This window comes from Colletotrichum navitas, assembly GCF_030913465.1.
Source record: "Colletotrichum navitas strain CBS 125086 chromosome Unknown LY79scaffold_41, whole genome shotgun sequence".
Classification (NCBI taxonomy): Eukaryota; Fungi; Ascomycota; class Sordariomycetes; order Glomerellales; family Glomerellaceae; genus Colletotrichum; species Colletotrichum navitas.
The window spans coordinates 101,098-324,470 of record NW_026850587.1 but is presented as its reverse complement, the minus strand read 5'-3'; the positions used below and the strand labels follow the sequence as shown (position 1 = coordinate 324,470).

Below are 223,373 nucleotides of genomic sequence, written 5' to 3'. Positions count from 1 at the left end.
AACCTTTATAAGAAGGCTAATAAAGTATATAAGTAAAAGAAGTGCCTTAAGGAACTTAAGGAGTAGGTAAACTAAATAAACACTAAAGTTATACTCCTTAATAAGAAGTCTAATAACCTTAACACACTAACTACTTTTAAGGGTAGCCTATTTAAGAAGTTAATAAATAAAGTTAACTAAATAGCTACTAAGCTTAATAAATAAAAGGCTATAGTTAACCTTTAGGTCCTAGCTACTTAGCCTAAGGTTACTGCCCTAGTGACCTAGGGTAGCTAAGCTAATAAATACTACTATAACACTAATAATAATAACCTAGCCTAGGCACTACTAAAGGCTAAATAATCTTAATAGAACTTTAGAGATAATAAGTAATAAGGTTATTATATAGGAAGAAAGGTAATTTTTATACTTTATATTTATATATACTACTCTTTAGTATATTTTCTTAGTAAAAGAGGATAAAGTCCTTTAGAGGGGGGCACTTATTATAGGACAAGTGCCTTATATAGTAAATAGATAAGTAGGATATAGGATTACCTTATTAGTATATGTCTAGGTATATACCTAGGGGTATATATCTTATTACTTATTTCTTCTTATAAGAAAGGTTAACTTTAATAAATAACCTATACTAATACTTAGCTTTTGTCTTATGCTATTTATTTAGCTCTTTATTATTATTTACCTTGTTTTACTACTCTACTGTTATACTTTACTTTTGCACTATGTTACTTTATATTGCCTATTGTAGCCTTGCTCCTCCTGTTAGATCTATAATAGCTAGTAAGAAGGCTATATTAATAGCTACTAATAGAAGGTCTTTATACTTACTAGTTATATATAAGAGTAAATTAGTCTAGGCCTAGTAGTTCTTATTTAACCTATCTAGATATAAAGGATAGTACTTTATATATATAGATAATAGCTAGATAACTAAGAAGACTACCCTTAAGTAGCTAAAGAAGGTCTTTATCCTAGGTACTATACCTAGTAAGCTAGAGATAGCTAGACTACTAGTTCTAGATAAGTATTATAGCTATATATTAATAGACTTTATATAGGAATACTTCTAGAATAATATATATTTACTATATTTACTATTATACTCCTCTATTATCCTTTAGCTACTAGATATATTAGTCTTTAGCCTATTAAAGTACACTTATTAAAAGGAGATTAAATATCTAGATAACTAGGTTAGTAATTTAACTATTACTAGTAAAAAGGCGTTTTTAGCCTATTATATAAAGGCTAAAGATATAGCTATAATAGTCTAGAATATTAAAAGTAGCTAAAAGTTAACTAGACTATAGCTAATATATATATAGTAGCCTTTATTTAACCCTATAGTTACTAAAGACTAATAGACTAGCTAGACTAGCTAGCCTAGTAGCTAATAGTAGGATAAAGCTATATCTATTATCCTATAGTTAACCCTTTATTAGTCTACTAAATTATAGTATTAACTATACTAGTTAAACTAGTTAGTAGAGGATAAGTTAGATGCTTATACTATTTATTACTTATCTAGAAAAATATAAAAGGGGTATAATAAGTAGGCATCTAGAAACATGTTTTTAGAGTAAAAGGTCTACTAGCTAGAGGGTAAGTTAGATAACCTATAGTAATATAAGAGGAAAAAGGTCCCCCTATTGCCTAATAGTACCTTTGCTACTATATATGATATCTGGTGGGCGTAAACCCTGGATATTGGCGATATGGATAGTCTGGATGAATCTAGCGCATCTAAATTACCTAGTGAGGCCGGAAGTTGTATATGGGTGGGCAGCAGAGGTGGTGAAATAAGTGGTAATAGTGGTGGTGATGGTGGTGGTGATGATGGGCCGGATGTGGGGGGTAGCCGGAAGTAGGGTAGTTGAGTTATTCAGTACGGTTTGAAAATCCTTCAGCCATTTCTGGCATCCAAAACAAATGGTGTCGACCTGGATCTATGTGCCGCTTCGCCCGCACCGTACGTCATAGAGGACTCGATGATACAGTTATTCTAAAGATACGTTCGTCTTGCAGTAAAACGCCCGCTCGAAAGATACGAGGCACGTCCTCGCGGCAAGGCAGAGCGATCAATGGTTCTCAAGTCGATTCTCCCTCAAAGTTTTGAAAACGTCCAGGAAGCCGTCAGATGGTTGGATCTTATCCACAATGCAATATTTTTCTGTCTTTTTTACTTCAGCTTCAAGGGAAAACCCCTACGGGGAAGGTAGCGATCCAGTCTCGGATAACAGATGGCGAAGAGAGCAGCTGCTCTTCCTAGGAATCCTCGACGGTTGGGCCGCTGCGCTTTTGCCCTTGCTAAGGAGAGAAAATCACCCAAGATGCGGCGCCCCGAAAAAGACTATACTCATAACATCACTAAAGATACAGTGGAACAATACGTACATATTTGTCTACACCTCACATTATCACGACTACCAAGGGCTTCGAGAAATGGAGCCAAGATTCAGAGACATCGTGGATCTGGCAACAACTATAGTAGATTCACCAGATCAAGCATACCGAGTCACGCCGTTAAGCATATCCGGTGTTGTTCTTTCTCTTTTCGGTATGTAGCTGTTTCTTGGCGCCCGCTGCCCAGCACTTATCGGGCGGTTGATCTGACCATCGAGATACAGTGGTAGCCAATAAGTGCCGCGATGCTTGAATACGGGCGTCAGCTGAAGAGGTATTGAAAAGGATAAATCATCGGGCCGATGGGCTTTGGGACAGCCGTGCAGCTTTGGCTCTTGTCCGACGGGCAAGGGAAACAGAGGATACGTGTGCTTCGCAGCTTACCGACCCTGAGGAGGTATGGAACCTGGTCCGTAATCGATACATTATCTTCAATGATCGGCAAAACCAAGCCACCGTGGGATCTCAACGGCAAATTGGTTTATCGAGAGGAGGTAGTTCATCGGTGACTTGGCCAATCCTCACTCCTCTCAATCGACTGTCTTCTAGTTTGCCACGTCTGACACCTATCGAACAAGTGGGTTTAGGCGTGAACAAGTGCTTACTTCCCAACAAAACCGTTATGGTATGTCTTCGTAGCTGGGTCCAGGGCTGTCATCAAGTGGCCAGATACTCTCTTCCCCACTATGCCACATATTGAGATCTGACAGCCAGGCCAAGAAGTATCCATTGAAGAGCTCTACGAAGGGTCAAGACAATACCTATAATTAATCAACTTGTAGAGTGACTGCTTTCACGGCGTTAGCCTCACAGAGCGCAGCAAACCCGTTGATGATTAAGATGGCGACCCTCTGTTAACCCGATGCTAGGTAATAATCACTAACCAGAATAGAACTATTGTATATCATCATAGAGATCTAACATAGGAGCACTTGAATACTCCCCGTTGACGTATCTAAGCCTTCTACTAGCACTACACAATGAATCAATCACCTTTTTACCTTCCTCGCCTCTTTTTTGTCACTCACGATAACCTTACTAGTCTTAATGTAATGGCATTCGACTGTCCCCAATTTCGTATGCCATAGGCCATTGCCGTCAATACAAATGTAGCTGAAAATCATTTAAAGCTTAAAGACTCGAGCCTTGTGGATGAACGTGAGATAATTTCAACCCATGTGTTGAGAGACACCCGAGCTTTTGATTTCCTGTTTGGTTTCCAAGTCAAGTTTCTCATATTTTCCCAAATGTGTATACCGAAATCATCAAGAGAAGGAAGAAGTTGGCAAGTCTGACCGAAAGAACCCTCTTAGTCCTCCACGGTTCATACTAGTGATCCTAAATGCAACATTTGTCAGACATCATGGAATCTGAGTCAGTGGCACAACTATAGGCCATAATATTACTCTAAACCGCTATACTTGGCAAGTCGTGGATCAGAGCAACGAAAATTCGTCAATCTCCGTTAAGTTCCAGTTGTGGCATCTACCGTATATTCGACGGAAAGACACCATTAGCTATCTCCATAAAGTAGAACTATACATAACTTAGCATGATGCCCATAACTAGTTTCATCGCTCTTTACTATACGTCCTTTCTCGTCATCGAGCCACTGCCATCTCTATTTACACCCCAATCCCCTCTGTCTGAACCTTTTGTCAAGACCACGAGGACATAAGAAGAGCCAATACGCCCGTTTATCCATGCTATGTTTCGTTGAATTTTCTTTGACCTTTAATCATTATCCAATATCATTCAGACAAATTTACAGCAGGTTACTGGCCTTGACTGTATGCGCCGAAGTAGTTTACACGCAGGGGCAGAATAAATACAACGTGTGCGAGATGACCCCAGGAAACAATATCTTGTGGCTACTCCCGGTGGTTTATGAAGCTCCCTTCTGTCAAATAGTTTCACAACAAACAGGTAAATGTACTTTGCCCCTTTCATCACTCTCCTTGCCTTCGTGTTCTCCGAGAATGGCAGATCAACAATAGTAATTCATGTTAGGTTCTACGCACAGCTTTGTTCGAATGTTCAACCCGTACGGTTCTTATGAGCATGTGAAACATCACAAGCTGCAGACGGCGAGTAATGATGTTCATATTTGCTCAGATCCGAGCGAACATACTTCTACCTTGATAGGATGTACACTTAGTACGTGTAGCTCAAATGGGCCTGCAATCAGGTATATCCCTCGAGCCATATCATGTCTGAATACGGGCTTTAAGATTACACAGGGCCAAATTCCTGAAGTCCCGAGAAAATAGGGAGTGAAAATTCCGATCGACACTGGTCAAAATTCTATGATAAGAACGTTCGTTGACGAATAGCTCCTGCTACAGCAAGACGTATCGTGGTGTTGTTAAACAGTGCATGTTGCCTTAAACCGGCCATTCTAACGCTTCAAAGTACTACCCAAATTGACTACCTTCAATTACAACTCATATACTCTTCCTCGTCGTTCACTCCACATTTGTAGGCCTCGCCGTCGGGCGATCGTATTATGCAAAATCTTCCAGAAGATAATCTTGACAGAGGAAGCTGTCTTGGCTTATAGCCCATGACCAGCGTAGCTAGCTCGGGAGGGCTACTGAGACATCGCCGCATGCTTGGATAGACAATCACAGGGCATTCTTCCTTGGAAGCATTGATCATCTGCCAGCGTCGAGTCAGCGTATTCGCACCTTCAATAATGACTGCGCTTTGCTTGCGCAACGAATTACCCACAGGATATCTGGCATACGCAACACAATAACACAATGGAGTTTATAGCTCATCTGCTGTTTCGAAGGCTGCCCTCTTCTGACAGTGTACATCCCGATTGAGCAATAATACGACACAGGCTGGCGTGTCCATTAATGGCTGGGGGCTTCTCTTCGTTGCCCACATTCCGTGAGACCTTGCTGGATTTGCCACAGAAAACACCAGTTTCGCCTTCAGGATGGGTCTGCTAATCTTGGAGCGTCCCCTGATTTTCCTATTCTCCTCCACTGGCCGAGGACATTGGGCATCAACGCCCTTCAACCCTCCAGTTTTCCATAGCCTCGGCACGAGTGACGACGCCGAAGCGAAGGGAAAGATCATCGGGAACAATCCGCCGCGATCGACATCAAGCAAGCTGAAGGCCAAGGGGTTCCTAGGCACTCGGGTGATGAAAAGAGATGGCCGCTTTTCCCACCACCACTACTACATAGCAACCGGCCGTCTTTTTGTCACTTGGGCTAGGTCACAGGTACACTTACTTGCACAATTGATCATTACCCGTCGGCGACGTCTCCGCTTCGAATGGGTCAGCGACCCGAGGGAATGGCAGCGTGGGTCAGTTCCACGAGCTGACGGAAAACGGTGGAGGCGTCGTCGGGAGGGCAGCTGGGGGGGTTCTCACTGTCGTACTAATCAGGGAACAGCTTGTATCAACATCCCAGATTACCGTATTCAGCAGACCACAAAGATATTCGACGCTCGCTTGGACAAATCTGTGTGCTCCTCTCCTTCTGTACAGCTGCCCCCTGCAAAGCCGTTAGGTAACTATACAATGAATCCTCAGGCGGTGCCGCAAATGTCCCGTGCGGGCAAACGGGAGTGGGCGGTGGTACGGGCAATCATCCTGTCGGGGAAACCCAACGCGTCGGCACGGAAGACCAGTAAGTAAGAAGAAGCTATGCTTGCTTTTCTCAGTTGGCGGAAATTGGGGGGATACCACTTTGCCGTCTCACACGCACCGAAGCACCGTCACATGACGCCAACCACTTGCGTCCAATGAATGCCATCACGAAAGGATTTCGCCCGAGCGAGCGGGGGTAACGCGCGCACATCAGCTTCCATGTCCCTGAGGCCGGCGGGTCTCGAGATGGTTCTTGACGCACATTGCACCGCGATCGACCGTGTCACCCTTCATTGCAGTTGCGTCGTGCGCCCCCCCCTTCCCCCTTCGCAGAGAATGAAGTGGAATGCAATGTTGTGGCCAGCCATTTTACGTTACGCGACAGACAGCGACAAGGTCAGGATGGAGCCTTATTGTGTCATTAAATGAAAGCCGCCAGGGAAAGATGCCCGTATCGGAAGTATCGTCCGCAACCCATCTCACGAATCAGATTCCGGATCCATGCCATTGGGAACGCCGCAACAGCCGTCTGGGACTCAAGGTGATTGGTGGAGTTTCTCCGTGGCCTAACATTAATCGTGCTGGTGCCGGCCATGAGTGCCACAGTGACCCGAGCTGTTGGGTTTTCGTGATGCCCCAGGTCAGATTGGCAGAAGGCGGAACTCTCACCCGGTCCCGGTTCCATGAGAAGCATGAATCATGAATCATTATACCCTCGTTTTCTCCATCACTCTGATGCTATCGAGAAAAACTCCGCCTGCCCCAAAGAGGCGGGACGGCCGGTCATGATCCACGGCGTTGCTCCATGCGTATGGCAGGGCTGGCAGGCAAAGGTTGCAATCACGACCTTTTGTCAAACGGGCGCTTGATGAGATCGAATGGTGCATAATTGGATAGTTAAGTACCCACACGGGCTTCACCGCCGGCAAGAGACGAGTTATTGACAGGAGGAGGGCGCCGTTCATAGTGGGTGAGGTCACTTCGCTTGTGCGCGCAGACGTGTGAAATTGTGTCCCAAGCCAGCCGTCAGAGATTAGATTGATAGCTCGTAATATCTTATGCTATCCCTTATGAAGCCAGCGATATGTTTCAGGCAGAGATCTCTGCTTTTACATTCGATCCCAGGACAGACCCGACGAGGAGGGCAGGGGAGCAGGGAATCATTTGAAAACAAGTGCTGCTGCCGACTGAGTCTCTCGACCCCCCGTCCCCTGCGCTAGAAGCCAGCTAGAAAACCACGATTTGGGATGACAATTCTTCAGCGCAAGGGTTCGCCTGACTCGCCGAAACTCCATATCACGACCTGCGGCCCTGTAAGAGAATCTCATAACCTTTAGCGAGACATCTAAAAGAGGCAAGAGCAGTAGTCAGGTCAGGTCAGATACCCCCCACAATGGTCGCCTTACATGTACTCTCAGCGAGACTAGAGTTCCCTGAACACACAGCTTGACCGGTGTGGAGCCAGCAGGACGCTTTTCATCGATATCTCTTTAAGGCCAAGAGGATTTGCAAGACGCCCGCTTGGCGAGACCCTAGAAAACTCTAAACTGCCCAGGGCCATGGGGGACGATAGCTTTGGAGATCTGACGTATTACATTGGCCGACTCAGGCCAAGGAAAAGCAGATGTTTGATGTCGTTACATAGAATACGGCATGGGCCTGGTTAGAGCGCTATGACAGACATCGAGGCTGCTTGGTTGTGGTGCCTCGGTCCGGAGATGTCGTTACGATGCCAGAGAGTCATATCGTCGATGATATAGTAGGAGTCAGGCTGTTCTGCACGCAAGAGCAGACTCGCCAACAAAGTACACTTGCTGGCCATGGCAAAGCACTTAGGTCGCACTGAGACCTACTACCACGTCTCACGTGAATCACTGCCCGCCGATCACGATGGATGAAGGCGCATGCACCAGCCAATGGCCTTCAACAGCCCCGTCGATCCCGTATCGAGATGCACCGTTGCAGCAAAGAGAGAGAAGAGAGTATTGTCGACCAAAGACGGCCGGGAGATGACGGGAGCGTCCGACCTACAACGAAACAAAACACATCGGACGAGACGCGATCGCAGGGGAAAACAGAGCACCGGCCGTCGGGCTTCTCCGGGACAAGCAAGTGGAATCGTCAGGGCCGTGAAAGGGGGGGGGGGGGGAGGGTTGTTGATCGGTACGAATTCCCCTTACAGCGTCTTGACAGGCATCGCACGGGTCATTTGCGTCTATGTATGGGATGGAACATGGGACTGTGGCAGACAGTCGGTCGGATCTAACCCTTCACTAAAACTGGGGAGTCTATGAATACCGACCGCAAGCTTGCTGAGTCAATCACGGGGAAGAGTCAACGAGAGTCCAAAACACAAGAGATGCCTCTCTTTGCGGGGAGGACGAAGCGCATGTGAGCCTCCTTTCGCTTGGGCCTAGGACATGCATGGGCGAGTCAACTCCCGCCAAGGTCGTCGATGAGACAGACCCGTCGTGAGCCCAATGATCAAGTACCATCCTTGCCAAAGACGAGGAGATGTACGTGTACGGCCATTCATCCATGCGCGATGCTACCGGTATGGGGCCGGACGGCAAGCCGCGCGGGGTGGCTGACGGAAAGGGCTGCATCGCTGAGAAGCGGCGATGGAACCATCCTATACTAATTTGGTGTCCTACTATAGTATACACGGCTTTCGTCCGTTGTCGTCTCCTGACACAGACGACACTTCCACGCGGCGATGGGATCAATATTCGTGTGGGACTAAGGCCAGTTGGCAGAGAGCACCAGCTGAACAGAGCGAAGACTAACGAAAGGCAAAGTGGATTTGGAACGATCCCCGAGAACGAAAGACAATGGTGACCGGCGACGCCTAGCGCCTTCGTATGGTTCCCACAGCGAGCGGAGATGGCAAAACTTGGTGTTAAAAAAACGGCAACGGTTGGTAGACGTGAAAGGAGATGAGGAGTAATAAACAAGGTTGCCTTTAGCATGGCTCGTCAACGGCGCGCAGGTCCCTGAAAGATGTTGTTGCCAGGTGCAGAACAAGCGGTATGGTAACCTAGGCAATGTCTCGAACATCATCTACGCAGAGGTGATGATGGGGGAGGAGGTTGGCACTGTCTCCACGGCTCTGGGAGTATCCAGTTCAATACGATGATGTACACGTTGAGACACCAATGCAGAGACTAGCGCCGGCACCTTCAGAGCGAATTGACAAGGGGGGGAGAAATATCAAGCGGCACGTGGTGGTATTGGAATGGACTCTCGCCCTGACTGAGTTGACCAGTAACGGACTGCCTGGTGATCTGCGCAGGGCCATGTGCCTTGTATCTATCTCTGCCTCTCGAGACTTATCAAGCTGCCAACGGCGCAATATCGGATTACCGGGGGTCCTGTGAGACGCTAGATGCAGACGCGCGAGGCGAGTCTCCCTTCTGGTATGCGCCATTGGCATACGATGATGCGGAACCGAGCATGGGTGAAATACGGATGGACACGCCTCGATTCCTCCGCCAGGAAGGTTGTAAATATCGGGGATTTATTATTAACCTTAGGCACAGTAGCGGGCGGTTTGTTGGGCCCGGAACATACTTCTCTGGGATATCAGAAGCGACATGGTCATAGCCCTCCCCCCCGGGCCGTTATGGGAGCATGCGTGCTACTCTCCAGGGCGTCCTCGAGAGGGACCGCCTTGGATTGGCACCTTGGTACTACTACTCTCCAGGTGATTCCTGGCAAAAAAGGTCACGATGCTTGTTTGAGGTGACTCTCCGAGTTTCGTTAACCACGGAAGATGCCGTCGGCATCGCCATCGGCATCGCCATCGGTACCTTTACCGTAGTAAGGGGGGGGGGGGCGCCGTGAACGTCCGGCAAAGGGTATCATGATATCTCTCCAGACTTGCTCAAGGGCAGCTAGTAATACGCCCGTTTGGTTATTGAAAGACCGCATGGCCGCCTCCAATGCCGTTCGGTCCGGGCCTGTCCCACCGGCACACCCTGCGGCTGGCTGGCATTAGCCTACACTTGCCCGTCATGCGCGAAGTGGACTGAAGACCCTTGCCTGTAACTTTCCTTTTTCTTCATCATCATCTACTGTACATCATACATCATGTCTCCTCGACGCGAACGCGGGAAGTCGACAATGCACGGTACCGCCAGCTCGCTCTACCCACGCACGCATGCACGATGAGCAGGGCTAGGTATGCACAACCATCCCTTGACCTTCGGCTCTTGCCCATCCCTGCTGGGGTCTGGTGTCCTTCATCCAGGCCCCGGTCAGTACGTACAGGTAGAGTGCATGGGAACAGTCCCATACCGGTAGATGGCTCAGGTGCAAGTCCTTGTCCCTTCGCTAGCAATTTCTCCCCTGGTCCTTTTATGTATAGATATAATAGTATAATTGTTTGTTTTATCTTTTCTCTTATTATTTTTTATTCCTTAGTCTTGAACCCCTCTTCCGGAGCCAGCTCCTACCCTCCCTCCCTCCCTGGATTGTCTCGTTACTTAGTTTTACTAGTGAGGCGAGAACTCGAAAATCACCGCTCAAGCCCCTTGGAGGGGGGGTAGCAGTCGTCCCGGCGGTTTTTGCGCCTTAGTGGCATGCACGATCTCTGCCTCCACGACCCCCCCTGCGGGAAGCTCGAAAGTCATGTGTTCTCAGGGCCCCGTTGCCTGGTCGTGATTGGCGAGGAAGTAAAAGCAAGAAGTGAGGGACAGGGCACATAGATGCAACAGTCTTGGACAGAACAGAACAGAACAGCGGCATTGCGGCTGGGAAACGTATCCACGTCCAGCTCTCTTCCCCCCCTACCAAGTCCCCCCCAGCCGGGTTAGCTTCGCATTTAAGGGAAAACTCTCTTTCGTTTGCACAAGCTCTTTCTGGCCTGGTCTGGTCTACATGGTAGGACTGCTACCAAGGCCGGCCAGGGATCATCGTCGCAGAGGGCGAAGCGTTGCTATACTACTAATTCGGTTTGCGTGGCTCCCTCCCCTCAATCTTGCGACCTGGTCAAATGGAGCCCGTGAGAGACAAGCGGCTCGAGGGGACCAGCCGGTGCCTGTCTCGCAATGTTTGCGCCCCTCGGCTCAGAAAGGATGGGTCCCTGGCGCGGTGCTACCTAGTGTCAAGAGCCAACATGGGGGGGGAAGCTGCCCTACGGCAAGCCACGCACTATCGGAATGATGTGCGACGGTGCTACGTCTGGAGTGAACGGCATCCTCCAATGCTGAGGTCGTCTGTTTGGCTCGTCTGCTCTCGCCCCTATATAGCCCGGCGCGGCGAACGGACCACTGCGAAGGAGCAAGAAGCAGCGAGTCCTCCCCCCCATTGGCCATCAAATCCAACCCCTTATTGTTCGCCTGCCTGCCTGCCTGCCTGCACCGAACGTCAGTCGACCTGGACGTGACGCCAGGTATGGGTTGGCGACGTGGAGGCATGATGGCAAAGCAAACGACGACAGAGCAGATCAAACCCGGTCATCCTGAGTGCATGTACAATGTGGTTTAGGTCGTCTACCAGAAAACGGGGCGCGGCAGAAGGCGAGCAAGGGTTGCGTCACCGGCTGGCTTGTATTCTGTACTATGTACTCCGTACTTACTGCTCGACAGGAGGGTGGGTGTACTAGTAGTAGACTAAGGAGGGAAAATGGTACCGCCAGAGACAACGAAAGGAGGGTTCTCACAACCCCTGCCGTGCCATGCCATGTCATGTCATGCCATGCCATGCCATGCGATGATGCTTTGGGCTCTGGGCATGGGCTGGCCAGTCCACGCCGTACTTCGTACCTAGACTACTGCCATCTACATACCTACACTACGTGATCGGCCAGCAGAGCCTGTGCTGTGCAGCGGCACTGTGTGAGAGGGGGGAGTTACTTGGCCCAAGAGGATCTGCTGAAGCTGAAAGGAGAGGAGAGGAGAGAAGGGGAGGGGGGGGGGGCAGAGGAAAAGATTGTCCACGCTACCTGGTCAGAGTTGAGTTGGAGCACACTCCCCAAAGACGGCACGCAAACTTTCGCACACCCCCTCCGCTCGGACCCGAAGTCTGAGGGACAGACACACTCGGACGATGAGCAAGAGCCTGAACACTAGTAGTACGCGTGCCTCTCTCTCTATCTCTGTCGGTCTGGTCTGTCTGTGTGTCTGCGAAGTACTACACGCGCACGTTGTTTTCTACCCGATCCGCCCCCTTCTGTCTTCTCAATGGCCCAAATAGGTAGCCAGACTAGGTTGTAATCTCTGGGGTGCGGCAAGCAAGCAAGCATCAAGGGGCAATCATAATTCTGGGGCCATGATGCTTGCTTGCTTGGTCGCTCGCCCGCCAGTCTGGTCTGGAAGCGGCCCAGCCTGGGACTCAGACCGTCAGTCTATCATTCCAGTGTCTTGCCCAACCAGTCCTCCTCTCTCTCTCTCTCTCTCTCTCTCTCCCCCTCCCCTCTTCTCTACGGAGTACAAACTATACCCCCCCCCCCCCCCCCCAAGCCCGGCCGTTTACTTCACACATACCTTCCGACGTAGCGGTACTTCTGAGCATAAACCTTGCATCGCCCAGGGATTTCCCTTCCGCCTGGGTTCTCCAAGCCCAGCCCATTGACGAACAACCCCGTCCCCGAGTCGAGTCTCCAAGCCTTAAGCTATATACAGAACGGCAACCGCATCACACAGCACCTCCACGCTCTGTTCTGCTCAAGCCCACACACCACTCACCTCGAGAAACAACACTCGGCTCTTCTTTCAAATACAGAACGTGCCCGCCATCCTCTCTCTTTTTCCGCCTCACGACAACTTCATTCCTAATATATCCTTACTTGCTTAGCCTTGCCTTTTGCTTCGATACTTCGTCCAGACGTTACCGTATCCCGTACCTATCGAGAGCTCTGCCGCCAAACCCCCCGCGTACTTGTTCGACTGTACCACTTGCGGATTCCCGCCGCCGCCGCCGCCACTCCATCTATTATCCTGTCTTCGGCCTCGACTTACACCCGGAGACCCGTTAAACAACGTCCGCAGCCCCTCCGGCTTCCTCGGCAACGCACCTCGGGAGAGAAACATGTGCAACTACACTCAGGTGCGTGTTTCGCGAGCTCGAATCTCGCAGCGACGAGGACGCCCGAAAGGCTGACATGTCCCCCCTTCGCAATCTCCAGAGAGAATTCAGTTGCAACCACGTCCGCTGGATCGTGTCCCGCTGGTGCCCACTCTACGCTCGCACACAACGCCGCTGCCCTCCTCATGTTACCCACTGCGAGTACAGGTACGTCTCCGATATTGCTTTTCGTCCCCCTTCCCACGCCTCCACATATATGCAGATCACCCGGGTGTAAGCCAGCCAGCTGGTTTCTCGCTTCGCTTTTTGACACACAATCTCGTACACGGCAGAGTGAACACGAGCTGACGCATGTCGATAGGGGAAATGAAGTCTGCGGTATGTTTTTTTTATCTTCTCTTTTTTCTATCACCCTGCCTAGACAGTATGCCCACTCTGAACATCCCGTTCCGTCCTGTCGCGCACATCACATCACCAATTAGGGACAGACAGGGGTGTCCGTCTGTCTTCTGTTGCCATGGAAGAGCGCGCGGTCCCCCCCCTCCCCCCACCCACCACCCCCTTCACCGTCTACCCAGCTCCCAAGCACCTGGAATTGGGGCGGACATGGGTGGTGGGCAGCAAGTCTGTGGTGACCAAGTGTCGCCATGTCCCCGTGGCAGCTGAGGCGGACGGGGATGCACCCGTGCCGTGGCGGATGATGCGGTTATGCCTAATTCCACAAGGAGGAGAAACATGGACTGACACGGTCATATCACAGGAGAATGCAAGCCCACAGCACCCATCGTCTGGGAGAGCATGATTAGGCGCAACAACGCGCCTGTCCGCCTATAGCTCGCTCCCAACGAGGGGGAACTCGCTCGCAGGGCGCGCGCAGATCCCGGCGGCTGCACGCCACTTTTCATCACATATCGTATTCCATCGCTGCCGTCCTCGTTAACCTCCTCCGGTCTCTCGGGACAAGCATGTCCGGAGACGCCATCTCGTCCGAATTTTCGCCCTTGATTACCTTACCGTTCTGCCTGCTACAGTAGGCTTCTTTAATGAGCCCGGAGATTGGGCAAGGGGGTGTGCACACCTTTTCACGTACAGCACTCTCGAAAGCCATGGTTGAAAGGAGGGGGGGGAGAGGGGAAGCATGGCCGCCACACAGGTCGACCACGCACCACCACCAACACTACCGGATTCCTTGGCTGCGGAACGACCTAAATCTAGCTCTTTCGACCAAGCTGCATCGCACTAGCGCAGCGTTCCGAGAGCTCGACTGGACCGGCGCTATCGCTAGTTTCGAGACTTGTTAGGAATGATACGTCGACGCCACGCCGGCCCAAGAGAGAGAAAGGAAATGAAGAACCGAAACACCAGAAACCCGACATTTTTGAGACATCAGGGTCTCAACCACGCTGATCCCGCATGGCATGGCCTCCCGGGCTCTGTGGCTGATTATGACAAGAGGAGGGAGACTCGGAAGTCGGGGTTTCAGAACGCGCGCGAAAAAAGAGAAGAAAAAAAAAAAGAATAATAAAAATCATTCGAGGGTAGGGGGAGGTTGCAGGGCCCTGCACCTCGACAACAGCGTTTTTTTTTCTTCTTCTTTTTTTCCCCCCCTGATAAGAGGGGGGTTTTTCCCTTTGCGTCGCGGACACACAGCATTGCGGAAGGGAACATGAATATTTCACACGGCGCAGCGGCGGGAACCAAGCATCTCGATTTCCCACAGGAGGGTGGGAAACAAACATACAAACGGACAAAGCGGATCGACATTTTGCAACAGCGTCCCAGGCGGATGGGGAACGGAAACGGTGTCGCGAACCATGCAACTCTATAATTCGGGCGGCTATGCCGAACGCCGTGCCGGGCCAAGGCCCGAAGGAAGTTGGAAAAGGGGGCGCGGGGGGGTTCAAGTAACCACCGTCACCTACTGTCCTCTCCATCACGCCTCTGGCACATGTGCCGACGGCTACTCATCTCTCGTTTCTCCTCTATTGGTCTGCGGCTAGCCGGCATGGCCCGCGTCTTGCCCGGCGAGGCTTTAGACCATTCTCCCGGCCACCACCGTCACCATTATCTTACGCAAGGCCAACGTCGCCATCACATACAGAGACGTTTGTCGATCCTCAACAGTTTATCGTTTGTACATTGGGGGAGCCTGCGGCATTTCCAACAGGCCAAGATTTGTGTTTTTGCTCATACTATGTCACTTTCTATGTTTTATTCATCCCTCAAAAAAAAAGGGATGACTGTTTTGAAACGGGCGACGGGGGGAGGAGAGGCGCCGGACAACTGGAGTTTTGGAAGGGTTGGGAGTTCGCAAGAGTTGCCTACGGGTTGACCATGCTGGAAATGTCACGGAGCTTTTTTGGGGAGCTTTTTTTTGTTTTTGCCAAGATTTGTTTTTCTGTCAACTTGTTTTATGCATATGCTCTGTGGCGTTTGCTCCTGTTCCTCACCCCTTCTTCGTCTTCACAAAACCCAAGCCGGGGGGGCGGATGGGAAGGCAAACACTTTCCGTTACTTATCCGAGAACATGTATTCTTATTATTCATGTTGGTAGACAGCACAGTATGAATGGCGCAGTGGTGCCGACCCAGGCGGGGGGGAAAAAAAAGTAGAAAAGAGATTTTTTTCAAAATATAATTTGTACATACATATGCATGCTTTGCTTTCCCCCTCCCCATCCCCCACCTTCGCCTTTGTCAGTTTGGGTTCGTGACTTTTTCTCGTGGAAGTTTGCGCAGAAACAGCCCTTGCCCGCCTTGCCTTTCTCTTCTTCTTCTTCTTCTCTCCTCAGACTTGAGGGGCTGCTTAGAGTTCGTTCGGCGGGCTCCGCGATGGCATTCTCTGTCGCGCTCGGCACACAAACACAATGGATGCCACAGGTCGCCTGGTGATTCGCAAGTGTAGTGCAGCGCAGTGCAGCGCAGCAGCAGATGCCGGCATTCTGCATCGTTTAGAGCACCTTGCCCGGTATGGTTTGGTTTGGTCTAGCCTGACACGCTATGCGCACACATACACACCCGCATGCACACATGAGCCCCTCCGTCCTCTCCCCTGCGGTTCTGGCCAATCCGTTAGATGGGATGACCACCAGAGACGAGATGCTCTCTCTTACAAGAGCGAGCTAGGTAGGCAACAGGGGCCCCTCGATATACTGGTTCTCAACACTACGTAACGTGTAGCAGGACCAACTAGCTTAGCTATAAAATGCTGCAGCGTATGGGCGAAGCAGAATCAGTGTGCTGATCATGTGCGGTGAACATGAGGGATGAGAGGAAGCAGGGGAGGAGGGCTCTGGACAGGGAAGTGTTGAGGGGTGGTTGTGTTAATCGACCACTCATTCACACGTCACAGGGTTGTTGCTCGACAGACTAGCCCATGCAACTGGCGATGTATGGGATAGGACCGAGGTAGCAGGGGGGGGGGGGGGGCAGGGAGGGGGGACAGTTGGCAGACAAGCAGTGGTAGCAGCAGCGGCAGCAGCAGCAGCAGTAATAACAGATTGAGGGTGCGAGAAGGATTGACCGGTGAAGAGGCAGTGCAATGTGCTGTTGTCATCCTCGTTGGGCGCTGTATTACGACGAGACCGGCCACGACGCGCGGTTGAAAGACTAAGTTGGGTTGGATTTATCTGGGGACATAGGATAAGTGACAACGTGGTGTGATATCGGGCATCTCTGTGCACGTCGGGCTGGGTCACTGGCCGGCTGACTGAGCCGCATGGTGATAACCGGTTGGCGCCGGCCTTCGTCGTCGAAAGTCGTGGGATTGCCAATAGTCCGGCTGTGTTGCTGAGATGGACGCCAAAATCACTCATCCACTCAGTCGCGCGCGCGAGAGCTGACTGCACGGCCCATTGGAACCATCTTCTTACGGGGCCCGGTGCTGCCCAGCAATTACTGATGCCAAGCGAACTACAGGTAAGGGAAAGAAGACGAGAATATGCCATGTGTTCGGTGAAGTACTAGGTGAAGACCACGGTGTGAGGCGAGTCCGGAACGGGCAAGGATCCCCCCAGGGCGATAGGAAAAGGAACCCCCCCTCACCTCAAGAAAGCATCAAGCGGGTGCTGCCGTGGGGTAGAGCTACCCTGGTTAGATAATTAGGGAGAGGAATGAGTTGAGGAGGGAACGAGACCCGAGCCTCTCGGTCTGATTGGAGACCCCCGAGCAAGACCACGAGAACCCCTGTGCGGGCTGGCTTACGCTTGGGGTCCCAACTCTCGCATAGTTTGAAAGAGGTCCCGCATATTTTGAAGGCCGCTCGACGGTAATGCCGTGTCTTGGAATGGAAGAGCCAAACCTTGTCTAACGTGGGAGGAACAGGATAGAGAACCAGCGAGAGAAAGAGAGAGAGAGAGAGAGAGAGAGAGAGAGAGAGAGAGAGAGAGAGAGAGAGGGTGGCTACCGGTAGTGCTGTCTAGCGTCTTACCTCTGGGGGAGGGGGGCAGACGGTCATCTGAAGTGGCTGCGCCGTCAATGATGGGCATGAGCCCGGCGGATTGACAGCAACGTCGACGGACGACGATTTGCGTGCGACAGGGACGTACGTCTCGCCGTGGGATGTAAGTGATGAGGGGGGGGTGAGTGGGTGCTTGTGAGCTGGGATGACTATGTACCGTACTACTAGAGGGCTCCTCTTACTTGTCCAGGTACTCGCGGATGACGAACACGCATACAGATGATGACAATGAGGGTTTGCTTTGTTGGCACTCGGGATACCGCCGTACATCATCATCGCCATCATCATCGCATCGGCCGAGGCAGGTTGGGCACTGTCCATCCCGAGCGGAAGTCGAGAGGACACACACACATACGACCGGGTCGAGAACATCTGGGCGGCGCGGCGGTACATTCGAGTCACGGCGGCGTCAGGCACGGCGGAGTGTTCATTGGCGTGTGCCTTTCGGGCGCTCGCCGGGGCGAAGACGCCCGCGCCCAAGGCGTTGCGCGCGCACCTTGCCTTGACGATGCAGGGCGTTCGCGGGGCGGTCGATGATGTCTGGCTCAGGGCCGAGACACATCGCTCGTTGCGTGATGCGAGCAAGTGAGACGCAGGCGGCGGCGTCCTACATGATTCGCAACCTAATACCGGTGTGTAGGCTCGGCGGCGTGTAAGACACGACGAGCCCGCCCTGCTTTTCTTCTCTCCAACCACGATCAATGGGCGCCAACACGCCCTCTAGGCTTTGCCACCGCTTCAATTTTTTTTTTTTAGTTTGGGCATCGTTTAGGGACCGAGAATCAGCAATTTGTTCAGCCGAAAATCCCCGTGCCATATCGCGCGCCCTGTCGCTCCTAGCTGGTTTAAGCCAAGCGACATTTGTGCGTACGGGGGGTCCTGGACAGTCCGCGATGGTCGGTCGGCGGTGCATTTAGGTCCGGCGTCGTGGCCCCAGCCAGGCTGTTCATGTGGTATTGGTAATACAGCTTAGCCTGACTGCAGCAACGAGCCCATCATTTCACCACCGCCCAACTTGGGTGACCGGTGAGGCTGTGGATACCAGCTTTCGCCCGCTACTGGTCTGATATCAAGCTGGTCACAGGCGTCTCCCCCCCCTCCTCTCTCTCTCTCTCTCTCTCTCTCCACAATGGCCAGGTCCCGTTGGCCAAATAGCGTGGCAGCTGGTGCTGTTTCTCCTGTCAACGCGAAGAGACGGACCACCTCTTTCTGTCGCGCCTCGGCCGTCATTGGACGTCCCCGTCGGAGGGGGGGGGGGGGGAGGGGGAGACCAGGGTGACACGTCTTGGTAGGGCTGTGGCCTGTCGAATTCGAGAAATTGCATTCGCTCCGGATTTGCGGTGCATTGTACGAATACGTCTCTCTAAGCAACAAGGTGGTCGGTCTAGCTTTCGGCGCACATGAGCTTGCGTCGTAGTGCATGATGCCCTAGAGGAGAGCGACCTGCCGACGAGACAGATGCTGCATACTTTTTCTTCCGGTCTCTCTGAGGTTGAATTCAGTTCTGGTGGGACCCGGGAACTCGACTTCCATCGGGTGAGACTGGTTTGACTTTGGCCGCGCCGAAGCTGTTCCCAGACTTTCCAAACCATACTCCCCTTTCTTACAGGTACATACATGGTCAAGCAATTAGTTTAGACGCAGCTGCATGGAGCTATGGCCCATTCGCTGCAACCGTTGCATCGACCTACAGACCATGTTGCAGCGGTAGGCCCGGCCCCATGTACTGCGCAGTGTACGGTCCGTGAGATGAGGTGGCCGGGGGAGGAGGTAGGGTCTGACATGAGTAAACTCGTCATTCTCTTGTTGGGAATCTCTCTCGCAAGCAAAGTTCCAAAGTCACAACCTGTCGGCTCAGGAGAAACCCGCGCCCTCGTCAAGGATGCTTGCTGCCCCCCTCCGGACTCATCCGGACCTGGCCATGGGAACTGGGAACTTTGTACGTGACTCGATCGAGATCAAGAGAGCTGGGTGTGCAGCAGACGAAGGAACCTCGAGAAGTCCAAAGTGCTTCCCCCCCCCCCCATGCCCGTGGCCTTGTCTGTCACATCTCACCTCCCCCCAAATGATCTACTGGCTGCTTATCTGCCGCACCAACGTCCGCTAAAGACCTTCTCGAAGGGTGAACCCCGACGATGGATTGGCCGTCTCCGAGCGCCCCCGATTGCTGAAGATAATGCCAACAAGATGGCTGACCAGCAACCGATATCATTGCGTTACTTTATTGCGATAACGGCGTAGGATACATGCAGTTAGTCTCGCCGGCCGGCCGTAGTATCGGCAATCTAAGCAAGAGGTTGTGGATTTTCCAAACCCCCCCCCTTGTTTTTGCTTTGCTAGCGTAGTGTAGTACGTGCCGGTACGCGATGGCCGCGGATACTTCTCGTTGAAACCGCGTTCAGGCTTGCCCATCACCTGATTAGCTTCAGCTGCGCCGTCGAGGTCAAACTGCATCCTCGCGCCATGCGGTGGGCAACTTTTCTGCCCCTATTTGTTCACCTAAGGGCCCCTTCCCCAGCACACTGTATGTACATGCACGAATACCTTGAAACGGAAAAGCCCGGTTGCAACCAGCTCGATACAAGACATGATGGGCAAACCCTTACAGACCGCTCCCCAAGCAAGGGATCTGTTGACACTGCGGACATTGTTTTCCCAAGACAGGACAACCCAGAATGATCGTTGCACCGACGGTCAATCGGCTCCCTGTACGATAAGGACCGCGCCGGGCTTCCTCAAAAGACTGTTGTACCCGGTCACGCAACCAACCCACTGCCTCCTCGGCTAACAACAACAGCAACAAGCCCTTGCAAGCGTCAGATATCTAACTTGCCATCTTGGCGGAGAAGGCGTGGTTTTTCGGGCGAGCCGCTAAGAGCCGCCCGGAGAGCAAGTCCGTTCTGTGGGCGTAGCCGCTACGTGTACGGCCTGTCCGAAAGACGCTCCGGCATTCCGCCTCTTTCTGGACACCGAACCAGTATTATCACCAACGGCCATGACGAATCATATTCCTCGAGGGGACCAAGCCTGGGGCCCCATGTCGCCATCATTGCCGGCATTTGTCCACTCACGACCTGCTTCTGCTGGTATGATCGCCGACGAGCCTGTGTCGCTAGCGGTCAACTTGACACTGCTTCGGTGGGCCATCGTCATAAGAACCACATTTGGAGGCTTTTGTTCTTTTTTTCTTTTTCTTGGTTCGCTAGCGGGCTGGCGTGTTCCCGTCACCTGGAGCTACACCGAGCCCTCACTTGTCTGCATCTGACCCACCGTTGTTGATCTTCTGTCAATGTTTGCTTGCACTCCGCAACATCCAGCCTCGTCTAGCCAGTCGCTCAACGGCTGCGTTCCACTGTTCAGACCCATAAGTTTGCAAAACGGCGCAGATCGCCCACAGTCTGACGTGCCAGTGATATGATTGCCAGGTTCTGGCTGGAGTGCCCCCCTTCAGGTGTGCCACGATAGAGGAATGGGCCATGCTTTGAGCCCGCTTATACCATGCCACAGAGATAACCGATTGGTGCTGGGACCAGCCCACACTTTTCCCAAACACTCGGTCTGCCAGGCCGTTGGACTCGCTTACTCCTTAGTGCTAAAGTAGGCGAGGCATTGCCCGGGGCAAGCCGTCAGAGAGACTGACAGCTATCATTCCATGATTGTCTTGTGGTGCGATCGACGTCAAACCCGCGCAGCCGGCCGTCACCTGAACGTCTGACGTCTATTTTTGACCTCGCATCAACGTCAACAGGCTTCGATCACGCAGCGATGCCGGATTAAGCAGGATCGCTCGAAACCCCTGTCGTGGCCGCCGAGTGCTGTCCGCGGTTTGCGGTGGTAAAAATACGCATCACAGAGCCCGTCAAGTACCCAGGGCGTTCTCAATGAAACCCCATTGTCCATGAATTTGCCTCTAATGGCCAGGTTGTAAGTCGTAGAGAATGCTGTCACTGTCAAGGAGAGCATCTTGTTGGGCCGGCACCGAAGGTGTTCATAAAATGTGCTTGAGCAGACCGGTCTCCGTCGGTCCTCGACGTGCCAGGTTCAAGATAAAGCGGCTGCTGATCATTGTCACCTCTACAAGGGCCACTCTTCCATCGGGAAAAATTAAAGGTCTGACTGACGGGTTGGCGAGGCATAATGACAAGGATAACGGGCTATTGTCTTGTTTCTCCATGATGCCGATTGTCTGGCACTTGCCGCAAGTCTGCTTTGGGGTGTAAATGGCCTCGCTTGTTGGCTACTTGACGATGCTCGGACTCGTGCGCTGCCCTGGCAATATGTCATTGGGTGGGAATAAAATCAGAATGGCGTGGTTTCACGATTCAGTGGAAAATCGGTTCACGCATATCTTCAAGGATTATCAAGCGGACGACAATATGAGTCAAGACAAACATGCGCCCTCGGCATTGGCAGTGAAGATCTCACAAACAAGTATGCTGATTGATATTCCTTACTGCGTCTCGTCGCCCCCAGCCGCGACACACCGAATTGTTGCATGACAATAGGCGTTTGCTCCCTTGAAAAGGCATAATATATGGTTCTCTGGCCGTCTCACCGAATCTTCATTTCTGTATCACTTTGTCCTTCGGCAGCAGCACCTGACACTCGCTTGCATGGCTCCAGTCAGTTTGTCCTCTCCCATAGCTATGATAACAATGCCCCAGGCGGATTTGTCCTCTGCCTCTATTGTACAAGTAAAACCTTTGACTTGCAGCGTACGCCGCATGTGGTCTTCGGTACTATAATGTTTCAGTACGATAGCGCCACTTTGAACCATGCTGGCAACAGTCCTATAGTGAACCGTATAATAATACTGTAGCTACCTCGACGTTAACGCATGTTGCGCGCCATGCATCCTGTAACTTGGTCGCGCTTCCCGACGACGGCCTCCCCTTGCGGACCGCCTTGACCTTCGGAAAAGTCCAGGCGCTGATAGTAAATGTAAGGGCTTTGTTTGCCCCAAAACGGCTCGATGTCTTGCAGCTGCCAGAACCGTTGCAACGGCCCTCGTACGACTCGGAATCCCCGTTTACCCCACCAGCGAGGCACCACGAACACCATGCTCACGGTGCCGATCTTGACTCTGTTACAGGGGCTCATCCAGGAAGGGCCAGGCCGATCCGGACGAGATAAACACAAATCTCTCCCCTGTTAACTACCCAGCAAACCATCCCCGCAAACACCTCGCAGACACTATTGCTCATGTGACGAGCTCTGGCGCGGCCCAACGTGGGTGTTGGGCGTCAGGCCCACCATTCATTCAGTTGTCCAAGCATTTCACTTCGTGGGTCTCCTCTCACCGGCCGGCTCCGGGAAATTGCCCATGCGCAACTGGTCGCGGCGTCTCAAGGTGGCGTCGTGAGAGACCGTGCAATCCATACATTCGTCTTTCTGATCGCGCCTTCTCGCGCGCCTGAGAAGAAGGGACAGGGGTGACTAATATATGCTCTACATTGTTGACTTCAATCTCCCACAAGCGAGTCGCCACGTCCACGAAGCCGCGGCCCAGAATCCCTGAGGGGGCAGATAAGGGGGGATTCATGTAAGCATTTTGGACGGTAAGAGTCTGGATTCCGGCTATATCACCAGTTTTCCCAGGATTCTGGAGGACGTCGGAGTATCGGCATCGGGGCCGAAGTACGAATTTTGCCTCGCCGAGCCGGACCGTTCGGCGCGGACCACACTTACAACCCGGAATGGGACGACTTCCCCTATTTCCCTCATTGCGAGCAACGGGCTTGTTCAACGAAGCGTGATTACTGTATTTTCTCTGACCGCCTGTTACTCTGGCTATCTGTATCACACCGGGAAACAAACACGATCCGAAGCCAACTCCACTTCCTGACCGAGGTGGTACGAACGAACTTGGTGTGTGAGATGGCCAAACCCTTGGAAGTTTGCGCGGTCAGAGCGGGTGCCATTCATCTCACATTCTTGGAACCAAGACATCACATGCCCAAGTCCCATGAATGTTACAAGCAAGCACCGCTGTGCCCTGCATTATGACTATCTGTTAAGCAGTCACAAGGAGCATTGCTTAACCACGAAAGCAACTAGTGGGTCAAAGTGCTTGCCTCAAGTCAAGCTGCAAGAAAGTATTCAGTACAAGTTGAATCATCATGCTTGGAGGTCCATGGTCCATTGGCGGGGCTTGTAACATGGTAAGGTCCTTCAGCCTCTTGCTTCCTGACGCGGTTTGTTTTCTTCGTAGGACGTCGGGGGGATTCATGGACGGAAATCTTGCTGGACTCATGCCTACTCAGCAGCTCAATTGCGTCGCAGCGCAAATCTGATTGATGATTACTATCTTCCTTTTGTGACATGTTTGACACAAACAGCGCCAAATGCGTTTGGTTTCTCCTGCGTGGTTTATGCAGACTTGATGCGTGGTAGGTATCTGCGCTGTCATTTGTATCAGAACTTCTTCCCATTCGTTATGTCGTTGTATACGCCAAGTTGCCCGTTACAGGGTGTGCTCCAACACAACGCCCAGAATATGATTATATCAACATCGAGGAACCAACGATGAAAAGCAGAACAGCCAAAATAATGATAAATGATAGTTTCAAGTTCATCTGAAAAGGTGCGCTCATTGGTGTAGGTGGGGGTCTGCTAAATGATTGCTATTCCCGGCCCATCGAGTCGACCCCGCCGATTAGCAACCAACGACGCGACGATGCAACCACCAAGACAAGTGATGGAGATCTCGGCTACTGTCCACATCTAGTACCTATCAAAGGGTGCGCATCGGCTATGGAGGCCAAGTCTACATCCTCTTGGCGGACACATGCTGGTTGGACCGGCTTCCAGGACCTTGGGTCGCAAGTCTCTTATGAGGCGGCCTTACGTGCCTGGGTATTTGTCAGTTCGAGCAAACAAATGATGACATGAAACGGGCGTTTGGAAGTCTTGGCGACCCACGGCGTATCAGTTGGGCTTTCACGACGACTTTGCCAGCTTTCCAAGGCGTCTTATCCATACCGCTTACGGTCAATGGACTCGGCTTTGGTTTGCCGAGGTTTCGAGCCAAGAACTCTCTATTACCAGGTCGTCTTTTGCATTATTTGGAATTCCAACATCGCGTTTAGTTTGTCAGATATCGCACTTTCGGCGCTTAGCAAATAACATAGCCGCACACATGCAATCACGCTTAGCGGTGTCCATTCGATCTGCTGCAGCACCATGCCAAGCTCATCGCAGACTGCACAGATCACGGAAATGGAATCATCCCCGTATAATAATAGATATGCAGAGTAGTCTATGTTTGGCGGAAATATAGCAAACTTGGCCACCAACATTAGCCGGCGATGGTTTCAGGTACTCTTCATAGCCTGTCAACAAAAGACTAGCAAAGCAAAACCAATCACAACTCCAACAACGCAGCGCCTGGATATCCAAGAAAAGAAGCTGCTCCGTTGCTAAAAGCCACATATGCTTGAAAGGAGTGAAATTATCAACTAAATGGCGATAAGAATCAGAAGGCGTGGCTATAAAAAACGCCACCAGTAAGGGGAGCAGCAGGCAGACGTATCACATAGTACACAGTGGGAGAAGGCAACCCGGCACCCTGGTTGAGTTCATGATATTGTGCATACAGTCTGTCGATAACTGGTTCCCAAAGACCCTAGCAATAACTGAACAGTTTTACCAATGTGAATTGTGAATGGTTGTTTAAGCTTGATTTGACCAGCACAAGAAACTCTTAGGCATGTTCGATATAGGCTCGGAAGTCGGTGGAAGTTGGGTATTATAGTATTAATGGAACAAGGTGCGGAAATCCGACCAAGAGTAACTAATAGACAGCGGGAATCACCTAGTTGTGTGCTGGTCGGAGGATATAAGGGTTAGCAGCTTGGGGAGACGGATAGAGAATTAACAACACACTTTTGACATAACTTTTTCTGACCTATCTTTCCCCTACTTACACATAGGGTCTTTCTACAATTTAACTTTTATTGTCATAACACAACAATCTTAGGAGCATTCACTCCTTTGACTGCGTTAGGCCTTGCCCTGATTAAGGTGACTACAAGTCTGGATAAAAGCAGTTCTTTTAGCCGATTAAGGGAAGCATCTTGTGTTGCCTTAGTAGGTGTTAGTGTTTCTGTATAGATTACTGCGCCGTATAGTTTTGCTGTCTACCTATACGTTCTCATCACTGCTGAAGTAGTTAAGCCACTAGTTAGTAGCGGTGTTCAGAGAATCCATACATACCACTTGAATCACGAAGGTTAATAGTTACATACTGCAAGCTCTATAGAAAAGCGGGTGTATTACAGCAAGGCTGCCTTGCTGGAGAAGACAATTTAAGATTAAAAGGCGGCTTTGTATGCCACAACGAGTTCATAAGTACACGTGAGGGTAGCTCCCAGTAAAGCCTAGTTATAGCTATGAGTTGGCCCGTAATGCGTCTAGTTCCATGCCCAACTGCAGCGGGAGAACTGCTTACATTTATACATATGGTGTTAAAGACGTTAACGACCACGTTTATTGCGGTATTGGCCACCCTGGTAGTCGAACAACTCCGCTCTCATATGGTTCCCACGCTATTCCTGATGCCGTCTCTCTGTAATGTTGCCCGTAGTATGGGCCACAAGTTGAATCCGGTAGTAATGAAGACGATTAATATCAGCGACTTTGAGGAAGCAAGAATTTGGACAAGGCTAGTTGCGGAAACCCTTGAGGGGGCGGTTTAGAGTTGACTATAACCATACGGAATGCAGTATCCAATGTGATTTACAGTTACATATACTCAGAAACGGTCGATATTTATGTGTAGACGAATATGTCTCTTTCTGCTGCAGAGATGTTAATAGACGAACTGGTTGGCCAATGGTCGTAGTTAAGAATTTCGATACGTTGGCGCAAGGCGTCCAGGAACCGGACGAGAGGTCCCCAAGTCACCAGCTGGGCGGCGTTCTGTTAAATTAGACGAACGATGTCGTCGTGAATCTTGCGCTTGAACATTTGCCAAGCAATGTGACCCTGGTCTCCGGGAAGAAGACGGGGATTCTGGCGCCAATCCTCGCAACAAGTTAGCAGGCGTTTCCCTAGCGGAATCAAGGCGCATACCGTGCGACAGACAGGCATCTCCGAAGGGCGACGCAGGATCTGGGTGATTCGCTGAGACCAGATCGAGCGACGAGCGTTGATCAGTGACTCGTGGTTTCGGAACTCATCCTGGATGGGTTCAAATCCAGGATGCCCTAGGCGCTGGCCCTACCTATTGACAACTAAAGGGCCTGGCAGAGCGTATGCTGGGCGATACCCATGATACCCATCAACCTCTAGGCAGGAGATAAATACACCGATTCCTGCGGCAAACCCCATTAATCAGGACCCATCGATCCAGAGCAATAGATGCCTAGCGATAGAAGGCCCATTCTTCTAAGGCTATCTAGGGGTTTTTCTATTGTCTAGCTGATATCCCTGCCATCTATCCATCTAACTAATAGAATGTAGATAAGACTAGTATTATAGAGGGCAGGGGATCTAATAGGCTAGTGCTAGGCTCTATAGTATTACAGTATATCTAGAGAAAGCAGCTAGGATCCTAGGCATAAGTATCTATTATTAAGTGTATAGCTACTAATAGAAGGTTCTTATACCTACTAGTTATATATAAGGGTAAGTTAGTATAGGCCTAGTACTGCAATCTATTGACGGTTCGCACCTACCAGGAGCCTCTAGGCGGTTCTTCATAGGGGAATTTCACACAGATCACGACCCAACAAGCGCGAAACGAAGATCGGATTTACTTGGAACATTTGACTTCAACTCAGCAACGGATTCCTCAGTTACCGAGCTTTCACCCTGGGCCTTTCAGCAAACAGAACAGATCTCTCCCGAAAGAGGGGAGGAGGGTTCTAGATCCCGTCGCTTTGGGCCTATAATCAGTTGATGGTGAAGGACAGCGGGTGATTCAGCCACACCTGAACTACAGAGCAGCACCGGTGAAGATAATCACGGGATTTTCTTTCCATCATCTCTGTAAGAAAGTAGTGCCAAAGACCAATAACTGCAAAATACAGTCTCCGGAATGGTTTTACCAACGATGCTCACCTCGGAGAACAATGATGAAGTACTCCAGTCTTATAAATCGATGATGAAGCTTCTGTTTTCTCATTATAACATAGAGAACGTCAACTATACCGAGGAAGCCAGAAATGAAGAGGAGGTGGAGGAGCGTATCTGGCGCAGCGGAGCTGGCTGGCTAGGCTGGTCTGCTTATGCTGCTATCGAATATATGCTTGAGCGTATTCCACCAGGTAAGGTGCCCTTGTTTCCATCGGCGGCAAGAAACACTTCCAAATTGGGGACCATTACCGCGCGTGACTTTTTGCGCTTCTCCATCGCTCGCATGCTGGAGCTGTTTCCCGAAGTCGCGGAGACCAAGGCCCTCAAGCAGAACCTGCAGGAGCCTCCCGTTATCTCCGGTCCACCCGAGCTCGGGCTCGACTCTGAACAGATGCTTAACATGCGTCGCTATTGGTCATGCTTCATCTTCTCCCTGCAGTTGTACCTGGACATCAGAAACATTATGGACTACAGGTTAAAGACGCCCGCCAACGACTGCAGGTCACCGCAAGAACGGCCATTGAGAACATGAAGAAGGCCATAAAATCGTGCGACAAAGTCTGGGATTCGGAATGGAGGGATACGAACGAGCACAACATTGAAGTCATCCAACACTACGCCTTGAGCGACTTGATGTACGAGAACAAAACGCTGAGAGCAAAGAGCATGGGCGTAACCGAGAAACTTTCCGGATATGTAATATGACACCGAGCCCGTCTGGCCTAGTCTATTGAATTTTCGCATAAAGGTAGACATGACTGTGCTGAGCATACGCTTGCTCACACGCACGCCCTCTCCTCTGTGGACAGGCATTCTGCGCCGGGTTAAGGGTTAGGGTTGCCTGCCTGGCCGGAGATGGACAGTTTCCCAGGTGTGTTTGGTACTGAGCTTCTCGGCTCCCATGTTACCGAGGATCTCAAGGCGGCCGACATCCTGGTCAAAGTAGCACAATGCTGGACGGTACGCGTTCTCACGTCTGAGTGAAACTGCTTGAAAAGATACACCGCGTGACGGCCTTCTGGCTCAGATACGGTGAGCGGTCGTGCAACTGGCAAACGCGACAGGACACGAAGTATATCTTGGACATCGCCCGGATTCACTTCGGTCTCTCACTCGACTCAAGACAGAATCCCTTCGGCATTCCGCGGGAGAGGACGCCCTTCAAATCAGCGTTATCTTGCGATGGCCAAAAACGCATGAGATGATCCGCCAGGTCCGTATGATGGGCAACATGCGGCACGTCGAGGTACTCGAGATCCTCGATCAGACCGTCGAGACCATGACCAAGAAGGAGTTCACGGTGGATTACTTCAAGCTGGATTGGGAGGTGCAGACTTTCGTTGAGAGACTAAGAATGTCGATGTTTGACGCATGTTTACTGAGCTCCCCGGAGGATGGTGTCGACAAATTCATCGAAAAGCCCGGTGCCACCGAGCTTCTTGGCCTAGCGATTGAAAAGGCCTTTCTCGCCACCGCTCATCAGCTGTTTGTTTCAAGGATGGCTAACCCCCCCGGAAGAGAAATAGGACGATAGCTGGTCGGAAACTGACGAGTCGGGTAGCAATGACCCACTGAAATGAGGCGGATAGTATACAAGCTGGACATGTGCCGCGGCAGCAGAAGGGTATTAGAATAATACTGGTTGACTGGGATCAATAAGTGCGTGATCTTGATAAAACTAGTTGTTGCCTCACACCTGAACTCCAGTTGCGAGTTAAACGGTAGACGATCAACAAGCCTTGTTCATGTGACATTATATGTCTACAGCTCTACTAATTGATATGAAAATTAGAGGTATTAAATATGTTGTTATTACTCTCAGAGCCGATCAGTCAAAACTCAACAGCTTAGGAAGGCCTCGGCAACTATGTTTGGTTAGTTATCCACAGTTCATGATGAAACGTCTGTAGGGCATACCGAAATAGAGCCAGCTAAAGAGGAACTATGTTCGTTTCCGTTGTGTTCATCTTTGCCTGTGCAAGTGAAATCCTATTTCGATCCATGTCGTAGACGGCGTACACTGCCTGAAGGAATGGTGCCCCAAGACTTGTGAATTCGACCTCCCTCGAGCCAATAATCTGCGGCATACTGCACTGGCCAGCCGCGCCACCCTTCCCCTGGAGGGGAACCATGAGAACACTGAATGGCACGCTCATCTTGACAGTGTCCTGGTTGAAACCAAGGACGAGGCTCATACTGTCGCCCCAGCTACAGGGTACCGGGTTGAGCAAAGTCACATCGCCGTCTCTCCGAGTACCAATACGGAGCGCTCTTGCCATCCTCGTGACCACCTCGGGGGACAGATCTAATGCCGGATTGCCTGTATCCAAGAGAGCTGGAATAGGCTGGGGGACAAAGTTGGTCGCTTGTGCAGGGGCACCGGTGCCTGCTTGTCCGCTTACTGACATTGAGCTGAAGCTTACCAGAAGGTGCCCAAACTTGCCATTTGCATCCCGGACCAGAGGCATTTCCTGGAGTTTGCCGTCAAACTTGGCAGTATCAATGCCGCCAAAAGTGATCGATCCGTCCGAACCCCCTAATTTGGAAAGCGTTAGACCTAGAGCTATAATTGTCGTTTCTGGGTGGTTTTGGCAGAGATTAGGTATTTCTTACTAAAGTCGTTGAGGTATATGCCGAAGGCATTTCTGCTGATGACCCCTGCTTCCTTCATACGGGCCGGGACGTTCACATACCGCTTAGCTGTTCCTTCGTTTCCCATTGGCCCAATACCGAAGACAGAAAAGGACGGCGTATTCGGCGGGATGTACCCAGTCTCCATCAGACCGATCTGGGCGGCCGATACCTGGGCACCCCCAAGGGTTAACGTTTCTTTGACCATCGGCCCTTTGTAGGACTCCCCGGTACCGAAACTGGTATCGAGAGCCTGGCCGGTCACTCTCTCGGCCCCCTCAGATTGCCTAGGGTCGAAAGATCCAAGTACGAGTCCGGTTTTGCTCCTGGTGCACTGCTGTTCTGGGCTTTTGCAGACGGTACTGCCGGTCTCCGCGGCGATCAGGTCGCTGCTGCCGGTGTCAAGAACCATCCGAACGATCTGAGGAGGGTTTCCGATGCCCACGTCGACGAGGGGGACGACTCCCGTGGCGTCACTGTTGTAGTGCATAATGGGCAACTGAACTACTCCAGCTGCCCCTTTGGCCGTCTTCGCCAGTCCATTACCTGCGGGTGCAGAGAGACAATGAGAGGAAAGCAGCGCGCCAACAAGCAGCGCCAATAAGCGTTGAAAACGCAACATTGGAGTGAGTTAAGAGCAGTGAGTTGAACATTCAGGTTTTCACCGAATACATAAGTTGGCTGTTGGGGACATGGCCGTTATAAACTGACAGAAAATCATACACAAACAAATACGTACATATGTCATTGAAACAGGGTATTCCTAGCTATGTCGAAGCTTAGATACATATCCAGACATGACACCCTGGGCACATAACTCCGCGCAAAGGTTCGTTTGAAACAAAGTTGATTTTTAGTTTGCTTGCTACGGTTGGACAAAAGGAAGTTGCGTGTCCGAACCGTTCGTTCCTACTACTACTCGCCCCCTGGTGACAGCCAACCAAGGACATACGAATCATTGAGGACATAAGACGGTTCTTTCCATCAAACGCCATCATAATGGAACAACCCTGAAGAAGTTTAAATAGATTACAGATGGTCTCCAATAGTCAGATCTTTGTGCTCTGGTTCTGTCCTGGCTCAAGGGTTTCTTACCCGACTTGGCATAAGGCTAAAAGTTGTACTTGTTATTGAAACGAGTCAAACTGCCGCGTCATGATCTCAGATGGCTGCAGTTGTAAACGAGGGCTGAAACATAAGTTCTTGACTATGGAATAGATCTAATACTGACGGCTATCGAGATTGCTTTAGCTACCTTGATCCCGGGTTCTGGTCTGAAGGTTGTCCTCATCGTACATGAGCCGATGTTTGGCACTGGGTCCACAACGATGGCAAGCGGGTGGCGTTTGCGGTGAACAAGGTTTGCCGTCTCACGCGCTTGTCTCACGCGCTTGTTACATCTGGTTGCGACGGTACGCTTCAGAAGAACTTACGGCGGGCCGAGGTCTTGGCATGGAGTGGTGCCTACGCGTGTTAGTTGCGTTGCAAAACTCTAAAGCACGCTGCTGCGTCTACAACAAGCCATTAGATTAATTGCCAACAAGAATCTCGCCGAAAGACAGGAGAGAGATTGATCAACAGCTAAGATATGGGCGAATTGTATGAGAGACGACTAACAGATTGGAACATACTGTCGTATGGTATCTCTCATGAAATTGAGCAGCTCTGTCCCTATGCAACCTTGAGCTGTCCGCTATGGACCAAAGCGAACCACAATAAGCATCGTTTTTCAACACACAACTGCATGTGGCGTTTACACCAAAACGACTGAAAAACGACTATTTATACCGTCCTAGATGCCGAGTCAGCAGTATGCGTAGTTTGGTGTGGGATGTTGTGGCAATTTGCGTCATGCTGCCACGTAACTCTTTCCATTAGCGTCTCGGCACCTCAGAATATAAACAGTAAGGCTAATGTCATGGCAGTTGGTTTCTGTACGTCGTAGTGGCGACAGAAAAACCTCTCTGTGGCGGTTCGAACACTCCCTCGCCTGACACATTTGTAAGTGGAAGAGGCCCTCGGGACCGGATTTCGGTTGATAGCAGACCTACTCTCCCCAACCGTAACTAACGCCATGAAGACAATCCCGTCATTCAAAAGACTTCATGCAAAGCCTCTCGCCTTTGGATACATCTCGGCTGCATCCGTGCAGGAAAACCAGTGTCCAGCTACCGCAGCTTCAGTAGAGGGTAATTGATGCCGCATGCTCTGGGCCGTGCGATGAAAATTAAGGCAAGAAAACCCAGTGCTGGATTGTAGAAACAATGGGCTTACTCCGAACAGTGATACATGATGGCATGCCAGCTAAGGCACGGATCCAATGGGTCGACCTACAGTCGAGTAACGGTCCTCTGTCCGTTACAGACCGTGTTTTACGATAATATGAGCAGCTCACGAGGAACTCGGATCCCCAGGTGAGAATCAGCATATAGACCACAGGGTGCTGACCATGTAAAGAACAGGTTGGTGCATCAATTGACGGCCCGGTCGTCCGCAGCGGCCACGCCGTCCCCATCACGGACCTCCTAGGCATCCACATGGTTGGCTTCGACTCGGACACGTTCATATTTGACAAGGACGGCAAGGACAAGAACCTGATCTCGCGTCTAACGGGATCTTCACCTGAGTGCGGGGCGATATCACAACAAGAAATCGTGAATCAGGTTGTCGATCCAGGTTCTAGACAGGTACATAGGCGCGGGCGATAACGAAGGCCGCCAGCTGACGGCAGCGGACCTCGTCGACATGAAAACAACTAGAGCGTCAATTACGGTGCCCGGTTTGCCGACTACCTTCACATACGCGTCTATGGTGTGGCCATCGTAGGCGTTCTTGTTGCCGAGACACAGCCGTGTCCTTACGATGCGAAGCCAAAATTACACGCTAAAGGAAACGCGAACACTCATCCTGTTCCTAGGATGGCTTCGAGGCTCAGAGAATCCCAATCAAGATTCGATGTGGCTTCTGGTCACAAGGCACGGAGCTTGGCTTTCACCGGACAGTGAAGGATTTAATCGATGCGACAGAGTAGCCAAGGCAATGGAGGGAAGATGCAACGCAGGCTCGGTACATTCAAGTGACGGAGGGGCGCGTTGATCGCACGTGGTGTAACTAAAACGATGATAGACGGTGGAAGTATTTACTCCTACTTTTATGGCTCAGTGATTCCACCAGAGATACCCACTGAAAGTTTAAGAGAATAAACAAACTGCCCATGCAAACCGGTTCTCGTCCCTTTCTTTGCGATTCCACGAATTGATTGATTCTAGTACGGTAGCACAGAGTTCATGCTCCGTGTTCGTCTGTTGGGAGAGAAAGGTAAAAGGTGTCTCCATCTAACCAAAGCTCGGCCAAATGCAGAAGATACCATGTCCCAGCACAGATCATCAAGCGGATCATGCCTGTGCATTCTAGTGCTGGTGAGAAGCTTATATTAGTAAACCTTTGTCGAGCAATGAACAATGTACTCCCTCTCATCTCTTCACTACCCGGCACCTCACGCCAAAGTTCAACGTCACCGGTAGAGATATAAAACGCCCCCCACCCCGAGGACATACAACGTTGCCAGCCCTGGCACTGATAAGTTGGTGGGAAATACTAACACCACCTGAGTCATAGGTGCCTATCCAAGCATCGCGTCATGTCCGATCCACGATTAACGTTATGAATTGACGGGAGTGGACCGATAGACGTATTTAGAGCCAAACGATGCGGCTCCGTAAATGTACAAAGTTTCGGTTTGGATTGAGATTGTTATTTACCAAGTTCAACGCCACGCCCCGAAGAGACCGGCATCAACGGTCCCCGATCAACGTCCCTAAAAGGCAGTGGCTATGACATATATATATATATATCCAAGAAGGAGAAAACGGCTGGAGTCTCACAGCTCCTCATCACAGAAACCAGAACGACGGGCTCCTTTCAGCTGGCGCTCACGGGGACCGTCAGGCCGTCGAGGTCCTTGTTCACGACGTCGTTCCAGCCGTCGGCAGCGGTACCGCTGACGAGGTAGGACTTGCCGCCGGCGTCGCCCTTGAAGACCCAGTTGAGCCACTGGACCGCGGCCTTGGCGTAGGCCCCGCCGTTGACCTCGCCGTAAGTGCCACCGTGGCCGACGCGGTTGAGGTTACCCTTCCAGGCGGGGGTCCCGGCCGGGAGGTTGCTGTAGTCGCGCTCGCCCTGAATGAAGCAGTCAGCTCCGGGTGGCCCGGTTGTCATCGCGGCAGATATCTCTGCACTTACGTTGGGGTAGGCGATGTCGTTGGGCCCGCCGAGGGCGATGATGATGGGCTTCCGGATCTGCCTCGCCTGGTCGTAGTTGCTGAGCAGTCCAGAGTTGAAGATGCCGATGGACGACACGCGGTTGTCGTTGATGAAGTTGTACGCCTCGGTGCCGCCACAGCTGTAGCCCGCAGTCATGATCTGCTTGGCGTTGACCTTGCCGGCGAAAGCCCCCTTTCCGCCAGCAGCGGCCCAGTCGACGGCCTCCTTCATCTGCGCAGCGGTGGTGCTGCCCGACTTACCAGGCGTGCCTTGAGAAATAACGAGATAGCCGTAGGACGCAATCTGCTTGAGATAGTTTTGGGCTGACGTGCCGTCGGCGGAGCATGCGCCGTTTCCCCAGATGAAGACGGGCATCAGGCCCGGATCGCCTGATCCAGGGCTGTAAATGGTATGGCTGGGGAGGGAAGAATCGACACTGTAAGCCTAGAGTCCACAGTCAGTTGAAAGGTCTCTGCCAAGCTTGAGAATGACGCTCTCGCACTCCTGGTGCAAAGGGGCCATCGCCGTTCTGGGCTATGACCCACGATGCGAAGGTCAACAGACCAAGGTGGAAAGATGGCTTCATTGTGATAGTAAGTCGACAGTGCGGCGGAGTTGAGAACGATGGGTGTGTCGCAGCCATTCAAGAATGAAGGGCATGCGGTCTATTATAACTTGCAGTTACCTTCCAAATGTCACCTTTATACAGAATCACCGGTGTTGTTGCTGGCGCAGCACTCGATCGAGGAGACCGAGTTCTTGCCGCGCAATCTATCCGGAGAAGCGATACGAAATGAGACGAGGGCGGCCAATCTCGTAGAAGCCCACGTGAAGCCAAGGAAACATACAATTTAGCCATTTTTGAAAAGAAACCCTTCCTCGGTTATACGACTGCTGCACCCCCGCACAGCACGCAGCGATGTGGTGGTCATCGGGCTTTCAATCCGCAGTTGGCCGAATCAAGTAGAAACGTTGCCAGGATGGGCCTGCCAGATCGGCGACGCCTTGAGTTACGGGAGCAGTGAATTAGCTTGAGATATGCCGCCATTGGAGGCGTGTTTGTCGTATACGGGTCTCTCGGGCGTGTGGAAGCCCGCCAAGAGACGTGAGGGTCACTCGGCAAGATGTAACCTGCTCAGTCCAGCCCGTCGAAGCAACGCCGGGCCCGATACAAGGCACAGAAAACAAGACGGTAACAACTTGCATTGCATCTGCCGAAGTGCGAACAGACACATCACCTCCTGCATGCATTGCAACGCATCCAAGGTGATCGATCCTGTGATACCGGTTGCCTTTCTGAACGGTCCACCAGTAGAGACCGCTTCTCACCACCTCGAGCCGTTTGGGCGGGTGGATGGACGGACAGAGAGCCCCCGACAGTCAACTGCCGATGATGAAACAGAGCTCCTGGTCGTGTTTACATGAGGGGAAGTCTAGAGGCTGGCCCATCCATCCGATCTGTTTACCAAGATCGCTCAGTAGGGTGTGGGGTACATGAGCGGGTGGCGATCCCTGCCTTTCGTCGCAACCTGCTTGCTTTCCGGATGAACTTATCCAGTCCTGGACATCCGCAGTCCTTCGTTGCCAGATGCCTCGGCCGAGTATGTTACAATGATGAACCATTTCGTTGCTGTATCGACGAGTGGGGATTGACCACCTTTGCCAAGCTGCACAAAGCAACACATCCATTTCATCTCAATTCCCGCCGTGATTGTTGGCATTTCCAACTTGGCACTCTCACACGCACATGCGAGCTTTCGGCCCTGGACATGGAAACTAGAGCCACGCATCACAATCAAATGATCATGCATGGAAAGAGTGATTAGTTGCATGGCCTCGCGGTCCTGCACAGAAAGAACAAGCGGGGGCTCAACGCCCCCCGGCCGTCTCTCAACCAAAAGAAACGCCCGAACTCCTCGCATGCCAAGGGCTGTTACGGATACATCAGCACCATTTCTAGGCAACAGATTCATTTATAGCCCCATTGAGATCATGTTTGACAGATATTAGCATGCCAAGGTCCTCGAGACCAAAGCATACCGCAGGCAAGTTGGCCACCTGGATAGACCATCAGAAGAGCGTCTTGTAAGGTGGTATCTTGTTCATTTCGCCAAACCTTCTCTGCCCACCAACCTCAGGCCTACCGCTACGGCCATCTACCTAAACGAGACAAAAAGAGGATGGCCGCCAGGCAGGCAAAGCACCTTAGTCATCGTACAACTCCTCCTCCTCCTCCTCGTCGTACCCCCCCCTCGACGGCTGCCGTCGCTGTCGCTATCGTCGCGCTCGTGATAGTGGCGGTGGTCCTCGGACCCAGACGACGAGCGCCGTTCAAAATCGCGTTCGTGGTCGGAATCGGAGTCTATACGAGTGTTAGTTGGGATCCCGCACGTCAGCAGAGAACAAGAGCCGAAACTGGGGGGGTGATATCCATACCTAGGGCGTTGGCGAGGAGGGCGCCTCCTAGGGCGCCAACCGCGAGGCCGCCTGCCACGCCGAGCAGCATGTTCCCACTGCCGCTCTTCTTCTTCTTCTTTTTCTTCTCCTCCTCCTCGCCGCCGTATCCCTGCTGGTAAGACTGGCCGTAGTGTTGCTGCGGATGAGGCTGGCCGTATTGTTGGCCATGTGATTGACCGTAGGGTTGGGACTGCTCGTAGCCGTGTTGTTGCTGGCCCTGTCCATATTGCTGGCTGGCGTAGTATCCCGCACCAGCACCAGCAGCTGCGCCGGCGTACGCCCCATATCCCGGCTGAGGGGAATGTCCTCCATACCCGGGCTGGGGTGAGTATCCCGGCTGTGGAGAGTGTGCACCATACCTCGGCCCCTCCCCGTGCGCGCCGTATCCTGGCGACATTGGCGGAGGCGACACCACGGGCGAAGGGGCGGCGGGCGGCTCCCACTGCGAAACGCCAGTGGCCTGTTCGACGTAGAACCACCGCCCGCTGTGCTCGTCAAAGCGCTTCGACCAACCCGCGGGAAGCCGCGGTGACGGCGGTCGTCCATGCCCGGGTGACGGGGGCCGGCCGTAGTAGGACTGCTGCTGCTGCTGCTGCGGATACGGACTCGACGGCGACCCGCCCGCGTCTCCGTACCGCCCGGGATGAGGCGTGGGATACTGGGGCTGCGAACCGTAGGCGCCAACGGCCGCTCCTGCGGCGACGCCGGCGGCCATGGAGGACATGGCGGTGCCCTCGGAGACCGGGTCGGAGTAGGCGGAGCGGGCGGGGTCACTGGAGCCGAAAGCGGCGGGGTGTTTGCGCCTGTACTCGTCGGCTCCGTTCTGAGGGCCGCCCGGGTAGCCCGAGGGCGGGCGGCCGTCGTAGCCGTCGCGGGAGCCATGGTCAGTGTAGCCGTAGTCTTTGTGGCCTGTGGTCGGGCGGTCAGGTCAGGGTTCGCGATGAGGGTAGCGGGGGAGACGGCAGCATCTTGTTTGTCCCTTACTAACCTGGGTTGATGATGTCGGGGTCGTCGGGGATGCTGAAATTGCCGAGCTGCGACGCCAGCTTGGCCACGTCAAAGTTGCCGAAAAACGACATGAGGGCTGGAGTGATTGATGGCTGCCGATGCCCTTTCTCTCTTTTCGGTAGTGACAGTCAGTGTTTGTGGGGGAGAAGAGAAAAAAACCGTCGTCGTCGTCGTTGGTGTTGATGTTTTTTGCTGTTTTTTTTTACTTCCTTGGCGCCGCGGGGTCAAATGACGAACGAAAAGGGAAAATCGAGGGTCCATGAGGGGCAAAGGAAGATGAAATGTGCACCAACCTTGGGTCCTGCTGCCTTGGGTCTCTACCTACCTACTAGTACGTGTATAGAGCGAGCGGGATAAGATTCGTAATGGTGGCTTTCTTGGGCTGCAGACGCCACTGCATGTCAGATTGGCCCTGTGCCGTTTGGTGTTTTCATTTTGTATTTTGATTATCTTTATTTCTTTATTACCAGTCTTGTATGGATGGATCCAACGCCGCTAGAGGCGCATTACGCCTCCACGCGTTCTCGGCATGTACTAACTAACGTGCCTTGGGACGGCAATCACGGGATTCTCTTCCTCGGCGCGACTTGGCTAGATTCGTCTTTCCCTATACAGTGTGGGACAATACGTCTTGCATGGATATGAATCCCCATCCATTTGGCTTGTTCGCGGCAACATCGTTCGTCTCCCCCCCCCATCCATCTACACATCCCCCTCCCGGATAAAGATCCTTTCGGATGACCGATTGATTATTGATTCTCCCAAAGACTAAACAACCCCTGCGCTCTCAGTTCCATTGTCCGAGCTCGGCCTGCGGGACGACCCGTCTGTACATGGCGTAGGGCTGAGGGCTGTGCGCCGATTCCGCACAGTCGATGCATAGATGATACCTCGAAGGCCGGCCCTCAAGACAAAACATGTCGACCTGCTTTCAAAGTGCTGCAATAAGAAGACCGGCGTCCAGGCGGCCGGCCAAGAAAACACAAATAGAACATCTCAGGGCTGCAGAATCTTGGCATATAGTGAAAGCATCGAGGGGTGTGGTGGGGTCGTCAATGTCCTCAGAGACTCAACAAGCGGGCACAAATCTCTTCGTCGTCATTCATACAAGTCCCTATCCGTCTCTATGTCCAAAGGGAAGAGCAATCATGGGTATAGAGCTGTGAAGTCGAGCAAGAATAAGAAAGAAAGAAAAAAAGGACACCGCCGCCATGAGAATGAAAAGAAAGATCAAAAGTCCAACAAGCGTGAAACGAACAAAAATTCGGACTTGTTGACTGCAGATAGCCGACCAAACACCCAAATCCCAAAACGCCGATAGCTATGCGTCTACTTTTTTTTCGTCTTCTTCTTCTTCCGTGGCTGCCATGCGATGCAAGTCGAACGATGCAATACTTTCCTCCACTGTCCTGCCTTGCCATGTCCACTCCTCCCCCCCCCCCCCCTATCACCCATCACAGCTCTCCGTCGTAGGCCATTATTTTTTGGCGATTCGGGCACTGCGCTTGGCAGGCGTGCCATTGGCGCTTAGCCCCAATTCCTTCTTGGCTGCCGCAGACACCTTCTTCGGCTTGGTGACCTTTGCGCCTTCCGTCTTCGGACCGGGGATGGCGGGCAGGCGTTCCTTTGTTGACTTGGCCGTCGCGGCCTTGGCCGTTGAAGACTTGGCCGTCGAAGACTTGCTCGCGGCGGTCTTGCTCGTCGAGCCCTTAGGTTTGCTTCTAGTCTTGCCTACCTCCTTCTCTTCCGCAGGGCTCAGCGGCGCCAAATATGGCTCCACAGACTGGCTCCTAGTCAACTGTTCAGCCCACTGAACGCTTTTGCCGTCCTTGCGCGCTGCTGCAACAACTTGTGTCTCGATTGCTGGGGCCGCGTTGTTCAAAGACTCCAGGACCTGCTCGGCTGGCAGTGCATCTCCCTTATTCGTGCGAGTGTTCTGCCGAGTCAAAGCAGCCAAATCCTTTTCCCCATTCCTCACTTTGGCATATCCCTTGTGCCTAACGGGGATCTTTGTAGCGGGAGCTGGCTCGCCGCGCTCTGCGGCCCGCTGGGCGCGGGTTCTGACGCCAGTCGCGGGGCCAGCCTCCTCCTCCGCAGGCTTCGTGTCCTCGTTCTCCTTTGGCTTTCCCTCTTCATCCTTGTCAGACTTCTCTGCCCTCTCTCTGCGCTGACGCTTCGGCGGCTGTGACTTCTTCTCTGGCGATGTTCCCCTCTCCTCGACATCGTCGACCTTTCTTTTAACCTTCCTAGGGCTCGGGCTGTTAACGTCGAGGGCTCCAAGAGGTTGGCGTGCAGTTGAGACCGCGGGAGAGGCCCGCCGAGTATAACGAGGTCGCTCCGCCGAAGACCTGACCGAGAACGCCAAGGGATCGGCCCGGAGGCCCTGGGCGCGCTCGGGCGTGGGAGCAACAGTGGCAATGATCGGGGTAGAAGGAATGGGGGTCGGAGAGAGGGGGGGAGTGGCGGCGGTCTCGACTGGCTCAGGTGCTAGCTCGGCAGCTTTGGCAGCCTTACGCGCGGCGTGCCGGTTCATGAACTCTCTAAGCATGATCAGATCGGAGTCGTCGTCGTCTAAAGCCGCTACAGGCACCTGATCAGGCACCTGGTCAGGCACCTGGTCAGGCACCTGCTGCAATTCCTCGCTTTCCTCCTCGGCCTGCTCCTCCTGCTCCTCTTCTTGGCCGGCGACGGCGACAGGCGACGTCGAGGCAGTGGCAGGAGCATCTTCAAGTGCAATAATGGCAGCGTACTTCTCCGAGACTTTGAACCGCACCATCAGACGATCGCCTTCCTTGCTCACAAGAACATTGCTATCCATCGTCTCCTTGGCCTCGTCAAATACGTGGGCGAGGGAGGCAGGCGCCTGAATAGGAGAGTCGACACGCTCCTGAAATGAGCCAAAGATGTCGGGATTCTCCCTAGCATCGACGACAACGGACGAAGGAGAAGACGATGCCACGGGAGAAGCCAACGCCAACGCCGATGACGACGACGCCCCGCGAGTAGACCCCGGTGAAGACTCGACAAACGTCGCTGATGCTGAATCAACCTCGGAGGGATTCTGCACCGCGGGGAGCTCAACCGACAGGTCGGGAGCACCCACCAGCGATCCGGATGCTGGATCTGGGGGATCCTGCACCGCAGTAAGCTGGTCCGAGTCGGCAGCGGGGAGGGTGTGCGGAAGTGACACGCGGCGAAGGAGGGATGTGAGAGACGGACGGCGCGTTGCAGGGAGCGACTTGCGCTTCTTGAATGGAGACGCCTGGCTACGGTCCTTGAAGTACACAATGGGACTCGCAACAGGCTCGGACACCTCCTCCTCAAGTCTCTTCTCAACATCGTCGCCGTCTGTCTCGGTAACGTCAGGCGAGGAGAGGAAGGACGGCACTTCAAAGGTGAAACCAGGTCCGATGGGGGAGGACGGGGGCGACGAAGGTCCATCTTCCTGCTCTTGAGCGGCAAAGGTTGCGAGTTTGGACCGTAGGGAAACGAGACCCTGGTCCAGCCGGGTCTTCCTGCTTGCTTCCGAATGATGCGTGGCGCTCGAGGGAAAGTGCGGGAGCTTTGCGGTAGGACTCTGCGGCTCATCCTCCTCTTCGATAACAGAGAAGTCCGACTCGCCGAAGATGGCAATGGGTTGCCGGACGTTGCGGTGCTTTTCTGGTTCGCGGCCGTGAGCCTTGTTAGAATCGCGGATCGCCGTCTCGAGGACCCATTCGAAGCTCAGGTCGGGCATGGGGAAGGCAAGGAGGGGCTTCATGATGGCGTGTGTCAACAGGCCGTTATTGTAAGCCCGTTTGGGTTCGCCATCGTAGTTTCTCTTGCTCCTTGTCGGAGGAATCACCTCGCCATACTTCTCCATGTCTGCCTTGTATTGTTGACGCTGCTCACGGACACTGGGGCCCGCTGGGAGGGAGAACAGGTCGTTGCGGAGGACGCGGCGGGCCTCGATCATGTTGATCACGGGCCTCTCTTCCACCTCCTCGTCCAGCCAGTACGGTTCCGAGTAGTCCTCTTCGGTCCACTCTGTGACCCTCTGCCTCTTCCGAGGGCAGAGGGCGTACGCCAGGTCGCCCTTGATGGCAATGTGTCGGAATTGGACGGCGGCATCGAGCTCCTCCACAGAGAGCGACTCCGTGACGCACTTGGCTATGGCCTTTTCCAGAATCAGGCCCCTCGCCTTTCGTCGTTGCTTCACGCGCGTGGCACGTGCCGATCGACGGGGGAAGTCGGAAATGGGAGCAAGCGTGGAGGCGAAGTTGAAGTCCGCAAAGATCTGGGGATCAAAAGGCGCGCTGCTCGAGTAAGCCGAGGCTGAGCACATGTTACGCAACGGGGTCAACTCACCAGAGTTTCTTGGCCATTTCCGAAAGCGCGACGGATGCGAGGGTGTATGCTTGAGGCTTTCTCGGCGACGCGGCGGTAATGTCAGACAGCATAGTAATGTCATGCATCGTCGTGTCGACCTTTGACGGGGACTCGAATACACCGCCTTGCTCGAGATCCAGCTCTCGAATCTCGGAGAGCGACAGAAGGGCGGCACAGGTCGCGGGTTGTCCCTGGTTTGAGTCGAACTGATCGTGAGTAAGCTGGGGTGTTGTCGGCGAGGTTATTGACATGACAGAAAAGTCAGAGAATGCCGGCTTGGAGGGGCTGGACTTTGGTGAAAGACCACGGGCCAGTTTTGGCGTGGACGCGCAAAAGTGCTTGGGTGTGGAGGCGGTCAAGGAGGTAAAGCTGTCGTCGGCGAAGGAGACCTTTTTGGGGGAGGGGGTTCTGGTGGCCGAGGTGGCCTTGGTTGGCCTCGGGGTCTCTGCCGTGCTGGACTTTTTGGAGGGGGAGGCAAGCGCAAAGGAGGTCAACTTGGGAGCATGCCTCTTGGTAGTGGACTTTGACTTGGGCGAGGCATCGGCCTTGGTTGGCGTGGTGAAGTCAAAGGAGAGGGATGACAGGCTCGGCGCCACGCTGCCGTTGAGCTGAGGCGCGACTTGGAGCGTGGAGAAGGCCATCTTGGGGCTGGCGCGGTCGGCGAAGCGCGAGGTCGGGGGGGTGATGGCGTCACCCGAAGGCGGGTTGAATGTCAATTTTGGGATGTCCATCGCGCGTACTGGCCCGACATCGGTCGGGTGAAGGAGGGTAGCGTAGGAGCTATGGTCTCAGATGCTGTGAGGCGGGCCCGGAGATGCTCTCGGACGCGATTCCGCGAAAGTACCGTGGCGAAGCGTGCGATTGGGAGAGACGGAAAAAAAGTAAACAGAGCGTGCGGCCGAACGCGGACAAGAATGGGTGCGAGCTAACCGGCAGGCAGCTGTGAGATGCTTTTATGCAACCGTCGCGAGTTGCCCAAATATAATTAACCAATTGAATATAACCAATGTTTCCAGATAGTCCGGGTCGATGTGAAACCGTGACCAAGGTGGTACGCGACTCGATTTGTCGCCGACACGGAGATTGGTGCGCGGTCGGGAACTCGGGGGTGGTTTCAAGGTACTTGCTTGAACGGACAGCTACCTAAATCGAGATTACAAAGGCAGGGAGAAATAGAGGAAAGGCAGAGAGATGGATGGGTAGCGTAGTGTACAAAAACACAAAATTTGGTGTGGTGGGCTGCCTTGTTGGTTTCCGTGTAACGGGCAACAAAGAAGACCATCTACCCTTTTGTTTACATTCCAAGGAAAATAAGCCAATCGGCAGCTCCCGAGTCCCCTGCATGGCGCGGTGCTTGCTTATATAAGCAGCGCTAGTCCCCGCCCGTCCCAGGCTGCCTTGCGCATCCCGCGCAGCGTACTCCGTAAAGGTAGATCCCAGACGCGCCACGTACTCTACCGTATCCTCTCAGCAGATTCGTATAGCGCACAGACCACTCACCAGGCCTATTTTGGAAGGCGGTCAGCCAGCCTAGCTACCCACCCACCCATCTAACCCTAACCCTTGCCACCAAACTTGCTGCTGACGTTGACTAACCCCTGCATTTGCCACTTCTAGACCCCTGTTTCTGCCAGTCCGCTAGCCCCTATCCAGCAGCCCCTGGTCAGTGCGGTGTACGAATCTACTGAGAGGATACGGTACTCTTTCCTCCCCTCGGGACCGTGTCTTGCGTGTCTTACCCCACCCATGCCAAAGCCACTGCGCGCTTCTGACCAATCAAACGTCTCCAAGGCCCTACAAGGCTGACGAGACGTGATTGGTCCGAAAAGAAAAAAAAAGAAAACTGTTGCTCGGAACCGCATCAAAGCTTTCGCGATGCGATGGATGCTTCGAAGCTCGGAGTATGGAGCTTGATTTTTTGGATCCGTAGGCCGCGACGACAACGACGACGACGACGACGACGACGATTGGGTCCCACGATAGCGATACTCGACGACCTCAACGACCCGAACGACCCCTGAGTGATTAAATAGTATCAGACAAGTCCGCCACACCGCCGAGCCCAAGAACCCAGAACCGCCCATCATGCCTTCAAAACCGATGCGCCTGCCGCCCGTCAAGGTCCTCCGTGTCCGCCAGCCCAACAAAAAGGTCGAAAACCCGTGCATGCAGGTCATGGGCACCGTTCTCGGTATGTCCCTTTCCCCTGCCCCTTGCCGTTTCAGTCCCTCCATCTGGCCGTCTCTGCTTTCCGATCCCGCGACGCAAGTTTGCGTCATGAAATCGCCGCCAACTCCCCCCCCCTAAAAGCATCCTTCACTGACGTCTCTCTCCAGCATGCTGGGCCTCCGCCGGCTATAATACCGCTGGCTGCGCGGCTCTCGAGAACGCCCTGCGCAACTGCATGGACCAGCCTCAGAAGCCCAAGCCGGCCTCGTCCACCATCAACTACCACCTCGGCCGCATGTACGACAAGGTGGTGCCTCACTCCAAGGGCAAGTAAGCAGTCAACGGACCCGATACCAAGATGGTAGGAGGGGGGGGAAGGTGATGCCCGATACCCAAATCCGTCGATTGCGAGGTGCCCGTCGAGACGTTCAACATGGCTGGGGAGACGTAAGACGTCTACGAAGGGCAGCTCAGAGAAGCACAGCAACGGAACAAGGATCGGCCGCGCACAATTCGGTCCGGTGACTGAACCTTGGATCTGTCGAGGGATGTACAACCATACTATTATACACGGGACGCGGCGTTCAAGAGCACGGGTGTTGTAGAACCAATGTACCATATACGGCGGCCGAAGGGTCGCGCCAACTTGAGGAGACTTTTGACCACATCTGATGGCACCCTGTTGACTGGCCCCCCTCTGGCCTTCTTCCCGCCTTCTGTGATCAGACCCGGCGTCTCTGGCGTTGGTGTAACGAGGGCCATAGCTTCGTGAATGTGTATATGTATATATGTATATATATATGGAGGCTACGGGCTGTAAATGTTAAATATCATCCAGTGGACAAGGCAACGAGCTCAATGATCTCAACAGCATTACTACAGCATAGTGGCCGTCTCGAGCCTGACAAGTTACAGTATCAGGTTTAATATAAATAGATTATTTCAATTCTTTACTAAAGATTACTCAGTGAAAACAAGTTCGGTTAAAAGGACTCATTTCAAACAGTAATACAATTCATCATAGACAACGTGACCCTAGCACCGTTAATGCTAACCAACTACAGATTATCCGCATAGGCATCATAAGGAATTGGAGCAAAACAGGTCAAGCGGCTCGCGTAAGCAAATTGAAAAAGAGAAACAAAAGAAAAATACGTCTCTCCCCCCCTGTGACCCCCCCCCCCCCCCCCCCCCCCGGTTGCACGGAGAAGAAGTACAATTGTCCAAGCGTGGTCTTCTTCCTCTTCAGCTTCGCACGCAGCAGCTAGCAGACGTCTGTCTCTTCGAGGTATACGCGCAGGAGATGACGAAGAGGATTTCATACTACGGGTATACGAAGCTGATCCCTTACGCAATGCTGGAATTCGGACATGGGTCAGTCCATTGCGACTGGTATCCCACCAATGTCATTGTTTCGCATCACATCAGACAGGCATCTCAGTCGACGCTACACATCTAGGCATTGTTCACAGAGGGGCAAAGCCTGTCCATTCTTCGAGTATCCTTTAACTAGCGCCAGTCAAGAACCGAATTCCAAACCTTAGCGAGCGACGTGGCAGGCATCTCCATCCCTTGCTCCACGCTCAGCCGAGAGTGGGATCATCTTCACCACCACAACCGGCAGAGCCAATCCATTCACCAATCGCTTCTCCCGCTCTTCTTCGAAGAAATAAAAAAAAAAGAACAAAGGAAAAGAAAAACACCCAGATATCAAATCCATGCGTCATCATCAAAGTCGTAACGATCGAAAGAGGGTCAGTCATTCCCAAAGAAAAGTAAACAACCAACAAAGAAGTGAAGAGATATAAAATCGCCTCTTGGGTGTCTCGTCTTCGCCATTTTCTTCCCCTTCCTCGGGCCTGATGGTTACTGGCCAGGAAGAGGCGTATGCAAAGTATGCCCAGAGTCGCCAATGCCAAGATTGGTCGCAAATATTTCCAAGAACAATGTTCCAGGTGAAAGGGAACCTCTGCGACGAAATGCCACTCTGGGCGTGTCGCGGGGCTGTACATATGGTTGATGATCATGGTGATGGTGCCGTCTAAATCCTCGCAAGTCCGAATGCTTCCTAATCGCAGGTGGCCGCCACTGCAGTGCTTGCGGAATGAGACGGGCGGCCAGCCCCGCCTGATGCGATGCTGAGAGGTATAAAAAAGATTTAAAAAAGAAGAGCAAAAAAGTGAGGTGAAACAAGTCTGCTCCGGACGCCTTTGTATGCAAAGAAATGCATGCCCCCCTCCCTCCTCCCCCGGTGGGTATATGGGTTATGATGCGCCTGGGAAAGCCCCTCAAAGGTTTCCCAAAAGACCTATTTGGACATAGAAATGAGGCGGTCAAGCCGTTTCCCCGACGCAGAAGAGTTCGATCTCGCCAACTCCTCCCGGTGCGGTGTTGCGGGCGCCTTCGCGCCACTCGATGAAGGCAATCTGGATGTCGTCGTCGCTGGCAATGGTAACAAAGTCACCGTCCTCGTCCTGGTAGCGCAGCTTGAGCATGCCCTTGCTGATGCTGCTGCTGGTAAACCTCGCGAGCTTGGCATCGATCCGGTCAATCAACGATTGGTAAGTGATGTTGAACGCAACAACCAGGGTTACGTAGTTGCCGCTGTCGACAAAATTGACCTTGACCTTGAGCTGCGTTGGAATCGGCAGTTCCGGGCTGGCAAGCGGGTTGGACGAGGAGCCGCTGATACCACTGCCAGGGGGCGGGGACAGCATCGCGTTCATGGATGCGGCAGCGTCGATGCTGAGCTGTCGGTCGTGACCAGAATTTGGCGTTCCCTGGCGAGGGTAGATCGGCTGGGCGGGAAACTGAGACATGGTCCCGCCGTAGCTTCCGGACTGATGGTGACCATACTGGCGCTCACGCTGGGTACCGGGGCTCTGCGTGTTCGTTCGGATGGGAACGTCGTTCGTCCTGGGTGAGCCGGTTTGCGACCGAGGTATGTTCTGGTCGTGGGCGGGGTGCAAGTGTGACGGGATGCCAGGCACCGCGGGGATAGGAGTACCTCCCTGAGTGCGACGGATGCCTCCAGGCCCGTTGATATCAGGCGTGCTGTATGACCTGCTGCGTTGTTGCTGTGCGGCACTCTGGCTGTTAGAGGCCATGGCGGGCAGTGAGGGTCCACGAGGGTTCCTCTGCTGGGACCCGTCTCGGGAGGGGGCGCGAGGCATCGCCGGGGCCGTGTATCTCTGGTTTGGGTCGTCCCACCCGGAACCGGGCTGCGGGGTGAGGGACTTTGGAAATTGGTATCCCGGGTTGGGGAACATGGTACTCGCCGTGCTCGTTCGCGACGAGACGGGCGACTCAGCCACTGGCGAGAAGTATGAATCGCCACCGCGACCGCCGGGCGAAGTCGCGCCCGAGGGGAGAACCTGGGTTGTGAGGCTCAAGGGGGCGGGAGGCTGAGGAAGCGGGAAGCGGGGCGGTGGCACCCTCACCATGCCGGCGAGACTCTCGCCCGTGGCGGCGCGTTGCCGCAGGCTCGTGCTTGACGCATTGCGAGGAAGCATGCTGCCTCCCGTCGACTGAGTCGGCGGGGGGAATTGGGCGGGAGCCGAGGCCGCCGGCCACAGCTCGTCGTCATCATCCTCGTCTTGCTGGTTGAGATACGGGTTCTCGAGCTTGGCGGCGTTGTCGCGGGTCCAGGCAAAATCAGGGGCCGCGTGATCAGGGCTCGCCGAAACCTTGGTGGGCGCGTTCTCCTTACGTTGCGCCTCTAGAGCGACGGCCCATTTCTTCATCTGCTCCTCGTTGGTGTACTTGATCATGAAGTTCTCCACGCCGGGGTCACCCTTCCACCAGATTTGAACGCTGTACGATCCTATCCCTTGGTTAGTGCCAGAGGCATGCGTGGCTGATTTCCTGTGCTTACCAGGCTTTGCGAGCGAAACCACGTCAGTGACGTTGGTCATGAAGATACGACCCTTCAGCTGAAGCCTGGCATTCTTGTTTCGCATCTTGGGCCCGGTCGATCTGGTCTTGTCCTTCTTGTCCTTGCTCTTGTTTGCCGATATTTCCTTGCAGCAGAGCAGGATACACTCGAACAGATAGATCTCGTACTATTCCAACATTAGCACAACAGCTCCAGAAAATGCCGGGTGGCACATATCCCGGAGTACTTACGTCTTTTTCCTGTTCACTCTTGCCCGTAACAACGGTATAAACGCCGTGCATCAACAGGCGGCCGAACTGCTCCACGCGGTGATTCTTCCAATCGTCCACACGGTTTCGCAAGTCTTCGAGAGCCTCGTCCAGGAGATCGCGGTTGACCTCCTCGTTTGCCTTGGAGAGCACGCGTTCCGCAGCTTCGATACCGGCCGCCAGGTCAGCCTTGATTGCGTCGTCCTCGCTCTTCTTCATGAGATCCTTCAGCAGTAGCGGGTACTTGACAAGTCGCTGCATGGGCTTGAGCAGGAAACCGTCCAGAGTGTTGAAGTCGGCGGCCACAGGATGTCCGCTGGCCTTGATCTGGTCGAAGACTTGGTTCGCGACCTGGGCCGCCTTGCGCTGGTTGGCGATGAAGGGCCTATAGATGTCGAACGATTCTTCGTACGTGACAAAGGGTGCTCCCCATTGCTGCACCGGCTTGGGCATGGAGTTGGTCGTCTCCACACGGATGAGGAACCGGCGCTGGAAGTCCAGAATGGCGTTAATGTTGAGGAAAATCTGGTGGATCGTGTCGCCGGTGATGATTCCCTTCGTCTCCAAGCTACTCTTGAGGTCATAGAGGTTCTCCAGATCCTGCACATATTTGCGCTCCGTGTCGACTAATTCCTTCACAATGTGATCCCGGTAACTCAGCTTGGAGCCCGGTTCGAGGGGTAGGTCATCGTCGGGGTAGGGCTGCAACTGTTGCAGAAGCCCTCGTTGTTCGGCGATATCGAGGACGTAGTTTACGACTTGGGTTGTCTGTGTAGAAGGTTAGGCAACCCGGCTTGGGGATGAGGGAGGGCAGAGACGAGGGGGGAGGGCTGTTGTCGACATGGAGAGCGAGACCGCGGGTACGGAAGGGCGGCAGTTTCACATACCTTGACAAATCCGGTGGTGTCATTGCCCAGCACATCACTGATGACGAAGCATTCGGCCGAGGGGATGCCCAAATCCTTGAGACAGGCCTGGATGAACTTGAAGAGGGCGATTTTTGCCTTTTTGCTGTCGTTTGCATTTGCGTTTGCCTCTTCGATCTCAAGGGGCTTTTCAGGCTGCAGGGCGTTGTAGATGTCGAGGAGGGGGTAACCGGTGCGGAAGAGGCTCCACAATGACTCGACAGGGTCGTTGGGGTCCAGTTGCTGCAAATAGGGGTCGAAGTTGGGCACTTGGGAAAGGCGCTGCTTCAACGACATGCAGATCTGGTAGAGTGAGCGCGAGGCATCGGCCTTTTGGTTGATAATGTTGGCGGTGGCAACGACGGGGCCGCCATTGTGCGGGGGCGTTACGGTAGACGCGCTGTTGAAGGAGGCTAGCGAGGCGGAGGAGGTGAAAGCTGTCGAGCCGGAAAGCTGGCTGGCGCGGGGCGCATTACTCATGGTATTGGTGAGGCTACCGATTCCGTCGGGTTGCTGGAATACAGGAGCCGTGTTCGTTCTCAGGAGGGGAGCATGAGCCATGACGTCCTAACCCATCCGGCGAAATGAAGGGAAAGGGGGGAGGAGGGGAGGGCTGGCTCGACGGTGGGACGACGGTCGGGAGGATGATCGACTTTGGAACGGGGATATCGTGACGGGCGAGGAACGGGGGCGAAGCGGTTGGGGATCGATGAAGCGCTTTCCTGTACTGGATCACAGACAGGGTCACGTCATCCAGCGCTGGCGTTGTCGAAAGTCGGTCTGGTGGCGCGGGCTCTCTCGGGGATGCAAAAGGGTCGGCGGTTGGGAGGAGAAGCGACAATGTAGCGGTCACGGTCGGCGCCAAGGAAGGCTCTCGGGGTGAATCGACGTCTTCGCGAAAAGGGTTGTCTTTTTCCCTGAGGTTCTGCGAGACAGGATCGAAGAAAAGCAAGGGTCGAGTCGAGACGGTCGGCGTTGGGTCTGCGTTCAGGTTTTTCCCCCCCTCGCGATGTCGAACGGCCCTTATCGATCGTTTGGCTCAGCAGTGCGCGGCAGCAGCAGATGGAGGAGAAAGGAGATGAATTGGAGAAGCCGTACGTGCCCGTGAGTGTGTACGTGTGAGTGCGTGTATGTGTGTGTGTGTGGGTGAGTATGTGACAGAAGTGCCGGCGCCGAGTGTCGGTGGAGGAGGGAGGTTGGGCTGGCTCGGGCGGGTCTCCTTTCAAGTGAACGAGTCGAGGTTGCGGAGCGGGTGCGGAGCGTTGCGGGCTATCGGGGCGAAACAAGCTGCTTTGGGTTGTTGACCCCTGCGCGCAGTTGCTTTTCGGTACCCTTGTGGAGGCGATGAAAGGGGAGGGAGAGAGAGAGAGAGATTGTGTGTGCGCGTGTATTTCGACTGGTCAGAATATGGACGGACGGCGTTCAGGTGGCTCTGTGTGAAGGCCGAGTCGGAGGGTATTTCAAGTTTAGGTTGGCGGTGATATCGCCGGAGTTGGGGGCGTTGATGTTGCAGGGCGCAGACCGATGCAGCAGGCGTGCATGAGGGCTGCTTTCGGGGGAGGGAACTGGGCTGGATAACCGACCCAATGTACACTGAGAGTTCAAGGCGCGAGCGCAAGTGCTACCTATACTGCGTAGGTAGGAAGGTACCTAGATGGGTAGGATGTACCGTGGTAAGGTACCTTGGGTAGGTAGGTAATGTAGGCTGGTTCACTGTCCGTGTGTGTGCATGCATGTAGGTTGGTATTGACAGGCAAGGGAAGAGAGAACAGGAGGTAGAGGGCGAGAGGGGGGAGAGGGTAAGGCGAGGCAAACCAAAAAAGATGGGCAGTAAGTAAGGCGGGCGGGCATCTGAAGGGTCCGGTCCTTGTCGTCCAAGGAAGGAAGGGCCAGGCCAGTCAGGACAAGACAGGAAAGGACGGGGTTTCCGATTCCAGTGGCAGGCAGGTTCCCAGTCTCCAGTTCCCCTCTTCCTCTTTCATTTATTACGCTCTTTACGCTGACTTTTGCTTCATTCCACGGGCCTTGTTCTGTCTATTTTATTTTTATTCTCTTTCTTTTCTAGGGTGGTGGTAGTGATATTACTGGGTGTTGGTAGAGGGGGAGGACGAGTAGGAGGAGTAGGTGGTGGTGGTGGTGGTGGTGGTGGTAATACTCAGTGGTGGGACAGAGAAAGGGGAAGGATGGCAGGGGACAGGGAAGTGACAAGGGGGGCACTGCTAAGTATCAACGGCGGGAGATGGATAGGTAGTACGGTCTGGTGGGTGGTGGTGTGGTATGTGCGTGGTGTGGTGCGGTGCGGTGTACGTATTCGTACATTGTGCGTCGTACCTATCTACCTAGGTAGGTAAGAAGTGACTGTAGGTACCGTAGTAAAATAGTGTCTGTGTGGAATAGATATCTGTTCAAGTATTGGCAAGTGGGAGGGGATAGCGTGGATTGATTGGGCCGAGCATCTCAGGTTTGGTTCCTCTTTATGGGGGTGTGAGAATGGGAGGGAAGAGGGGGAGGGGAAGAGGAAGGTACGAAGGACTCTCTCTCTTTCCTTCTCTGCCAGCGGTAGTGGAGGGGAAAGAGGGACAGAAACTGAGAGAGAAGGAGAAACCTACAGTACCTGCCTAAGAACAGAAAAGAGAGGCGCTGAGAAACAGAGGCACGGAGACTACCTAGGTACCTGCAGGCTGCAGAGACGTACCTAGATAAGTGCCTACACAAGCTGGCCACTCTACCTTAGGTAGGTAGGTAGTGTACTCTACTCTACTCTACTCTAGGTACTCTACTCGCATTGATTCCGATCGAGGTTCGAGCGTTTCAAATTAGCAGATAAAACACTAGGACCAATTAGGCATTGCCTCCCCGTCGCAGTGGACAGATCATCGCGTCTCCCATTGATTGAACAAGATGCCCTCGTGGTACGCTACTTGCTTGCACGCGCGCGGTAGTCTAATTGCGGTTCCCCCTCTTTGATCTTGACCATCCACTCACTCACTCAATCCCACTTCGACCAAGGCATCAAGTTTTGGTCGACATGGCATGTCCGAATCTCCCCTTCCCCCATTGCGCTCGCTACGCATGCATGGTCAATACATGGTACAAGGCACATGCACTCGCTGCCACCTACCTACCCACCTACGCAGTATCTCGCGGCGGCGGCATCTGGGAAACACCTTGGTCCGTGGCTTTACAGAACGACATGGGGTCCGGGAGGGGAGTACCTAGACATAAGTACCTCAGTCTTGGGAAAGAGGACGACCAAGGTGGACAAGTGACGACTGCCATGGATTAAGGCGGCATGGCATTGTTCCAGAAGGTAGATGGAACAAAGGTAAGGCGAAGGTAGCGTCCACACTATGTACAAGCCCCGGAGCTCAAAGGTTTGAGGAGGAAGGCTACGTTTGGGACTTGGGACTGGGGCTAGGGGACTATAGTAGGTAGGACCTTGAGACTTGTCTGGCCAGATGGATGCTTTCGGGTCGATGTCAAAGGAAAGGCAGAAATGGAGATGGACTGAAAGCACTTCAACAGCATTCTTTACCGAGTCCTTGCTTGCCTTCTTCATGCTGCCTCTCCCTGTCTTCCGTTCGCTCGCTCTGTGCTTGTCCCCGCGACTACATACACCACACACCTATCTTATCTCGGGTGCCGACTGTATGCCCATTTTGTGACTGTCACTTTCATGCCCTGAATGCCGAGCATGTATGGTATGGTATGGTCAGTACCTAATCGATAGTACATCATACATATCGCCCCGCTGCCGTGTTTTGTCAGCTAGCTAGCTCATCGACCCAACGTGGTTTGAGTTTGAGACAGCAACACCGGATACCTGGAGCAGTCTCCGCCCATACCACTTAGTAAACTACCTACATGAAAGCAGCGCCGGATCGATGGTGGTGTATTACAGTACACGGACGATACCTTACACCATAGTAGCACCGCGTCCTTTGGCCATGTACATGTACAGGTGTGAGAGAGCCGGCCCCTCCTCTCTTTCTCTCTGCAAGGTATGCATACTCGTCGCACAATATGGCCCTGCCCTGCCCTGCCCTGCTTGCTGCTCCTTTATCCTTCTTCCGTCGCTGGAGAAAACCAGCGGATGCATGGTTGTGACGAAGAACGAACCGACTGCCCAGCCAGCCCACCACCTTTCCATCCGTCCGTCTCTGCCCTCAGGGTGGCATGTCGCCGGCCTGCCTACTTACCTACTTACTTGCTTGCTCGACTTCTACTACTTTGCACTACTGTCAATACCAAGCTCCAACAGGTACTTTCACCCAAGGTAGGCGAGTTGGCCAAGATGCTACTTGCTTGCTTGCTTGCCCGGTACCTGTGCCGTCCTCGGTACGTACCGACCGTACAGGCTGTGATAAGTCCGATAAGTCCAGTCAGCAGCCTACCTACCTAGGCCGGCACCTACCTACTATGTAAGATGTCACTGCCTCTCCACGTGTAATTCCTGTCCTACCTACCTACCTAGGTAGTAGGCAGTTAGGGAGTCCTCCCAGAGTACGTACTATATATCGCCCACCTACCTCTCCAAGGTGGCGAACTGACCTCCTCGACGAGGAAAGAACGCCTCTTCGTCCAAAGAAGCTTCCCTCTTGCATCATCTCTTGGCCAGTCCAGCGTTTGGTCCAAGGCCCTTCTAGACCTCAACCAAGCTCGGCTTGCTGCACCTTACATGCCTTCCCGCGAACAGGGCATCCTCCCTCCTCGCCGTCCGTTCCTCTCGACAAACCCCGATCGGCCAGCCAACGGCTCAATGCGAACCTGCCTACCTATGTCACGGGCTTGGTCTCTTCCCCTCCTCGACATCGTCGAAACTGATGATGCGCCCCTACGCCCCTCTTCCAAGCACAGCCATCTGTCTGGCCATATCTGCAGCCTTCGGGCCTCCCCCACGTTGTTCCGCCGACCCAAAGTCTCACCCCGCCATCCCCTACAATCTACGCAAACACGGACGAGTTATATGAGCTAGGTATTCAGTGCTCGGGATGACACAGGCTCTTTGATCCCCTGGCCAAGCCATTGGGGGGAGGGGGAAGAAGAGAAGGAGATGGCACTCTTCGTGAGCCGCCTCCCCACCCCAATCGACCTGACTAACCACGGGCGGGTGGGTCCGGCATCTCGGACAATCGCATGAGCATCTCCCACCCGCCTCTTGTTTCGCTCTCCAAAAGCACAGAACTGTCCTGTTCTGGCCAAGGCCACAAGGCCACGACCTGCGCTCTGCAGCTTGGCCCTGCCCTGCCATGCCAATGGTCCACTCCAACTTTTTCGGCTTTCACTTTCCAGGGTACCAGGGTCGTTCGCTCGAGCTGTTGGCTATCCTGATAGTCGAGATCGAACTAAGCCTACTGCAGAATCGTCGGCAGGCTGTCCGAGCACATCGACTATGGCTGCACGACATTCCAAACGTACTGCCCGACCGTTTTGCCGTTGAAACTCTCAATGACTTTCGCCCAAACCGCGGTGCCCTGCACCCTCCCCTCCACACCGAGCAGGTGAGTCTAGTATCCTGAACCGTGAATCAGGCCCGGCAGGAACATCCGCCATATGGCCGACCAGAACCTGTGAAAGGAGTTGGGACACGTCTCCTCACGGACCCGGTAGGCTACCACGCTGGCCCACCCGGCCCAAATAAACAAAGGGGAGCCTCATACCGCGAATATTCAAGACTGTTCTCATAGAGTGTACCGTGTCTTGGAGGAGGAGGAGAAGGAAGGTAAATGGGTGTATCCGCAGTCCGCTCTGGACGAAGGAGAGAGGGGGGTTATGTGCCTACGCCCACTACCGTGACGCTGCGGGTCGCTATTCTAGCCATGAGACTTGGCTTCCCAACACTGTGCACGCCGGGTCTGCAGCTCATGCCCCTTGTTTATCGCTGGCGTGACCATGAGGAAGCAAACTTGCCAGCCCCAGGCGCGGCAGTCACGTCCAGCCCTCAACACCAGAGGCTACGAATGGCGCGTCTCAGTCTGGGCCTGGGCGGTCTGCGCAGCGGCACCGTTGCCAGTCCTTGGGAGCAAGAGGCGTCGTCCGTGGCGTGAATGGTCGACGCCGCGCGTCCTTTTCGAAAAGCGGACATGGCCGAGAGGCTCGACGGGCCCTAGGGGAGCGCGCTGATGACCCGATAGTCGCTACCCCGGTATGATCTTGATGTCTTTCCCGGTTTACCAGAAGCTGCCCGACGTTTGCATTATGTCTAGTTTCTACGGCATATGTATACATCACAGACGGACCGGTTGAGCCAATGAGAAACTCGCGAAAGGATCCGGTCCGGATTCCGGGGGACGGTTCACGCATATGCCAAAGTTGTCGTCATTGGACTGAGGCTCACAAACGATAAACCAAATGGGCATAGTTCCCTCGGGACAAACCTTTCGTGCATGCACCTTCGCGGCTCATCCCCTAGCTGGTAGGCGTTCGTGGTGGAGCCCTCAGCAGTCCAAGAGCCCGAGTACCCCGGAAAATCACTTTGGGGGTTTCTACGGATCGGGGCGACTCATCGACCTTGTTTGCTAGGTAGACTACGGCAAACAATTACCGGTACTTCCTACGCCACAACCATCATGGATCGTCTCTCCTATCCGCGCCGCGAGGCTACTAGCGGCGCTTCCGGAGATAACCAACTGGGAGGGAACACGGCGATTCATCTTCGGTACCGTTCCCCAAATCCACTCGACTGTTTGGCTTCACGATTGGATGCGACTCATCACGCATGGTGTTTTGCACTTGCGCCAATCAATGACTACCTGTCTGCGTTGCATGGATGGTTCTTCACGCAGGGCGGGGCCCAGGAGGACAACATCGTCGGCCTTCACTGTGATAAAATGATGAGACAAGGGAGTCCTGGACAGATTTGCACAAGAGGCGAACTCCCTCTCAGAACCTAAGCCCGCCAGTGGTTTCTAGTGTCTGTAGAAACCTTGCAGGGGACGCGCGAAGCTTGGTGCGGGTTCGCCGCCGTGGCTGAGAGCACCGGAAGTTCGTGGGTCATCCTCTCTGCCTGGATTTGGAGTCGTCCGCTCCCGCTGCTCACGCAATGGAAACGGAAGAAACCAACGGTGGGAGCATCGCATTGGGCTCTGGGAGGGCAGTGGTCGAAGCAAGGCTGGCTCGATCGACTCGACTGAGTTAGCCGGCTCCCCCACTCACGCCCGTTATTGATATTGCCGAGAGTTGTTCCATAGGTAGCACGGAACGACGATTAGAACCTGTCGTAAAGTATCGTCACCACCATCGATCCTCGCCGTGCACGTGTTAGTGACAGGCGATCACAAATTATTCTACCTTTCCTTTTTTTCGCAAACACGCTAGGATGCTGACGGGCGCAAGGGGAAACCATGAAGTCGGAGGGTAAAATAGCAGGGCGAATGGGGTATGCCGTGATACTTTCTTGGTCCCCTCCCCGGCCACAGATTGATCCAACTACGGGGTAGGTAATACACAGGACACGGTATAAGTCGAACCATTACCAGTGCGTGCATCTCGATAGTTCAAGGGCATGTTGGGAGGGCTCATTCGGCAAGGTTTCGAACCTTGCGGAGGCGGGGAGTAGGATTCGTGCAAAGCAGTACAAAATAACACCCCCATACGTAGAGAAGGGCAAACTCTTAATCCTTTAATCCCCCTCCCCCTTCTTGTGGGGGTTTGGCACGTCGAAGGTGGGAGATGTGATAGACGCCCAGACGTGAAAAGACACGAAAGGGGGATAAGGAAGAGCGCAAAACAGCCAAATTGCAAAACAGGGGAGGGGAAGAAGGAAGAAAGAGTTGGCCCAAAAGTTCGTTAGTCCGAGTCTGTACCATGCACAGGGCACTATGTTGTCGCGTAGATCGGGTAGACCACGTAGTATCTGTATACCTATTATCGTGAAAGGAAAGGGGGGGGCAGAGGGAAGAGATCATGACTATGGGACACTTAACAAATGCCTTTTTCTGTCTCCCTTCCAGGATGGAGGATGACCCTCAGCGTGGCGGTTCTCGACGGCTCGGAGTTTTTTCCCTCCCCCCTCTTCTTCTCTCGGGCTACCGTGGTGCCCCTTGTGGAGGGGAAGAAGAAGAAAGGGCTGAGTGGTTGTCCGCGATTGAGTTAAGTTGCGGCTCATCAGGGCGGGAAACGCCTGCGAGGGTGATGAAAAAAAAAAGGCAATCTCGACGACGAGAGAGAGGGGGTGGGGGGAGAGAGACAAACTGCTCACCCATCCACCCCTATGTCGAACGTCCAGCGTAATGCTTGAGGCCGCCGGCAGTTGGTAGTGAGTGTCACGACGGGAGGGCGAGTCGTGTTTACTGGATAACCAGCGTGAAGGAGTGTGGGACGCGTCGAGGTTTAAAAGCCATTTCATCATTCCAAGCAATATTCTGACGGACTGAAGACACTTTTAGTGAGTGAGTGAGTGAGTGGATGAGTAAGTGTTTGTGAGTGGGGAGAGAGTTTGTGAGCGTGTGTGGGTGAGATGAGATGAGATGAGATGGAAGATTTCCAATGAGCATCCCCAACTACCTACGGCGCAAGTATGTACTTCTCAGTGCACGACCGAACCCAGCAAACTATGAACGACAGGGAGTATCCAGTCCTCCCTTACACCTCTTGTCCAGCTTCACTCCTCTGCTCCGCTGGCCCCCCACCCCGCCTCCTCTGCCGCCCGCCCCATCGGCCCCTCTCCATACACTCCTACACGTACAGTATGAAAGACAGGTAGATGCTTGGCCGGTGGTCCACACGTCGTGGCGGTCGAGGGTTCCGCTGTCGGGCCGCAATAAAAGGGCATGACCGGTTCGCCACCCGATCGCCCATCTCAATTCTCAGTAGTTGTAGTGTCCACCACTACGTACGCGACGCGAGTGTTTCGTTGCAGCGGGCCAACAGAAAGAGGGGGAATGGGGGGGTACGGGTGAGGATGAGGGTTTGGCGGACGACGATGGCAGGAAAGAAAAAAAAAAGTCCGGCCCGTGGATAAACTTCCTAACCGGCCGGAACAGGGGACGGCCGAGGTTATGGTTATTCTTTTTGTGTTTGTGTGTGTGAGTGAGTGAGTGAGTGAGGTACCGCCGCCATGGGGGAAGGGTTCGGGGTTCTCTCCCCTCGGGGCGGACGTGTCTCCTTCCGTCTTCCGCTCCGTTCCATTCTCTGACCGCCCGCGTCCCCCGCCTAGGAACCCTTTGTGCAGCAGAACGGGGATTTAGTTGGCGGCAGTTGGCGAGGCGGCGAGGCGGGGGGGGCTGGATGGATGGATGGATGGCTCTGGACCCCCCTTTACAGAGTTCGCCGCGCACACAAGTGTAAAACTGGGTAGGCACGAAGCAGTCTACGTTAGTTCCCATACTGCCACTGCCCTGTAGTGCACAATAATATGGTATCTCGTGCGTTCGGAGGCGGTATGCATACGCATAGTGTAGCATGAAATCGGTACACATGCACTTACTCTGACCCCAACGATACACAGTACAAAATCACGGTGCAGGGATGGGATACACATGCATGCACATAATTACGCAGCCTACGGTACGGCACTACACTATGGCATGCATAGTAAACTCACTGCCTTACCTATCATGGTATCGTGTAGCACGGGTGGCCGACGCGGCAGACTCGGGCGGTGGCCAGACGGGCATGGTCGGCCGTCCTGCTTTGGCTGCAGCTCCTTGCCCACTCCGTCCTCTTTTTCTTGCCCCAGTACCCACCCCCGAGTTACCCTCTCCTCCTTCTGGTGGCGAGGGTGAAGACTGGAAGTGAGTGGGATAGGAGAGGAGCACGAGTGAGAGCGAGGGGAGGTGGAAATCATGGGATTAGGAGATTTGGGGGGCAGGGAGGGATGGAGATGGGGATCTTAAGATCAACGGTATTTATCTGTACACGACACGGCATATGACATGATGATTTCGTAAATATTCGTACGATGCACAATGGGAAAAGAAGCCTTTCCCTTGTCTCGTTTGACCTCCCGCCCGACAGTGGTCACGGCACACGGCAGCCTGCAGCTCGCATAACAGAGCGTCCCGCCTGCAAACCCCCCTGGTTGGTCACGGTTACTTTGCATCGGCATGGGTAGGCCAAGGCACTTAGGTACAGGTAGGTAGGCAGAGAAGGGAGGTAAACAAGGTCAAAGGTACATATTCTGCAGCTCGGTGGTGTGTGTCTTGTCGTCCTGCAACGGTCGCCATCCGGCCGCTCCTCCCCGCCTACTCTGTGTATACTAAGTACACACTGCCTAGGTAGGTACTTGCACGCACACGACCTACGTACGATATATGCCATTTGCCATTTACCATTTGCTTTGCCTTGTCTTTCCTTTCATTACCTGGTTGGTAGGTAGGTGGCGTAAAGACCGCGGCCGCCCCCTCCGAAAGTCCCAACGTCAATCCCTAAACAGGATTTCCCCAACTCCACCTCTCTCTCTCTGCATCCATCTGCATTCATCCATCCACTACACAACACTTCAGCCACCACAGCCAAGCAAACAAGCAAGCAAGCAAGCAAACAAATAAATCGACCGTCGACCAAGCATCTTACTAACGAGGGTAGCCCTTTCAACAGTTCCTCTCTCAGAACTCTCCTTGTGCCATTACCCTCCCCCACCGGGCGCTTCGCGCTTCCTTTTCCGCGACTGGTTCTCTCTCAATCAACACAACCCGGTATCCGTACCCCCCCCGTCCCAACTAAACTAATTCACCCATCTACCCATCCATCCAACCGTTCCATCGACATCCTTTCGTCGTCATATTTTTCTTCTTTTTTCCTTGTTCTTGGTTTTGTTTCTGGATGCGACAACGGCAACAACCTACGCTATTCACTATTGCAGCAAACCATCGTATCGCAGTCCAAAAGAAGCCGGCCCGTCACCCTCTACGTCACGTCAGCCAGTTCTGACCGCGACATCAAATCAACCACCCCTGCGCATCTTCCCCGGCAACCCGCGACCGCACCAGCATCACCTCCACATTCGGCATACCCATCCTTTGGAGGTGAAGTCAATTCCACCTCACCTTGTTTAGCCCTCCCGTCCGCGCGACGAACCCCGAGCCACGAGCACGAGCACAAGCACGAGCCTCCTTCGTCCCTCGCCCGCATGGCCCGCGACGACGCATCCCACTAGAGAGTTGCTAGAGAGCTGTGGCGACTAACCACCCTGACACCTCCCCCACCAAACACAACTCGCCCAACCGCCCGATATGGCTGCCTTCGTCTCGCAAGACCCCGACGAGGGCTACTCTGAAGATCCCCTCAATCCCGGCTTCGGCGCCTCTCAGGATGTCTCGTCCACCTCCTCATCCTCCGCCGCCGCTGCCGCCGCCGCCCGCCCGCCCGCCGATTTGCCTGCCTGGCTGGCAAGACACATCCCCAGCCTTCCCGTCGCCGCCAGAACCGGTACGTCCCTTTGCTCTGAACTGCACCACCACCTGCTGCTTGCTTCACAAGGCCGGTACAGAATCCATCTTGAACTGACTTTGTCTCTTGTCAACAACCAGAGCTCGCTATAGCCCTCCTCGAAAACCTGCCCACGTCGGCCCTTTTGCAAATCGTCCAGCGCCTCCACCCTCGCCTCTACATTGACTTCGTCCACTATCTCCCTCCAGAGGTCTGCCTGAAGATCCTCGCCTACCTCGACCCCATCTCCCTTGTCAACGTCGCCAAGGCCTGCCGCGCCTGGCACGAACTGGCCATCGACCGCAAGCTGTGGGAGAAGCTGTACCACCTGGAGGGCTGGAAGGCCCTGTACCCCGAGATCCGCCTCTGGGAACAAAAGGTCAACGAAGGCCTAAACCAATCCGCCAGCTCCCTCCACAGGGTGCGCTCGTCCGAGGATGGCCACACGTACAAGAAGCGCGCCATATCCGAGGATAATGACCTCGAGATGACGGACGCCGGAGTTGCCTCGTCCACTGGTGTCAGGGAAGACTCGGTAAACTCTACCAGCTCCGTCTTTGGCACCAGCATTTTCGGCAGCCCCGCCTCGTCCTTCACTGGCTTCGCTCAGAACTCGGCCACGCCCCAACCGGGAGACATGGACGTCGACCGCTCCTCTTCTGGGCCCAAGAGCCGGAGCGGAGAGAGGAGTTTCGGCATCGATTCTAAGGGCAAGGGCACAGCCTCGCCCATGCTCCGCGCAGCGCTCGTCAAGGAGGAATCGCTCCCCCCCATGATTCCCGCCGACGCGCCGGGCGGTATTGCGCGGTCGACACTGTGGTCCTGGGACGCCCCAAGCGCAAAGTACAGAGTCAACTGGAAGTATCTCTACACGATGCGCCGCCGTCTAGAGCAGAACTGGGAACTTGGCAAGTTCTCCAACTTCCAGCTGCCGCACCCCGACCACCTGGATGAAGGCCACCAGGAGTGCATCTACAGCCTGCAGTACGACAGCGACTACCTTGTCAGCGGCAGTCGAGATAAAACGATTCGCATCTGGAGCATGCACACCCGTCGGTTGCTTCGAAAGCCGCTCGAGGGGCACGTCGGATCCGTTCTGTGCCTTCAATTCGATTCCGACCCGGAGGAGGACCTCATCGTCTCCGGCAGCAGTGACTCGGACGTCATTCTCTGGCGTTTCTCGACAGGCCAGATCATCCAGCGGCTCAAGAACGCGCACATCGAGTCTGTCCTCAACGTCAAGTTCGACAAGCGGATCCTGGTCACCTGCTCCAAGGACAAATCCATCAAGATCTTCAACCGCCGGCCGTTGAAGTACGGAGATGCCGGATACGGTGACCTCGACGTCGTTTTCTCCGCCCCGACGCACCTGCGGAACTACGGCTACGCGAACCCCTTGGATGAGTTGCCCGTCAAGCCACCCTACACCATGATTGGTGCCCTGGAAGGCCACGGCGCGGCCGTCAACGCCGTGCAGATCTGCGATAATGAAGTGGTCTCGGCCAGCGGCGACAGAAACATCAAGGTTTGGGACTGGGCCAAGCAGGTGTGCATCCGGACGGTCGTTGGCCATAGCAAGGGCATCGCCTGTGTGCAGTACGATGGCCGGAGGATTGTTAGTGGCAGCAGCGACAACGAAGTCAAGGTCTTTGACCGGACGACGGGTCTCGAGGTAGCCAGCTTGCGAGCACACACCAACCTCGTCCGCACCGTGCAGGCCGGCTTCGGCGACCTCCCTTACAGCGCCGCCGAGGACAGGGCCGAGGCGAGGCGCATCGATGAGCAGTACTTTAAGGCGATAGAGGACGGCATTATCACCCCTTTCTCTGACCACAACCGGAGCCGCCGGGCCCAGCCCCGCAACGCGGGCAGTCGCAGACCGGAAGACATCACGGCGTATGGCGCCGCTCTACCCCCCGGTGGCGGCGGTGGCAAGTACGCTCGCATTGTGTCCGGCTCGTATGACCAGAGCATCATAATCTGGCGCCGCGACAAGGAAGGCGTCTGGAAGGACACGCAGCACCTGCGTCAGGAGGACGCCGCTGCCGCAGCCCAGGCCCAGGCCCGCGCGACCTCGCAGGCTCCTGCAGAAGCCATGCAGGCAGCCACGAGCCAAGGTGCATTGGGGCACCTGATGGCCTCGCGCGCCGCCCAAGGGTTGCCCGCCGCATCTGCCAGAACGGCGACCGGAGCTGCCATCTTGGCCGACGCTGCCCCAGCCTTCATGCATCTGATTGACACGGTCGTGCCCCAAGGGCCGACCCAGCTCCGACAGGCCCTTCACAACCACCCGAACATGGTGGCCGCATACAGGACTCACATCCAGGCGGCCATTGGCCGAGAACCGAACTCTCGGATCAGGGACGATCTCCGTGGCGTGCTGAACGCAGCGCTGTTGGAAGCCCACATCAACCAGTCCCGCGGGCTCGGGGGCAACCGCGAAGGGCCGACCATCGTCCCACCGGCGCTGCCGTCACTTGCTCCGGCAGCAGCTGCCACAGCCGCCGGTCCATCCAATGCCCAGCCAGACGGAAGACCCAGCCGACACCAGAACGCTGCCACCACCGGCAGTTCTTCGGCAGCAAACGTGCCGCAGGTGCAGGGACATTTGCACATTCAAGGCCAGGGTCAGCTGACGCAGCCAGGCGCGCCCATACAGACGCAGGCGACGCCGGTGCCGGTCCAAGGAGTGCAGAACGCGATCGTGCCAGACGCGGTGCACCACCCGCACATCGCCAACGGCGACAACGGCCCAGCGAGGGTCTTTAAGCTGCAGTACGATGCCCGCAGGATCATTTGTTGTAGTCAAACAACTGTCATTGTGGGCTGGGACTTTTGCAATAACGACCCGGAGCTGGAGGAGGTCGCACGATTCTTTGGAACGGTTGAGTAGGCGTCCGTTGGTACGGAAGAGGGAAGGGGTAACTAGTAGCATCACCGGCATAGCGTAATTATATCAGGGCACCGGGGCTTCCCGGATGTATTCACACGGAAGGGGGCGGGGAGGTGCATTAGGAGTTTTGCGGATAGCAAAGAGTGAAATTGGAGATTTTAAGTATGGTCATGATAAACCAGCTGTTTAGAGTGCGGCCGCCCCCCCTGTACTAATGGAAGTGTGGATATGGGGAAAAGTATACCAAAACGCCGTTCAACTCCTGACCATACGTCTTTCGTCGCCGTCTTTCATCCTCATGGTTCGCGTCTCACAAATCTCTTGAAGACAAAACGTCCGTAATGCAAGGGGATCAAGAGAAGAAGAGCAAGAAGAAACGAAAAAAAAAAAAAAAAAAAGGAGAATTGTGGAAGAGAGGAGAAAACGGCTAATACACATCGTTATGAACAACCCCCCCCCCCCCCCCCCGGTCCTACACATCAACCAGCCACCTCCTTGACCTTGGTGCCCTCCTTGGGGGCCTCGTCGATGAATTCGGGCAGCTCCTCCTGCATGAAGCTGGGCAGGCCGGCGCCCATCTCGGGCTCGAGCTCGGCCTCCATGCCGAGGGCCTCGAGCTCGGCGTCGAGCTCGGCCTCGTCGACGTCGTCGGGGATGTCGTAGGAGCGGGCGAGGCTCTCCTGTATGTCGTTCCCGACGTCCATGAGGTCGGCCATCTCGTCCTGGAGGCGCTCGATCTTGTCGATGTCGACCTTGCCGTACTGGCGCTTGAGCTCCTTGTTGGTGGTCTGCAGGGCGTCGACGGTGGCCATGGTGTTCTTGAGGTTGTCCTGCATCGTCTGGGCCTGCTCCATGTTCCAGACCTGGGACTGGAGCTGGTCGCGCTGGCCCTCGTACATCTTGCGGCGCTGGAGGACCTTGAGAGCCTTTTGCTTGATGGCGCTCTTGCCGGGCCCGTCGCGCATCTTGGCGAGCTTCTGCTGGTAGGCGTTGAGCTCGGCGGTGAGGGCCGAGAGCTTGACGTCGATGGAGGAGATGCGGTCGTCGATGTTGGTGATGGCCGAGTTGAGCGTCGGCTTCGGGCCCTTGGGGGCGGTGCCGAAGAGGCGGTTCATGGTGGGAAGGGGTCTTTGTGTCGTGCGCGCGGGGTGGTTGTGTAGTAGGTATGTGAGCAGACTGGAAAGGGGTCGGTGGTGGTGGTGGTGGTGGTGGTGGTGGTGTTGGGGATATCGAGGGAAGGATATCGTCGTCGTCGCCGTCGTCGTCTTCGAGGGGTTTGCACCGCGGAGGCTGGAGAAGGAGAAGCAGGGGCTGGGACGTTGGGTGCCTGGGTGAGGACGTTGCGTCGGTTTTGGTGATGGACCTGCGCCGGGCGGGTTTATCGATAGGAGCCCACCGCCCCGCCGTCGGGAGGTCAGAGGGGATGGTGGGCCCGGCCTGTGGCGGTTGGATTGGTGAGTGATGATTGACGGATCAAAAAAATGGCCGATATTCCGCTGCTTAGTAAGGTATCGAGGCACTTTCAGAGACTCCAGGACGAAATATCCAAGCTAATCGTAATGTGCATTATCGTCTTTTCACCTTGGAATGACATATACAAGTCGGAGTTCACAAATCTACAAACGGCAGATGAGGGACCTTAGTGTACCTACTATCTGTGCAGTTCTGTGGTTCCTTGAAAAGACTTCTCTCATATTGTAGGACTTTGACCATTGGCTTTCCCTCTGCTCTACTACATCGTATGTCACTGCTTTCCCGGTCCAAAAAATCGGCCAAAGGACGGCGATTTCCACGCTTGTCTTCTTTCGACGACGGCTTCAAAAGTGAACAGCATACCAACCGTCCTTTCTCCTTCTCTCTGCGGGGCGCTCTCGGGACATCTGGGACCAGGGCTTCTCCAGGGGAACTGAGCAAGCCGATGCGCACAGCCTCAGGGGTAGTTGTGCGTGTGCACGGCGAGCCGCAGTTACATAATGGTCTCCTCATACCCCCTTCCTGGGGCATCGCGGCAGTGTCGTATAATGAGCCGCCAAGATTTAATGACTAAAAAAGGGTTTCCCCAGCCAACCGTCAGGGGAGAGCACCGGCGTTCGTGAACGGGTCTTTTTGAACGGTTTATATTCTTTCCCATCTATTTCGCTCCTGTTGACCGCTTCCCCTTTCCCTCCCCGCGCCTGAACACCTAGATCTTGATGTAGCACGTGAATGTACTTTGTGACGCAGACGGGAGAAGAAGAAAAAAACCGACCTGCGAGGAGAAGCCCAACATGCGACGGTCGTCGATCGAGGACATGATGGAGGAGGCCAAGACGTGGACGGGGCAGGAGCCGCGCCGCGACGGCCCGGGGGAGGACGATGATGAGGGACACGTCGGGGCTGCTGGCAGCTCCGAGACGGAGGCGTGTCTCGGAGATGATGACAACGAGACACTGGGAGAGTCCTCGTTCGGCTCTGCGGCGTCGTTGCCTATCTACGTGTCGATGCATCGGTACTTTGCCCCTGTGATGCCCTTGACGGGGTGTTGAGCTGACTGTGAAGGTAGTGTGCGTCGGCTCATCATTGCAAGCATAGGTGAGTTGTCGAGCTTCAAAAAAGGGCTCATCATGGAGTTGACAACTGACTGTCCGCCCAGATGATCCCTATACGCTTGATCAGTTGAGCGACCCTAGGATGAACGTGCTCATAGTGAGACCTATTGTCGAGCGCCTGTTCCACCCAAAGGACATCACCATCGGTACGTCGAGTCTGAGCCCCTTTTTGGGTCACCACCACCGCCGCCGCCACCACCACTCACGTTCCCTCCAGTCTACTGCCTGCTGGCCAACCGCCTCTACTTCCTCCGCCAGCAAGCCACCTCGGTCCACCAGCCCGTCAACATGGCCCGCGCGACGCTCTGCGAGCTGGTCGCCACCCGCGTCCTCCGCCGTTTCCACGAGGCCAACCCGGGCTCCCAGGGCCTGCTCTTCCTCTCGCACATCCTCGTCGGCGGCTTCGATCCCTTCGAGGGCGCTCCGGAGGCCGTCGAGTCCGAAGGCCGCCGCCAGTGGACCGTCCAGGCCCGCGGCGGCCTCGAGCGCAAGCTCACCGCCCTCGAGCTCGCCATTCTCTCCGAGAGCAAGGCCTTCATCAGCTCCCCCGGCTGCCAGCGCGTTGTCAACGCCGTCTACGAGGGCCGTGTCATCTACACCCCGCTGTCCTTCATCGACATCCTCCCGGACCACTACGAGTACCACCCCATCTCCCTCTACGACCCGCGCAAGGCCCCTATCCTTAACCACTACCGCCTCATCGTCCCGCGCTCCCGCAACTTCATCGAGTTTGTCCAATTCCTCGTGCTCATGGTCCTTTACTTCCTGGCCATGCTCTACCGCCGCAGCAGCAACGAGGTCTTTGAATTCCTCTTCTGCATCTATGCCGCCGGCTGGGTGCTCGACGAGTTCGCCGCTGTCGTCGAGCACGGCTGGGAGGTGCACGCGCAGAACCTGTGGTCCTGGCTCGACGTCACCTTCTCCGCCATCTACGGCGCCTACGTCGTCGCCCGCATCTACGACGTCGCCACCGGCCACTTCCCGGACGGCCACGGCCTGCACATCCTCCCGCTCGCCGCGCCCATCCTGCTGACCCGCATCGCCTTCAACATCGCCCCGGACAACATCGTGCTCATCTCGCTGCACGCCATGATGAAGGACTTTCTGCTGCTGTCCTTCCTCGCCTGCTGGTGCTTCATGGGCTTCCTGCTCGCCCTGCTGTGGCTCATCGACTCCAACGACAACTTCAACGAGACGCTCTCGTGGTTCACCATTGGCAAGTGGATGCTCTGGATCTGGTTCGGCCTCGACGGCACCGGCATCGAGGAGTCGGTGCAGTTCCACGTCGTCCTCGGCCCCGCCCTGATGATCGGCTTCGCCTTCCTGGGCAACACGCTGTTCCTGACCATCCTCGTCGCCATGCTCACAAACACCTTCTCCAAGATCATCGCGGACGAGACCGCCGAGGTGCAGTTCCGCCGCGCCGTCCTGACCTTCGAGGGCGCCAAGAGCGACGCCATCTTCGCCTACCCGCCCCCCTTTAACATCTTCGCCCTCGCGACGCTGCTGCCGCTGCGCTTCCTCGTGTCGCCCGAGACCTTCCACAGGGTCAACGTCGCTCTGATCCGCGCGCTGAACCTGCCGACGCTGCTGCTCATCAGCCTCTACGAGAGGCGCCAGTTCTCGCGGCGGTCGAGGGCCAAGACGGGCTCGTCGCTGCTGAGCTGGAAGTTCGCGGGCTTCTCGCCCCACGGGGACATCCAGGCCGTGTTCGAGACACCGCCGCCGCCGCACGTGGCGGACCTGATTGAGGAGTTGGACAAGCTTGGGGATGAGGGGGGTTCTGTCGCGGAGGAGGTCGTGCCCAGGCTGTCTTTGGACCCGAGCCGACCTATACAGTGGAAGCCGAAGCTGCGGAACGGTGTCCGGGAGCTTGATGATTAAGGTGTTTAGGAGCGTGAGGGCTCAAAGGATGAGTTGTAGGAGGAGGGGGTTCTCTATTAGATTATGTTACCTAGAAAATGAACCCCCCCTTTTCACATCTTTTGCCAACCAAACTATGCCACTCAGAGCTTCCGCACATGCAGGTTGCGGTACCGCGCAACGAGCGACTGCATCTGCTGGAACCCGATCCTCCCGTCCCAGATCGAAGGGCCCGTGGGGTTGTCCTCGTATGAATCGAAGAGGTGCAGGCCATCGATGGCGAACCGGACCACGCTGTAAGGGAACAAGTGGAAATATTCCCTTAATAAACATATGTCTGTTGCAATCTGGCACGAAGTGCCAGCATTGATTGATCTTTTGGGTATTTGCCCGAACGGTCTATGGACGGGCTTAGCACACTACCTAAGTTCCCTGACACACGCGCTTGTCCTGGACGGCCTTGATACCAGCGACGCGGAGGGGCCTCTCGGTGACCCCAGGTCGCGACGTCCGAGGTCGAGTCGAGGGGGTTGCTATAGAGGAGGGTTTCTGCCGCTGCGGGAGTGGCCGCGAGAACGAGAAGCGGGATGAGGACCACATCATGGAGGGGGGGGGGGGGGGGGGGGGGGGGGTTGAAGAGACAGTGGTCACCAAAGTGTTGGTCAATGAACCCTGAGCGCTCTTGTGATAGTGGGACAATCGGGTCAAGGGAGGTTACACCGCGAGGTACGAATGGATCTTCTCCTCTTCATATGGCTTTGACGACGGCATGTTTGCCTACAGCCGCAGCACTCGCTTTGCAGCGCCGGACAGGTTGATGCTACGCCATGATGCTTGAGTGCAGGCAATTCGCTGAGCAATGGAGAACTGGGAGGTTGACAGACGCCCGAACTAGGCTGGGAAGGGCAACTCACCGTCAATCTGCCAATGTTGCCATATAAGATAAACGGTGTTAAACGGCCCTCGGACAGGAACGCATTCCGTGAAATTTTGAGTTGCTTCCTCGGCACTACATCACGTAACTTCGACAGTCTGTGGATAAGTGTTACTGCGGCGGAATTATTGTCGTTAAACACCGCGCCTCGCTATCTTGGAAGCCGTGTCCCCCTGGGCTGTATCTCGAGACCATCACGACCGCGGCGCCGCTGCCGCTGCAGTCCTCAGATGACTGGAGGTAGGATACTTTCACCAATTGAGAGCCGGCGATTGGCCTTGCATCAGGCAAATGAGGCCAAGCTCGGAGTGGATAAGGGGGCTAGACGGGGAGGTCGGCCGGAGCGTTGGGGCCGGGTTGACCCGCCGGGCTCGGGCTTCTCCATTTCGACGTGATTCTTGTTCCGTCAACGGCAGTCAAAATTTTTGTATTACTTGGTCGCTTATACTCTGAAATTGCAGTAACCTGGAGAGTCGTAAACAACCTACACAGCGCGAGAGGCTCGTCGAAATATGGGGCGAAAGGCTTGCTTAAATCCAGAGGGTGAACAAAGCTTTACCACTTTCCTGAGCTGGTCTAGGTTGGCTTGAAGTCGATGGTCCGGTCTGGAATGCGCCAGTGGGCTAGGATGAGCTTGTCATTCTAATCTTTGAGGGCGTTGGATATATGGCCATCTGCAGGTCACCTCAATGCCATGTCACCGTCGTTGAACTTGTATGTATACACATCCGAGTGTTTATCTGCGTGGAGAGTGATTGATGACATGCTCTTTTGTTGAAAAGCCTGCCTTTTATCGCAGCCAGTGATCAACCTTTCAACCAGGCTAATCAAGGCTGAAGTAGCAATAAAGACTATAGCCAACCCTGAACTTGGTGAGAGTAGCAACCATCTCTTGTTGTTATCTCGGATTTTATCACAAAGCTAGTCCTCTACACAAACCCTCATCCTATAAATTATCTCCTCAATATCAAAAAGCGCCCTTGCCATTTTCTCAAGACATGTTAGAGAAACGAGTAAGTATCGTATAATGGGTTGATGCGATTGGACAAGCCAGAGAGTTCACCTGGAGGTGGAGTTAATTCTACGTTCGATGCAACAGTCATTGCCCGGAGCGGGGGTATCACACGACGTCAGTTAGAAGTAGATTAGTCTCAAAAGAGGATGCCAACTCCTTTCCGTGGTGGTAATGCATTTAATAAATATTGTGTCCTTGTGCAACCCTGCGAGGGACCGCCCTGGATACGTATCTCAGTTCCAACGTATGTTCACTCTCACTACAGTCAAACGCTGGCTTCTTGGTGCGGAACTTGAAAAAGCAAGCATCACAACCCAAGTATGTAGCCCAGATACGCCGAAAACTCACGTTTCTTTTCGTAAGAGCAAGCATGTGGAATCTTGCAACCTGATAAGGAAGGAAGGACTACTATGTCCAACACACCATTTACATGTAAATCTCGGCTAAGTGCTGCTACTTCTTATCAAGCTATTTCGGTCTTGGAGACACTGTCTTAGAGGTCCTTATGCAAGGCTCGCCAACTTATCCCGCACATTTCGATCCAACCACTGTTGTCATATATTGAATAGACTTATGTGAATTGAATGGTCAACATACCAGTCAATTCCTCTTCTCCAACTCTGGTTTCCGAATAAACGTTACACGAAGAACCTGTATCTTATGACTATATAATTGACAAGAAAATACAAATAGTGTTTGGACCACTAGACTAATCATATCCTAGCATCTCCTTTGAAAATATTTATTCTATGAGAACACTGGAGTAGTAGAGACACTCCCGTGCGAGTTAAAGTCGTCATCAATGACCCTTCACCTCTATTCCGAAGCCTCTGGCTCTTACACTTCAAGACTCTATCAAAACCAGATAGCTAATAGCGCACTAGTGCTCGCTCCCTGGCCTTACAGTAGTGAAGATGTATAAGCCATTTTCCAAGTTCGTACAATACGGGCCCTCTAAACTGGATTGTGTTGTGCTCGGGCTTGGTCTCGATATCGATCTCGGATCCGGCCGCCTAAGACCGGTCACGAAACGCTCAAGAAAAGACCGAATGCTATAAAGGGGCTTCGTACCTCAATGACGGCATAACTACTAACTCCGCTCGGCCCCTCTTGAATCCATTTAATACGCCATATCAACACTCCAAACTCGATCCAGTAAGCGGCATCCACGGACTAAGTCACCACCACAGTAATCGCAGTGTGCACGAGATGCCTACGATGCCGTACCCGAAAGCCCTGGGCATGGCTCTGCAGCACACCATAAGCCACATTGAGGACTTCCGCTCAACCTGGTAGTCTCATTGATGACATATGCTGACTGCACATAGTGTGATGGTCGAGCGACAGGGATATCTACGGCGAAGAACGTCTGACTTCTGGGTACTCATCTGACATGATGCTAAACGAACTACGATGCTGGTGTGGACGCCATACGACCTCGCCTGATTGGGCTAGGCTGACACTTCCAAAAACACCACCATCGCCGTATCAACAAGTCTCAACACCGCCCATCCTGCAACTACAACTCACCCTACCCTCCGCCCACTCAAGGGGACTCCCTGAGCAAACAAACTTAGCGTCCTGCTGTGTTTTTACAACGGTCAAAATTCCGATTTGCGCCGTGCAATCATGATCGACGCAAATCCCAGGAGATGCACAGCCCACGCGACCGCGTCACTAGACGACGGGAGGGCTGACTGAGCAACTGTCCGAGATCGACCGATCTTATGCCTCACGAGATGCATGACCAATATATTAGATGGATATTGTCAGCTTCCTTCCTGCTTACGTCTCGTTTAGAAGGCGGCGACGATGTACCGAACTGACAGCGTAAGATTGTGGCTGAAATATTCACGATCCACCACACCACACATGTCCCTAAAACAAGTTCACAATATCATCCGACATCCCGTCCTGTTCACATGAGACACACAGTAAGCAACACTCCAAAGTTCGGAACTCCACTAGATGAAAACCCGTGCTCTTACTGCTTTTAGCATGTTAAGTCGCCGCAAACCCCCAAGAGGCCGGTATACCAACCGAGCCGATATAAGCAGCCTCAGGCTTCGGTCTCCATCTACCCCGGCGTCCGTAACAATCAAGTACACAACGCCGCAAGCCGGAGTTCCACCGCTTTGTACTCTCTCGGCCGGGACCATCTCTGATTAGCCCACAAGAGTGAGCGTAGAACTAACACTAGACTACTCCGCCATTAACATCGTGCTTTCCGTCTTCCGTAGTTACACACGGGTGAGTAATGGCAATGCATGGCATCGTCGATTGGAAACACTCACTGCCAGGTATCGATGTCCGGTTCTTAGAAGGAGAGGTATGGAACCGGGCTCTATCCAGATCAATTTCATACACGCCTGCCATCTGAATTCGTCAACCGCCAGGCAGACTCAATTGATGGCGCGTAATCTCCCTCTTTACAACCCAGTCGGGAAGTTCGAGGCGGAGGCCCCTACCGGAAATTGTTTGCACCGCAGACGGGACAACAGGGCAACAGAGAGAATTACAGATTCGACCTTGTCGTGCCATAGGGTTAGGGGTGAAGTCAAAGCCGCTGGCTCGCCCCAGTTATGGGACGGGGCAAGTCTGAGGCAGTTTATCACCGCCTCACCCACCTGTTGAAACTTAGGCAGTGCTTTTATTACTGGGATCTGGGGGCCATGCCGTTTTTCACACCAGGTATTAGGATGAACAGAATAGACGAGTCAACATGTCAAATATGTAACTAGAAGTTGCGAAGGAACATGCAGGTAGTCCACACAGAAGGGACGACAGCTTATTCTTGGAAATCCTCATTCGCGCCCAATAGGAAAGCACCACTGCTCCAAAATAAGACATCTGAGACGAAACTCCAGTCCTGGTCCCCGTCTGAGGATGATCCTCACCCACTCAATCAACCCGCGGGATCAAATAACAAAAATACTCCTTGGGTCGTACCTTTGGTTGCTTTTGAAGCATATAATTGAGCGTTCATCTCGATACATGGTATGTTGCGCGGAAAGCTTCGTGACATGACCGCCGTTTCTCCCCATATTCCAACTGGCCGTATATGCCCCTTGTACGGTATGAGACCATTCATTCGCTCACGAATCTATAGACTCAAAGTTGTCACCAGTAGCTAAAAGAGGCTTACGCTCAACACACTCCGACGTGCATCATTCATATACGCGAGACAGAGTCTGGCCAGGGGAATTGGAAAGTTTACAAATTAATCATTCACCGAGATACACTCTTCCCGAAACGCTAACGGGCTGAACGACCTCGTGGCAGGATAAGGCGGTTCAAGGAACTGATGGGTTTGTTAACGAAATGATTCGGTTTTACATGACTAAGTCGTCCCCTTATCCCTGCTCCCTTACAAACTTTTGACAAGGCAAGTGTATGACATGCACTCACGTGAGGTCGAAAGGACTGATAGCAGGAAAAAAACATGACCCGAATAGTAGCAAACCCCAACCGGGTTGCGAGTATCCAGCACAGTTGCAACTCTCTTTCGCAACCTGACCCAGTGCTAATGCACTCACCTTACTCATTTACCCTAACATCTACTCCTCCCTGACCTCTTCGGCCAATGCCGAACGAATAGTTCAAGATCAATCAACCGCCTGATCTTCTTCCCCCCTTCTTTCTCTCCGGAGAGGGGACGGTTTCCCCTTTTGAACAGCGGCTCGCATGGTTTCCCGAGCCGATCGCAATGACGATCGCTGTCTCTCGGCGCGAACCCACAGTTCTTTCACCAGGCAAGAAAAAAGACGCAAAAGGGGGCGAGAGGCTCCAGTTTAGACCCCGTTCAGAGCAAATGAGGCTCTCTCCTTTTGACGGAACTCAGTCCGATATGGGTCCTTCACAACCAAATGGGGCTGAATTGCCCGATGAAGCATCCGGCCCGAGCAGGCGTCGCTCGGGGTACCGAACAGAATCCAGCCTTACTAACCAGGAAAGCAGGCAACGAGAAGGTCTGGGGATATATAGCTTCCTTTGCCGGGGGAGGCGTAAGCTCATACAGATGGAAGGCGAGCGCCGGCGTACGGTTGAAGCGGGTACCTGACTGGGGGTCCCGGCTCGCCATGTCGGACATGAATGTGAACGGATCAACGTTGCTTGACCTCGTGTCTGGGCCGTGGACGAGGCAGTTAAATGCACCCCCGGCAACTCCAGTCCTGCGCACACGGCACTTCAGTCCGCCGGTGCGAATTCCTATTTAGAACGAGGGACAAGCGAGGGGTGAGAATATAGGTGATACAAATGCCGAGGCCGAGTACCTCTGATTGCTATCGGTTACTGCGGCATTCACGATAAAACCGTGGCTGTTGTCTTAAAGGATAGCTAGCCGGTTACGAGCTGTACGGAGAGCGCAAAATAGCGCAGCATCAACCGCCAGCGAAGAGCGATGCTTTGTACTATAACCATGATTCGCTAGCCAGTTTCGGGCTAAACTAATAGTCGTGGGGGCCATCGAGAAGGATAGAGCGTCCGCGTTGTGAGGGTTCGATTCGTCTCATAACTTACTGCGTTCCGTCTGTAACCCTGTCCCCAAGCTAACCAGGCCGCTGGCCACCCCCTTGCAAAGGGCCACCGGTTGCCACCATGTCCCCTCATCTGCCGTTGGACCACGCGATATGTGATCGTGAGGGCCACGCAGGGCTGGTTAGCGCCTTTCCTTTCCGCAATACTCACCGCACTTTCCTGACTCTGGCAATCTGGCAGCCCTTCTGACGGCAGCCCAACCAAGGAAACCCCCTCCCCAATAAGCAGGGAAAGGATACCCCATGACGACGGGGCTGAAAGCCACACCGTAGGGCATCCAGATCAGGTGATACCAACACGTCGCCGCACACCGAGGCTCAACTCGATGGTTCGTTGTGGGTTTGGCCGACACCCCTTGTCTCTCGGCCCTGCAAGTTCGTGGAGAAGAAAGGTCGGGTCTAGGGTGGTGTACGGAGTACTGCGTATTCGTACACTACGAATACGTACTGAAGAATGTGGAGATTGTCCGACATCCTCCACAGTCAACTCTGTAAACGGGCCGAGCTTTGCCTTCATCTCGAAGCTGGACTCGGAACGAGGGCGAGCTACTGCACAGTAGGCCTGGCCGGGGCCGCTGATTGCGTGTGAGATAAAATCACGCTGGACGTTGATGAAACGCCTTTTACGGCAAGCTGCCTCCATTCTTTTTACCCTGCTGTGGAGAGAGCCCGGGTGGTAGGGCGATTTATGGTGTATGTGCTCGTGTGGTCCAGGTCTTGACTCCCCGCGCAACCTTCTGCTCTGCCAACGCCCTCGTCGGACAAACTCAAAAAAACAGTGCGAGCAAGAACCCTCGATGATCCATTCCTTTGTCCGACAGAAAGGGAACAGCTTTCATTACACCACATACAGTACCTGGTGTAGAAAAAGAAGCCAAAACGGGACAGGGTGGCCAACCAAAAAAGAATCACAATGACGCGGCATCTCTCCCCTTTGCGAACCAGTCGAGATGCCGCTGGCTGGCTGGCTGCTTCTTGAGTCTTGACCACCCATCCCATGGCAGGCATTCCCATCCAACTCTCTTATGTTAACCCCCTCCTCGTTCCGGCAAACCCCCAGTAGACGTGACATATTGCTGGGTTGACATCCCCGGCTCGACTTGCTGGCTGACGGCCTGACATCAACGTGACGTTCCGGGAGTGAGCATATTTGACAGTGGGCGATGCTGCACATTTCAGGCATGGTTCTGCGACGGAGTTTGTCTTACGAAGCTTCGAGCCCGCATTGCAGGTAACTTGATGTCGGGACCTTTCTCCCACATAATCCGCTACCCAGAAGGACGGCACTACCAGACAATGAAACCAGTAGCCAAAAGTAGTCCACCGGAGTCAACTTCTCGGTTGTGGTTAGCCCTCCGGGGCTAACTAGGCTAGTGGTTGGCGGACCATTCCACTGCCTCCCATTCTCAAACACGGCCTCCCAAAAACGAAGTTAGATTCGCCGTGATACGAGTCCTCATTGTCATTCCAGAATACCTCTAGTTTCTGCCTAGTATAGCGTGGTCAGCAACAGACGGAATGGTGACTGCGGAGGTACTTCCGCCCACCCAAGCAGACCGAACGCGGGTCTGACCATTTCCCAATCTGTGTCCTCGGGCCGCGCCATGTTAAACAGCAGTGGTTTTTGGTCTGCGCGCTCAGCTAGGCTGCTCACCGTGCTGGCCTATGGTACAACGCGTCAAGTTCCCAAGTGTGTGGTTTAGTGCACTAGTCTAGTGGCAACCTGAACCTTGGAGGCGCACTCACAAGTATCCAGTGTGGCTGGTAGGGCGGAAAGTGCGGGATCATGATCAGGTCGACGGCTCCCTCGTCCATTGGCCGCTCCCGAAAGAGAGCCTTTGACCTGACCTCGGCGCGTCGGGGGAAGGGGGGTAGCAAACGCCGGGGACAAGACTTGAAAAGAGCCCTGCCATGTAAACTAGCGTAGTAGGGCGTGTGCAGCAGTCGCCTTGGGGGCCGTTGATATCGTCGTAGGCCAAATGTGGAGCTGGGAACAGAGTCGGGGAAAGGGAAATGAAGTGCTATCATGGACGTCAACCTGTTTTCCCTTTCTGGGTCGTCCCGTCCGTGTCCCGGATGGGGGGGAATCCGGCCGAAATCGAGCCCAGCAAGCACAGGAATCCGTCAACCATTCGCCTTATAAAGTGGCAGACAGCAGAGAGTAGAATATTCACAAAGCTGGGTTTTCTGGCAGTTTTTTTTTTCTTTTCTTTTTTTCCCCCGCTTTTTCGGGGGATTTTTTTTTTCATTTCCAGGACACGCCACAGACATTGAGGATGACTCGTCGATGGGCTTCTTCTTCGCAACCTCCTGGAACCTTGGCCTTCTATCTGCACTGCCGCATTCGTAGCCGGCGATTCAGTATGAAATTCAGAGGGAGAGGAAATGCCCACAAACAGCCGTTCGACGGGGGAAATCATCAAACGCGAAGTAAGGAGGAAGGGAAGGGGTGCCTACGGCCCTCTATACTAAAACCCCACTAGCGCAAAATGGGGGCGTCGCAGAATTCGGATAGCTCAACACAATGCCAGCACCAGGTCGGGAAGAGATGGTAGGGGTGAAAGGGGGATGATGAATGGGGATGAATGGGTAAAAGGGGAAGTCAATTAGGGCTCCCGGCAGTCGAGAGAAGCGCCCGGGGACGGAACTCCAAGAGAGCAATTGCTCCGGCCGGGGCATTACCGGCTATTGGCCTGTCATACACGGAGCCAGGGAGGGGGGGGATGGACTACTGTGAGGCGTTCTGCGTGTGGTTGGTGCAGGGCCATGCCGTATCTGATGTCGTGAGAAGAGGAGACGGCGCCGCTTTTACTAGTACAGTAAGGCCAAACTCTCCTGAGGACCTGTCCTTGTTTTCTAACCCTCGGAATCTCGCTGCTACTGGATAGAAGATGAGGTCGCTTGATCGTGGCCTTTTGGACTCCAGTCTCGAGTGCGCCATGGTCCCCGGCCGCCATTCCACCTACGCCTTTCCGAGGGACCGCGTAAGCACCGAGCTGGCAAGCCACGTCTGACTGCTTATATAAACTTTGGTTGATGAATGGGCATTGCTGGTCGGTCGGGGATTGGTGCCAGTCGGACTCCAAGGAAACCACGCGTGCCGCACGTTGGACCCCCCCCCCCCCCCTCGTTGCCCTGCGTGGCGTGGTAGCCATCTGCGCCGGTAAAAGGGGTTTTCCATTCCCGGTTGTCGCGGCTTCGCCATGGCTGATCGCTGGGCGCAGCTCGCCCAGGACGGCAGATCTCCCGGGGTACGGCCACGGAGCGATGGTCATTCGCCGTCGCCGTTTTCTTACAGGCCTCGTCGACCGACAATCACTTGAACTAGCGCAGGGTAGAAAACAAGACAGCAGCAGGCTTTTGGTGACCTCGGTTAGTCGGATACATCCCCGAAGGGTTCGCGACTGTAGCACCGGCGGCACCCATCTATCCTGAACCGACCTCTAGTGTGTGTGTGTGTGTGTGACCGACCCCAGGCGGCTGGATGGTCTTTCTAAACCTCCGCTCTCCCCCCCACGTCTTCCTCGGCGCAATTACACACTTGAGCGGCGAGGGGCAGGTTCCCATATGGGGGGGGGGGGGGGGGGGCCTGCTTGCCTTGCGAAGCGAGAGACACGCTCTATGAATACGCTCCTCCTCCAGTGCCACCGCATAGGTTACTTCTCCTCTGGGAGAGGGGGGTGGCAGATCATGGCCGCCGTCGATCTTACCGGAAAGTATTGTGCTGCTGGGAGGGGTTCCGTCGCATGCGCAGCGAATACGCACCCAGAAACCTGTGTCATGCAACGTCGCAGGCACCACCTGTCGCTGGTCATCAAGTCCCGTTGATGTGTGGTCTGGTTTTCTGTTGTCGACGCAACCATGGTGTGGCTCCAGGCGCATGCAGGTATTTTCCCGGAAAACTTGAAAGAAAGGAGCAGTAGAAACCTGACAAACATACATTCGGCGCCAGGGAAACACCGGCGTGAGCTGATATCGACAGGGTTGCAAAAAAGCTACTGAATACCCAGGACTTTCCAGAAGCCTTCTAGGTTGCTTCTACGGCCTTGCCAAATGGGGTAGTTCCTCCGTCTTAATCCCCCCAGCTTCCAGAGCCTGTAAACGGGCCTTTTTTCTTTTTATCTTTCTCTTTTTTTTATCTCCTTTTTTTATCTCTTTTTTTTTTCTCTTGACAAAACGCACGTCGCAGGTTTGTTAAAGGGACAGATGTGAACGACCGGATGTGATTATAGAGTCAAGCAAAGACACGACAGAAAAATATACAACTCGGAGTGGTTTTTGCCCGGCATGGCAACCAGCAATTCGCTCCTAGCTGGCGCGCTCTGGTGGCTCGCGATACCTTTTAACACTGACGCTTCAGGGACCAAAAGCCATAAGCAGTAGCCTTTGCCCGCTCATACGCATATGAGAGGTGGGGTGTCGAGCCTAAGGAGACTCACGCAAAGAATCCCGGGCCCGCGCGATTCCAAACCATGTGCTATCGTCGGTGGGATTTCCGCCAGCCATTGAGCCCATCGGGAGTCCAATCCCAGACGCTATGCCTTCCGCGCGCACGCTAGACTAGCAAGGGAGCAACAGTCGCACGGCCCGTCGGACTTCATTGTGGTCAGCTTACGGGAGTGGAGATGCTGACACGGGCTGCGTCCTTTGGCAGACCTAGCCTTGTCCAATATAGCTGGATTTGTTTCGCGCGCGCAAACACGGAAACGCAAACACACAAATCTCCGTGCCGAAGAACCCAGACCTTGGTCCCGGCTCCACATCGCCCGGACGGACGCACCGACAGATTCGGAATCCAGGTCCGGCACGAGACGGACACGAACACCGGGAAAGCTTCTAAGGGGCGGTGGCCTCATGTCCTCAGGGAGAGACAGGCAATGCCATGACCAGGGGGGGTGGGAGGGGGCGTCATTTGGGGGCGCAATGGCCCAGTTCCTCCTGGGTGGCCCTCAATCATACGTGTGTCGGTTCTGCCCCTGAGGGCGTTCGTCCACGGGCCCGGCCCGATGGATTCACCACTCGCACATGGTTGCGACGTAGCAGTTGTGCGCAGAGCCGTAATCAAGCATCGTTCGTCTGCCAGGTCAGCACACAGCATACAGCACAATATGGTAGGCGCTGCAGGCGCGCGGCGCGTTCAGACGCGGGCGCATATACGCCGGCTGCAGGGGACAAGGACGAGGGCGAAGGGCCTTCGGCCGTTATTGAATCACCGCCCGCCTCTCTGCTGCCTGCTTGGTCGAATCCGCACGCTTGCAGCCTGTCGACGGAACGAACACCGTGCCGCCAAGTCGCTGAAGTCGCAGCAGCCCGTATCCTTTGGGGCTTGTGGCTGTGGCTACCTATGCCTCTTCTCAGCATTCGTACGCACGGCAGGCGAGGGGCGGAGAGATGGAGAACTCTGTCTATTCTTACCAACCATTTTGTTGGACCACTTACGCACCGTGAGAAAAGCCGGCAGGGCCGGTCGTGTATGTTTGCACGTGTGTTGTGAGCGGGCCGCGGTTGACGATGCAGGTGAGAGGCAAGGGAGGTAGGTAGGTGTTCGCTGACACCTGCGAATACAGTGGGGACCTACCGTCACATCGTTGCGTCCGAATATGGCAGACTGGGCAATATATTCGATGACGCGAGTGCTCTTTTCGGCTCGTTATCGCTTTTCAAAGTCGCATCGTAGTTGGGGGCTGGGACGTCAGCGTTGTGCGAGCAGGCATGCGCCACAACGTCGACCGGGGCCGAGACTGAGTAAGCGGCAAACGGCAAATGCCGCCATCGGCGTACGTGAGGTGAGGTAAGACGGGATGGTCGTTGTGTCGGGGAACATGAACGGAGACGAGGAGGAGGAGGAGGAGGAGGAAGAAAGCCTCGTGATCCATAGGCGCATCGCGAGAGGCCGAGGGCTTCCAACTCACCACGAATGTTGGGGCGCAACTCTGGAACCAACTCGCATCACCTGCCATTCCCTCATCCTCATCCGATCCCTCTCAGCCCTAAACGACCGCTCAGTATTGGTCCCTTGCGGAGGCCCACAAGCCCGGGTTGAGTTGCCCTGCTTGCTACCAAAGGGGAGGGCAAGGGAAGGATGGGCTTCCGGCCGGCCATCATTGAGTCAGACACTGACCGGGGCTGAGGTTGTGACCATACCCCCGGGACGCTGCTTCTCAGACACGGCGTATTTTGCCGACGTTGCGGGCGTTCTGCTCTGCTCAGTCTCCCCAGTGAAGTCTCTCCTCTCCCTTTCTCTCTCGCGCGCGCGCTTTTGGACAGGCAAACGAGGTTGGCTTGTCATGCCACGTAGAACATGCTGGGCTCCGAAAAAAAGGCCGCCGGGGATGAAGCGACTTGCGAGAGATGTCTAGGACATGGGTTATCAACGGGCCTCGTCGCCGTCGTCGCCCGCTTCGTTGCGACATGAACGGACGGCCGGCGCGCGGGGCTTCGAGATGGAGACATTGGCAACATGGAAAATAAAATGAGAAATAAAACAAAAATGCTCCTGCGGTGCCGGGGGCAACCCAACTCTCTCCCCCTCCCCCCTCCCCCCCCCCCCCCCCCCCCCCCCCCGGGCAAATATTCATAGGTAATCCTTCCCGAGGTCCGCGCTCGCCCGAGTTGTGTCTTCTTTCCCACCGGCTGGCATCAGCGCTGCCGCGACGGTTGTCTCGTATCAGCCCCGTGCGATGCGAGTCGCCCAAAAGGGCAGGATAAACAGCCCTTGGAAATAGACAGCCATGCTTGCTCACTTCGCTGTTGGTTCAGCCCTGCGGATGCGGGTACTGACTTGCATTACTCGGACCCGGCACAGAAGCAACACACGTACGCACGTCAGGCATTGTAAGTCATATGTCGTAGGGCGGCGACAGGCTGGATGAGGCAGGTCGTTGCCCCCAAAGGGAGAGGGAGGAGGGCGCCGACCTGGGATCCCGTCAGTTGGTTGATTCCATCTAATTTGTCCCCCTCTAGTTCTCCTCCCAACACAGCCGGCTCATGTAGGGCCGCAACAGAGAGTGTGCGTGTCCGTCCTGCTGCCACTCTGCAACAAAGCAAGGTGAGCCGAGGCATGCAGTGCAGTGCATCGTCGAATAAAAGCGCCCCTCCCTCCCTTTGGCCATTCACCAAGTGTGGATGGTTGGCTTTTCAGCTGAAGACACCAGACGGGCCCTAGCTTCCCTTCCTCGTGAGGGTTTTACGAACCGTCCAATGATGTGCGGAAGGGAGGTCCGCGCTGAACTTGAGCTAACGGCACTTGTCTTTGGTGATTGAACAGTTGACAGGACAAGACTCAACGAAGCCGAGATTCCCATGCTGTAACAAGTCGGAGAATCGAGAATTGGGTCCTTTCCACCTATTGCACTCGGGCCGCACATCAGCTACTATTATTGTTGAGGCGCCCAAAGAGGACTGACACGTCGACTCAACCCATCTCGAGTCTCAGCCCCGAGGAGGGGGAGGGGGCCTTGCGTCTGCTGACGGGCGCAGCTCAGCAAGATTGATTGACCGGCCGCTCTCGCTGCTCACTGCGGCGGCGGCCGAGATTCCCATGCCGAACCAGCGGCGATCCTTCGCGATGAGGGAATAGGGAATACTGCCACGCGGGTTCCAAGAAAAACGTTGCCGGCTTCTCATAGGCACTTCACCCAAGCTTGTAGTATTGACCGGCGGTGTATTTCGGAAACCCGCGTGACTGCCTCATTCCTAGATGAGTGAGAGGGTCGGTTTGTGAGCCTCCTCCTCTGACGAAGCCGAATCTCTCGTACCAGAGCAGCCAGCCAGAGTCCTCATGAGGGGCCCAGGGGGGCTCGTGCGGCGCTTCCCCAGGAACTACCAGCCTTGCCAGTCCTAGCTCGTGGACCGAGGGTTACACCTCCGGCCGGAAGCTCGATCGTGGGCTTCCGGGCCAAGGAATCTGGTGCGCCCAATGACGATGGAGCTGTATGAAAAGCCCAGCTAGTGGCGGAATCCCAGCGCACTCCAGGTCGCCTTTGTCTCAGCTGATGCCGAGCATAGCAGCCCTCGTAGGGCTTGGTTTGACGTGCGGTGGCTTGCCTCCGGATGCTTCGGCGGCACAGGCCCTGAGCGTTTTCGCACCAGTTCGGCCACGCAAGGGTTCGGTTACCACACTACACAGGAGCTTGTGTGCCGACCCGTTCGTTGGCTGGCTAGGGAGAGAGGCTTCCGGTGCTGATGCGGCCGGGGACGGATCTCGGGTCTCTAGTGTAAGGGTTGCGCCCTCTATTGTACGGTATTGTCTTGGGGGCTGATGACAACGCTGCTTGGAGAAGAAGTCATATGATGACTAGGCGCAGTGCGTTTCGACGACCCTGGCACGCCCGACCACACTACGCCAATACCAGGCGTTCTCCGTAACTAGAAAATGAAAATGAAATCGTCATCATGGTGTCACGAACATATGATACCGTCGGCATGCAAAAGATTATCAATCTCATTGCTGCAAGATGGGCAAAGGGCTTTTGTCTCGTTTGGTATAACCTTCCCGGCGAGGATCGGCCGTGGACCAATCACTCTCAATGTTTGACATCGAGTGGTCGACGGGCTTGGGCAAGCGTGTCCTTGGCTCAACCAAACACACACACGCGCGCTCGCGCGCTAGAGTCTCGCCAAGGGCCCGAGGCAGGATAAGCAAAGACTAAAGCAAGCATCCCTCTGAATACACTCACTCCCACCATCGAGGTGTCTTAGATGGCAATCTTCGGACGGGAATTCGTTCGATATGACGGTCTTGGCAAAAAGGTTGTCGATACGAAGGGGAGGGGATGGGTGAGGAGGGGCCCGTGGATGCCAATAGCCGGCTCTCTAGCATCCTTCTCCCGTGAGCCCAACGAACCGATGCCGACCTCCTCCGAAAAGGCCGCGCGCCACAGTGGTTGGTTGCGTATCGTGCGACGTAATCCCGAGCCGGCCTCGTCATCTGCGACGTTGCAACAAGCTCGTCTGCTGAGTTCAATCCGGGAATCCCATCTGGGGCTGAAGATGGTTGTCGGGACCCCGACAATTCTGTTTCCATTTTTACTCGCCCCCCAACACACCGATATCGCCCACAGTAAATAGGGACTGGGGGCGGTAAAAAAGGGGGGGGGGGGGGGGGGGGGTAAAGGGCGGGAATATCGAAGCCCAATCCTTTTGTTGATCGGGTACATTGGCAACCGGTGACGCCCTGGAAGACAACATGCAGTGGTACACACCCAAGGCAATGCCCTGGAAACTCACCCACGCGGTTACAGCAAAAGAGACCAGAGAGAGGGAGGGGGCTCTGTTTCGTTTGCTGCAACGCGCAAAAGTGCCACCAAACAAGTCAAAACATGACATGATCATCAGGATCTTCTGCGCCTTGCCCAGTAACCCCCGCCCCCCTTCGCCTGGACGATCCCTCCCCTCCCCGTTGGACGTTCCCTTCCCGCGAATGCCCTGGAGCAGTTGTCCAGTCTCCGCCAGTCGTGGAACCAGCCCGTCCGTCAAGTAAAGCGAGCCAAGACTTAAGCTCGGTTGGCGTACATCGAGGCGTGCCAGGGGGCGGTAGCGTCCTGCAGCCTGCTTACTTGCCGGACTTGGGCGGCGACGGTGGCGCTAGGGATCGTTTATACCCCGATGGACTTGGTACCTACACTGCAGTACTGCCACTTGGGAGGAGACAGTGACATATCGCAGAAAAAAAAACTCTTCCCTTTGTTCCTGTTCCGATGCTGCGGGTGTGTCCTGCCACGCCGCCGCAGTTTTGCGCCCCATGTTCTCATACGTCCAGCATCCTTTGGGACACAATATGTCATGCCCCTGGCAAGCCCGGTTTTGATAGCCAGCCGAGTTCCACATTCACCCGGCATGCTGCGTCAGGAGGAGCAATAATAGCATGGTTTCCGACTCCTGAGCGGTCTTGCTGCTGCTGCTGCTGCTGCTGCTGCTGCTGCCGCCGCTGCTTGGTTCGAACGGCTCGGCCAAACAAGCAGGCCCCGAGGCGAATCCTGCCAAGTGTGGGGGCTTGTTACAACATTCGCGACAGGACGCCGTGATTGTGCATGTTCCGGAATGCTGCTAAAAACATCGCCGGCGCGGCTCTGCCGTTGGCCAGTGGCAGCTTTTCCCAAGTCGGGCTTTTCAGTCATTGGGTCGCTTGTCGGCGAGACGGAACAGAATAATCACCCGCTTGCATTCATTCATACTGTACTCCGTACGGTATTACTACTTGAGCGTAGTGTATTCACCCGACAGGGGATCCGACAATGAAGGAAGAATACGCGACGCACGTACTGGGACAGGGCCTCTGCGTCGCATCCAAGAGTGGAAGATCTCGTCGGGCGGAAGGCTAAGATCGGCGGGGAGGAGGGCCTGGTCGAATTTGGGGGCATTGCGTTCTTCGGCTCTTGAAATGTACCCATCGCCCTACGAGCGGAATGTTGCATGCAACAGTCGGTTGGAAAGAAGCCGACGGCACTCCCATTTCACGCATTGTCAGCGGACCATCGAATTCCGTACCTGACGCCGGGGGACACTCCAGCCCTCGACTAGCGCGGTGAGGAATGAAAAAGGCCGTCCTCACGGTTCCAGAACTGCCGACCTATCTATAAAACTGTCATGTACGGGAGATGAGGCGAGCAGCTAGTAAAGCAATAGCGATTACTCGTCCGCGCCTATTCGTACGTACACAGTATGTAGACACGCACCCAGGAAGCGAAGCTGTGGAGTAAGCTCTGGCCGAAAAGAGTGGTAGTACCGGTAGCTTGAGATACGGGAAGCGGCCTGACCGTTGCCATTCGTCAGGCTGGCCCGATATGTGAGACTAAGGAGCTGATGGCAGCCACACTGAGATCTGCCGTGTACCGGTATGTACGCCTCACATGGTGGTAGTCCGACATCGTCATCTCCTTTCCTTCTCGCTTGTTGCTTTTTGGGTCAAGTCGACCATCAGGTCGCTTCGGCAGTTGCAAAGCGACAACTAGGGGCGGGTGGCAGACCGGCCGCTGAAGTCGCGGTGACCAAATGAAGAGGGTGTGTCCTGTATTGGCCCCCCTCTGCGAGGTCCTGGGGTCATGATTCAAGCAGGTGCCATGATAGGATAGGGGACGAATGGAGCCTGCATCGTTTGAACCGTGCGCTACCGGTGCATGGCAGCAGAGGGAAAGTTGATGATGTTTCATGCCGTCGTGACCTGGACGCCCTATTGGACATGGGGACTCGGAGGGCATTCCATTCCGGAAGGCGTGGCCATCTTGCCCATCCCGAGCGACTCCAGTGTGCCCCATCGCGCTCCGTTGCACAGCCTTCTTCGGGTCTCCAGTGCATGGTCTAGGTAGGGCCAGCAAACCCGCCGAGCCTTCAAGGATCCGATTACAGCTATGTATTCCTGGTGTGCCGGGCTTGTATCCGTACCATACGGTGTACATGGCGTTCAGGGGGACAACGCAGCAGCTCGCCCTACGAGCACGAACGCGGTAGTAGTAGTCAAGGCCTGCGTGTCATTGTTATTTCCCGTAGAACATTCCATTTCACACATCTCTTGTGCGGTAACCCTGATCAACATGGGGCACTGGACCATCGGACTAGTGCACAGCATACATAGGAGCTGGCCCTCGAAGAAAGAAGATGCTGCGTGTTTGGTAAATCGCCTAGCACCGGAGCTCTCGGCGGAAATGTGGAGACGTGGACATGTCCATGGAGACGAGTCGTGGGTATGTATTGGTGACGTGCAGCCCGTGAGGCGTGGTGAAGCATGGCGGCGTCTGGTAGCGGAGGTTTGAGAGTCGGTGGCGACGCTCTGACGCCCATAGGTACTACTTACATACTACTCCGTACGCAGGGTAAGACCGTTAGTCCGGCGTGCTGCTCCTCGCCAAGGGTGTCCGTCGCGGCCCCGGGCTGCACGTACAGGTAGTATGCACGCTTTGCTCTTCCGCGGAGGTATTCGAGGCCGCGCAGATCGTTGTCTCTTTCGTCCATCCCAGGTTACGTAGTAGTTCACCTGTAACGTCCAGATCCAATCCCCTGCCAGGTTGTATTGTTCCATACCTGATGGCACATTGACGATTGACGTGCTCAGAGGTTCCACGTCGTGCCTATACTAGAAGCAGTCGGGGTGTGCAGTGAACTATCTATTTACTACTTACTGACAAAGCCTGTCCTGGACAAAGAGTGAATCAGCCAGCGCGGAAACACCCTCGGGCCTCCCAATATTCGTTCTCCTGTGCCCCGAAGCGATGGAGCAGCTCCGCGACACTGAATGTCCAGACCAATACGACATGGGGACAGGCGTGGTGGGGTGGCTGCTTGTCAGGACGTCCACGACGATTTGCCGGCCCGCTGGGTCCCGATTTGGCATGCTTGCAAATCATCAGTCATTAGCGCGTCCGTGATAATTCGGCGATGCGAGCTAGAAAGATGGCGGGCGAGCCATCTGCTGTCTCCTAACCGTGATGGCGGGTTTCCGTTCCGCCCTACGACTAATGTTCGCAAATTCGCATCGGATTCGATCTAGCCTCTGCACTGGAGATGGGCCGCTTGGAGGTTGGCTGGTAAAACACCGGCTTCCGGTTGGCCGTAAGCTGGCATCATGATGACTTGTCAAGTTGTTGCTGAACTGGGGAAACCCATCAGAGGATCGCCATCATCGGCTGGGCGTATTTCCGACGACACTATTACCGACCACCAGCCCAACCTGTCATGTAAGTAAGCCAAATAGGCTGCAATACATACCGGGAGGGCTCTGTTCAGGTGCTGCCCTCCGCACCACGACGTCTGGTTGCGGACCACACGCAAGAGGCACGTGCGGGCAGGATCTTAGACTATCCCCGCGCAGGCAGACAAGGTAGAACCCCTGTCGGAAGATAGACGCCAAGTTGGAGGCACCAAGCTACGGTACTTAGCGAGGGCCCGAACTGTGTACTGTAGGGCTGAGAAGGGGTCGAGCTGGCCTGCCGCCTGGAGTGCTGTGTCCGTCGTCCATGCCGGCACATTTCCAGTGATTGTGAATGCTTGTTGTTGAAGCTGTGGGACGTTGAGGAAAGGCATCGTCTCTCCCATCTCCACGAGCCCATTGATGTAAGACTACTACTTATCACTACCTGGTACGTAAGCATAATAGACTTCTGGCCGTCAGTGCATGAGCAGGGAACAGCGCTGCAACGAGGACCGGAACACAGGGCAACCCATCGGGTCCGATTCAATCCTTAGTCTCCACATTGTCGGACTGGAGGCCCATCCTCGTAGGTATCTCACGTCGCCAGCAAGGGGAGGGACGCAGCCAGCTCAGATCAGGTGCAGAGAAACGCGCCTCTACCGCAGCACAATGTAATCTGTTGACAGGTGCGGCGTAGCGGGTGGTCCCCCCCCCCCGACACAGCAGGATCCAGGACAGAAGCCATTTTTTCACTAGAGCGCTTTGTCATGCTTACGACAGGGCGTGGCAGCAACAGATTTCCCGCTAGGCGGTGCTAAGGGTAGTGCCTGAAACTCAAATATCCGGGGATTATTGCCAGACGGAGAAGACTCCGTGGCTGGCTAGGCAGGTACGTGCCCTTTTTGGCTCAAGGTTGATCAAATGGTCGGATGGATGGGTGGCTGGCTTTACGCAAGTCGATGACTAGTACCTCCTCTGGATGCAGAGTTGCGACCTGAACGGGCCGGACTCGTGACAATGAGTGATTAGGATGTGTGCCAGACCGCGTCGTCGGCTATTCCGCTGGGCGACTCCGTCGACTTTCATCGACTTGTGAGCTGGCATGACTGCAATGCAGGGGCGACCGAGGGGAATGAGGTCAGCGATGATTCCGGCAAAGACACGACGGTCGAGTGCATGGAATTGCAATGCCTGCCTCGGAGAGGCGACTTCTGGGCTGGGATAAACTGGGAGTCTCGGCCGTCCGTGGGGCGGTCGATGAAGAGAAAAAGAAATGAGGATGCACGTGGCCAAAAAAGGCTCAAGTCAGTGCTAGGTATCCCCTCGCTTCCTAGATCGAATCATTGTGTAGTGGTGCCGCCCTGAAATACATGCGCATCCTCGGGCACTGGTGGCCAATACGCGGGGAGCGGGGAGGTTCCAGCCTCATAGGGCGAAAAGCGGCTGATGGCCAACCTTGCATAACGTAGTCAGTTACTCAAGATCAGCCGACAGAGGTATCGGTTGTTGCTGGTATTGCATAGTGATTAGCGCTCGCTTCCTCCGGTGGTGGCATTCCCGTGGAGCACAATATCACGCAACAGTCTCGCGTTAGGTTCAGAGCGTTGACTTTACACAACGCGGGGAGGTAGTTGGTTCGTGGGTAGTCGAGTTCATGAACATGACGTGCTACCTAGATCTCCTCGAATGGCAACGTTATGACGTGAATGATTTAGTCATTGAGTCGGCGACAGATGTTTGGCCCTGGTTGAAGTGAGGTGCCTCATCAGGAATGCACACCACCAGTCGGAGATTGCTGAGCAAAGAGACATAACGCGTTGGTGCTGTGCTGGTTGCGCGCGCCACACTAGTAGCGGATATAGACAGGTGACGGTGCTCACCCTCAGGGGGTTGTACGGCATCGGAGGGTTCTAGACGTGGTCGATATGCCCCTGGTACCGCTTCCCCCACTGCATTGTAATTCGCTTCGAGTGCGTTTATGTATCATGTCTTTCACCTGATAGTCTTTTTCGGGTGGTGCGCAGACCTGGCGAGTCTGGGCGACTGGATGGTATGTATGCAAGCGATGGGCAAGCCACCAAAGGCGGGTCGACAGGACGGATGTTAGGACGGCAAAATCTCCGTGACCGTTAGCTTCTGTGATTGGACATCAGGTCAGGGTGCCTGCGCCCTACGCACGCAGCCTAGTGAGGACTGGACGGCCTAGTACCGGTAGGCGGATCTCACGACGCCAAAAAGCAAGCAAGCACAAATGTTGAATGAGCTCGTTCCGTGGAGGCAAATGGCGTTGTGACGGATATCGACATGCCCGGAGGACCACGTCTCGGATTCCAGAGTAGGCAATCCAGTTGATGGCGCGGGTTGTTCCCAAGACAAGCCGAGCAGTCTCCTGAGCGCTATCTGTTCTGAAGAAAGGCATGTATGGATCATGTGGGCTCCTAGCAGGTGGTAGGCGCGTTGTCGACAACGGGGAGGTCTTGTACAACCGCAGAGGTTGGCTCTGCCTTGACTGGCAAATATCGTGATCCGCCAAGGTTATCATTGTCGACAGGGGAATTGGCGAAACAGAGCCCTACACTGCGTCAATCGTGTGTCGTGTCTGCATTGGGCTAAGCGCGGCAGGCATGCGTGCCATCTGTTGAGTATGGTAGGTGCATCGTGGCCCTGGCTGGGAATAAGCAAGCTGCGGACTTGGGCGAGATGTCGGGTCTCTTACATGTGTAGCCTGTGGTGTATTTACCGACATCCGCAGGTAAGTAATATGAACCTTACTAAGGAGGGAGGGAGAGAGAGCGAGAGCGAGAGCGGAAGAGGTGAATGCCAAGCTAACCGGAAGAGAAACATGGTATGGCAAGTGAGGTATCCGTGGTGCAGTGCACATTGTAGGTCGATAGCCGTGGGCGCCATTGTGGAGTCCTGGAGGAATGGCACCAGCACTTGGGCAAACTGCAAGTGCAACGGCAACGAACTGGGCAACTGCGACTCTCGCACGTCTTTGGACGTTGTGGAAGACGCGGTGGAAGGTTCGGCTTCGGCTAGGTACGTACTCTGTCGTCCTCGAGCACGCTGCAGGGCCATAATACCCGCAAGACCTCTCCGCAAGACCTACTGTAGGTAGTGTACGGAACCTGCGAGCACAAACCTGTTGGTCTTGCTAAATCTGGCAAAATGTTATCGAGTGTCTGAGCGCATGTGTCGCCTTGTCTCTGCAGGCAGTGTGCAGTGTGCGGACAGTGTGTGCCGTTCTATTGGTCATCGGCAGCCAGAGAGGGTTGAGTTTTTTTAGTTTTTTTTTTTTTCAATAATCCTCTTAGGGGAGGCGGGTTGGCTCTCCCTACGATAAGCAGGGAATCGGTACGTACCCGACATACAGGTACGTCAATCCCACCATTGTTCTTGCCTTTCCCGTCAATGGGAATGGGAAGGGGGAAGAAGGGGAGAGGGTGGGGGGGGAGAGAGAGGGGGGGGGGGGGGGGGGAAGGTGCAGCAGGGCAGGCAAGGCCAGCAGGGCTAGATGACACCCCACCTCAACGCTCTTCCCACCCCTTGTCGGATAGGGACGGGGGTGTCGGTAACGATTAATTGAATACCCGCGTTGCACACGACCCTTGCTCTAAATGCTGGACGGCAGACAAGATGTGGGTCGTTGTTGCCCTTCCACACCCTTCTCGATCGTGGCTCTTGCCTACGCCCTCTTTCTCACACCTCATGCTCTCTCTCTTCCTCTTCTTGGTGAGTGATCGATCATGTGTGAGTAAGACCATGCCGAACAGCTGCCTGGCCGAGACAAGAAGCTGTGCGATGTGATTAATATTTCTTCTTGTACGCGTTTCTCGTGGACTTAGATCGTACTATCAAGTGCATAATGTGCTTATATCCACTCCATGGCGGACGCAGTCAGATGAATGGGATATGGAGCCATCTGAGCGCGAGAATCCCACTAAGTATAGTACTGTAAAGGGAACCTAACCTCATGCCTTCAAGGGCCAACGAATGGTATTGATTGCCCTGGTCAACCATTTGTTTCTTGAACCCTTTACGTGCACACACACACACACACACACACACACACACACACACACACACACACACACACACATGGTTCTTGTGTATCAGTCACTCATCAAGTACGCCGCCTCTCAGCCCTGCTCCGGCCTTTCGTCCCGCTCGCAGCGTCTCCGCGGATTATACACGCTAAGCCTGATAGGGCCCACCCTTGGCCCAATACCACAGCTCCCGACGCTTGCTACAAGGGGGAGAATCGTCACGCCGCTGTGTCACCCTCAACTCGCCTACCGGTACAAGAGTCAGGATCAAGTGTGACGATAGCAGACATGGCGAGTGCGGTGAGACGAAAATGAGGTACCTCATCAGATGGGAGATAGGTAATTAATCAATGGTGACATGTCTGTGCCCGTGCCCGGGCGAGACGAGTGAGGAACAAAAGTCCTTGCCTCTTGGTAGCGGTGGCCAAAGCACCTATCCCTATTAATCCATACCCATCCGTATTCCTTGTACTATCCGTACGTGGGTACCTATGCTTACCTTTGCTGAGCTGAGCTGCCTATCTACCTAGTGAAGAGGTACTTGGGCGTAAGGCTGGTGTTTAAGATGTTACCGCGATGATGGACGTATGAATTAATGAACGAATAAGGCAGGCCCGTCCAAAGTTTCCTTTTTCGTCCCTTCTGCCCCTCTCACCCCTTCTCTGACCCGCCTTCCGGGCAACAAACAACTCGTACGAGTGAGTGGTCGTATTGCACCGTGCCTGCCTTGCGATTGCGTGATCTTTTCTTTCTCTCTCTCTCTCTCTCTCTCTCTCTCTCCCTGTCTCTCCCTCTCTCTCCCTCCACTTCCCCGCCAACCTGCTTGTCCATTTGTCAACAGGAAAGGGACCGAAGAGGCAGCAACACTTCTGCCTGCGCTGCGCTTGATCAGGTAGCAACTTTTGGAGCACTTTGACTCGAACGGGTTGGATTCAGTCGGCCTTTCTACGTGCAACGACCTGCCGACGTTCATTCAAATCCACTACATCTCCCCGCGCCTCGTCTGTCGAACCATGTCGGAGTCCGGTTAAAAGCAGCTTGACCAGATAGACAGACAGGCAGACAGACACCTGCGCACAGCTCACAGCACACGGACCGCGCGCTCTGTGGACACGACACAATCAATCCTAGTCTCGACTTGGCTTGTCCATCATCTTTCGGCGCTGTGTTCCACTTGTGTCTCCTAAGCCAGCACCAAGGCCTCTTTGTCAAGGCATCCGAGTCTCACCTCGAACGGTCCTCGCCTGTCGACACGCCCAGCAAAAGCAACAACACGGACGCCGCCTGCCACGCCCGTCACCGCCGTCTTATTACCCACATTACTCCGACTATCGTCCGGGAAAGGCGCCTTACGAGCCCGGATCCGCCTCACTCGGGTACTCCCTTTACATACGGGCACGCCTTGTACGCATTACGTAGTAGATTCCCGACAATACCGGCGGCCCATACTTTGCATGACGGGTCCGAGAAAAGCACACTCTTCTCCTCTCTCTCTCTCTCTCTCTCTCTCTCTCTGTTTCTCTCTCTAACGCGCGCACACACACGTACACACACGCGCGCGCTCCTACACAGCGCATCCGCAACCTACGCCTCAACAGGCTTGTGTGCGACTGGCTTCTCACAACTTGGTGCTCTCTGTTGCATCACCTTGGCTGCTGTCAGCATCTCCCCTCCTCGATCCCAAGCAACTGCATTCCTACGGGTCACCACACACACACACACATATACACACATACACACACATACACTACATGCAGCTTAGCACTCACACCCCCCCCCCCCCCCCCCCCCCCCCCTTGGCTCAAGAAAAAATAGCAAAGAAACAGACAGACAGGGCTGCATCGCTGGTACTGTGCTTGCATCTCACTAATCAAAAAACAAGAGGAGGAAGAGAGAGTGCCATAAGGGACAGCTACACGCCCGCCAACCGTCATTGTGCGCCCTGGTGTGTGCTGCTGGGGCTGCTAGTCAGTTCTTCCACATCCTATTCCTTTTAGGGCTGCTCGCCGATAGAGCGTCCCGCTCCTCTACCTCTACGAACACCCTCTCTCTCTATTGAGGTCTGTTTCTATCTCTGTCCCTTGTCCGAGATTCACCCCCTTTTCCCCCACCCCCACCCCTTCTCCTCCCCGTCTCTGTCCCCGTTATCCACATTGTATATCCCTGTCACTGGGCTGTCTACCCCCTCCCTGTCTGACCCCATTCCGCTTCGTCCCCATCCATCTTCCTTTCTGCCCTGCCCTGCCGTGCCGGCTTGCCTGCCCTGTTGACTTGCCTGCCCTGTCTGCCCTGTCCCTCAAGCCAGTCCTGGGCCATGCTTGGGTTTTGACTTGACTGGCCTAAGGGGGGAAGACACTCTAGAGGAAACCCATTCATCCATCTGCGTTGCACCAAGCCGGCGCTGCGTGTGGTTTATAAAAAAAAAAAAAAAAAAGTGAGTGTACCTTTTCGCATCCTGGCTCGCCTTTCTACATAGTAGAGAACCCTACCGCTCCGCTACCGCTCCCTACTGCTGCCGCCGGGCTGGCCTTTTTGCTTCGCTTGCCGCTGCCGACAGCTTTCTACACGCCCCCCCCCCCCCGCCCCGCCCATACCCTCCGTCTTCTTTCACCCCCCCCCCCCCCCCCCCCCCTTCTAGGTACTGTACTCCCCTCCCCTTCTGTTCTCGTTCTCCTCCTCAGGTTCCAGTTGCCCGTCGGCCCTCTCCTCCTCCACCTGCTCTCCATCCTCATAAAGATACCTTGTCGCCTCCTTCGCCCTCAAAGTCTAGTTCTTTTGGGGTTGCTCAGCGAACGTCACACCTCGCCTCTTATTTCAGCTGTCGTCTTCTTCCCTACGACGCAACAAGACTGAGATAGAAATCCGCTTCGACCCGTTGAACAAGCAGCCAACCAACCACTCCCAACCGCGACCACTCACTCGTCTACTTCCGACGACCTCTGTCTGCATTGCGCATTCCTCGACCCCGTTCGGACCTGGATTGTTTCTGCTGCCCCCCTCCACCCCCCGCGAATAGACCGCCGGACACTCTCACTGGGCTGTACAATTAGTCTACTGTCGCGCATTGCTGCATCTCTGCACATTGCGAATCGCTCCGCACTCGTCTTTTTCGTCCAGTCTTGTCTTTTCACTTCCACTCCCTCTTCTCGCTCCAGCTCTTACGTCGTCTAGGGAGCGAAGGAAATATTGAATAAGAAAAATAGAGTGAAGAGAAGAGAGAGAGACAGGCATATTTGACCTGTGTTGCTCGCTCGCCCCGTCACCGCTCAACAGCGAAACCCGACTCTCTCATCGCCACCATCGGCCTGACAGCAGGAAGTCCGTCTTGGCCTCGGACGCACTTCTTATTCCACCGCGATTCGAAAGAGAATAACTCCGGCCCATCACTCATGACGCCCGTGCTCACATCGCTATAAACCTTTGGTGGCGCTCCGCTTCAGCTGCAATTGTTCCGATTATCAGCTAGCTCTGCACAGATACTCTCCGCCAGCATGGAGGCAACCTCGAGATACCGGGAACCTGCTGGTCTCCCGAGCATCCTTATAGATTCCTCCAACCCCAGATCCTCCGACCGAACAGATCCTTTCAGCATGTATTCTTCCTCCGTCGCTGTCTCCATTCCCGGCTCCGACAGGATCAGCAACGCGGCTCCCCCGCCCTTACCTCCTCCTCGATTCCCTCTGGAACAAGCCCACATGCATCCTCATGAGCCTAGGCAGTACTACCGCGACCCCTCTTCCTACAGCCCGAGGGAACACAGCTATCACGACAGCATTGGAAGCTTCGATGACAGGCCGAATTACAAGAGAGCTGGTTATAGGCACGAGAGAGATGAAGGCTATGCAAGCATGGGTTCGGCTTCGGCCTCAACGAGGTAGGTGACTTTGTGTGTGTCGAGGTCTCTTGGTGGTGGCGTTTAGATCGGTCCCATGCATGTGTAGACCCTCTGCGAATCCTCACTAATTGCATCTAGGTCCGAATGCTCTCTGCCGAGCATCTCAGCCGGGTTTGGTTTGCACCACAACAAGTTCCAGTTCCAGTCGAGCGCCGATGCCTTTACCGATATGAAGAAGAAACTAGACCCGTTGAAGACGTTCGATAACAAACCTTCTGTATCTCTCCTCAGTGCCTCGAGCGCATCCGCCACTGAACCTTTCTCAAGGAGACTGTCTGGCGACCAACGTATCCCTCCGCTCTCCATGCCCACGTCTTTACCCTTTCACCCAAAGACATCAAACTTGCTGGACTCGCCCGACAGATACGCCCAGTCTCCCCATTCTGCCTTGTCGCCATCCCCAGGGAGTATTTACATCGGCCATGATTACAGATCACCCCGCTCAGTCTTGGATCTTGACCGGTCACCGCCCATGCGGTCGAGGAGGAACAACAGTGACGATGCGTCTTCGCACGGGTATGAGGTAGAGGACATGGAAATCGAAGAGACAAATTCCATGAAGAGGTTACGTATCGAGGACCCTTTGCGGGCCCACTACGACGGCGCTGGAACGAAGCGACGCGCCTCCGCCGACCCGGATGACAATGTCCCGCTCGGATTTACAACTCAAGGGGATTTGTTACGCCGCCGTGAAGGTAACCAGAGGGGTTCGCCAACACCTCGTCTCAGCGTAATCCCCCAGGGGTCTGTTTCCTCCATCTCGTCGGGAGGCCGCGCAGGATCGTACAGTTCCAACCTATCTCTGTTAACTGGTAGCATTGCCAGCATAAGCTCCTCCTATGGTCGAATTTCTCCTGGTGGCCTGTCGCCAGGAGGCATCTCACCCGGCGGCACAGACCCTGGCTGCAGCTCACCTTACAGCGCAACAACGTCCTTGAACCCTTCGCCGCGGGGTTCTCTCTCGCGCGCGCCGCACCAGCGGACGATAAGCGAAAGCCGGCCTCTTGCCTCTCCCCGCAAGTTGAACGAGGTAAACAAGCCTAGCGGCACCAAGATTTCGGGTTTCTTCATGTGCGACTGCTGTCCCAAGAAGCCAAAGAAGTTTGAAACCGCGGAAGAGTTGGCGTAAGTTGAAATTGTGTTTTACAATCTTCCATTGACTAACGCAACCAATATAGGGCCCACGAAGCAGAGAAGCAATACGAATGTTCCTTCTGCGGCAACCGGTTCAAGAACAAGAACGAGGCAGAACGTCACCAGAACAGCCTTCACGTCCGCAGACATAGCTGGAGCTGTTCAGCGCTCAGTCATTATGATCGAGCATTTCACGACAGCACTAACCGGCCTGGTGAAGCAGACACCTGTGGCTACTGCGGCGAGGAGTTCCCCCGTAACGGTCGTGGTCCTGGCGCCTCGGCACCGCGGCATGCCACCGACCAAGACTGGGAAGAGCGCATTCGCCACCTTCAGGAGGTGCATAAGTTCCGGGAGTGCAACAGCAGCAAGAAGTTTTTCCGTGCGGACCACTTCCGGCAGCACCTCAAACACAGCCATGCGGGGACTAGTGGCAAGTGGACAAACATGCTGGAGAATGCATGCATGCTCGATGAGGACCCGACCCCGCGGTAAATGGGTCGAAATACGATAAGCCAAGTTTACAAGGTCGGGTCATAATCAGACTCATTGATACAAGACTCATGTTTCCTGTACATGAGATACAAGGCAGCGACATGGGCAGACCCCGGTGGACACCGAAAGACGCGGGCTCGATGTCAACGAGAGCCCGTGGCGGCTTCTTTTTTGAAGGAACGATTCAAGATGGGAGATAGTTGGTGGAAGACTCTCTACCCCCCCTGCGATGTCTGCCTCATTTTATTTCGATTCTTCTGGTGAGAAAGGGAAAGGAAATACCCGCCCATCGATCTGGTTGGGGAAGGGTCCTCGCCGTCGATGTGGGCAGACTCAAAATGCAAAAGAAAAGTTTCCTTGGAAGTATGAGACAGCGACTACGGGCCAACAGGAGGCTATTTGAACAGCGCCCATGTTTTTTTTTTTTAGGGGGGGGCTCTTGGAGTACGTGTGGTTGCATGTTTGAGGCTTTAAGGCTTCTGTTACACAGTCACGCATGTTGTCAGTTGCGCGCATTTCTTTTGGAGGGTATACCAGGTATCGTCATGCTAGAGAAGGAGCAAGCGACACGATAACACGAAAGCGTTAGAGGAGGAGAAACAGCAGGATTTGTGGCAAGCTAGCCGGCTGGCTGGCTGGTGTTGTATTTTTTGTAAACGGAAGGGTACGGAACAAACAGGTTGGACGGAAGCGAGCAAAAGAAAATACGTTATTGTAAACAAGTCACATATCAAAACTAAGAAAGATAATTGGAATCATCTATTGAATAATTCGGACGAGAACCCGTGCTTTACTTCGATCCGTATTTGCAAAACTGGACAGGCGATGCCTGTGTGAAGCATTCGCGCCGGTGATTTGATAGAGGGAGGCAGCCTGGTATCACATGATATCAGCCCTATAAGCCACGCGTACCACCAAGCAGTGTGGCGAAGGGGGAGTGACCAGGAAGGAAAAGATTGCCGTCCTCTCTTCGTATGCTATCTTGTGAGTAGAAAAAGTTCCAGTTCCTCTCTAGATATGTAATGGGTATTTACACCCTATTACATACCTATTTATCTAACTGCCTACCTACCTGACTAGGTTTAAGGTCTTGAGGTCCCTGGAATTGAGAAGGGTACGTACCGTGTAAGACAGCGCGCCAGTCTTTTTTTTTTTTTTTTTCCAAAAAAAAAAAAAAAAAGGAAAAGTGGGACCCGTGACTCTCTCCGACGAAGGAAACAACATTTCGGGAACAACCCAAATCAATACAAGTTCCCTCGACCTGCTCCAACTGCGTCATCACCCTCCGCTACCAAGCCAAGCCACCACCCTCGGATCCGGGGTGCTTTGACAAATGAGGAGCTAAGAGAGAGAGACACGCACGCACACACATACACAGAGAGAGAGAGAGAGAGAGAGAGAGAGAGAGAGAGAGGAATTGGACCCTACGTCACTACGCCTCTTTAATTTCACGTTATCAGAGTCACTCGGCCGAATATTGCCTGGCAGAAACAGACAAAGAAACAAGAAGAGAAAATAGCATCCGATAGCCATTAAGTATCTTGAGAATCCCCCGCAAACTCATCGCCCCTCGCTGTTTCGTATGGTTCGTGGCGAGCTGCTGACGGGGGACGTCACGAAGCGATTGAAAGACATTGAGTCGAAGCTCGTGCCGACGGCAGGGCAGCAGCACAAACCACAACAGACGGGAAGCAACGTGCTGGAGGTTTACGAGGGCAATTCGGAGGAGACGGAGCAGGCTAAGGAAGTGCACCGACTGTTACGGGAGAGTTGCGTCGACATGGCAATGAACCGCGTGGACGGGAAGGACGAGTTGTTCGTCGGCGGGTTAGTTTCTTTTTTCTTTCTTTCTTTTTTTTCTTTTTTTTTTTTTGTCACCTTCGTCAACACTTTAGCATCTAACGACACCTCTCTAGCATCTGGGCCCTTCGTCGTCCGTCGGCCCTTAGGGAGCGCAACATCACACACATTCTCTCGGTCGTACGCTTCGACCCAGCCGGTCTCAAAAGTGAGACGGACACGTGGGAGAACTACGGCAAGACCTTCAAGCATATGGTCATCGACATTGACGACGTCGAGGACGCCGACATCCTCGTCCACCTGCCCAAGGCCGTGCGCTTTATCGACCAGGCGCTGTATCCGCAGGACTACCGTCACGACGCCGGTGGCGCCAAGGACGAGACGCAGCAGGCGCAGAGCTTCAAGGACAAGGCCAAGCGTCTGAGGGCGGCCGTGGAAAAGGACGAGGAGGCTGCCTCGTCCGGGTTAGAATCCGAGGTCGGGGCGGCCGCGACGGCGACGGCGACGACAACGACGACGGAGGATCCGGACGCCATCAAGCCCGCTCCGTTGTTCGCTAAGCTGAATCTCCATTCCGACGATGCCGAGAAGCCCGACCCTGATGCCCCTGGCGGCGTCTACGTCCACTGCGCCATGGGCAAGTCCCGCTCCGTCACCGTCGTCGTCGCCTACCTGCTCTGGAAACACCCCGAGCGCTTCGGCCGCGCCCCCGCCTCCGCCGCCGCCGCTCAGCAGAGCGCCTCCGAGTCCGACGACGCCGCGGCGGACCGTGCTTCGGCCGCCGTCGCCGCCGCCGTCAAGTGGGTCCGCAATACGCGCGAGATCGCCGAACCGAACCCGGGCTTCATCAAGCAGCTCGAGATGTGGTGGGCGATGGGCTGCCCGGACGACGTGGAGTCACACCCGATCTACCGGCGCTGGGACTTCCGGCGCGAGATTGACGAGAGCCTAGCAGCGGGGCAGGCGCCGAGCCGGCTGCGCTTCGAGGACGAGGAGATGAGCAAGGAAGATACGGCGGCGCAGGCCGTCGGCGGCAAGGAGACGCGGTGCAAGAAGTGCCGCAAGACGCTGGCGACATCGCGTTTCGTGCTGCCGCACGAGCAGGACGAACAGGGCAAGGAGCGGGGCCAGGCGTGCGGGCACATGTTTGTGGAACCGCTGAGCTGGATGCGCGAGGAACTGGAGAAGGGCGCACTGGAGGGGCGACTGAACTGCCCGAACGGCAACTGCGGCGCCGCCGTCGGTCGGTACAGTTGGAGGGGGTTCCGGTGCAGCTGCGGTGCGTGGGTGACACCGGGATTCAGCCTGCAGAAGGGGCGGGTCGACGAGGTCACCGTGAGGGTGCCGGGGGCCGCCGCGGCCGCGGCTGGGATGGCGTCGCTGGGAATCCGGATGCCGCCCGGGACGGGTAGGCTGTGACAGGCGGGCCGGATTCATTGTACGCGGCGCCGGAGGGTGTGGTCGGGGTGGGGTTCATGGAGGGAGGGGGCTGGAGTTTGTGACGGGATCTGGTGGTACTTTCATTCTTTTCACCGACGACATACACGGGGTTTGCACAGCGACGGAAGAATCGGGAAAGTAAGTGTTTTCTTGGTCAAGTAGAGAATTCTATACACTCAAGGATCGAGTATGCAAATCTGCCTCGACAGTCCATCTTCCTGACATCCGGACGCTGAAAGCGGCAAATTCTCACTTCCGGTCCAGGATCTACCCGAGAAACATGAGAATAGTCTCAGGGGCAACAGGTATGGACAACGGTCGGCTTGACGGGAATCCGGTCGGTCCCAGTTGTTACAACCTAGTCGAGTGAAGTTGCCCAATATCTTTGCCATCTCGTCAGTTGGGGTGTGCGTCTATCCGGAGTCGAGCAGGTCTGGTCGGGTTTTAGGGCATGCCTGGGCTTTGACATCTCGATGTTGCAATCCAATGCCTAGACGGAAGGAAGACGCTAGGGATCAAGACGAAGCTGATTCTCATGTGCTCATGATCCCTGCTTCCGGGGGCAAACTTACTGGCTTTGATCACACCATGTACTACGACGTAGTGTGCCTGTCTCACTGCTTTGGGGAGGGGGATGGCAGTGGAGTTCGAGAACACATGGCGGCGAATATAATCATCTGTCATACTAAAAACGACGCCGTTAGTGGCAGAGCAGCAACTAACGCCTTATATAGGACCTATATAGGTCACAACATCATCGCAGAGACATCTCACCCTTGCAAGTTACACGTGTATGTACGGCCTAACAATCCGGATGGAGGGACGGCCCAAGCGAACCCCTGGGCCCTTCCCTCCGTCCCCAAGACCACCCCTCAACACATGCAGTTCGAATCCCTCACTGCGACTTCCCACGGCGGGGGTTTCCAATGTTGGCTAGAGAGGCACGGCACGTCAGGCACGCCTGATGCCTACTTGCACACCGATGCCGGGCCGCAACGACAGGGCGACATACAGCCGCCGGCACGTAGAGAGTCGACCGGGCCAGCCACGCTGGGGGGGGGAGGGGCAGAAGCAAGGGGACTGACTCTTTACTGGCATCCACCCTACTGTCCTGTGTTCTGCTGCCTTATCATGAATCCTTCGATGGACTTGGGGCCCGCGATGGATTATATAAAGTCTTGGCGGAGGGCATCCACTCATTTCTTTCTCCGAGGCTATAGCGTGAGCCTTGATGCTCCATGGCAGTGATAGCGGTACCCCCTTGAGCCGTATCTCTTTGCCAATTCCGCACGGGACCTATTCCTCCATCCTTCGGTCCTGCTGTGGGGATGCATAATATGTAGACAGGGATCCGGGGCATCATTGGCCAGGTTTCTGTCAACTGGTGTCGGACACCATCATCGCCTTCATCATTATCATCTGCCCCTTGAAACTTCTGCTATCACGTTCACCTGAAGTGCGCCGAGGAGGAAGTCAAACCAGCGGGTTGCCTTCCAAAGGAAGACCAGCTAGCAAAAAGAATAACAGTATCTCGAACAGGCAGCTTATAACCCCTTGAGGGCCAAGTTTTCTGTTCCAATACCTACTTTGCCCGTCTAAGCCTGGAGGATCAGTATCCCGGTATGAATGGAACCACTAAAGGAAGCGGCCAGTAACCGTGTGAGCCCCGCCTCCTATTGATTACGATAGTTGGGATGACCTTTGAAATTGTTCCTGGCTCCACCCATTTTCGCCGATTGAGATGCAATACGGCAATGGTGATATGCCGGTTGTTGAGAGACCGTAGGGCTGGAGGAGATGTGCGGCGTGAGGCTGTGGGCGACCCTCGTAGGGTTGCACAGGTACACAATAATGGCCATCCATACACGGTCGTAAGAGCACATTAAAAGTGTCGTGCTCGATATTCAACACTATACAAGATCTTTGAAGAAATACAATGGGGGAATCCGGGTATTTAACTACTCTATTGACTGAGTTCGCAGGTGACAGTCGGAGTTTGTAGATGAATGGCGACACGCTCGATAAAAAAGCCTCCGTCTAGAACAATACGGGGCTACATCTTTATCTATCATCAACACTCGGGGCCGGGGAACCAAAGTTTGATTCAATGTGGTTGTTGCTGGGCCGGTACGCAACACCGATTGGTCAGCATACGAAGGTAAGTTTTGGAAACAACTTTCCTTAGTATTGGGTATATGGAATCGCCATGTTCGAGGTTCAGCTCCGCATCACTCATGCCCCCGAGGCGGGAGCCTATTTTATGCTTACCTGATATTCCGAAACAAGCGCGGAAGCGCTTGGAAGTAAAAGAATCAGAGGGGATCGAATCGCTGCAATCATTGAATCCATAAAAAAAAACTGTTATGGTGATTACTCGCGTCACCGCTGACAAACACTTGCGTCATGATAGGATGAATTACAGAAAGGACAGTCACCCAACCCTGAGTTTGCTTGTTTTCTTGTGTTGCTATTCGTGAATGGGCCTAGACAATGACTGGCAATCTCGGTGGCTGCAACATATCCCGGTTCGGCATTATGATCAACCAATGAATAATTGTGCCTCCAGAGCCCCCCCGACCCTCAGCTGCCTCTCTGTCGTGTCTATGAAACGGGTCATGACAACATTCTCATTCGTTGGGGTGCGAGTGGCTAGCTGGTGTGTTCACGCCTTGATATACCTGAGACTATTACGGACATATCACGGATGAAATCTGACTCATAGTCATTGGACGAGAAAGTGGGCGTTGAAGGTTATGTAAGAACAGCTCCAAGATAGTGTGCTGGCTGACATTGAATTTTAGCCTACCAATAGTTCTATGACATTGAAATGCGATCATAATGACTTGGTCAAAGTTGAATTCCATCGTGGATAACAACTTGGCAATGCTTGATCCAATAGTACAAAGGTCCCGGCACGCAAACCGAAGCGTTCATGCGATAATTTAGGTTCATGAGTAAGCGGGATCTCATCATCACCCGTTGAGCAAGGAGTTTCCCTTCAACTGGGACGGCCAAATGACACGGTTTCTCGCATATCGCGGCACGACTGCGATGACATACAGGCGTACCCCTGATGTAGCGAAATAGGGGCCGTCGGCTGAGACGAAGACATTTTCCTCGCTGACTCTCAGCGGAGATGATGCAATATCCCCGGATAAGTGACGTTCATGTTCATGCACTTGTTCCCCTTGGTGACCTCCTCTCTCTCCACCACACACTCGTTACGCCTCGTATTCAAGAGTTGCAACATGAGAAATAGGGCACCACAGGAGAACAATTCATTCTTTCTATTTTTCTGATTTTTGGAAACTCGGATTTTGCGGTTCCGGTTCATAATGATGGCCCTCTCACGTAAGTCCAATCCTGTCCCCGGGACTGTGTTAGCCTTACGGGAAACTGTCGGATCGTAGAACTTGAGCTGACCTCTAGACCAGATTTTCCCGCCACGAGCAACACAAAAGTGCCAGCGTTGTTTGGCTGCCCTTGTGTATGGAGCCATGTGCCACTCTACGGCGCCGCCCAGAAACGCCGTCGCTATCACCATGCATTGGCAAAGTTCAACTCACCTGGACTTGTAGAGCGTCTGCCACCCGAGATCGTCCTCTGCATTGTCGACGCCCTTTTCGACTTGTGCGCCAAGGAGGTGTCTCTAGGTTACGAAAAGTACTGGGAGTCATCATGCCTCCCTTACGAAACCGAAGCCATGTGCCCGTTCTGCATGCTCCCCCGCTTCGAGGTGTGGAGGGACGTGGCGAACCTGGCGGCAACGTGCCGCTCGTTGTATGATCTCATCACGCCCGTGATCTACCGACGCGACGCGCAGCAGAACCACTCGTCCGCGCTGCTGATCTCGGCGAAGAGGGGCAACATCCGTGCTTTGAAGCTAGCGCTGGAGAATGGCGCGAACGCGAACGAAGACGACCACACGATGCCCTTGCAGTGGACGAATGAGTGCTTCCGGCACTGCGAGCACTGCGAGTACCAGGTGTGGTGGAGAGAACCGCGGAGGCTCGATATGGGCGCGCTGCACTGGGCGGCGTTGCGTGGGCAGCCCGACGTTCTCGAGATCCTCCTGCGCCGCGGAAGGGCCTCTCCGAACAAGAGGGCGTCGGTGCAGCCGGGCCTGAACGCCGGAAACTACGGGTCGCTCCAGTACGTGGAGGACTTCTGCAATGAGTATAACGCCAGCTTCCCGTGCGTGGCGTTGCAGACGACCATAGGGTATAACTCTGTGAGCACCCACGGAGCAAACCCGCTCTACTTCCTGCTGGGGACGAGCAGGCTGAGGGATTCCGGCAAGACGCTGGAGTTGGTGCGGCTTCTCGTGGAGTTCGGCTCCTCGCTATTGACACATGAAGCTGCCGGGCTCCATGCGCTTCATCAGGCATCTGCATACGACAACATCGAGGTGACGGAATTCCTGCTGAGAGAGATGAAGGTCGATCCGAACGTCGAGGATGCTGCCGGAAACACACCGCTTCATCACCATATCGACTCCAGATTCAGGGTCGAGGGGGGCGTGCGAGACACGAGGATGCTGTCGCTCCTGCTAAAGTACGGGGCAGACCCGAACGCGCGGAATATAGACAGCCTCTCGCCGTTAGACCTGTGCCTCATCACAACGCTGCTGGGTGACGAAAGGATGAAGCTGTCGGTCATGCTGGCAGAAAACGGGGCCACATTGAGGGATCAGGACTTGGGCCTTCATAGTGCAAGGTTGACTGACGAGCAACGTCAGGAGTTAAATGCAGCTTTCCAGAAAGCGAGAATATCGGGGAAAACTCAATGGGATGGGAGGGTGTAGGATGCATCATAGAATCATAGAGAGTCATGTTACTTACGGTTGAATAGCGGACTTCCCTTACTCATTAGTGAGAAATGCATGGCAGTTGGTTTTTTAGTATGAAAGACTGCACTACAACAGACCTGCTGATCCCTTCTCCTCCCAAATCGGCGTCGTAAATGCATTCAAGCCCGCGTCAGCACCTGGGCTTCAACCTAGTTCTATTCATCTTAGAGATTCAAAGCTCGGAGAAGGTGATTAGTCAATCTGCATTGGGCAAACAAAACAGATCACTCTTGAGAGGTTCTCGATCTGGTCTAATCAAGCGTTCGGCTCCGGATTGCACATTGCAACTCTTGTCAGTAAACTTAGACTTCGACTATATGTCATGAGCATATATATATCTGCTTTGGCTCTTGCACCTGCTCATCCCTACCACGGCACAACCTTCCATTCGTTTGCTCTGGCATGGGAGGTTCTGGGTTTGAATGCAGAAAAACGGGGCACACTGAGTCCCACAAATGGCAACCCCCCTTTCCCCCGCCAGATGCCGGCATCGGGTTCACAACTTCACTCACAACTCTCACAACCTGCAAGTTGTAAACACAGTCCATGATCAAGTGCGGACAGGACGAATCAAGCGCTGAGGCCCGAGCTTCATAGCCCCGGCTTTATTTCTGCACCGTGACTAGAATGTTATGGGATCGGCGCCGCGAGGCCAGGAGATAGGCCCACTGCTGGACGAGAGAATCTTTAGAACACCGGGCAGGGGTGGAATGCCGAGAGAGTACAAGCTGTACGTTGGTTCCAGTATCGGACACTGCAGGACACAAACAGCGTTGACGGTCTCTTGATAAGTCCAAATCGGCTTCTTCCCGTACACATTTCTATGATTACCCTAGTAGACACTTATTGTTTTGAGTTGACTCTTCAATAGCTTCAAGGATGCACACTGAGCTTTGATTGTCCACACCTTCATGGCAATCTGTTTGACGAACCTTCAGGATTCCTTGTGTTGATTGCTACGGATTCACCACACACCCTCGCGGCCTCTTTATCTTCAGGCAGATGTATTGTGTCCCAATTCTTGTTTGCAAAGCAAAGTGCAAGCTTGCAGCATACCCTGGATAAGTAAACGTGTCTTGTTTGTATTGCCGCCGAGCCATTTATATCTTCCAAGCCACAATGTTTTAATTTGTTCACGGTTTCTGCGTTTTATCCTGAACATCGATATGGGTCTTTGGGGCACCAGTCGGGAATCATGTCAGCACGCAAAGCAACGCATCATCTCATGTTCATTCAAACCCTTATACAATGACAAGGGAAAGTGAACCCATATGCTACATAGCTGATACGATTATCCCAGAGACTTAGAATCTAATTCCAGATGACCTGTAAGATAATGAACCTTCCCGCTGCAAGTACCGTTCTTCCTCGACCACGAATCAAATAATATTCAAAGGCCAGCTGCTAGCGACATCCGGTTGACTCTAATTACTAATTTGCCTGATTATCACATTGCACCACAGCTGAAAAGGCCTCGTCATGCTGTTGATTGCCGTCGACCTGTCCCGAGCATCAACAGGGAGCTAGTCACCGGGGCGTCAGAGTCACATCAGCCGCCCTGCACCAACCTCCTCCGTCAGCAGCCACGACTCATCCACTGCAGGGCATCAATCAAGACACCCCAAGAAAAACAGGAACCGTTAGTTAGTCTTGTGACTCCGTTAACCCCTCTCCTTGAGTCTACTCTCCTCGCCAACTTGCGAAGGAGGGGTTTGTGGCTGGCTGGCGAGCGCCCGAGCAACAGAGTTCTCACGTAATATTCCCTGCTTTCCCATTAACGATCTTCACGTCGCGACTGCGAATCTGTGAGGTACATGGTAAGCTGCATAGTCCAAGCTCCCAATCGTCCGCAAAATCCAGGCTTTTCATGTGGGCATCATGTACATACCAAACCTGCCCAATGATTCCACAATCCACATGCATCTCTTCTTCCCGCTGAAACGTCGATTCAATACCTCGGCCTTTGCAAAAGTTTGCCCCTTTGGCTTATAGAGAATCTGACAAGTGACCGAGGCGCAAGCCACTCGCACGAATCCCGGGCACCGCTGCTGACAACCCCGATTAAAGTAGACACAAGATTCATACGCAAGGCATGCGAGTAGTGACAAGGGAAGCCGAGCCCTAACCCACGTCGGTGCCGGCACATTATTGATGTTTGTCCAATGTGGAAGCGCCATCCCTCCTGCTAGCCGATGACGCCTTCCTGGTCTCGCCCCGGACACCATCGAACCGATCGAATGTATCTCCAAATGCGAGCTAGTTAATGGCTGGGGACCTCCCGTAAGCAGCAGGGATCTAAGAGAATGTACTTTGTATCATTCACCTAGACTGTCCGCCAGCAACTGAGGCTTTTATGGAGTCCAAAGTAGGCAAAAGACGGTCACTGTCAGCTTTTCGCTCGTTTCGAGCTGTCTGATAAGGTTGGGTCCGGAGCCCAGATTCTCTTCAAGCGTTAGAGATGGGCCCACCAAACACCGACGAGTCGAGATGACTGCGGGCATGACGGCGCCGTCAGACAACGGTGGAGTGAGATGTCATCTCCATAGGTCGGCCACTGGATTACACAGGTTGAGATGACGCGTTCGTTCTCGAGTGCCAAGCTCTGCCTTCAGGAAGTTTCAGGGCATGATCTGAGAGTGACGACATCTAAAGCTATTGCACAGTGACCTTATTAGTCTTGACCGTACGATAATTACAAAGAAAAAGACGGGACGACAATTTCAATATCCTTGACGCTGACCAAGAGCTACGGAGCTGCAATATACCCGTCCGGATTCCAGTGTGCTACTCCGCTGATCTGCCGTATGATCGTGGCAGTAACAAACTCTGTCAACCACTCCGGCAGGCGATACCAACAGCACATGTACCCAGTCCGCGCCATGCTGAACGATGAACACACTAGCCTCACGCCCGAGGCGCGGGATGCTCGGCTCTAGATACACCACTGGTGTCTGACTCGAAGACGCTAGAGCTTGCTCAGCTTACGCCCCCTCCTTGAGCATACCCCTCGCTGAAGCTGCTCTATCTACGCGAAGCTTATCAGCCTACTGCGATGTCAGCTGGGTACGGGAGAGGCTCGGCATGGCATGTAAGCGGAGCACGGTTTCCCACCATCTTCTCGTTCTGTATTTGTTTGGCGACAGGCCCCCTTGAACGGGACAAGCCCCTCCCCTCCTCTTGATCAGATCGTCGTGCGGGGTGTGTGGAACTGAACGGTTCTGGATGTTAGTGGTGTGTTGTCTATAAGGGGCATGCCTCCGTGATGTGACGCTGTTGCGGCCGGAGTCTCGATCATTTCGGCAGTCGTTTAAGGAGTGACTGAACTTGGCCGGCAAGGGAAGACATTGCATCCACAAGGAAGGCCGTTAGAACTCGGCAACAGTCGATATAGTACAAGTCACAGGCAAACCTCCACCAAATCGACAGGAATAAACGTCGGGACCACCATCAACTCGCAAGGCTGTCACTTTCTCACTAGCTTGATCGCATCATGCGTCAGCGCCTGACCGTGAGGTTGGTTTTTGCATGAGTCCGATGACACTCCCGACTGAGTGGATGTTATTCCAAAGTCGCATTGTCATCAAAAATGCTGACGCTCGGAAGGTGAGATCAAGGTTCTGCCTAGGCAAACCCCTTGCTACACTACACTTCCTTTCCCTTTCGAGAAGTGGAAGTGACACATGTTCTGACATGATGGCAGTGAAATGAATTGAGCCTGCCAGTATACCTAGTGCGAGGGTAAACAATGTAGTGTCCTTTGTTGGCCGAGCCCGCAGAGCAGGTAGTCGCGGCATTAAATTGGTCATTGTAGCATGACAACATAGCCTGGCCGGGCATCTTGTGCTCCGGTTCTGGTCTCGGCATGTTCCAGTACGGCAAAGCTTCAGATTCTCATCAAGTTACCCGAAAGCAAGACTTGAATGGTATCTATTCTGCTGCAAAGTTCTTTTAGATAGGAACCTCCTTGGCAATGTCAGCATGCGCTGCAACAACCGGCACAGCCACCGCCCGAGGCAGAACCCAGACAACTTTGTTTTTGTCGTGTCAATTACAGCTACTTGACCCACAAGAACAGTTGCTGTTCGTGCTTACTTTCCTGCGGCATTTGCCGTCAAGAAATATTTACATGTCGGCCGATCGTGTTGCCCAAGTCTTGTTTTGTCCTTGCCCTCCGTTGCGTGGTGGAGAGGACGACTCTGCAGCGTAAGCGATTAGAGGGGCAGAATAGCCACAATGGATTCTGATAACTAATAGACAGACACGATGTATGTTTGTAGCTGCCTTATTTTAACTTTGCTCCGCCCGCCTGTGAGAAGCTACAGAGGTAATCGTCGTGGTAAGTATTGCCCTGACCGATTCGCCGCGATACTAGCCTGAACTTGCGATATATGTTTGGAGTGAACTGCTGAGAGCGGATCACCTCGTACCAGTGCTCGCTGTGGTGTTTCGATTGTTCCGCACCCGATTACCGTCGGGTAGCACGCGCATCCAGCAGGCGGCCGTCAGCCCTAAGCTCCTCTGGACGAGGGCCGCATGCCGCGGGTCGTGAGCTAGTAGAACGGCACAGATACCTAGTCCCTGTCAAAAGGCACCGGGCATTATGGATCAGGTTTACCCCGCCGAGCTCGGGTTCTCGAATAATACCCAGCTTGGTCTAGTTGGGCTCCATTCCTGGATCTCGGCAATAGGAGGAACACGGAGTTTCCAGAGCCCGACAAAACCGTTCCCATGTACGCACAAGATGGTGTTTGTCAGGGTATGATCCGCTGCAAAGTTCGCGGAAAATTGTGTGATGTGGTTTTCCAGGAGATGAGTATGCGGCTGGAGGCCCCCCCGCCCCATACCTCAAACGTTACGATTGATCATATATCCTCTGCGGAGTTGTTCTTGGCCGTTCCAATGAAGTATAGCCTGTAAAGAATAGAGTGCTTTGATTTGCTGGGTAGTTGTGCAGAGAGCGCATGTGCAGATGTTGCCCCAGCAGCGTAAGCATGACTGACGCATATAAGCACTAAGCCTGACAAGGAGGCCTGTGTGGCAGAAAGGACGCGGCGGGAGGTCATTGGCGAGGATAAACAGACTCCCACAGCCAGCATGAATGATGTATCGGCCTGTAGGGAGACTACTGATATAGGTCTAGTGAGTTAACAGTACTTAGGTCTTTTATGGTCACGGCTATGTGGACGAGTATTGAAAGTCTCGAAGAGAATGGCTGGCCACTGACTTCAGTGGAGGTCCTAGTGCCACACAGTGGAAGGCCCAAGAGTCCGAGGTGAAGTGTAAAATACGCATAACAGAGTGGTCTTCCAAGGTTTGGGATGTGTACACTCGGAAAAGCTTTCAGCGCATGCTGACTACAGCAATGCACTGGTGGCGGTTTCTACCCGAGGCGCTACTCGAGAACATGTTGAGGGCGTGACCCGTGCCAGATCGAAGCCCTGGATCTCTTGAACGGCCCTTGGCATGACCAGTGAGGGGTTCGAAGATAATAGCCACACACCCATGATCATCGTCAAGGATTGTAGCGGTGCTGCATCATCTCGAAAAATACACTAGCTTGTGCTCTGTAGCACCGCAGCGCGGCAACAGCCTACTAGAGCTACTGCAGGTCGTCTTACGATGCGTAGAAGCGTAGACTAAACAGAGGTAGTTAGGCCAGCAAGCCCTGCACATGCGTAAACCGGCCAATGGGAATAGTGTGTGGTATAATGCGACGTCGAGGTGTTGTACGCACGATAACGGTTTACAATCGGTGCCGACCAGAAACGAACATAGCCGATGCAGCAAGCTCGATTTGGACGCATCCTGAGTTAGCTTTTGGATCCCTGTCCTGGGTTGATTTGAACTGGAAACCGGTATATATTAGAAGCCGGCCCTGATTTTAGGTGACAAAGCCAGGTGTGTAGGTGGTATGTGACCTGACAATCTTGTTTGGATAACAGTGTCATGTTGTTGATGAGGCTCTCGTCAAAGGGTATCCATGCTCGCCGAGTTTGACCTAGTGTGCAACATGGGTTCGTTCCTGCATTGAAGATACATGTCAGTTGCCTGGTGCACCTGGCGCACCTTTCGGAACCGATGGAAAGAGGTTCGGCTGCTGCAGTCGTTCACGATTCCGCTTCGCGATTTCCATCTGCCGTTTCTTTTCGAGTCGAATACCGTAAAAGTTCCTATCGAAATGTTGAGCTTGGGAGAAATTTTGGCATGGCCGGGGACTGCCTACTTATGGAGCGCGAAAACGCGGGGCTCCTCCGTGGGCGGAGTGGGCGTCTCAGTGCCGTCCTAGAAGCTCGTCAGCCATGCTTTTAAGCCTTGAAAAGGTTACAGCGGCGCTTGTTGCTCACCTTTTCGGGAGACTTGGCACCGGCTTCCTTCTCGTCGTCGTTCTTCTTGTCATCCTTGCCTTTCTCCTTTGCCTTGTCCTTGTCCGTGGTCTTATCCTTTTCTTCCTTTTCCTTTTTTTTCTTCTGCTTTTCTTCATACTCTTTTTTGACGCGCTCTATTTCTTCTTCGAGTTCCTTCTTCTTCTTTGCTTCCACAGCCTCGTTATCGATAATGGGAGAGCAGAAGTTCTTGTCTTTCAGATGGCTGGGGCATACGTAGAAGAAGTCCTGGCGGTCGAGTTAGCTTCAATCGCTCAGTTGAGGCAACTAGCTGTTTCATACCTTGTTTTCCGCCGCAACAAGAACACTACTGGTGGCGCGATAGCACACATCGCAACCCTTGGCCGCAGTCTCGGCCACTTTGCGGTGGGTGTAGATGTTGGCGAAGGACATGACGTTGGCGGTAGGGGTAGATGTCGCGTAAGCCTTCAAACTCGGCTGGAATATGGTGTGAGGACTTGGGAGGACGGATGTGTCATCACCAGCACCAAAAGGCGAGACGATGTCGGTAGGACTAGGACTTGAGGTCGGGATAGCAGGTGTTGGTTCGTGACGTTTGAGGATGGGTGAAGTAAGTCGAAATGGTGACACCGACGTGGGGCAGGGAATGTCCCGTTAGCTAAGGCGGAGGAGGGGAGAGCCAGTGGCGGACCGGTGGAAATCGCGGGGTGACAAACCGACGCGTCAAATCAATGGTGGAAGATTTGGGGGGATGTATCCACTATCCACTGTGACGTTCCCTAGAGCGCGGTGGTTAGAGCTCCTTAGCTTGCGATAAGAGAGAATTATATGCAAGATAAGACAAGGCTGAAGCAAGCAAGAATTGATGATCAGTGCTCAGACTTGCGCTACGATGATTTTTTGGAAAAACTTGCGGGTACAGATGAGTCAAGAACCTGGCATCCCCCAACTCCCCTCCTCTTAAAGACGATATCATCCTTGCACTTGGCACCAACCCATCAATCAAGCCATCCCTTGTGTTATCCATTCCTTTCTTGGTCTCAATTGCTGTAACTCCATCCGTTCCTTAACCCATTGGAACTTCGATCACTCCTGATATACCAATATACTATCTAGAGACATCACCATGGTCCCAAGCTCGAAGCCGGCGGAGAACAAGCTTTGGGGGGGCTCGCTTTACTGGTAATTTTCTTTCCATTACTCTGCTTTTGTCTGTCTATTGGACGATTGACTGACGGACCCAGGCGGCCTCGACCCCCTTATGGAGCAGTACAATGAGAGCATCCACTTCGACAAGCTCCTCCACAAGCAGGATATCCTTTGCAGCATCGCTTTTGCCCGCGCGAATTACAACAATGGCACTCTGACTCAACACGAGTTTAAGGAGATCGAGAGAGGCCTCCTGGAGGTTGAAAAGGAATGGGAGGCTGGCAAGTTCAAGATGGTCCCGGGTGACGAAGGTATGACTGACTGCCTATACTTCAAAATCGATATGCACCAGCAGAGACTGACTTTGGGAAGACATCTACACTGCCAACGAGCGTCGGCTCGGCGCGATCATTGGCAAGGACATTGCCGGCAAGCTTCACACAGGCCGCGGCCGAAACGAACAGGTCGTCTGCGACATACGCATGTGGCTCCGCGACGAGCTTATCAAGCTCGAGGGCCACCTCAGCAGCTTCTTGAAGGTCACCGCTGCCCGTGCCGAAATGGAGATCGACTACATCATGCCTAGTTACACTCACCTTCAGCGCGCCCAGACCGTCCGCTGAAGTCACTGGATGCTCTCGTATGCCATGGCCTTCGCCAACGACCTGGAGCGCCTTCGCGAGGTCATCAAGCGCGTCAACCGCAACCCCTTAGGATGTGGTGCCTTGGCCAGAAATCCCTTCAACATTGACCGTGAGGCAATCTCCAAGGAGCTGGGCTTCGAAGGTTTGCTCTGGGACACCATGGCTGGTGTTCACGACGGTGGCTTCGTCACTGAAACGCTGCAGTGGGGCTCGGTCCTTATGCAGCACATTTCTCGCTGGTCCGAGGACATATTCAACCAGCGAATATTCATACTCTCAAGTTGTTGCTGGTCTGGATTCATGTGGATAATCTGATGGATCTCGTACGCCAGATATGTAGCGATTTTCTTCTGGGACAGGTTGTTGACAAGGTTAAACCAGGAACCCAAGCTGACTTCAATGGTGGACGAATTCACACGTACGATAACGGCAATATTTTATTCACCCAGAAGGGACAAGCAAATCAACACCAGTTAGTTGATGATATTGCTGGGGCGAGTCGTCCGCTCTCGACCCCTTTATGTTAGCCACCGACGTTGCCGACTATCTTGTCCGCAATGGTGTCCCTTTCCGCGAGACTCATCGCATTTCTGGCCGCTGCGTCGCGCTCTCAGAGAAGACTGGCATCCCGATAACAAGCTTAGTTACGAGAAGCTGAAGGCTGTCGATAAGCGCTTCGAGGAAGATATTGCAGAGACCTTCAACTACGAGAGGAGCGTCGAGATGAGGACGGCCAAGGGCGATGCTAGCAAGGCTAGTGTCCTCGAGCAGATTGCCGTTCTGCGGGCATTGGTGGAGTAAATGTGCCCTACCTGGCTGGCATCGCAAGCACCGCGAAAGAAAGAAAAGTGCGATTTAGGGCGTCCTGGGCAGCCGTGGTTGGTTATGGTTAATGGGAGCGAGAATGTGTGGCATTATCAGGAAAGGGGGGCAGCAAAAAGACAAAATAGTAAACTTGGGATCAATGATGTGCGAAACGGGTTTTCAAATGTGTCGATAGGTCGATAGAAAAGCCATCTCCAGCGGGCTCAAGGATGTTCATTTCCTGCGTGTTGATTGACTGGAATTGGCCTCTATTGGGTTGGACGATCCGGTGGCAACTTGACTCGAGAAAGGGGCCCGATTTGCTGTTCCAACTTCCAAAGCATACCTACCTACCTAACTACCCAGGCAGGTAAGTAATTAGTGTACGACCCACGGGGGAACAATGCCGAATTATGTAAGTCCGAGTCCGCGCCGCTATGCGCCGGGATCATGCAGTGAAACAGTGACTGTCCAGCGCGCCGAGTGCCAACACGTCACATCCCAAAATTTCAATCGACGTCGCGTCAAAGAAAACATCATCATCACCGATCGATCCCTTCTCAAACCGTTGACGACGACCCCTTTTATACCCGACCTCGAAATCTGCAGTTCGCCGTCATAACGAGCGAAAAATCTGTCAAAGTACTGCAACAAGCCACCAAGACCCCGATAATTCATCATAATGCCCGCCGGTCTCGACAGCCAGCGGCTAGACGCTGTCTTCCAGTCACGGCCAGACATTCTTCAGGGCATTAAGAAAGCAGCCGGTACGCCGATGAATCTCAATTGCGCATAATCTTTCTCGTCGACGCTGGCAAGCTAATCCTTCTTTTCATACAGACACTCCCGCCCGCATCGCTCTTTTTAACAACATCGCAAACTTCGTCCACGAGCAGATCAACGGACCAGAACCTGCATCGAAACGTAGACGGGTAGACGAGGGTCCCACGAACGGATTCAAAGCGACAAACAAAAACGGCACGACCCCGAACACTGCGCCCAAGAGCACCGGCACCGGCAATGCGGCCGATGAAGAGGTACTTCTTGAGATCAAGGACATCTCCGTCTCGGTGCCGCAGCGTAAGAAGTACGACTTCTGTTTCACCGCGAACCACCTGTATGCTCGCGCACCCAACACTACCGCTCCCGTAGAGGGCATCATCTACGCATGGGAAGACATTGGTACGTTCCTGGCATCCCAACTAGCTCTGAGTCGAACCTAACCCTCTGGTCAAGAATATGCATTCTACCTCCCCGTGCCCGAAAAAACCCAGGTGCAGCACAACTATGTCCTGTTCCCGCGCGGAACCTGCCTTCCTACAAAGAGCTCGCCTGAGAAGGAAGCGCTGGTATTTACAGTGCCGTCCACACCCCCCAAGCAGGGTACAATCGGCGGGCCCAGAGCGAGTGCCGCGTCGGCAGTCTCCGATACTTACCGCGCCCTCTTCGATTGGGCACTGACGACACATCTCAGCTCTGCTGGCAACAGGGCCGAGATCGTTGCGGCGGACCCTAGCAAGTTTCATAGCCTCGTCCGCCAGCCACACAGGCCCAATGAGAAAGCGGTGCACGTCAAGGCCTTTCGCGGGTCCAAGGATGGGTATCTTTTCTTCCTGCCCAACGGCATCTTCTACGGCTTCAAGAAGCCCCTCGTCTTTCTGCCCATTGACCGTATTGTGGCCTTCAGCTACACGAGCGTCTTGCAGCGCACGTTCAATATCGTCGTTGAGGTCTTCACAGAGGGTGACGCGAAGGAGGAAATCGAATTTGGTATGCTAGACCAAGAAGACTACGCTGGCATCGACGAGTCATACGTAAAGCGTCACGGACTACAAGATCGCAGCATGGCGGAGCAGAGAAAGGCAAAGATGGAGCTGACGGAGAACTTGAAGGCGAAGAAGGCGGCTGATGCGGAGGCCGGTGCGAACGGCAATGTTGATGACAATGGCATGACGGAGCTAGAGAAGGCTCACCTAGAAGCGGAGCAGGTTGCGCAGGAGGAGGAGGACGAGGATGAAGAGGACTACGATCCTGGCAGCGAAGGTGAGAGTGAAGGATCGGGGTCAAGTGACGATGACGACGAAGACGATGATGATGAGGCTGAAGGGGATGAGGATGACGAGATGGCTGAAGAGTAGAGGTCCCGGGTTGCTTGCATACAATGCATGGAGTTGGGAATCAGGGCAGAGCACTCGCCTTGACAAGGGGGTTTCAATGTAACTTGGCCCATGACCATACCACGATGATTTGCTATCAAACTGTACGATAATGCGACCATATCAAGCGCTCCGCATAGGCACGCTCCGCATAGGCACGCTCAGCATCCGCGGACACCGGTTTGGCAGCAAACATGCCACTGGTAAGCCACAACTTCTCTGTCAGCTCTTATCGCAAAAGTCAAATCTGCTGAACAAAGTGGTTGCTTCGTCAGTCGTTAACTCATATTCTATCAAGGTTGTGCGCATGTCAGGCAAGGCCATAGTCTCACGGACTCTCAAGTCTTAACAATGTGCACTTTGCGACACACATACAAACCCTCATCCACATGCGTCTTTAGCGCCAGACTCATCATGGTACTCGGATTTACCATCATGGGTTATTAAGCAAGGAACCCGACAGCATGGAGGCAACCTCCACTTCAAAAGCTTCGTCAAGGATGGCCTCCCGAACACCTGCAGGTATCGTGATGCTCCATCTAAAAAACTTTCAGACGGGCCACAGCCATGAACTCCAACCTTGCACTCCAACCTTGCACTACGCGAACAAGCCGCAGAGGTAATAATCGGAGCCTCCAAGGTATCTCGAGACACTGCGTATATGAACAGCGAAAAATGCCATTGAAAGCGTTGAACACAACTGTCCTTACCAAGCTTCTCACTCACAAGTTTTGAGTCCCATCGACATTCATCATGAAGTCAACATTACTTGGCTTCGCCGCCCTCGCCGCCCTCGTGGCGCCCGCTGTCGCCATCCCCCTCTTCTCTACCGACTCGGGCTTTGCCCCTAACAATGACACCACCCACTACGAATCGGTGCGTTCCAAAGGGGGCGTCGTCCCGGCCAAGGTTATGGAAGAGGCCTGCCTAAAGTGGTGCCCACGCGTCGTCCCCGGGCTCCATGCCTACAAACAGCCCGCTACATTTGCCTGCAGGCTCCGCTGCCGCTCAGACGCCTACCGGGTGAGCCGCCAGGAAAACTCGGAAGACGCCAAGAATAAAACCCGAGTTAAGGAGTTTTTCCGCGAGCCAGTCGTCCCGCTTGAGCTCGGGCTGTTCCTCAAGAAGCACCGCTTATTCAACACGACCGGTATCGAGAGCCGAAGCGAGGACGGCATGGCTTCTCAGGTTGCTGCCGGAGGAGATGACGTTAAGATAGACCCCAAAAAGCCGAAGCGCAACCCCTGCGCCTGGCCGTCTGAGTGGGACAATTCCTCGGAGAGCCAAAGGGAGATGGATGCCTGTCTCAAGTCCTGTCCCGTCGGCTCCTTCTCCGGCGCCTGCCTGCACCCTTGCTTTTTGGAGATTACGGAGAGGCGGTGCGGAGAGAAGAGGGCAAAGGAGTACGAGCACGAGGGTGCAGAGCACTGGGCCGGGATCCGGAGGCAGTGGGGGCCGTTCATTCCGGGGGTTCCGGAAAAGTTGGTGAAGCTACCCCAATTCCTCATAGATTATCCTCTCCCCCCTCCCAATTATCCTGGTGGTCTCCATATTATTCCCAACGAAGAACCACTCCTGGACTAAGAGAACAGCGGGCTCCTTAGAACCAGCGGCCCTGGCGCGGCATGTGGTCATTTTGATCATGAGATCTATCTGACTGATGAATGTTTCCTGTTGCTTCGTCAATCTCATCAACATTGTGTACACGAGGAGCTACTGTGCGAACACTTCTTTCTATATGGTTCAAAGCGGATGTACAGCGCGTTAACTTAAGGGAGTCCGTCGAAATTATAACAGATGTGTTGCCGAATTCGATGACGTCATACGACGATCCAATGTTGCATAATAACGAAGTCCCAGGTTGGCTCTTGTTTGATGAAGAGCATCCAGACATTGGGCAAATTCAAGACGTCAATATTCAGAAATGGAACCAGAGATTGTGTGATATGCCCAGCTTGCCATCTTGCTTGTGATGAACCCAATTCCCATCACGTACAACTTATCTAGCAGTGACTTGTGGGAGCCGGATTGTTAAACCAGAGTTTTGCGATGCCCTTGCGTTTTCCCGATAGATTGAGAATTGAGGATATGCTTGTGAAGCGGATTGTGTAGACACTCAAAAATTCCCTGGCCTAGGCGTGCTGGTCGTGTCAGGGAGGGTTTAATTCTCGTTCCGACGAGATCCGAAGACGGCTTGCTCGGCCCTACGTTTTTCAGTAAGTTCTCTTCAAGGTGAATGCCACACAATCTGCCGTTGTTAGTAGTTGCTAGTCTTAGGCTGCGAGATGGTTACCTGGTCCAGCCAACCGCTTGCAAATCACTTGACATTTTGGCTACCGACGCCACGGCTGTTTGCTAATTCAATCAAGCCTGGCCCTTTGATCATGATTGTAGCTGTGAAAGACAAAGGAGATTATGAGGCGTCGTGATCAGCGCTGTCTGTGGTGTGGCGTGCAGCCCTGCAAATATCCTGTCAGCGCTAAGTTCTTGTTGACAGATAAGTGCCTATGCAAAAAGTAATCGGGCGGCGCGTCTTATCCAAATCACATAAATCCTTCAGTCATTGTCGTTCAGAGATACGCTCTAAAACCGAGCCTCTTTTCAAAAATCAGTCATTCTTTTTCTCCAAACCTGAAAAGCCGCGGCGGATATGACGTTCACGTACGACTGCGTGGTAATAGGGGCAGGCTACTCTGGGCTTGCGGCAGCCAGACTATTAAAAGATTCTGGAAAACACATCTTGGTGCTAGAAGCGCTTGACCGCGTCGGCGGACGCGCAAAGACGATACATCACGGTGTTGGAGAATACTGGGACGTCGGAGCCTCTTTCCTCGGCGACCAACAGGACTTGATGTACGGCTTGGCAACAGAATTCAACGTGCCATTGCACACTGCAGCCACGAATGGCGAGATTGTTCTGACTTATCGCGGCAAAGCGCGGGGATACAGCGGGCTGCTTCCGCCGATGCGGCCATGGGAAGTGCTTGACATGGGTATGTTTGTTCGCCGGTTTGAGAAGCTATGCGAGTCTGTCAACCTGGAGAAGCCATGGTTGACGCCGAATGCGGAAGAACTTGATCGCATAACTGTGCGTGAGTGGTTGACGAAGGGGGCATGGACGCAAGCTACAATCGACATGGGAAACCTGGCGTTTGAAACGACTATCGGGCAGAACACGTCTTGCATATCAATGCTTCACGCCATGTTCTTCTTTAAAGGCGTAGTCAACTTCACGTCGGCGCTCAGTTCGGAGAATGGAGCACAGAAGCATTTCATTCAGGGAGGTGGCCAAGCTATTGCCAACAAATTGATGGATTACCTCGGAGATGAGATAGTTCATCTAGAGGAACCTGTCCGTAAGATCTCTTACTCCAAAAGCGTTGCAAGTATCCAAACAGACAAAACGACGTATCGAACACGGCGGATAATTTCTGCCATTCCGCCTGGGAACATCCTCAAAATCGAGTTCGAGCCACGATTGCCGATAGAAAAAGAGTCGCTGCTACAAAACATGCCGATGGGATCCCTTACAAAAGTCTTCGCCACATACAAAAAGCCCTTCTGGAGAGAAAGAGGCCTAACCGGAGAGAGCACGAACCCTGACGGCTTCATTGGCGTAACATTCGACGCTACGCCGCCGTCTGGATTTCCCGCCAAGCTCATGGGGCTCGTTGCGAGCACAAAATCCCGCGAATTCATGAGCTTCAGCGAAGATAAAAGGCGGCATGTCGCCCTCGGCGGGTTTGCCGCTGCGCTCGGCCAGGAGGCCCTTAACCCCGAAGATTTCTTCTGTCACAACATGATGGAGGAGAATCGGTCGTCCGGGTGTCCGATGGCGACGCCGTCGCCTGGGATGTGGAGTTTGTTCGGTCAGTGGATGAGTAAACCGGTAGAGGTGATCCATTGGGCTGGTACAGAGACTTCAACGAAGCACTATGGGTATATGGAGGGAGCTGTGTTTGCGGGCCAGAGGTCTGCCAGAGAGGTTTTGGAGGAGTTGAAGTGGAAGATTTGACTTTACTACGTCTGGCGTCTGAAGCCATATGTGAGCCGATTTGGTTAGTTGCACAACTGCCAACGTCAACTTGGTTGAAAATGACAGCGCAAATAATTCCATTATTAGTTCTTAATTTATAGTATCCCGAAATAGTCAAGTCTCTAGTGCTTTCACTCTTCAAAGCAGTTTGTTTGATATGCAATAGCCTGGAATCACGATACGCTGGCGGGTTTTCCCGGAGTAAGACCCCTTCCCCGGTCGTAATCCGTCAATATTTAAGGGTCTGCTAACATACACAGAAATAGTAGTTGCTTAGTATATGGTGAGCATGTTAATGGCACATTGAGAAGCCATAATACTAGATTTGTTATCGGGTTTGTCAACTTTGTAATTGGGGCAAATTGGGGGTTGGAAATTAAAAAACGACCTGCTTAACATAACTTGCTGGAACTCGGATTAAGTTTGAGTGTTCCCCGAAGTCCTTTGATCTCTCATTATTTTAAATCACGCCAGAGGTACTTGAGCGTGGTTCTTCCGACCCTTCCGATCCCCGGCTATCTCGTCCAAAGATATCTCGGATCAACGGTAGTGCTCCCAATCTACTATTTCGGGAGCAACACATTACAGTGCAAAGAAAGACTCTATTATTGGACTTCTTTCCTAGATTGCTTTCCTTTCTGTTGTGACAGTACTCAAATGTAGTTGTAGCAGTGGCAACTGTGGGTACACGTTTGTCATCACACGTGCTTATACCTTTTATGTATAATATCCTGCCACAACAATTCGAGAGAACTAACAATTTGACAGTCAAAGATGATTGACATTTGACAAAGGTTTAACATTGCCTAAGTATCATGCAAGTTAAGAGTCGTCACAACGTCTCATCGCTCTGCAAAGTTCAGGTAGTTACTTGTCCTACAATAATAAAAGATTGCAAGATGTCCATTCTAAACACCATCCCGCCCCCCCCCCCCCCCCCCCCCCCTTTGAATAATAATAATAATAATAATACGTGCTGTATACGTGGAGGCTCGAAGCGCTCTAATGCTAGCTAAAGGCTGTAAAGCACTGCGGAAGGCGCTTGGTTTGAATGGAGAAGATTCTCCTGTCATTGATGTTGTAGCAACTAAGCTGATGGATCCATTTATAGTCATATCCAGCGATTTTAGTGAAGCGAATTTGTGTTTTCACGATCAAGGTGCGATTTGTCATGCATCTCGATAATCCCTTGCCCTCGGACATAAGTGTAAAGGTGGCGGCGGAATTCCACCTTTGCTGCAGTAAATTCACGAACAGTTGCTCCTAAATTAGTGCCACAAGCCTCCGTGTTAAACAAGCGGTCACCTGTTATGCGAGCATTCTTTAATATGGTCCTGAGTAAGCGACATCAGAACTGCACGTGGTCGCCTCAGCACGGCATAGCTTTTCGTTGCACTCTATTCAATACGAATCAGTAATACTACGTAGCATCGCTTTCATTTCTGTCATAACTGCCAGTTGAGGCCCGTATCGACTTAATCAATACGTGTTCTGGTTTCGATTTGGTGCGAACCACCAAGTCGGTGCAAGCGATCTTAGCATGTACGTTACAATTTACCACCCCAGTTGACAGTGGGCACTCTTCCCTTGCGTATGGTGAACCATTACTTGTTCCTATACAACTCGGACCATAGAAACTTGTATTCTCATTCCTATGACCGATATTTTTTCTTTTCTTGTTCTTTTTGAAAAGGCAGCACTACTAAATGTCGTCCTGCCTGGTTATTTCAAAGGTAGCCAAACCATCGCTGTAGTATTCATAATCATGGTTCGAAGAACCTTAGCCACAATTCCATAACACACCACATTCGTGGGGGGGAATGTGTTTAGACCTCGTATAATCGAGAGGTATCCGCAATAGGGCGATTTGGGAGGCAACATGGAACTCCGCAATTCTAGCTCGCACAGCGGGGCAGTTGCGTGTCATCTCTCGCTTAATCAGTGCTTGTATGATGGAATGGCCGGAATGGACACGCCTATGATGGTACTGGTGACTTCTGGTTAGCGGCTCGTATTGTTTTTCCAGACACACTTGCATGAGACAACTATCCAGACTTATCTGATGGATATTTGTAGACCTGCTGGGAAGGCTATGTCTCAGTACGAGTATAAAAGTCAGCAGCTCTCCTGCGAAATTGATGAGGACTTTCCAAGCATATCAGTACCCGTCTCAAAAGATTTGAAGCATTCACACTCTCAGCATCATCAACAGCATTCCTACTGTTTCGTGTCAGCCAACTTTCTACAATGCAGTTCAGTATCGCTACCATTCTCGCGCTTAGCGTCTCCACCCTGGCATCCCCGACTCCTCAAGCCAGCCCCATCGACCCAGAAGACATTGTCATCCTTGACTTTTCTGCCCGTCATCAAACCGATGGTTCAGTTGACAGCGTTGGACTTCATTTGAATGGTCACGATGAGCAGAATCTTTACTGTGGTCAAACTGGCGATGTTGTTCTTGGCGAGAAATATGCTTGCGGTGACAGCAAGTACAGCTTCGCCCTAATGAAGGGTCTCTATGACACTTGGGGGGTTCGAATCTTCCACCGATGGGGCGTTGCGTGAGTCTTCCCATTCTCCATAATGTGGGACACCACCTAATCAGACCGTATACTAACATCTGCTTTAGGAGTGGGGTGTCTGGGTACCGTGACATCCCTACCTACTGTCATGGCGGTCCGTTGGGGTCAACCATCTGCACCTTGCAGACCGTTGTCAGTTTGTACATTGACAGCACCCCGAAGGACTGGTAGTAGTGATCATGAGAGCTTTGATGGAGAGGTTCCAACTTGGAAGTTCAGTATGAGAGTTGCTTGCATGACGGCAGGCCAATGTTCGAGGCTAGGCGCTGGATAATGGCAATTTGGTGTCTGTTACTTATTATTACGCACGTACCCACATTAGATATCATATATCCACCATAAATACTATTGCTTGGCCTCGATAACGAAATACCGGAGATCTGATGAACCATTGCCCTTATCTATTAGATGTCGCCAAGCCCGTTAACTGTGCCAAAGCACCCACTCCTCCACGATCAAACCCACATTCCCTCTCAAACTCGGGTTCTACATTATTCATCCCTAGCACCAAACACGCGGAAGCCCCCACCTATTGTGGTCTTCATTAGTCATTTAATCAGTATTCATTACTAGATCGTGGAAGCTATGTAGAGGTTCACGATCATGTCTAACCGACGTAAATAAACGTACACGCTCGCTATCGCTAAATTATCACTAATTCTAGCACTGTTTCTAAGACCTCCTGCACCAAGCTTCCCCTGTGTATGTCAGGAGTGGTCCCAAATAAGACTCAGGAAGAACAAGGCCGCCATACATCCAGTCACAAAGATAGCCCCATTCCTTGTCGTTATCGCAGTTAGTAAACTGCTTGTTGGCTGTTCTCACTTCGGTGACAGTGGATTGATCAGTATAGTCGTATTCACAATAGCCGTGCGAAGCCAGGCAAGTCACCTTGGTCTTGCCGTCGAAACTCGGATCCTTTCCCGTACAATCCTCCACTTTGAAGATTTCGCTTAAGTTGGCCCAGCCTTTGTCGTGAATCTTGTTCAGAACATCGACGTAGGTGTTTTCAGTGTCCTTAGGGTTATGAAGTGCGTATGTGTTACCCGTATCCGGGTCGAGCCAGAATTGGTAACAGTTACCGGCAGGGCCGAGTTCAGGACACGATATCGCGCCGTTTGTTTTCGGAGCATATTCGAGTACATTCACTCCCGTAGATCGAGTAGAAACAATTCCGTTTGCCTTCAATGCCAATGAGAGGGTGTATAGCTGCAAGTCGTGGTACAGCGAGGTCGATTCGAGATTGAGGCTGGCCGCAGCGCGCTCACTGAAGCCACCAGGCTCCGTCGCCGCCAAAAACAAGGTGCTGTTGCCTTGTAGCTCCTTCAAAGAATCCTGCAGCCCGTTTTGATAATTGAGAACAAGCTCAGCGAGGCTGCTACCAATTTGGCCTAGGGTGACGAATCGTGCATTGGAAGAGCCTTTTACTGAAGTCATGAAAAAAGAACTCATTCCTGTAACAACAGCCAGCCCTGTGGCGATTTCGCTTAGAATTGGGTTGACACCACTAGCAGCAGCGAGCCAGAAGCCACCTGATATCGCCGTCCACAAAAGGTTGCTTGGGACTTCTGGGTCGGTAGAGGGTGATACAGTGGCAACAATATCCCCTATTGTATCAGAAGCGAGCGAATGCCCATTCCACAGAGCCTCCGAGTATTGATTGAAAAATTGGTATATGGCGTAGATATTCCAGAGCGTGTAGAATTGTTGTGGCGAGTAGTATGTAGCTGCGGATCCAACAGTCTCGAACCCCTCACACGTGTCTCGAGTAAGGGTATCGCAGGTTCGGCCGCCGTAGCCATTGAACGCAAGAAAACATTGAGCAAAGCCCAAGTTGTCGCAGTCAGCTTTGGTTCCATTCTCAGCGAGCCACTTTGTGATGTAGTCTGATACGTTTAGCTGCTTCCAGCATTCAGACTTGAGCCCCGTTGATGATGATGGAGAACAATCAATTGCGCGGGCAAAAAGAGAGCCTTCGTAAAATGAAGCAAATGCTGTATTGCAGAGGAACGCAATCGAAAGTGAGGTTCGAATTGCCATGGTGGACTGATAATGATTAAGGACAAAAACCAGGAGAGAATGACGGAAAAGACAGAATGTTGGATAAAGTTTAAGTCCAAGCTTGGCGCTTCAACAGCCAGGATCTACCATGGACTATATGATTAAATATGCATGTTCTCCAATCCCGCTTTCTTCTTCTAAAGAGAGAGCGGTGTTGGCAAGATTGCATGATATTATCACAGAAGGTATTTTCTGTCAGGGAATTGTTGCATTGACTCGAGCAGTACAGTGTTTTGCATGTGGGATAGCCCACCCTCTCACATGAAGGCCGCTTTTATCTCGGTCTGAAAGTGCCGAACCCACACAATTCCTGAGATAAGCATGGGGCCAAGCAAGGTCATTGCCTCGGAGTTGGCCGAGTACGCCGCTAGTAGCGATGATCCCTGTTTATTGAAATGGGCTAAGCTAAATAGTCTCAACTTCCTTGGATTTTCACTAAGAACGTCCAGCTAAATACTGGAGTTTTCCGCCGCGGATGGAAAAGGTGCAATGCATCTTACGTGCATCATTTCCTTACAAAACCTAATGGGAAGATCTCGCCGTGTGTAGAATCTTGCATCCACTCGCCATGCAGGATTGACTCAAGCTTGTGAAGTTCTTGGCTTTCTCTCCTACAGATACGCAAATTTAGGACAAAGTTCTTTGCGTGGAAGAACTTTACTCCTGAAAATGGGTGCTACATCCGTATCATATAAAAAGCCTGGTGATATCCTCCTCGTTCTTTTTGTGAATCGACTCTAGATTCCGACCGATAAACATATTTTGCAATCATGTTCTAATTATCAAATCATGTCAACTTTCGTGTTCATCTGAGGCTGCTTCTGGTAACCTTGAGTGTTCGTTTATGTCTTTGTCGAGCAAGCACCTCTCTTTCATGCTGTACCAGAGCCCAAGAACATGCAAATACACGGTATAAAGGTGATCAGTGGGCATTGTTTGCATGAAGCGCAAAGGCCGCAGAAGCCATGATGTCATTCCCCTTCCTATTCTTCATTATATTCGGCATGTACGGATAAATCTTGACCAGCATAGGTATGGGCCTGTGGGGCTTTACCGTTGTATTGGAGCTGTTACCGAGTCATTGCTGCGGAAAGTGAGGCGGTCAAATCCACAACGCGGCGAAAGTCGTAAGTGGCAGAACTCAACGTAGCACTAATGATGCGTTGTTCTAACGTCATAGACCATAGTCTACGTTTGCGCGACAATTTAAGCCAAAATTTTCGGAAAAAGTCCCATTGACGATATGATAGCATGTGCGTCCGGGCAGTGAAGTAGAAAAGTAGTCGATACTTAGAGTTCACCTACTAAGCGAGGAAACAGCTAGATATAGTGTTTTAGACGTCGTGAATCATGCCTAACTTGACCTGACAGGGGCCGGAATGCGACACAAGCGCAATGAGACATATGTCTGCTTCATGAGAAGCCTATTCAGTTCATAAAAAATGGTTCTAAAGAGTACTCGGCTTTTGCCAGTGGTCGGCAACGATATGACCAGGAGCCCATCTTGGGAAATTTCCATCTCATTACCAGTAATGAGGCGATCTATGAATATAAAGGATCGAGCCCTGGATTTTTTATGCAGCTCTCAATATTTCTCAATACAAAATGAGCATACTCCAGTATTTTTTGGTTCTTACAAGGTCTCTTTGGGTATTGAGGCGTTCTGCCAAAGAGGGCAAGCAAACAATAGAAGCGTGAATATTTTGAAGTAAAGTGAATGCGGTATAATCAGGTAGTAACAAGGGCCATGAGACTTTTGGACTCTACCTGACGAAGCCACTTGATAAGCCCTAATGTTTCGGTTGGAAAAACGAAATTTCATACCCTAGACAGAGACAACTCACTATGCATGAGTTCTACCAGCAACCCCATAAGAGTTTACATACATACGGATAGCAACACGTCAAGAAACTTACTGTTCCCAGTGCTACTTCTCTGAAAATCGACAGCCGCTACCGTTCTGTATCAAGAGCTATCTTACAGTCACGTATTAAGCAACCGAACTATTTAAGAATACAGAGTACCCACAAGGCGGATTTGTTGAGCTGTGTCGAAAATCCACCGGGGCCACGAGGCTGGACAACATGACAAACCATCAGATAGATTATCTATAAACTAATATTAAGACTGCGATTGCTCATTAAATGATCCAAGGTGTGTTGTCAAGCCAGATTGATAAGCGGTCCTCATAGCCTCCGATATAGTGACTATAAATGCATGTTTGTAGAGGGCGGCAGGGCCACCATCAAACGCGGCCCATACTAATCAGAATTGTTGATCAATAAGCTCAGCCTATGAAAAGGCAAAGGGCTAAGCAACATGGTGTGATTCAATCCAAAGACTTTTTATATGTACGAAAGACACAAAGTTGCGTCGAAAATATGTTACAAAAAGGGGTACAATGATGATCATAGTATGAAAGTAATATGTCTTAGTTCTCCAAAATCAGATCAGCCGCTCTCTCAGCAACGGCGTACAAAGTGCTGACAAGATGTCCGCAAACCTGGAAAGGCAGAACCGAAGCATCAACGACGCGCACATTGGTCGTGCCGTAGACCTTCAAGTTGGCGTCGACAACTCCACCCTTCTCGCGGGGCATCATAGCCGCAGTGCCAACAGGGTGGAAGTTGGAGCGGTAGTTCCCCTTGATGTAGCCCGTCCAGCCCTCAATGTCGGCATCCTCGGCAACGACATCCAGGCCGGGGCGTGTCTCGGTTCCGGCGAAAGTTGAGAACGGCGCGGTACCATAAAGCTTGCGGATAAACTTGGCAGTCTGCACCTGGTGGAGAAGGTCCCAGTCTAGCAAGAAGTAGTTGGGGTTAATGATGGCGTTGGCAGTGGACTTCTCACTAATGTGAATGCTGCCACGAGAGAAGGGAAGGAGACCCCAGTACTCGCTACTCCAGGTGCCCTGGGCCGTGTTGACAAGGACCTCAGCGATGGGAATCTTGGACTCGAAGATGAGAGACCACTGCATCTCGAAGAACTCGAGAAGATCAGCGGCCTGGGTGACGTTGCCGTTCACGGAGGCTACTGTAGCGGCATAGGCCGGGAGGCTCTCTTTGATCTTGGCGGCGACCTCGTCGACGTTGTCGAACATCTGCTCAGCGGAGGGGTAGGCGACGGTGGTGAGAGCGCCATCTACAGTGATGTTCTTCATGGCGAATGAGAGACCATTGTTCATCTGGTCCTGAAGGTTCTCGCCAACGGTGGGGAGGTTGACAACAGTCTCAATACCGTGCTGCTTGAGGATAGTAGGATGGCCAACACCGGAGAGTTCCAGGAGCAAGGGCGAGACGAGAGAGCCGGCGGAAAGGATAACATCCTTGCGGGCTTTGACGATTCTGCGGGATCCGTCGGCTGATACGACCTCAACGCCGTCAGCAGTGGGAACGGTAGCGTTCTTCCATGTGAGCTTCTGTACGCTAGTGTTCAGGAGAACCTTGAGGTTGGTACGGTTCTGGTACGGGTAGTAGTAAGCCCGGGCGGCATCCTCACGAACAGCGTTCTCTTGGTCAACAGTCCGAGGGAAGACTGAAAAGCCAACCATGTTTCCTCCGTTGACATCCTCGTTCCAGGGCAGACCAAGGTTCTGATATGTAGAGTTAAGCACGGCCGGGATGGTTCCGTTCGTTTGACCTAAAGTCCAACCGGTCAAAAGAGGGCCGTTTTCGCCGTGGTCTTTGCTCTCGTAATCTAGGTGGCCGGCGACCTGGCGGGCAGGCTCTGGGGTCTGGAAATGCTCGCTCTTGCGATAGTACGGAAAAAGAGCATCCCAGTTCCAGCCCTCGTTGCCGAGCTTCTCCCAAGCATCAACCTGAGAGGATTCGGCACGAGTGTAAGCCAATCCTACTAACGGTTAGCTTTGTTGAACTATTTGTGTTTCATCTATGAACTAACCGTTGATGGTGCTGGTGCCTCCCAATGCCTTAGCAGCTCTCATGGTCTGGACCTGGCCGCCGCCATACGTCTGGTTCGTTGTCTGGAAAGCGAAGTCGATGTCGGTGTCAAAGGCTAGTCCGTAGCCGTTGGGATTAGTGACGTTGACATTGTCGAATACAGAGCCACCAGCCTCGATGACCAAGACCGACACGGCAGGGTTCTCGGACAGGCGGTTGGCGAGAGCAAGACCGCTAGTGCCGCCTCCCACGATGATATAATCATGGCTGTCGGTAGAGTTGGTGAATCGGACTGCCGCTGACGCCGCTCCTGATAGGAGGGTGGAGATTGTAAGGAAGCCTCTCATAGCTGCCTAGTGTTCTAGATGCTCCGTGGATAGAACAGAAAAGGCTGAGCAGACTAATTTGTTTGCGTTGACTGACAAGATGATTTGTCTCCGTGGCCTGGGAGGGAACATCGTCTCTTATCTAGTTTTCCAAAGGAAAAATCGGGCCCTTGGATAGAAAATTTCATTATGTTGCAGTTCAGGTTCACCTAACAAGATCCATCAATGCCTTCGATCTGATTCTCTCATCAGCGCAATCTGGACAGGTCAACTTACTCAAGATTTGATCAAGTGGAGTGCCTTGTAGCCGTAGATACCGATTATACCGGGGCTGCGCGGTTCGGAATTTCATTGGATCTTGAGTGTTTCTGGAACTTTGTGATCGGCCCGACCCAACGGCAGTTGGCAGGAAACAACATGCTTATCAATCGTTAGAGCACACCAGACAGGGATATCGGATCCGCCATGCGAGATGTATCAGCGTTGATCGGCGGGACCTGCAGAGGTTTTCTGCACAGATGGAAAAAGTCGAGACCGTACAGGGAAGGTGTTGAAGTGGAGGGTGGCGGCTTATACATCTTTAACTGGGCTGAACCGACTCATGAACCATTATCCGAGGTCGGGGGATTTTTGCAAGACGGAGAATGGAACCCTGCTCTACGCCATACGTCATCTTGGGTTAAGCGACGATGCAGTCTCTTACACAGGAGCCTTCTCATGCCCGTCGGTAATGTTTGTTGTTCTATCCGATATTCTTTCACTGATACTTTGATTTAAGCTTACACTACAAGCGCAGACGATGATCTAGCAGCAGGGGGCCTGAGACTGTTGACCAGCACCGAATGCATTTTCTCGGTGCGCGGATTTACGGAATACTACGTAATGAAAGGGGATGCGTGAAGTGAACAGAAGCCAAGCTTTTCAAGAGCTTTCTAAGCAAGGAGGGAATTAAACGGATCAGCGCTCCACGTGCTGTCATGCTGCAGTCGGCCCGTCAAGGGTCCAAGAACTTTCATGGTGTGGAAACGAACTGGGCCCTTCGCTTAGACAGCAAGCAATAAGCATCACTGACCCGCTGAGATTGGGTCCTTATAATACACCCCTGTGAGTAGAGAGCCTGCCTTCTGCTCGCATCAACCAGCTAGGTGCCTGCAAACTTGGTTAAGCTTGCCACAGCATCATAACAATCAATACTCAAGATTTTTTTTCTCTTTTCGCCACAAAGATCTTAAGTCACGACAGTCCAAACTCATCGAGGATATCCCAACTGCCAAGCTTTACACTCTGAAACTGCATGCACTACGACTTTATATCATGCATCGTCAGTCTATTACTAAAGCACCGACTTCTCTGGAAATACAGCTGCGGTTCCAAGTGACGTTTCCTGACCACGAACGAGGCAATCCATGACAACTGATGCCACGGTCTTGCACTATTTGTTTCCGCACAAGCCAACTGACAAACTTGGGCACGCCAGGGGTTGATTGACTACTTATTAGTGCATAGGTATTGAAGTGGTAGTTCGGACGAGGAAGGTCAATGACTGTTCTTCGTATTCATGTTCGTGAATTGACCGGTGCATCGGCTCAGTATTATTTCGTTTTATTCTATAAAAACCCAGGCTAGTGGGGGATTTTTTTTTTTTCCCTTTATCCCAGGATGTTGCCTCTATCCGAAGTTATGTAACCTTGTTCCCGCCATCCATTGAGTAAAGCGTAACAGCGAGGGACGCCGTTCACACGATGAAAGGATCAATGCATAAGGGCTAAAACACAACAAATACCTATCTATCCGGAGAGATCTTAATGCCCACATGTGTATCTCTTATAGTTTTACACACTGTCGAACATGACTCCAAATACCTTCTAAGGGCAGAGAAAGATGGCTGTCTTGTTTTCTGATTATATACCTGATAAATCAACGGCCCATTGGTATAGAGACTTGATTTGAGAAAATTGAACCTCAACACTACTCAGAGGGGTTCGGCGAAGAGGAAGGAGGAAAGGAAAAGGAGGGAAAGAAAAGGAGGGGGTCGCAGAAAATACGGCAGTGGGGGAGGTTGCTATCGACTAACCAAGAGACAGAGGTGACAATGCCAAGGAACGGTTGAAGATTTAGGATACCTTTGCTTGGAAGGTCGAACTCGGAAAACCAGTCTTGCGTCATTTTTGATAAGGGTCCCCAAAGAATTCTCGCAACCAACTGTTTCGGATCCATGGATGACCGGTTCTTATCTACTCTGATTTTGGCCCCTGGCTTTCCTTGTCGGCCGCCTTGACTATTGTGGAGCTGTAGGCCGGGACTGGAACAGTCGTTCGCTGTGCTGTATCCGTACTAAGGCAGAGATACAAGACGGCCGATGCTTAACGCAATGTCGTTGTGCTGCATAACCTCCGCACAGCAAGATTTGACTGCTTTTTTAGGTGTATATGTTGGAAGACCAGTTTGTCCATATCTAGGAAATGCGGGACCAGGTATGTTAGCCTCACTGCGGAGCCTGCAGTTGTGTCGCCATGATGAGCAGGAAGCTATGTGACAGCTCATCTGCAATATGTCTCTACATGGATAATATGCCTTTTTTCCAACCCAGATGACTTCTACCTCCATGACAGCTGATAATGCACAGTCTGGCTATTCTTCTGTATGGCAAGCACATAGTGGCCTGCAGCCGTAGTCACCCTTGAATCCACATGCCCCGCAGCAATGCCATCACTTGAAGTGCCTGAAAGAAGCGATTGTAGTGTTCTGTGGGTTATACGGTATGTCGAGACGAAGGGACTATTCGCACATGCTTCATCATTACACAAGCAACACAAGAGATAACAATGTCAAGAGTAACGCCATATTCAACGCCGCTAAAGTCGATATTAGTTAGCTTTCAAGAAGGAAAAGAAAAGAAAGAAAAAAAACTTCGATTCTTCTTCCACTTTACTGGCCTCTGGACTATTGTTGCGATTCTTTGGCGTTTCAATTGGGATTATAGCACAAGTCTTTTAACTTCCGCACCTCCCCTTCGCCAGCTTTCTCCGCCCGAACCCAACATATCCTCATCTTGCTTCCTGCACAGGAACCACAAACACATGTCCCTCACTTCCTCGGCGCGACACTCTCGGCCAGCTTATCAAAATCTCCCTTCTCTATATACTTGCCCTGCCCCTTGGACTTGCCCGTCAGGTGGACGAGGTAGCCCCCCACTCCAAGTCCCACAGCCCCGATCGCTGCCAACGTCGGCCTATTCCGCCACCCCGGTCAGCGAATTCACTGGGCAGAGAAGCATTATCGAGGCTTCTTCCGAAAAGAATATCTCGTAGCATGCAAGACAGAAACCTCAGTGGAATATGCATCGGTGCTTCCAAAAGAAGACTCACCAGCTCTGCGAGACTCCGCTGTTGGGCGGCACGGCCTCCTGGCCGCCCGGGCCGCCGAGGTCGCCGTCGTCGGGCTTCTGCGTGACCCACCTCACCTGCCGCGCCGCGGGAGATGCGGCGGCTCTGGGGAGGGGGCGCACGAGGTCGAGGCGGCGGACGGCAAGGAATCGTGGGGATGCCATTCTCTTATTGGGTCCGGGATATATGTGTGCCTGGTATGTGTATCGTTGGCGGTGTCTGAAGCTGCCAGGTGCGGATCTCTCAGACTTGTGATGGTGCTGGTGTCAATTCGGTATTCTGGGGCCCGTTTCTTCCAACTGTGTACTTTTCAGGTGGATTTATTGTCGGTGTCGATAACTCAAGCCGCAGCATTGGTCCAGATAAAGGTTGAGGTGAGGTCGGAGGCTGGGTGTGATGGTGACGAAAATAAGACGATCCGGGGGACTGCGTCATAGGTGCATCACCAACCGCGGTTATGCTCCCTTTCTGCCCCCCATCCGACATAATTTCCAAAAATGTCATTATGTTTGGCGTTGCTCCAATCAGCTTACGGTGCCCTTCAAGAGAGACCGCAAAACGCTCTACACCTTGTTCTAGAAGCCTTTTCTTAACTTTGTTGTGCAAGGGATAATAGCCCAAGCCAAGGCTGTCCCCACCTCCCTCACTTTACAAATGTGTTCCAGGAGATCACCAAGATTACCCTTACACTTCCTATTCAACTGCTTTGAAGTTTACCCGATGTCCCCATATCGGTCAATCAACTTCAAGTCCGAGCTTCCTGGGCCCGGCGTCTGGCGGTGCAAGTCCGATTCACTGATGCGAGACAGGGGGCCAGGAGCCCCCTTACAGAAGCCGCAATGTCGATGCAAGAACAAGTTATCCGCATATGACGATTTGAGGGATTCTTCATTTGCAGCAACCGCAGTGATTACAACGACCTGGTTTATTCATGGGGAGCAAAGACCGATCGATCTTGGCGCATAGTAGTCACCAACTTGGCCACTCGACATGACCCCTTGAAAGCTTATGTCCTACCGCCTAGGCATTGCCTTTTTACCCTCCCACTTACTCCTCTGAGTTCAGGGACCACATGTATCCATCCCGCCTGAGGCTCTCGTCTGTTTTATCCAGCACCATTAATTAGCCTCACTCATACCAAAAGTCGGCCAATCCTGTTGTATGGTGCAGAAATAGAGTAGTGATGTCTGTATCCGCTATGCTAGAAACTGAATGGCGCTGTTCCGTTCCGACTTTCCCTTGGTATCAAAGCACGCCCCCAACTGTGTGCCATATCTAAAAGGCAATTGCAAGTGCCAGGATTCCGCTACGCCAATCGCTATGTCATGATGCGTAAAACGAAATTAAGAAAAAGAAAAAAAGGGAGGAAAAAAAAAACCAAAAGAAACCAAGGGAGTAAACCTCCCGTTTTTGCCAAATATCGCCCGTTCTCCGCATCATGATCGCGTTTCGTGCTCTTGGCGTTCTGCAAGTCGTCATCATCGTCTCGGGCATCTTCACCCCGTCGTCTCATGTACCGGTCAATGGTCCCATAGACCGGGGCCGACAAATTCACCCTCTTCCCGCCCGCCGTAATGATCAACCTCATAGAGGAAACCGGAATAATACATATCCCTCTTCGGCTGCCCTGCCTTCACCTGCCCCCTGATCATGATGGCTATGACGACCCGTCTGCGCACCGGCGTCCTCGCGACAGCGTCCTAGACCGACGCAGACGCCGTCCAGAACTTCGTCCTGGGCACGACACGCACTTCGGGCGACGGCCGGGCGCCGGCGTCCTCATCAGTGGCCCGTCGCTCGCGATCCTGGGCCAAGGCCTCGAGAACCCAGCCCTTGATCTCGCGCAGGGCGCGACGCTTCTGCGTCTGCTCGCGGTGCTTGCTGCCCGGGTCGCCCAACGGCAGCTGGTTGTAAATCTTGAAGCTGACAAGCAGGGTCAGGGTGCGGAGCTGCGGGAACTGGCGCACGAAGCGCGCGCCCTCATGGCAGTGGTTCTGAACCCAGCAGGGGCGCAGACCCCATTCCATCGCGAGGTGCCGGATGTCTGCGAAGTTGGCGGCGTCCGGCATGACTGCATACTGAGGTGCTGGGGGACTTTGCGTTAGTTATGGTGAAGTAGAAGGGTGGACGAAGATTAAGAATCCGTAAAGATAACCACTCACCTCGGCAGATTAGCAGCGTGTCATCGCAGCAGTTTATATAGACGCCCTTTCCCTCTTCCTTGTGCTCGCGGGAAAGGTACAGAAGCTGGAATTGGCCGTCCCGGGAGCCGTGGCGGTCGTTGGCCTGGTACAGCAGCTCGGCACGGGATTCGCGACAGACTTGCAAGAGGGCGGGAACGCGGCGGCGCAGGCCGTAGGCCATGGTGTGGTTGTTCATGGTGCGCTCAACGACTGCTGATTTGGGGGCGGCGAGACGCCATATCTTAGTGCGGAGCTCAGGGGGCAGCGAGCTGAAGAGGTGGAAGACGGGCGAGGGCGTAGCGTCGGCGAGATCCAGTGAAGCCAGTTCCGCGTGGAGACAATCGTGGTCCGATTCTGACGGAGAAGCCATGGAGGCGAGGTGCGAGCTGGTGTAGTATTCCTGCAGGAAGGGGGAGGTTGGTGGTATAATTAGACTTGGAGAGTACGTCGATCTCATCGTAGAGATGGCAGAAGCAATGGAGAAAAGGCGGTCGATATGTTTCGAGACGAAGAGAATAATAGACCAGCAGCAATTCGCAGAATAAATGAGGATGCTGTGATATGTCAAAGATTGAAGGGGTATGAGAGACGACGGATAGTGGTATTACTCCCTTCCCCTTTTATCAGAGCCGAATAAGGTTGAGGCGAGAGTGCAGGAGCGGGCGGGAAGTGGACAGGGGTAGGAAGGTGCAGGGGCAAGCGGCAGCATTTATGAGGTCGAGGTGAATCTCTGAATGGAGTGAAACGCGGATGAAGATAGAGGCAGTGAGGTACCGATGAAGTAGGCAGGCAGGTGAAGTGAGGTGCATGTATTAGGTGTGGCCCGATATCTTCAAGATGAGAGTCAATATGGGCCAAATTCAGAAAGTAGATTTTGGGGCCAAAATATGGAAGAGATCTCAGTCGCAGGCTGGGCGAGCATGAAACGGGACAGACAGCAAGCAAACCAGTTTACCTGCTCTCTGGAGGAACCGGGTCGTTTGAGTCAAGGAACAAACGTCGTCTGCCTGTAGCATGCTCCTCCTACCTACCCACGTTATGCGGTGACGGACCAGAACCAAGCCAGACCATGCAGGCAAACAATTCAGAACCTCCGCAATCGAACAGGGGCCAAGCAACGTGAGCTCAGGCAATGAAAATTTCTCGGATTGGGTACCATATCGTTGACAGTCTGTCACAGCGCTGACCGCTGGAACATGACGAAGATGAGAAACCCTGAAAAGAAAGGGAGGGAAAAAAAAAAAGAGACCGGAATGCCTCCGTCTTGGAACGTCAATCCTGCTGCAGCTTGGGAACGGCTCGAGGCCGCTCGGTGGTCAGTGCAGCGGCGCCGTTGGAAACGTTGGACGCTGCTACTGGCCTGAACGCCCACTGCTGCCCACCCCCCTGGACAACAGGCACATGCAAAGGCGTTTGGTTTGGGCGGGAGAATTGTTCCACATCTTGTTGTTTGCCAAGTACCTCTCTTTTTCTTCTTATTTTGCATATAACTAGCACGCCCATATCCGTTGATTGGGCTAGATGAATGGACGATTGACGGTGCTGGTCGGATTGCGTGTCATCAGATGAAAACAAGACGGAAGGGAAATCGAGATCGCGTGGTGTGTCAGCTGTTTCTGAGCCGAGCCGCCGTACCTATAGTGAAGTGACACACGGACAATCATGCCAGAAGGGACCCGGATCCGCCCATGTTGTCAATACTGTGGGGCCCTGCAAATGCCGTCTGTCTTCACTCTCTTGCCATCCCGAGCTAGGGTATTCTGGCCCCTCGAGTGGCTACGTGTGACGTCGAACTAGTCCCATTCTGCTTCTTCACCATCTTGGCGTTGCCTCTCGGGATACCCCCATTTACCCACGCCCGCTCGGGCTCGGCTCGTTTTCCATGGATCGATCAAAGCAGCAACGTACATGTACGTCGACGTCCTCTACGCCGCCTTGTTTCTGAACCAGCATCGATGCATCGTCGCTGTCGTGTGCAAAGCAGCGAGCCAGACGTCGTGCGATGCTCCGCCGAGCGTCGTCAGACACCGGCCCGTTCCCTGACGACTCCTCCCACAAACAAGGTAAGCATAAACCCTCCATCGACCAAACGTTCACACGTATCAAGGGCCTGAAACAAAAACGTGACGTCTGAGTATTTTGTATTATTCTGCTCTCACCCGACCTTGATCTTACGGCACCAGTCCCGCCCGCGCGCCACCTGCCAATTGCACAACTGCACCTCCGTGATGATGCCCAAGAACCCGGCGATGCAGACGCCCCCGCTATCGCTGACGCTCGTCGCGCTGAGGCTGAATTCCCTGTCCTCGCTTGGCACCCGCTCCATGATCTCCGCAAATGTGTTGACGTAGACCGCGCCCCCCAGCAGGCCCTCCCAGAACATGATGGCGAACACGATGTACACCGACGGGATGAAGTCCAACATGGCTTGCGCCGTCAGCAGGCCCAGGTTGCCCACCTGCAGCAGCGACGGCAGGTATAGCCGGTGGATGCGGAAGAAGGGCGTCGACGACCGCGAGATGAAGACGCCCAGCTGGTATAGGAACCCGTACATTGGGTAGAACTCGCGGAACTCCTTGAATGGCGACGACTCCAAAGGGAACAGCAGCGTTGGCGCCACCCCCTGGTTGATCGTGTACTCGGCCACGTACACCAGCAGTAGCGGCAGCATGTAGGGGAAGAACAGCGCCTTGGCTCTCTTGAGGTTGGCCTCGAAGCTGTGCTCGTCCGCGCGATGGTGGTGGTGCTGGTGGTGTTGCTGCGCCGAGTACGCCGTCGACGCCACCGACGGACCCGGCGCGAGCAGCGCCGAGGCGGCAGCGTTGCGTGGCAGCTCCGCCGCGTCCTCGTCATCCATGTCCCGCTCCGGCAGCGCCTCGTACTCCTTACGGCCCGCGCGCAGGGGGCCCATCGGCAGTATGATGAAGAAGCTGACAAACATGACGGACGGCAGGCATGCCGACAGAAGCAAGCTGTTGCGCACGCTGATCCCCCACCAGTCCGTCATCACAACGTACATGCCCGCGCCGACCAGCCCCGCCGCCCCCGTGCCGCTGCCCCAGCCCGCGAGGCTCACGGGGCCATAGTAGTGCGTCAGCCCGAGAAAACTGAGTTCGCCGCCGCCAGAGCTGAGGCTGGCGATGACGACGCCGATCATCTTGAAGGCGACCGATTTGCTGGGCGGCGTGAGGGCAATGAGCAGCATTCCGGAGCATGACAGGCCGATGAGAACCATGACGCGGACCGGGTAGGGCACGCGGTGGATGAAGTAGGGTGCGATAAGCTTCGTGAAGAAAGAAGGGAGGATATCGGCGAGGAGGACCACGCCTTTCGGAACCGAGGAGCCGACGAGGTCCTGGGCAGCGGACAGGATGATCACATAGAGAACGTTGTTGATAAGGCCTGTTCGGGTTTACGTTAGCACATGGCTCAGCAACCCCCTTCCTCTCCCACCCTTCCCTCTTCCCCCCTTCGGGGAAACAATTGCTCAGGGGCGTACCAAGCAGCCAAAAAGCCACAACGACTTGCGTATCAGCATGTCGAAAGAGCGCGGACAGGCGGGCGCGATACAGCGCCCACGACGACGAGGGCGAGCCGGGCATGGGGAGGAAACCGGAAGACGAAGGCGAACGGCCGGTCATGATCCACTACAGCACGGTTCTCGATTCCAGGAGGAAGAAGGCCATTGAGCAAAGAGGAGAAGCTGGGCGGATGGGCGTCTGATCTTGTTCACAAGGCGGGTGGGAGGGCGGTAGATTTGTTTAGAGGTGTAAGTTTGGAGCGTGTCTGCCCCCCATTCCCCATGGTTTCGGCATGTCGGACGTCGGTCACGAGATAAACCGTGTCTCAGCGGAAGCGATAAGCAGGTGGGCCTGGCCACAGCATTGTGTGAGATAAGCCGGCGCACGACCCACAGAAGCTTCTGCTGGATCTGGACCACGCGACAGGGGACTGCACTGTGACGTCGCCGCGTAAAGCCGCCGGCCCATTCGACTCGTGAAAGCAGCTCCCGAGTCAGTGTCAATCAGCCAGCATAGGATTTTACGTGGCAGAAACCGCAGTCAGAGAATTCTCAAGGAGTCAACCATGAGATCATGCCAGAATCCTTTTAGAATTTGCATTCAACCTCCGAACAAGGCAGTTATAGGGTATTCTCCTGTCGTGTGTATCCTCACTGGTGCACTGGCCAGTAACACCACGAGCATCTGCATATGCTTTGCACTGTACTGCTTCTAGCCTAGGTGGACGGTGTCAACGCCAGCTCCTCATTCCTTACTTTTACACCACCATTAATCCAGATTCTACATCATTAAGTCTCGCCCCTGTCACAAGGCTGGTCCTTCCCATGCGTCTCTGTTCAACTTCATCAAGTAAGACTGCTTGTGGGGGAAGGCAATTTCTCGCTCCCTGGCAAAACCGGCCTTTTGCAAATGCTCGTGAAACCTATGGCTTCTTAGTCAGCTTATCATTGAGCCGATGAGTTGATTCATTGGAGGAATTGTTCACCTCACGTTGTCTATCCGCGGCTCCAGACAGACATGCATCGTACGGTAGTCGTCCGTCAGACACCAGTGCACCAGGCTGGACAGCCACGCCGGCACCCGACCCCGGGCCCACTCCTCCCCGACAAAGACATGGAGACCCCGATCGTAGTCTCCGGCGTCGCTGCCCAGCTTCTGGCCGAGGATATCCTCCTTAACCCAGTAGATCTCGAAATACCCAAACGGTACCCCATCCCACATACCAATGACAGGGAAAGAGTGCTTCGAGCTAAGGATGTTGCTCAGGAAGTCGGGCGCGTAGTCTCCCCAGAACTTCTGGACGCGCGGGTTCGACATCCAGGACTGTAGAAGGGCCGAGTCGGAGAGCGTCGTGAGGTGGCTGTTCTCAGCGGGCTTCGGTCCCACGGGACCGAGGTAGGGAACGGGTTCCGGCGCAAGGGATGCAACCCGGAACGACAGGTACTGTCCCACGCTCGGCACGAAGCGGGAGTAAAAGACTTCGCCCATGCGGCCTGGCTTTCGACGGACGGGGTGCCGAATGCCGTTCGTGATGGTATACGTCAAAGGCGGCGGCGGGAAGTACGTCGGGAGATGAGAGCTCGAGTAGAACGGCCCGATGGGGAAGTTCGGCGGTGGACTTCCTGGTACGTCTGTCTCAAAGTGAGTCCCCATGGACTGCTGGGGGGAGTGGATGGGTGTGTGATGTCGTGAGTGGATTGATTCGGTGTGAGCTGGCGAAGTCGGGCGGCTGCCGGCCGGCGACTCAATATAGGACGATGTAGCGCCTGCGCGCTGCAGGGTGAACAGGAACAGTCGCCCCGGGATCTGCCAGAACGTGCGACGCGAGACAAACATCTGCGACCATTCCTCACCGTCGTCCTTGAGATTTGTCCCCACTGCAGAGTCCAGCGATGAAAGCAGACCCATGCGCTCCAGCTTCGGTATCAAGTTCCTGCTGCGGAGGACACCATCGCGCTTGATGTTGATGCGCCATTCGCCCTTGGGTCGCGCTTCCTCGGGGGTGAGTCGGGATGCGTCGGTCGTAAGGTAGGGCGACGGCTGGGGTTGATGGAAGTACCAGTAGAGCGTGACCCAAAGAATCATGGCAATCTGACGGGTTGGGCTAGCAGCGGGCTTGAAGTCGGTGCTAGAGGGCTGTGATATAGATGAGATAAATAGGTTGTCGTGCTGCAGCGTGGGTTGCCTGAAGCCGTGTACGTGACGGTGGCGGGCATGTGCGCGATCCTCCTCGCTACTATGGCCATCAACATTGTTAAACACGGGCTCTTCATCCTCGGTGTTTAACACGACGGTCCAGCCGATGGGGAAGGGGTTGTTGTGCGTGTTCAGGTCATGCGGCTTAAAAAAGAGACCTGCGAAGACGGGTGTAACGGTGAACTTCTGCCCATCCGGCAGATATATGATTTGCGGATTCATCGCTGTGGATCTGCCACAGCAGCCTCTAGCTCAAGCTTGATCTGCTTGTGGAGAGTAGGTAGGGGAGGGGGGAGAGAGAAGATGGAGGGTACCTAGGACAAAGCAAGGAGGGAGGGCAAGGAGACAAGCCAAGGTGGGTTGTTAAAGTCCACTGGGGGATCTGGCTCGTGATTGCTCGGGGATGGGCCTCGATGGTGAGGTTGGCGGGGTAGATTAGCTCCTTTCAAGGTGATATCGAGCAGCCAGTCTTATGTACCCGGTCGTCGGACGGCGTCGTGATGCACCGCGGGGTTGATGCAGAGGTCTCGTCAGATCTGGGGACAGCTTCTAGTGCCACTTCTGGAAGAACCAAGCAGCCATTCAGTGGCGAGCTATATGCGAGGTAGCGAGATTATGACAAACGGGGACTTGTTGGTTGGGTGGTGGCATGATGATGCGTCAATCAGGTGGGGTGAAGCTCTCCGGTTTGGCGCACGCACGAGGCCAAAGCTCCCCACTTGGGTTTGGAGCGGGGTCCTCGCTGGAGCTGGCTCGGCCCAGGTAGTATGCTGGCGCATCTCATCGGCGCATGCCGGGCGGGCACTCCGCGGAGAGTCCGTTCAGATGACTAGATGGTCTGTTGATGACAGGTTATGAATTTTGTATCTGGCCTAGATAAAAAGCGCATGTGAGTTTGGTATCAGTCATCGTTCCCCAGGTTCTGGTCAATTGCGAAGTTAATGAAAGTTGAAATCGATCGCTCTTTCGCTATGTGTACGCTCCAGGGTATGCTCATTCTGCGATACCCGGAATGCAGGTACTATGGAATGAATATTATCGCATTGTGAAATGAATGCGGTAGAGCGCTATGATGCCTTATTGCTGTCGATGCCCTCCTCCGATTTCTGCGGCGTCTTCTTGTCGTCCTTGCGCTGGTGCTCTACGCGTTCGTCTTCCTCAGCGTCATCTTCGCCTCTACGTCTCGAACCCTTCTTCTCCTTGTCGAGTACTTCCTGGACCTCCTCGCCGCCGAGATCCTTAGTCTCGTCCCAGTCGACGTCGTACTCGGTCGCTACAAATCTGATCTCGCGACGCAGCGAGTTGGCCTCGTGCACAAGAGCGTCCCATGCCGCCTGGTCGAATCCTCGCTCGTGGTAAAGTGCCGACTGCCTTTTTGAGACGGTAATGTTCAGCGCTGCCTTGTAGCTGAGATCTTTGCTGATGTACAGAAACCAGAGGTAACCGCCCATGATGGTCGTCAGTCCGGCGAGGTATGTCACCGGCTCGACGAGGTCCCAGCCGAAGTCAGTATGAAACGTAACATAGTACACCACCCCCCACCAGCCCGACAGCAGGGCGAAACCGCCCTGTGCGAGGCGATGGGCTCCGCGGTGCGCGAGGTAGTCGCATTCTTGTTTAATTTTGGCAAGTTTTTCCACGCGGCGAGACATTCTGCGTAATCGGATGCGCATGTAGTATGTTCTGTCGTTGAAACTCGGCACCGCTACGCGTAGCTCTTGGTCGTACCCTTCGATTCCAATCGAGAACTCCCGGCCACGAGCGGCGTCCCTGATGAAGTCACCAACCTCGGTGCTGCCGCTCCATCGCACCCAGTTCGTTTCGTCGTGGTCCCTCTTAGGGCCCTCGTGGCCGAGACCGGAATACGAGGCAACATTGCCCTCCTGCTTCTGCGATGAGCGCCTGTCCGGCTTGGACTCTTGGTGATCAGCCTCTGCTCGGAAGTATATTTTCGGGATCCGTTCGCGCCGGCCGTCGTCAATGGGGGGGATTTCGGCCTGGAGCAGCCGTTCGAGGTAGGAAAGTGGCTGCTGGGGATGAACAAGTAGAGCGAGGGGGGCAATATCAGCCTTTTCTTCATCTTTCTTGGGCGTCTGGGTGATTCGCGACTGCTCTGCATGGAAAGGTAGTGGTAGGATGAGCTTTAATAACCTCGTTGGAGTCGTAAGCAGACGTCCTATAGAAAAGTGAATACAAGGGTCACCCGAATGCGCTTTGGATTTCGACGGTGCAGCAGGGTGTCCTACCTCTTGTCTTGTCACCGTTGGTAGGATCTTTAGACGATTCGCGCTGCTCGACCTCGTGACCGGCTCGGTGCCATGGCCTCTCCTCTTGTTTCCTCAGGGCAATCAGCTCATCCCGCTCGGACTTCTCCTTGTCCTCCTCCTTGTTCATGTCATATTGGCTCGCCTTCTTGGCCTTGGCATCTTCGGCATCGTCCCGTCGTATTGCAGAGAAATGGAACGCGCGTCCTGTTACCGGGGCCTGGGTGTCGATGCCGAGTCCGGCTGGGCGGAAAGCATGACGCATATGACCATACTTAGGGCTGAAGCTGGCAGGCAGTTGCAGGCATACGCGACGGAACGCGTAGCTCATTTTGGGGTTGGGTTGCTGCAACTGAGTCGTGGTTTTTGGGTTAAGGTTTAGTCAACAGAGACAGATATTTACATCATTTCAAAACCACTTGTCATGAACATTAATAAACTGCACGGAAGGAAGTAGGCATTGGCATTCGTGCCTGCCGAGAGCTTCCCTGTCGCAGGGATTCATGCTTATGACGTCGATGGCAGTAGTGGCCATCACGTGCTATGGCCGAGCTCTGAACCGGGCAGGCTTTGGTGCACCCCAGCTCGATGCCACGACATAGCCACATCATTGTGGCCGCCAATCTTGATTTCACGCATCATCACCCCAAGGTCTTCGCGGGAGTTAGCACCGTGTTCGTTTATCCGGGTAATGAAATTGGCTCTCATCTCGATCCTCACCTCGCAGCGTCATTCAATGCTGGCTTGAAGAACGCAGTACTCTATTGACGCTTTTTCTTTCTTTCTTTTTTTTTCTCCCTTTTTTCTACGTCATCCAACATATGTTGTCTGGCCACCTTCGCTATAACAGGTGTTCGCTACGCTACACAAATCTTCAGCTAATGTATCGCCACTTCACATTCTCCCATCCTTCACGCTTTCGGACGCGAACTCCGAAACCCGCACCATTTTCCACCGGCTTCACAGCAGCACTTGTCATTGAGCAAGCCCCTTGTTCGGGAACTCTGTCCGTTTGCTGCATCTTCTCGTCCAGGGTCGAAACTTCGAATCCCGCCAACAGCGACACCACAAATCCAAGGTTTTCGGCAAACGCAAAATTGCGCCCCGGGCACAAGTGCCGCCCACCGCCGAACGCAATGAATGATGCCCTCTTGATCTTTTCTGACTCTGCGTCTGCCTTGCTGCTGTTTGGCATAAACCTGTCCGGTACAAATCTCGAGCTGTCCGGGCCCCAGGACTTCTCCAGAAGATGAATGACTTGTGATGACATCTGCACGCTGCAGCCTTTCTTCAAGACATATGACCGGCCATTTCCATCAGTTAGGGTTGTATCTTCTAAGACCTTTCGGTTGCACATGCCCTTGCTGGACATCCGGATAGATTCGCGATAGCAGCTGACCAGCAGCGGGCACCGTTCATCAAGTGTTTCTATGTCAATAGTGGCATCGCCACCGCCGCTGTGATGAATCACTGGCAGAACCTCATCTCTCAGGCGAGCCACCAACTCGGGTCGGCTGAATATGTATGCCATAAACCAGAATAACGTCGGGATCGTGTTGGATGTCGCCACATGGAGCAAGGCAATCTCAAACAAACCAACGCCTTCCCCTGACATGCCGTGTTTCCGTAGGACTGCGGCGCGGTCCTTGACAATTTGGGATGCGTCCTCGTGGTAGTCCCTATTATTACCATAATAATCGGACAACGCTGCCTGGAGGCGCTCCCTCGCGTTGTAGCATTTTTTCGCCGTGATTGACGGCACGACTCCAAGCATCAAGATCGGCAAGTCTGTGTCAAAGGTCCTGTGCATGCATAAGACACAATTTAACAAGCACGAAAGCGCAGTGAAAAGTGCTTACCATACATCGTCCATCAAGCTCGCGTCCATTCTCAACGGATTACAGGGGCCGTAGAGGGCTTCCGCTGTAGCCATGGTCATCAAGTCCCGTATCCAGGTGAACAGGCTCGTTGTCTCGTACGCTTCAGAACCCTTGCAGACATCATCCAGCACGTCAGACACGTATGCGAGCGCGTTGGCGTTCATCCGGTGCAGGTGGTCCGCGGCCATGGATTTGTGGATACTCTCGAACATGTCGGGCACCAGAGTGCTTTCCTGGAGGAGCTTGAGAACCTCGTTGTTAAAACCGAGTTCTCTCTGTGCGAAGTCCACGGCATACGGTTCGAAGGACAGGTCCCGGTTTTTGAAGACGGCTTGTACCAGCGTCGGGTCCCAGATGCCGTAGAGCTTGCCGTTCAAGATCGGCAGAGTGGCAATTGCCATGTTGCGGTTCCTGCGCAAATGTTAACGCCGCTGCGGGATTGCCGTCATTCTCAAAGGGCGAGATTTACTCTAATGTCTTGAAATAGCCAGACTGGTGCCAGATCATCCCTAGGAGGTGTCCTATGATTGGAATCCTGGGCTTCATCCGCGGTGGCTCTCGTTCGTCCATTTCGGGCGACGAGAATCTATGCAGCAACATTGCGAAAACCAATAGCATCGCGGCGGTGACGTACAGGGACGACGATTTCTGCACATCCCTGACAAGGAAAGACAAGATGCCCCCGGTTTGGGCGGTGCCGTTGCCCGCCATATTCCCAATTCCTTCACCTATTGTGGGCGGGCCGGTGTGCGATTAAGCACTATTAAGTTGTCACTGGAAATCGGTCAAAGTGCCCGACGTTGGATTTAATGATAAAAGACGATTGGAAATCACATCGATACCAGATGATGAAGGGCCAGGCTCTTCATATACCTGCATATATTACGCGACTCCCTAGCACTGGGAATGCTGTGGTGGCGCCCATCAGAACTTAGCGCTGACATTCCTTCGTCCGAGACACGAACGATTGATTGGGCAATGAAGCATCTGCAGTGATGGTTAGAGACCGTCAACCGACCAACTGGGGTCCCTCATTCTACCCACAACCGGATCTAGCTACCGATAACTGCCAACCTAGGCTCAAGTTTATTAGCCTCTTTACTAGTCAAACATTAATGCCGGCTGTTCAGCCGTTCGACGGTCAGCCGCAGCTTCGCATTTGGCTGTCGCACACGACAATGGACATGCATTGATAATATCTCGATTGTGCAACCTATATTTTTGAAGCTCGGACTTAGTTAGAAAGTATATCAGTTGTTTTAAAGGTCACTTTTGTTGGTAAACGCAAAATAATAATAATTCAAAAACGACTGTCTCGATGACAGGGCATAATCGTACCGCCATGTGACGTATACTGTTGTTTGTTGCTTCTACGTGGCTGCTGACGCACGCCGTATAATGGATCTGAAAATGATCGCTGCAATGGATAATGACTTTAAGCCGATGGACATAAGAGCGCTCGTATGAAATTAGAGGCCGCAAATAAAACCGCCAGGCATGTAAGCAAGGCACAGGGGAGGTGCGCTAGTGCCAGTACTCTGTGGGATGGCACGAATGGCTCACTTATGTCAATGTATGTAGCCTAATACTATTAGAAACAGAAACTAATGCAATTAAAGATCAATGTCACGCAACAATCTGGGAGCTTGATATTCTCGAACGAGATACGCATCTTATGATAATCTGAAAAGTTACCCCGTGTTCACTTGGTAGCGCTATCCCTGTCAAAGGAGTAGTCGGTCGAGGGCACTATGAGGAGAAAGCTCAAGTTGCGTATTCCAAGTATTCCAAAACTGCCCGCATCCGGCATCGGTGTACCGAACCGTCCTCTATGACCGCGATAAACTCTCATCCTAGCACATCACAAAACCACCACTAGGAGCTCCCTTGTGTGTCATGATGCCGCAATAATAAACTTGAGGGTTTCCGTCTGGGCTGACTTCCCCATCTTCGTAATAATAGACAACCCTTTCATCACCCTGCTTCACATTGTTCTTGCCACCATCGTACGGGCTTCCATTCATAAGTGGGAACTCGTAGCGGTTGTCATCGGCGGGACACTCCTTGGGAAACTTGAGCGTATTCCCCTTGGAGTCGTCGTTGGGGAACGGATGTGGGTATTGGTTTCCTAAAGCGGATGTTAGGGCGCTGTGCGAGACAGGTGGGCCAGAGTGGGCGACCAGAGTACTAAGGAGGAGAAGGAAAAATTGAAGGCAGGAATGAGAAGAAGCAAGAGTTGAATGGAGGAAGATATTGAGAAGTTTCGAAAACATACGGCCACGTGTTTCACCCACGAGGTGGAGATTGGTGCCTCGTTGCGCGGCAAGATAGATTTCGTGCCCCGTGTAGGTCTTGTCTCCGCACTTTAATGAGTCGGAAGAACTGGGACGGTTGAAAAGCTAGATTTGAAAATAATCAACAGTGTTCTTAAGAGTATAGTTATTATCCGGGGTACATTACGTCGATAGGCGCATTTGAAGGGACCCGAGCTTCAAGCTCGGTTGGAAGCCCGTTGGCTGTGCCAAGGAGAACAAGCAAGGAGGCGGAGGCGGAGAATCTCATTTTGACGAATTGGACAGTAAAGGGTTGCAGTTTCTTATGTGTGCGAGGTTAATGAAAAGGAGGGCAAAGCTTTCGAGGTTGGAGTTGCTAGTGACTTGTGACGATTAAGAACTTGGAGGTGCGCGAGCCCTTATATATACAATCATTGCTGTGTATCGCCCTCGGGCATTACTTGTAAGTCAATAGAAAGACATAGATCATAACACACAGGTGAGCCTTGTCAGCGGTTCGTTCCATAGGGCTTCTAAACATAGAAACGTGGGAATGATTCTCGAGGGAGTTGAAGATAGTAACTTGGTGCGGCACCGTAGGTGGCACCGAGTGACATGACAACTAGTGTCTTTGAGCCGGGCAGTATTGCTCCTGAATGAGAGACACTGGCCGATCATAGCAACAACCTCCCATGAGTTTCAGTCAGCATGCAAGACTATCCCTAGAGATGCGTCATTCTATCGCAAAGCCCTGGAAACAGCACGAGGCTGAGAATCCATCGTCCCATACTACGAATCCTGTCGCTTGGCTCAATTAGAAATGGGGGCCAGATTCACGTTAATAGATCCTGCCTTGTAGATCTTTACCATTACGATTCTTTGTTGCTTGTCAAACTAGGTATCGACCCATATATTCTCAGTGTCTGCCTAGGCGTCTCAGCCTCAACATGACAATCTCCAGGAATATAGTCAGCTGGTCCCCGCACCTGCCTGACTTTAATGGAGTACTGTGAAACCCTAAGCTTACTCGATATCGTCATTGTACGATGGATATATGCCTTATTGGCCTAGATTGTCTTGTTCAATTGAAGGATGCCTAGTGACGTCAGAGAGGCCAATCTACTGGACGTACTTGGTGGGGCTGAATCAGACACATAAAAGTAGTTTTAGAACCAACTTATAACATCAACATCACAGAATCATTCATCTTGAGTTGAGTACTGCCTTAAGGAAATCAGAAAACAAAATACCGTACCCTAAACTACCATCGGCGATCCAAGACCATTGAAAATTATCATGTCCGACGATTGGTTCTCGTCCAAACTCGCACCGGATGGCGACGTCGAGGACGGATGTCACCCTCAAGAGGCACAGGCGATGAAAGACTACCTCCACCAGAAGACAACTGCAGTTGAAGCGGCCCGAGCCATCACCTGCCCGGTCGCCACTGCAGACAACCCTAGAGAGGACCTCGCCCGCCTCTGGGGATTCCTGATGGATTCTCTTTTAGAACTACCGGCAGAACACATCGAATCAGTGTTAGAGCTGCTCAAGGCAATCGAGAATATTGAAGAGCCTGATTTCACAGCTGTGGACGAAAGCAAGCGGACCTCGGAAAAGTTGTGGAGGGGTCTCCCGGGGTTCGGTCACTTGTGGGCCGATACATATCAATCTGGAAGCTGGAGAAGGGCTGCTGCGGCGGCTGCTGGCCCGGAGCGTGACGCGCTACGAGACACCCATGTCCGGAAAGCAGAGGTTGAGGCACGCTTAGTCGCAGCTGGCGTCGGTGGTATTCCGATTGACTGGGGATACGAGGTCGTCGTGGACGCCCTGGAGAGCAGTAACGCGCTGCTTGATTTTGAGGTTCCAGCTGCGGCGAAGTGGCTTGTATTTTGTGGAGAGCGGTTCCGACAGGGAGCAAAGGATGGTGAGGAGAGCTGGGCATTGAAGTCGCATCTGACAGCATCGTCCACGGCCCCTTCTCGGGATCTCTGGAAGGCATCTTCGAATCAGGCGCTGAGTCTGGATCGTTGGTCGTCGTGGGAAGGGCGTCTTAGGGAGTTACAAGGGAAGCAGGGAGTCGTTGGGGATTCGTCGACAACGGCGCTTGGTGCCATGAGTAAAGCAGTCCATGCGTCATTGTGAAGAAGGGAGATGGATACAGAGGATAGTCGGACACAATGAAGAGAGGACGACTCTTGAGAGCTTATGCAACACCACAATATTTCTGCCCTAGTATACACGGCTTTATCTTAGCATGATTGTTCACTACATCCAAAATGTCCCCAGGCTTTCATTATGTTGGCGTTCCAGTGACTGGTAAAGTTGAATGCGAGTTGTGAGATGTTACAGTAGCAGTAATCTTGTTGATTTTTCCATAGACAAAATTGAGTAGAACTGAGAACTGTAAGAGATGCGAGGATGTAATTGGGTTTCGCGTTGTCTACCATATTCCGTGTTTATGTTTTCTGTTGGGTATGTTGTGTGTTGGGTGAATGGTCAGCTATTATCACAAGCGTATTTTAACATACATCCATTCGCCCCCCTCCTCATCCTAAGATTACTTACGACTTGCGTGATGCTCACCTTTGATATCAAAGTGAGCAGCTGGCACGGCAATCACGTCTGAACAGCTAAATTAGCCACCAAGAAGGACTCTTTGTATGCTTCAATATCCCTAGTGTCTAGTTATGAGTGATGAGTAAAAGCATGTAGTCAGTGGGAGATAAACCTGAAAAGTTCCGCAGAGGGCCCGATATAAGCCGACAAATGAAACACCCATGACAATGTAGTAACAATCGAAAGATCAAAAGTTTGAGATTTACCAGTGTGAGAATCGTTGCAGCCAAAGTTGGGGGCATAAGTGATAGGCTCTCTGGTAGAATAGGAACTGGCCCCAGAACGGTCGTTCCATGGTCCTACCATCTCATCAGTTGACAACGTCAACGGCTACCATGGATCCCAACCAGTGTAACTTTCCGCCCGTCGGAGATACATCAATCTCCTTCATATAAAGAGAAAGCTCTTCTTATGCTCCTGTATTCTTTTTCCTTGCGAAAAAATAGAAACAAAAATTCACCCAGCTCTGCCCTCCCCCACTACAAACAATTCCGTCCCAACTACTTGCGCAAATCACTTCTTCACTTTCACTTACAGATACCTTATTGATTATTATTCTAGATTCTCGGAACTAAATCAGAAGGATCGAGGCGAAATTCTGCAAGATTTCCCGAAGCGATCAAGCACATTACTCGAAAAGCTATCAGGACCACCGCCACCATTACCGCCTTTACTATTACCCACAACAAACACAATGACCTCCTTTGGCTTGTTCTACTCTCCTACAGCCACAAAGCAGAACAATTTATCACCCACCGATAAGATTGGCTCCAAATTGGTTAACGGCCTTCGAGTTCCAACACCTCTTGGCAATTGTCCACAGAATCAGCAGCATGAGACTCAACAACCAGACTTTGCCGATTATGTGAGCCTCTTTCATTCTCCCACCGCTGAGCTGCTGCGAGGCGGGATCGTCCTAAATCACAGACTTGTGAATGGCTATCGCATTCCCAAGAAGATCGGTTGTCGCAACACTATACCTTTCTCTTTCGAAGAGGAAAACAATCTCTTTCACTCGCCCACGGCGGCCTTGGTCTCTGACAAAGCTTGGATGAAAACCTCAGCCAGATATATCGGCAATCTTCGAGTTCCATCTCGCATTGGTGGCAATCAACACCAGTCCGTCAATTGTCGTCATGACTCTCTCAGCTCCACCATTTCTGAGCCTCAGTCTCAATCTCAGAGCTGGCTCTCTTTCAACGAGCCCATCATCTATTCCCCGACAGCTGCTTTCCTGCGAAGTCCAGCAGGCGACTCCCAACTCCGAATGAGCAACGATCTTCGGATTCCTCGTTTCATCAGCCGCCGTCGAGAAACCACCGATTCCGTTCGCAGCCATAAGGTCGAAATGAGAGTCTGGAATACCAAGACCGAAGCCTCTGGCGTCTTTCAGAGGCACTCTTTTAAAATTCCGAGCAAACCTATCGAGTACTGCACACACTATAGTTACCAAGCCGCAAGGGCAGCTCACGCTCTCCACGCTGATCCAAACAATGTGGAAGATGATGGTGACAGAGCAGAGGCTAAACAAGCCCAGCTCTGCACATGTGTCGACCTCGCGATCAGCCAACTCCACGACCCCTTTACCAACGAAGACAGACAGGTCCTTCGACAGATTCTCAGCTATCTCGACCAGCGCAGGCATGACCTTTTTGCGCGCCGCATTAGTGTTGACTCGAATGCGCCACAGGTCAATGTTCCAGCATCCTGGTTAGAGGTGGCAGACCTCGCCTTTGAGGGGATTCGCACAGTCGACTACCCATACCTCCTTCGCGTCATGCAGGCCATTGACATACTTGCTTGCGGCATCTGGTATGCTGATTCAGAGCAGCAAAAGTATACGGATGAGGAGAAAACTTCTTTTGAGTTCATTTAAGTCACAGGTGAACCAGAATGGACAGGGGTTTATTGGGGGATAAAGCACAACTCAGAGTGCTTTAGCCGATATGGAGCTTTGGAGGCGTTCAGGCAAAGGACGATTGAATAATACCCCATTAGGCACAATTCCTTATTCCTTAGATACCTTGGGACCATCTCCTGAACGATACACACTGTTTGCGAGCAACTTGTCCAGGCTATGAGTAGATTGTGATGTGACAACTACGAATACCAACCGAGGGAGTGGGTGACATGAAGTTGGAATTAGTGAGACCCTAAATATTCAATGGTTCTTCCAAAATGGCAAGCGCGGTGGGCTCCAATGTTTGCTCTTTTTGACAGCTGTCGTTGAGAGATAACGTCTCTCCACACAGGGGCTACCTAAGCGCCAGACCCCTGAAGACCCCGCACTAAGCCTGTTCGGGCAAAGATTTTGGCTGTTGTTGTTGTGAGGGGAGTAAGCTTCGCAACCCCGCCAGGGTCGTCCTCCTTGCCCAGCTTCACCCAATTCACCACAACATTCCTGTCCGTCGAGATTGGGACATTTTGTCTTGTACCACAGCTGTGAAGGCCATCTTTTCTTACTTGTTAACTTCCAACAGTAAGTTTGCCCAGTTGCTCAAGCCCCCCCCCATTTTTGCCTCTTATCTCCATGTCTCTTTGCCCCGCATTGAATCCTACTGACCGCCTCCTCCAACAGGCTGCAAACTCGATCGCAAGATGGCGGACAAGAAGGTCTACCGCGCCAGCACCACGGCGCCCGTCAACATCGCTGTTGTCAAGTACGCTCTTCTCAATACCTCCCGCCATTGAGGTTGTATCGCTGACGATCATAGGTATTGGGGCAAGCGCGACCCGAAGCTCAACCTCCCCACCAACAGCTCCCTCTCCGTCACCCTCTCCCAGGCCGACCTCCGAACCCTGACGACTGCTTCCTGCTCGGCATCCTACTCTGAAGGCGACGGCCTCATCCTAAATGGCGAAGCCTCTGATATCTCGGGAGCCCGCACGCAAGCATGCTTCCGCGAGTTGCGCACCCGCCGTGCCGCCCTCGAGGAGAAGGACTCCTCCCTGCCGAAGCTGTCCGCGATGCCCCTCAAGATCGTCACCGAGAACAACTTCCCCACCGCTGCGGGCCTCGCCTCCTCTGCGGCTGGATTTGCCGCCCTTGTGCGTGCCATTGCCGACCTCTACGAGCTCCCCGACTCGCCGTCTGAGCTGTCCCTTATCGCGAGGCAGGGCTCGGGCTCGGCGTGCCGCAGCTTGTTTGGTGGTTATGTTGCGTGGAGGATGGGTGACAAAGCCGACGGCACGGACTCCAAGGCCGACCTCGTCGCTGAGGCGTCGCACTGGCCCAACATGCGTGCCCTGATTCTGGTCGTCAGCGCGGCTAAGAAGGGCGTCTCGTCAACGTCGGGCATGCAGCAGACGGTCGCAACGTCAGGTCTGTTCAAGCAGCGCGTCGCCGAGGTGGTGCCGAAGCACATGGCCGAAATGGAGGACGCCATCGCCAAGCGCGACTTTGCGCAGTTCGCCGAGGTCACGATGAAGGATTCCAACTCGTTCCACTCTTCGTGCTCTGACACGTACCCTCCCATCTTCTACATGAACGATGTCTCGCGGGCCGCCATCCGCGCCGTGGAGCAGATCAATGCCGCTGCCGGCAAGATTGTAGCTGCCTACACGTTCGACGCTGGCCCGAACGCCGTCATCTACTACCTCGAGGAGGACACCGCCACTGTTGTTGGTGCCTTCTCTCCTATTCTTGCCTCTGTGAGCGGTTGGCAGGAGGGCGTCGAGAACCTCAAGTCTTCCGTCGCGCTCGACGAGACCGTGGCAGGGATTCTCAAGAGCGGCGTCAGCCGTGTTATCCAGACCGGTGTTGGCGAGGGCCCGATCAAATCGGATGTCTACCTTGTCGGAGAGAATGGCGAGACGGTCAAGCAATAAGCCACCTAATGTCACCTGTAGAGTGCACTTTCAAACTAGAGAGATGACCAGAGTTCCTCAAAAGCCCCCACTGTACAGACAGAAGCTCCTGAGGGGGTTTTTTTTTTTTTTTTCCATTTCCAAAAAAATACATACATATATATATATATATATATAGAATAAACTCGTGTATTTGGGATTCCAAGAGTCAAGCTGGTGTAACTGAGTCTTGACTGCGATCAATTCTAGTGAGAGGGGATCTGGACCAGAGGGGGGACTTTCGCTTCCAGGCCAAATCCATGTCTACAGTAGCATGCCTCTTTCGTTATCAGGAGCACGCCGCGAAAGGAACCTTGAGCGCAGACAAAAAGGATGCCAAAGGATGTTATGTAGGCAAGTCTAAATCAAGAACTATAGATCAGATTAGTTAAGTACGGTTACCAGCAGATGTAGTAATAAAGATTCATTGCTGACTGACTTTCTAATGGACCCACTTTTATGTCGTGAATACCTACCTACCGACCTTCTTCCACTATCCTGCAACATCACTGTTGTCCCTTCCCACCCTTCTCTACTTCTCAGGAGACAGCAATACTAAGAATGGAAAGAACAAACAATGGGGACCTTCTGATTGAAGAAAGAGATGGAACCGGAAGAGTCATACGCCAGTGGCTGCACAAACTTGGATCTCAAAAAATCGCCCAAGTTTACACGCCTCACCCCCGCCCCCTCCCTCATATCACCAACATCCCAAGCACTGCCGCAGACCTCCTCACAAAAATGCGTCAAATTCTCTACGACGCGTTCCTGCCAATCGGCTACCCGGAATCAGTAACCCCAGATTATCTGGGCTACCAGACTTTCGACTCGCTCCAGGCCTTCTTCTCTACCATCACTGGCCTCCTCTCCAATCGTGCCATCCTGCAGGGTCTCGGCGTCGGCGACCCAAACTCGTCCGCCACATACGCCCTCCTCCTGACAATCCTCAAGGATGGCATCTCCCGCGTCGCCACTATAGTCTTCGCCTACCGCTTCGGCCTGGTCATCGAGCCCGAGTGCAAGAAATACCGCTTTCTCGCTGATATCTTCAACGACAGCGCCTTCTTCCTCAACCTCTTCAGCCCTTACTTTGACCCCTGGACCAAGGTCGGCGCCTTAGTTCTCGCCGAAGCCTTGGGTGCCATGTGCGGCGTTGCCGCTGGCGCAAGCAAGGCCGCCCTCTCGAAGCACTTTGCCCGCCGCAACAACCTCAGCGAGCTCAACGCCAAGGAGGCGTCCCAGGAGACGGCTGTCGGCCTCGTCGGCCTGCTCGTTGGGTCCGTCGTGGTGCGTTTCGTTGAGGGCCGCGAGGCTGTCTTCGCCCTCATGACATTCCTCGTCTTCGTCCACCTCGGCATGAACTACCTCGGCGTCCGCTGCGTCCAGCTCGCCACCCTCAACCAGCAGCGCGCCACCATCCTGTTCGAGCACTATGCGCGGACGAAGCAGATGCTGACCCCTGCGCAGGTCGCCAGTCGCGAGAACATCCTCTTTTGGTCGCCCGTCATCAAGAATCACCGCGGGGAGGTTGTCGCGAATATCAGATTCGCCAAGAGCTATGCCGATGCCATGGCTGCCGACGTCAAGAGCGCCGGCATCCGCTACATCACACTCAAGTGCGAGGGCCAGTCGGAGAAGGAGGCAAAGACTGCTGCGGCGGGCTTCGTGCTCTGCCTCTGTGAGCAGCGTAAGGTCACCACTGTCAAGATCCTGTTGCTCAGCGACCCCCCACACGACGATGCGGATGACCTCAACACCATCGAGGCGTGGTTTTACGCTACCTTGCTCGCACGGGATGGCCAGCTGGGCACGAAGACAAGCACGCTCAAGCTGCTTGGGGCTATCCCCGTGGATGAGATTGAGATTGACGATGAGGATCAGAAGCTGAACTTCGCGGCGCTTCAGGAAGCTGGCTGGGACGTCAGTGAGGCCAACTTGGACGCCTTTGCCCCACGCATCAGCATGGGATACACAACCAAGAAGGAGCTGTAGGCGGGATGATGAAAAGACTGCACTGAATGCACACGGCGTTCGGGACGGAAGACACTCATGATGTACAATTTTCTAATGATACCAATGGCCCCTTCTGCATTCGAGGTCTCGCTCTCACCCTTGCACCAGTGAACGGTGACTGACCTGTCTTGCCGAAATCTCGAAGCCACGCTTTGCCACGTGATGACTGGGAGCGATACTCCTTGGGGGGGGGGGGGGATATTACCTACCAGAGCCCATGCTGGGTCGAACGCCAAATGTTAAACCGCTAGTAAATGGGTTCTTGCAGTCTTCGATCTTCCACGTCTGGTTGGGTGAAGAAAAGGAGCATGGCAGGTGGGGCCAAAGCAGACTACAGCATGTTGTTGAATACCCTGCAACGACCAACGAACCATGGGAAACTAGAGAACCGCAACGGCAAGGGCGTCGTAAGACCCGATGACCCTCTCCCGTCCCAAACGAGTGACGTGGTGACAGCGGTCATGAGCCGTGCCGTTGGCTTCCACGACCGGGTATGAATCTCCAAACAGGACAGACCGCACATGCCAGCGCGTCAGACAGCAAGGTATCTTCACCTCAAAATGGTTCCCCGTCCGACCCGCGTCACTGCCCGCCGTTACCATCTTCTTATCTCGTCGGTCCGCGAAGCGGCCTTCCAGGTGATGGGTCTTTTCTTGCGTCCCGAGCCAGCTTGTAGATCGTGTGGGAACGAGACAACCCCACTGACCAGAGCCCTCTTCCCCCCGCCTCGCGCGTGGAGGAGGAGGAGCTCCCATCTCCCTTCGAGGTGTGGAAAATTTGCTGCAGCCGCGCGAATTGTGGGTGCGTGCCCGCCGGCTCCTCCACAAAGCCAGATCACGCGGTGCCGTTATCGGAGCAGGCTTATAGTACCTCCATCCTAAGATGTACTCTTGACCTCTATGGTCAATCTAAAATTCTGACAGTCACCTGCGAGATCAGTCAATAGGGTGGATACTCGGATATCTCCATGGTGCTTCTTCTAAAATTTTCTATTGTGTTGAGTACTGGGCATGATAATTTTACTGTATTTCTATGACTGTGTATGGCTAATAGTGCTTCTGTGCGATTCTTAGAGGGGAAGAACGCCTTGTATCTGTACCTGGTTATTGGAGCAGGCAACCGCGCCGCACCGCTTCCCATCGCCTGGTCCAAATCCCCACCTGCTTACACCAGGGAGGGCCGGGACCAGACGCTGCTTCCTCCTCAGTAGCAATCGGCGCGAATCGCGGTCCCGTCGACCGGGCCGGTCGGTTCCTGTAGATGAGGGCAACGTGTTGCCTCTGTCGTGAACGGAGAACAAGTGTGTGTGGGGTGGAGGATGCGTCTGGTGGTAGCCATGTCACGATTCCACCTGGATCTCAAATCTCAATTTTTTTTTCCCCTTCTTCCTTTTGTGCGAAAGGTTTGAAAGTACGGTACAGTTCGGATCCGAGGGACCCCCCAAAAGCGAAACCCCATTCCAGGGCAATTTGAATCGAAGGGCGGGAACTACAACAAATGTGCCCGACGGCTTGCTGTCTTACCCGGTCCGGTACACTGCCTAAGCGGCCATGCCCAACCAGACAAGACAATCCCACCCGAGGGCCACGAAGGAGTGGGCGCTAAGCTACTCACGCACGCGCAAGGCCATCTGATGCAATGCAATGCAAGACCGGGGGCCAGGTCCCTCTTGCCCCCGCCGCCGCCGCCGCCGCCGTCTGTGCCGTGGGGGTTTCAGCAGCAGGGCGGGAAACCGACTCGGTCCCAGCGGTTAACCGCACGCCGTTTAGTCCCCGGATCACTGTCACTTTCACTGTCACTGCTGTGCCATGAATGTAATTGCCCTGGCTGGCAGCGCGGTGCTCCGGACCCAGCCCCGTGCCAGCTCTATTCGTGCTGACTGAGGCAGGAACTCACGTTCTGTGTTCTGCAATGGGCTGCCTTGAGTGAACTAGGTATAGGCCTTGAAGGAGGGGAGGATGCATTGTGCTGCAGAAGACCGGGAAGGTCATTAACGAGGACACCCTCACGCGAGCCGGCTCGCGTGCCCCAATCTCGGCTTGTCCAGTCGCAGGATGAGCGAACCCAATGGGCGGGCTTGCTCGTCCGGCTGCCCGCATAATCGTTCGATGCAGGCGTACGTCTCGGTGGAGGTTATCCTGTGCCTTTGGGGTCCTAGTTTTTGTTTGTGTGTGTCTGTGTGTGTGTGTGTGTGTGTGTGCTGTTGGTGTGGACGGAACCGGGGACGGATCTGTTACGCGGAGGGGCCTAGAGATGTCTGTAGATGATCAGGAAAGCAAGAAATGCCCATTGGGTGCTTGTTGCGAGTGTGTCTTCGGGGGCGCAACGTTGGTCCGCCACTCGTGAACCACTCTCGAAGCCGCCATTGATTGATAATCCTTCAGATGATGCCATGATGCTGACTTTCGAAGCGGAGGCAAAGTCCTTCCCACCTTCCTCCCTCCTTCCTCCACGCGTAAAATTGCCGAACGCCGACCAGTAACCGGCGGCGCCTTGTCATGTCAATTACGGGTGCCCTGGGAATGGCTAAGTTGGCGTGACATTTTGAGAGTCCGGGGAACAAGGGTGGGAGGTCACTGGAGAGCTGCTGCGCGGGGTTTCGCAAGCGCAAAAGGTCGGACGAGATGTCTTGGCGCAGAGCTTGTTGTCCCAAAATTGCATCCGAATCCTCGCCCACCATCCGACCAGAGACCGGGTTGAGGATGCTTGTGCACTACCTGCTGGCACTCACACACGTAGTATTACGACAAAATCTGTTGGAAAAAGCGGGGTAGCTGGAGAGTTGAACCGGGTTAGAAGCGACTGAGCTGTACGCAGTTAATAAAGACCTAATAAAAACCTGACAATTTTGGCCTAACATGTAGAGTAGTAGGTGCGGTGTCCCTTGAAACGCGCCCTCAAGAATAGCCCGCCGGTTTTACCACCTCGTATCTTGTCTACCGGCGGACTGTTCTTGAGGGTGCGTGCCTGATTCAAAAGCCATCCGGCTGCTGTTTAGTGTGGGTGGTCCTCCTGCGTCTCCGTCTCTGTCCGATGGAGATACTCGTATGGAGATGGAGTACAGGATATTGGGGATGGTACGATGTCACGCCATGACGTGGGAAATCAGAGATAAGGCGGAATTCACGTGTAAAATCGATTTGTCCCGCTGTTCCGTCAATGGCTCTCGCGAAGACTGCGTTGTGGTCCCATCCAAGGGCGGAGAACGCTAGAGAGACGGCGGCGGGAGAGCGGAGGACGGACGGGCAAGGAAGGGGAAGAGAGGGGTCGTTTGTTACCATTTTGGTAGGTGCCCATGAATAATGAATAATATGATTGCTGTGGCCCGAACGCGTGGGATCCAAACGTTCTTGGAGGGGCTGAATTGTAAACCATTAGGGCTGTGGGCTTCCCTGTTCATGTCTGTCGGTCCATAGCGATGCGTGTGCAGGTCGCCTGCCTGTTTCTGGGAATGGCGTGGTCGGTCGAGCGTTGGGGGCGTTTGGGGTGGTGGAGACCCCTGAAACCGAGAGGGAAGAGTTCTCAACTTCGGACTTTAGAAGGGATGAGAATAACAGCAAATGGAGAGGAGAGGATCGGACTTGAGACGGCGGGCTTGCCTTTGTTGGATGGGGTTGGCGTCGGTTGACAGAGACATTGGCAACTGCTAGAGAGTCTGGCTGTCTTGGACCTGGGGAGCGGCTTCGGTTCTCTGCTTCCATGCCTATGTGGTGAGTTGCTCGGGGCTTCAACTGACTTGTGAGTATTGTCTTCGGAGACAGCTTGACGGCCCAAAACTTTTCTCTCCAGCGGCTTCGGGTCGGCCTCGGGGCTGGCGCGCTAAGACAGTGATTGGCATACCTCGCAGCGCACATCAACCTTGTCTCGTTCCCTGTCCCCCGTCGGCCGTTCCCCCTCCTTGTCCTCGTGCTTCTCCACCATCGACCACTAGCTGCCATGCCATCCCCTGCCACCCTGCGGGTTCCCTGTTGCGTCCTGGTCCTGGTCTTGCCCGGAGTTTGCCTGCAGAGCGCGAGAGAGTCAACGATAGTGTACGTATCCGTATAGGCGCCAGCAAAACAGCTAGTGACACCCAACCCAGCGAACCCACCACAAAAAAGGATGCGCCATCAAGAAATCCAACCCCAACCGAGCGTTACGCACACTGCGGCACAGCGCACTTTAGGACAGGGGGGTTAGAGGAGAAGTGGTGGTGGTGGTGCAAAACCGACCGCTGAGAAAATGGGGCACGGCCGGCGGCGCGCGGTGTCTCGGCTTGTGAAGAGAATTCCCCGTTCCTTCCCAGCCTTGATGAATATTAAGAACGTGCCTTCCTTTTTCTCCCGCCTAAGCTCCGCCTTGACTTTCCTCTCTCTTCCCAACTTCTTCCCTCCTTCAAACCACCAAACATAAACCTTGGACACGCTCTCCTCCCTGCTGCTAAAAGCTGCCTCTTGCATCGATATAACCAAAATACAAAAAGATATATTCAATTAAGCCCATCGGACTATACGGTGTTCCCTGCCGTAGCACCTAGATAGATACCCGCCGCCGACGCAAACTCAAATCTCAGCTTTAATCTCCCAGGCACGGAGGAGAGTCGACCACAGCCAAAGTTTCTCTCTTCTCTTCTACACGCATTTTCTTCTCCATATACCCGTTAGAACGAGCTTCGTCCACTTTCAGTTCCCCTACGCTTCTTCGAATTTTCTTCAACTCGTAAATACCATTACAATGTTCGCGACCAGAATCCTCCGCCAGGCCGCTGCCCACGCCGAGCGTACCCCAAGCATCAAGTTCCTTGGCCGCCGCACCATTCCTTGTACGTCCTCTTCCTCAGGCCTTGTTCTCCTGTTAGTCCTTAATACTCATTGTCACTCTGGCAGCTTCCATTGACCATACCCCCGCTCCTCACCCCGCCTCGCCCACCGGCAAGCTGCCCGCGAACTTCGGCAACGGCTCTGCCACCCCCAAGCACACCAACTTCAGCTCCTACCGCGACCACGCCCAGCAACACGGTCCTCTCCAGCGCTCCATCAGCGCCGGCATTGGCGGCACCTCCGGCCACAACATGGGCCCAGTCGTACCCCCCTCGGGAGTCTATTTCGATCGCTCGGAGCTGCCCGCCCGCTTCCGCCGCCAGCCCCTTGACCTGGACGAGATCGAGGCTGTCGAGTCTGGCGGTGCTGCCCACTTCGGTTGAGTTCAGTTGCCTTGGTGCAACAGAACAGCCACCACGGAACATGTCTTGACCTCTATGAATGATTGAAAAGATGGACATGACCATGATAAGAATCCGCGGGCAGGAAATGAAACGAGAGACGAAGAAGGGGCACGTATGTATGAGGACGAGAGGCTGCGGTGGACAGAGACCCCCGTCCATCACCAAATAGCCCCGGCATTGGGGCTTTCGGCAGGATATGGAAAATTCGGCGACATCAACCATGTCACAGACTCGTAACCAAAAGGCAGGTAAAAGTTACAGCAGAGAAGAGCAGGACCGGCCGCTTGGTGCCCTTTTACGGCATGCTAAAAGCGTTTGCTAGAGGGTACCCAGATCGACCCCGGAAGCTTCGCTGGTCCCGCGGGAGTTTGCAAGGCTGTTCAACGTTTAAACAACGCAGAGGCACAAGCTGTCGGTCGGCCTAGCCCTGGCTTCTTGGTGTTCATTTTCCTTTATCCTCACATCGACTGTTCTCGATGATTTATCCTGTACCGCTAGTCTAGGCTCGTCACACAGACCAATCTCAGTGCATGCACATATATTCCAGACAAAACCCGAGTACCCGTACGCATCGCTTGGAACATCGTTGACATGTGCCTGCAGTTCCATTTTGACATCATGTGGAGCTCTCTGCATGCCTCTGAATTCTATGGTGACCATCTTACGGGACTGCGAACCAATGCTAGCGGAAGCTAGGCGACGCATGTGATAGCGTCTTGCAGCTTGTCGAACCGCCTGCGTCCGTAGCTCCGGGACGTTGGGAAAACCGTGCTCTTAGCCATTCAGAGAAGCATTGACGTTTCCCTAACCCAAGCTCTCATCCATCCATCCGATTGTTTCCATGCCCCGTTTCCCGCTTCCGTCATTTCCCGAAGCGGTCGGCTCGATGTCAGCTAGCAGAACCCGAGAGAGCCTCAGCCACAGAACTGGCCCCAAAGCGGGTGACCGCTCAAGCCACACGCACCAGCTGATCGCCGGCATATGCTGTATATTTTGGCTGCTGACACATCACCAAACTCAAAGCATTCTAACCTTCATCCTACACAATTGTCCCGCCGTCATCGGAACCATCCGACGTCGACCTCAAAAAAGCGCCACCCAATCAAACAGCTTCAATCACATCATTCAAAAATAAAACTCCCTGAGCAACGGCCGCGTCTCCACTTAAAAAGTTGTTACATCGAGGGAATCCCATTTCAAACGGTTCGTCACCCTGCCAAGCTGCCCCAGCGCCAGAGATCCAATGCAATTGCTGTCGCATATCCCTACGACATACGAATACTAGGGATTGATTAAGCCAAACAAACAAAAAAAGAAACATCATTGCACCCCTATTCCCCAGAGACTGGTCTCCCGGTAGACCCCCCCGCTCCGCAGATCTACTTCATCCAGTCCACAGTCCATCGAGGGGTGTAGATAAATTCCCAACATCTGCAAGACCACCCGCATCTCCGGTCCTCAACTGGTATGAACATTACGCCCCTGCTCACACCTACGATCACTCCAAAATGAACGCCGACCTCGTGGACCTCATCTTCCTAACCCGCTTGCAACCTCCAGCTCCGACCTCATCCTCCTGCTTGTATCCGTCATCTTCCTCCGCCATCGAGTACGAGAACCACATAATGACGGATCCCAAGAACGACTCCGCGCCCGAGGTGTGCCCCGTTGACCACAAGGCCCGCGAGGCCTGGCTGCAGCACGCCCGCGCTGCGAACCCGAGCGACGCGCACCCTCACCCACCGCAACCCGTTGTCACGCCGGCCGACGTCCCACCCCCGCAATCACAGTCGCAGTCCTGGACGCAGTCTCTACTGTCCCTGACGCCTTTCTCGTCATCCTCCTCTTCCTCGAACGGCACCGCGACGTCGCCTTCTGTCTCTTCCGCCAATGCTGAGGCCTGCCCCGTAGACCACAAGTCCCGCGAAGCATGGCTCGCCCAAGCCCGCGCCGCGAACGCCGCAGCGAACCCTCACAGCTCCCTCGCGTCAAAACAAGACTCCCACCGGCCCCTTGACCAGGCCCCACCACAGTCTTCGCGATCCTGGACGCAATCACTCAAATCGTACATCCCCTTCACTTCTTCCTCCCCAACAGCAGGAGACGCGCCAAACCCCTCGCGCCCGGCGAACGTAAAACCGAGTCTGGACACTGATCGCGAGGTCTCGACGATTCCCCGGACAGCAACTTCAGCGTATCCGGGCAACAGCCGGCCCTCGAACCATGAGCAAGAGACGGGCGCGGACGAGGCGACCGGGAACTGGATCTACCCCTCCCAGAAGATGTTCTTCGACGCCATGAAGCGCAAGGGCCACGACGCCCGCGCCGCGGACATGGCAACTGTGGTGCCGATCCACAACGCTGTCAACGAGAGGGCATGGAAAGAAATCAAAGAGTGGGAGAAGCCGTATCTTGAAGGCTCAGCGTAAGCGTCTACCTATCCCCCATCCCCGGATTCTCTGACTCTATTCAGCCGAGGAGATGCTAGGATCTAAAGAGACAGACCGCTGACGAGCCAAACAGTTGTGAAGGTCCCAAACTCCACTCCTTCCTTGGCCTCAGCACAAATATGTCACCCAAGGCGCGCATCAACACCCTGCTAGGCTACACCCCACCCTTTGACCGGCACGACTGGATCATCGACCGCTGCGGCGTGCAGGTTGAATACGTCATTGACTTCTACGCCGGCCGTCCCGACGCCAATGGCAAGCCCAGCTTCTATCTCGACGTTCGGCCGAAGCTAAATAGCTGGGAGGGCGTCAAGATGCGCGCGCTGAGGGGCGTCGGGCTAGGTTGAGCGAGTATTGTTGGGCCGAACCCACATAAACGCAAAATACTGTCACATAAGCTGCTACAGGGCAGGAATGTACAAAATGTATAGGTGTCATACTATGTAAATACTAGCAGCATTAGGGCCAGCGCAGATATCCCGCGGGAGGGATATCTTTGGAGGGAGCTAGTCCTTGCTTATCCCGACGGGCTGTAGTGGTCTTAGCATCAGGGACGAACCGCATCCCACCCAATCCAACATTTTGAGAATCTCTACACATGTCAAGCCTGTGCTCTTTTCCAGCTTTTCGAATTACATTTTGGACATGAGGACTAGCAGACCATGAAATCCTAAGTCTCAAGAGTGCTGACCAAAGCAGTCTTCCTAGCTCCCTACTCATCCTACCCATATCTTTAAGTCCAATGTACCAATACTTTATTTAAGTCATATTTGGACTCAACTACTGTCATACTAAAAACGACGCCGTTAGTGGCAGAGCAGCAACTAACGCCTTATATAGGACCTATAAGGTCACGACACACCCCCCCAGACTAAGCAGAGATGCTTAATCTGGTTGACACCCCTAATCTAAGCAGAGCATTATACTTAGTCAGAGTTGACAAGGGGGAGCGACACCCTTTGGCCTACCAGCCTGTAATAGGAATCGAACCCTAGGTATTAAAATACTGCCAGACCAGGCTACACGTGGGAATCGAACCCACAAGGTCTATGACGCTCAGACGCTAGACTCTGGGGCTGTACCATACTGGCACCAGAGCGAACTGGGCTCATAACTGTGATGAACTGCAGCGTCCTGACATTTATGAAGAGAAGTAGTTGATTTTCCTAAGTCTAAGTACGAGAGAAAACTCGCCTAGAAATACTCTTCCTAATGTGGGTCTTATCGGTTGGAGGCGCCACTCCGTGGCGTCTCTGACTGGAACTAGCCACACGAAGCTGTCCCAGCTTCACGACAACTACACATTGGTGGAACTCCAATCAACCATTCAGCGGCTGGACGCATGCCAACTGTCTCGGCATCCAAGCATAAGCGCTTGACTTGCAGATCTGACGTGGTTTTCTTCGCTGCGATCAGCTCAAAGAAACACTAAAGGAGAAATATCAGGTGTTGTGGTAAGCTGATGGCCGCGCATCGCGTAGTTACACTGCATTTCCATAAACTGTATCATCACATGCAGATCATTGGGCATGTGTGTGTAAAACCACCGCTTGTTATGCTGCAGCTTACTCTCCCATGAGTCTCTTATGCGAAATATGAGGGGCTAGGTGTCGTCTGGTATCCGAACAAGTCTATTATTCCTGCCCTTGTTCGACGTAAGCTGCCCGGTTGCTTCACCCGATATGTGCAATGAATGATATATGATTGGCCATTGGCAGAAGGGGGTACATGCCTAGCGCAAGTGATGAATTGAGAAGGAGGTCATTGTGTAAGGGCGGCCGCTCGGTGGCTATTGGCTGAAGGTAAGTTTATAACGGTTGTCTGCCCCTACACCTGTTGACCAAGTTCTATGTGCTAGCCCTGCCCGTCGCTTGGTATCTTACAGCATTCACGGACATTTTGATTCGAATCCGCTCACAATATGGAATACACATTTCTTATCCCGCTGGCGGTTGTTGCCATAGCTGTTCTTCAGCTACAAAACGTTGGCAGACGCCCCAAGGGGTATCCTCCGGGCCCTCCTACACTGCCTTTGATCGGTAATCTTCACCAGATCCCGTTTACAAAGCCGCATATACAGTTCAAGAAGTGGGCAAAGGAGTATGGGTATGTAGCGCAAGACAGCGACCCATAGAATGGTAAGGATGAGCAGCGTGTTGACGTTGACGTTGTCTACAGCCCCGTGTACTCCCTGATTTTTGGCACCAAAGTCGTGATTATACTTTCATCAGATCGGGCAGTGAAGGACCTCATGGACAAACGGAGCGCCATTTACTCATCACGCGCCGATATATACCTTGGAAACGTAGCCAGTGGAAACCTTCGCGTTGTGATCATGGTACGTCTCCTGGCAGCTAATGCCGAGCAGCGCGTGTTCCTTGATGAGACTCGCGGCGCTGAAATAGAGTACAGAAATATGGTGAAACATGGCGAATGATCCGAAAGGTTTTCCACCAGGCCCTGCACATTAATGCGGCCAGGGCCTATGTCCCGTACCAGGACCTCGAGAGCAAACAGATGCTGACCGGGTTCCTGGACGAGCCGCACCACTTTGCCGATCACATCCGCCGCTACACCAACTCGCTCACGACACAGATTGTGTTCGGATTCCGTATTGCGGGCATTCACGATGAGAGGTTGAAGAAGCTGTACCACTGTGTCGAGGCATGGAGCGAGGTCATGGGGTCCTCCGCGGCGGCGCTCCTAGACGCGTATCCGGTGCTCAGAAAACTCGGCCCCCTGTCGCCTGGAAAACGGTATGCTGAAAGGGTACAAAAGGAGACGAACACTCTTTATGTCGGACATTGGATGGATGCGAAGAAGCGCGTTGTGGAGGGCACATTAAAGGCAGGTTACCTAATATCCGCCTTAGCTGAGTGAACGTCGGAAGGCTGACCGAGACTAGCCATGTTTCTGCACAAGTATTGTTGAAAACCAGAAGGCGTCCGGATTCTCTGATGATCTGGCCGGATACATCTCTGGATCTGCCCTCGAAGCCGGCTCGGACACGACCGCAAATACACTACACAGCTTCGTCCAAGCCATGCTTCTGTATCCCTCCGTACAGAAGCAAGCCAGGGAAGAATTGGATCGTGTCTGCGGTACAGAAAGACTACCAAACATGGATGACTGGGACTCCATGCCCTACATACGGGCATGCGTCAAGGAAACCCTGCGGTGGCTGCCAACCGCAATCCTCGGAATGCCGCACGCCGTAACCCAGGATGACGAGTACATGGGCTACAAAATCCCCAAAGGGGCCGGCGTCATACTTAACGTTTGGGCCATCAGCATGGACGAGGACCGGTGGGAGGACCCCCGGGCCTTCGACCCGTCCCGCTACGCGGGCGACGACCAGAACTCGTTCGAGTCGGCGTCAAACGCGGACCCCTCCAAGAGGGACCACTACGGATTCGGCGCCGGTCGGCGTCTTTGCCAGGGCACGCACGTCGCCGAACGGTCCCTCTTTCTGGGCATCGCGCGGCTGCTGTGGGCGTTCCGTTTCGAGCGCGCCATCGACAGCCGCGGGGCAGAGATCGTTCCGGATGCGGACGACATCACGAACGGGATCTTGGTGCAGCCGCGGCCGTTTCTGGCGAAGATCACGGCGAGGAGCGAAGCTCACGCGCGGATCATCCGCAAGGAATGGGAGGCGAGCCAGGAGCTTCTGGACAAAGACGACCAGTGGAAGGAGGTTCCGCGCGGAATGGTGTTCGAGTCTCTGGTGTCGTCGGATGGAAAGGATTGAGTCATTCGGGGCTAGAAGGAGTGCTCGCACGTAGCTTGGTTGAAGATACATGAGGGGGGCTATGATATTTCCCCCTGTGATGGCGCTGGAAGATGCATACATATCAGGCAGAGTTATTGTTGGGAATCTGTGATGCACGATCCTCACGTAACCAGAGACTCATAGATTTATTTTCAAAACTGACACTTCTCTTTATTACTAACGCCTTTTCTCAAAATGGTTCAAATAATAATATCATACTAAGTCCGAAGGTCTCTTTAGTCAAAGTCCAACAGCAGCGGCAACGTGTTAGCTTTCAACAGATGCTACCACCATGAAATCACATCGGCGAAGTGCTTTGCGGTCCTTTGAGTTGGCGTAACTTCACTTTGAGGTTCTAAAGGGCTTGTCACAAACAGAAGACGGAACTCTCCAGCTCCTCGTAAACGATGCTCTGGTAGCAGCCTTGCGTCGCGGCGGGTTCCACGTCCTAGTAAGACATGTCTTAAGGATGGCATGATCCTGAGACCGCGGGTGGCCTCCGGCGAACGTTCTTGTCGACCGTAGTGGCAGTCTGCAGATTTGACAATATCCTGGCATGAAACTTTGCGTGGGCGTTGCTCAATTGGAGAGGGACCATTCAAACCACTCATTTTGAAAAACTTTATTGAAGTTCTGGTGTTTTCAGGGCTAATCTAAAACCCATGACGTCCCCAATAAGCTGCGTTTCCCACAAAGGTGGAATGATGGGCCGATAAATGCTGGTATATAATGAAACATTACTTGACATGGCTCACGCTTTGAACTTTTCAGGAGCCCTTTCTTCGCTCGCATCCTGAGGAGCAGCCTTTGCTTTCCCTCGTCCAGGCGCCGCCTCGAATTTCTCGGCCCACTTGCCCTCTTGCTTGAACATGGAGAGACACTTGATCGCTGAGGGTGTGCCGTACTCTGGGTCAGCACCGCCTTCCAAGAGAACCTATCCAAGCCGGTTAGCAACGAGATCTGGATTTTGGTATTGGCGTACAGCTAAGCAGCCTGCCAGACAAACGATGGCGTATTGTTGACTTGCCTCAATCACAGAATCCAAACCCTTAAAGACAGCACCTGCAAGAGGGCTCTGGCGCTTATCATTCAGTCTGTTGGGGTCTGCTCCATGTTCTATGAGGAGCTTGACAAGGTCCGCGTGACCGTAGTAAGCCGCCAACATCAGCTGTTTTGAATGTTAGCTACAATGGAAATGAGGACCGATAACTCGACCAGCAGATTGAGACCAGTCGAGAAAAGCCTCATCCACGAGCGTTGCCACTCACCAATGTGTCGCCCTTTTCATTCGTTAAATTCGGTGGTAGCCCATCGAGGAGAGCCTCCTTAAGGACAGTCTTATTGCCTTCGCGGGCTGCATTGTACATGCTGGCCGCCAGCTTGATGGCTTCCAATGACGGCGAAAACGCCGTAGCGGAAGTCAGGCTTGACCCACTCATGATGTTCGAAGAGAGAATGTGTGTAATTGGTTTCGTATAAGCTAGTGAGGTTACTTAGTAATGCCAGCAATGATTGTGGTTGCTCGCGGCGGGAGACAAGATGAAATTGGTGTTGGGAGCGGGGTCATAAGTAACCTATGCCAGGTAGCCAGTGCTCGCGCCCCGTACCCGCTGAGTTAGGGATGCGGGCGGGCGAGGTCTCCGGAATCCTAAGTCACGAGTGCGGAGCACGAGTAAAAAGTTGGGGGAATATTCGAGAAATCATTACTAAGCTAAGACATCATTGGCTCGTACTAGTTGACGGTCTGCTTAAAGGTGAAGCTGAGACAAATAATAAAACCAATAAGCTGAAGCGTTATAAACTCGCAATTACACATAACCTACAGAGCTCTTGGACGGGTGGCTATCAATATCTAGGCGAGTCCGAAGGCTCGGGAAGCAGGTACACAGGACTTCTGGCATGGCATGTCGCTTGAGTTCTCAACCACGAAAACATTTCAGGTTTAGCAACGCAGCAGAAGTTCCACCTATGCGGGATGAATAAAGATGCCAAGATGCAATGTCTCAATCAACTCTTGCTGAAGCTTCGGGAGAGAAAAGTATCAATGAGCGTGAATATGGCAACTGATAAGCGACCTGTGTTCAGCCCACTGAAGGAATTTGGCGTCAAAAGTTATATTGAGGGCTGAAAAGGGGTTTGCACACGGAACAGTTGAGTATGGATGTTTAGCCCACTATGCGCGCAAATGCTGCATGGTCCGCAAAGCTAGGTTTCGCTTACTATTGGCAGGGTCGTACGCGAATCTCATACCTGCGGATCTCGCATTGAGGCATTTGGCATTCCGCCACTCCTGTAGAGTGTCGTCATGGAGAACGCGGACTTGTCCTGGTTTCGCTGTAGTTAGCAAAGTTTAGATATTTAGGTAAAAGTCCGTAACTCGGTTGAAAATCGCAACAGGCGTGGTGGACGTCGAGGAGATGTCTGCCCTTCAATACACAACCGACAATCTCGAGAGGCTGTTCATATCGACATTCCGAGAACGACGTGCACAATGCGGCGCCAAGTTTTGTGTATAAACAATGCAGACATGCAGATGGTGGAAGTGTGATACGGAGCCAAGGGACAAAAGCTGTCCAATCTAAGAATAGCAATGATGCAACTGGACAACAAACGGACACCGACCTAGAAGTGTAAGCCATACGTGGCTCTAGGGCCGCCACATGGCTTGTGCGCCGCATTTTCGGGAGCTCCAAGTCCCCGACTCGGCGAACTGGGGCGACCGCCCAAACTCCGCCGGACCGCCATCCATGTCCGCTCATGGTAGTGGAAATACGTGCTGTCAGCATGCAACTCTTGCACGACGGAAAGAGGTTCATGTTGCAAGTTGACATGATATCGTTCTCATTAGTCTGAGGCTGGGGAATTCGCCCAGATCACAAATTACAGAGTGACCTCATTGTCTCTGGTCGGCCGGTAGGCGGGAGCTCCGCAAACTCGGCGAATATTCAAGCTGGTTCGGCCGTCTCAACACTCGCACACACAACAGAACATGGACCTAATACCTTGGCCAATATCCCAATAGCTTGGTCATGTCTGCAAGCATACACGCCTGATCCGCTCTTATTGTTGCTATTTCATATAATATATTCTGCCAAAGACCTTCAGCATTCTTCTTATGCTCTTAGTATCCCTTGAAGAGTAGAATCTGTGAATGCCTTATTAATTGCATATAGACTGACTGTCTATCTAACTTTGCTTCCATAATTCAACTACTAATTGGATCTTCTTTGTAACTTGCACCATCACCGGCTCAATCGAACTGAGCTCATGGATAGCACACACCAACCCATGGAAGACGGAACAGCAGCCAGAGGCAGCCACCGCACCTCAACTACAATAATCACAACAATATCATCGCTCACCATAAGTGGGGAACAGAGGTTCTTATCATAGAATGGAACGTACGCGCACACCGGAAGCATCTCGCCAATTAACGCGGGGAAGAATGGCGAGTCGTCAGGGGAGGAATTTGAGGCCGAAGCTATGGCTAACCCAGCGAGGGATGCCCAAGGTGATGCAATGATGATCGATGAGGAGGATAGAAGAGAACTGCAAAGGATCGCAACAACACTTTCAAGGCACCAAAGAGTAGCTGCACAAGTTGTTATGGCAGTTTGCGGTCTTAGCCATACTTTCAACACTAAGGTCGGTAACGACTTCGTCCGCGGCGTCTCTGGTGGTGAGAGAAAGCGTGTGAGCATCGCCGAGATGATGCTTTCTGGCTCGTCGATATGCGCATGGGACAACAGCACCCGCGGTCTGGACTCTGCGACTACTGTTGAAGACGTCATTGACATGCTCAACATGCGTGATTTTGTGGATGCCATTGTCGGTATCTCCGGCGAGGGTCTCAATGTCGAGCAGCGCAAGCTACTCACCATTGGCGTCGAGCTTGCCGCTAAACCTAAGCTTCTTCTGTTCCTCGACGAGCCCACAAGTTGTCTTGACTCCCAAAGCTCGTGGGCCATTTGCGCCTTCCTCCGCAAGCTCGCTGGTTCAGGCCAAACTGTTCTCTGCACCGCCCATCAGCCCAGTGCTATCCTGCTCCAGCAGTTCGACCGCCTTCTCTTCCTCGCTCGCGGAGGTAAAACCGTCTACTTTGGTTATATTGGCGAGGACTCTCGCACCCTTCTAAACTACTTTGAGTCACACGGTGTTCGGAGATGCGGCCATGAGGAGGACCCTGCCGAGTACATGCTCGAGATCGTCAACGACGGCCCCAACTCCAAAGGCGAAGATTGGCACACTGTTTGGAAGTCGAGCAATCAAAGGCATGGTTTCGAGGCGGAGATCGAGCGTAGCTATCTAGAGAAGGAGCACGAGGAGGTCGCAGGCAGCGACGACGCCGGTGCCCGCTCGGATTTCGCCATGCCCTTCACCGTACAACTCATGAAGGTCACTACAAGAATCTTTCAGCAATACTGGCGTACGCCCAGCTATATTTTTGCTAAGTGCTTCCTCGGTATCGCCGCGGGTCTCTTCATTGGGTTCTCCTTCTGGGAGGCGGGCGGAACTCTGGCTGGTATGCAAAATGTCATATTCGGCGTCTTCTGTCACGATATATAAGCTACTATTACTGCCCACGTAACTAACGGCGTCGTTCTTGCTTGACATCTTCATGATCATCACCATCTTCAGTACGATTGTACAACAAGCCCAGTCGGTTTTCGTCACCCAGCGAGCTCTTTAAGAGGTCTGCGAGCGCCCAAGTAAGGTCTACTCGTGGAAGACTTTCATGTTCGCCAGCATTATGGTCGAAATTCCTTACCAGATCATCACAGGTATCCTCATCTGGGCTTGCTTCTACTACCCCGTCGTTGGTGTCCAAACCCCTGTCAGACAGGTCTTGGTCCTCCTATACTCAGTTCAACTCTTAATCTACGCCAGCTCGTTCGCCCACATGACCATTGCTGCCCTCCCAGACGCCCAGACAGCCTCCGGGTTAGTCACCCTCTTGGTACTTATGAGCTTGACCTTCTGCGGTGCATTACAACCTCCATCGGCACTCCCCGGTTTCTGGATATTCAAGTACCGCGTCACTCCTTTTACCTACTGGGTAGCCGGCATCGTCAGTACCCAACTGCACGGCCGGCCCATTACTTGCTCAGCTTCCGAAACATCCACTGTCAACCCGTCTATGAATCAGACATGCGGCGAATATCTCCCAGATTATCTCCGAGATGCCCCTGGTCAGCTACGGAACCCGGATGCTACTGAACAGTGCAGATACTGCTCGCTAAGTAATGCAGACCAGTACATGGCCGGCACTAACATCTCCTATGATGAGGAATGGCGTAATTATGGAATTATATGGGCTTTCATTTTCTTCAATATATTTATCGCTGTTATTTCTTATTACCTGGTACGTGTCAAGAAATGGAACACTGGCGCATCAAAGAAGGCTAAGAGGGAGTCAAAGGGAAAGAGACTGAGTGCCCAGTAGATCTGCCTGTGGTATAGATACCTTTTCAAAGAACGTAGTAATAGTCATATCTCAAATAGATAGCGTTTTTTTCATAGATGAGGAGAATCTCAGTGTTTTGGACGTGTGAATGATAAACCGCTGGCGCGGAAGCTGCAAAATCCAATTGCTTAGACGTAACGTCCGAGACATGAATTTGACTGGTTACGTGGGAACAGCACTCAACTTGAGGGCAAGCCGTCCAGTTAGCGACAGAAAAAAGAAACAAAAAACCACATGGAACTCCCCAGTATATTACCCTGGTGCTGGGGATTTCCATCATATTGGCCCTAGAGGTATTCACTAAGTCATCGTGATTGATCTCTCCCTTAACGCCCTAATTGGGGATTTCCCCGAAGAAATTTTTCAGTAGCGAAAAGCCTTCTCTTTACCTTACGCTGGAGAAGAAGTTCTACAACTGCCAGCTTGGGGGCGTCGGGGATGGGGAAGAGCTCCTCCTGTCGGAGCAGACTACGATGCAGGAGGCTTTTGATGAAGCCGCTCCGGAATTGACCGAAGAGAATACATGCACCGTCAAGAAGCTGATTCGATAAATTCTGCGTTATGATACCAAGGAGAGACATTCACCGATGGGGTTTCTGCTCGATCCTTGGTTCCAAGGTATCGAAGATTAAGTTGGGTGGTTTCGTAACGCATAGTAGCAGTGGGATACAGTTGCACTAAATCTCTCCCTTTCACCCTTCCCCCTTTCCCCATAACAGGTTTTGTGATAAGAAGGTTTTCCTTCCGTGGCTATGAGTGTTTGATGCCCTAAGTGATCGCCAAGACTGTAAAGATGCGGCCCAGTGAGATCATGGAACCATTGCCGAAGCAGGAAATTGCTATAATTATGCAACTCGTCTCACATGGAGTGTATAATGTTCAACTGGAAAACCTGGAAACGTTCTGTTCTGGTCTAATATTGGGTGGTCTTGTGTTTAGAACAACCCTGCCACCCCCTGACAGGTATATCATTCAGCAATATTGTGGCTTAGATGATAATCAATGAGTAAGAGTACAATTGACAATCTGCTTCTCAAAGAAGGGTGGACACCACGGTTACCATGTCCGCTCTCGTCTTGTTGAAGCAGAAATACCACTCGGAGAGACAATGGTCTTTTGAACATTCACGGAAGGATTGACACCAGTCACCAGTCCTAAGTCAAGGAGAGAGTTGGTGAAGTTTAATACAAGCCCAGAACCCTAAAATATTCATAAGATATAAACGATAAAATATGTGCTAAGGAGTCTAGTAACCGGACGGTATTAGAACTTCATGTTCAACGTAGAGTTGATCTCTCCGTAACGGATGTTTCTAAAAGTCACCTCAGGGTTAGACACAATTTTACTAGCCACCGCTGGGTTACCCTCAGTAGCATTGCAGGGTCCGTTGTTTCCCACATCGAGCCACTGCATGAACGTGACCTTATCCCACCATACACTCAGTACCAAAACCATGCCGCGGGTCATAGCATCGCCCATGACTTCCATACCACCTAGGCGAGAGAATTCTGAAGCGCCAGTAGCTTGGCAATAATCGTCATTCATGAAGTTGATCTTCGGAGGCCCCTCGATGTTGACCACATTGTTCTGGATGACCTTTCCATCCTGGACATACATGCGGCGGAGCTCCTTGAGCTTACCGTTCTCGGAGGGAAATTGTGTGACGACAGTGAAGTTTCGGGTCGTGTCTACCTTGAAGTTGTCGCCTGTGCCGTAGTAGTCGGTGGCGTTTACGACGTTCGGGTTCCAAGAGCAACCGGCCTTGTCACACACGCCTGCCTTTTCGCATTCCTCGCCGACGCACTTGTAGAGCCCTGGCTGGCTGCAAGGATGAGGTGCAATGTGTGTCGCACGGGCGTTGGCTTCCCATATGTCGAGTTCGTTGCAGCAAGAGCCCTTTCCATCAAAGTTACCCTTGAAACAACGTTAGATTCTGCTAGGTATGCCATGGTTGGTATCATGTTGACTTACGACTCCGTTAATGAATGAGGTCTTGAAACACTGTGCATCACAGTAACCTGTACCCCAGGCTGGGCCAAGCTTGTTGAGACTGCTACTGTTTTTTCCGCCATCGGACTGCATCTCAGACAGGTAGAGCGCAGCATTCAAACCGCAGGGCAGCTTTGTCATGTCGACATCGAAAGTAAATTCGGAGCCGGTCAGAGAGATCATCTCGTACCGCTCCTTGCTTTCTTCCAACAGGTAGACTCGCGGCCTAATCTCTGTGCCACTATCGTTGAATATCTTCATACGGATGTCGGTGCCGCTTGTAGTGACGCCAAGGGCGTTGTAGTCGGAGATCTCATTGATAACACAGTTGCTTGCACAATCTTCCGGAGTTGTGCATGCGGTGGAGTTAGGCGGGTTGTCACCGGTAATAGCACATCTCACTCCGCTGGGCGTTTTGATTTCATGCTGGCTTGAGTCAGCTACGATGTAGTTGGTCTTCTTCTGACACCCATTGTCGACGGTGCATCTAAAGGTCTCAAGCTTGGGGTGATTGTCTAGCCCCTTACCAGGTGTCTGGCCTGAGACGAAGTTGCAGAGGAGAAGAGAAATAGAAATGATGGAGAGTGACATGCTAGCAAGTTGTGAATATCGGTTTGTTCGACGAAATGCTGACGAGGCAAACGAAGGACAAGTACGATCATTATCTACCCAGAAGCATCCGATTCTTGGCAGAAGTTAGGCAGAGCTAAATAGTTTTGACGAACGACATGGCCATCCTGTTCGAAACCGCATAAGCTTCCATGGTTAAACTGTTTCAATGACTGATACATCAGGCGTTGTCTATGACACGGCGTTCACCCTCATTGGCCAACGGTCTTGGGAAGAGAAGGATCCCCCGGCTACTTGCAACAGACCACCGGTTTGACGGCATGAAAGCAAAAGATCGTTTCTTTATCAAATTTGGATCAGATTTCGTCTTACGGGGGAACGGAATAAGAAATATTCATAGAGCAAAAATACCGTGGCAGATCCTGAGGGTTTTTATCAAGTCTGGAACGATAAAGTGGAAATTGATTGGGGGCCATGACACTTGAATGATTGCCAAGGAGCACCCTGCTTGCACTTCGGGTAATCGGGATGTGAACCCATCCGTTTCATGAGACCCCGAGGGCAATGTAAGTTGGTTGTGCCAAGGACTTGTTTCTCTCCCGCGGTTCTCTTTGAATCGTGGGTCAAAGTTCTTACAAGGTGGTTCCAAAAGTTTATCACCAACGAAACACTGGAACCAGGGTCCTTAGGTTTTTTAGACAAAACAAATCAGGCCGGAGATAACCGTAGATAAACAGTCAAAAGCATTGGCCTCCAAGCTTTTCATGACCTTGACAAGCGCACATTCAGGGTTACTCAATTTTCGTTTCATGTCGCAAAATGACAAATCACCCGCGTAGGAGACAGCCACTGCCTCACTTATTTGAAGGGTCGCTCGCCGCGGAATAAATTGAATGATATGGGCCGTTTGCCAAAACCTTCACCCAGGCTTTTCGGTATAAATGTAAAACCTTTGCTGATGGTGTGCTATGACATGAGACGAAATAGGTTAAAGGATATGTAGACGTTACTTGAAAATCAGGGATCTCGTTGACTGGACCAAATTTATGTTTATCTTGTGATAAGCCGAAATGCTGAATTTGCGCTTGCCGACTCTTAGTCTCATATTCAGCCTGACTATCCGGATTCAGTCCGTAGATTGGCAAGAGCTTCGGCAGGAGATTCTCTGTTTGCGTTTTTACAGCATGAATCATGGCCAAGAACGAAGCCTGGGTATTATTAAACCGAAGCAGACCTGGTTGCTGATCAGTCGAGTCAGTCCCCAACCATACCAAAGCCGCTGCTGGAGTACTTTAACCTAGAATTGAAATATTTGTGACTCGATCGAATAGCAGTGTGAGTCAAAGGGGTGCCTGATAGCAATTTCACTTTCTGACTAATTAATATACACTGTCATTCGTTGAATTGAACCCTGTATTCATGCGTCATCCTTGGGCTGAGATGCTGATTGCCAGCTTGTAAGTCAACACGCGATGTCAAGTATATCTCTCTTAGTGAAATCATCCAGGAGTATGAATGTTATTCTTCGTGTTCTTCTATAGACCACCGCAGACTTTGAGTTAGACGACTTTGGGCTTTTCTCGAACACCAAAGTTAGGTATCGTCAGTTACCAGATCAGATAGATTTAATGAGCATTTGAAAGTATGATCGAGCGTAAAGTTCGAGTATACTATATGCAAGTGTAGAGATTTAATGAGTGTATTTCCAACTGCGGTAACGATCATTCAAACATCAGGCGATCACAGTCCAGAGGATCGACCGTAAATTGCATAGTACTTTGCTTTCCTGCTGCATATGTAAGGGGCCTTTCCAAATTCATTATATGTTTCTCAAGCGTATCACCTAGCGGAAGGAGGCTAAATATATAAAGCCATGTTTTCTTTTATAAGAGAGCTTTACTGGGACTCATGGCTGTCGAAGCAGCCATGTGGTAACAACCACGGGGTCACAAACACCGTTGAGCGGGGTAAGCAGGATGGCATGATTAATATTCGTTAATAATTGCCTATTCAGCTAGCCTGGTGCCATACAGGTATGCACATAGGCAGGTCCTGTATTCACACGAGCAAATAAGAATTCCGGGCTTAGTAATGCCAAACCCGGCTGCGGTTATGTCTTTCAGCTTACAACATATCTCATAAAAGATTGGATTGCCCATGAAAACGGCTCAAACCACTGCTAAGATCATCGTTAGCGACGCGCATGTCATTTTCATACCAACCATCATCGGATCATGGGGGAGTCCAATTTTCAAACAACATTCAAATACACTCGTCTGCCCACAGACACTCACATACGCCTCCTGGAGATTTCGAGACGAAGCGGGGAAAATGGTACACAGGAGTCGGTATATCGAATTGTCACCAAGGATATTGCGGCCGAAAATGACAACCCATTTGAATTCGAAGCCGTGTCTTATACTTGGGGAAACCCAACTCTCGTTTCCTCTATCCCCATCGAAGGCTGTTGCGGCACCGTTGGCCTCACAGAGAGCCTTACACAAGCGCTGCCGCACCTAGAAAAACACTCCATGACCGATCACCTCTGGATTGACCAGCTCTGCATCGACCAAAGCAGCGGTAGTGATAAGGCACACCAAATTGGACGCATGGCCCAGATATATAGTGCGGCAAAACGAGTCATTGCATGGCTCGGTCCTGAGGACGATCACAGTCGTGTCTGTAAAGAATGGCTGGGCGAGGTAGATAAGATGTTGCGAAGTCAGCCGTACTCCCATGTTGTACTCCCTGATTCTCCCACCTTCAATCAAGACATCAGGTTCCTTATAGTACGTAGCACATTCAACAAAACGGACACCGATACCACGTACGTCCCTTCGATTTGGCAGTTCTGGGAACGTCCCTGGTTCAAGAGAGGGTGGATTGTTCAAGAGGTCCTACGTGCGGCAGAGATCTTGTTCCTCACCAGCGGGGCAACATACAACATGCAGGACTTTGCTGATCTTCAGTCTATCCCGAGCGAGAAACCTCTCGCGTACGATGGTGACAAAAACATAGCCTACGACATCCTTTTGGATCTTAAGGCTGCTCCATATACTGAAGAGCAGCCTATTCGGTTCCTGCGTCTTATAGCTCGAGTAGCTGGGGTGTTTATCACGTCGGAGGTGGCAGATAGGTTGTACGCTTTTCTGGGCATGATCGACGGGTCTGGGTTTACGCCTGACTACGGAGTCTCTATCAAGCAGAACTTCACTGCTTTTGCTGTGGCGCTGGCTCGGAACTTTGGCTCCTTGGACTTTCTGTCGCTATGGTCCGCGAACCTTGATGCACTGCTACCAAATACCCCAGAGGAGCTGAAAAACTTCCCGTCATGGGTTCCATCATACTCTGGTATCCCTCTCACAGCTCCATACCGACTCGCCTCGGGTGGCATAGGGACCTCCCGCACCACTGTCAGCTGGAATGCAGCTAATGGAAGACGACACGTATATGGTCAATCTGAAGACGCCATCACCACTGGCCGCCTCCGAGTTCAGGGTAGAACCATCGACCATATCCACACTATGAGCACTACGAAAACAGCAAGTTACTGGGTAATGGATAGGCCCTATCTCGACTCCCTCGTACATCAAATACGCAAGGACCTCCCCAACTCGCCATTCCAGGATTGGACTCTGATCTCTCTCGTGTCCTTTCTGGGCACCATTGCTGCAAACGGAAACACCCCCGCAGAAACCCCTGAAGTAGTGCTGGGTTTGCAACCTAGGGGGTTTGCAAAAGAGCTTGCAGACATGAATGGGGACAACAGCAGTCTTGCCCCGCGTTTAGCTATGGCCAGAGGGAGAAAGTTTGCCACCACAGAAAGAGGGAGGATTGGGATGGTGCCATGGATCGGAAGCAAGGAGAAGAGTAATGAGCAGAAGGGGAGTATGATTGTGGTGCTACATGGGTGTTGCGTGCCAATCGTGTTGGATCATATTGGCGGGAATGAGTACAAAGCTGTTGGTGAATGCTATATAGAGGGCGTAATGCATGGGGAGGCGGTAGATTGGGAGGAAGGGGAAGCTGAAACTTTTGTTCTTATTTGAAGATGGCGGTCTTATATTGCAATAGGGATTGTTGAAGCATGTTGAGATTAAGCATTTGGGTGAGGGCTTCTGAAGTTCTGATGCAAAGCTGCGTAACCCCCACGCTATCATCTCGGGGGTAACTTATGATGCAACAGTGTAAGTAGTCCCATCACGCGGGGTCCGCCACGTGCTCTTCCAGGCCTTCACCACATGCCAAACTTTAAAATGCTGATGACGGATGATAATGACAACGCAAATAGTTGGATGAATGCATAATCCCGGCTCGTCGTTTACGGGCAGTACAGAGGGCTCGACCATGTTCGGCATGGTTTGCTTATTGTCTTCACAGAATATGGCAGCAGAAGGATTTGCCGTTGGGTTCGAGACGAAACATAAGTCGAGTATGTCATGGCTGTCATGTCTGTCTACCCGGAGGGGGTGTATGAGGGCAGTAGTTCCGGTTCTTCCGGTCTTTTTCTGCATTGGGAGACCCTTGCTCTCACAGAGCCTTTCGAGGCGTTATAAAGCTACCCAGAGCTCCGACATGGACCAGGAGGAAGGACGGGCTTCCGCGGTCAAAGTGAGCGACCAAACCTGAAGCGGGGAGATTCGTTCATATTTGCGTTTTGTCTTTGGGAGGACGGGGGAAAGTAACTGGGCCGAGAGATCATGATGGTTGTTGATTTGGCCTGAGTTCCCACGCAAATTTCGACCCATCACGGGGCCTCTTCTACCCATGATAGTACATAATAGTGGTGGTGAAAATCGAGACTGTGAAGTAGTCTAATGTGTTTGGATAAGATAGAACTGGGAACTGATGCTGTAGCGATTGACCTACCTCGCTACTTCCCAATATCAGGCGAGGCTTCTGGGAATGGTACCTGGCTGCCAAACAGTGCCTCTCCTGCTTATCGTGTCCATCTCTGCAAACGTTTACCTCCACGTCCCTTCCGGTACTCATGCGGTACACTACAAGACGGACGAGAAGAGTAGTCCAGATTAAAAAAAAAACCCCGGACATCAATAGCAGATCCAAACGGAGTGACTCTAAGCATGCGATCCCAGCAAACGTATCATTTCAGCGATGGTACTTACTCATGACCACAACCCCCCTTGCCTCCCCCTGGATATCCATGCCGCTGTCTCGGAGAATAGTACACGGGAGGAAATCCCAGCCTGGTAAGCCGCCAGCACTAGCACGCACAGAGGTGACCCGGGGGCTCAGAAACAAACATCTTCCACCCCCCCTACCCCCTCTCCACCGGGAAAGACTCCGAGGGCCCGGCCCGGGCCAAGGGACCCAGGCTTATTCCCGCATTCCCGCACTCCCGTGCGCACCTCAGACCCTTCGTTCTGCCGCGCTACCCGTTAGCTCGGAGGCCAGCGTGTTCCCCTCTAATGGTCAGGGTCGTCCCGATCGAGATTCCCTGCCCCCCCCCGGCTTAAGGCTGGCCTCGAGCATGCACCAACCTATCTGTCCGGGGAAGGGCCGCGTCGACGGGCTACGGGGCGGCTCGGATCCAAAGTGGCGTTCTGCAGACTCGAGACCGTCACATCCAGGGAGTAGGGATTGAGATACTGGGGTACAAGCTCTGGAAGCTCGCCAATGGCAGGGGGGGTTCATCTCTGGGAGAATCGGAAAGACAATGACGTCTCGTCTGGAGCATCACGAAAAGTGCCCCCCTCCCTCAGAACCCAAAGGGACCAGCAATCGGCTGCCTGACCACCTCTATATCCATCATTCACATGCAAGAGCCTCCTGAGACACGCGATAAAAGGCCGAGTTTTGGAAAGGTGGAAGAGAAATTGGACTTTTGTCTAATCTATTAAAATCACAACGCCGAAACAATGCACTCATATATGCTCTCTTCTAATGCAGAGCGCTCTCGCCAGTCTCGGCCATGTACTTCTGGCAGCCGAGCAGGGTGCGGAGCTGGTCGCTGACCTCCTCGAGGCGGCCAATGACCTTCTTGTTTCCGTTGACGAAACCCAGGATGGAGTAGGGGATCTCGGTGTCCCGGCAAAAGTCCTTGACAAAGACCTGGGCCTTCCGGAGGTTGTGACGGGGGAGGCGGGGAAAGAGGTGGTGGACGGCCTGGAACTGGAGGCCACCGTGGATGAAGTCGAGCCAGGCGGGGCAGTCGACGTCCATAGTGGTGCGGAGCTGGCGCTGGGGGAAGGATTCGGACTCTCCGAGGTCTGAGGTCGACATGCCCCAGTGGGACAGGGTAATCTGAACGTGCAGCGGCATGGTGATGATGTGCGAGACGAGGACAAAGGCGACGCGGATGGTCCACGTGGGCAGGGTGCACAGGACCAGGCGGTAGCCGAAGATGTACCAGAAGCAGGCCATGAAGGCGATCTCAGTCGGGCGAATCCACCACGCCTTGGAGCTGCCAAGCTGGGAGGACCTGCGCGAAAGGACGTGCAGCCACGAGAGGAGGTACAGGTTGAAGCGGGCAATGCCCATGACAGGGTAGTAGGTATACGCCTGGTACTTGGCGAGGACATCGGCGGCAGCGTCCCAGACGAAGACGAAGCCATCGTAGTAGGTGGACTTGATGGACTTGAAGAACGAAGGGCAGGTTGCGAAGAGAGGGACGTTCTGGATATCGGGGTCGTGTTCCTTAAACTTTGTTAGTCAAGGTTGGGTTGACTCGACAAGGAGTTGAGCTTACAGGCATGTTGGTGATAAGGTGGTGAACGTTGTGACTGCTCTTCCACCATCCCATGGACAAGCCGCAGCAGAAGTCGGCAATGAAGAGGCCAATGAGGGTGTCAAAGGTAAAGTTGTGGGTGATGGCACCGTGACCGGCGTCGTGGGCGGAGAACATGATCTGATGCCAGAAAAGACCCAAGAAGCAGGCCGAGGTCATGTACCACTCGTGGCGCAGCGCGAAGAGGAAGCTGGCGAAAAGGATTGAGTAGCGGCAAATCTCCTTGCCGTAGTCGAGGTAGGGGCAATCGTAAAGCCCGGCCTCCTTGACGCGTTCGTGGAGAAGACGGTACTTCATTTGGATGTCAAGCTGGACGGCAGGGTCGAGCGAAGGGTACTCGTCGATATCCTTGTTGACATTCTGCTGGATGGCCCAGTCAGTATATTGCTCGGCCGTCATACGGCTTCGGCCGGATAGGATGGCATCATCTTCGGTCCGGTTGGTGGGGGCAGCGATGCGTCTGCGAATGCCTGTCTCGGTCGGGGCGGCGAGCTTCGTCTTCTCGATCTCGGCCTCAGCGCTGCTGCACTCGGATGTCAGGGACGTGCGGGAGCTCCTGGCGGAGGCCTCGGAGACGGCATCGTCGGCAGACTCGTCTTCATCGAGATCGGACAAGGGGCATTCTACGGCAGCGTCCGTGACATCTGGGGTAGTAGATCTCGATGCAGGCGCAGATGCAGATGCAGATGCGGATGCGGCTGCGGATTTGGTGTAGACGCCGCCCCTAATTGGCGGTGTCATGTTGACCCAAGGACCCGCAGGTTTCCGACCGATCCGAAAAGCCTTCATAGTGTTGAGGGTAGCAGCCGAATGATAGCTAACAAGGGCGATATGTCAGCACACCAATTCCACTAAACGACAGGCGTGAGAGCCGGAATTATTAATTGGCCTTCCCTCCCTTCCTCGATTTGAGAAACAAGCTTAATCAGACTTCTGATCATTCTCGCCGCTCGGCTTTCACCTGACACATTCGGTCTCGCATTTCTCCCCGATACGCGCTGCGATTTTGATTTCACCCCCCCTTCTTTCCGACCTTGGGAAAAGTGAGGACCGAGATCGTAGGGGTCCAGCATGGGGGCCCGTGAAGGGAGGGAAATGCGGCAGGAAGAAGCTGATTGAACACGAACGGGCAAGTCGAGGCTTCTCTTACACTTTGATTTCGTCGGTCGCATCCCTTCCAATCATATGCATGATGGCCAACTTTCCGCCAGGGTGTTTGTCGAGCCAGCCATCGAGGCGCAGCACCATGTCGTCGAGGATGACGACGGTGCGTCCGTCGGCAATCATGCCTTCCACCTCGCGGGGAGTGATGATTCTGGTATCGCGGTCCATGTTTGCGGCAAGTCCAATATTTGTTTGTATCGGGGAAGCAGAATGCCGGGCCAAACAAAGTCGCCGAGAGGGAAGAGAAGCGTCGACGAGGTGGTGATGCGAGTTTGACTCGGCGATGGGTGGGAGGGTAGTCTCAAGTTGAAAAGGCAGACTCAGTTGTGTGGGATTGGAAGGTGCAGTCGAAGAACAACTGAACAGCAAAGACTAAGTCTGATCAAACCGACGGGTCAATGGAGTGGCAGCAGGTCGACCTGGCCGAACAACAATCAACGACGACAGCAACAAACAGCAACGGACCAACAGTCGAAAGTCTTGGATGGGGTGTGAAAAGGTGATAACGCCAAGGGAAGACAGGGCTGGAGGATGGATGGGCACTGCGGTATTTACGTGTCGACAACCTTGGGGAGCTTCTGCTGGATGGATCCGAGGTGACGGCGAAAGCTCGAGAAACCCCTGTCCAAGAGCTGCGGAATGGCAAAAAGGGAGAAGAAAGCTAGCGTGAGCAACAGAGCGATGTTTACGGCAAAGATGAAGAAGCAGTCGAGCGTCGTGCCATTTTCAGACGAGAACAGACGACCATGACCCGGGGAGCGGAACGAGGAACGAGGCAGGATAAAGGGAAAGGCAGACGAGACGGGATACCCGTCGGGGAGGGACGGACGGCGAGAGCAAGATCCCAGGACAGGCCAGGACAAGACAGAACGATACCCCGTGGCTCATCCCGGTCTCCGTACGAGGAAGAGGAGGATGCCGGGAGGGTGACTGGAGGAGAGGTGAAGAACAAAAGATTTGTGGATCATACTTTTCCATCCGCCCACACCCCCGGACACGCAGCACAAGGGACTTGGAGACATGGAGGAGCAAGGACAAGTTGTCATCAAGTTAGGCAGGTCAGAAGAGGGCGAGAGATACTGGGAAAGGCGACAGAGACTGAAAGAGAGAGAGAGAGAGTACCTATGTGTGGGTGTGAATGTGAATGTGAGTGGAGTGTGGATGGACTGGGGCGTCACAAGTGGAACAGGGGGGGGGGGGGGGGGGAGCGTAGTCCAAATGGGCAAATCTCTCTGACCCGCGCTTTCAATCTCTTCGCTACTCCCACTCCGCCAAGCCAAAAGGAACTGACAATGCTTGCAAGGAAACAGGAAGGCCAGATAGGTTGTAAAGGCCAAGAGGAAGAACCCAGGCAGGTGCGTGCGTATATGTGTGCGCGTGTATGTGTGTGGGTGGGTGGATAGATAGGGGAGAGAGAGAGAGGACAAGCGAGGGTACCCCCTCCCTTGGGGGGATGCTAATCTTGTTTCCCCTGGTCCGACGCAGGTATTTGATCATTGACGCACTTTGCTGGTTTTGTGGGGGTTGAAGGGTTGTCGCCTTGCTGATTGCTGCGACGGCTGCAGAATTTTCCCCTCTAGGTCCTTCGCCTCTTTGGGGAATAAGACGTGGAAGGGAATGAGAGGAAGTGTGAGGGCGAAGTGAAAACCGGCGAGTTGCAGAATCAAGCGAAGCGAGTTAGTCACCAGTCTCGGAGAGGTCCCATTTACCAAATGGGAGAAGAGTGATCAGCTAAGAAGTTACAAGGGCAAATGAAGAAAGGCAAACGACGGGGGAAGGGGGGGATACAGTGCTGGAGCTTATCTGATTGCACTACTAGGTAGAGAAGGATTTTCGAGTGGCCTTGTCCTTGACAGGACCCTGAAAATGCTGAAACCATGAATTTCGGGGTTCTTCGATTCATGTAGTACGCGGACTGTGATGCCGCGGGTTGCAGTGCGCGGATGCCAGGTGCCAGGGTTTAGAGGTATTGGTCTTGATTTTTATTATTTTTACTACTCCGTATTATCCCTATCATTATCTAATGAAAACGTGTGGGCAGGTACTCTCGACTGACGCTATCCGTATTTCATATCTACTCTACATCCTTGCTTTCCTCCTTCTTTCCTCCGCCTGTTTCTCGGCTCCCACTCCGGGCCAATGGGAAGGAAGGTGGAAGGCGTCGTTTGATTCGCCAACTGCCCTCCCTGCCACCTGCCTTCCCAATCAAGTGGTCGATATATTTATCGTGATTGCGCCAGCGGAAGTGTCCCAACCGGTGTGGTTCGGTCGTACATAACCCGTTTTCCAAATCCGTTTTCTTTCTTCTTGGGTGACTCAAGGTTGGCAGGTTTGCAGGCTTGCAGAGGAAGGTCCCGGTCTGAGCCAGGACATGGCTGTCCAAGAAGCTGGCAAGAGTCAAGACCCGTGTCAGACAGATGTGACGAAAAGATTGGGGAACCGGCGGGACGTGGGACGCAGGACCCCTGAAACTCGTTTTTTTCAGCGGTGCGCTCGCTCACTGGGCGAACAGAGTCCCGTCGCAGCGGTATACCTGCGCATGCCACAGGTTTCCAAACTAGCCCGAACCCGAATGACTGATGGAATATCTTGCGCGGGTCGATTCAACCCAAGTCAGCCAGACTCAAAGAGCATCGGCCGGTAACCCCGTTTGGCAGGAATGGAAGAATGTTTCTGGAAATGGGCTCAAGCTCTTCGGAGGAGGGGGGCGCGGGGACCTAAACCACACAGACCTACATAGTAAACAGCTGGGCCATGGATGGAGCCAAGACACTGGCATCTCTAACCTCAGGTGGGGCTCTTCAGGCCGTTTGCTGCCGGCGCGTGATTCGTGCTGGATTGCAGAATCGCAATTGATTTGATCGGGTTAGCGCTCAACTGGGTTTCCCAGCGACTCGCATTCATGCATGCATTACACTGAGTTACATGGCATTCGACGGCTACCCTACCTCCCCCATCCAGGGATCTCGCCGACAAGCTTCATTTAGCGAGCCGAGCTGTTGGAGCACCCGACGAAATTGATCCGAGGTTGGTAGTACCAGGGCTTCTGTCAGAGGGCGTGAAAGACGGGCGACGGAGCGACAATGGTTTTCATTCCAAAGATGTTTCTAGCCACGACGCGGAAACTAGGATAGAACCAATCACCTGTTACCTGCGAGCAGTTTGGAAAGTGAGCTTCCCTCGTTCGCTCCTGCCTCCTCTTCTTGGCTTTTTGATCCAACGGAGCAGGCGCTCTTGGCGTCCCGACTGCGCCTCAGAGGGTCTCCACAATATCACACCCTTTGGGAGGAAGGAAGGCAAGATAGGCAAGAGCTGCCGTCTGTCTGTCTGTTTGGAACCGTCTCATGGACCTCACCGTTGGAGGCTGCGGTGGGACTTGACACAGTACAGGAAAGCCAGCGCGTTCGCTCCTTGTGACAGGCCATGCAATAAATGATAGCTTCGTTGACCGGGGGCGTTTGCTATTGCCGTTGCCGTTGCCCCAACGCCGTTGGTCTCGCACATGCGCGGGCTAGTGGGCGACGTTGCTCGTCACGGATTAAACTTTTTTCTTTCTTCGTTTTTTTCTTCTTCCTGCCCTGGCTGTCTTCTTTCTTCCAAGACAAATTGAGACGAGGTACGATATACTCACACAATCACACCACACACACCAAACACATAGTAATTGCAGCCGCTTCCCACCCCCTTTGTTTGATTCTAGAGTCCCAACTTTGCAAAAACATCCGCCTTACTCTCTCTTTCTCATCAGCTTTGGCCAACGCCTGCTGAGTTGTCGTGCTGAACCCGGCTTCCACCAGCCGCTGACGCCATGCTGCAGCAAACGATGCAAGAGAAGGGCCAGGTTGGAACAGCTGTCATGCTTGTCGTCCCAGAAACTTGCACATCTTGACTATGGAACCCCACTTAAACAGCCGCAATTAAGGACCAGGGGGTATTTTCCAGGTCAAGTGAAAGGGGGGTAACGGTACAGAGTGCGCACTCTCGCGTGCCACACCTCTCCCTCCGTCGCCACTTAGATGTAGGTACCCGCATCCAGACCGCGTACGTAATATCCCGTATCCATGTTCGAGACCGTTGAGTGGCACCGTGCCACGGTTATAACGCTGGGGCGACGCTGGAGGCGGCCTATGGGAAAAACTGATGGGAAAGGGGGACAAGATATCAGTGGGCGGCTGTGTCTCCAACATCCAGTTCTCCCAAGAATAGTAGCACATTATAGTCTGAGAAAAGTGGTTCGTAATGACGATCTTTCGCCCTCTTTCTCTCTCTCTCTCTCTCTCTTTCTCTCTTTCTCTCTTTCGCTCTTTCGCTCTCTCGTTGCATCCCGTCGACCAAACTGCCATGGTGCTGTTCTGCGCTCGGCTCAACACAGCTGTGAAGAATTAAAGGGGCCACGGCGTTGCTTCCACTTGCCGATTGTCCAGTGCTCGAACCCCTAAAGCACCTTGAACAACTGAAAGTGGATCATAATCGTAGCATTGCAAGACAATCCAAATGGGCGGTTTGCAGATGCTGCCAATGCACGTGTCCAATGCGCGTATTACTGGACGTCGTAGAAGGGTGTCGATACGTAATGGCGGAGACTGGCGGAAAGGGGTGTGGCTGCTTTTCCTGGCAGCTCTGACTGAGATCATCTCCCCTGGCGGCGAGTCTCCTCACAGGTCTCCTCGTCGCCAAAGTTGATCCTATTCCTGCCGCGTCATATCCAATTCGGTTCGGGGGACGATGGCCAAGTCCAATAGTGCGCTTGCACCGCCCCGGGGTTTAGAATTGGCATGCGCGATACGACGCAGAACATTTCCGCTGGATCTGGGCCCATTCGATTGAGATTCGACACAGATCAAGGACCCACCCTGCTGCTCCGGCATGGGGGATCATTTGATTGGCTAACGGTAAGGGCACCGAGCTTCTTTCATGGCCAATCGGATGATCAGATTATCCGGACTACACACTTGGATCAGCCCCTGCCTATCGTCGCTATTCGTACAAGCGTCCTGACTCTCGATTCGCTGACTAAGGTTTCACACTGTTTCGGTCGCCACCCAATCGCTTTTTCCTCACACAGATACAGTATATCGCTACGCATTGTCTGCTCTTGGCAGCAAGAAGCGCAAAGCAGGAGATGTTCCCGAATCAGTCCCAAAGGCTTCCAAAACTAACCTGATTCATCTGCTCATCATGCAGTCGTGAAAATATGTATCGAAATGCGGAAAACGAGGCGTGCCATGAAACTCAAACGCTGACTCGGCCTGGCCTAGGTAGAAGCATCAATCTTCGTCCGAGTCACGTGAGGTCAGACTCTTGTCATGTCCGTCCCGCGACATTGGACGAAGGGTCCAAGTCAGATCCAGCTTCGGATCGTCCAGACACAACGCTGGTTTTGTTTTGCCTCAAATTATCTTGGCTCACGTCTCGTCGAAACGGGCTTTACGCGGTCACATCGGCAAACTTTGATCTGGCATTACAGAGGGTGACAAACCCCATTCAGGCAGGTTCGCCGCCCCCTTGGATCTAGATAGTTGGCTCCGAGTCCCGACTCGCTCCCTCCTGCCATGTCCGCGTATTCACCTCGTCACGGATACGAGCCGCTATTGTCCCAGGATGCCTTTAGGCTGCTCCTCCTCGACCCCTCCAACTCCCGTGCCGCTGAGCTCAGGGGATCCCTACTCAACACTACCCTCGCAGACTGTGATTACGACCTGATCGACCCCTACACAGCCCTGTCATACGTATGGGGGGCTCCCGAAAAGCCATGTCATATCTACCTCGACGGCCATGATGACAATTCGTTTGCCACTACCAGGTCTCTTGATGACGCGCTCCGGGACCTGCGCGACGCCACCCGTGTCCGGAGGCTATGGGCCGATGCTCTATGCATCGACCAGTTAAATGTTGCGGAGCGCAACGCGCAGGTAAGCTTGATGGGGCGCATTTACTCGGCAGCCCACAGCACCGTCATCCATCTCGGCGATCTGACCCCCGACGTTTCTGGTGTTTTCGCTACCCCTCGTGCTTCGACACCCGGCGCCTCGGTTGGCAACTCTGGTGGAATCGCCGTCGAAAATAAGCGGAGTATTCTTGCCAAGTCGTGGTTCAGGCGCGTCTGGGTGCTCCAGGAGCTCGTCCTTTCGAAAGACCCTTGGGTGCAATGTGGCAACCAACGGATACGCTGGGACGCCTTCTGCCGTTACTTTCTCGGCACTGGAGCGAGTAAATCACAACATCTTCACGACGGTGATGCGGCGTTACGCGTTTTGTCAGACATGAACTTCAGCCGGACTAACAACGCTCGCCTCCCTCTCCATCGCGCCATCCAAGTACGCCGAGGTCTAGGAGCCACGGACCCGCGCGATTTTGTTTACGCCAGCCTCGGCATCATTAGTGATCTCCATGTTGTCAACCGGTATCTTCAAGTTGACTATTCAATGTCGCTGGCCGAGACGTTTGGTAAAGTTGCCCGATACATGTTTGACCAGCTTGGCGTCGAAAAAGCAATAGCGCTTACTGACCTCGAGTCCACCCATCCCATTGCGCCCTTGGAAGACCGTAGACGTTTGGCAAGAGACAGACCCCCATCATGGGCACCGGACTGGACTCGCGATGCTTCGTATACGATCCCCATGTACAAAGACAACCACCTAACCCACATGAGACTGAAGGGTATGCACCATGTCTTCACGGATGGCGAACTTCCGCTCGTGCTAGGCCATATTGGATACGAGGTTGACACGATCGAGAGCCTGCATAGCATGCCTTCCGGCGACAGGTCTTCATACCTCACCATAGAGTATGAGCAGGCTAAAATAGACCTTCGCAACCTGTACAAGAACACCCACGCGTCCGGAGACAAGTTTGGCTCTTACCGGCATGTGCCGCTCAAAGATAGAGAGGCGCAGCATGAGACGCTCTGCAACATCATCAGTAGTACCTGGACCCGGTTCTTCGAGGACAACATTGAGACAGCTGAACATCTTGGTTTTGTTGAATCGTTTGCTCAATGGACATCGGCCCAGGCGACGAGTAAGCGCGAGTTCGTTGGTTCGGGCACCAGAGGCCTCATCGAACTCCTGTTCAAGTATTTTGAGGTGCCAAAGGGCCGATCCGCGCTTGACGGCAGGTGCCTTGTCTTCACTCGAAGGGGGAACCTGGGCGTCGCGCCTTGGTCGGCGAAACCGGGTGACCACGTCGTGTATCTGGCCGGTAGCGAGACGGCTGTTGTCTTGCGCCCGAGGAGCGGCTTAGGAATGGGAAACATTGAGCGTGCTCTGTTGCAGAAAGTACGGCAGCCCGGATACGGAGCGGTTTCCGTGGCGGATCAAACCGGCGAACACGAGCTTTGGAGAGTACCTGAGCAAGGAGACGTACCAATCTCACATTTCGACGTCGTCGGCGAGGGTTACCTTGACGACTACACGGGCTGGTCTCTGAAGTATCCGCCCAAGGCTTCAAAGATGCGATTGTTCGCATTGCATTGAATGTCACAAGTGTGAGTACTGAGAAGCTTGGTAGCACAGAAGTTGATGACTAGTTAAGAGCTTTCTTGTTTGTTTCATGGAACATAGTCTCTCTAGATCCCCGTACGCGGTCTAGTGCAGTTCACCCGGTACACGTATATCACGATACGCAAACCAATAATCTTGTGTTGGGTATTGGGCATTATACTTATACTGTTTTTTGTGACTGTGTCGCTATCATTGTCTACTTGTGCGACTTTACCAAGGACCGGCTTGAAAACATACTTCCCTAATAAACACCCAATACGCAGCACATCTAATCTGTGTCATCTTCATCACTTGATACGGTACAGATACCTGATAACGCAGAGCAACTGCCGAACGAGACTTCACTTCAACCATAGCGCAAACGACTCCAACGAAGTCATCTAACGAAATTTATGTTTGCTGGCGAACTGAAAAGCGGAAGTGAGAGTCGGCTTTGGTAGAAGCTTTAAAACACGATACAAGGTAGTAGGCGTCTTCTTCCTTGTCAATATTCTCGATATGACGTTTTATACCCTCAGCTGCCTTGCTTTAACTCACGACTAAAATCCAACAAGGGTATCTATATATCTAACCGTTTCCCGCCCATCTTGGCGGCTGACGTCAGTATCGTTCTCATATTTGCACAATTCTGAAGTAACCACTCAGATAAAACTGTGCTCCCAGTGTAGGCTTCATTAGAGACCCGGACAGCACTCCGGCCATCGGGACGGTGATCAACAACCCGAAATAATTCCACGCCATCAATCCTCTGTTTGATGCATCTCTAATCCCCGTTCGCCGCCGATGTCACGAGGATCTGCAGCGAGCTGTACATGTACTCGGGGCGGTTGTCGTAGTGCGGCGCGCTGGCGTACGTGTCGGCGATGCCCCAGAACAGCACAGCGTTGCGCCACTGGAGGGTGATGGCGTCCTACTCGACGCCGCAGAGGAGAGCGCGGTTGAGACGCTAGCTGAGGACAGGGAGGCCGGCTCAGGATCTCGCGGAGAGGGCTTGGACGAGGTCCGACGAGGAGCGGCGCGAGTCGGACACGGCAGACGCTACCAGGGCGTCCGGGAGGGACAGGGTCGGCGGACAGTTGAGCAGCCAGGGGCCCCTACACATCATGGTCCACTCCAGCTCCTAGTCCTCGTCGATGATTTTCCGCCAGAGGTACGGCAGGAGGAAGAAGGCTTGGAGGAGCGTCGCGCCAGTGGCGATACAGAGGACGGCGATGAGAACCTGCGCAGGAGTGAACTTGACCCGCAACTGGACGCCCTTTCGCACCACAAGCACTGCAAACGGTGGTGTCGGCAGGAGGTCTGTCCATGGCTACTGGGAACTGTCGAAACCTCGCTCGGCTGGGCGTCGTAGAGGTGCGGATCGATGATGTTGTTGCGAAGGGTGTCGGTGACGGAGCCGGAGAACTCGGTAACGGCGGCGATGGCCATAGCCCGCCTCATGGTGCGGGAGGATACAGACGTCGATAACGAGTTTGCAATGTTGTTGGCGTCTGGACCGTCTGTGATCTTTCAGCTGCGGCCTTGTGGCGGGGGATCCACTCTGACCCGTCTCCTCGAGCGGCAGAGGGACGGAGAGAGGCAGAGGAGTGATGCTTACCGATGCTCCACGCATCGAGGAAGGAGAAGATGGTGTGGATGGCGAAGATGTAGTCATATTGGTTCAAAACGGCTACCGTCGTGGGTCAACAGCCCCAACTGTGCAAAATGGAGGGGGGTTACGGAGTACGATCGGCTTTTCTCAATGATTCGGTCTCGGGTCATCGTCGCTAACGGGGCCGGGATTTCCGGCGGCGGAGATCAGTCCCACGGACATGTCGCTTGGGGGAAAGGGGGTCAGTTCGCCCTCATGTTGCGGATGGCGGGCAGGGGTCTTTTTGGGTTCTCACACGAGTGATGTTGTATCGATATATGATTTCGAAGGGGGTTCACACTTGCGACGCACGAGTGACATCGATACATGGAGTATATGGCGATTCGTATCCATTTCGATGGCGTGCTGCCTCTTTCATCTGAATCTCCTTGGGTACATACGTTGCATTGTCACTTACATTCCAATCGACACCGGTGAGTCGTGACTACCACCACAACCTCAAAACCCCGGTAAGAAGGGTTAGAGTTGTAACGCCATCGTCACTTACCACTTATTAAGTTATGGATCTCGTAGGCCAAGAGATTATCTCTGATCCGAGGCCTATATTTGGCTTTTACTTTGTTCGAGATACATTTCAACTGTACATGCTTTTACCTAATTTCGGTCCCATTCCAGGCTTATCTCAATTCTATATGTTCAACACAGGCACTCACACATGAACATGATAGGCACTTTTATAGAACCATCCTACACGATAACTTCTCATCAAGACGTGTTGGTAATGTTTAAATCAAAATTCAGTCGTTCGTGCTATCTTAAGCAACTTGACGGAATATCGCAAAGATGTTTCTTTTCCTTCCATGTGTCTTTCCGTGCATCAAAAAGGGAAAGACGTGTTGATGGTTCCTTGTGTCTTTCCTATCAGTTCGTCTTTGTCTGTTCGATCTCGCAGACATCGTGATCCATGCTCTTTGTGTTTTCTGTCTCCAGATGAGAGGTATGCGCAAGACGATTGCCGTCGTAGCCGCTACGCCAGAGTATTAGTGCACTTGAACCGTGATGAGTACAGATGCAATATGAGCAGAACATACAAAAGAATGTCCATCTGATCAATCGTGAGACCCTTCGTCTCTGGCAGGAAAAAGTAAGCCCAGACACTGGCTGTCAGCATCCAGCCAGCAAAGAAGAACCAGACACCATAGTTAAGACCGCTGAAAATATACGGCAGTGCCTTTGTGATGATGAATTGAATCATCCATTGAGTAAAAGCTGCGAATGTTCCAGTCAAATTGCGAAGGGCACCAGGGAATATCTCGGCAGAGACGATCCAAGGAATACCGTTGAGACCGAATGACCAACTACGTTACTCAGTACCATCTCCACCCCACCATTAGAAGCAGACTCCTAGAAGCTAAACTTACAAGACAGAGTATATCATTATGGCGGCGGTGGCCACCCGCCCTCCAGCTTTCGTTGAAGCGGAGGGCTTTCCTCCAGCTGCGATGATCGGTGCCGGATTCGCCACCTTGACATAAGCACCAACATACCATAAACAGAGGCAGCAGGCTACGGACGAGATGATGGTAGGTCTGCGACGGCCCCAGATGTCGATTAGCGCACCGTAGAAGATAATGGATGCAACGGCCTTCACAAGGCCGTAGATTCCGGTATACAAGGCCACGTCAGTGATACCGATGGAGCCGAAGAGCATGGGAGAGTAATAGTTGATGGCTATCAATACAGGGGGATTAGTGGTCTGGTTCCGTCGAAAAACGAAAGTGTGAAAGAATACTTACCAGCGGCACCTGACATGTTCTGGAGAGCGAATGCAAAGAACACGAGAAGCAGCCGATTCCGCATCCCCTTTCGTGATAGTTCATGTAACGATCCTCGGATGTAGGCATAGAACCCACGGCCGTACATTGCCGCGACGGCCGCTTCTTCCGTCAGCCGGGCCCGGATCATCTCGACTTCCTCCTGCATGTATTGATGATCCATCGGTAGTTGTCGTATCGAGACAAGAGTTTTCTGTGCCTCCTCCTCTCGACCTTTCCGGTAGAGCCAAAGAGGAGACTCATGCAGCAAGAACCCACCGACTAGCAAGGCTCCTGACGGAATCAGCTGGATGGCCATTGGTAGGCGCCAGGACGTAGAACTCGAGGGGTTCATGTTTTGGTTGATGCCGTAGTTGATCCAGAAGCCTATCAGTGAACCTACTTGGTACGTGACTTCAAAGAGACCAGTAAGAATACCCCGGATAGAGGGAATGGACAGCTCAGCGATGTAGGAAGGCACGGTTGCTGTGATGACACCGCAACCCCAACCTGTCAGGGCTCGACCAACGTACATGGATGTAAGGTCATTCGAAGCGGCTGTCATTGGAATGGCCCCAGCGAGGAAAACGAGATTGCTGATTATGAGCGCCCACTTGCGACCGACACGCTCGGTAACTAGGAGGACGCTTGTGTCAATCCCGAAATCGGAATCTGGGATAGAAAGGAAGACCAACTCAAAAAGCACATGAACGCGCCGCCCACAGCGCCGGCCTGAAAAGCCGAGGTAATATTGGAAGAGATCTCCTTCGACGTATCTGGAGTGATGCCGAAGTCGTTTACGAAACTGTTGCGCGCAATCGTCGTTCCGATAAAGGCCGAATCATATCCGAAGCTGTCGTGGGATGATCAGTACGCGCAAACCAGATCAACGACCGCGTCAATCTCCGGCATAAGGCCTGGGCGAGAGCGATCTGACCCACAGTAGTGATCCCATGGCAATGATGGAGGACTCGATATAGAGGCGCACGTTGTAGACCTCCTTCGGCGTGGACCGGTCCTCGACAGCACGGATCCCTCCCATCTTTTCCCACTCACGGACCTCCGTAGTTCACAGACGTAGTCGAAAGAAGGTTACGCGGAGTAAGAGGCTTACAAGTGGGATGGAAAGGGGTGTCCGGAGGTCCAAATAAGCTTGTCAAGAGCCGCGATGTTGGCTTCGTGGTCCAAGAGCGAGTTGCGAGCAATGTATCAGAATCAAGAGAGCACATGTTTCTGACCGGAAATGAAGTCTTCTCTTCCCTCGGTTTCCGCTTCCCTCCCCGCAAATATCGTCTGCTCCTCCGCATTGTAACCATGGGTGCGGGGATGGAGTCCGGAGAAGAATGCCGACGCAGGATATTCAGATGGCTGGGGTAGCAGCCCCCAGACTTAACCCCTAGCCTCTTTTAACCCGATGACCCTACAGGTCTACGAGGCAGAGATGCACCAATTAGACCAGCTGGGAGTCGAGAACTCCGAGCAGCTCCGAAAGACGCAGGGGAATTGTAAGGAACCAGCACGGCAATTGGAACACATGGGCAAGCGATAGTGGGGTTATTAAAGATCAGCAGTATCAGAATTAGACAACGAGAACCCCTTTCATTTTCAATTTTCCGAGACAAGGGCTCGGGGATGTTTTGTATCTGGATTCAAGTTGCCGACCAACTAAGGGATTGATGTTATTGTCGGGGCATCAAGTTGGATGCATCACCTAAAGCACACTGCGCCCTTTGTCCTTTACAGGAACGGCCCGGCGTTAAATATAACAACAACAACCTAAAGCACAGCGTATCGAAGGTGCAGGTGTCGCACATCCACGACCTGTGGGAGCGTGGTGGGCCCAGAATTCCTATATAAATGAAATAAAGAGCAATATCTAACAATAGCTTTTCTACAATTGATTAGACTGAACAAATGAAAAAAAGTCGCCGTCGTCTGATGAGCAAGCACTTTTGGCTTATAAAGTGAGCTTCAAGCACAAGCTCCGAAACAGCTCGTGCAAATTGCCTCTTTGATTATCACTAGTCAGATGTCAGACAGACCGAGACAACAACCCTTTATGCGATCCGTTGCTGAGGTGTGGCACACCGGGAATGTCCTGGCTACTTGCCAACTACTTCTCGAGTTTGATGGATGGCTTCATGATCAAGGGTCTCACAATATAACAGGAAGGCTGAGTCAGAATACTCGAAAGGTTATTATTGTATGACTGAAAGTATGCTATCAAAGTGAGCTATATCATTGATGATTTGCAGACCCTACTGCTGGCTCGCTTGTTCACTCCTTTTGAAAGCAAAGAACATCTCCTATCGCGACCTTGGACACTGGCTGTCCCAGTCATTACTTTGTATAACTCTCCTCTAGACTTGCCAATCAATGTTGCTCGCGTGCATGTGTCAAAGTCCTGCTATATATCGAATCAGAATTGATCAATCATTGGTTTGTGTGGCAACCCTCGCCAAGCATTATGGATAGGAATTCGGACTTGTGCGCAAGTTCAGTCGGACAAACTGAAACCTAGCGCTCCTTTGAATGAAGTTATGATACCGAATTGCAAACGTGTCAAGCCTCGATACGTGGGCCATGGTTAAAGAACTTACACAAAGACAGCTCTGAATCAAGCTTCTTGCGAATAGGTCTCTACTGTTCTCTCTATAACCTTGTTAGGTTGCTTGGAAATTGTATCCATACTGAGTTCATGCTGGCATCCTTGGAGGTGTTGGCTATGATCTAATATGCTTATCGATAGGCTTTTGTTTTTCACATGGCTATTTCTATATAATAGCTGCGCGTAGATAGATCTCTTTGCTCTTGTAGCAGTGGCTTCCGAAGGGGTCCCCCCCAAAATGCTCCGCATTTGAATGAAGTCCAATTGCTCTCCCAGCAGCGTCTAATGCTCGATGCAAGCGAGTGTCTTCTATGTATGTGATGTCCTGCTGGTGTTAAAACCACCACTCGAACCCACTCGAACCCACTTGCAAGTGGTAGGAGAGAGAGTTTCGTCGCAAATTGTAGGCACGGACGAACCTGAACTGTCGTTCCCGACTTCATTTAGCTTCGTACTCACACTCGTCGCTTTTCTCGCTGGTGGGTCTTTGCTGAAAGTAGGTTACGATGGTGCCTGTTTCACATATGGGGCCGCATGGTGATCTCCGGTCCATCAACTCAGATACAATAATAATGCATGGATGGCCACCCACTATAATTAAGGTGTAGCGTTCGGGGTTGGCGAAAGAATGTCGTACCCATTGATTGCCAGCAGGGAAGTCTGGAGAACAAACCACTATGTATATATAGTATGATAGACTAGAGACTGATAATGTGATATTCCCAGTTTGTAAAGGGGAGATAATAGGAGTAGCAAGAGCTGTAAACATTCGCTCCTGATCAAGTGACGATGCCATCATTTAGTCAATGATTGATGGTATCCACATCGTAGCCGTTTGTATGGTCTCATGATCTTAGCGACTCTTCGTTTAAGCGAGAATAGGAAGGCGAATGGCCTCTTGGAGGTCTAGAATACTCTGGATTACCACGCTAACTTTGACGCTGTTATGACCCCAACTGGGGTTGTCATGTTCCACTTAGCTTCCCCGACCGCCTCTGCCATTTCACATCCTCCGCAAAACGGCCGCAGGGCCTCCGTATGTATTCGTCGAAGTCGTCTGAACACAGGAAGCCGTGGCTAGACAACCATCCAAACGGCCAAAGGGCGGAGTAAACAGCGAGGAGATGGGGTCTCTAGGAGGATCCACGCACGGCCAAGCCCCGAAATGAGACCACCAATTGACCATTGCTGGACCATTACTGGACCATTACTGGACCCAGCTCTCCAGATCAGGGTAGCAGTTAACAGGCAGACACTTTGCGGGTCAAACCTTAGCATCTCAGACTATCTCAAAGTACTGACCCACCTCCTCTTAAGTCACTTTTGTCCCCACACCACCAACTCTAAATTCTCCACACCACTAACTTCAAATTTTTAACACTAAGTCAACAAGAAAAAAAAAAAAGCTTTTTTAATAGTATATACTACACCCTTTATACTATGCCTAGTATCCTCTATATATAGGAGACTATCTCTAGGGGTAAGTTTCTCTAAAAAGTTAATTTGTGTTACTAAATTCTAGATGTACCTTAAGCTAATAGAGATATCTCTGTTTTCTTCTTTTTTCTGTAGGAAAAGGGTAAGCTGGTCTGTGCATAGGTCTGTGCAGAATTAAGCGAGAGACTTTAAGAGGTACTTTGATGACTCAAGTGCTGCCCCGCAATGTGTCTGCCTGTTAACCGCTACCCAGATCAGGGCTGCAAGGGACCCCGTTTCCCACGACGGCGGGGTGACGCTGGCCTTACTTTCGGCCATTTAACCTTGTCCTGCCACGCTCGGTAACAGCGAACAAAGTGCCGCCGAAATTACCAATACCCACGGCATCGTCATGTGCCGCCGCTGTGCTCCCAACCAAACCATGGTTGCCACAACCCCGTCTTCTCCGTACGGGGTATGGTACCGAACTGCTTGGCGACTGCACGACTGCGATGCATTGCTACTCCACCACGGCTTTCTTGATGTCATTGGACCATTCGGGCGTCGGCCTCACAACCGATCCAGGCAAGCGGGAGAATGTGTTGACCGCCACGTGCAAAGGTTTCTACGACACGAAGGGCCATATCTCAAACCTACGAGACTCGAGGGGCCAACCGGTCCAGGCCGTTCTGTTTGTCAAAGATTGATCGATGTTGAGTTTCAGCGAGCGATACCGCGGCCAAAAACCCCGCGCCTCCGCATCTCCCGCATTTTGCTCTTGGACCTGCGCTAGCCCACTGCTGCTGGGGTTCGTTGGTCTTTGGATTGGCTTTTGCTAACCTGACCATGGCCGACCGCCCCGCGTTTACTACTGACCCCAGTATGCATCCCGGCCATCCCGCGCGACCCTCTCTAGTTCCGCCCCCATCGTCGACTGGTCAGGTTTTCCTTCGGCCCACAGAGTAAGTCCAATAGTCATTTCCATTGCGTTCCTTTGCTCCCTTGCCTTCTCGTAATCAATGTCCCCACAGAGCCTCAAAAGACTTGCCGCAGGGTGCATGACTAGATGTCCTTGGTATCCCGAAGGATCTATTTCCTTGGCTCTGTCATGGCTGACGTCGGTACGGGAGCCCGGTCGACAGCCTCCGCGTCGAGTCAGTCCCGGTAGATCGCTCAGTATATAAGATGAACTCGCTGCGTTCCTAAGGTCGGAGCTTTTCGGATCTCAGGCGGCACCAGTATACAACAAGCAACATGGCACTTCTCAAGGGTGGCACCGTCTTCACGGCGATTGCTTCTCTCGCGGCCATCGCGGTCCCTGTGGCCGCAGATGTTCCGGCGACCATCACTGCAGAATACCTCGCGGCGGCAGGCAACAGCTCCCTCTTCACTCGATGGAGGCCTCGTTCCCACTTCATCGCGCCGCACAGCTGGATGAACGACCCTTGCGGTGCGGTCTACGACCCGGTCACCTCAACCTACCACTTGCACTATCAGTTCCACCCTAACCACGCGACCTGGGGCAATATTTCCTGGGGACACGCGGTTTCAAAGGACCTGTTCCACTGGACTGATGTCGGCGACTGGGCAAACGACTCATCTGTTTCCCTCGCCGCTAATAAGTACCCTGCCGCTCCCCTTTCGGTGTTTACTGGTACAACCCTGGCGGTCAACGTTGAGGGTGTCAACGACGGCACTCTCCTGACTTTCGCAACCGGTATCCATGCCCTGCCTACGAACTGGAAGAAGCGGTACATTCCCGGTACCGAAGTGCAGGCCCTGTACACCTCCGCGGATGGAGGTTCGACATGGAATGAACTCAGCACTGTCCTTTCCAGCCCTCCTGAGGGTTGGAACGTCACCGGCTGGAGAGACCCTCACTTCTTCCCCTCCGAGGATCTTGACAACCTCCTTCAGGTCAGCGAGCCCCACTACTATGTGGTCCTCGGCTCTGGCCTCAAGTCCGACAACGTCCCTGCTGAGTTCCCCGACGCCGCACGCCCTGGCTTTATCGGACCTCGTATTCCGCTCTACTCTGCACCTGCGTCCAACCTAACCCAGTGGACTTTCCTCGGGGCCCTATGGGAGCCTGCCGCCAACTCGTCGTTGGGCCACCCCGATGTTACCGGATCTTATGGTTACAACTTCGAGGTCAGCAGCTTCTTTGACCTCCCCGTTGGCGAGACTGGGGAGAAGGCCTGGTTCGTTACCATGGGTGCTGAGGGCGGCAACACCACCCAGCACTGGAAGGAACAGTGGGCTCTCTGGAACCGTGGAGATGTTGCGCGCCGTGACAATGGCTCCGTCGAGTTCACACCTAACTCGGGTGCCGCCCTGGACTGGGGTCTTTCTTATGCTCAAGCCACCTGGGTTGACTCTCGGAACAACAACCGACGCATCGTGTGGGGATGGGTCAGCGAAGACATGGTGTCCGACTATCAGCCTAAGACCGCCACGACGTTCGGATATCAGGGAGCTATCAACTTGCCCACAGAGCTGTACGTCCAGGAGACCAAGGACGTCCAGAACTGCGGTACTCAGCAAGATGGCACCTACTGCATCGAGAGCTGCGGCGGCGCCACTGCGCAAACACTAGGCATCCGTCCCCTTCCTGACGTTCTGGAGATTCTCCGCCAAGGCGCCGAGGTCCAGGAGTTCCAGGTTGGCGAGCTCACTGACGCCGCCAAGTCTGTGTCCGCAAACGTCGGCACCTCATACGAGCTGACCGCGACACTCAGCAATTTCAACGGCCCGGCTGGCATTACTATCGGCCAGAGCCCTGACAACGCCGAGTACACCACCATCGTCTTCGACCCTGCTACATCGCAAATTAGCGTCGTGCGTGGCCACAGCAGTCTGCTCCCCAACTTCAACAACGCCAGCATTGTCGGCCACTTTGAGCCCTACAAGATTCGTAGCACCGGCAGCAACACCACTGCCGTCGAAGATATCAACTTCCACGTCGTTCTTGACGGCTCTCTGCTCGAAATCTGGGTGAACGAGCGCTTCGCGTTGACGGCACGCATCTACCCCTCGCGCAACGACAGCACCGGTCTTGGCTTTTTCGCTGGTGACGCGGCGGCGCCCGCTGGTGTCAAGGCGACGTGGAAGGATGTTAAGGCTTGGGTCGGCCTTGCCAAGGCGTGGCCGCAGAGACCAGAGGACACTAGCGTTCCCTTGCTTTGGGATACGCCCGAGCAAACGAATAATTACCAGTGGTGGGAAGGGTACTAAACACAAACACCAATGTGGCGATGAAATAACGCGTCACCTTTGAACAGAGTAAAAATTATGTTTTTAATGTTAATGAAAATAAATCAAACATAAAAATAACCTTGCTTGATCAAATCTGACTGCCGATAAGTACCCGTACTACGGCATGAACTGACAAATGCAAAATGAAAGGGACGAGACTCGAACTCGCGCGGGTTGCCCCACCAGGAAACAGATGTTAAGCTGACCTTAACCTGGCGCCATAACCAACTCGGCCACCCTTCCGATGGTGATCATAGGATCTCTTTCGCTGTAATCGGTTCATGACAATATCATGATAACCCCTCAGATGACGGAGATGCTTCAGTGCGAAAAACTTTCAAGTGGGTAAGGACGCTAACAAGTTCGGGGTTGTGAAGTGGACCAGGGGAAGCGGAAGAGGCTTCATTGGGTAAAGCGATAAACTGGCGATTTAAGAACCTAGGTCCTTATGATTAAGTTCGGCTCGAGGGCACGATCCCTGTTAGAAATCAACCAAACGGACAACAGGGAGGCTGTCCCTGGAAAATGGCGCAAAATTAATTTTGTTCCTCAATCGTCTTGATTGTCGGTGCTTTGCCAGAGTTCAGCGAACCCGCCTAAAGTTCAAAGATTAAGACGAAGTCCAAGTTGAAGGGACGGAAAAGGTTGGGTAGACGGCAATTCGGTCAGATATGGTGATACGCGGCTCTGGGCGAAACACGTAGCGGAACACATTCGAGCTTAAAGGGTCTTGGGATAAGCCCAGACCACCGCGTAAACCAGCGTGAGACAACATGAGGGAAACAGGATATCATTGACCAATGATCAACCTTTCTTGACCTTGGGCGGCGATCGAGCGACTCACTGACCAACGAGCCCGGATCGCATCCTCCCTTACATGAGAAAACCAGGCAATTCGTTGTAGAAGCGTCTTAGATGCCACATAACCACCCAATCATCCGATAAACAGCTGTCATTGCTGTCCGCCTAGCTCATCCCTGTGGTCTTCCTGGAATGATCATTGCGATCATGCTGCGTGTGCATCCAATTAGTGCATCGACGGCGCGTGACGTCACGCTTTTATTGCCTAATGCGGCAAGCAAGATGTAGTTGACGTCGGCGGCGGCAGCTTTTCCAGCCCCAGAAATTCCCAAGTCTCCAAGGGAGGGGAAATATGACTTCCATGTCCTAGCTATAGCTTCACGTAAACCTCCCAAGTCCTCATAGCTAACGAGTTCCTCGCTCCTGAAGGTCAGCCAGCTTACACAATCTCCAAGGTTTTGTCCCTTGTTGGCATGCACATCAACAACCGTAATTATGTTTAAGGGGAGACCTAGCGATGATATGGACGGCACGTCTCCACAACCGCCGACTCTACTGCCTCCGACAGCAGCACCATCTCCGCCGCCTCCTGCTTCGGACCCTGGTTCAAATACACCCCCGAGCCAGTCCAGCTATGGCTACTCCAGCCAGTCGACGATGGGCCAAGAGCCCGAAATAGTGGAGGCACACGAGGAAGAAAGACCGACAGATAGCCATTACCTGGCGGATATGGCCACCAAGCAGAAGCCTCTAGAGGAAAGAGGGCATGCCGAGCTTGACCATGGAGATGTGGAGGTCAAGAACCTGGGATGGAACAACCCCCCGAGCATGGTCTCTCAGCCCATGATTGGGGGATTGACGAATGAGGAGCTTTGGATCCTGGTTCGACGATTTGATAAGGTAAGCCTTGCACAGTGACTCGATATTGCAGAACGAAATGCCCTCTATGGTAGATACTCATAAGCCCTCTAGCAAATATTCCATGTCAAGTCAATAGCTGAACCACCAGTAAGCGTTCTCATGCCTTCCTCGTATACATCCGTCTTACAATCATACAGCTCGCCAATCTGGATATGAACATCGCAGATGAAGAGGAGTTTTCACCGGATAAACTCCGCGCTCATGTTGAACGCTTGTACATGACTGTAATAGTTGGTCTCTTCTCCTTCTGGAAACAAATCGTCCGCCTTCGTTCATGGCGTGAGTCGAGACGCACATCAACTTTCCTTGCCGTCTACTCCGTCGCCTGGATCTTCGACTTCGTAGTCCCCGTCCTTATCAGCTTTCTGATGGTTCTTGTTCTTGTCCCCGAAGCACGAGACTTTTGTTTTCCTCCCGCACCACCCTCTCTCATCGATAGTAAAACAGGCGGCGTCAAGAAACCGGCGTCGGGCGTCCTTGCGTCGGACGACTCCATCACAGGTGCCCCCGAGAAGCATGCCGGAGAGGCCGTGGAACAAGAAGCTCACAGCTTCGTCAATAGCATTTCCTCGCTGGTCATTAGCACGGCGGCAGGAAAACATCCCCAAGGCGATCCCCACGATGATACCGCTGCCCCCGACCCTACTAACGTTGCCCAAGATATCGTCGATGCAAAAGACAAGACAGGCGGTAACGAGCCCAGCGGTCATCACGACAAGACCAAGAAGCCTGTTCATGAATCAGTCTGGGTCAAAGCCAGACCTGTTATGCACGGAATTGCGGACGTGAGTTGTCCAGAATCTGGCGTTGATTCAGCACATAACTAACAGACATAGCTGGTGGACACCTGGGAACGCTTCGGCAACGCGCTTAGCCCAACACCGCCATTCCCACAACAGCGGCCTCGACTCATCCTCGCTAGCATTTTGTTGCCGATTCTCCTCGGATCTTTCTTCATGACGTCATACATGCTGGTTAAGGGCACTGGGTTCATAGTTGGATTCACCTTCTTTGGCGATCCGATCATCCAAAGAGGCATGGTGTTTATCAACCGGTCAGTGTTTCTTTCAACGTTAATTACTCGCACATCTAAATTATGTTCAGCACCTACCCTCATTGGCAGAAGTACATTGAATTGCGAAACACTATTCTTAAGGGCATTCCAACCAATGCCCAGCTTACCATTACGCTTCTACGTATTGGCGAGAGAAATAAGGCGCCGATTCCGCCTCCTCCTACATCCTCCGAGCCGCCCCCAGATTTGCCTCACGCGACTGCTGGTCAAGGCCTAGAGCATCTCGGTAAGTTCCACAATGTTTCCTTCGGCTTTGCCTTTCACTCACAAACTCACAAGGCGTTGATCAAGACGAAATAGACCTCGCCGTCCAACCCGATCAGAATGCTCTTGCCCCCGCCGAGTCTCAGACCGAAGAGCACAAACAGAAGAAGGGACATAGGATCATGAACTTCATCAAGAGCACTGCAAAGGGCGGTGTCAACACCTCTTTGGCTGCAGACAAACTGAAGGCCAAGGTAGGCGCCAAACACGCCAAAGACAGACTTGGCGTGGTCAAAACAGAACCTGATCCCCACAAGGGACCAATATCCTTCCCCGCACGTTGGAAGGGTAAGAAAGGTCGTGTTTACATCACCATAACGGCGACTACACCTGCTTTGAGCTGGACAACCGATTCTGATGACTTGAATCCGACATGGACTATTACCATTGGAGATATTGAGGTCTGTTCCCGCAGTGCTTTACTACCTACACCTCACAGAAACTTATTTTGTTACAGCAAATACGTAAAATGGGCGGGCTAGGATGGAAGTCTAAAATACTCGTGGGTTGGGCCACAGATCGTGAGATTGCGGATTCTCTCATTGTGACAGATAGTGCAGGCAAGGAGTATCATCTCACTGCAATCATTTCGAGAGATGAGCTATTCAACCGCCTGGTTGCGATGGGATCGCAAATGTGGGAAGCTTGGTAATGATACCATGATAAACAGCATGGAATCAGCTTGCACAGCACAGTTAGTGTTGGAAAACAGGAGCTCATAGCTAGCTAGCATATATCTCATGAAACGGGAAATAATAAAGATGTAAACTGGTAACCGGAGGTGACCTTGCCCTCTTACAAGTTACGATATCGAACACGACTAAAACAAGGTCGACTGCATGAATAAGAATATTAGGTGTAAAACACAAATTCAATGCTCAGTGACAGCCGAAAGACTTGTCAAAAAACAAAAACAAGAAAGAAAATACGTTGCAACACTAGAACATATCGCAATCGCGCGCAACAACTGTGTCTTTCAAAATGATATCCATCTAAAAGACATTCACAGACTGACCATGAGGGGAAATTGGCTGATAATGGGGATACTTTTGAGTTGTACATATCACTACGAGAATTGTCTAATAGTGCCACTGAATCGTAAAGTAACGCTCGAAATGTATAGTTGTGTGAGCCGGGTACTCATGTGATATTCACTCGCAGAAGAATTGTAGAAATGCTGAATCGAGGAGGGTCTTGTTATCAGGATGAATATGGCCAGTGCTCATGACACGATGCCAGAACTGACTCACAATCATTTCATAAAAACAAATATTGCTTAGGATAACTCCGTGCTCAACGCTTAGCGGATATGATCTACACCATCTAGTCTTCATGCATAATTCGGGATATGTGATCCATCAAGTCTACAGCAATTACCACGCAGTGTGTCCACCGTCAATGACCATATTGCTGCCAGTCATAAACGTGCTAGCGTTGCTCATCAAGAAAAGAGCCGCGCCCTTGAATTCTCTTGGCTCCGCCAGTCGACCAAACATGTTCAGGCTCTCCCATTCTTCTTTCAAGCCAGGAACCTCTTTGAAGTTCTTCTTCACCATCGGCGTAATAATATGCCCTGGACTGATGCAGTTTACTCTGACTCCGCCAGTCCCTTCCTTCGTGATAGGGGTCCACTCCATTGCAAGGTTCCGCGCCAGTTGAATAACTGCAGCCTTGGAAGAGTTGTAGACTGGGGAAAGCAGACCATGATTCGCAATTAAACCGGACATGCTAGCGATGAAGCAGATACTGCCTCGGTTCTTGTACTTGAACATTTGGCGTGCGACGGATGTTGCGGTCATGAAGACGCCGGTGTAGTTGACGGCCATCATCTTGTTCACGTCGTCGACATTGTAATCGGTGGCGGGCGTGATTTGCTGGATTCCCGCAGCGGCCACGCATCCATCGATTCCTTGGTTTTCGTGGGCGATCTCAGCAATCGTCTTGTCAAGATGTTCGGTATCCACCACGTCGGCTCTCTTATACTGAAGAGAACCTCCCCATTCCGGCACAACACGGGTCAATGCTTCGGCGTACTCCGCGTGCGGCTTTTCCTGTCTATCCAAGCAGTAAACTAGACAAGTATCAGGCGTCATTTCCTTCGCAAATTATGAAAGAGTTATGATTAACTCACCTCTACCCCCAGCTTCTGCCAAAGCCTCTGCTATGCTCAAACCAAGCCCCTGAGCGCCACCTGTGACGATAAAGGAGCGGCCCTTCAAGTTGAAGTCGGCAAACTGCGCCTTGCCGAAATCGGTTTCTCTAGGCGGCAACATCTCGTCAGCAGGGTTCTTCCTGGGATCAATGGATGTTGGCTTTTCTTCGACGTTTTGTCGATGCGTGCAGTGGAACGGCCGGGCGGAAAGTCGTTTGCATGACACCCGCACGGCGGCCGGCGCAGAGGTTGCGTGTGATGCTCTTGCATGAGACAGCAAGACGCCACGCATGGCTCTGTGTGCGAGAGACATTCTGGTTACGGGAGCCGAATGGCTGCAATGTTTGTTGCTTCATAAACACAATATTGGTGTACTGGGTGTAAAAGGGTTATTATGCAGTCGAGATGGGGGTTTTTTTTTTAAATAAACAAAACAGAGATGACAAAGAAGTCTCTCGGTGCAGTTGATAATTCAAATTACTCTTGAGATAGGACGAGTGCTGTATGCTGCGTATGTCGCATTTCGGTGCGGCATGCGAGGCTTCTAAATACCATTAACACTTCCAGGTGCCGTGTGTTTGTTTGTGGGGCTATGCATGGGGTATCAGGAATAACGATGTCAATATGGACCATTTAAATAAATTGCTGACCTCAGAATGAACCCAAGGACGTCCTTTTGCTAGAACTGACGTTTCGCTGGCGTCATCTCGAATCCTGAAACTTAAGGGACCAACAGTCGGCGCAACAGAATTTGCTTTTAGCGGGAGCACTTCTAGCTCGCCGCACCGTGGAGGAGCGTACCAGCTCGATATGTTCTGGGGCTGCTCGAAGCAGCAAGGAGCAGCTGCTCCGGCTTGCCACATTTTTGATGCTAATGGAGGATAGGAGCATGAATGATTCTGGTGTCGAAGATCTGCACTCAAAAAGCGTTGAAAAAGGGGTTCAGCCACATGATACCGAGCCACAAGCACTATCTTTGATTGGGTCATAGCCCTAGGATGAGACAATGTTGCCGCCTTCATCTGCAGCTAGCGAATACCTCTACCGGGTTCTGAATGTTAGCGTTGCGAATTAATTTATAAAAAGGTTGCTTTCCTTGAGATTTAGAGTAAGGATACCTCTTAGTTAGTATATATCTCTAGATTGTGTTTGTTCAGATGTAAAAGTACTTGCTATTCCTAGATATTGAGTAGGAATAGAGTGTGCCTATACATATGATGTACTATGTGTGTACGTGGAGCCTGTGACAACTTAATATTTGGAACCCTGGCAGAGTGTATGTCGGATTTTTTCATAATGATCTAGTTAGTCTAACAAACTGGGTCTGCTCCTGATTGCCGAGCAATAATCTGACCGCCATTTGTTTCCTCGTTTGGCCAGCTGTTTGCCCCACAGAAGCCTTGGCTGGTATGCTCTTCCAACAAACAGATTCACTGACCAGTGGATCTGTTGGCATTTTGATGCTACTAGCTGGAAATATGGTCTGTGTCCTGGACGAGAGTGGCAGGTTGGAGCGATCTCCGCGCGGAGTTTACCTCCGCAAGGTGGGCCCGCTCCCGGGCCGCCTCGGCGGGTTCCGCAGGGCTGAATGGCAACTTCCAAGTGGAGCTTGACGTCACGTATAGAACATTCGCATAGAACTACGGATAATGTCATTTGAATCTGCTTGAATCCATGTCTTCACGTAATGTGTCTCCTGGTTGCTTCTCACGGTTGCAACTCGCATATCAGCCGTACACAATTTGCCTCCTAAGCAAACATGCAGGCCCCGAAGCACAGATATAGGATTTCTATGGAAGATCCGCATTTGTAGGTAGTACATCTCGTTATGCCGGTCGAGACTGAGCCCCAATGCCCTCGAGTTTGACCTGAAGCACATTCTGGGTGTTGTTCTGAACTTTGTCTCGGATCCCTCTGCTTGAACATGGAGCTGAGCTCTTCGAGCTTGCGACCTTAGATTTCATGCAAGTCATATACACTTTGGAAATTTCCACCAAGATCCAAACACAACACACGATGTGGTACTTTCATCCAATGGATGCAAGGGCAATAGGGTTGACGTAGCTGTTGAAGAAGACAGCGAATCGGATGGTAAGTCGTTAACAGCAATTCCCTTAGCTCTGTAAATTGTCAGCTGTGACTACACTCTGGGAACCAGGGAGACACTGAAAGAAACTTGCGCAACTACTTTCAAGTTGTGTTGTTTTGTTAGGTAGTTGCATGTTTGTGAGCTCATCGGGAGTCTGGCACTACTTGTGAATCAACTTGCATTGAGAAGTGTTCATTTCCCCCACACTAGCCAGCACCACAATGCACAGCCCCACCAGTAGTATTATTAGATGTACTTAGCTATGATTAGAGACTTTTTGCTTAAGATAGTTCGCCAACGAGGGACGATACGTCCATGATGGCGAAATGAATGCCGAAGGCAAGAACCCATCGTGAAGTCAGAAACATATCGACATTTCGCGCAAAAGTTTATAGTCCTGCACCCAGAACCATAATCCAGGATTCCAGCGGGATAATGCTCGACGATCGAAACGCTAAATGACCAGCAGGATGAATAAGATTGCTATTAGAGCGCCGAGTAAGTACACTGAATTAAGGTGTCCAAGCCTTGTTCTTGTCGGGCCGACCGAAGTCTGAATATGTTGGTGTTAATCGCAACAATCAGGTCCTAAAACAGACATTTTTGACTCCCATGCCATTTGAAGCCATCAAGAAAAGCCAGGTAAAACTCTGTATGCCTGTTTTCTTGATATGGCCCTAGTGTTGTTTCCATTTTCATACTGAGCGACAGGAAATACAACAACACCAACCAATTGGTTGAAAGTCAGACAAAAGATGCCCTTAGAAGCTGCCTCGAGACTCTGAGTCGAAAGCTTGCCGTCGAGGCCAAAAATCTAAGGTCCAATTTCCCCCACACGATACTAATTTCATTCGCCACATGAAGATTTTACTTTGTGACCGAACCGGAGCTCGTATTCGACAACAGCCATGATACGTTGCAGGGTAAGGCTCCTGGATTATTCACAAGAAGAGTGCATCCTTGTCTCCTTGAGACCAGAGGGAGAAAGTTGCCAGAGATTTCTATTTAGGAGGAGCAAGCAGTCTGCTTGAACTTAAAAGGACAGCTATCATTACCGAGCATTGAGAACCCACCTGTTAACCTGGCATGAGTGACAGCAGATATCATTTGATACACCGGCTGTGAATTGCTGTCAAATCCTAGCCTCACTCTTGCTAGCATTGGCCTACAGGGGCAATGTCTTGGCTATACAAGTGGCTTACGTGTAGTGTCGGGCTGTCTTCTCTAGCTCTGACTAGAAGCACATCCCCTGTACTGATCTCGAATTGTGCGAGGGGGAAAATCAATAGATCCCGAGCGACGAGCTCGTAACCCATTCCCTCAATGCCATCCTCACTCTCTAGACGGATGGGGTCGTTCCCCGAAAGTGGGCGGTGGCTACTGCATAAGAGCGGCGGCGGATAAGTGGAAGAAGAACGGCCTTTATTTTCCAATAATTCAGTGGGGTTTCGTGAATTACGTATTAATATATCATGCAACAACATACACCATGGATCTTATGATGATGTTCTCCCTGGGTGGGTGCTATACATCGACATCTGGAATAGGCACGATTCCTTGCGCCGGGATGCCTGTATGAACCAAGTGCCTGTTGTCATTCGGTATTTTCTGTGACCTATAGGTCCTATATAAGGCTTTAGTTGCTGCTCTGCGACTAACGGCGTCGTTTTTAGTATGACAGTATTATTGTTTGGTTGAGTGATCGTCGTGCCGGCTCATCCCTGCGATGGTCAGCAGCGATTAATTAAACTCGAACGACGAGAAACACAGTGTGCTCGGGACCAATTTCAAGAAGTTTATTACTCCGACTTATTGGAACTTTACCTGGACTATTTTCAGATGCACTTGGCCTGGAGTTGCGGCATATAAGAAAGGTCGCAATTATCTCCATCTATTCACCCGATTAGTCGACTATTTGGCCACCAATGCGCCGGCCTCGCCCTGAGCTTGACAGCTCGCCCGTTGCAGAATAGACGGGGAAATTTTGTTTGATTCCGAGTCATTGTTTCGAAGTGTCGCTCACCTACTCTCAAAGTAGCTCGTTCAGTGAAACATGGCCACCACACGACGGGTGTTTGGTGATGGCATTCGAGTATCTGTCATCCTCGGCCGGTGGGCCCGCTTTTCTGATACGTGCAAGATCAAATCGTGAAAACCAGTGTTGCAACATTGCTAATAATGTACTCCTAGAATGCCGCCCATCTTTCCTAGGTAATACCCCATGCCGGGATCGAACCTACCGCCGGCTCATACATTTGCACGATCGTTATTTCATTCCTACCGGTAGATAATCTGCAACAGCTCACTGAATGGGAGTTCGACCTTATTCCTATAACGTAGGCGGATGCTCATTCTGCAGGTGATAAACAGCCAGGGTTGCCTAGATCGGATACCATATCATCTCAGGTGTCATCCCCCACACGACGAACGAGTGCTCGTCTACATCATTCATCCTCATGTTTTCTTTTTCTTTCTCTTCTCTTATTTATTTCACCTTGATGCTACCCGTCCGTCGCACTTTGCCTTGTTATCTTGACATCGTTTCTACCCTTTAGCCCGTCATCACGACAGTGGCTGATCTCTTCACTCTTGTTCTTCTTCACATCAGATTTATCACTTAGGGTTTACAATATGTCACATTTGACTGGTCAAATGGCGCAGCCAGATGACTATGGTCCAAGCGTTCTCGCAGTGATATGGTCCCAGATTGGACTTGCGTCCTTCTTCCTAAGCTTGAGGATTTATTGCAAGTTCAGAAAGCACAGAGGGCTTTGGTGGGACGATTACGTACTAATAGCATCATGGGTATGTTCATAAATCTACCTGCCATACCGGCTCAAGCTCCTTGACTAACACTCTTTGAGACCTGTCTGTTGATCTCAGTATCACTAACCTCATACATTATTTCTCTCGGCTTCGGCAAGCATATTTACGTGGTGCCCCCCGTCAACATTCCCAAGATCGGTCTCACCAGCAACATTATCATTACGACATCAATTACTTCGGCAGTATGGAGCAAGACTTCCTTTGCGATGTCGCTTTTGCGAATCAAAGAAGAGGGCTCGATGAAGTATGTCATCTGGGCAGTCATCATCTCCATGAACGTCTTTATGGGTCTCAACGCCTTGGCTTCTTGGGTTCAATGTACTCCGATTCAGAAGGTTTGGATGCCGCAGATGCCAGGATCATGCTGGGATCCTAGAGTTGCCGCGTACTACGATATCTTTGCGTCAGGTTTGCAATTCTCTCCACGACTGTGAAAGGTTTTTTTGGCCGACATTCTTCTATAGGCTACTCTGCATTGATGGATATCCTGCTCGCGATGCTGCCTTGGCCGATGATCTGGGGACTTCAGATGAAAATCCAAGAGAAGATTGGCGTAGGAATTGCCATGAGCATGGGTCTTCTGTAAGTACGGTTCGATTCAAGTATTGACATGGGAATTGTCACTGATATGCCACTATAGTGCTGGATCAACTGCAATTATTAAGTGCACATATTTACCGAGTCTTCTCTCTGGAGATATTACCTGTACGCAGTCGACGGCCATTTGATCTTGTGTTGAGCATGCTAACATATTCGTTAAGACGATGGAAGTCGGCTCGCAATTTGGGGAGCATGTGAGACGGGCGTCACCATCATGGCCGCTTCCATTCCTGTCCTTCGTGTCCTCATTCGGGACGTTGCGGCTTCTACTCGCAAGTACTATGGTTCTTCGGGCTCTGGTATCGACAAATCTCGAATCGGCCATGAAGCCAGCCTGAAGCGAACCAACACAGCGACAGTGACGACATCACCACAGAAGGGCTCATTCAGAAGAAAGTGGGACAGGTTGACTGACGATCAGAGCGAAAAGAGCGTACAGAGAACCGAGCCGGACATAGACTTCGGCAAGATCATCCGGACAAATGAAATCGTAGTGCAATATGACACGAGAAGTGAGATTGAAAGGAGGCATGAGGATTATGAGTTGCATCAGATGGGTTCTAAGAACCCAGGCAACATGGTCTAGCAACCTTATGCGGATCATATTGAATATTACCATTTTCCAAGTACTGAATGCCCACTATTGCGGACCTTTCTTGTCGTGTTTCGGTACGGCCATGGTTTATCGTCACAAATCGAGTTGGTTCGAGCTCTTGCGAGTCTCTACGCGGTTTGGCCTTCTGCAAGCTTTCGACGATCCGGCAGGGTTAGGAGACTATTCTTCAATACCGCTTCTTGAGGCATGCATATTCCAATCCATCAAGGGACGCTTGAGTAAGGTACCTTACGATTGGCCCACAAGTACAGCCGTATTGCGGGCAGTACTAAGTCTATACAGCTATCATCAAATATGACTAGGTGCGTTCCTACAAGGAGTGTAGAGATGTGGCTTTGTGGTTTAGACAGAAAGGGTTCCGAGTCTAGTAATTAGAACCCAGAACCGCAGATGCGACGCACTGACACCAGAAAGGATATCCCCGATCCTTTGGAATCACATTTCAGGATGGTAATGCTTTGAGAGAACCTTCACACACGTATCTGCGAAAGTCTTGAACAGTAACAACCTGCTATCCGGTGCGATCAGTCATCTTGGCAGGTCTTTGCCCTGATTCGGTACTCCCGGCAATTGGTATGGGGGCGGGGTTTATCCTTGAGTGCAAGCGTTTGACAGCAATCAATTCATTGTCCTCCGACGTGTCCCTCCAAGCCGCAACCGACTCTAAAACGCGAAAGGCTGTGCGAATACCTTGCAATCCACCCATGATAGCTACCGTATTAGTAAACGGACCATTTAAGAAGAGTTGGGCAGCACACCCTATGACAATTGTTTCTTGTGGTCTCACGCAATTGATGTTTGTTCCCTACGTTTGTTTTTCAGCAAGCAGTTGAATGCTGCCAAGGTAATAACGAAAATACCACCGTCAGAGATATGAAACGCATTGCGGGCGTAGTGAGTTGCTTCCCATACGTTTATCGGCCTTGCGGCATCCATCAATGCTTTCTGAAACCCGTATTTGGAGATCGACACCCAGGGCTATAGATTGTATGTCTGGACATGCATAAAGTTTGATCACGAGGAACCGCTTTTTCAATATCGAGCTTATAAGGCGGCAGTGCTGTTGATTTGTAACTGGTCTCGTTGGGCCATCGCGGCCGAACAGCTTCGGCACAGGATAGCTGCGTGTTGACTCGGCTCGGCTCGGCAAATACACGGCTAATGAATACCAACACAACCTTGACATTTGGAATTTGGGCTTTCAGTGTGTCCAAAAGCTTGAACGAAGCTCTAAGATCAATACACCAATGCTTGGGGGCTCCCTCTGGACGGTTATGCTGGGCTCCGACAGCGGAGTAAGTTTCAGACTGACAGTTCAGGGCAAGTTAAAGACCTAACCCTAACCCCAAGGCGCTTGGTCAAAGCGGTCGAGGCAGGTCAACTGGTCGGTGGCGCCGTCGAAGTAGGCGTCCGTGAACTGGCGGAAGCACGGGGCAGCAAGGAACTGGGACAGGGGCCTGTCCAGGACAGTGTTCCTGGCAACGTAGAGGATGACGGCAACGGCAGGTGAGCCGTTGCGCCTGGCCCAACTAGCCATCTGATTCCAGTTGATGAGGTCGTAAGGCGCACTGTAGTGGACGACAAGGGACACCTGACCGTAGTTGAGGCTAGTGCTAAACGCTGACGTGGTAAACATGACGTGGTCTGTCTTGAGCTACGACCTGACAGCCTTGTCTTTGTCTACTTGGGACGTCTTTGAGTGGTAGACCTGTGTGGCCTCTTCTGAGGCAAGGCGCTTGGCTATGTTGATGCCGCGGCAGTAGACGACAGCTAGGCGAGAGGCTTCTTGCGACGCCTTGTCTGCTGCTGCCTTTGCCCTGTTAGCTTTATAAAAGCAGGCAATAAGGTTAGCAAGTGCTACCTTAACAGCAGACACGGTCTAGAGAGGCTTGTTCTGCAAGGTGATCTCTAGGCAGCCAGTGGAGGCGTAGGTGATCTTGGCGTTGGCAGCAAGGTTGTAGACGTTGCAGAAGTTAGTCTTAAGGGAGAGAGAAAGTGTTACTATAATAAATAACCTCTGCTAGCAGACTATTGCTGTCCTAGGACCTATCTTAAGGAGGAGGAGACAGAAGGTGGCGTTAGCGCTAAATATAAGGTAGGCCTTGTTGACAACAACACGGTCGATGGCGTAGCTGTTGTTAAGCGAGTAGACAAGGGACCTCTACTTCTGGTGGCTGAGCTGCTCTAGGTTGATGACGATAACAGTTGTCGTATTGTGGATGGCGTCGGGGGAGTCCGGTTCCTAAACGCGGTATTACCAATTGCTCCGACTGTAGTAAAACGTCTGAAGTAAAGACTATTATCCACCTCAAACCATGGTTTCCCTCCAGATTGAACATGTGTATATCATCCAATGACATATAAGTATAATCTAGTCACTAAGGATAACGTATGCTGTATCACGTTAATGAACATGATTCTGTCATGTTGTGTGGTCTACTCAATATGAAGGAATCTTCGAGGGAGGGGTCGCTTACACTCTAGACAGAAATCGTAGTAGCGATGACCGTATCAGTACGGATGTCTACAGTGACAGGTAATTGCGAGTCTGTGCGTGATGATATAATTCGTCGGTTGGCTTTGCCAGTATGACAAGCTGATATCAGACTTCAACGTATCTTATTGGATCATGAAAGCGAATGCAACAATTATCTGTTGAAGCAAAGAGGGGGGATGTCGGGAAGATCAATATGCAGAAATGGGGAAAGCATACGAGGATGATGGTTAATCGCCACGTGCGAGATGCCTTTCGGCAGGGTGAACCAGCAGTATCTCAATTGGTGATATCTACTGCTGGCTGAAGAAGTGATAAGGGAAGGAAGAAGGTAAGGTATCCGGCAGCCCATTTCTTCCGCCCTGGTTGTTGCCCATCTTCCAACAAAGGGATTCAGAAACTACTAAAATATATCGGCTTTTATGATTCATCTCAACAATTTTTCTGGTAGCATAGAACCCCTAATAGTTCTCCCGCTCGTTTCTTTCCGTCATAAGGAAAGTTGCGAAGAGTTGAGTGTATAATAGATTCATAGCTTGCTTTTACTCTTTACCTTGTGCTACAATATAAGTCGGGTATGATTCTTATCATGTAGTTCAGACGCATTCTTGGTTCAGAATCCACCAAAAACCAAGGTTGCCATCGCATTTTGAAAGCGCAGGTCCTAATTCATCAGAACGAAGAGTTTTCGGATGATACTGATAACGCAGGAAAGACACTTGCCCGGCGTTTCTTGGACCTAGCGAGTATGAATCCTCCCAGTATCGTAGCAAAGAAAAGCGCAGACTTCAACAAACCACTGTCCAGTGGGCTCTGGTCCCCTTCGGTGAATGTGAACTACATCGTCCTTTGGTAATTGCAAAGTTCTTGGATACTAAAATCGACGTAGTCAAGGTTCAGAGTGAGGACGAGGACCGAATATATCTCTACATGATGATCGCGCGCCGCGCTCCGCGCTCAGTGCCATTGCCAACCTGACAACGCCGACAGAGCTTTTCGCTATTTCGCGGCAGAACTCAAGCTATCGTCTGCAGTTATGTTAAGCTATTTGACTTTATATACGGCTCAAAGCTTTGTTCTCATGGCCTTCTACCTAGTTTAGGCATGCCGTCGCAACTCACAGTTCACGTACCTTGGTGTGGCAACCGGAAGCGGCCTCGGTCATGGGACAATATATGGTAGAGCACTTCCAGTCGTTATCAGAAGAAGATTGTTGCCTAAGATATTTACCAATCGTATTACCCAAATTGATCAACAGTGAACCACCAACATTCGTGGGCAAGGGTTAAGAAAAAACACCACCGAAATATGAGCAGCGAATTATTGGCTTCTATATTCATCTGTGGACGCTTCTGTGTTCATATCAGACGTTTGTTCCGAATCGTTAGACTCTTTTGTCATCATGGACAACATTTGAGTCCTCGTCATTCTAACCAGCTACTTACCTGCTAAAAGCCTACTCAGGGAGTGGCGATTCGCTACTGATCGGAGTTTGGGCTTCTTCCTACTTGCTCCTAGCGTGTTTCTGGGGCGTGAAAGATCGTTCCGCAGCCCATTACCAGCTCCCGACTTTCCGATTCACTTGAGCCCGCAAGCAGCACAATATCGCCGCCTGCTGCTGAGCCACAAGCTATGATACATTCAAGAGCTACTCGCCAGTGGAAAGCTGCCAACCCCACCCGCCCTACATCGAAATACTCCTTTCACTCAATTTGGTCGAGAACTCCGAAACAACTGAGCGGAACGCAACAGTGAACCGCGAGAGCTACGATGGTAGCGCCGATAAGTCTTGTTTTCTAGAGAGAACAGGGTGAGACGTGTTCGAATCGCAACTGAACTTCGATAGTACAGGGCTTAGCAAAGAAGATGACATATCGAGCCTCCTCTTAAATGGCGAAACAGTTCCATTCCCGAGGGGCTTCCGTTTCGAAGATTCACCATGAGAGTTCTAGTTGTCTCAACAATCGAGAGGCCTTTTGTTGAACCGTCTCCTTTTCGTGGGAATCCCTCCCTTTTTGTTAGACACTACCAGCAATCATACCGCTCCAGAAAGAAGGGTGTTGCCTGCTCTCACATGAGCCCCTTACACGATGAAACGCGCGCGTGGGGCTGGAACACCAGTGTCTCGATCTGACATTGAGTTACATACATGTCATCTGAACGCGGCCCCAGGTGGAGACTCACTTTTCTGTTGGCGGCTCGGTTTCTGCGGCACCGCTGCGTTAGAAATGAAATGAAGCACTGAAGATGAGACGACAAGCACGCGGTTTGACTTCCCGCCGGGTTGGCCGTTTATCCGCTAGCAGCTGCAACCGCCGAGAGGCCCACTATCAGATAGTTCAAGATTCGGGTGAATTCCGTAGCGATGTAGCCGAAGACATAGGCCGTGTGAAGTTGCCGATCTATCGACACAAGTTTGAGATTCATATAAAGGCTTGTCGCAACCAGCACAAACGGTTGATTGGCATAGGCAAGCTTTCTCAACCAAAATACATCCTGACATAACATGGGGAAACACGCATTATCTTATCTATTGATGGCCGTACTGTGAGTGTTCTTCAGTCGGAGTTCCACAGCACAGGGAGACCTCGAACTAACACACCATAGGTTGGCGCTGGCGCAAGCTCAGCAAGGCTACATCCAGTGTCGGTGCATGACGCATATTACAAATTCGGTCGTACAGACCGGTGGCCGGAAACTCTGCGGTCAAAAAGGTGGTGTTCTCAGCAGCAACAGCCAACTCTGCACAAATCTATCGCAGAACTTTACTGATAGGGACTGTCGGGCGATTGGGGACTCGTTCTTCGCGACGTGTGCCACGGCGCGTTCTGCAGTCAAGAGAGGAATCTATAAACGCGAGAGTACGCCAATTCAGCGAAGGCCGAAGCGTTTGCAAATTGGCCGGGGGCCTATCAATTTTCAGACCGTCTCCCGGCGCACGATTCCACACCGGCTTTCGCAGAACTAAGTTTTGCTGAGGCTATCTAGCTTTGAACAAGCATTGGTTTCCTTTGTGCAAGTAATTGATAGGCCGATAATCTTCTCGATTTCAATCTTCTATGGTCTTGTCCAGTTTCTCTTTCAGCCTCTTCAGGAGCACCTGTGCATTCCATTTAGGGTCCTCCAGAACCCGAACTTCCGCGCCATGCATCTCTATGAGTTCGTTCATGTCCATGTTGCTGATCTCCAAATTCTGATGACTGATCTCGACCCCATGCAAGCGTGCAACTAACTACCAACCCCATCAGGACCTCCATGATGCCGGCTATGTTTGACCAATCGTCTTCTGGAAGCTGGGTGTTGTTTTCTTTACAAAGCTTACCGAACCGCTTGCTCGCCTCTGGGGAAGCGCACAGAGTATACAAGTCTCGGTCAGCTGGAATGGCACCGCCGTTTTCGACACTCTTGCGGTCAGCGAGAATGCAGAAAGATATAGACCCGAGCTCTCTCTCAGCATCGCTATTTTAAAGACACGTAGCATGTTTTTTTTCGACGGAGCCTTCCTGGTCTAAACTCCATTGCACAGGCCGGGGCTTGATATACTGAGTCCCAAGCTTTCCATTAGAGTCTGAGACGGCATTTAATAAGGTCTTCTCCTTATTCTCGGATAGCTTTGTAAGCATATAGAGTGGAATGACCTGATTTCCATGTGTGATGCTGGTCCAGACATGATCGTACCAAGACCTTCTTGTTGTTGATAGACTTCAACACTATGCGATCGTGCCAAAAATGAGAGAGTATGTCCAGTGTTAATAAGGATCAAAAGGTTGTATGAGAGGCCAAATTCGTTGTTTGATTATGATGTTTCTCAAGACCACAATGAGAACCCCTTGATTCACTGCTGAAGAAACCAAGCTCAGTTTTAGTAGTGTGAGACTGTATCCTACATATGCAACGGTCAGTTAAGCTGTGCTTGGTTTATGCGTTGCCTCGAATCCATCAATTCTTCGGGCCGGAGATGGTCCATCTCATAAGCGCCTTCGACTACTGTCCCTTACAATCTGACTATTTGGACAGACGTCATACGGATGGCAAGCCTTTTTATTTTCTTCTTCAACATCGGTTAGACGGATTTAGGTTTCTCCTCATCGTTGATTTTCATGAGCCGTTGTTTCCGCCAGTTATAGAGGAGACATTCCCGCGTCATGTCACGCTGCAGTCCATATCGTGCAGTGCTGTTCGATTTTACGCCTGACGATTCCTGTAGAGGAAAAAGGGAACGTATATTGTGCAGTCACTACAGACACCCTCCATAGCCTCTCACTCTGCAGCAGACCAATGGCTCCATCGTTGGCTATGATAGCGGCCATTTCCGCTTTACCATGCTGTGAAATTGCGTCTGGAAGTTCTTACCTAATTGCAACTGATTGCCTCGTGTTACAGCTGCCCATAAGTTTTCGTCCGAGCATTTCAACAGATCACGACTTGACGATCTTCTAGATGAGATGACCTAACCCAGTTTAGAGATATATTGCTACATGTGCCTGAAACTCCACAACCCTTGGTCGTTAGACAAGTCAGACTATTGGTTCTGTTCTAGATGTGACTGGTTACGAGCGCATACTCACTGTGCTAAAGCAAAAAGGACTTCGATCTTAAAATTAGTTGACTATGACCGCACAAGATGCTTGGACCATGATACAATTTAGCAACATATCCTTCCTACAAATAAAATAGGGTTGTCAATGCACAAACCCCTCGGTCCTGCGATTGCCTCTTGCATAGAAGTAGCTAGATGCCTGCCTTCCAGATCATCAAATATGGCGCTTCTCGTTCTTCCAGCCACTGCTCTCTTTCAACCACGTCTCAAAGTTCTGCATGCGGGGCTCTTCTTTCTTCAGTGCCTGGATGTCTGCTCCGTATCCCTCACTCTTGAAGAATTCAAACATCTTGCCCATGTCCGAAATGGCCCATAACATGCCCTGGCCAATGAAGGTGTAAGTCTGCGGCATGTCGCTTCCGATCACATTCTCGAAGATCTCCCTTGCCTTGGCGTAGGTGATGTCATCGCCAGCCAGGGAGACGGCCCTTCGGTCCCATTCCTCCGGGTTCCCGATAGCTTTGGCCGCAAACAGCCCGATATCACGCACCGATACGAGTTGCAGGCTCTGGTCGGCCGGCAGAGTGGACCACATGGCTGCGAACACCTTGCCAAACATGCCCGGGTTGGCGTTGTCCAAGAACGCCGTCGGGCGGAGGATCGTCCAGCGCAATTTTCGGCCGCTCTTCTCGAGCTCGTCGGCGCGGTCGCGGAGGTGCACTTCGATGGCGTGCTTCTGCAGGAAATGCGGCACATCGGTAGGGTTCTCCCAGGACTTGTCCTCGCCGCCGCGGTCGACGGAGGTGAGAACGATCTGGGCGGTGTTCGCGTCGATGGCGGCGTCAACCCAGGCTTTCCCGACGACGTCCTCGTTGCCGATCGTGGTAACGATGAAGACTGTGTCAATGTGCGGATGGGCTTGGAAGACCTGGGCTTGGGAGTCCTTGAGGTCGCCTTGGACGGGGGTCACTGTGACGCCCTTGGCCTTCGCGGAGTCGATGAGGGACTGGACCTTTGCCGACTCGGGATTCCTCGTGAGGGCGAGGATCTCGAGAGGGGGAGAGCTGGCGGGGAGTTCGAGGAGAGCGTCGACGACAGCAGCGCCCTGTTTGCCGGTTGCGCCTAGGACAAGAACTTTCCTTGTTGATGCCATGATGAGAATCGGTCGCTCAATTAATTTTTGTTCAGAGCAGTCTAATCACTTTAATATTGAGATATTACTCCGGTCCGCTGAGATGGTGATGTCTGTGGGAGCTTTCGCGAGGATGGGGCTACCGAGTGATGTTGATGTGAGCGCTGGAAACAAGCTCCTCGAACAGTCCAATTGCGAGTGAGCTAAGATACGAACTATAGGGATGAGCTTTTGGCATGCGGTGTCTGAGATTTTGGTCTTGCCATGACCCTGCCTGCAGCCGCCCGAGCACTTCCCCAACCGCATGTCCGAGCTAGCTGTCTATGACGAAGCGCCGATCCGGGGCTTTCGTCCTGTGTATTCAAGGTACGGTGCGTAACTAGCATGGAAAAGAAAAAAATGGTTTTGTGAGACGTTTGATGTTCGGACTGGACTTTGAGGATTCATCCAGCAATCATTGTTATAAAGCAGAACCCGTCAGAGCTGCGCATCACATGCTCGTCCTAATTATTCACGGCGGCAGAGGATTCGGCGTCAATAGGCAATCAGAGATGCAGCCACTTTATCGGCAGTCATCTCGGCGGAGCCTGCTCTTCCAAGCAATCAATTCAGTTGACGCACAAGCAATATTTCCATAGCCTCAAGGTGTACGCCAGGAAGGTCTACATTGGATCTGATGGTTAGTCAATCTTATATGAAAGGAGAACATCGCTAACTTGGTTCCAATAAAGACTGAGTCCAGAATGAAAGTTGAGGTTCGCCTGTGCCTCGACACGCTGTCCCACTTCCATGGGCATAAACCAGGTTCTTTCGAGGGGCAACCGTTGAACGTATCGCTGCTCATCACATACCTCATCAAAATTGTATCGTCAATGAATTAATCAGTCTAGACAGCAACTTCACAAAAGAGCTAACCCATAACATTTGTAGTCGTAGGCGTTTACATCACCCCATCCTTGGATTGGACCTCATGACTCTCGGAACTGCCTGCACATGCCCCGGCCTAGCGCGTGCTAGGGCCACCGGGGATCCCCAACACTAGCAACGAGTAAGTGGCCATCGGAATGGAAACGAATCGTATTGCAACAGTGACGGGAGGGAGTTTGAATTCGAAGTCGAAGAGGGGCGACGTTCCAGCAGCATCAAACCATTATACAGCGGCAACATAGACATGACTCTAAAAAGATAAGACGTTAAAGACCTATCTATAACGCTACGAGAGCACTGGAAAAGGCTCAAAAAGCTAGCGTTCCTAGCTTAGCGTCACCGTTCTTTGGCTCGGAAGTGCATTCGAGCAATTGTACCTGCAATCGCGTGATATCTATCGTGATGGCGAATCAACCGGCACATATCGCAGAATACAACTCATGACCTCAGCCTTCACATCGTGAGGACTTACCCAACAACTTTAAGTTATGCTCGGCCGCATTCTCCTTACGCTTGAAGGTGTCATGCTGCTCTTCGGCGTATTAGCGGATTGGAACGAGACACCCATCCACAGTCCGCGCTGGCCTCCGCACGCCAGGTGAGTCTTTCTTCTATCCCTCACCTCATGAACTCAAAGTCGTGATGTCAGCCTACATGCGCCCCGTCGCACCCCTCAGTATCTAGCCACTCTGCTAAACTGACCACACCCAACGCCTTCCCATATTTCACAATGCGCAGATTATGACACTCCCCACCATACTGAGCATTACGATGCTCTTTTCCACCTGGCGCAGCAACGCGTCGACCCAAACGGCCAAGGACTCGCTCCGCACCGCGGGCTTCCTGGGGCCCATCTACTGGGAGGCCGACTGGGCGTCGCTGCTGTGTCCAGGGACCTCCGGGCTGGATCTCGAGTTCGGCGGGCCGGGTTCTCCGTAGAAATACTTCTTCGCGGTGGTCATTGGGCTCGCCGCGACGGGGTCGTATCTCGAAAGGTGCTTCCGAATGCGTCGGCGGCGACACAGGCACAGGAGTTCCATGTTGCGGTCCTGTTGGCACTCAACCAGAAGGGGGCACAGAGCGTGAAGGGACCCGAGCCCTTTCGAGAATAGGAACAGGGGGCTGCTTCGTAAGATTGCAGGCAACGTAAACATTGGGCTGAGTTGTCCTAGCACCATTCCTCTAGTCAAAAGGGGTTACGAATGCATGTCAAGCTTAGCCTCTTCGGGCTGCTCTTCGCAAACGCGCGGCGTCGACGATTCTGCTATCGTACTCTGCCATCCTTTTAATCTGAATGCCGGGAAGCGGGCGCACGGCTAACACGGCAAGCCGAGGATGACGAGACCTCGGACGAGGCTGGGGTAAGAGGTCTATGATCAGATTGAAGTTGAGAAATTGACAAGATTACGCCCGCTTTTGTTCTCAACGCTCTTTCAGTCTTACTCGACCGACCTGTTGTGAAAGTCTCAGGACGATGCGGGCTTTGGCAACGAAAATCGACCCGTCTTGGTGTTTTCGCCGAATGCGTCTTACGTTAGCGGAATGGTCTTGGACAGCATCCAGAATGACGTAGGCTAAGGGCTTGTTGGGGAAAGGGTGGTGAGGACGGCAGCCGGCACAAAGCTCAAACCACAGCACGGTGACCTGATAGATGGAGGGGTCACTAACTTGAATTGGTTTGGGTCGGCAAGACAGCACACGCAATCAGATTTGCACTACGAAGACCTCTCGGCAACGGATATCCGGTTAGCTCGGGGCAGGCTTGGAGGAGGGCGCACTACTGAATCCAAACATTGCACGTTACAGCCAAGTCCATCAACAATATTTCTTCCTGTAAGAACACGGCAAGACGGTCTTGGGGACAATGCGGGAGCTGGCGTGATATGTTGCCGGATGAGCTGGACATACCATTGACTGATGGCGGAAGACGATGGCAAAGCAGGACAGGGCAATCAGGATGTGGAGAACGATAAAGTGCCATGATCCGTGCGTGTCTTCCCACAGCAATAGAGGATTTTCTTAGCCCTTTTAAGATTCTCGGTCTCGGCGTTTCTGAGCTCTCAGGTATCCAGTCAGACCCCTCCTCGAAACATGCAGATGTAACGACGAGACGTTGACAGAGGTAAGACCAGAAAGAAAAAGAAAAAAGACTGGACAAGACCAGGGGAGAGGATTGGCGCTTCACAGGGCCCGGCGGAACGCCGAGAA

At 52.8% G+C, this 223,373-nt stretch overlaps 74 protein-coding genes and 1 non-coding gene across 75 annotated transcripts; 40 read left to right on the top strand and 35 right to left on the bottom strand.

Moving 5' to 3' along the window:
* The first annotated feature begins 1,894 nt into the window (after window positions 1-1,894).
* LY79DRAFT_557910 (uncharacterized protein) lies at window positions 1,895-2,970 on the top strand. The gene is given in 3 exon segments (XM_060558136.1): window positions 1,895-2,175; window positions 2,192-2,560; window positions 2,631-2,970. 3 exon segments carry the CDS (start codon window positions 2,085-2,087, stop codon window positions 2,657-2,659), a joined length of 489 nt encoding a protein of 162 aa, XP_060412831.1. The 5' UTR covers window positions 1,895-2,084; the 3' UTR covers window positions 2,660-2,970.
* Window positions 2,971-10,394: 7,424 nt separating this feature from the next.
* LY79DRAFT_557906 (uncharacterized protein) lies at window positions 10,395-11,212 on the top strand. Its single transcript, XM_060558135.1, has one exon. It carries the CDS (start codon window positions 10,892-10,894, stop codon window positions 11,174-11,176), a length of 285 nt encoding a protein of 94 aa, XP_060412830.1. The 5' UTR covers window positions 10,395-10,891; the 3' UTR covers window positions 11,177-11,212.
* Window positions 11,213-11,218: 6 nt separating this feature from the next.
* LY79DRAFT_557905 (uncharacterized protein) lies at window positions 11,219-11,834 on the bottom strand. The gene has a single exon (XM_060558134.1). The coding sequence runs from the start codon at window positions 11,715-11,717 to the stop codon at window positions 11,460-11,462; it is 258 nt and encodes an 85-aa protein (XP_060412829.1). The 5' UTR covers window positions 11,718-11,834; the 3' UTR covers window positions 11,219-11,459.
* Window positions 11,835-13,136: 1,302 nt separating this feature from the next.
* On the top strand, window positions 13,137-13,855 carry LY79DRAFT_501112 (uncharacterized protein; the record flags this gene model as incomplete). Its single annotated transcript, XM_060553367.1, has 2 exons — window positions 13,137-13,269; window positions 13,800-13,855. Coding segments are annotated over 2 exons (189 nt in total), but the record flags the coding sequence as incomplete, so codon positions are not given.
* A 333-nt stretch (window positions 13,856-14,188) lies between these two features.
* Window positions 14,189-15,173, bottom strand: LY79DRAFT_261676 (uncharacterized protein). Its single transcript, XM_060551944.1, has one exon. It carries the CDS (start codon window positions 14,971-14,973, stop codon window positions 14,434-14,436), a length of 540 nt encoding a protein of 179 aa, XP_060412827.1. The 5' UTR covers window positions 14,974-15,173; the 3' UTR covers window positions 14,189-14,433.
* A 909-nt stretch (window positions 15,174-16,082) lies between these two features.
* On the bottom strand, window positions 16,083-17,220 carry LY79DRAFT_261638 (uncharacterized protein). The gene is made up of 3 exons (XM_060551943.1): window positions 16,493-17,220; window positions 16,152-16,246; window positions 16,083-16,098 (listed from the first exon to the last, which is right to left on the bottom strand). The coding sequence occupies exons 1-2, from the start codon at window positions 16,983-16,985 to the stop codon at window positions 16,233-16,235; spliced, it is 507 nt and encodes a 168-aa protein (XP_060412826.1). The 5' UTR covers window positions 16,986-17,220; the 3' UTR covers window positions 16,083-16,098; window positions 16,152-16,232.
* A 4,728-nt stretch (window positions 17,221-21,948) lies between these two features.
* LY79DRAFT_557893 (uncharacterized protein) lies at window positions 21,949-22,571 on the top strand. Its single transcript, XM_060558133.1, has one exon. It carries the CDS (start codon window positions 22,032-22,034, stop codon window positions 22,314-22,316), a length of 285 nt encoding a protein of 94 aa, XP_060412825.1. The 5' UTR covers window positions 21,949-22,031; the 3' UTR covers window positions 22,317-22,571.
* Window positions 22,572-27,551: 4,980 nt separating this feature from the next.
* Window positions 27,552-28,106, top strand: LY79DRAFT_670830 (uncharacterized protein; the record flags this gene model as incomplete). Its single annotated transcript, XM_060563829.1, has 1 exon — window positions 27,552-28,106. The coding sequence occupies one exon, from the start codon at window positions 27,552-27,554 to the stop codon at window positions 28,104-28,106; it is 555 nt and encodes a 184-aa protein (XP_060412824.1).
* Window positions 28,107-28,429: 323 nt separating this feature from the next.
* Window positions 28,430-29,154, top strand: LY79DRAFT_670829 (uncharacterized protein; the record flags this gene model as incomplete). The annotated part of the gene is made up of 4 exons (XM_060563828.1): window positions 28,430-28,516; window positions 28,573-28,606; window positions 28,702-29,059; window positions 29,136-29,154. 4 exons carry the CDS (start codon window positions 28,430-28,432, stop codon window positions 29,152-29,154), a joined length of 498 nt encoding a protein of 165 aa, XP_060412823.1.
* A 153-nt stretch (window positions 29,155-29,307) lies between these two features.
* Window positions 29,308-30,963, bottom strand: LY79DRAFT_557891 (eukaryotic aspartyl protease). The gene is made up of 3 exons (XM_060558132.1): window positions 30,188-30,963; window positions 29,492-30,110; window positions 29,308-29,439 (listed from the first exon to the last, which is right to left on the bottom strand). The coding sequence occupies exons 1-2, from the start codon at window positions 30,825-30,827 to the stop codon at window positions 29,506-29,508; spliced, it is 1,245 nt and encodes a 414-aa protein (XP_060412822.1). The 5' UTR covers window positions 30,828-30,963; the 3' UTR covers window positions 29,308-29,439; window positions 29,492-29,505.
* A 1,779-nt stretch (window positions 30,964-32,742) lies between these two features.
* LY79DRAFT_580851 (uncharacterized protein) lies at window positions 32,743-33,210 on the top strand (the record flags this gene model as incomplete). The annotated part of the gene is made up of 2 exons (XM_060560143.1): window positions 32,743-32,892; window positions 32,965-33,210. The coding sequence occupies 2 exons, from the start codon at window positions 32,743-32,745 to the stop codon at window positions 33,208-33,210; spliced, it is 396 nt and encodes a 131-aa protein (XP_060412821.1).
* A 916-nt stretch (window positions 33,211-34,126) lies between these two features.
* Window positions 34,127-35,054, bottom strand: LY79DRAFT_518124 (beta xylanase; the record flags this gene model as incomplete). The annotated part of the gene is made up of 3 exons (XM_060555004.1): window positions 34,127-34,384; window positions 34,448-34,912; window positions 34,971-35,054. The coding sequence occupies 3 exons, from the start codon at window positions 35,052-35,054 to the stop codon at window positions 34,127-34,129; spliced, it is 807 nt and encodes a 268-aa protein (XP_060412820.1).
* Window positions 35,055-36,532: 1,478 nt separating this feature from the next.
* LY79DRAFT_261499 (uncharacterized protein) lies at window positions 36,533-38,299 on the bottom strand. Its single transcript, XM_060551942.1, has 4 exons — window positions 38,227-38,299; window positions 37,914-38,044; window positions 36,905-37,834; window positions 36,533-36,830 (listed from the first exon to the last, which is right to left on the bottom strand). Exons 2-4 carry the CDS (start codon window positions 38,002-38,004, stop codon window positions 36,625-36,627), a joined length of 1,227 nt encoding a protein of 408 aa, XP_060412819.1. The 5' UTR covers window positions 38,005-38,044; window positions 38,227-38,299; the 3' UTR covers window positions 36,533-36,624.
* A 1,111-nt stretch (window positions 38,300-39,410) lies between these two features.
* Window positions 39,411-42,257, bottom strand: LY79DRAFT_518246 (uncharacterized protein; the record flags this gene model as incomplete). The annotated part of the gene is made up of 1 exon (XM_060555018.1): window positions 39,411-42,257. The coding sequence occupies one exon, from the start codon at window positions 42,255-42,257 to the stop codon at window positions 39,411-39,413; it is 2,847 nt and encodes a 948-aa protein (XP_060412818.1).
* A 19-nt stretch (window positions 42,258-42,276) lies between these two features.
* On the bottom strand, window positions 42,277-43,032 carry LY79DRAFT_518165 (uncharacterized protein; the record flags this gene model as incomplete). The annotated part of the gene is made up of 1 exon (XM_060555008.1): window positions 42,277-43,032. One exon carries the CDS (start codon window positions 43,030-43,032, stop codon window positions 42,277-42,279), a length of 756 nt encoding a protein of 251 aa, XP_060412817.1.
* Window positions 43,033-44,386: 1,354 nt separating this feature from the next.
* Window positions 44,387-44,804, top strand: LY79DRAFT_591288 (CHCH domain-containing protein; the record flags this gene model as incomplete). The annotated part of the gene is made up of 2 exons (XM_060561262.1): window positions 44,387-44,492; window positions 44,638-44,804. 2 exons carry the CDS (start codon window positions 44,387-44,389, stop codon window positions 44,802-44,804), a joined length of 273 nt encoding a protein of 90 aa, XP_060412816.1.
* Window positions 44,805-46,016: 1,212 nt separating this feature from the next.
* Window positions 46,017-46,650, bottom strand: LY79DRAFT_261457 (uncharacterized protein). Its single transcript, XM_060551941.1, has one exon. The coding sequence runs from the start codon at window positions 46,495-46,497 to the stop codon at window positions 46,054-46,056; it is 444 nt and encodes a 147-aa protein (XP_060412815.1). The 5' UTR covers window positions 46,498-46,650; the 3' UTR covers window positions 46,017-46,053.
* A 153-nt stretch (window positions 46,651-46,803) lies between these two features.
* LY79DRAFT_580848 (CDC24 calponin) lies at window positions 46,804-50,079 on the bottom strand (the record flags this gene model as incomplete). The annotated part of the gene is made up of 3 exons (XM_060560142.1): window positions 46,804-48,531; window positions 48,596-49,381; window positions 49,501-50,079. The coding sequence occupies 3 exons, from the start codon at window positions 50,077-50,079 to the stop codon at window positions 46,804-46,806; spliced, it is 3,093 nt and encodes a 1,030-aa protein (XP_060412814.1).
* Window positions 50,080-53,508: 3,429 nt separating this feature from the next.
* On the top strand, window positions 53,509-54,398 carry LY79DRAFT_261444 (uncharacterized protein). The gene is made up of 2 exons (XM_060551940.1): window positions 53,509-53,939; window positions 54,000-54,398. The coding sequence occupies exons 1-2, from the start codon at window positions 53,695-53,697 to the stop codon at window positions 54,340-54,342; spliced, it is 588 nt and encodes a 195-aa protein (XP_060412813.1). The 5' UTR covers window positions 53,509-53,694; the 3' UTR covers window positions 54,343-54,398.
* A 5,283-nt stretch (window positions 54,399-59,681) lies between these two features.
* Window positions 59,682-60,440, top strand: LY79DRAFT_261398 (uncharacterized protein). Its single transcript, XM_060551939.1, has 2 exons — window positions 59,682-59,988; window positions 60,046-60,440. Exons 1-2 carry the CDS (start codon window positions 59,772-59,774, stop codon window positions 60,186-60,188), a joined length of 360 nt encoding a protein of 119 aa, XP_060412812.1. The 5' UTR covers window positions 59,682-59,771; the 3' UTR covers window positions 60,189-60,440.
* Window positions 60,441-60,692: 252 nt separating this feature from the next.
* Window positions 60,693-63,781, top strand: LY79DRAFT_518223 (WD domain-containing protein; the record flags this gene model as incomplete). The annotated part of the gene is made up of 2 exons (XM_060555013.1): window positions 60,693-60,888; window positions 60,990-63,781. 2 exons carry the CDS (start codon window positions 60,693-60,695, stop codon window positions 63,779-63,781), a joined length of 2,988 nt encoding a protein of 995 aa, XP_060412811.1.
* A 463-nt stretch (window positions 63,782-64,244) lies between these two features.
* Window positions 64,245-65,300, bottom strand: LY79DRAFT_557863 (Snf7 family protein). Its single transcript, XM_060558131.1, has one exon. The coding sequence runs from the start codon at window positions 64,894-64,896 to the stop codon at window positions 64,261-64,263; it is 636 nt and encodes a 211-aa protein (XP_060412810.1). The 5' UTR covers window positions 64,897-65,300; the 3' UTR covers window positions 64,245-64,260.
* Window positions 65,301-66,048: 748 nt separating this feature from the next.
* Window positions 66,049-68,253, top strand: LY79DRAFT_518076 (nonselective cation channel; the record flags this gene model as incomplete). Its single annotated transcript, XM_060554999.1, has 4 exons — window positions 66,049-66,269; window positions 66,324-66,352; window positions 66,414-66,515; window positions 66,587-68,253. The coding sequence occupies 4 exons, from the start codon at window positions 66,049-66,051 to the stop codon at window positions 68,251-68,253; spliced, it is 2,019 nt and encodes a 672-aa protein (XP_060412809.1).
* A 9,024-nt stretch (window positions 68,254-77,277) lies between these two features.
* Window positions 77,278-78,184, bottom strand: LY79DRAFT_261046 (uncharacterized protein). The gene has a single exon (XM_060551938.1). The coding sequence runs from the start codon at window positions 77,992-77,994 to the stop codon at window positions 77,416-77,418; it is 579 nt and encodes a 192-aa protein (XP_060412808.1). The 5' UTR covers window positions 77,995-78,184; the 3' UTR covers window positions 77,278-77,415.
* Window positions 78,185-80,367: 2,183 nt separating this feature from the next.
* Window positions 80,368-81,397, top strand: LY79DRAFT_261022 (uncharacterized protein). Its single transcript, XM_060551937.1, has 2 exons — window positions 80,368-81,220; window positions 81,349-81,397. Exon 1 carries the CDS (start codon window positions 80,521-80,523, stop codon window positions 81,076-81,078), a length of 558 nt encoding a protein of 185 aa, XP_060412807.1. The 5' UTR covers window positions 80,368-80,520; the 3' UTR covers window positions 81,079-81,220; window positions 81,349-81,397.
* A 4,940-nt stretch (window positions 81,398-86,337) lies between these two features.
* On the bottom strand, window positions 86,338-86,668 carry LY79DRAFT_670818 (uncharacterized protein; the record flags this gene model as incomplete). The annotated part of the gene is made up of 2 exons (XM_060563827.1): window positions 86,338-86,451; window positions 86,525-86,668. 2 exons carry the CDS (start codon window positions 86,666-86,668, stop codon window positions 86,338-86,340), a joined length of 258 nt encoding a protein of 85 aa, XP_060412806.1.
* A 3,213-nt stretch (window positions 86,669-89,881) lies between these two features.
* LY79DRAFT_260992 (uncharacterized protein) lies at window positions 89,882-90,526 on the top strand. Its single transcript, XM_060551936.1, has one exon. It carries the CDS (start codon window positions 89,989-89,991, stop codon window positions 90,460-90,462), a length of 474 nt encoding a protein of 157 aa, XP_060412805.1. The 5' UTR covers window positions 89,882-89,988; the 3' UTR covers window positions 90,463-90,526.
* A 291-nt stretch (window positions 90,527-90,817) lies between these two features.
* LY79DRAFT_557840 (uncharacterized protein) lies at window positions 90,818-91,441 on the top strand. Its single transcript, XM_060558130.1, has 2 exons — window positions 90,818-91,138; window positions 91,197-91,441. Exons 1-2 carry the CDS (start codon window positions 90,981-90,983, stop codon window positions 91,300-91,302), a joined length of 264 nt encoding a protein of 87 aa, XP_060412804.1. The 5' UTR covers window positions 90,818-90,980; the 3' UTR covers window positions 91,303-91,441.
* A 1,746-nt stretch (window positions 91,442-93,187) lies between these two features.
* On the bottom strand, window positions 93,188-93,970 carry LY79DRAFT_557836 (uncharacterized protein). Its single transcript, XM_060558129.1, has one exon. It carries the CDS (start codon window positions 93,764-93,766, stop codon window positions 93,569-93,571), a length of 198 nt encoding a protein of 65 aa, XP_060412803.1. The 5' UTR covers window positions 93,767-93,970; the 3' UTR covers window positions 93,188-93,568.
* A 911-nt stretch (window positions 93,971-94,881) lies between these two features.
* LY79DRAFT_518230 (uncharacterized protein) lies at window positions 94,882-96,914 on the top strand (the record flags this gene model as incomplete). The annotated part of the gene is made up of 3 exons (XM_060555015.1): window positions 94,882-95,264; window positions 95,364-96,410; window positions 96,464-96,914. 3 exons carry the CDS (start codon window positions 94,882-94,884, stop codon window positions 96,912-96,914), a joined length of 1,881 nt encoding a protein of 626 aa, XP_060412802.1.
* Window positions 96,915-98,694: 1,780 nt separating this feature from the next.
* Window positions 98,695-100,133, top strand: LY79DRAFT_591282 (dual specificity phosphatase; the record flags this gene model as incomplete). The annotated part of the gene is made up of 2 exons (XM_060561261.1): window positions 98,695-98,741; window positions 98,831-100,133. 2 exons carry the CDS (start codon window positions 98,695-98,697, stop codon window positions 100,131-100,133), a joined length of 1,350 nt encoding a protein of 449 aa, XP_060412801.1.
* A 254-nt stretch (window positions 100,134-100,387) lies between these two features.
* Window positions 100,388-101,615, top strand: LY79DRAFT_260810 (uncharacterized protein). Its single transcript, XM_060551935.1, has one exon. It carries the CDS (start codon window positions 100,641-100,643, stop codon window positions 101,400-101,402), a length of 762 nt encoding a protein of 253 aa, XP_060412800.1. The 5' UTR covers window positions 100,388-100,640; the 3' UTR covers window positions 101,403-101,615.
* A 1,874-nt stretch (window positions 101,616-103,489) lies between these two features.
* On the top strand, window positions 103,490-104,958 carry LY79DRAFT_670815 (ankyrin repeat-containing domain protein; the record flags this gene model as incomplete). Its single annotated transcript, XM_060563826.1, has 2 exons — window positions 103,490-103,505; window positions 103,589-104,958. The coding sequence occupies 2 exons, from the start codon at window positions 103,490-103,492 to the stop codon at window positions 104,956-104,958; spliced, it is 1,386 nt and encodes a 461-aa protein (XP_060412799.1).
* A 6,085-nt stretch (window positions 104,959-111,043) lies between these two features.
* On the bottom strand, window positions 111,044-111,779 carry LY79DRAFT_518211 (VPS4-associated protein 1; the record flags this gene model as incomplete). The annotated part of the gene is made up of 4 exons (XM_060555011.1): window positions 111,044-111,173; window positions 111,227-111,285; window positions 111,348-111,614; window positions 111,669-111,779. The coding sequence occupies 4 exons, from the start codon at window positions 111,777-111,779 to the stop codon at window positions 111,044-111,046; spliced, it is 567 nt and encodes a 188-aa protein (XP_060412798.1).
* An 829-nt stretch (window positions 111,780-112,608) lies between these two features.
* LY79DRAFT_591279 (L-Aspartase-like protein) lies at window positions 112,609-113,941 on the top strand (the record flags this gene model as incomplete). The annotated part of the gene is made up of 6 exons (XM_060561260.1): window positions 112,609-112,807; window positions 112,869-113,110; window positions 113,168-113,379; window positions 113,481-113,616; window positions 113,640-113,690; window positions 113,780-113,941. 6 exons carry the CDS (start codon window positions 112,609-112,611, stop codon window positions 113,939-113,941), a joined length of 1,002 nt encoding a protein of 333 aa, XP_060412797.1.
* Window positions 113,942-114,431: 490 nt separating this feature from the next.
* LY79DRAFT_260621 (uncharacterized protein) lies at window positions 114,432-116,515 on the top strand. Its single transcript, XM_060551934.1, has 4 exons — window positions 114,432-114,711; window positions 114,785-115,126; window positions 115,181-116,303; window positions 116,399-116,515. The coding sequence occupies exons 1-3, from the start codon at window positions 114,627-114,629 to the stop codon at window positions 116,080-116,082; spliced, it is 1,329 nt and encodes a 442-aa protein (XP_060412796.1). The 5' UTR covers window positions 114,432-114,626; the 3' UTR covers window positions 116,083-116,303; window positions 116,399-116,515.
* Window positions 116,516-116,853: 338 nt separating this feature from the next.
* Window positions 116,854-117,684, top strand: LY79DRAFT_670810 (uncharacterized protein; the record flags this gene model as incomplete). Its single annotated transcript, XM_060563825.1, has 1 exon — window positions 116,854-117,684. One exon carries the CDS (start codon window positions 116,854-116,856, stop codon window positions 117,682-117,684), a length of 831 nt encoding a protein of 276 aa, XP_060412795.1.
* A 1,066-nt stretch (window positions 117,685-118,750) lies between these two features.
* LY79DRAFT_670809 (flavin-containing amine oxidoreductase) lies at window positions 118,751-120,115 on the top strand (the record flags this gene model as incomplete). The annotated part of the gene is made up of 1 exon (XM_060563824.1): window positions 118,751-120,115. One exon carries the CDS (start codon window positions 118,751-118,753, stop codon window positions 120,113-120,115), a length of 1,365 nt encoding a protein of 454 aa, XP_060412794.1.
* Window positions 120,116-122,175: 2,060 nt separating this feature from the next.
* On the top strand, window positions 122,176-123,081 carry LY79DRAFT_634617 (uncharacterized protein). Its single transcript, XM_060562237.1, has 2 exons — window positions 122,176-122,697; window positions 122,766-123,081. The coding sequence occupies exons 1-2, from the start codon at window positions 122,384-122,386 to the stop codon at window positions 122,887-122,889; spliced, it is 438 nt and encodes a 145-aa protein (XP_060412793.1). The 5' UTR covers window positions 122,176-122,383; the 3' UTR covers window positions 122,890-123,081.
* A 309-nt stretch (window positions 123,082-123,390) lies between these two features.
* On the bottom strand, window positions 123,391-124,758 carry LY79DRAFT_518078 (uncharacterized protein; the record flags this gene model as incomplete). The annotated part of the gene is made up of 1 exon (XM_060555000.1): window positions 123,391-124,758. One exon carries the CDS (start codon window positions 124,756-124,758, stop codon window positions 123,391-123,393), a length of 1,368 nt encoding a protein of 455 aa, XP_060412792.1.
* Window positions 124,759-126,905: 2,147 nt separating this feature from the next.
* Window positions 126,906-129,025, bottom strand: LY79DRAFT_689660 (GMC oxidoreductase; the record flags this gene model as incomplete). Its single annotated transcript, XM_060564722.1, has 2 exons — window positions 126,906-128,628; window positions 128,680-129,025. The coding sequence occupies 2 exons, from the start codon at window positions 129,023-129,025 to the stop codon at window positions 127,211-127,213; spliced, it is 1,764 nt and encodes a 587-aa protein (XP_060412791.1). The 3' UTR covers window positions 126,906-127,210.
* Window positions 129,026-131,843: 2,818 nt separating this feature from the next.
* LY79DRAFT_704554 (uncharacterized protein) lies at window positions 131,844-132,855 on the bottom strand. Its single transcript, XM_060564985.1, has 2 exons — window positions 132,373-132,855; window positions 131,844-132,236 (listed from the first exon to the last, which is right to left on the bottom strand). The coding sequence occupies exons 1-2, from the start codon at window positions 132,552-132,554 to the stop codon at window positions 132,092-132,094; spliced, it is 327 nt and encodes a 108-aa protein (XP_060412790.1). The 5' UTR covers window positions 132,555-132,855; the 3' UTR covers window positions 131,844-132,091.
* A 1,235-nt stretch (window positions 132,856-134,090) lies between these two features.
* Window positions 134,091-134,943, bottom strand: LY79DRAFT_580831 (uncharacterized protein; the record flags this gene model as incomplete). Its single annotated transcript, XM_060560141.1, has 2 exons — window positions 134,091-134,476; window positions 134,553-134,943. 2 exons carry the CDS (start codon window positions 134,941-134,943, stop codon window positions 134,091-134,093), a joined length of 777 nt encoding a protein of 258 aa, XP_060412789.1.
* A 1,764-nt stretch (window positions 134,944-136,707) lies between these two features.
* LY79DRAFT_260449 (batten's disease protein Cln3) lies at window positions 136,708-138,307 on the bottom strand. Its single transcript, XM_060551933.1, has 2 exons — window positions 138,073-138,307; window positions 136,708-137,975 (listed from the first exon to the last, which is right to left on the bottom strand). Exons 1-2 carry the CDS (start codon window positions 138,212-138,214, stop codon window positions 136,729-136,731), a joined length of 1,389 nt encoding a protein of 462 aa, XP_060412788.1. The 5' UTR covers window positions 138,215-138,307; the 3' UTR covers window positions 136,708-136,728.
* A 591-nt stretch (window positions 138,308-138,898) lies between these two features.
* Window positions 138,899-140,512, bottom strand: LY79DRAFT_591269 (acyl-CoA N-acyltransferase; the record flags this gene model as incomplete). Its single annotated transcript, XM_060561259.1, has 2 exons — window positions 138,899-139,016; window positions 139,080-140,512. 2 exons carry the CDS (start codon window positions 140,510-140,512, stop codon window positions 138,899-138,901), a joined length of 1,551 nt encoding a protein of 516 aa, XP_060412787.1.
* A 554-nt stretch (window positions 140,513-141,066) lies between these two features.
* LY79DRAFT_557806 (uncharacterized protein) lies at window positions 141,067-143,104 on the bottom strand. Its single transcript, XM_060558128.1, has 3 exons — window positions 142,539-143,104; window positions 141,728-142,468; window positions 141,067-141,673 (listed from the first exon to the last, which is right to left on the bottom strand). The coding sequence occupies exons 1-3, from the start codon at window positions 142,883-142,885 to the stop codon at window positions 141,358-141,360; spliced, it is 1,404 nt and encodes a 467-aa protein (XP_060412786.1). The 5' UTR covers window positions 142,886-143,104; the 3' UTR covers window positions 141,067-141,357.
* A 103-nt stretch (window positions 143,105-143,207) lies between these two features.
* Window positions 143,208-145,258, bottom strand: LY79DRAFT_557803 (cytochrome P450). Its single transcript, XM_060558127.1, has 3 exons — window positions 144,904-145,258; window positions 144,414-144,845; window positions 143,208-144,356 (listed from the first exon to the last, which is right to left on the bottom strand). The coding sequence occupies exons 1-3, from the start codon at window positions 145,143-145,145 to the stop codon at window positions 143,429-143,431; spliced, it is 1,602 nt and encodes a 533-aa protein (XP_060412785.1). The 5' UTR covers window positions 145,146-145,258; the 3' UTR covers window positions 143,208-143,428.
* A 725-nt stretch (window positions 145,259-145,983) lies between these two features.
* LY79DRAFT_557800 (uncharacterized protein) lies at window positions 145,984-147,085 on the bottom strand. The gene is made up of 4 exons (XM_060558126.1): window positions 146,895-147,085; window positions 146,710-146,833; window positions 146,054-146,562; window positions 145,984-146,007 (listed from the first exon to the last, which is right to left on the bottom strand). Exons 1-3 carry the CDS (start codon window positions 146,994-146,996, stop codon window positions 146,288-146,290), a joined length of 501 nt encoding a protein of 166 aa, XP_060412784.1. The 5' UTR covers window positions 146,997-147,085; the 3' UTR covers window positions 145,984-146,007; window positions 146,054-146,287.
* An 811-nt stretch (window positions 147,086-147,896) lies between these two features.
* On the top strand, window positions 147,897-148,997 carry LY79DRAFT_557799 (uncharacterized protein). Its single transcript, XM_060558125.1, has one exon. It carries the CDS (start codon window positions 148,004-148,006, stop codon window positions 148,850-148,852), a length of 849 nt encoding a protein of 282 aa, XP_060412783.1. The 5' UTR covers window positions 147,897-148,003; the 3' UTR covers window positions 148,853-148,997.
* Window positions 148,998-150,020: 1,023 nt separating this feature from the next.
* On the top strand, window positions 150,021-151,202 carry LY79DRAFT_689657 (uncharacterized protein; the record flags this gene model as incomplete). The annotated part of the gene is made up of 1 exon (XM_060564721.1): window positions 150,021-151,202. One exon carries the CDS (start codon window positions 150,021-150,023, stop codon window positions 151,200-151,202), a length of 1,182 nt encoding a protein of 393 aa, XP_060412782.1.
* Window positions 151,203-151,679: 477 nt separating this feature from the next.
* Window positions 151,680-153,255, top strand: LY79DRAFT_634591 (diphosphomevalonate decarboxylase). Its single transcript, XM_060562236.1, has 3 exons — window positions 151,680-151,805; window positions 151,905-151,986; window positions 152,041-153,255. Exons 2-3 carry the CDS (start codon window positions 151,925-151,927, stop codon window positions 153,152-153,154), a joined length of 1,176 nt encoding a protein of 391 aa, XP_060412781.1. The 5' UTR covers window positions 151,680-151,805; window positions 151,905-151,924; the 3' UTR covers window positions 153,155-153,255.
* A 326-nt stretch (window positions 153,256-153,581) lies between these two features.
* On the top strand, window positions 153,582-155,257 carry LY79DRAFT_557796 (vitamin B6 photo-protection and homoeostasis-domain-containing protein). Its single transcript, XM_060558124.1, has 2 exons — window positions 153,582-153,801; window positions 153,840-155,257. Exons 1-2 carry the CDS (start codon window positions 153,777-153,779, stop codon window positions 155,162-155,164), a joined length of 1,350 nt encoding a protein of 449 aa, XP_060412780.1. The 5' UTR covers window positions 153,582-153,776; the 3' UTR covers window positions 155,165-155,257.
* Window positions 155,258-159,898: 4,641 nt separating this feature from the next.
* On the top strand, window positions 159,899-160,367 carry LY79DRAFT_518099 (uncharacterized protein; the record flags this gene model as incomplete). Its single annotated transcript, XM_060555002.1, has 2 exons — window positions 159,899-159,986; window positions 160,051-160,367. 2 exons carry the CDS (start codon window positions 159,899-159,901, stop codon window positions 160,365-160,367), a joined length of 405 nt encoding a protein of 134 aa, XP_060412779.1.
* Window positions 160,368-161,419: 1,052 nt separating this feature from the next.
* LY79DRAFT_260277 (uncharacterized protein) lies at window positions 161,420-161,815 on the bottom strand. Its single transcript, XM_060551931.1, has one exon. It carries the CDS (start codon window positions 161,710-161,712, stop codon window positions 161,491-161,493), a length of 222 nt encoding a protein of 73 aa, XP_060412778.1. The 5' UTR covers window positions 161,713-161,815; the 3' UTR covers window positions 161,420-161,490.
* On the top strand, window positions 161,816-163,241 carry LY79DRAFT_260278 (cytochrome c/c1 heme lyase). The gene is made up of 3 exons (XM_060551932.1): window positions 161,816-161,853; window positions 161,949-162,813; window positions 162,912-163,241. The coding sequence occupies exons 2-3, from the start codon at window positions 162,014-162,016 to the stop codon at window positions 163,183-163,185; spliced, it is 1,074 nt and encodes a 357-aa protein (XP_060412777.1). The 5' UTR covers window positions 161,816-161,853; window positions 161,949-162,013; the 3' UTR covers window positions 163,186-163,241.
* A 1,196-nt stretch (window positions 163,242-164,437) lies between these two features.
* On the top strand, window positions 164,438-166,785 carry LY79DRAFT_557776 (cytochrome P450). Its single transcript, XM_060558123.1, has 5 exons — window positions 164,438-164,640; window positions 164,697-164,944; window positions 165,017-165,176; window positions 165,251-165,685; window positions 165,744-166,785. The coding sequence occupies exons 2-5, from the start codon at window positions 164,760-164,762 to the stop codon at window positions 166,584-166,586; spliced, it is 1,623 nt and encodes a 540-aa protein (XP_060412776.1). The 5' UTR covers window positions 164,438-164,640; window positions 164,697-164,759; the 3' UTR covers window positions 166,587-166,785.
* Window positions 166,786-167,358: 573 nt separating this feature from the next.
* LY79DRAFT_591260 (ankyrin repeat-containing domain protein) lies at window positions 167,359-168,046 on the bottom strand (the record flags this gene model as incomplete). Its single annotated transcript, XM_060561258.1, has 3 exons — window positions 167,359-167,541; window positions 167,635-167,775; window positions 167,876-168,046. The coding sequence occupies 3 exons, from the start codon at window positions 168,044-168,046 to the stop codon at window positions 167,359-167,361; spliced, it is 495 nt and encodes a 164-aa protein (XP_060412775.1).
* A 2,008-nt stretch (window positions 168,047-170,054) lies between these two features.
* LY79DRAFT_704542 (ABC-2 type transporter-domain-containing protein) lies at window positions 170,055-172,622 on the top strand (the record flags this gene model as incomplete). The annotated part of the gene is made up of 3 exons (XM_060564984.1): window positions 170,055-171,129; window positions 171,299-171,675; window positions 172,473-172,622. The coding sequence occupies exons 1-3, from the start codon at window positions 170,091-170,093 to the stop codon at window positions 172,620-172,622; spliced, it is 1,566 nt and encodes a 521-aa protein (XP_060412774.1). The 5' UTR covers window positions 170,055-170,090.
* A 712-nt stretch (window positions 172,623-173,334) lies between these two features.
* On the bottom strand, window positions 173,335-174,651 carry LY79DRAFT_518232 (family 7 glycosyl hydrolase; the record flags this gene model as incomplete). The annotated part of the gene is made up of 2 exons (XM_060555016.1): window positions 173,335-173,985; window positions 174,043-174,651. The coding sequence occupies 2 exons, from the start codon at window positions 174,649-174,651 to the stop codon at window positions 173,335-173,337; spliced, it is 1,260 nt and encodes a 419-aa protein (XP_060412773.1).
* A 2,129-nt stretch (window positions 174,652-176,780) lies between these two features.
* LY79DRAFT_609605 (heterokaryon incompatibility protein) lies at window positions 176,781-179,046 on the top strand. Its single transcript, XM_060561928.1, has 2 exons — window positions 176,781-178,817; window positions 178,922-179,046. The coding sequence occupies exon 1, from the start codon at window positions 176,865-176,867 to the stop codon at window positions 178,677-178,679; it is 1,815 nt and encodes a 604-aa protein (XP_060412772.1). The 5' UTR covers window positions 176,781-176,864; the 3' UTR covers window positions 178,680-178,817; window positions 178,922-179,046.
* LY79DRAFT_557761 (uncharacterized protein) lies at window positions 179,046-179,603 on the bottom strand. The gene has a single exon (XM_060558122.1). It carries the CDS (start codon window positions 179,397-179,399, stop codon window positions 179,181-179,183), a length of 219 nt encoding a protein of 72 aa, XP_060412771.1. The 5' UTR covers window positions 179,400-179,603; the 3' UTR covers window positions 179,046-179,180.
* An 874-nt stretch (window positions 179,604-180,477) lies between these two features.
* LY79DRAFT_260083 (fatty acid desaturase) lies at window positions 180,478-182,198 on the bottom strand. Its single transcript, XM_060551929.1, has 2 exons — window positions 181,340-182,198; window positions 180,478-181,287 (listed from the first exon to the last, which is right to left on the bottom strand). The coding sequence occupies exons 1-2, from the start codon at window positions 182,165-182,167 to the stop codon at window positions 180,532-180,534; spliced, it is 1,584 nt and encodes a 527-aa protein (XP_060412770.1). The 5' UTR covers window positions 182,168-182,198; the 3' UTR covers window positions 180,478-180,531.
* Window positions 182,199-183,066: 868 nt separating this feature from the next.
* Window positions 183,067-184,136, top strand: LY79DRAFT_260094 (uncharacterized protein). Its single transcript, XM_060551930.1, has 2 exons — window positions 183,067-184,027; window positions 184,108-184,136. Exon 1 carries the CDS (start codon window positions 183,289-183,291, stop codon window positions 183,943-183,945), a length of 657 nt encoding a protein of 218 aa, XP_060412769.1. The 5' UTR covers window positions 183,067-183,288; the 3' UTR covers window positions 183,946-184,027; window positions 184,108-184,136.
* A 3,759-nt stretch (window positions 184,137-187,895) lies between these two features.
* LY79DRAFT_557752 (HET domain-containing protein) lies at window positions 187,896-190,268 on the top strand. The gene has a single exon (XM_060558121.1). It carries the CDS (start codon window positions 188,095-188,097, stop codon window positions 190,015-190,017), a length of 1,923 nt encoding a protein of 640 aa, XP_060412768.1. The 5' UTR covers window positions 187,896-188,094; the 3' UTR covers window positions 190,018-190,268.
* Window positions 190,269-190,807: 539 nt separating this feature from the next.
* Window positions 190,808-192,358, bottom strand: LY79DRAFT_670789 (uncharacterized protein; the record flags this gene model as incomplete). Its single annotated transcript, XM_060563823.1, has 6 exons — window positions 190,808-190,954; window positions 191,042-191,138; window positions 191,199-191,316; window positions 191,358-191,543; window positions 191,642-191,713; window positions 192,349-192,358. The coding sequence occupies 6 exons, from the start codon at window positions 192,356-192,358 to the stop codon at window positions 190,808-190,810; spliced, it is 630 nt and encodes a 209-aa protein (XP_060412767.1).
* Window positions 192,359-192,556: 198 nt separating this feature from the next.
* Window positions 192,557-194,491, bottom strand: LY79DRAFT_689646 (general substrate transporter; the record flags this gene model as incomplete). Its single annotated transcript, XM_060564720.1, has 6 exons — window positions 192,557-192,662; window positions 192,727-192,993; window positions 193,057-193,366; window positions 193,432-194,085; window positions 194,145-194,302; window positions 194,391-194,491. The coding sequence occupies 6 exons, from the start codon at window positions 194,489-194,491 to the stop codon at window positions 192,557-192,559; spliced, it is 1,596 nt and encodes a 531-aa protein (XP_060412766.1).
* A 4,236-nt stretch (window positions 194,492-198,727) lies between these two features.
* LY79DRAFT_670787 (glycosyl hydrolase) lies at window positions 198,728-200,707 on the top strand (the record flags this gene model as incomplete). Its single annotated transcript, XM_060563822.1, has 1 exon — window positions 198,728-200,707. The coding sequence occupies one exon, from the start codon at window positions 198,728-198,730 to the stop codon at window positions 200,705-200,707; it is 1,980 nt and encodes a 659-aa protein (XP_060412765.1).
* Window positions 200,708-200,872: 165 nt separating this feature from the next.
* Window positions 200,873-200,971, bottom strand: LY79DRAFT_t169. The gene has a single exon. It is a non-coding gene; the product is annotated as a tRNA-Leu (tRNA).
* Window positions 200,972-202,186: 1,215 nt separating this feature from the next.
* On the top strand, window positions 202,187-204,441 carry LY79DRAFT_591251 (uncharacterized protein; the record flags this gene model as incomplete). Its single annotated transcript, XM_060561257.1, has 7 exons — window positions 202,187-202,429; window positions 202,502-202,537; window positions 202,588-203,235; window positions 203,287-203,504; window positions 203,555-203,751; window positions 203,805-204,190; window positions 204,247-204,441. 7 exons carry the CDS (start codon window positions 202,187-202,189, stop codon window positions 204,439-204,441), a joined length of 1,923 nt encoding a protein of 640 aa, XP_060412764.1.
* Window positions 204,442-205,162: 721 nt separating this feature from the next.
* On the bottom strand, window positions 205,163-206,233 carry LY79DRAFT_518133 (short chain dehydrogenase; the record flags this gene model as incomplete). Its single annotated transcript, XM_060555006.1, has 2 exons — window positions 205,163-205,860; window positions 205,921-206,233. 2 exons carry the CDS (start codon window positions 206,231-206,233, stop codon window positions 205,163-205,165), a joined length of 1,011 nt encoding a protein of 336 aa, XP_060412763.1.
* A 4,449-nt stretch (window positions 206,234-210,682) lies between these two features.
* Window positions 210,683-212,042, top strand: LY79DRAFT_518243 (uncharacterized protein; the record flags this gene model as incomplete). The annotated part of the gene is made up of 5 exons (XM_060555017.1): window positions 210,683-210,835; window positions 210,895-211,264; window positions 211,321-211,438; window positions 211,497-211,561; window positions 211,618-212,042. 5 exons carry the CDS (start codon window positions 210,683-210,685, stop codon window positions 212,040-212,042), a joined length of 1,131 nt encoding a protein of 376 aa, XP_060412762.1.
* A 1,369-nt stretch (window positions 212,043-213,411) lies between these two features.
* LY79DRAFT_670783 (uncharacterized protein) lies at window positions 213,412-215,731 on the bottom strand (the record flags this gene model as incomplete). Its single annotated transcript, XM_060563821.1, has 3 exons — window positions 213,412-213,726; window positions 213,781-213,882; window positions 215,699-215,731. The coding sequence occupies 3 exons, from the start codon at window positions 215,729-215,731 to the stop codon at window positions 213,412-213,414; spliced, it is 450 nt and encodes a 149-aa protein (XP_060412761.1).
* A 1,443-nt stretch (window positions 215,732-217,174) lies between these two features.
* LY79DRAFT_518227 (uncharacterized protein) lies at window positions 217,175-217,534 on the top strand (the record flags this gene model as incomplete). The annotated part of the gene is made up of 1 exon (XM_060555014.1): window positions 217,175-217,534. A coding segment is annotated over one exon (360 nt), but the record flags the coding sequence as incomplete, so codon positions are not given.
* Window positions 217,535-219,320: 1,786 nt separating this feature from the next.
* On the bottom strand, window positions 219,321-220,259 carry LY79DRAFT_518117 (NmrA-like family protein; the record flags this gene model as incomplete). The annotated part of the gene is made up of 1 exon (XM_060555003.1): window positions 219,321-220,259. One exon carries the CDS (start codon window positions 220,257-220,259, stop codon window positions 219,321-219,323), a length of 939 nt encoding a protein of 312 aa, XP_060412759.1.
* Window positions 220,260-221,653: 1,394 nt separating this feature from the next.
* On the top strand, window positions 221,654-222,315 carry LY79DRAFT_591247 (uncharacterized protein; the record flags this gene model as incomplete). The annotated part of the gene is made up of 3 exons (XM_060561256.1): window positions 221,654-221,763; window positions 221,960-222,093; window positions 222,161-222,315. 3 exons carry the CDS (start codon window positions 221,654-221,656, stop codon window positions 222,313-222,315), a joined length of 399 nt encoding a protein of 132 aa, XP_060412758.1.
* Window positions 222,316-223,373: the final 1,058 nt, after the last annotated feature.

Coding starts and splice junctions, on each gene's coding strand:
- LY79DRAFT_557910 (XM_060558136.1), top strand. CDS start 2,085: ATGGTTCTCAAGTCGATTCTCCCTCAAAGTTTTGAAAACGTCCAGGAA. Junction 2,561..2,630: donor TGTTGTTCTTTCTCTTTTCG/GTATGTAGCTGT, acceptor ATCGAGATACAG/TGGTAGCCAATAAGTGCCGC.
- LY79DRAFT_557906 (XM_060558135.1), top strand. CDS start 10,892: ATGGTAGGACTGCTACCAAGGCCGGCCAGGGATCATCGTCGCAGAGGG.
- LY79DRAFT_557905 (XM_060558134.1), bottom strand. CDS start 11,717: ATGGCATGGCATGACATGACATGGCATGGCACGGCAGGGGTTGTGAGA.
- LY79DRAFT_261676 (XM_060551944.1), bottom strand. CDS start 14,973: ATGGAGAGGACAGTAGGTGACGGTGGTTACTTGAACCCCCCCGCGCCC.
- LY79DRAFT_261638 (XM_060551943.1), bottom strand. CDS start 16,985: ATGGCATATTCTCGTCTTCTTTCCCTTACCTGTAGTTCGCTTGGCATC.
- LY79DRAFT_557893 (XM_060558133.1), top strand. CDS start 22,032: ATGGTTCTCTGGCCGTCTCACCGAATCTTCATTTCTGTATCACTTTGT.
- LY79DRAFT_557891 (XM_060558132.1), bottom strand. CDS start 30,827: ATGTTGCGTTTTCAACGCTTATTGGCGCTGCTTGTTGGCGCGCTGCTT. Junction 30,111..30,187: donor CATATACCTCAACGACTTTA/GTAAGAAATACC, acceptor TTTCCAAATTAG/GGGGTTCGGACGGATCGATC.
- LY79DRAFT_261499 (XM_060551942.1), bottom strand. CDS start 38,004: ATGTCGTTTTTCGGCAACTTTGACGTGGCCAAGCTGGCGTCGCAGCTC. Junction 37,835..37,913: donor CCCCGACATCATCAACCCAG/GTTAGTAAGGGA, acceptor GCCCGACCACAG/GCCACAAAGACTACGGCTAC. Junction 36,831..36,904: donor CCTCCTCGCCAACGCCCTAG/GTATGGATATCA, acceptor ACACTCGTATAG/ACTCCGATTCCGACCACGAA.
- LY79DRAFT_261457 (XM_060551941.1), bottom strand. CDS start 46,497: ATGATCATCAACCATATGTACAGCCCCGCGACACGCCCAGAGTGGCAT.
- LY79DRAFT_261444 (XM_060551940.1), top strand. CDS start 53,695: ATGTCGCCGGCCTGCCTACTTACCTACTTACTTGCTTGCTCGACTTCT. Junction 53,940..53,999: donor GGCCGGCACCTACCTACTAT/GTAAGATGTCAC, acceptor CCTAGGTAGTAG/GCAGTTAGGGAGTCCTCCCA.
- LY79DRAFT_261398 (XM_060551939.1), top strand. CDS start 59,772: ATGCCATTTGCCATTTACCATTTGCTTTGCCTTGTCTTTCCTTTCATT. Junction 59,989..60,045: donor ACAGCCAAGCAAACAAGCAA/GCAAGCAAGCAA, acceptor TAACGAGGGTAG/CCCTTTCAACAGTTCCTCTC.
- LY79DRAFT_557863 (XM_060558131.1), bottom strand. CDS start 64,896: ATGAACCGCCTCTTCGGCACCGCCCCCAAGGGCCCGAAGCCGACGCTC.
- LY79DRAFT_261046 (XM_060551938.1), bottom strand. CDS start 77,994: ATGACCATCGCTCCGTGGCCGTACCCCGGGAGATCTGCCGTCCTGGGC.
- LY79DRAFT_261022 (XM_060551937.1), top strand. CDS start 80,521: ATGGTCGTTGTGTCGGGGAACATGAACGGAGACGAGGAGGAGGAGGAG.
- LY79DRAFT_260992 (XM_060551936.1), top strand. CDS start 89,989: ATGGTAGGTGCATCGTGGCCCTGGCTGGGAATAAGCAAGCTGCGGACT.
- LY79DRAFT_557840 (XM_060558130.1), top strand. CDS start 90,981: ATGTGGGTCGTTGTTGCCCTTCCACACCCTTCTCGATCGTGGCTCTTG. Junction 91,139..91,196: donor TGCCTGGCCGAGACAAGAAG/CTGTGCGATGTG, acceptor CTTAGATCGTAC/TATCAAGTGCATAATGTGCT.
- LY79DRAFT_557836 (XM_060558129.1), bottom strand. CDS start 93,766: ATGAATGGGTTTCCTCTAGAGTGTCTTCCCCCCTTAGGCCAGTCAAGT.
- LY79DRAFT_260810 (XM_060551935.1), top strand. CDS start 100,641: ATGCCTAGACGGAAGGAAGACGCTAGGGATCAAGACGAAGCTGATTCT.
- LY79DRAFT_260621 (XM_060551934.1), top strand. CDS start 114,627: ATGCCCGCCGGTCTCGACAGCCAGCGGCTAGACGCTGTCTTCCAGTCA. Junction 114,712..114,784: donor GGGCATTAAGAAAGCAGCCG/GTACGCCGATGA, acceptor CTTTTCATACAG/ACACTCCCGCCCGCATCGCT. Junction 115,127..115,180: donor CTACGCATGGGAAGACATTG/GTACGTTCCTGG, acceptor CCTCTGGTCAAG/AATATGCATTCTACCTCCCC.
- LY79DRAFT_634617 (XM_060562237.1), top strand. CDS start 122,384: ATGCAGTTCAGTATCGCTACCATTCTCGCGCTTAGCGTCTCCACCCTG. Junction 122,698..122,765: donor TTCCACCGATGGGGCGTTGC/GTGAGTCTTCCC, acceptor CATCTGCTTTAG/GAGTGGGGTGTCTGGGTACC.
- LY79DRAFT_704554 (XM_060564985.1), bottom strand. CDS start 132,554: ATGGCATCCCCACGATTCCTTGCCGTCCGCCGCCTCGACCTCGTGCGC. Junction 132,237..132,372: donor AGCGGAGTCTCGCAGAGCTG/GTGAGTCTTCTT, acceptor GTGGCGGAATAG/GCCGACGTTGGCAGCGATCG.
- LY79DRAFT_260449 (XM_060551933.1), bottom strand. CDS start 138,214: ATGACCGGCCGTTCGCCTTCGTCTTCCGGTTTCCTCCCCATGCCCGGC. Junction 137,976..138,072: donor TGTGGCTTTTTGGCTGCTTG/GTACGCCCCTGA, acceptor AAACCCGAACAG/GCCTTATCAACAACGTTCTC.
- LY79DRAFT_557806 (XM_060558128.1), bottom strand. CDS start 142,885: ATGAGCTACGCGTTCCGTCGCGTATGCCTGCAACTGCCTGCCAGCTTC. Junction 142,469..142,538: donor ACCAACGGTGACAAGACAAG/AGGTAGGACACC, acceptor TCACTTTTCTAT/AGGACGTCTGCTTACGACTC. Junction 141,674..141,727: donor ACCATCATGGGCGGTTACCT/CTGGTTTCTGTA, acceptor GCTGAACATTAC/CGTCTCAAAAAGGCAGTCGG.
- LY79DRAFT_557803 (XM_060558127.1), bottom strand. CDS start 145,145: ATGGCGGGCAACGGCACCGCCCAAACCGGGGGCATCTTGTCTTTCCTT. Junction 144,846..144,903: donor GGCTATTTCAAGACATTAGA/GTAAATCTCGCC, acceptor ACATTTGCGCAG/GAACCGCAACATGGCAATTG. Junction 144,357..144,413: donor AGCTTGATGGACGATGTATG/GTAAGCACTTTT, acceptor ATGCATGCACAG/GACCTTTGACACAGACTTGC.
- LY79DRAFT_557800 (XM_060558126.1), bottom strand. CDS start 146,996: ATGAGATTCTCCGCCTCCGCCTCCTTGCTTGTTCTCCTTGGCACAGCC. Junction 146,834..146,894: donor CTTCAAATGCGCCTATCGAC/GTAATGTACCCC, acceptor TTTCAAATCTAG/CTTTTCAACCGTCCCAGTTC. Junction 146,563..146,709: donor CGTGGGTGAAACACGTGGCC/GTATGTTTTCGA, acceptor CATCCGCTTTAG/GAAACCAATACCCACATCCG.
- LY79DRAFT_557799 (XM_060558125.1), top strand. CDS start 148,004: ATGTCCGACGATTGGTTCTCGTCCAAACTCGCACCGGATGGCGACGTC.
- LY79DRAFT_634591 (XM_060562236.1), top strand. CDS start 151,925: ATGGCGGACAAGAAGGTCTACCGCGCCAGCACCACGGCGCCCGTCAAC. Junction 151,987..152,040: donor GTCAACATCGCTGTTGTCAA/GTACGCTCTTCT, acceptor TGACGATCATAG/GTATTGGGGCAAGCGCGACC.
- LY79DRAFT_557796 (XM_060558124.1), top strand. CDS start 153,777: ATGGAACCGGAAGAGTCATACGCCA. Junction 153,802..153,839: donor ACCGGAAGAGTCATACGCCA/GTGGCTGCACAA, acceptor AAATCGCCCAAG/TTTACACGCCTCACCCCCGC.
- LY79DRAFT_260277 (XM_060551931.1), bottom strand. CDS start 161,712: ATGATGTTTCTTTTTTTGTTTGTTTGGCTTAATCAATCCCTAGTATTC.
- LY79DRAFT_260278 (XM_060551932.1), top strand. CDS start 162,014: ATGACGGATCCCAAGAACGACTCCGCGCCCGAGGTGTGCCCCGTTGAC. Junction 162,814..162,911: donor CCGTATCTTGAAGGCTCAGC/GTAAGCGTCTAC, acceptor CGAGCCAAACAG/TTGTGAAGGTCCCAAACTCC.
- LY79DRAFT_557776 (XM_060558123.1), top strand. CDS start 164,760: ATGGAATACACATTTCTTATCCCGCTGGCGGTTGTTGCCATAGCTGTT. Junction 164,945..165,016: donor AAGTGGGCAAAGGAGTATGG/GTATGTAGCGCA, acceptor CGTTGTCTACAG/CCCCGTGTACTCCCTGATTT. Junction 165,686..165,743: donor TTGTGGAGGGCACATTAAAG/GCAGGTTACCTA, acceptor GACCGAGACTAG/CCATGTTTCTGCACAAGTAT.
- LY79DRAFT_609605 (XM_060561928.1), top strand. CDS start 176,865: ATGGGGGAGTCCAATTTTCAAACAACATTCAAATACACTCGTCTGCCC.
- LY79DRAFT_557761 (XM_060558122.1), bottom strand. CDS start 179,399: ATGGGTAGAAGAGGCCCCGTGATGGGTCGAAATTTGCGTGGGAACTCA.
- LY79DRAFT_260083 (XM_060551929.1), bottom strand. CDS start 182,167: ATGAAGGCTTTTCGGATCGGTCGGAAACCTGCGGGTCCTTGGGTCAAC. Junction 181,288..181,339: donor ACCTTATCACCAACATGCCT/GTAAGCTCAACT, acceptor ACAAAGTTTAAG/GAACACGACCCCGATATCCA.
- LY79DRAFT_260094 (XM_060551930.1), top strand. CDS start 183,289: ATGACCCGGGGAGCGGAACGAGGAACGAGGCAGGATAAAGGGAAAGGC.
- LY79DRAFT_557752 (XM_060558121.1), top strand. CDS start 188,095: ATGTCCGCGTATTCACCTCGTCACGGATACGAGCCGCTATTGTCCCAG.